We start from the raw sequence: 288,358 nt of genomic DNA, 5'->3' as shown, positions 1-288,358 counted from the left end.
AAAACACGTTTGGAAACAAAAATAATTCCATAAAACCATATTATATATTTTTGGTTTTGGTGGATTTGAATGAGAAGTTATAACCTTAATGAATGTTACTTTCTATCACAAATCTGAATCCTTATGAAACTTGAAATTTCAGAATACTATTTTGTTTACATTCATTCATCCAATTTTATTTGCAAAACACCAGGTTCTTTTCTGTGAAAACACGGCAAAATTTCAATCCAAAGCAAAGAAATTTAAATGATGGAAGCTGTATCAACTGTTTAGGTAAACACTAGATGCAATTGCTACTTTTTGTTTTTCCAGGTGTCTCATTTCCTTTAAATGAAAACTACATCATTTGCATGAATTTGTCTCTGCAGGCTTGCATCTTTATAAACAAATTTTATTCAATAAAATGTACCTCTAAAACATTTTTATACATTTTAAATCTGTGAAAATATAAAGATTTTCAATTCCATGGGATGTCCATTAATTGCCTGAGATTCTGCCCTAGCAGCCAGCCGAAGCACCACTGCTATGAAAATTAAATGGGGCCATTTGCTCTGGTTGTAAGTTACAACCTTATGCCAGATAAACTACAAGTGATTGATTCTTTAGTTATACAAGAAAGATTTTGCAGTTCTTTTGTGGGATTGATTTTTCACAATTGGCTACTGAGAATATTATTACAAAGTGTCATTTACAATCTTTCTCAATATAATATTGTGATAATTTACATTTCTATTCTCAGAGACCTGAGATTTAAAGTTTATCAAGATTGTGTACAATATCAAAGGATTGTATTTTGAGAAGAAAAAAGCCAGTCATGGCTTTCAGATTGCTGTGTAACCTATAAATATTTGGGGAAGTGATAGGATGTATTTATTAAGTAAAGAATGACAGCTTGGAGTTCCCATCATGGCTCAGTGGTTAATGAACACGACTAGTATCCATGAGGATGTGGGTTCGATCCTTGGCATCGCTTAGTGGGTTAGGGATCTGGCATTGACATGGGCTGTGGTGTAGGTCGCAGACAAGGGTGGCTGTCACGTGTGCTGGCAGCTGTAGCTCTGATTCAACCCCTAGCCTGGGAACTTCCACATGCCATGGGTGTGGCCCTAAAAAATGCAAAACGATGAAAAAAAAAAAAAAAGATATACATGAAAAAAACAATGACAGCCTGCTTTTAGATCCACCATTTTACAGAGCATGCTAGTTAAAGCAATGTACGTGCTTCAACCCACTGAATCATTTGTGAAATCAGACAGCTACTGTCAGACACACACAGTATTTGAGCTCCAGGACCCCTTCCTCACCAGCAGACCTGTAACTCCTTAGGCAGTAAGTGTGACGGCAACACCTGCTTCTTTCTTCATAATTGTCCTTTCTTTAATAATGACATTCATTTGCAATATCATACCATATAAAACTTTGCACCTAGTAAAACATAGAGTTGATTAAAAAAAATGGAGATGATGAAGTTTTGTGCTGCTATAAACTGTTTAATAGTGTATGAAACTGAAGTGAATCTCAGTTCTGGTTTTTATTATACAGATTGCATGACTCATGACATGATTACAAAGGTTTAGAGCCAATAAACCTGACCTTGTCTTCAAGGTGTAAAATATAGAAGCAGCACATATTCACACTTACAGCCAAGGGCATAGGAAGCAAAGACTCTACAACTCATTTCCATTTCCTGCTTACATAATTTTCTGTTGACCAATTTAGGTCATAACCCAGTAAAAGTGAACACAAAGACAATCCCTCAGTGAGCCTGGGGTTATTAGAAATGGGAAACTGAAAGATGAAAAGTTAGCACCCTTAGTTCTTTTTGTATTCAGACAGAAACCTAAAGAACACAGGCATCTGAGGACTCCTTTCTATTTCATGAATTCAGCCACAGTTGGGTCCTCACTGTGTGTTAGGCATTGTAACGGTGAGGAGATAGAGTTCAGTCACTGAGCTTTCCAATTATCCATTTTTTAATTAATTAATTCAAACCACATATTGTTTAAGGTTCTTAAAATACCATCCTGAACATACAGAAAAACCCCTGCCCTCGAGCTGCTTATAAGATTAAATAGAGGGTGAATTGAAGAATAAAAAGGAGCTAGATTTTAAAAGGCCTGCCTTGCTGAATTAAAGGGATTAGATTTTATCAAGCAGATGATGAATAGTCATTGCAGGCTTTTAAGCAAGAAGGAACATAATTAGATTTTCCTTAGAGAAAGATAAAATCTTGTACCTATCTTGTAACTGATAAACAGTCCTGTGTATTTAAAACAAGAGAATAAGAGGGGAAAAAAAGGAGTTCCCACTGTGGCATGGTGGGTTAAGGATCAAGCTTTGCTTCAGCTATGGCATAGGTCACAGCTGTGGCTCAGATTAGGTGCCTGGCCCGGGAACTTGCATATGCCATGGGTGCAACCAAAGAATAAAAAAAGATAAAAAATAAATGAAGAACGGCCAATTTTGTATTGCACTAAAATGATTTTCTCAGGAGTGGTTTGGAGATTGAAGAGAAGGAAGATAAAACTGGATGGTGTCCAGAGAGGTAATATTCACTGTGTTAGAGGAATGCAAGGGACACTGTGGACCAAGGGGTTTGAGAGAAATTACTCCCCCCCCCACAATATTCTATTTTTAAAATTTATTTTATTGGTCTAGTTGATTTACAATGTTGTGTTAATTTCGAATGCAATGCAAAGTGATTCAGTTATACATATACACATATCCATTCCCATAAAGGTTATCATGGAACACTGGGTAGGTTCCTCTGTGCTATACAGCTGGTCCCTGTTGACCACCCACTCCGTATACAAAGGTTACCTTATTTGCATTATATTAAGAAGGTAGAAACAACAAGGTTTAATAACTGACAGGGTCTATAAAGTGGTGAGGATAAAATAATGGGGGTGGGAGAAGCTTGGGAATTAACATGACAAATTGTTTTCTGCATGTTATGTCTGTTACAGTGGAAACAAAAAATTCTAAACACCAATTCTTTAAACAGTTACCACTTTTTCGCCTCCTTTATTTCTTTTCTACTTCCTAATGCTACTGTTACTCAAGCCTCTGTTATTTGTTCATTTCTCAATTTATATTCACATTCCTGATGAATCCATCCAGGCTCATGGCTTTAATTCTCACTTATAGGTTGTTTATTATCAAGTAGTATCTCCAATTCAAACTTCTTTTCTGAACTTTAGATACATGTTCAACTCTTCAGTATCTCCACATGGGTTTTTAATACCCATTTTTATTTCAAAATATTCAAAATGTAATTCCTAATCTGTCCACTACCACATAAATATGCTTCATCTCATTTTATGTCAATTTTCCAGTGGTTCAGACTGAAAAAGCTGTAAGTCACTATTAAATCTCCATGGCTCCCAGTACCTCACACTCAAGTCGCTAGGAAATCTTGTTAGTTCTACCTTCAAAATATCTCTATGATCCTGTTGTTTCTTACCTTCTCCACTGCTACATTTGTGGTAGAAAGATCATCTCTCCTCTGCTTTCTTGCGTTGACTGCATCACCAGGATCCTTGCTTGTATCCTGTAAAATCTCTTCTTAAAAAAAAAAAAAAAAAAAAGCCAAAGTGAACCTTTAAAAAAAAGGTAAATCAGTCATGTAACTCTCCTGATTAAAACTCAACCGTTTATTTCACTGAGAACAAATCACTTTACACAGCAAACAAGACTGCAATACGGTGACCCTAGTACCTCTGTGCCATCTTCTTCTATAATCCTTCACCTCCTTGACTCAGCTTCAGCAGCACTTTTGTATTTGCTATTTTTTTTTTTTTTAGGGCCACACCGTGCCACATGGAGGTTCCCAGGCTAGCGGTCGAATTGAAGCTGTAGCCGATGGCCTATCCCACAGCCACAGCAACATAGGATCTGAGCCACCTCTGTGACCTACACCACAGCTCACAGCAACACCAGAACCTTAACCCACTGAACAAGGCCAGGGATCAAACCCACGTCCTCATGGTTGCTAGTTGGGTTGGTTAACCACTGAGCCATGAAAGAAACTCCTATGTTTGCTATTCTTTGAAAATACAGATACACTCCCATCTTTGAGACTTTGCTCTAAATATTTCTAATTCCTGGACTCTTTTTCCTATAGATAACTTGCCTAACTAGCAACCTTACCTTGTTGATAGCTTGGCTCAAATTTTAGCTTTTCAACGAGGCCCATCTTGACAACCATACAGCAATCTGCCTAATAAGAAGCAGTTTGGAGAAAGGAAGAAAACCAAGAGTGTGAGATGCAAGAAAAACTTTACCAAGAAATCATTTTTTTTTTTTAATTGAAGTATAGCTGGGAGTTCCCTTCGTGGCTCAGTGGTTAATAAACCCAAGTAGGATCCATGAGGATGTGGCTTTGATCCTTGGCCTCACTCAATGATTTAAGGATCAGGCGTTGCCGTGAGCTGTTGTGAAGGTCACAGATGTGGCTCAGATCCTGCGTTGCTGGGGCTGTGGTGTAGGCTGGCAGCTGTAGCTCTGATTCTACCCCTAGCCTGGGAACTTCCATATGCCACAGATGCAGCCCTAAAAAGAAAAAAAAAAAAAAAAAAAAGAAAGAAAATTGAGGTATAGTTGATTTATAGTGTGTCAGTTTCAGGTATTCAGCAAAGTGATTCAGTTATATACATATGTATGTGTATATATACACACACAAGAATATATGTATTCTTTTTCAGATTCTTTTCCATAGGTTATTGCAATATATTGAATAGAGTTGCCTGTGCTATACAGTCGGTCCTTGCTGGTTATCTATTTTATATATAGTAATGTGTCTCTCTTTATCCCAAACTCTTAATAGATCTCTAGCCCTCCCTTCCCCTTTAGTAACCATAACTTTGTTTTCTATGTCTGTGAGTCTGCTTCTGTTTTGTAAATAAGTTCATCTGTATCATATTTTAGATTCTACATCGTATGACATTTGTCTTTCTCTGTCTTACTTCACCTTATGTGATAATCTCTAGGTTCATCCATGCTGCTGCAAATGGTGTTACTTCATTCTTTTTAAGGCTGAGTACCATACCATTGTATATATGTACAACATATTCTTCATCCATTCAAAAAAAGACGAATTTATAAACATTGATAAGAAACTGAAAGTGAGAAAACCATCAGACCATGTATGATAAGAATGAAAGGAATCAATCTGGTTTAGCAGTAAGAGCTTGGCAAGAATAGTTGATTTGTTGGTAGGTGAGAAATTTAGTGTATAGGATCCTTTTTTCTATGCCATAGGGTATATATGTCTTATAAATATAACACATCTGAAATCTCCAGAAATTCGAAGGCCGTCTTGTGTCCACCCATCCTATTTTCATTTTTTTTTTTCCCCAGAAAGGACAGAGGAATCCCTTTTCCTCATTCATAAAATGGGAATTATAATACCTGGTTGATGACTGTAAAATCTTGTCTGGAATCTTAACTGCTCTTCCATCATATGTATTATTACTTATTTTTTGTAGGAGAAAACTTGAGACTCTGGACCAAGTAAAATAATTAAAAATAAAATAACCCTGATATTCTTTGGAAAGCCTTTACTTAAATTCCTATTCTTTTTTTTTTTTTTTTTTTTTTTTGTCTTTTCGTCATTTCTAGGGTTGCACTTGTGGTATATGGAGGTTTCCAGGATAGGGGTCTAATTGGAGCTGTAGCTGCCGGCCTACCCCAGGGCCACAGCAATGCCAGATCCAAGCCGCGTCTGTGACCTACACCACAGCTCACGGCAACGTCGGATGCTTAACCCACTGAGTGAGGCCAGGGATCGAACCTGCAACCTCATGGTTCCTAGTCAGATTCGTTAACCACTGTGCCATGATGGGAACTCCTTAAATTCTTATTCTTTTGTGACAATAAAATATTGTCTCTTTGAAGACCAAATTTCTGTAGTACTCCATCTAGATCACTTTATAGATTTGTATACCTGGTATACCAACAGAATGCATTCAAAAGTGTCATTGGGGCATTGCATCACATGTTCAAAATATGGGTGCTCTTACCCTGCATGACTGATAATTATTTTTTAAAAAACTACAAAAAAGTGAGTAGTTGTAGCCAGCAATTCTGTTGTCCCTCTTAGCCTTGGGTTTAGCCTGTTGTTTCTTCAAAATTAAAGACAATCTCTAATTGCTATAATTTTGTGGCCTGTTATTATTTCTTCTCTACTGATAATATTTGTCGAACTAGTGCTTCAGAGTGCTCTAGAAGGATAACTTATGTGTCTTATGGGAAAGGCACGGAGGGAAAGTAAAATACACATTTGGAAAATAACGTTCCAGGATTTATATTGCAGGACCCATTCTTAGTATCAGTGTAACCTCCCTTTTATGTAATAGCCTTGAAATTTTCATTACTAGATATACCTGTCCATTTCACATTTAATTTTTTTTACTTCCTGTGTCAGAGATTGTATCGGAGTTCCCGTCGTGGCGCAGTGGTTAACGAATCCGACTAGGAACCATGAGGTTGCGGGTTCGATCCCTGGCCTGCTCAGTGGATTAAGGATCTGGCGTTGCCTCGAACTGTAGTGTAGGTCACAGATGTGGCTCGGATCCTGCATTGCTGTGGCTCTGGCATAGGCCGGCAGCTACAGCTCCAATTAGACCCCTAGCCTGGGAACCTCCACATGCCACGGGTGCGACCCTAGAAAAGGCAAAAAAAAAAGAGATTGTATCAAATAAAAATGTTTTGCTGAGATACTCAGTAATCAGTATTTACTATTTCTTTATAAATTTGGTTTTTGCAAGGTCAGTGATATGGCTTAAGGCTTGAAGGCTTGGACAAAGATGCTTTAATTATGCCAAAGTATAAGAAATTCAATCATTTAAATCCTTATTTTTAATTAAATTATGCCCTTAATTAAAATAATAGCATAAAATATTTAACTGCCTACCCAGTACTGAATAAAACAAAAAAAGGGACTGAATACAGAACACTTTTAAAGAAATATAACCACCCAAGTACAAGTTAACAACTTCCAAGTTATCAGCCATCTGGCTGCAACATCTGTTGCCCATTGATTGCCAGTGCTCATTTGCATGGTCTGGATTACCAGATAGGGTAAAAAAACTTTCCTCAACTGAAGAGGCTCATTCTTTGGACAAGAGTGTATATATAACAGTGTCTTCATTTGAAGCTCATAATTTATTGCTACGTTTATTTATTTTCTGTTTGGAGTAATAATCTGAGCTGTCCCATTCCTCTTGTCCCATCTTGTTGATGACAGACTGAGATCATTATAGAGTTACCACAGTTCAAGTAGACAAAATGGAGTTGGGTGGCCTTTGAGAATCTGGTCCCAGACATGTTTCTGCACCCACTGAGAACTTGAATTTTCTGGAATGTACCCACCCACAACCTCCCCGGAACACCACCAGCCATTTTTCAGAACAGCATCTGCCAGCAGCAACCCTGTGGCCTCGAGCTTCCCCCTTGCAACTGTGTAACCATTTCAAATCCCAACCAATCCTTGCTTAACAAGCAGCATGCTTACTTCCTGCCAGATCCAGTCATAATTCTTTTTTTTTTTTGTCTTTTTGTTGTTGCTGTTGTTGTTGTTGTTGCTATTTCTTGGGCCGCTCCCGCGGCATATGGAGGTTCCCAGGCTAGGGGTTGAATCGGAGCTGTAGCCACCGGCCTACGCCAGAGCCACAGCAACGGGGGATCCGAGCCGCGTCTGCAACCTACACCATAGCTCACGGCAACGCCGGATCGTTAACCCACTGAGCAAGGGCAGGGACCGAACCTGCAACCTCATGGTTCCTAGTCAGATTCGTTAACCACTGCGCCACGGCAGGAACTCCCCAGTCATAATTCTTGATAAACAACTTAGAGCACAGTTTTTGACTTTAAATGTTTTCTCAATTTTGTAGTCCAAAGGAGCCATTCAAGTGCATCTTGGATCTGTATACAGTCATAACAAAGAAGCATCCCTTTATTTCAATAATGTCTTCATTTCTGAAATTTTTGGTTAACATTGGATTAGAGATCTGCTTAAGCATTTCCCCCAGGTGAATTGATAAGGAATTACTGTATTGCTTATCTATAACCAGCTCTTGAGCACTGCCTCTGCATCCAGGGCCGTGAATGAAGATGCAAATATGTAGAAATGAAGAAAACAGAGTCACTTACTTCTGTTAGGGGTATGGACAACAGCCTATAGTGCAAAGTGGATTCTGGAAGTAGGAAAGTAGAAGTCAGCTGCACCAGAACATTGGATAATATGGAGACTCGTTTTAACTTTAGACAGTAAAGGTTACTGAAAGAATTTCAATAGGAGAGTGATATGAACACAGTCATATCATAACATATCCTAAAACGGTTAAGAGACAGTCAAGACATAAGAAACTAAAACCTACTATAACCGTGCATGATATATCTGTTCCTCTCATTCTGGAATCTGGATGTCGGATTCGTAGTCTCTATCCCTGCCCTTCCTCAGCAGTTTCTTGGTCAAACAATGACGGCTTTATCTCAACATGACATGGTTACCTAATGCTCCAGGTCTGTGCATTTTCCCACTTTATTCTGCTTCAGGCAAGGGGAAACTGATTTCTAGAGCTTTTATTAGGTTTCCTTTTATTTTATTTCTTAAATACTGGTTGTCAATGTTAGCGTCAATTCTTTCACTCTCTCCCCCATCATTTAAATCTTCTTTGTTAAACCACTGATTTTTCCTGCCTCAATAATCAATCCTAAATAAGTTTCCTGCACTTGACCTGGTTTTCTTCAGCGCTGTTTGCAGTGGGTGGTGTCTGTTCCAGAAGAACACCGCATTCTGCTACAGCACATTTGACTTTCAATTAGAACTGTTGCCTAGAATACACAGCTTCTCTTTTCCGTTCACCAGGTGGACCTCTAGTTGCTTACAGATTTTAGAATCGTATCTGACCTGTGGCTTGAGACTGTCTGATCCCCACATCTGAATCCTTCTTTGTATGATGGTGAACTGTCCAAGGTTTTACTCCACACTAAGAAATGCATTACTGCCCATGTCCTTACCATGAAAATGCCTTGTATATGATCCCATAAAAGCCATTTTCATTCATAAAAACTTTAAAACCATAACTTATCCATTGTAGTGAACAGCTTTCCTCAGGAATGCTTCTATTTTCTTCTTACCCCCCAATACTATCTCCCGTATTCCTATTTCATGAAGCTCCATTTAAGTGCCAAACATATTTGAGTGATTGTGCTCTTTCAAGAATAATAAACTCAAATGATGTTGGAAAGGTTGTATACTTATGTGAAGCCCTAACACGTGAGGTGGTGAATAAAGGTGGATCTCTTCTACATACTGAAATACAACAACAAAACATCTTCCAGCCATGGCAGAGTAATTTCTGTCATCCAAATCTTCCACCTAGAACAACCAGAAAAGTTTTCAAAATCCGTTTGAAAGCCTTGTCAAATCACACAGACAGCAAGAACTCGTGGATCCAAAATTCTGAGAGAAGAAAAACACAGGAGCTGAGCTTGGTATTTGACACCATTTTTCCACCTGCGGATTTTGTCATTTGATATTGCAGCTAAAAGGCTGAAAAGTGAAAAAGACTCACAGTGTCACTGAGATGAGCGGACAGAAGTTGAAAATTAGGAACGGAACAGGGGGAGAAGCCCTGATAAAAATTCCAGGCCTTTGGTCAGGACTCTAAAAGCACCATCCTAGGAGTGAAATAGGCAATACTTTGAATCTGTTCAGTCCCTGGTTGAATTAATGTTATCCAATCCAGACTATTTGTCCAATCAGAAGAAAAGATAAACACTTGGAGGAAGTAGCATCATCTAGATAAATAAATTTTCTCCATACTGTTTCAACTATAGTGTTCATTACTGAATAAAAAAAATAATAGTGGGAATTCCCTTCATGGCTCAGTGGTTAATGAACCCAACTAGGATCCATGAGGATATGGGTTCGATCCCTGGCCTTGCTCAGTGGGTTAGGGATCTGGCATTGCTGTGAGCTGTGGTGTAGGTTGCAGACATGGGTCAGATCCCATGTTGCTGTGGCTCTGGCGTAGGCCAGCAGCTGTGGCTCTGATTCAGTTCCTAGCCTGGGAGCTTCCATATTCCACAGGTGTGACCCTAAAAAAAATAATAATAATAACAGTAATAGTAATGAGGCACATGAGAGAGCAAAGAAGACCATGCATTAATAGAAAAAGAAACAATGAAAACAGACCTATAATAGATTTATATATTAATCAGATAATTACCACTAAAATGTGATTAGTGTTAAGAAGAAAAAATTTCAGACAACTAGAGAATACAAAAAGAGAATTATATACCAATAACATCAAAAATTAAGATTTAAAGAAAAAGTTTAACAAAAGATGAGAGATATGTGAAGGAAAAATTGTTCAACTGTAATATACATCAGAAAAAAACTATAATTGAATCAGAGAAATAAAATGATGGAAAATTACAAAAGAGTAAGATATATTAGGGATATGCTGAGAAGAAAAAAAAATTGTAATCAGAATTCAAGAAGAGAAAAGATTAGGTAGGAAAAAACACAAATATTTGAAGTGATAATAACTGAGATATTTTTAAACCAGTAATATCCAGTCACAGATAAAAGAAACTATGAGCCCCAAGTGGAAAAAATACAAATCAAACAAAACCCAAACCAAAAAAAAAAAAAAAAATGTACTCATACAATAGTAGAAGTCTGAAAAAAAAAAAAGAAAAAGAAAATCTTTTTTTAATCATGTATTTATTTTTTTGACAGCGCCTGTGGTATGCAGAAATTCCTGGGCCTAGGATGGAACTCATAGCATAGCAACCCAGGCCACTGCAGCGACAATACTAGATCCTCAACCCATTGCCCCACAAGGGAACTCTGAGAAAATCTTAAAAGCATGTATAAATAAAGGCATACTGGATTCAGAGATGGACAACTAACTTCCTAACACAGCAAATAGAAGATAAGTAGTGATTAGTCATGTGAGTTTATTTTAGAAGAGTATATTAACCCTACATTTGTGAAACTGGAGATAAAATGGCTCTAAAGCATATGTTCTTTCTACCATGACACTGTTATATTGAATTCATTCTTTTACGATCTCTCTCTGATAAAAATTTTCTTTAAACTGGAACTGGAAGTCTCACTTTTTACTCTATAGGCTTAAATAAAAGTTTTAAAGTCCCTCATGTTAGCCTCTTTACTAGACAAAATGAGGGGAAAATCACCTTGGGTGGATGCATTAACTTTTATTGTCTGCCTGTGGTGAAACTTATAACGTATTATGATTTTTTTTACATCAATATGAACAAATAGCACTTACGTTTTGGAAAATTGACACCTTCTAGGTCTTTGTTTAACTGTGTGATGCTAGGTATTCTATTTTTTAATCAGGAGTTTTGGTTTTTCTTATTTGAAAAGGGACATTTCTTAGAAGATAAGTTGTATGTATAACTTTTTTTCTACCTTTTTGTCTATTTAGGGACACACCTGCAGCATTTGGAGGTTCCCAGGCTAGGGGTCTAATCAGAGCTGTTGCTGCCGGCCTATACCAGAGCCACAGCAATGCCAGATCCAAGCCACATCTGTGACCTACACCAAAGCTCACTGCAACACCAGATCCTTAACCCACTGAGCGAGGCCAGGGATCGAACCTGCAATCTCATGGTTCCTAGTCAGATTCGTTTCTGCTCTGCCACGATGGAAACTCCATATATGTATAATGTAAATGTGCTTTGTTTCCTTATGAAATGTTAAGAAATGCTCCATCATATAAATAGTTCTTTGTTTATAAAATTTTATTTCTACCACTAGCCTAAATTTGATAACTGAAATTGTTTTATGTTTATTTTTTTCTTTTATTTATAAAACAATTCATTTTATTGAAAAATGTACACAATATGCAAATAAAGACAATTCATAATTCTACCACACATTTGTACACACATGCACACTGCTCTTTATCCTGGGTATATTTGTCCATATTAATATTCATATGGACATACGTATGCACATATATTTTTGTATGCATTTAACATTGACTGATCCAATGAAATCCATATTTTTTTTAAATTTTCCATCTTGTGATTTCTTTTTTTTTTTTTTGTCTTTTTACCATTTCTTGGGCTGCTCCCGCAGCATTTGGAGGCTCCCGGGCTAGGGGTCTAATTGGAGCTGCAGCCACCGGCCTACACCAGAGCCACAGCAACTCTGGATCCAAGCCGCGTCTGCAACCTACACCACAGCTCATGGCAACGCCAGATCCTTAACCCACTGAGCAAGGCCAGGGATCGAACCTGCAACCTCATGGCTCCTAGTCAGATTCGTTAACCACTGAGCCACGATGGGAACTCCTGATTTCTACAATTATTTTATCTAGGTGAATATTGGGAGGACTGATTTTTCAGTCTGTGTGCACAAGTCTATTCTCAGTGACAGTATTTGTACTCTACCAATTCTAAAATATTCATTATTTTCAGATATTATGTACCCATATAATACTGAATTTTAAGTCTCTGTGCAAAATCAGATTTATAACCCATAAAAAATTCCCTAACCATTCTCAACTTTAATGTCTTCATCTGTGAAATTTGGATTTGTGATTCCTATTTTTCTCTTATTGAGTGGTTCTACGTATGAAAAAAATTGTCAAGAATTGATGCTAATTCATCTTTAAATAGGTGATAGAATGCACAGGTGAATTCCTTTGATCCTGGCTCTGTGTGTGTGTGTGTGTGTGTGTGTGTCTGTGTGTATAATGTTTTGATTACTTAAAATTTTCTTGGTTTAGGTCTACTCATATTTTCTCTTTCTTATTAGGTCAGTTTTAGCCTTAGCTTTCCTAGGAACTTGTCAGGTTCATCCAGGTTACTCAATATGTTGACATATAATTCATCATAGTATTCCATTAATTTAAAACATATTTCCATAAGTTTGCTAATAACTATCTATTTCTATACTTTAACAATTGCATCTTTATTTTTTGCTTGGATATTACTTTCTAAGGCTGAATCCTTGAAATGGCTTCTAGTGTGGCAACTGTGGGCAGAACATTTATTCCAAAGACAGGGGAGGGGATAAGGAGCCTTCTGACTGCCCAGGATTAGCTTGCAGGTCAACTAGAATTCACATCCTCTATTACTTGCACCACCAATACTTTAGTGACTTACATAGGATATTTCCACCAATGAAGACTTTCCCAAAATATATTTCAAGTAAATATATTATTTTCTATATTATAAATATGTTTTTTCTTATAGTAGACTCCTAAAATGCTCAGAATATGGTAGGTAGACTTGACCTCCAGTTTAGCTGGCATGCATCTTTCCTTCTTAGACCATAGGGCAGGTCTGCTCTTTGAATGAGAGAGCTTTTGTTAAATAATAAAGATAAGAGCAGAAAATTTGTGTAAATGTAAGCAAATTTTATTAAAAATGTGTTTGCGGTGACCTAATTACTACTTTGGATGAATGTAGCCATTGATAAATTATTATGACCGCAACTCTCATTTATCTTTAACAAAACAGTAATATTGCCAAGCTCAATTTCTGTTAGTATATTTATTTAATCCATTTTTTTTTACTTCTAGAAAGTAAATCATATGAGAATCAATGCTTAATTTTGATTCTATCCATACAAGTAAATCAGCCTGATAAAATCATTTGAATCTAAGGTTTGAAATAAAGAGGCCAAATACAATTGTGTGTGTGTGTGTGTGTTTGTGTGTGAGAGAAAGAGAGAGAGAGAATGAGAGACAATGAAGTACTCTAACTAAATTTTCATCCCTTTTTTTCCTACTCACACTCAGTGCTGGTGGGGAGGAGCTCTTTCATAATAATAACTTGCTATATTATTCCATCAAAAGTAACTTATAATGAATGTTCTACTCTACATATAAGAATGTACCACAGTCCTTCAAAGACAGTTGTTTCCAAGCTAAGATGTAGAGGATGATGGGTCTTAGAAGACAGGCAGATGCTATGAGAGAGCCATAGGCTTAGGAAAAGAATGAAGGGGGAAACATGCCATCCAATCATAGTGCTCCATTTCCTTTGCCACAGTAATTGTCTCCAGGAGAGGCACACAATTCACATTAGCCCATTATAAGCTTCATGACATATTAGTATGAGGATGGCAGGACAACATTTCTGATCCTTTAGGACAATGGTTTTATATAGGGTATACATATATTCCAGATTTCCAAGAAGTGTCCCACCTAGTTTACACCTCTTTTCTCAGCATAATTAGAATAGCACTCTTTTTCACTCTGAAAGGTGTCTTGGTTCAGATAATAATTAATGTAGTTACCCTGGCACAAAATATCGGGTAATTCTGGAGCTGCTAGTGTCCATCTCTCTTGCTTAAGCACACTCAGTGATGTGCAGAATAAAATCAGTCTCTGAAGGATTACCAGACAGAGTGATATAGAGAGATAGAACTCTGAGACCACCAAAGCTTCTAAATAGATTTATCTTTATGCCATAGTAACTTCTGTTTTGAGTCAATTATTTGAGTGAATAAATTTCCTTTTCTTCTTAAACTTGCCGTCTACAAACAGAAAGCTGATGTACCATTTATCCTCCCATTTTTTCCATGGGTCAAGCTAATTTTATCTGGTCTTCCACACTGTGCAAATCCTGTGTTAATTTAAAATTACTCTTTATTGCCATCATCTCTTTACTTATCTGATTCCCCAACTAGACGGTGAGGTCTTTAAACAGACCGTGTCATATTTGCCTCCTTATTTTCAGCTCCTAAAAAAAGAAAAATTAGTATCAGGTAGGTGCCCAGGAAATATTGTCAAATAAATATAACAATCAATTAATGAGTGAGTGAAAGAATGAATGAATGGTTGGTGTGTTCAAAAGAGGACCAACAAAATACAATATCCAATTGCTTTCCTAGTATATTAGTCCAATGATGAAAGATAAATGCGTGCATAAGATCCTTGTTTGTCTAGGTCCTAAAATCTCTAAGACTGAATTTGAGCAGTCATAATCTCTATTTGTCGTTGAGTCCAAGCTCATACTGCTCATTACAGAACAAGCCAGTAAATCAATAAATGAGATGTTAGAGTAAGGAATGGTGACTTTATTTGGAAAAACAGCAGACATGAGAGATAGCAACTAGTGTTCCAATGCACCATCTTACCTGAGTTAGATTCAGCCTTCTTTTATTTAAAAATTTTTTTTGAAGTATAGTTGATTTACAGTATTAATTTCTACTGTACAGTAAATTGACTTGATATATATAGTATATGTATGTATATATACTCTATATTCTTTTTCATTTTTTTTCCAATGTGGTTTATCATAAGATATTAAATATAGTTCCCTGTGCTATATAAATGGGACACTGTTGTTTATGCATCATATATATAGTAGTTTGTCTCTGCTAATCCCAAACGCCCAATCCTTCCTTGCCCAACTCCCTCTCCTCTTTGGCAACCACAAGTCTGTTCTCTTTTTTTTTTTAATTTTTTTATTACTCAATGAATTTATTACATTTATAGTTGTACAATAATCATCACAATCCAATTTTATAGGATTTCCATCCCACAACCCCAGCACGTCCTCCCACCCCCTAACTTTCTCTTTTGGAAACCATAAGTTTTTCAAAGTCAGTATCTGGTCTGCCAAGAAGTTCATTCTGTCCTTTTTTCAGATTCCACATGTCAATGAAAGCATTTGATGTTGGTCTAATTGTATGACTGACTTCACTTAGCGTGATAATTTCTAGGTCCCATCTATGTTGCTAAAAATGCCGATATTTCAATTCTTTTAATGGCTGAGTAATATGTTCTCTATGTCTATGAGTCTGTTTCTGTTTCATATATATTTTCATATTTTTGTGTCATACTTTAGATTACACAATGTGATATCTTATGTCATTTGTCTTTCTCTTTCTGACTTACTTTTCTTTGTATGATAATCTCTACATCCATCCATGTTGCTGCAAATGTCATTATTTCATTCTTTTTTATGGTTAATAATCCTTCATGTGTATGTGTGTGTATATATATAACCTTTGTATATGTATGTCACATCTTCTTTATCCATTCATCTGTCAGTGTACATTTAGGTTGCTTCCATGTCTTGACTATTTCATATGGAGTTCCTGTCGTGGCACAGTGGTTAACGAATCTGACTAGGAGCCATGAGGTTGCAGGTTCGATCCCTGGCCTTGCTCAGTGGGTTAAAGATCTGGTGTTGCCATGAGCTGTGGTGTAGGTTGTAGACGCAGCTCGGATCCTGCGCTGCTGTGGCTCTGGCATAGGCCGGTGGCTGCAGCTCCAATTAGACCCCTAGCCTGGGAACCTCCATATGCCATGGGAGTGGCCCTAGAAAAGGCAAAAAGACAAAAAAAAATAATAAATAAAAAAATAGAATAAAGTATTTTTAGCCTGCCCTACGATCTTTTTCTCTAAGCACTATCCTCTCTGACTCCCATTCTTCCCTGTATTCATATAATGCTATTATCTACTACATATCCCATACTCTTTTCTGTATATTTTAGTCTGTTTGCTTCTTCTATTTCATATAATTGTGAGCCCAGTGGTATTTACTTCCTAAAACTGCATCTTGTTTTTTCATCTTAAAAAAAATCATTCTTGTACTTGCCTTGCCTTTAATTGCTACAATTTATTATCCATGTTTAATAGTTAGCTATTGTGAAAATAAGTGCTATGTAACCAATTATTCCAAAACTCAGCAGCTTACAACAGCCAGTATTTATTTTTATCACTAATGGTGTGTATATTGTTCGGAGTACCTCCATTTCAGTTTGTAAGCTGAGTTCAGGTCTTTGCAGTTGTTTCCACATTGTTCATGGGCCAGTCAAATAAACAGCTAAATCTTCTCATCTTGATCTAAGGAACAAAAAAAGGACAAGTCAAAACCTGTGGTATCTATTCACATTCCGTTGACCAAAGCAGAAGGCTGGTGATCTGTAGTTTATCGCAAAGGGAGGGGGAATATCACTAGACAGTAATCCAAGCCATCACAGCATCCTTTCTCTTTACCATATTGCTCATTGTACTCCATCTTGTCTAGTTGATTCTCTAGCATTCGTATAAACCCTGTGATAGTTTCTCAGCTCTCAGCCCCATCCACTTTTCCTCCTTTTGCTTTGTGAAAAAAGCTCTTTGTTGTGAGTAATCAGACTCTCTGTAACTAGCTTGAAAAAATGAAATTTATTAGCCCATGTAATCCACAGAATTGGTTTATAACCAAACCATGGGAAGGAAAAGATGCACCTGATCCTTGGAAACAATGGGATTCAGCAACTCAGATGCTGACGGAAATTTAGCTGTTTCTCATCTTTGCTTCTCTTTGTGAGTTTCATTCTCTCTTATAGCTTACTGGCCTAGTTAACATGGAAACACAGGGAACTACCAAATTTCACACCTTGAATTTTTCAACACCCCAAAAGGACATGTATATTTTTTCCTCCAATGAGTTTAAGCAAATCAGAAGGCCTGCTTGGGACAGGTGGCCACCTCTAAGCCTAGCGATCATGTTCAGGGTATAAAGATGAGATAGCATCAGTATGGGTAAATGGAGATATTCAAAGCAGAAAAGGAGGGTGTGTGAGTGACGATCTCTCAATGTCTTTCATATCCCTCACAGTACTTTTTCCCAGTTTCATCTCATTTGTAAGCATAGCACCAGCTCTGATTCTAGCACAGCTGTTCTTGGCTTGGTAATGAATATTGCTTATCCATGGTGGATGCTGCTATAGATAGTATAATTGGGTTAACAGGAATCCATCATCAGTGCATAGTTTCTGTGTACAAATAAGCTTATCTATATGATATAAAACAATCATTACTAATTCACTTTGTTTTAGGATAATAATATGGAATAATACATCAAAATACAATACTGTTTCTTAAGAGAATATAAAATTTTATATGAGGTCTGAGATGTCATCCAAATCTCCTTGACAGGAAGACTGCTCTATTCAATAAAAACTGAATAATGTTCCTTCTGCAAATATAGATATCACACTTTAGGGAGGAGGTATAAATCACACCATCAACTCTAAAACAGCATGACCCTCAAACTGTGAGTCTATCTCATTTGTGGTATTACACACGGGAGAATTATATATTAATCTGACTGCTATTACCAGTGATAACCTCAATAATAGGTGCCTGAAAGGGGGAATGGCAAGTACTTTGAATGAGCTACAGAAAGCCTGTTAAGTGGTGAAGTATGCCTGAAATACACCAAGGGAAAAATATAACCCTCAAAAAAACAGAGGAGTTCCTTACAGGCAGTAAAATAAAATCCTCCATGGCCATTTTTGCTTTATGTTATAACGTGAATGTTATGAATAAAAGTAAGGCTGAGTTGAAATAATTTCCCATCTGGCGGCTGACCGTACTGTCTTTTCCCTTTGTTGTTAGCACAGCTGATGACTATTTTGAACCACGAATGGAGAATTTGTCAAATGGGCTGCAAAGGAGAGTCCTAGTTACCAAACTTGGAAGAGCTATGCTTAATAAGCCCTCAGTTCTACATTGTTCCCCAACAAATCAAAAACCTGAATGCAAATGAATATTAGACATCATTAGAGCTACTATCCTTATGTTTGTCTGTTTCTACTGAGAATTATATTTCCTAACTTACATATTTGAATATACTGGGAAAATGATAATATTCACCTAGCAAAAGGGCCTTAAGGAATCCCCCAAATATAAACACACACACACATACACAAACACACACATAAATTAATTTTCAGGGTTAAATATATCGTTGGTTGATGTCAAGGTGCTGTTATGTTTATTTATTTAACATTGTAACTCAAAACTTATTTAGTAAACACTATTATTTACACAGTGCTGCACAGGAGATGACTCAAAGCAGTTCAAATCCTAGCTCCCAAAAGTCTACATTTTTCATTTGAAGATTAGGGAAGTGTCAGGTATTTGTGATAAAAAGCAGAATATATATGCTATGTTAAAGTTAAACTTTATCCAAAGACCTTAAGGATTATGAACAACTCAAGATCACAACTAATTGGAAACATCAGGGAAGGCTTCTCAAAAGAGGTATCATTTAAAATGAAAAAGTCAGTAATTGCCCATACTTAAGTAATATAAGAACAAAATAATTACTGTGTAAGAAATTTATCTGACATATAATCACTAGTTAATAACTGCTAATTAAGTCTTAGTTGAGGTTTCTAGATAACATAAGTGAAAAAATGGAATTAGCAAGAAAAACTATGTTGAGGGGTGTACTGATTGCTTGCGTCACAGGCTTCATATAAGATAAGTCTTAGGCAATAGATTGGAGATAAATGAGAAGCCGCAGCATGGAAGACCTCCAATATGCTCTGAGAATTTTGGATTTTATTAAAAATACAGGAGGGAATCTTAGAGTTTTCTGGGAAAGAACAAAGTAGTCATAGTCGTACTTGAAGCGGATAATCTGACCATGGGTTAGAATGGGGTTCTGGAGATGAAATCTGCAGTCACAATGATCAGTTAGGAGGTTTATGCAATGGTTGCTTTGACAGACAAGCTGTTCACAAATAATGCTGGCTCTCTTCCCTTTTGAGCAAATGGCTAGATTCCACAGTTGAAGTTAGAACAGCCATGTGACTTGTTCCCCAGCAATTTTAGAATTAGGACATGTTTTGTCACTTTTCATTTTCTCTGTCATTTCACAAGGAGTCTTCCCTATTATATTGATCCCGGTAGTAAAGACGACATTCATGCAAAACAGCACCTTCCTCCAGTTGGCACTTCACGTGTAACATGGGTGAGAAAGAAGTCTTTTAAAAAATGAGCCATCGAGATTTGAGGGTTTTTTTAATTTTTTTTTCTTGATGGAGACCCAGTTACACATACATGTATATATTCTTTTTTCCTCACATTGTCATGCTCCATCATAAGTGACTAGACATAGTTTCTAGTGCTACACAGCAGGATCTCATTGATAATCCATTCCAAAAGCAATAGTTTGCAACTATTAATCTCAAGGTCCCAATCCATCTCACTCCCTCCCGCTTCCCTTTGGCAACCACAAGTCTATTCTCCAAGTCCATGATTTTATTTTCTGTGGAGTGCTTCATTTGTGCCATATCATGGATTCCAGATATAAGTGATGGCATAGGGTATTTATCTTTCGGATTTACTTCACTCAGTATGAGAGTCTCTAGTTCCATCCATGTTGCTGCAGATAGCATTATTTCTTTTTTATGGCTGAGTAGTATTCCATTGTGTATATATACCACATCTTCTTAATCCAATCATCTGTCAATGGACATTTGGTTGTTCCCATGTCTTGCTATTGTGAATAGTGCTGCAATGAACATGTGGCTGCATGTGTCTTTTTTAAGGAAAATTTTGTCTAGATATATGCCCAAGAGTGGGGTTGCTAGGTCATGGTAGTTCTATGTATAGTTTTCTAGGGTACCTCCATACTGTTCTCCATAGTGGTTGTACAAACTTATATTCCCACCAAGGGTTCCCTTTTCTCCACACCCTTCCAGCACTTGTTATTTGTGGACTTAATGATGGCCATTCTGACTGGTGTGAGGTGGTATCTCGTGGTAGTTTTGATTTGCATTTCTCTAATAATCAGGGATGCTGAGCATTGTTTCAAGTGCTTGTTGGCCATCTGTATATCTTCCTTGGAAAATTGTCTATTCAGGTCTTTTGCCCATTTTTCCATTGAATTGTTGGGTTTTTTGCTGTTGAGTTGTATAAGTTGCTTGTATATTCTAGAGATTAAGCCCTTGTCAGTTGCATCGTTTGAAATGATTTTCTCCCATTCTATAAGTTGTCTTTTTGTATTCTTTTTGGTTTCCTCTGCTGTGCAAAAGCTTGTCGGTTTGATGAGGTTCCATTGGTTTATTTTTGCTTTTATTTCTGTTGCTTTGGGAGAAGGACCTGAGAAAACATTGTAAGGTTGATGTCAGAGAATGTTTTGCCTATGTTCTCTTCCAGATGTTTTATGGTGTCTTGTCATATATTTAAGTCTTTAAGTCATTTTGAGTTTATTTTCATGCATGGCATGACTGTGTATTCTCATTTCATTGATTTGCAGGCAGCTGTCCAGGTTTCCCAGCAATACTTGCTGAAAAGATTGTCTTTTTCCCATTTTATGTTCTTGCCTCCTTTGTCAAAGATTAATTGACCATAGGTGTCTAGGTTTATTTCTGGGTTCTCTATTCTTTTCCATTGTCTGTATGTCTGTTTTGGTACTAGTACTACACTGTCTTGATGGCTGTTGCTCTGTAATGTTGCCTGAAGTCTGGGGGAGTGATGCCTCCTGCTTGGTTTTTGGTCCTCAGAATTGCTTTGTTAATTCTGGGTCTTTTGTGGTTCCATATAAATTTTTGTATTATTTGTTCTAGTTCTGTGAAAAATGTCATGGCAATTTGATTGGGATTGCATTGAATCTGTAGATTGCTTTGAGTAGTATGGCCATTTTTACAATATTAATTTTTCCAATCCAGGATCATGGCATATTTTTTCCATTTCTTTACATCGTCTTTAATTTCTTTGATTAATGTTTTATAGTTCTCGGCATATAAGTCTTTTACCTCCCTGGTCAGCTGTATTTGCAAGTATTTGATTTTTTGGGGTGCAATTTTAAAAGGTATTGTATTTTTGAATTCCTTTTCTAATATTTCCTTGTTAGTATACAGAAATGAGACTGATTTCTGAATGTTAATCTTATACCCTGCTACATTGCTGAATTTGCTGATCAGTTCAAGCAGTTTTTGGGTTGAGTCCTTAGGGTTTTCTATATATAGTATCATGTCATCCACATACAGTGACAGTTTTACCTCTTCTCTTCCTATATGGATGCCTTTTATTTCTTGTTTGTCTGATTGCTGTGGCTAGGACTTCCAATACCATGTGGAATAGCAGTAGTAAGAGTGGGCATCCTTCTCTTGTTCCAGATTTGAGTGGGAAGGCTTTCAGTTTTTCTCCATTGAGTATTATATTTGCTGTGGGTTTGTCGTAAATGGCTTTGATTATATCAAGGTATGTTCCCTCTATACCCACTTTGGTAACAGTTTTTATCATGAATGGATGTTGGACTTTGTCAAATGCTTTTTCTGCATCCATGGAGATGATCATATGATTTTTGACTTTTTTTTGTTAATGTGGTGTATGATGTTGATTGATTTGCATATGTTGAGCCATCCTTATGAACCTGGGATGAATCCCACCTGGTCATGGTGTATGATCTTTTTTATACATTGTTGGATTCAGTCGGCTAAAATTTTGCTGAGAATTTTTGTGCCTATATATTCATCAAAGATATTGGCCTATAGTTTTCTTTTAGGGTGGTGTCTTTGTCTGGTTTTGGAATTAGGGTGATGTGGCATCATAGAATGTCTTTGGCAGTGTTCCTTCTCCTTCAACCTTTTGAAAAAGATTATGGAGGATGTGTATAAGTTCCTCTTTTATGTTTGGTAGAATTGACCTGTGAAGCCATCTGGTCCTGGACATTTATTTGTATGAAGTATTTTTATGACATATTCAATTTCATTTCTAGTGATTGGTCTGTTCAGTTTATCTGTTTCTTCTTGATTCAGTTTTGGCAGGCTGTAAGTCTCTAGAAAGTTGTCCATTTCTTCTAGGTTGTCAAATTTGTTAGCATACAATTGTTCATGGTATTCTCTCATAGTTTTTTATATTTCTGTAGTATCCATTGTGACTTCTCCCTTTTCATTTCTTATTTTGTTTGTTTGGGTTTTTTCTCTCCTCTTCTTGGTGAGTCTGGCCAGAGGTTTGTCGATTTTGTTTACTGAACCAGGTCTTGGTTTTTTTAATTTCTTTTTTCTATTGTTTTTTAATCTCTTATTTTATTGATTTCCTCTTTGATCTTTATGATTTCCTTCCTTCTGCTGACTTTAGGTTTTATTTGTTGTTCTTTTCCTAATTCATTTTGGTGGTGGGTTAAGTTTTTGATTTGAGATTTTTCTTCTTTTTTGAGGAAGGCCTGTATTGCTATGAATTTCCCTCTGAACACTGCTTTTGTGGCATCCCAGAGATTCTGATTGGTTGTGTCTTCATTATCATTTGTCTTGAAGTGTTTTTAATTTGCTTCTTGATTTCCTCATTGACCCATTGGTTTTTTAGTAGCATGTTGTTTAGCCTCCATGTAGTAAGTTTTTTCTCATTTCTTTTCCTGTGGTTTGTTTCTAGTTTCATGCTATTGTGGTCAGAGAAGATACTTGAAATAATTTCTACAATTTTAAATTTGTTGAGGTTAGCTTTGTGCCCCTGGATGTGATCAATTCTTAAGAATGTTCTGTATGCACTTGAGAAGAAGGTATATTCTAAATTTTTTGTATGTAATGTCCTGAAAATGTCAATTAAGTCTAACATTTTTATTGTGTACTTTAGGTCTCTGTTGCCTTATTGATTTTATGCCTAGAGGATCTGTCCATTGTTGTGAGTGGGGTGTTAAAATCTCCTACTATGATTGTATTTCCATCAATTTCTCCTTTTATGTCTATTAGTATTTGTTGGAGGTATCTGGGTGCTCCTATATCAGGGGCATATATATTGATGTTTGTAATATTCTCTTCTTGAATGGATTTTTGCCTGATATGAGTACTGCAACATCTGCTTTCCTATCTTGTCCATTGGCATGAATATCTTTTCCTATCCCCTCTCTTTCAAATTGTATGTGTTCTTTGCCCTAAGGTGAGTTTCTTGTAGACAGCAGATTGAAGGTTTTTGCTTTTTTTATCCAATCTGTCACTCTGTGTCTTTTGATTGGAGCATTCAGTCCATTGACATTTAAGGTGATTATTGATAGATACATATTTATTGACATTTTAAACCTTGTTTTCCAGTTGATTCTATGTTTGTCTTTTCTTCTTTTTTTTTTTTTTTGGTTGGACAGTCTCCATTTATTTTATGCCTGAGTACTTTTCAGTTTTTGTTAATGTAATGTTCAGTTTGGATTTGTGGTTTCCCATTCCTATAGCTACTTGCTTTAGCCTGATATAGGTTCAAACACGTCATTAAAATAAAAAAAAATAATCTATATTTTCTTACTTTCCTTCCTCACATTGTATGATTTTGATGTCTTTTTTTTTAGCATCTTCATGTTTAGATCTGTATGCTGGCTTATTTAAGTGACTGCTTTCCAATTGTGGTTTCTTTCATCCTAATTCTTCTTTTTTCTTTTTTTTTAATTTAGAGAATCCCTTTCAGTATATTATCCATAGGTCTCTTATATTGCTTTCATTCTCTCTTTTTTTTTTTTTCATTTGGTTTTCTGTCTGCTGTCCTGATTGGGTGATTTCCCTTATTCTGTCTTCCATGTCACTAATTAGTTCCTTTGCATTATTCATTCTGCTCTTTATTGCCTTTAGCTCAGTTTGTATCTCTGCAAATGAATTTTCTAGTTTATCTTGCTCCCCCTTATATTTTCTAGTTCCTTTCTAAAGGAATCTGCATTACTGTTCATATCCTCTCTTAATTACTTCAGAATTTTCACTCTCTCCCTTTTGAACTCAGTGTCTGTCAGACTGCAGAGGTCTGTTCCATTATTGACTGCTTTAGGTGAATTCTCCTGTTCCTTTAACTGGTTTCTGAGCTTCTTCATCTTGCTTGCGTTTTTCTTTATCTGTGAGTTTGGGGAAGCCAAACTGTAGTCTCATAAGGCTACCTCTATGCTAGAATACCCTTTTGTATTTTTTTGGGGGGATACTATTTATTTTTGGTGTGGGAGTTTGAATATTTGCTGTCTCTTTGGTGTGAGCAGGCTGTTATTCCCAGGATGCTCAGTGTGTTTTCAGAGAGAAGGAGGCAATGAATAGGGCCAGCAGTCAGTGCCTGGTCATTGGGCTCTCAACAGAAGCAAGGACCTGCACGAATGTGGCACAGGCTGCTCCTAGTTGAAGGCAGATCTTCAAGTTGACCAGAGCATTTGGCAGAAGAAGCAGCAGGGTACAGGAATTCCCAGGGAAGTGAGAGCAACAACAGCTTGTGTTCGATTGCAATGCCCTCCTCTGAAGTGATTGGAATCACAAGTGGTGCTTGTTCAGGGACCCCTGGTGGGAACAGGCCATGACTGTCTCTAGAGCCAATGATAACTGTGGTGGTTTGCTCCACCACCTGTAGACCATGCATGAAGCAATTCATCTCACTTAGCCCATATAGGAGGTGCTGTACAGGCTGCTCCCAGTTGCAGGATCCTGGGAAGTGACAGAGATCAGGCATGAGGGTACTGCCCAGAATGTTTGGCAGTGGTAGCAGCAGGCCAGGTGTGTTCCCAGGGGTGTGAGAGCATCAACAGGTGGTGTTCGGTCACAGTGCCCTCCTCTGTGGTGCCCTTAAGGTGAATGGGGCTACAAGTGGTGTCTGTTCACAGACCCCTAGTGGTGGTGAGCCACTCCCACCTCTGGAGCCAGAGATAACTGTGGTGGTTTTCTCCCACCTCCTGTAGACCATGCCAGAAACACCTCACCCTGCTTATCCCCCATAGGAGATGCTGCACAAGCTGCTCCTAATTGTAGGGTCTTGGGAAGGGACAGTGACCAAGTGTCCAGGCACCACCCAGAGCATTTGGCAGTGGCAGTTGCAGGGCAAGTGTGTTCCCAGAGGAGTGAGAGCAACAGTGTTTGGTTGCAATGCCCACTTTTCCCCTTTTTTGCCAATCCCTGAGGTGACTGGGGTTGCTGGTGGAGTCCACTCACAGGCCCCCAGTGGTGACAAGCCATGCCTTCCTCTGGCCTCTGAGACGACTGCCGCAGTCTGTCCCTGCCACCTGTGGATCACGCAAGAGGCACCACATCGCACTTAGCCCCCTTATGCCCTTAGCCCACACAATAGTTGCCTGGCCACTGGCAGCCTGCACAAGGAGTGCCCAATCTCCCCTAAATGAGCAAGAGGATTCTCACTGCCTGTAGGCTATGCCAGAGCCGCCCCACCCTTTGAGAGCCAGGAGGCGGGCGCATGCTCCTGTGCAGGGAGTTTCCTATGGTGGCCCACCCCTCCTCCTCTCACCCTCTCCATCAGTGGCACCTTGCCTCTCCTGCAGGTCCGGACCTTCTCCTGGGTTCCCTCTGCTGTGGCATTCCCCTCTTCAGCCCATGGCATACTCGTTCCCTGCCCATGGTGCACTGCTTCTTAGCCCCTCAGGCTGTCCCCACACAGTCAGCCCCAGTCCTCTCCCCAGGACTGACCTCCAGAGCCTATGTCTCAGCCTCTAGCCCCCACCTGAGCATCTCAGGCTGTGGTGTCCAGGCAGATGGTTCAGATGGTCTGTGTGGCTCTCACTCTGCTTTGCTGTTTTCAGTCCAGCTGCTGCACTTTTCTCAGCGACTTGAGGTCCTGCCAACTCGGCTGATCTTTCCATCTGTTAGGTGGCTTCCCAGGAGGCGGGTTCCTTTTCTCCTTCACAGCCCTCTCTAGGGAATGCCAGTCCCATCCTGATTCCTTTTTTCTCTCTCTCTCTTTGTTTCTTTTGTTCTATCCAGTTATGTCAAGAGTTTCTTGCCCTTTTTGGAGTTTTAAGTTCTTCTGCCAGCGTTCAGTTGATGTTCTGGGCTAGTCGTTTTACATGTAGATGTATTTTTTGATATGTTTGTGGGAGAAGGTGAGTGCGACCTCTTACTCCTCTGCCATCTTGCTATGCCTCTGTTTTTTTTTTTTTTTTTTTTTTTTTAATTTGTCCATAACCAGACCTATATGGACTGAACCTAGTGAAGGGTAACTAGAACTTGGACTAGCATCAAGTTGGGGAAAGAGAAATGTAAAACATAGATATGAAGTTATTTTAAGGATGGGATATAGCTTAGTTTTGATTCCATCCTCTGTGGTTCAGGTTATCCTCTGGTATTACAGCTTATGGTGTAACAGCTTCTTCCATGTTTCCCTGAGATATCCAACATCATTTTGGGTGAAACTACATGACACCGGAAAACTTAAAATCATGCAATATTTAGAAAAGAGGTAAGCAAACAGGAAATTATAGCCCCTAATAATCAAAGAAAACTTGGGAACAATTAAGAAGCATGATTATAAAGGCTTACACTCTTCCTAAAATTTTTCTGATCCTCTGTTATTTTTGGTTTGGTGCAGTTATGGTACTGGCTTCCTAAGAACCATCTGGAGTCTTAGAAATGCAAAGTTATCTGCCCTGATGCAGCTATATGTATTATAACTTCTGGTGGTGGAGCCCAGGAATCTGTATTATACATCAAAATCTCAGGAAACTGCAATACCTCACTAAACTTTAAGAACCACCACTAGTGTTAATATGCCCTCTCTTCTCTCAAAACATTTTTTTCTCTTTCTATAATTATTACAACCCAGTTGAATTAATTGCTAGTAATTTATGTGTCTTATATTTTTAGCAGTGTGTGTGCTCCCAGAAGCCATGAACATGTTTGAAACTTTATTTCCTATAGTGTGTGGCACAATTGTCTCCAAGTAGAAATGAAAAAAACAAAACAAAACAACAGTGCTTCACATCCAGCTCATTGACCCTAGGCACAAAAAAAACAGAAGGGAGAAGAGCTGTTGAATGACATTGGATATCTCATGGAAACTGTATGAGATACCCTTGAAAATCTTAGAGGTAGAAAGCTAACAACAATACCCAATCACGACCTTGAAGTTCCTCTAAGGAAACACTACCATGTTTGCCATGGTGATAGCTCTTGACATTTTATAGCAGAGGTTCTATAACCTCCACCCCTGAAAAACTGGGACTTTGAACAGTGCATTTGACAGGCAGTAAATTCTGGGAAATACGACCAACTCTTTGGTTTGCTCACTTCAACATTAAAGTCTTTCATAAACGTATGGATAGAAGAACCTAAGTCATATGCCTACATCCATGGCAAGGGAGTCTTTGCCATGTAGCACTTATAATGTGGGGGAAATTTCAAAATAAAGAGAAGTTCTAAAATAACTGGAACACAAATGAAAAATGTCCACTCTGTGGTTGTTAACATTCTTTTCTACCAAAGGCAGTAATATTCTAGGTGCTCTATTTTATGAGAACAAATAGTGGCAGCCTTTTCAGCTTGCTACTAGGATGTAACTGTCAGATAATAAATACCACTAAACTGAGATCTAGGTTATGAATGTTCTTTATCCAGTATAAATCTCTTAAATTCTTTTCTGACTCTGGTGTTGTCCTCTGTAAAGTGAAGACCTTAAACTCTACTGTCTGGAAGATCTCTTTTTTGCTCCACAAATCCTGCCATCATTTAATTAGTATTTATACAGTAGAGAAGTTAATGTGGTTTCAAAGAAAAAAAGATTCTTGTACACATACGTGTTTGAGACCACTAGGCATTAATTAATATTCACTCCAGTTTCGCCTATGTAGTCTGTCATAAATGTAATATATACAAATGTGCAGGTCATATGTAAGCAATGAAAATGGGAAAAGAAGCAAGCTGTGGAGGATTTTTCCCTAGGAAATTGAATTTTGGCTATTTAATCTGATCAAGGACTTGCAGAAATATCACAAGCCTGGAGTGTGACTGATATTTCTAAAGCAACATTTCTCATTTACTCCTTGTGATATCCCTTCTATTCAAATTTCTGCTTCCTCCTCTCCCTTTTCTGCAGCAGTTGGAAGCCCTTTGTCTAAGTCATCTATAAATGTGTTATGTAGCACATGATTTGTGACCATAGAGTTCAATAGCGTTTTCCTGTTGCTTATTGGTTGTAGGTTTACCTTTTGACCTTATGTAATGTTTCGTGCGATGCCAAATCGGCCGTTTAGGGAGAGGGTACTGACCTCATCGACAATGTAAAATGGCCAAACATGTTCCCTGCAACCTCCAGTGAGTAAGATAAAAAGGGGGCAAATGCATAAAATGGCAGTATGAGCTTTCTTTTAAAGCAAATGAAAAGCCATAGGCATGAATAAAAATCCCTTTGTAGCATTCTGGTTTATGTACTTCCATTTTAATATATATTTTTGGTACAGTGTTAGTGGCTAGAATAATTGTGTTTATAGTCACTAAAACAGGGGGAGGGTACAGACCCCAGATTAAATTTTCTGTGACAAGATATCTTAAATGGAAATCATTAAATAATTGATAATTCAATATCGGTGGAATGAAATATCAAAGAAGGAAATGACAGTCTGTAATGAAATAATGATACCTAATGAGAATTCTCACTACTCATCTTCACTTTCTAGATGAAATACATTTTTTTTAATAAACCATTACTGCCACAATTTTACAGCTGCTGGTTCTTCATTATGTCTATGGCTACTTTCTCCCACTTAACCTGAGTAAGTGTCTATTAGAGTTCAGATCAATTTCAAGTGAACTTTCATCTGGCACATACATGTGTGAGACACTTCCTTCCCCTCTACATCCTATCATACGTCAACTGACTTAACCTTGCAGAGACACAGCTCCCCTGAACTTAGGACAAACAAGTCTTTTCCTAATTTGTTCTTCGTATAACTATATAATATAAAGATGTTTAGATTTAGTTTATGTCCCCATCTCTTTCTCAAAGTTCACATTCTTAAGAAAAAGCTTTTCAAGCATAATTTTTAGTATTTCTCTTCTTCATCTGTAGGTAGAAGATGGTGTAAATGTGTGACCGATTAGGCAAGTATTCAGCCTTCTTCCATCAGCCTTAACCTCATATCTGAAATTTTATTCTCAACAAAAATTTTCATTATATTTTAAACATTAACTTCTCTGGCTGGACCAGTTCCTGTACTGGAATGGGAAATATATTACCTCAGAAGTACCTTATTAAGGATGAGTATCATCAGCATCTTTCTCTCAATTCGAAAGCCCAAGTGCTGAGCATAGGACACTGCACTGAGGGTGACTGATCCATAATGGGAGGGCTACGACAGCCCTCAGGTGAGACAGGGGACACCTTTCTCTTTAAGAGGTGTTTAGGAATTAGGTTCAAGGGAGGCATATGAGACTTGCCTTGAAGCTGTATGTATGTATGTATGTATTGGCCATGCCCTTGGCATACGGAAGTCCCCAGGCCAGCGACTGAACCCGTGCCACAGCAGCTACCCCAAGCCATGGCAGGGACAGTGCTGGATCCTTAACCCACTGATCCACAAGGGAACTCCAAGAAGCATTTATTTTTAATTGTTTTTTTTTTAATATATATATACATAGGATTTTTTTGAGGAGAGATCAGGTAGAAATTTTAAGGAGCTAAAGGTTCCTTCCAGTCCACACCTTGGTATGGCTGCTATCAGTGCACGTGCTGAGGGCTCAGGGATTAGTTCTTGTACCTCCAGCTTATTCATTTAGTCAATAACTATGTTATTGGGGTCAAATATTGTTTTAGGGGTTAATGATACTGTAGAAAAAAACCCAAAATGTTTTATTTCTAACCAGTCCATGGACTTGAATCCCGCCTCTTGTGTCTTGGTTATCATATCTCCTTCAAAGCCACATGGAGTGTTTCTTTCCTCACAACCTTTCTGGAAATTAAAATAGCCATTCCATCCCCTTTCCATGAGAGGTTTATTAGATAACAGCACAATATTGAAACAATAAATCTTCTCAGTAAAAATCAAACACAGTAGCTACTCCATTATAGTAGGCTGGTCTTCTTCTCATCAGAGGCACTGCCCTGAGGAGAGAGAAGGAAATAAGCCCATATTTCCTGAGATCCTTATTTCCTTTCCTTAGGTCCTGGATGTGTCTTTCTGGGGATGGGTTTCACGGGTAAATGGTGAGGAGTGGACTTAAAGTACAAACAAGATTAGTAAGGAGATATTGTAAGAAGAAGAAAATACCAAAAATACGGGGAAGGCTGATTATGGGTTATCTTCACATAAAGTCTCATGAAATCCTTTTTACACATCTCGGGCTCTCCTCTATCCTGTGGGCAGCCCAGACTTCCATGCCCAAAGGAATACAAAGAGTGAACCACAGCTTTGAAACAAGTGGTCAGAGTTTGGTTAACTTCTTTCTAAGAAGCACATTGATTTTGTTTTGTTTGCTTGTTTTAACAAAGTACTGATTTAAAACAAAACAAAACAAAAAACTTCTCCTCAAAAACAAACTTGTGTCTTTATTAGACCAGATGTTTACCAAGAGGATACACTCTGCATGACCAGTAAAGGGATCCCTTGATTTCACTTCAAACAAAATAAGTCTATTATCTTGCGAACATTTAAGAAAAACAAAAACATTATTAAAATTTCAAAATATAGCATTCATACCAAAGAGTTTATTGTGTAACTTTTACCTAGCAAATAATTATAAAAGAAAAATGGAATGATTATCACCGATTTCATGGCTCACAGCAACGTATATTATCTTATAGTTTCTATGAGTCAGGAGTCTGGGCAAAACTTACCTGAGTCCTCTGCATCAGGACCGTTGCCTCAGGTCTCATAAAACTGCAAACAAAGTGTCATCCAGGGCTGCAGTCTTATCTTAAGGCTCTGCTGAGGAAGTATCTACTTTCAAAGACATGCAGCTGTTGGTAGAATTCAGTTCCAATGCTTAAAGTGACTGGATGTCTTACTTTCCTGCTGAGTGTTAGATTCCTTTATTTCCTTGCCATGCAGCTCTCTCCCTAGGACAGCTTAAAACACAGCAGCTTATTTCATCAAGTCTTGCAAGGGACAAAGAGTCTACTAGCAAGACAGATAATAATTTTAGGCAATGCAATCTCAGAAGTGTTACCCCATTACCTTTGCTGTATTTGATCAATTAGAAGCAAATCATAAGTTCTGCCTACAGGAGAGGGGATTACGCAAAATGTAAATAAAAGGAAGTACAGTTGGGGGTCATTCTAGAGCCTGCCCATCATAGTCCACCCTCTGACTTCTTCCATCTGAACAATGCATTCACCTCCTCTCAAGTTCTCCCAGTGTCTCATCCCATGAGCATCTGCTCTAATGCCATCATCTAAATCAGTTATAAATGTGAATGAGGCTCTTGGGTTAGTTTCTCTTGCTCTATAGAGGGTGTAAGACTAGAGAGACAAGTTATCTTCCTCAACATTCAAAATCCAGTGGTGGGACAGGCATAGGGAAACATGTATACATGTTCCTATTCATGGTCCATCGCTTTTCATAGAAATACAGATGGGCAAAGATAAATATTCCTTGATTAGGTTTTAATGGCCTGGGAGTAGTTCACGTGACTCTTGGTTCCTGGAGTTATCCTCCTATTTTTATGAAAGTTAGCACACATAAGCAGCTGAGTGGTTTTATCAGTCTGCTTCCTCACAGTAGAATTTTTGGGGTCCACCAACCTCTTTTCCTTCGGCATTCCCTCTATTTATTTCAATTCAGGTTTTCAGGGTTGTGTGTGTGGGGTGTGTGTGTGTGTGTGTGTGTGTGTGTGTGTGTGTATGTGTTTTCCTTTTTGGTTAAAACAACTTTCTCAAACTTGAGGAACTTCTGTTGATTCCACTGGGGTTCACGCCATTGGACAAGAGGTGCACCTACTGAGCTCTTTGAGACCAGCCCTTCTCCACCTTGAATCACTGCTGAGAGAGCGGGCACACAGCATGATTTTTCTTCCTAGACGCCCTATTGTTAGAAAGGCTCCATAAGCCACATTTTTATCTCTTTAACAAGTTCTCTGTGTGAATAAATACTCTGACCTTTCAATCTTTCTTGGATTTTCACAAAACAGATAGTCACTTCCTCAGCTTTTTCTCTAGACCATGGCTTATCTTGATTCCACTTTCTCCTAAAACTGCTTGGAAGCTATTTCTTGACATTAGCATCTTTGCCTTGTGGAAAGGCTGAGACTTTTCAAAATGGTCAAGTCCTGGTTCCTTCCCTCAGTTTATGCCTCCCTTCTCATATTTTCCTATAAGAAGAAAGAAACAAAGTAACATTTCCCTTGGAAATCTCCTTAGGTAGATAACCAAGTTTATCACTTACATGTTCTGATTTCCACATAACTTTAGGATAGAATATTTGAGGCTTTATTCTACCATATGACAAGGATCTCACATTCTTCTGAGTTCAGTAACAAGTTCCTCACTTTCTTTTGATCCTTACCCACAAGGTCCTTGAAGTGCAGATCTCTAGTAATAGCTTATTGAAGACATGTTAGTCTTTCTCTATCATCTATGCCATTGTTATGGGAGACATGGAGGCCTGGGATGCTTGCTCATGCAGCGTACATGTGCTCTCTCTTCCTACTCATGCCTTCTCCCTGATGTGCCATTTCCAGCTTTATAATGGATAGTTCTGAACTCATCCTACCCTATGACTTGCTGTGTCCAACAGAGCGAGTTCATAACATGCAGTTCTACACACATTGTCACATGCCACACAGTGGTCAAGCACTCTAGAGCTACAAGGGCCACCTTACATAAAATATATGTTTATCAAAAAGTATATACTTCTTTAACGAGGACACCTAGGAGTCTGTGTTGTGAATCTCCCACTGAAGCATATTTTTTCATTCTTCACCTGCATTTTTTGCTACCACTGACATAACTAATGTCATTGAGTCTAGCTGATTGTCGGGTCCATGTGTTAGGGATACTTGCACTGACACGTGGACCTGCTGCAGAAACCTTTCCTGATCTGGGCGCCATTTAGTCTTGGCAGCCTTCCATAAGCCATCTAGTGTATTGCTTAGATTCATTATTCCTAAACAGAACCTAAAGATGTCTAGCAGGTTCTATGCGTCCTTCTTTGTAGTAGGGAGTGAAAAATGTAGCAATCTGTCTTTGACTGTGCAGAAAATGTGCTGGCAGGCCCTCGACTATCGACTAAAAACTGAAATGAACTCATAGGTCCCTACATTTGCATAGAATTTGCCTCTCACCCTCTGAAGCACATGTGTTCCCAGGCCTTCTGTATTAGCCACCTCTGTTTTGTCCTGTCTAATCTCCATGATGTTGTCCATTGGTAAGTAATGGGTTAGTATTATATTTAGTAAGATGCCCAGGATATTAAGATATTTTCAGATTGCATCATGACAGAGAGTGGTAGATTTAACATGGCCTTGAGGCAAGACTGTAAATGAATGCTGTTGATCCCATGTGGACGAAAACTTTCTGAGTCTCTTTTCTGATTGGAATCTAAAAACAACACGTTTGCCAAATTAAGCATGGTGTGACATCTTTGTAAGATACATTAATTTGTTCTAGCAATGATAACCCATCTGTCAGTCTAGCAGCAACTGAGGGAGGCTGTGATATTCTACAGCCATCCTTCACATCTCTGTATTTTCTGCAGGGACTAAACTGGAGAGGTAAATGATAAGAGATATGAAAGGAACCACCACCCCGTCCTAATCTCCATCATACCTGTGGGGATGCAATATTGTCTTTAAGTTGCTGTTTTATCCATTGGGTGAAGCAGTTTCAGAAGTTTCTACTTGGCCTTCCTCATCTGTGACAGTCATTACCCAATATAATTTGGACCCAGTATGGAGATGTTTCCAACTGCCATGCATATCAAGTCAAATTATACTTTGGGACTGGTGAGATGACCAATGGGTGGGTCTGTGGGCCTAATAAGTCCTCTGTGAGTTAAGTTTTAGTGAAAAGCCCACTTAATACTTTCTCTCCTGAGTCTTAATTGCATTAGCGAGGAGGCGTTGTGAACACATGTTTGGCCTCTGGCTAACCAACTCAGTCTCTTGAAAATTCTGAATGTTCTCCTTTACTCAATGTTCAGTCACTCCAGTAATATCAGTATGTCTTTTGAGAAAGAACTTGGGAATCATTAAAATTTTTATCTGCTGCAGTGTTGTAGGATCCTTCCTCTTAGAAAATTGACCCCTTTTTCGGTCAATGGGTTCAGGACCTAAAATTTGTCTAATATCTTGGAATTGATATGGAAATTATAATTTTGGAGGCATCAATCACGCTTATATCCTGATTCCTCATTCTTTTTTTTTTTTTTTTTTTTTTTATTTGTCTTTTGTCTTTTGTTGTTGTTGTTGTTGTTGTTGTTGCTATTTCTTGGGCCGCTCCCACGGCATATGGAGGTTCCCAGGCTACGGGTCGAATCGGAGCTGTAGCCACCGGCCTACGCCAGAGCCACAGCAACGCGGGATCAGAGCCGCGTCTGCAACCTACACCACAGCTCACGGCAACGCCGGATCGTTAACCCACTGAGCAAGGGCAGGGACCGAACCCGCAACCTCATGGTTCCTAGTCGGATTCATTAACCACTGCGCCACGACGGGAACTCCCTAATTCCTTATTCTTATTCTTATGGTGATCTCTAACACTTTTGTAGGCTGTACCATTTGGCTCCATGATGTACTAAGAGTCTCTCATTTCTTACAGGTCAGAGCCCACTGGCTTCTCCTCCAACCTTGCAGGTTGATTCAGTAATTGAGGCCTCTGACTTCTAGACATTGTGTAGCAGATCTTGGCCTCTACTACTTTGGGGTCCCATACCTCCATTGATGTTAATATAATCAGCACTATCACCATTTCTCCTATCATTACCTCTAGTCTGAAGAAAACCACCACCAAACTCCTCTAGTGATGCTTGTGTTCCTTTCATCAACTCGATTTTGATGGCCTTGTAAGATAGCATATCCTCCGATCCTTCTTTGGAACATAATCTTCTGATAGATCTGCTTACCTAGCATAATAGATGCAGTATATCCATTCCAGATTCTAGGATCCAAATGAGAATACTGGTTTCCCAATACACAATAATAGGTGGCCTTGGTTGGAGTCTTTAGAGATGTAGAACTCAATCAGATTTTGAGTCTGCTGCTAAAGCAGCAACAGCTCTTCCAGTGGGAGACAATTAGCTATTTGTAAGCTGCCCCAAAACTCTCTATCTTCCTACTTTAGTTTCTTATTATCCTTCTGGGAGTCATCTATGCTACTTACTGAGCTGGTCCACTATCACTGTTGGTATCATCTCTTACTGTTTTTTTTTTTTTTTTCCAGTGCCTGAATATTGCAAACTAGCACAGATGTTTATCTCCACTGGGATATTTTCATGGGCCATCATTTCGATTTATAATTGGACCCAACCTTATGTTAGGCACTAGGCTCTAGGACAAGAAAGGGCTTTTGGCCCCAGGACAGCTGCCAGCTTCAAAATTGTGTGGTTACCCCCAAGGAATCTGGCCTTCACAATTTTACTAACATTCCATCCAGCTCAGTCATTCAAAGTTTCTTCAATGAATGAATATCTTTGATCCTTTTGTCCACCATATACCTGGGAATTAATCTCATGGCCGTTGTTACTTTTATGGGAACATGAAGATTTATCTCCCCCTTACTCTTACCATCTCTATTTTTCTCACTGTTGGTGTGAGAAAGAATGACAAGTTGGACGTCCTGTTAGGTTAATAATAAATTGATATTAGGCTAAGAAAGAGGGTCTTTATTGGCAAGAAATGATTTTTCTTGTTTTTTGAATGCTGAAAGAGTTAAGCCTCCTCATATTTGCCCTTCCTGACTTTGTGACTCTTACTGAGAAGATATATATATTTGATAACTCTCTGATATCTGTAGCTATCATAGCAATTTCTCTTTTTAGATCACTTTAAAAATATAAGTAGATATATTCATCAATGATAGTATAGCAGAAATTAATGTATTTTACAACTTACAAGTACTTGTGCATTTAAGAAGTTTATATGGAATCAAATTAACATCCTTTATTGGTTTTCTATTGATGCATAATTCATTATCCCCAAACTGAGTAGCTTAGAACAACAAATATTATCTCCCTATTTCCATAGGTAAGGGATGTTTATATGACTTGGCAGGGTCTCTCATTAGTCTTTAGTCAAGTTGCCTGTCAGTCTATTCTGAAGCTCAACTTGGAGAAGATTTGCTTGCAAGCTTTTTCATGTGGATGTTGTAGAATTCAGTGCCTCAGGAGCACCAAATCCTGTTGTGAGAATCTCAGCCTGTAGAACTGAGAACTTGTTTTTCAAGGTCAGTTGACCAGAGCCTCTCTCAGCAAGTGGCCACATTAGCCTTTATATAGGAGCTCGTAGCACAGCAGCTGGCTTTCCTAAGAGGTAATGAGCCAAAGAGTAAGCAGGGAGCAAGCACCCAAATGGAAGCCTCTGTCTTTATGTGACCTAATCTCTGAGATGCTGTCTTTTTACTTCTGCTGTATTCTAGTCATTGCAAGAAAGTCAATACATCTCTCCCATATTATAATCACTTAAGACATTCTGGGTTTTTCTATTACTTATGTTGCTGGCCAGCAGTGTGATCTTTGGGAAGTTAGTTATTTTTAGGAGGCTTCATTTCCTTCTGGAAAATTTGGAATAATAATATAAGTCCTGGCCATCCTATAAAATCATCGCTATATTTTTTTTTCTCAGGGTGACCCTTAGTATGAATTCAATATACATGTTTTAATATACAAAAGATGGTTATTAGTAGTTACTTCCTTTATATAAAGTGATTAGTTATTCACTAGAATATTTGGCAGTTCTGTGAACTTGTAAATAACAGTTTTCTTTTTTTTTTCAAACTGAAGTGTAACTGAAATTTTATTGGTAAATACACACAATGGATGACACCAAGCATACCTTTTTTCCGTTTTTATGTTTAGTCGTTTCAGTGGGAAGTCACATTAAGTTCAGATGAAGTGAGAAATCAGTTCTGGCTGGTTTCCACTCCCTTGGCCCTACTGAATCATAAAACTACAAAGATGGTAGGTCAGGCCATGCTGGCCTACGTTACTGCTTTTCCACAGCCATCCATCCCCTATGTAGCTGGAGACCACTGATCAGAGGCTATATGACCCCGTAATCTCTCAAGCTCTCTCTCTTTTATTTGCAACATCATGGTGGTAGACTAGGGGATTGGAGAGGTCCCTCTAAGGTTTTTTCAGTTTCCTGGAAAGCTATTACAGGCTACACCTGTTTCCACAAATAACATTTCTTAATGGTACTCCCTAAACAGAAGAATTCTTAAAATTAATTTTCATGATACTAATTGCCCATAAGAGCTCCCCTTCATTTATTTTGGGAATTATATTACCCTGATATGTTGTTAGATATTTTAGCAATGATAAGAAATAAATTTACTTGATTATTCTATGTGTATTATCAAATTTATTTATTTAAGTGTTAATATTTTAAGCCATCTAGATAATACAAAGGAAAAGTGCTAAGATTTATGAACACATTTTTATTAAATTTTAATGTTTTCCTATTGTGGTGTATTTTTTTATGTTACATTTCATTGCTGCCTACATAATGGTACAATAAAACGGTATTATATTAGGTCAAAATACATATCAGTTGTCTCTATTTATTTAAGTTGCTTTATTTTGTTTAAATACAAATATATATTCACTTAGACAGATACCTGATTTTAGAGACCATTTTGTTTTGTAGTAGAAATGGTTTTGTAGTAAAAATAGTACAAATGAGATTTTCATAATGGTGCTTTCCATTTGTGCTTCTTGTGCTTTTGTAAATGCTGCTGCCATTCTTTTAGAAATGTGATCCTGAGGTATCTTTGGCAATGTCCTTTGGGGCAAAAAATCGAGAATAAAATCATCTGACACTTAAACAACCATAAGTGACTAAATAAATGTCCAAGTCACCAGGGGAAAGAGAAGGTCATGGAATCTGTATTTCAGCTGGCAGAGCTGGAATAAATTGTGCCCTAGAGAATTCAGCTATGTTCAGGGAGGCAGAGCATTGCCTATGTTAACATATTGACAGAGGACAAATAAAGGTTTAATTAACTTGATGGTTAACCTTAAAAGTTTAGAAGAATCTACACCTGGAGAAGCAGTATCAAGTTCATTATCTCTTTGCAGTAGGGGTCATTCATTTGTGCAACAAATAGGGAGCACCAACTAGGTGACTCATTTTCATGGGGTTTACCATCTAATTGGAGAAACCGAGATTAACAAAACTATCAAACAGATAACTGCACGGTTATACAGCCATATACATAGAACGTGTCATGAGAGTATTGAAGAGGGAAGTTGATCTTTGGCGGCCAGGAAAAGCTGACTTAAGGAAGTGACTCTAGCAAAGAGCTGTTGATTGAGGTCATTTACTAGCTAATAAACAAAGCAGGGGAGGGGGAAGAAAGAATTTGGGCGGGGAGAAAAATAGGGGCCTATCCCTTATGGCAGATGGAGCATGTGTGGCTATTGAGTAATGAAAGAAAACTGGTGTGGTTTTACAGGGAGAAAGAAGCAAAACAAAAAATGGGGATATAGATTTGAATTAAGATCTTTAGAGCCAATATTTTAATACTTGACGTCAAATATAATGATAAAATAAACCGGTCCATAAATAAAAGAAGATTAACAAAGTTTGAATTCCCTTCAGGATACTAGGTTGATACATTTTTTGAAATATGAGAATATTTAAGGATGATTTTTGGTGTCATTGCTTTATGGCTTCCTGAGAACAAACTGTCTAGTGGGAATGCCAAGACTGTGTGGGGTTCTGATCACACGAGGCCTCATAGGCCATGTTAAATATTTTGGCCTTTATTGTAAGAAAAAAGAAAGGAACTCTGGTAACAAAGGGACAAACAATTTGGAGAGAGGAAGAAGGCGAGTAGCAAGTCCAGACTGGAGGTCATGTAGTAACACAGTCTAAAGATGTTATAGTGAAAAAAAGAGTTCGGGAGAAAAGAAGACAGATTTGACACATCTTTAGAAGGTATAATTAAAATTAGAAGGTTCATATATCTAACTTTCTTGCTTACATTGATTTTATTTATTGAGTTTTGGATACTAAGAACCAGAGGGTGTTTTTTGGGGGGTGGGGTGGGGTGGGGTGGAGGAGGAGGATCTGTGATTATAGGTCTGAGTGTAATTCTGAAGCAGCCTTGAGAGATTCAGGCTGAAATATTGGAGATTTGAATATAGAGGACTAGAGTCAGAGGAGGGACCTGGGCTAGAAACATTGAATAAGGGTCATTGAATTAGAGATAAGACAATCCCTGAGGAATTATCATCATACTCCCTTTTGGAGTAGCTGAAGAGGAATTTGAGAAGGATTAGCCAGAAGGGTATGAGTGCCGTCAGTAGAGGATGATGAAAGAGAAGCCCTGAATTTAAAAAGAATATAAGGAAAGCAAACCCAAAGTGTCAATTCAGTCTTCAAAAAGACAAAAAGATAAACGAGGAGCGTGCCAGGGTAGGAAGGGAGATCGCCGGTCTCTGGACACACAAGTCAATGTGTTTAAGTGTCTATGGGTTGTACATTTAGGTTCATATGATTTGTTCAAAGAGATATGATAGACTCCTTTTATCTAGCCCTTTTAAATTTAACAAGTAAATATTAATTGTCTACTATGAAACAGTGGAGAGTAAGGGGGGTGGGTGGGAGGAGAGTGGCATGGAGTGGATGGTGGACAGAGGAGAGGAGGGCAGAAGGAGAGGAACAGGGAAGGGAGAGAGAGAGGTTTTACTCTTTCCCCAGGAAGGAGTTTGGGGTATATAGTCAGTAAGCAAATCAAGTCTCTGTTAGGGAGGAAAATGTTAGGTTAAGTTGGGTGCTCTGTTCAGGGAAAAACTTTCGCTAGAGTAACATTTGAGCATAGCCCTGAATGAGATGAAGATAGCCTTGGGAGTATGTACTTGGCAGAGGGAAACGTGGATGAGTATATCTCGAGGCTAAGGGGATCCCGCTTGTCTGAAAACTGCAAATGGGCTGATGAGCCCAGAAAGGAGTAGAGACATGGAGGTAATTTGATGGCCAAAATATGGATGATCCTCTAAGTCATGAAAAGGTTGGTGGTTGGATTTTATTTTGAGTGAGATAAAATAACTTCAGAAATTTCCTAGTGGAGATATTACACAGTTTGACTTCTGTTTTTAAGGGAACAGCAGGGTCACTCTGGCTGCTGTGAAGAGAACAGACTGTAGGGAAGTAGAGAAACAGTAAGAAAAGTTGAGAGACTGTTAGAGTAATGGAGAATATCAAAAATTGCCATTACCATGGTATTAGCAGTAAAGCAAAGGAAAGGAATTGTAGATAATAAATGCAGACAAATTAAAAATGTGTTAAACAATTGTATTGAATAGGAGAGTAGAAGTATGGGGAGGTAGTTATAGAAGACTGTAAGGTCAGAAGTGTGTGTGTGTTTTATTTGGGAGTGTCCCAATTTATTGTATGAGTAGCATATGTTTTATTAGAATGAGAGCTGGGATGGAGACAGCCAAAGCAAGGGCACGATATTAAATAGTGGGGTCCTGAGAAAGCGACTGTGACAAAGCCAAGAAGGACAGAGGCAGATCTGTCGTGACATGACAAGCAAGTTCCAAACTTTACCATAGTAATTTCTATCCTCAATAAGGTTAAAGCTGACCTGATCATTTCTTTCGATAATGAGCAAATTTTTGCTTTTCTGCTGAAAGGAAGACTAAAAATAATTGCATCATTTTCAGGGGAAGATTGTTTGGACAAATCGGAAATTAATCTATTATCAAAAGACCTTGGACAATGAAAGCTTGATATTCTCTGTGAATACATAAGCATCAGTATGCACACACATAATTCCCACTTTGCTAAGTCTGAGGGCATAGAATGTCATTATGTATTTGTGCCACCATTAGAAGGGGAGAAATCATGGAAAACTTTGTCCTTTATGATGTTACCGACCTCCCTACTGTCTACATACTTTAAAATATTGTTTCTTTTATAGTTCCTTTAGAAAACTCTAAATTTGAATCTATCTCCATGTCACATGCCTTAAATTACATCCTCTTAGTAGTTATATCCCTGTTACTGAACTTTACCTATGGAGAGGAGTATTGTTGGTATCCATTCTTGCTGAAGTGAGATGGTTGCTGTAAAAAGTACCTATGTAGTAATTTTAGTAACATTCCTCTGGCTCTTGATAACAAGATTTTGCTAACATGCCATCCTTTCAACACTATGTCAGTTCAATTTTATCAATGTGATTAAGCGATGCCATTTTTTTATAATGTAAATCTTTTTTAACTTTCCAAATTAATTTCTTGAGATAAGACGCTAATGTAGTAAAGAGCCTAGCATATTGAGGTGCTTGACAAGTGATAGTTATATTAATAATACTATCTTAGTATGTCATAACAGAGTATTAGTCAAATATAACCATATGAAGAAGACATCAAAATCTCTATGTTTCTACATGAACCATAGTGTGAAGAAAATGGAATAAGTTTGGAACTATAAAATTTACCCTCACTCATGTAAAACTTGATTGTTGTACAGCTAAAGGGAAATTCCAAATATAAAAACACAAAACAGGGGAAACATTAATAGACTATTTGAAGAAAAAGATTCATCCATATTTTATGTATCTTAAAATAAGCTGTCTTCCTTTTATTATATCTAGGGTAGTTATTCTTAATTTTGCACCATATTTGACTGCTAACACATAACTATCACCAAAGTATTCACTTATTTTCATTGGCTTACCACCCAGGATAATCAGATGTTACAGATACCAAAAAAGAGTATCATTATTCAGAGGAGTTCTAAAACTGCTATTAAATACACAGTGTTTTTCAAATTGAAAATTTCACGTTTAATGTTTGCTTAAGATTGATGTAATATCCGTCATTTTTATGTAAGATTGATACAGTACTTAGGTGTATTTAAGCTGTGCAGTGTCTGTTTAATTTTTTGGTCTGTGCAAATATTTGCAGCATCAAAATGAACTTTGCGGTAGAGCAAGGGATGGTGAAGCAAGTCTTGATTTGGTGTGCTTTACCTGCGTAGGACCTATTATAATATGGAATGGAAGGTTCTGCCTCTGGCCAGGGGTAAGGAGTCCACCAAAACATAATTGAGCTCAGTCATTTTGATATTCTCTTATTCATCTTGAATTCGAAAGCCAAAAGGCATTGTAGCTGATGTATTTAAACAGACAACTTGAATGTGTGTGCAGGGAGCTTAAGTTTTACATAAAAATCCAAGGAAACATTTAAAATGAAATTAAAATTTTTTTTGCATCATTATGTATGTCTCATTAACAGCCATACTATTTTTTTCTCTTGTTGAACAATAATAAACTTTCATGGAAGACATATTTTCCTCTATTTGTGCCTGTTTTCCTGATGAATCATAGCATTTAATACATACACTTATCCCATTTCAACTATCACTTGGTAAATGAAAGAGTTGCCTTCTTTGGGAAAACAGCCTTACTATACTTGTGCAATTTAAACAAATCTGTGTGGCACAGGACATAGAACATCAGTGGCCACACTGAAATCAGTTAGATGGTTTCAGGGATCCTAGAGGCATAAAACAAGAAAGGGACAGCCCCTGTCCTATAGGCATAACAATTGTATTATTCATAGAAATAATGTGATTTGAGAATATTAAAATACATTTGAATAAACATCCAGCATAAAGATGGAGTATGTGAAGTGTAATATGAGAAATATGTTCATCGAATGTGAAGAATGTGTAAGACTAGGAGTTTGCTGTTCTTTCCCAAAATCCGAACAGGTTAAAAAGTCGATTCAGATAAAAAATGTGTGGTTAAAAAAAATGAATCCCTACCCCACTTCTAGATTCCCAACAAAATTTACCTTTCAGGGTTTATTGTATTCATTAACTTCTCTAACTCTGCTGTTGCGTCTACCAGCATTACCATGTCAGCCTGCCTAGGGGAGTATAGAAAAAAATCCCCAAACCAAGATTAAAGTCTAAAAATACTGCTCAGCATCTACTTGTACTTACTCTGCCTTCACACAGATTGCTACCTATGGCTGTCATATAAATATGTTTTAGAAAAAATTTAAAATAGTAACCAAGTGTCTCATATGTTAAATTTACTGTATTTCAAAGAATTGTTTTATGTTTTCTTTGATTTTAAGGTCTTGGAATCATTATTAATGATTGCCTTTCTCTGACCTTACATCTGCTCTTACAGGAAATCCTGTTGACTCTACATTGAGAATATAACTGATAATTTCCACTAGTTCTGCTGATTCCGTACTGGTCCAAACTGTTAGCGCCTCTGATGTAGGCAACTGGCAATTGAAATTGCCTCTTGGAGTTCCCGTCATGGCTCAGTGGTTAACGAATCTGACTAGGAACCATGAGGTTGAGGGTCCGATCCCTGGCCTCGCTCGGTGGGTTAAGGATCCAGCGTTGCTGCTAGCTGTGGTATAGGTCGCAGACTACAACTCTGATTAGACGCCTAGTCTGGGAACCTCCATATGCCGAGGGAGCGGCCCTAGAAAAGGCAAAAAGACAAAAAAAAAAAAAAAAAGAAAGAAAGAAAAGAAAAGAAAATGCCTCTCTCTCTCTCTTTTTTTTTTTTTTTTTCTTTTTACTCCTGCACTATATGGAAATTCCCAGGCTAGGGATTGAATCAGAGCTGCAGCTGCTGGCCTACGCCATAGCCACAGCAATGCCAGATCTGAGCTGCACCTGCAACCTACTACTCCGCAGCTCAAGTGGGATCCTTAACCCACTGAGCGGGGCCAGGGACAGAACTCGCTTCCTCATGGACATTATATCGGGTTCTTAACCTGCTGAGCCACAACAGGAATGCCAAGGTCTGTCTTTCTGATTGGCTTTTTTTCAATAAACCTAACAAAATGAGGCTGTTTAGACAGAAATTAAACCATGTCATTCTTTCAATCAGTGCCATCCAAATGTTCTTTTTTACATCAAATTCAATCCAAAGTTCTTATTAGGGTCTTACCCATCAAACCTCACTATCATTCACTGCATCTCCCACTTTATTACCTTCTCATTTCCTACTTGGTTATTTTCTTTTGATCACCTGGTTTACTTACAGTTCTGTTTATCATAAGATATTTAGCTGTATCTCTTACTTTTCTCAACTAGAGGCCCTAGATGAAAAAATTATAAATATCTCCAGAAATTGTCAAATGTCTCTTGGGGGCAAAAACACCACTCCCCCAGTAGAGAACCACTGATTTAGAGGAACTTAGAACTCACTGTAGTGTCTACTTATTATATCCTTGTGTTCATTTTCTTCACTTTTTAAAATTTTATTTTAAGTATTATTTATTTATGATATTGTTAATTCTACTGTAAAGTGATTCAGTTATATGTGTGTGTGTGTGTGTGTGTGTGTAGCATATATATTCTTTTCCATTATGGTTTATCACAGGATATTGGATATAATTCCCTGTGTGCTGTAGTAGGACCTTATTTATCCATCCTATATATAATAGTTTGCATCTGCTAATCCCAAACTCCCAACCCTTCCTTTTCCTGCCCCTCTTCCCATTGGCAATCACAAGTTTGTTCTATATATCTGTGAGTCTGAATTAATTTTCATTTCTAGGTTCTTTCTATAATTCATAACTGACTGGCTGCAAGAAAATCAAGGTCCATTTTCTTTTGAAGGGCAGAACTGAAAGTAAAACTTAGCTACTCTATATAACATGAAATAGACAAATTGCATTGTCATTAAAATACTATAGAATCTAACCATGTATAATCAAAAATTATTACTGAACTGATAAAGATCAACACAATGGAACTATTTTATGAACACTGAAATTGTGCTTCCAAAAAGAAATCACAATTATAAGAGAAATAAAATAAAAAATTAGGTGTTTTAAAGATAAAGCATCTTGGAGTTCCCATTGTGGCTTAGCAGAAACGAATCTGACTAGCATCCTTGAGAATGCAGGTTCGATCCCTGGCCTCGTTCAGTAGGTTAAGGATCCGGCCAGTGGGTTGCTGGGAGCTATGGTGTAGGTCACAGATGCAGCTCAAATCCCACGTTACTGTGGCTGTGGTGCAGGTCAGAGCTACAGCTCCAATTCAGTCCCTCCATATGCCGTGGATGCAGCCCTAAAAAGACCCAAAAATAAATAAATAAATAAAGCATCTTACATATCGTACATAAAATTCTTGTATCAGGGCATTGTTGGGTAATAAATAACTCCAATAAAGTGATAAGCAATTAAATGCCTAAAGCAGTAAACATTTATTTAGCTCACAAGAATACAACTTGGTTGGGCTCTTCTATTGATGAGAGAGAGATGGGCTCAGCTAATATCAGGAGGCAAGCTTTTGCATCTGTGGTCAGCCACAGGTCAGCAAGGCAGCTTTGCTCATCTGTGCTAGACTTTCACACGTGTCCAGAGCAATGGTTGAGAAAAATGAACTAAGCTGCACAGAATTTCTAATTTACCCAAAGTTTAGCTTTGACTCTTTCTCATGGCAGAGGCTGAGTTCCAGGAGAGAGTAAAATCTCACAAAACTTTTTTGGCTCAGGTTCAGAAATCTCACACCATCACTTCTGCTGTGCTTTATTGGACAAGAGAAATCTCTGTTCTATTGGCCAAGGGCAGTCCAGATTCAGGGCTAGATGACGAGAACACCACCTAGTTGTGGGTGGAGTCCAAAGTCCCTTTGCAGAAGAATACAGAGAAACCACTAATGATATCATTTCCACGTACCACATACATATATTTTTTAAATGTTTGAAAATTCCCAGCTATGTTCCCCTTTCTTCTAGTCCTCAGTGTTCTGCATAATATATTTAAGAGTGGTATAAATCCAGTGTTCCTTAAACGGATGGACACTGGACATCCCACTTTAGTGTTTGGTAACAAATGAATCTTGAAAATGACCAGAAAAAATAGAAAGAACTTCAGTTTTGCTTGGAAGTCATCAATAATCTTCTCAAATATTTATACCACTATAAAAGGCATATTGTGCAGAGTAAATTTCAGCATTAATGTCTACTTTGAATAAATGTTTATCAATTATCAATGAAACATTAAAGGAGAAAAATCTAAAATCACTCCCAAGAAATTAGCTTTAATGACTTTTCATAACTTCATGTTTGCATTTTGAGGGATTATCAGCCTTTTCAAACATCTAGCATTTGTGTTTGTGTAAAGAATTCTTACTTGGTTGTTATTTAATTGGAATCAAACAATCCCAGTGTCTTTCACCAGCACTTGGAAAATAGTCTGTGCCAATTGAATATATAGTCAAAATACTTTAAACATTAATTTGTAAATATTTGAAACTTTTGTTCCTTAAAGACACAAGGTTTTCAAAGAGGTCCTTTATATTCATATATTAAATTAATAATTTAATTTTCTCCATTTAAATCTTATGCAAAGTTTGAGAAATAAATACCATGTATTAGGATAATTCATGATCTTGTCCTCAGTTTGTGTTTCATACAATATATACAAGTGGTTCCTCTCTTTACCAGCAATATATTCTAAAGATATGACTAGACTTTTTATAAGATTGACTTTACTACATTATCAATGTATAATATATAACATCTAAATGTAGTAATATAAATAAAATCAGTACAAATGTATTAAAATACATTGACTATTTTACATTTGGAAGAAAATACTGAAACATGTCACTAATTTTCTTTTTTATATTTTTCTCTCCATTTTATTTTTTCCATGATATAGTTGTATGTATTTCATAATCAGAAAGAAATAAATGATCAGTTAGCAAACTAAGCAAAACTGGTAGATGTTCTTTTCAGTTTCCGTACAATTGCCAATATTTGGCACATGAGATCTGTTTGAAATGGTTTGTATATTTATACACATAATCAAATGTTTTCTATTTATTTTCTATAAATAACGATAATTATAATAACAAACAACTATAGCAGCTAACGTGTACTAACTGCATTCTACTTACCCAGTACAGTTCCAAACAGTTTTTGTGTATCTGCTTATTTAATGGTCACAACAATATAAGTTACAATTATTATTCCTATTTTACAGATGAGGAAACTGAAGTAAGAGAGATAATTTAACTTACATAAGGTCATAGCCAGTAGTGCTGGGAAAATAAAAACCCTTTTAATGAATGTTTCTCCTAATGCCTCCTTAATTATGTACATGCTTTTAAAAAATTTCTAAGGAAGATACATTATTACCCACATATAATATATGATTTTCTTGGATTTGTCCATGAAAGTTTCTTTGGTATTATTTTATTTTATTTATATTTTTATTACTCAATGAATTTATTACATTTATAGTTGTACAATGATCATCACAACCCAATTTTATAGCTTTTCCATCCACACACCCAGCACATCCCCCTACCCCACAACCTGTCTCCTTTGGAAACCATAAGTTTTCCAAAGTCTGTGAGTCTGAATCTGTTCTGCAAGGAAGTTCCTTGTGTGCTTTTTTCAGATTCCACATGTCAGCGATAGCTTTTGATGTTGGTGTCTCATTGTTTGACTGACTTCACTTAGCATGATAATTTCTAAGTCCATCCATGTTGCTAAAAATGCTGTTATTTCATTCCTTTTAATGGCTGAGTAATAGTCCATTGTGTATATGTACCACGTGTTCTTGATCCACTCCTCTGTTGATGGACATTTAGGTTGTTTCCATGTCTTGGCTATAGAAAGTAGTACTGCAATGAACATTGGAATACATTTGTCTTTTCGAGTCATGGTTTTCTCTAGATAGATGCCCAGGAGTGGGATTGCTGGATCAAATGGTAATTGTATTTTTAGTTTTCTGAGGACTCTGCATACTGTTTTCCAGAGTGGTTGCACCAATTTACAATCCCACCAACAGTGTACTAGGGTTTCTTTTTCTCCACAACCTCTCCAGCACTTACTGTTTGTAGACTTTTGGATGATGGCCATTCTGGCTGGTGTAAGGTGGTATCTCATTGTGGTTTTGATTTATATTTCTCTAATAATGAGTGATATTGAACATCTTTTCACGTGTTTTTTGGCCATCCGTAGGTCTTCTTTGGAGAATTGTCTCTTTAGATTTTATGCCCATTTTTTGATGGGGTCGTTTGTTTTTTTGGTATGGAGCTGCAGAAGGTGTTTATAAATTTTGGAGATTAATCCCTTGTCAGTTGATTCACTTGCAAAGTGAACCCCATTCTGTGGGTTGTCTTTTCGTTTTGTTTAGAGTTTCCTTTGCTATGCAGAAACTTTTAAGTTTGAATAGGTCCCCTTTTTTTATTTTTGTTTTTATTGTCATTACTCTAAGAGGTGGATCTAAGAAGATGTGCTGTCATTTATGCCAGAGAGTGTTTGGCCTGTTTTCTTCTAAGAGTTTTATAGTGTCTGGTCTTATATCTAGGTCTTTAATCCATTTGTTTATTTTTGTGTATGGTGTTAGGGAGTGTTCTAATTTCATTCTTTTCCATGTGGCTGTCCAGTTTTCCCAGCACCACTTATTGAAGGCGCTGTCTTTTCTCCATTGTATATTCTTATCAGATATTAGTTGGCTGTAGGTGTGTGGGTTTAATTCTGGACTTTCTATTCTGTTCCACTGATCTACATATCTGTCTTTGTACCAGTAGCATATGGTTTTGATGACTGTTGCTTTGTAGTATATTCTGAAGCCCGGGAGCCTGATTCCTCCAGCTCCATTTTTCTTTTTCAGGATATCTTTGGCTATTCTGGGTCTTTTGTGCTTCCAGACAAAGTTTAAAATATTTCGTTTGAGTTCTGTGAAAAATGTCCTTGGTAATTTGATAGGGATTACATTGAATGTAGCTTGCCTTGGGTAGTATAGTCATTTTGATAATATTGACTCTTCCAATCCAAGAGCATGGTATGTCTTTCCATCTATATGTGTCATCTTTGATTTATTTCATCAGTGTCTTATAGTTTTCAGAGTACAGGTCTTTTGTTTCTTCCGGTAGGTTTACTCCTAGGTATTTTATTCTTTTGGATGTGATGGTAAATGGACTTGCTTCCCTAATTTCTCTTTCTGATCTTTCATTGTTAGTATATAGAAATTCAGTCGATTTCTGCGTATTAATTTTCTATCCTGTAACTTTCCCAAATTCATGGATGAGCTCTAACAGTTTTCTGGTAGAGTCTTTAGGATTCTCTAGGTATAATATCATGTCATTTGCAAATAGCGATAGTTTACTTCTTCCTTTCCAATTTGGATTCCTTTTATTTCTTTTACTTCTCTAATTGCTGTGGCTAGGACTTCCAAAACTATGTTGAATAGTAGTGGCGAGAGCAGACATCCTTGTCTTGTTCCTGATCTCAGCAGGAATTCTTTCAGCTTTTCACCATTGAGAATGATGTTAGCTGTGGGTTTGTCATATATGGCCTTTATTATGTTGAGGTAGGTTCCTGCTATGCTCACTTTCTGAAGTATTTTTTTTCAGAAATGGGTGTTGAATCTTGTCAAAGGCTTTTTCTGTGTCTATTGAGAGGATCATATGGTTTTTATTCTTTAGTTTGTTAATGTGGTGTATCACACTGATTGATTTATGGGTGTTGAAGAACCCTTGCATCCCTGGGATAAATCCCACCCGATCATGATGTACAATCCTTTTAATGTATTGTTGGATGTGGTCTGCTAGTATTTTGTTGAGGATTTTTGCATTGATGTTCATCAGTGAAATTGGCCTGTAGTTTTCTTTTCTTGTGGTATCTTTGTCTGGTTTTGGTATCAGGGTGATGGTGGCCTCATAAAATGAGTTTGGGAGAATCCCTTCCTCTGCAATTTTTTGAAATAGTTTCAGAAGGATAGCTGTTAGCTCCAATCTAAATGTTTGATAGAATTCAACAGTGAAACCATCTGGTCCTGGACTTTTGTTTGTTGGAAGTTTTTTAATCACAATTCAATTTCAGTTCTTGTGATTTGTCCATTCATCTTTTCTATTTCATCTTGGTTTAGTCTTGGAAGATTGTACTTTTCTAAGAATTTGTCCATTTCTTCTAGGTTTTCCATTTTATTGGCAGATAGTTGCATATAGTAGTCTCTTATGATCCTTTGTATTTCTGTGATGTCTGTTGTTACTTCTCCTTTTTCATTTCTAATTTTATTGATTTGAGTCCTCTCTTTTTTTCTAGATAAATCCAGCTAAGGGTTTAATCAATTTTGTTTATGTTTGCAAAGAAACAGCTTTTTGTTTCATTGATCTTTTCTATGGTTTTCTTCATTTCTATTTCATTGATTTCTGCTCTGATCTGTATAATTTTTTTCCTTCTACTAACTTTAGATCTTGTCTGTTCTTCTCTCTTGAGCTGCTTTAGATGTAAAGTTAGCTTGTTTATTTGAGCTTTTTCTTGTTTCCTGAGATGGGCTTGTATTGCTATAAACTTTCCTCTTAGAACAGCTTTTGCTGCAACCCATAGGTTTTGGAGTGTCACATTTTTGTTGTCATTTGCTTTTAGGATTTTTTTGATTTCCTCTTTGATTTATTCAGTGATCCATTGGGTGTTTGGTAGCATGTTGTTGAGTCTCCACGTTTTTGTGTTTTTTACAGTTTTTTTTCTTGTTGTTTATTTCCAGTCATATAGCGTTGTGGTTGGGAAAGATCCTTGATATGATTTCAATTTTCTTAAAGTTACTGAGGTTTGATTTGTAGCACAGGATATAGTCAATCTTAGAGAATGTTCCATGTGCACTTGAGAAAAATGTGTATTCTGTTGCTTTTTGATGGAATGTCCTATAAATAGCTATTAAGTCCATCTGGTCTAATGCTGCATTCAGGGCCTATGTTTCCTTATTGATTTTCTATCTGGATGATCTGTCCATTGCTGTAAGTGGGCTGTTAAACTGCCCCACTATTATTGTGTTGTTGTTGATTTGTCCTTTTAAGATTGTTAGCAGTTGTCTTATATATTGTGGTGAACCTAGGTTGGGTATGTAGATATTTAAAATTGTTATATCTTCTTCTTGGATTGATCCTTTGATCATTATGTAGTGACCTTCCTTGTCCATTAAATATTCTTTTTAAAGTCTATTTTGTCTGATATGAGTGTTGCTCCTCCAGCTTTCTTTTGATTCCCATTTGCATGGAATATTTTCTTCCATCCTCCCACTTTCAATTTGTATGTGTCCCTAGACATGAAATGGGTCTCTTGAAGACAGCATATATATGGGTCTCGTTTTTGTATCCATTTAGCCAGTCTATGTCTTTTTGTTGGGGACTTTATTCTACTAACATTTAAGATAGTTATTGATATGTATGTTCTTATTGACATTTTATTAATTGCTTTGGATTTGTTTTTGTTGCTCTTTTTTCTCCCCTTCTTCTCTTGTTCTCTCCTCTTGTGGTTTGATGACTATCTTTAGTGTTGTATTTGAGTTGATTTTTCTTATTTGTGTGTATATCAATTGTAGATTTTTGGTTTGCAGTTATTCTGAAGTTTTGATAAAAGAGTCTATATATATGGGAGATTGTTTTAAGTTGTTGTTCTCTTAGTGTTCTGCATTTGTACCCTCCTCACGATTTCTGATTTTGGTGGCATAATTGTGCATGGATGATTTTGTATCTTTCTTTACTGTGTATATAGCTTTATGGTGAGCCTTGTCATTTGTGGCATTTTTATTTCCTGTTGCTGTCTTTTCTTTTCTGCCTAGAGAAGTTCCTTTAGTATTTGTCGTAAGGCTGGTTTAGTGTTGCTGAATTCTCTCAGCTTTTGTTTATCTGTGAAGCTTTCGATTTCTCCTTCAAATCTGAATGAAAGCCTTGCTGGGTAAAGTAATCTTGGTTGGAGGTTTTTTCTTTCATCATGTTAAGTATATCATGCCACTCCCTTCTGGCCTGCAGAGTTTCTGCTGAAAAATCTGCTGATAACCTTTTTGGGGTTCCCTTGTATGTTACTTGTTTCTTTTCCCTAGCTGCTTTCAAGATTTTCTCTTTGTCTTTAATTTTGGTCAGTTTGATTAATATGTGCCTTGGGGTATTCCTCCTTGGGTTTATTTTATATGGTACTCATTGCGCTTCCTGGATTTGAGTGAGTGGCTCCTTTCCCACTAAGCAAGTTTTTTGGCTATTATCTCTTTGAATATTTTTTCTGTCCCTTTCTCTCTCTCTTCTCCTTCTGGCACCCCTATAATACAGATGTTTGTGCATTTAACATTGTCTCAGAGTTCTCTGAGACTCTCTTCATTTGTTTTCAATCTTTTTTCTCTTTTCTGTTCCACATCTGTGATTTCCACTAATCTGTCCTCCACCTCACTTTTTCGTTCCTCTGCCTCCTGTATTCTGCTGTTGGCTGCTTCTAATGAATTTTTTATTTCACTTATTGTATTTTGTATCTCTTCTTGCTTAAGTTTTATATCTTGTATCTCTTTGTTCATTGCTTCCTGTAAATTGTCCATCTTTGCCTCCAGTTTATTTCAAATGTCTTGCCTCATCTTCAGCGTCAACAGTCTAAAATCTTTTTCCTGGAGGCCGAGAATCTCCTGATCACTTAGCTGTTTTTCTGGGGTTTTTTCTTTCTCCCTTATCTGAGTTACAGTTCTCGGTCTTTTCATTTTTTTTAGGTTTTTTCGGTGTGGTGACCTTTTTACAGATAATAGAGTTGTAGTCTCTCTTAATTCTGGCGTCTGCCCCCCTTATGGCTGAAGTCAGTACAGGGGCTTGCTGTAGACTTCCTGATGGGAGGAACTGATGCTTGCCCACTGGTAGATGGAGTTGATTCCTATCCTCTGGTGGGTGGAGCTTTGTCTCTGAGTGAGATTAGAGGTGGCTGTGTGCCTGGGGGTCTTTATGTAGCCTGTTTACTGATAGGCAGGGCTGTGATCCCACCTGGATTGTTCTTTGGCCTGGGGCTTCTCAGTGCTGATGGGTGGGGCCAGATTTTCCCAAAATGGCTATATATTGTTAAATAATTTACTTCTTTAATCATTTCAAAATGTATTTGATAGACATTGTATTAGTTATCTATTGCTGTTTAACAAATTTCTTGGGCAGTGATCAGTGGCCTGGCTAGCTGATCAGGGATCCCTGGGTCATATCAAAAAACTGTACCATCTATAAGCACTAAGCCTATGAGAATGTTGGATTGCCCTGTCAAAGGCACTGTTGAAGTGCCTGCTCAGGGGCAAAATTCTCCACAACTATATGGGTCATCCTTCAGCACCTGGTACATGCATTAAGCCAGGACCTCTCTATGGCTTTGTGTTCCCCCAAAAAAGATGCATGGCTTGAGGAACAAGAATGAGAAGCAGGAATGGCCCCACTCATCATTGTCCCTGAGGTTTCAGTAGGAGACTGTATTTCCTGCTTCACAATTCTGAACTCTATCAGATTAGGAGTCACCATCACCACAGGGGCACTTTCTTGAGGGGGCTAAGCAGATAGAATCCCATGGAAACACAAGCTCTGGCCGCTGCCAGTGTAATTGGGACTCCTTGTGCCCTGGGATCAGGAGAGGTTTCACTAGGACAGCAAAATAATTGCCCCTGGTGAAGAGGAGGTACTGGATCCCAGCTATTTTTACTTTCACACAGGACTTCTCTCATGGGCTGTCTTTGTTTGGGGGTTGCCATCATCCTGGTCAAGACTTTCTAATAGCCACCCTGCAGTCTGAATCTCTCTATGGCTTCCGGATCTTGATCTCTCTTCAGAGGCATCAGACCTGCATCAGGATCTGGGTGTCCCCTTCCTTACTCCTACTTCCTTTCCCTTTTATCCTTTAGGACAATTTCTTTAATATCCATGCAAGCCTAATTCTGTCTTGCAATCTTCAAGGAAGGCACAGATTGGCATAATATACAAGGTAGATAGGTAATTTGAGGTAGAACTGAAATAAAAACCTCGCTTCAGCTTAGGGAAATCCCATGTTTTCATTATCAAATAATAGTTTTATTGTTAATTTCACTGAAATAATCAGCTGATGATGTTCATTCTCGAAATAAAGCAAGTAGTCAGAATCAGCCGAAGTTATGCAACATACACACATACACACAAAAAACTGAGGGACCATCGTAAATATGACAACTGAATTTTTTAAATTATTTAACCATTTTAGCTTATTTTTTATGGCCATACCCATGGCATATGTAAGTTCCCAGGCCAGGGACTGAATCCAAGCCACAGCTGTGACCTACACTGCAGCTGTGGCAACTCCAGATCCCTTAATGCACAGCGCTGGGCCAGGGGTTGATCCTGTGCCTCTACCTCTGCAGCAACCTGAGACACTGAAGTCAGGTTCTTAACCCACTGTGCCACAGCAGGAATTCCTGTTTAACTGTTTACAATGTCCTAAACAAAAATAATCATTGACCAAAAAAGAACATAGCAATTTATGTGTAGTACAAAGCACCTCTCTAAAGTTTGAAAGAAATAATTCAAATGAGACTTTGCAATAAAAACTACTTAGTGCAAGTATACTCACTGATCCCAAGAATACCTCTAATCTCTTCTTCACACAATTCACAAAAATAAATTACAAGTTGTTTAAATAAAATGTATAAAAACAAAGGTATAAGATATTATGGGGAAATATAAGAAAATTTTTTGTGAGGTAGAAATCTCTGTCCTGCTACCTAACGGCTCATAGAGGATGGGCAAGTTACTTTACCTTTTTGGGCCTCCGCTTCTTTATTTGTAAAATGAGATTATAATTAATCCTTTAATATATGATATATCAAGGAATGTAAAACTCAGTGTGTATTAAGTTACAGAAGAGTCTCAGAAACATAATAAACAATGAATAAATTTTAACTCATTATTTCTTAAACAAGACATAGAAAAATGGTGTTTAATTATATTTCATCCAAGTGAAAGCTCCAGTGCTACAAAAGACATCATTAAAAAATAAATTAAAAGGCAAGTGACAGTGTTTCCAAAAATTTGTAAAAGGCCTGAACAAATAATGCACAAATGATACTAATAGTTGTTTTAGGAAAAGTGAGAAGACGTCTATGGTTAATGGATTTTCCAAGATAGCATCACTTCTATTGCATGTTTTTCTTTCCTTTAAATTTAATTCATTTTTTAAAAGCAATATCTGCACAAGACAATAAATGGAAAATATATGTAATTTTAAAGATTGACAATGCACAAGATATATCCAACATATTCAGTACTGAAAATATCAAAAATATATGTGTATGTGAGTGTATATAAGTATATATCAGTCAGTGCTGATTCCTTTAATCTTTGTAAGAGTAAGATGGAGTGCCTTTTTCACAGGCTTATGACATAGATTCCTGATTCCTGCCTCTAAATGCTGTAGGTAAAATACTGCATTCCATTAAAAGGGTTATACTATTGAACACAATAACATCACAGTTGTTAGACAAATATATCAGACCTCAATGAATGGTTTAGATAATTAAAAAGGATTCCAATATATATCATGAAAATTAACTCCCTATAGGAAGTCATGATATGTATTTTGCCCCCTTAAAGCCCAAGAGAATATCTCTAATGTGTGCACTTGAGGTTTTAACCTTGCTGTCTTATCTCAAGTTCCTAAGTTTTTCTCCAAATGCCTACTTCTTTCATTTTTGCTGTTGCACCCTATTTTGGAAAACCCAATTCAATATTCACAAATTTATTCTAGACACAATTTTAAATTTTCCTCTACTAAGAAGTATATTTTTGAAAGTAAGTATTGGTTCACAAATTGGCCCTGTAGACAGAGGGCAAAGAGAGACCGAAGACAGAGGTCAACCTCTCCGGACTGGTGGGTAGGCAGCCTTACTAAGCAAGGACACTTACATGCAAGGCTTGTCTTGGGCATTCACAAGATGAGTAGGTCTCTGCATCCATGATCCAGAATTTAAAAGTTTATAGAGGGGCCTTAACCAAACCCAGATTCAGTCATGTGTACTGTCCAGATGGTCTCAACAGCACATTTCTCTCTCAACTCTTCAACCTTGAAAATGGTTCCCAGTGTGAGTACAGTAGGCAGAAGGTATGTTCCAAGAACACAGGAAGAGACGAGGAGCTTCCAGTTGCCTGGGTCCAGCTCAAGATTCAGCAGGCAATCACATCCTCTCAGTGACCTGCTGAAATAGTGGGTAACTTCCAGTGTAGAATAATGCTCCAAGTGAAATAGTCCATGACTGTTTGTGGCGCATCAATTTGTACAGAGCAGTCCAAGGCTCCAGGTTTTGCCGCTCACATTCAGACAGTTCAAAGCATCCTGAGTCCATTGTCCTTCTGGACCTCCTTATCTGTGTCAGTTGTAGGAATGCTTTGCTATTTCTCTAGTTTTCCATTACGTAAAAAATTAAATTAATAATATGCTCACATCACATATTTCCCAAGGATATATCTTCGCTCAGAGACAGTATCATTTAAGTTCCTATAGGCATAGGAAATAGCTCTCCAATGTCTTTTAAGCCCACTTTGTCACAGGAGAAGTACCAAACACTTATTTATATAGTTTCTGTAATTTTTAAAATTATCCATCAATTGGAACTTTGTAAATGATAGATACCTAGTGAAAACATGCAGGCTTTATATCTCTGGATCTCTCTATTCATCTGTTATCCACCACCTATCATCTATCCATCACCACCTACTTCTCTATCTAATTTCGTATGTGTATATATAATTGTGAAATTTAAATCATAGATGTGGCTGAAATGGAAGATACAATTGTAGATAAATGCCATTGAGGTTGTTCATCTCTCCATTTTTTTTTCTTTTCTTCCTGTTCAGTTTAATCCTTGGGCTCCTTTCTTTATCATGACTATATGACCACTGGTAATCTTTATCATCTTTAGAGGTCACACTCTTAAACAAAATATAATGAGACAAAGCAAAACAAAACCTCCAAGAATAATGAGGAGAAGGAAGTTAGTATTTGAGCATTCTGGAAAATAGATTCAGATTACACACTTTTTATCAATATTTTCTGTTACTTAAAAACAAGGCCTTTGATTAGTTTAAAATAATGTAGCGACACTTGCAAAAGTATCTGAAGTCTCCAGGTTTATATTTTTATTTCCAAAGGAAAGCTTGTTTTCAAATGTCTAATAAAGCTTTTTAAATGTGTAGTCACAGATGCTATTTCTAAAGCCTGAATTTAATTTCTGCCTGATTTGAAAAATTGTATTTTTTATGCAAAGGCACACCAAGAGAACAAACTGTGCAAATATAAGACAGAGAGGGGCGAGTGATGTCACAGAAAATGTGGTTTTCGGTCATTGTAAAAGCAAAATGACACATGCCAGAAAAAGAAAAGCATCATATAACAATTCATAACAGGTACAGATATAGTGACCTTGATATAATCCTCACCTTGTAACCAGTTTTGACTTCTGGTTTCCTTACACTGAAGGACATGATTAATTTGAATTATGATAAGAATCTACATGAATATGATTGGTGTAAAAACCCAGCTTAACTATTAAAATGAATTTAAATTGTGTTGGATGATGTTCCAAATATACCTAAAATATGTAAAAGTTAAAAAGTTAAAACATATTTGGGAGATATGATGGGACATGCTAGAATCACTTGCTTGTATATCAAAGTGATTTTAAATTGTTAAATGCAAGTAAATCCCACACTAGTAACACATATCAAAAGATTTGTTGGCTGTCATGAATTACAAATAAGACACATCCTTCCTGTGAGTACAACCTAATGTTATTTTATCCAATTGATGAATTCAACAAGCTAGTGCATTTAAAACATCAGTGTGAATAGACATAGTGGGTGTTAAGTAAATATTATCTTCTATTCCATATGGAAAAATAAAATTCCCAGAAAGTTATAGTGTTCTAAAAAATGTTAACTATCTAGAAAACTGGAATTAGTATTGTTGGCTACACTAAAGACAAAGAATTAGAATAATCCAATTGCAAAGTGGGTCCAGGTTTGGTAGAATTTCTTACAATAACAACAGCAAAATGTTTTACAGGCAGGATGATCTCTATGATCTCCCAATTTGGTGACTCTTTGAAGACTTTAGATACATCTGTTAATTTCATTAATTTTTGTTTTGGACTGTATTTCAACTGTGTCATTATAAATAAGAGAGCACATTTAGCCTTTGATAATTTTGGAAAATATATCAATTTTTACATTCATATTTGGTTTCATAAATATTCCTGGAACTCTACATTGCTGGCTTTTTGCTGAATGGACTAGTTCTTGACCATGCTGAAGCAATAAAGCAGAATGACTTAAGAGCACAAAGCTTGAAGTCAGGAAGGTAAATTTTAAACCAGCTTGGTATATTTAAGTGAATTATATAATCTCTCATCAAGGTTTCTTTGGACAAATTTTTAATCTCTTTATTGTTCAGTATCTCTCAGGAAATCAAAATAGTAAGATTACTTACCACATGGGAATATTATCACAGGATTAAAAGAGATAATTCTTAGCACAGTATTTGTTACATAGTAAGTTCCCTAACATTGTTGGCTGAGTAGACTAACAAAAAACGTAGCAAGTATATCAATTGTTAATGATTCAGGGTAGGTAAGATTCACAAATTTCCAAATTCTAATTCCTAGCTGAAATGCCCTTATTTTTATTTATTTTAAAATTAGAATACAATTCGTGATTTTGAGAATATTTGCCATACATGTTGTCTAGAAAAATATGACTTGACCTATGGCAACATGTTACGGTCACATACAGAGGCAGATAGACCCCTTACCCAAAGTTTGGTTCAGATATTGAGGCTGGTGATGCAACACACACACACACCAAGAGTATAAAATTTTATTATTTGTATAATGGACATCTCTGGAGAACAGGGCAGGCCTCTTAAGCAAGGCCTCTTAAGCAAGCAAGAAAGGAAACTGGTTTAGGTGTTTATTGTGGTTAGAGGGTGGATCAGGGAGGGTTTGAGCACAGGGTGGGGCTTGCTTGGTTTAAATACCCACCTGCCTCCACAGCTAAAGAGGAATTAGACTTTCTTATCAGCTTGTCCAATTATATGGGACACAGGGGAATAGAGAGACGTGAGGCTTAAAAGTTGTCAGCAGTCATATATCCAAAAAAAAGGGGGGAGTCAGACTTCTCATTATATTATAAAGAAGGAATACTTCTTGTACCCACCTTAAGAAGTTACTGTCAAAGAGCACTGATGTATGTCGCAGAACGCAAAAATCCATTATCAATTTAAATAATATTCCCAGCAGTCCCAGGGAAATTTTAACTCAGTTCAGCCCTCTGCAATAGTCTCCTTTCTAACTTTCCTTTCCTTCCTTCCTCCCCTGCCTTCCTTCCCTCTTTCTTTCTTTCCTTTGATCATTCTCCTTTTCTTCCCTTTCTTTGCCATTTCTCTTCATTAACACATTTACTCTTTTTTCACAATGACATGGTAGAAATGGAAAGGAAACAATGTTTGTTTCATAATTTAGTGGTTTCATATTAAACAAGCATGATGATTTATGAAGTAAGCACCAGGGAAATTTGTTGCCTTATGTCCTGTCATCTTATTTTCACTATACTCTCTGGTGGGCTTATAGAGCATAGTTTTTCTTTAATAAAAAAATAAGTACAAGATCTGAATGTTTATTGATGACACTCAGATCTTGTACTTATTTTTTTATTAAAGAAAAACTTAAAATGGCATCTAATATTCTAAGAAATTTTATCCAGAGTATAAAAAGTATTCATCTTGGGTGATAGTCATCTTGTTCCATACATGCAAATTTTATCAAAATAGGTTTTGATTGTTCTTATATTGGTCTGGTTCTCATTTCTAGTTCTATATCATAAAAGAGCCTTTAGGCATGTTCTTCCCAGTTATTTTTAATTTTAATTTGTTAATACATGAAAAGTTCTTCAGGGTGATTTTACAGGATTATTTCTCTCTTCCCTAATAAAATATACATATGTTATCCAAACTAATTTATATCTGTCAGTTTGATTCAACAAGCAATTTTTGAATGCATATTCTTGGTGATTTCCTAAGGATGTAGAGAGTAAGGCAAAGAGAGAGCGAGAGAAAAAGAACCATCCCTTACTGTGCCTAATACAGTGGGAAGTTTAAGATTTACACAGATTAAAAAAAAGTAGAAAAAAGTGACACAGTACAAACATAAGCTAATTTAAAATGTTAATGTCAAAATTATGCTATTTTTAAAAGAGTCTTTTTATCCTTGACTGAGTTATTTTTATGTTTTTCACTCCATCTAATAAAACAATTGCTACATATAAGATGTTCACTTCTTATTTCTCATAGTGAATTAATGGATAATTTAGATGATAATCATAGATCATAAGTAAGGTTAAGGAATGACTATTAGCTAATAATAAATGGACAAGGTTAATAAAAAACTTGAGGGTTAAAAAAATGGACAGGATCTGGAGAGGCATAGGTTGGCGTGTATTCCAAATGTTATCATCATAAACAAAGTAATAAGGGCATGGAGGGATGATCTTGATGTAGAAGGATAGTGAAATAAGGTATCATCATAAAATAGTGGATTTTGAAGTTGGGTATCAAAACCAACACCAAACTCTGACTAACACTTTAATTTTTTTTGGTCCTTTTCTTTTAAAGACCCTACCTGCAGCATATGGAAGTTCCTGGGCCAGGGGTTGAATGGGGGCTGCAGATGCTGGCCTATGCCACAGCCACAGCAACACCAGATCCGAGCCGCTTCTGTGACCTACGCTGCAGCCTGCAGCCACACCTGATCCGTAACCTACTGAGTGAGGCCAGGGATCAAACCCACATCCTCACAGAGACAGTGTTGGGTTCCTAACCCGCTGAGTCACAACGGGTACTTCTAAAACTTGAATTTTAACCAAGGAATTTGAAGGCAATCATAAAAACAATAGCAGACCATTAGAAATAAATAAGCAGAAGAAAGCCATAACTAAAGCAGTACTCTGATATGTATTCTGTTATACTATGTGGTAAATACTGGAAGAGTTGAAATTGGGAAAAACCAATGAAAAATCTCACAATGTTGCCAGTTGACTCTCTGCAGTATAGACTGTGAGATGACAATTAGCAGGTGAGAAATTTATTAGGGAGTATTCTCAGGATTGTCATTCATATAGAGAGGGGGTAAAAAGGAGAATAGAGCAGAAAGACAAATTGGACTGTCATGGAGTCACAAGACCTCATCCTATGTGAGTGCTGAGGTTAGGAGAGCTTTTTGGAATTGTACCAAGTTAATGTGTGGAGCTTGGAATGTGTTGCAAGTCGATGTATAAGAGCTGGCACTTTATGCTCCTCTGTAGATTAGTCATTGTAAAAAGACTGGCCTTAGCTAGAGAGCCTGGCCTTGTGCAAAGTGAATCTTGAGCTAAGGACAATTTATAAGACAAGCTGAGAGATGACGGCTATCATTTAGCAGCACTTCCAGCAGCTGATGGAACAGGGCATGCTCTGAAGAGGAGATCAGAGAAGCACAGGAAGGGGTATGGTACTGTTCACCTCTTGAGCTGCTTAGATCCGTTTCTTCTTTAAATTTTTTAGAGCAGCTTCTCAAAAGGCTGTGGTGGCCCCTTTTCTTTAGATCCTATAATATAATGGGAAACAAAATATAGGTCCTGTTTTGTCACTTTTCTCAAAGCTACAACAGAAACAAGTTATTAGCCCTCTTCTTTATCCTCTCTGTATTTCTCTCTTGCTGGTCCCTCTGCTGTTCTGGATAACCTACTTGACATCATAACTCAGAGCTCTATGCCTGAGGGGTCTGAGACCCTTCAGTTGTTTTTTTACTATGGAAATTGGGCAAGGGAGTGTCAAAATATGCTCAGTGTATCATCATGGACAAAATAATGCCTCCTTGTGCCGAAAAGGCCTCAACATTCCCTTCAGCTTGACTAAGCTTTAGGAAGTTTTCTTTCTGACCAAAACCGCTGATCTCCCTTTTCTTAGCATTTTTAATGTTAAAAACTTGCAGTTGTATTTTCTTTACCTACCCCTTTGAGATACACACAAATCTTCTTGAACCCCTTGCCAATATTACAGCCTAGGAATTATCTTTGTCAAGAACCTAGGAAATATCTCTTTGAAATGTCAACATCACAGGATAGAGCATCTTTGTCTTCTGGTGCAGGAACCTAACTTCAGTGGGTGCCAATTAGCAAACACAGATGGCCTAGTCACAGAAAAAATTTTCAGACTGAGAAATGACTCAATTGATCCACCTCACCCCCACAAAGTTCCTCTAGACTTTTCCATTTGCTTAACCTAATGCTTAAAAATCTTTCTGTATTTCTTTTTAGTGAAGCTGAGTTCAGTCCATCCTCTGTTGAGATAGTCTTGAATAAAGTCTTCCTTGCCTCTGTCCTAAGAGCAATGATTACTAACTATTGGATTTAGCAGCAGATATCATTGGGACCTTTACAAATGCAAAATCAATGAAGTGGAATGTGAAAGGCAGACTGGAGTGGTTCAAGAGAGAAGAGAATGAAATAAATTGGAAGTAAATACCAGGCAAAAATTCTTCCTAGATGTGTGTGTGTGGGTGTGTGTGTGTGTGTGAAAAGAAATAAGGCAATGGACAGGTAACTGGAGAGAAGTAAGGTTAGGACAGATTTTTTTTGAAGATCAGATTATAACCATATGGGTAAATGCTGATGATAATATTCAGAGGAAAGGAGTAGAGATAGATTCAGGAGAATTTACAGGAACAAAACCCTTAGGGGCATGATATAGGATCAATCCAGAGCACAAGTGATTATATGATCTTAGGGAAGGTGAAAGATAGCTAATTCATGGTAACAAAGTGGAGATTGCACATGGATACAGATAGGTAGATTGTTAGATTTAGATTTCGTGTGTTTTCTTCTAAATTCCTTTGGGGTCATAGTGAACTAGGAACTGAAAATGAGGATAGTAGGAGGTACAGGATATTTGAAAAGAGAGAATACCTTTGAAGTAATCCTCCAGGAGGGTGAGAGTATGACTAAAATGAGGAAGTATAGGACTGATAGATAGGCTCAAGGAAATATATGAGATTAGAGCACCATGGAATTAAAATAAGAGCTGTCATCTTGGTCGTATTTTTCCCTCTTTAGCACATTTAACTGTTTAAGTATAATTGTGGGGAAGTAGCACTTAATACTGATTTTCTGATCAAGTGAGTACAAAGGTGAGGTGTGGTGGCAGAGAAGTTGGAATAGATCCTTCAGTGTAAGTAGGAAAGAGGATGAAAAACATAAAAATTGGTAGATCAGTAGAAGATAGAGAGACAGACAGACAGACAGATGTAACACTATATATAGGTATATAGATCCTGGTAAGTTTGAAGGATTGTTAGAGTTACTGGAAAGTATAATGAAAAAATAGGAGGTGGTGACTTAACTGCCAGATACTTAAAACCTATATGTTGAATGTAATTATTGGTAATATAAGGTCTAATATATGGCCATAGTAGTGAGTGGTTAAGGAAGGGTGAAAAAGTTTACCGGAAGGGTTTAAGCATCCAAGAAGCCAGTATATATTAAAGGATGACCTAAGCAACTACTGAAATAACTTCTTTACTAAAATTATGACTGATGGAGTAGTGCTGAAGAGAAATTTCAGGTGACTTAAAAAAGAGATGGTTTGAGGTGTTAAAGTCAAATGACAGCAGTAAATAGTTTTGATAGGGATATATTTTTCAAAATGCTTTTATAAATCCTTAAGAAGTAGTTCTATGAAAATTGTTAGAGTCTTTAGGAATCTTATTACCTTATTAAAAGCATTGTAATAATTTATATTAAACTTGTGAAAATATTTCCAAATTTTGAAATTTTGGTGATTTTTTTTACAGGCATGCTACTCTATTTTCCATGTTCTTTTGTAAAAAATAAACCATTATATTTATAATAAAAAGGGAAATTATGAAGTTTTTGAAGTTGTCATTAACGTATTTAACGTAAAAATTAAACTTTTAATATTTGTAACTATATTATTTAATATAGAATTAGGAACTTTTAATTATTAATACATCTCAGGAAAAAGAATCTATGATATACATTTTAGTTCAAATTTATAATTATCTTCTTCATGAATTTCAATAAAAAGCACCCTCAGCAGATTTACTTTAAAACAATTATCACCATTAGCAGGAAGTAAATTATCATTTTATACAACTGTCATTATTTTTATTTTCAGAAATGACATGAGAGTATTCGAAAGCGAAAATATCAGTTTGCAAAATTGGTGCTACCAGTTAAGAATCTAGTGTTATCACTGCCACGGCACAAGTTCAGTCCCTGGCCAGGGAACTTTTGCATACCACAGGGGTATAAAATCCTAGTTAGTATGTGCTTGTTCAGGAACTTGGAATGGATATGGAAGAAGAAGCTTATAATTCTCATCCTAGCTTCAAATAAGCTACAGAAACCTGGACTGTGGCAACCATGCATATTTTATATTATCCGATTCTTTCTTCCTCTCTTTTTCTCAGTAGCGGTGAGTGGTACACCAAGTGTGAGTATGACAGGACTGGCATTACGGTAACCCCTTTATCCGTGGCTTCCCCTTCCATTGTTTCAGCTATCCACCATCAACTAGTGAAATGGTAGAAAGTGAAACCGTGGATAAGGGAGTGCTTCAGGGCTCAGTATTGTCTGTGGTTTCAGGCATCTGCTTGGGCTTTTGGAATGTACCCTTGCAGTAAAGGGGTCTATTGACCCTGGGATGACATAGTGGCTGGAAGATCTTCTTCACATTCAGAAAGATAACCAATTCATATGAAAGGAAAGAAAAAGTGATACCAAGTGGCAAAAATGGTAAAGTGGGCTGGATATTTTATGTTTACCCTCACAATGTGTTCTTCCTCCATCTCTACCCTGTGTCCAGGGAAATGCAACCTGCAGGCTTTATCATTCATGCTCTTTTGCTTACTGCTAACCTTTCAGACATGTTAATCCTGACACTTTCCATGACTCTGCCTATATTTTCCACCTGAGTTTTCCATGTATATTAATGTCCTCACTAAAGAGTTGGAACTGAAGAGACTTCTTTGGCAGTTTGTTAGTTAGGGACCTGGCAGGAAACAGAATACACAATCTTTAGAATTTTGAAACAAGTCCTTCAATATAATATTTATTCCATTTAAATGTATGTTTTTAGAACAGAGTCATAAGGGAGACAGTGAAAACAGACGATTTAAGGAATACCTATTAGATAGGCCTAGAGATACTACATTTTATGGTTAAAACCAGGTTGTATCACCAGATGACTTAAAGAAGCCTTGATAAAAGTGCTATTAACAGAGATGTTGACAGTGTTCAGTAAAAATACATCTTATTGAGGTGAGAGACATGTTTTAATATAGTGATTCTTGATGTCTTGATGATCAGTAGGAGAACAAATGAAAGCATATAATGAGAACCATAAATTTGGGCTAATAAGTTTGAAATTAATGTTGTAAATAATGCATATTTAAGTTCTTGAACAGGCAGTGAAAGAATGTTTTGAGGAGTATCCAACTGATTGCATTTTGTAAGCACCATGAGTAGAAAGAAAAGCTAGGTCAATAAACTAGCAGTCTATTGAGGTTGGCAAGATATGGTAGAGCACATTGGAAAGGACTCTGAATCAGAACTTAGAGGTCCCAGGCTTTTTCTTATCTTCCCAAACCTTCAGTTTTATCTCTATTTAAGTGAAAATAAGGTCTACATGAAGCACTTAATAAGATGCTTCAACCATTAAATAGAATAAGTGAAAGTGTTTTCAAAATTTAAAACATTGTGCAGTATCAGTTATTATTCACCCACTATTAGATTTGATATCTGGTGGTACTGGACTAATGTGGTGGTAATAAAATAGACAAGGAGGTGTGGATTGGAAGGTTTCCAGGAAGGAACAATTAATAAAACACAGTGACAGTGAATAAGGAGATAACAAAGAAGAAATCAATGCAATAACATGTTTAGACCTTCACACCAGAGGCAAATGTGCTGCTACTAAGAGAAATGTAAATGGAGAAAGGAGACAAATTTTATGAAAATAATCCTTTTAGTTGAGAAATGCAGCAGAGAATTGAGGATGCAAAGTGAGTTATCCCTTATCAAAACAATTTTTTTACAAATAATTTTTTAAATTACAATTTTTTTTTCTACCGAAAAAAAAAAAAAAAACCCATCAGTGGTTTAGAACAACAATTATTCATTTAGTTCGTGAATCTGTAAATTGTCTTCATGGTTCTTTTAGTGTTGGTGGGGCTCATTTGTATAACTGTGGTTGGCCAGAGATCAAGCCATGTTGACCTTGTCTGGACTCTTGCATATCTGGCAATCAAATGGCTGTTTCCTGGCCTAGGATGACCTCAGCTGGGACAAAAGAGAAGACATCTCTGTTGCATGTGATTTATACTTCAGCAGTCTAGCCTGAGCATTCCTTAGGGCAAAGATAGATAGACAAAAGCAATCAAGTAAAAATTCACATGGCCTCTCAAGATATAGGCTTAGAACTAGTCACTTATTCTATATTTTATTGGCCAAATCAGGTTAAAGATCATTCAAAAATAAAGGGGAGGGAAATGGATCCTGTCTCATTAATAAAAAGAATTAAAAATTCACATGGAAAGGATGTAGACAGAAGGTTGAAGATTAGACTGTTAATGAAATCAACCTGCCACACTGAGGCTATTAATCCATTAATTAATTAATTTACAGAAGATATTCTTTGATTGTCTATTCTGGGCTCTGAGATAAAGCAATAAACAGAGGAAGAAAGATTTCTACTGTTGCAGTGGCTGTCAGCAGCCCAAGGCGCAACATATCAGCTCTGGCGACAGCCCTGTGGCTGCAGTGTACCAGCTCTAGCAGCTCTTTCACCCAGCGAGAAACCAAGCGAGCACTAGGAGAGTTGGAGAACTCAGGTTTATTACGCCAGCAGGCTCAGAGTAGATCGCTCTCTGGAGTCTGAGCCCTGAAGAGGGGTTTCACAAGTCTTTTATGGGCTAGTTCTTCCAGATCCACGCTTGGTGGACCAGAATGAGAACTGGCAAAGTAATAGATGCAGGAACAAGTTTACAGAGGCAGATGTGTGGGGGAGGGGTAGTTGGGGCAGTTGGCTGGACTTTGCTTAGTCATCATGGCCGGGGTCTCTCCTTTCTAGTTTTTTATCAGGACATTTTCTCCTACACTACTTAATAGCGTTTACATGCCAGTGATTAAGATCAGTGAAGAATAAACAACAAAATATCGATTAGTGATAAGTGATGTAAGAAATACAATGAAGGATAGGAGAGAAATGTCTTAAGAGAGGAATATGTTAGATTGGGTGGTTTTCAGGCAGTTGATATTTGAACTAAAGCAAGAATTAAAAGAAAGAATCCTTTGAAGATAAGGGGAAAGGACATTGAAGATAGCAGGAAGAACTGCTGCAAAGGTCATAAAGTGCAAAAGATGTTGATATATTTGAGATTGGAAAGAGGGCTAGTGTTATGGGAATGTAGAGACCAAAGTGGTGAGTGAGAAGATATGAGATTATAGAATTAAGTGAGAGATGGAATTTAAGCCTCAAGCCTTGAAGCTGATCATAAGGGCCTCAAATTTTATTCTGGTGAGATGAAAAGCTACGAAGAATTTGGCACACAGGAACATCCTCTAATTGTGTATTAAAAATACAATTTTTGAACTTCTAGTTTCCAGTCTGGTAGTAAAGAGATTGGAAGTAAACAGTTCAGCAAATGGGGACAAATAAGCAAGCAAGCAAACAAAAAAAATCTTCTTAGATTTTCCAGTGAACTAAGATCACAGAGAAAACTGCTGCCACCCAAATCAGAGGGATAAGTGGGTATGGAAATTCATAAGTTGTTGAAATGGAGAGCCATAGACAGAAACATCTGTGGAAAGCAAAATTACATCTCAGTCATTCCTGACATACTTCTTTTCACATATCAAATGCTAGTAGTATTTTTAAAAAGGTCTAAAAACAACAATATAAGCTACTACCTTAGAACTCTAGAAAGGGAAGAACATATTAAATCCAAAGAAAGAAGAAGAAAATAAATAATAAAAATTATAGCAGAAATCAATGAAATTAAAAATAGGAAGTCAATATAAAAAAATGGATAAAACTAAAAGCTGGCTTTTTGGAAAAGATCCCTAAAATATATAAGCCTTTAGACAAACTAATCAATATAGAGAACATAATTTGCTAGTATTAGAAATAAAAGAGGGGACATCACTACAGAGCCCATGGATATTAAAAGGATTCTAAAGGGATACTATGAGCAAATCTGTGTCCACAAATTTGGGCACAGAGGAAATGGATCAATTTTTCGAAAGACACCATCTCTCAAAACTCATACAAGAAGAAACAGACAATCTGATTGTCTACTAAAGAAATGGAATTGATTGAAATAATTCTTTCAAAAACAGAAAACATCAGGCCCAAAGGAATTCAGAAATAAATTTTAATGAACACTTAAGGAAGAAACTTTACTAATTATCTACAAAGAAAGAAGAAGAGGGCATACTTCCTAACTCATGCTATGAGGTTAGCATTATCCTAATACCAAAACCATGAAAATGATGTAAGAATAGAAAACTGCAAACTAATATCACTCATAATGCAAAAATCATCAGCAAAATATTAGCAAACTGAATCTAACAATATATAAAAAATTTATGCACCATCATTAAATGGAATTTATTCCAGTTATGTACAAATGGCTCAATGTTTAAAAAATCAATTAATTTAATACACTACATCAGCAGTCTAAAGAAGAAAAAAATCAGTGATCATACTAATAGGTGCAGACAAAGCATTTGACAAAATACATTTATTCATGACAAAGTCTGTCAGAAAACTAGAACTTTCTGAATTTCACAAAGAACATCTACAGAAAACCTACAGCCAACATCATAGTTAATAATGAGAAATGAGAAGTTTCCCACTAAGATCAGAATAAGATAAGGATGTCCCCTCTTACCACTCCTGTTCAAAATGTACTGAAAGTCATAGCTAATTCAATAAGAAAAGAAAATAAAAGCTACACATTTTGGGAAGGGAGACATAAAACTGACTTCAAACATGGCATATTTTGTCTCTAGAAAATCTGCAAGAATCAATGAGAATTAATAAGTGATCACATTATCTTGCAGGATATTACATCAATACACCAAACCCAGTTATTTTCCTGTATACCAGCAATGAACGAGTGAAATCTGAAATTTAAAACACAATACAGTTTACATTAGCACTCCCCAAAATGATTTGCTTAGGTATAAATCTACCAAAACATATATAACATATATAAGAAAACTTAAAAACCTCTGATAAATCAAAGAACTACATAAGTCTTGAAGTTGAACCTCAAGACATATTATAAAGCTCCAGTATCAAGAAAATGTGATATTGGTGAAAGAACAGACAGATAGATCAATGGAATAGAATAGAGAACCCAAACGTAGACCCATACAAATATAGTCTCCTGACATTTGACAAAGTAGCAGACAATAAAATGTAGAAAAAACAGTCTCTTTAATGAAACATGCTGGGTCAAGTAGACATCCATTTGCAGGAAAAAAAAAAAAAAGAAATTTGACACAGAGTTTACACCCTTTGAAAAAATTAACTCTGAATTGATCATAAACCTAAATATAAAATGCAAAATTACACAACTTCTGGAAGATAACATAGGAAAAACATCTTGATAACCTTGATTTTGGTGATAACTTTTTAGATACCACACTAAAGGCAAAATCCATGAAAGAAAATATGAATTAGCAGGACTTTATTAAAAGTAAAAACTTCTGTCCTGGGAAAGGCAAAATTTCAAGAGAATGAGAATACAAGCCATGGATTGGGAAAAAGTATATGCAAAAGAAACCTCTGATAAAAGGTTGTAATCCGGATGATTTAAAGAACCTTAAAACTCAACAATAAGAAAATTAACCATCCAATTAAAAGTAGACAAATGATCTGAATAGACAACTCATCTGGGAAGACATAGAGATGATACATGTAAGCATGTGTAAAGTTGCTCATCATACATCATAAGGGATTTGCAAATTAAACAGTGCAACTTTTACTATGGCTAAAATCCTTAGCACTGACAATCCCAAATATTTGCAAGTATATGGAGGAATGCTCACTCATTGATTGTGTGAATGAAAAGTGATTGTTCTACTTTGGAAAATTCTGGCATTTTCTTACAAAACTAAATTAACAAATGATCATACTCCTTGGTGTTTATCCAAATGGGGTGAAAATTTATGTCCACACGCCTGCACATGGATGTTTGCAGCAATTTTATTCATAGTTGTAAAAACGCAGAAGCAAGGAGTTTATTTCATTCAGTAGAGAAATGGATAAATAAACTTTAGAATGTCAAGACAGTGGACTATTATCCAGCAATGAAATAAATGAGTTATGAAGCCCTAAAAAGACATAGAGGAACCTTAGAGGAATATTACTAAGTGAAATAAACTGTTCTGAAAGGTCAACATACGGTATGATTCCAAATATTTAACATTCTGAAAAGGTCAAAACTATGGAGATAGTAAAAATCAGTGGTGGTCAAGGGTTTAGGGGAAAGGAGAGAGAGATGAGTAAGCTGAGTAGAGGATTTTTAGGGCAGTGAAATGATGTTTATATTGTACTATAATGGTGAATATCTGACATTCCACATTTTTCAAAACCCATGGATTGTACACCACCAAGAGTGAATGCTAGTGTAGACTGTGGCCTTTCGGTGACAATGACGTCAGTGAAATTTCACAGATTGTTAATAACGGACCACTCTGTGTGCTACGTGGATGGAGGGGAAGCTGTGTATGAGGACCCAGGGGATATGTGTAAACTCTCCCTATTTTCTGCTCAATTTTGCTCTGAATCTAAAAGTGTTTTAAAATATTATGTCTATTTGAAAAGCGTATCATTCTGGATGTTGTGTGAGTCATGGATGGAAGGTGGTCATGGATGATTGGTCCTACTGCTTTTGAAAATATTAGCCAAGACAGATATAGATATATAAATAAATGAAATAATTAAAAGTCAAATTAGTATAAACATTGAACCAGGATGTACTCCCAGATACTGAGTGAAGCCAGAGGAAATAGCAATTCATCTGACAGGGGGACTCTATGGAGATTTCTTAGAGATCAGAGCACTTGAATCTAAACCTGCATAATGAATAAAAATTCAATATGATGAAAAGGACATGAAAGATAGTCAAGCCATGAGATAGTAATAGCTAAAGAACCGAAGTTAAATACATTTTGTGCCCAGGTGTTAGTTAGGTAAACTGTAGCCAAATTTTGAATGCATATAAGCATATAGGTAATCTTTTACTTGTGGAAGAAATGGTATATTTTCAAGCACAATTTTAACATTTTGTTTTTAAATTTTTGCTGACCAAACTTGTGACTTATTTAAGAAGTGCTATGATTTTTTTTTTTCATCCTAGCTACAGGGCTAAAATTGTTCATTCATAAAGATTTCAAGGAAACATCCAGTTAGTTACAGTTACCAAAGTATAAGTAACTGTAATATATTCCACAGAATAAATGCTAAAAATGACAAAAATATGTCTGTGCATGAAGATGAAAAGAATCATATTTAAGAATTTTTTTTTGGTCTTTTTAGGACTGCATATGGAGATTCCCAGGCTAGGGGTCAAATCAGAGCTGTAGCTGCTGGCCTAAACCACAGCCACAGGAACGCAGGATCTGAGCCACGTCTGTGACCTATACCACAGCTCACTGCAATGCCAGAGCAAATTTAATACCGAGTTTAAAATTCAAAGAATATACATCTTGGTATTCGTGTGAATGGAATCACAATATATACTCTTTATCTGTTAGAACATTCTATGTCATCGTATGCAGCAGCAGCTCATTTTTTATCTTTGCATATTACTCTATTTCATGAATATACCTGATATTTTTTAGGCATTTCAGAGTTGTTGGAATTTGGATGGTTTGCAAGTTTGTATAATATCTTAAAATCAAAGATATTACACACATTTGTACATGTGTGTTTTGCTGAATTTGAGTAATCAACAATACTGGAAGCCAAACTGCTGGGTTTTAAGGTAGGCACATGTTGAATATTAGTTCATACTGCCCCAGCATCTTAATTTTTTAAAATTTTTAATTAAATTATAGTTGATTTACAATGCTGTGCCAATTTTTGCTCTATAGAAAAGTGACCTGATCATACATATATGTACATTCCCTTTCTTTTTTTATTACTCAATGAATTTATTACATTTATAGTTACATTATCTTCCATCATGATATATCCCAAGACTGGATATAGTTCCTGCATTATGCAGTAGGACCTCACTGCTTATCCATCATAAATGTAATAGTGTGCATCTACTAACCTCAAACTCTCAGTGCATTCCACTCCCTCCCTCCTCCCCTTGGCAACCACAAGTCTATTCTCTGTGTCTGTGAGCCTGTTTCTGTTTTGTAGATAGGTTCATTTGTGCCACCTTTTAGATTCTGCATGTAAGTGCTATCATATGTTATCGATCTTTCTCTTTCTGGCACCACTTAGTTTGAGAATCTCTAGTTGTATCCACATCACTGCCAATGGCATTATTTCATGCTTTTTAATAGCTGAGTAGTATTCCAGTGTATGTATGTAACACATATTCTTAACCCATTCAACTGTCCACGAACATTTAGGTTACTTCCATGTCTTTGCAATTGTGAATAGTGCTGCTATAAACATAAGGGTACATGTATCTTTTTGAATTATTGTTTTATCCAAATATATGCTTAGAAGTGGGATTGCTGGATCATCTCTTAGTTCTATATTTGGTATTCTGAGGAACCTCTATTCTGTTTCCCATAGTGGTTATACCAACCAATTTACATTTCCATGAAGAGTGTAGGAGAGTTCCCTTTTCTCCACATCCTCTCTAACAGTTCTTATTTGTAGACTTATTAATGGTGGCCATTCTGACTAGTGTGAGGTGGTACCTCACTGTAGTTTTGATTTGCACTTCTCTAATAATTAGTGATGTTGAGCATCTTTTCATGTGACTGTTGACCAACCACATATCTTCTTTGGAGAAAAGTCAATTTAGGTCTTCTGGCCATTTTTCAATTGGGTTCTTTGGTTTTTTTGCTGTTGTTAAGTTGTATGAGTTGCTTGTATATTGGAGATTAAGCCCTTTTCGGTTGCATCACTTGCATCTGTTTCCTTCCATTCCATAGGTTGTCTTTTCAGGTTTTTGTTTGTTTGTTTGTTTGTTTTTTATGGTTTCCTAAAGGTAAATATGGAGACGTTGAAGATATATGTTCTTCTACTGGATATGAAAGACAAGAGAAAAACTATCTCAAATTGGTGTCCTTGTATATTTGCTAATTTTAATACATAAGACTCTTTCAGCACTGGTTTTAAGAGTGTTCAGAGGAAATTCATCAAATATGTACAGAAGGATTTCAGTCATCCTTTTTATCCAGGGTCCTTCACCTGTCTTCAGAAGGCCTTCTGAAACACTTCTTATTTAGTATTTTTGCATTTTTCCAATTAATAAATCTTACACATAAATAGCACAAATAATTACTTTTCATAGAGACATATTAACATATTTTCTCCAATTATTATGTTATACATCTTTATAGACTTGCATGTCAAATTTGTCTTCAAATTCTGACATTCTATTCAGTCATATATCCTAGGATTCTTCTACAAAATTCTCTGCCAGTTGGGCTTGAGCCTTTTGACCACTGTTCCTCTAGTTCTTCAAGTCATACTTATTTTTTAATCCTTAATATAAGTGCAGTCTACTCCCATGTAACCTGTTTTGATTACACTTTTATGTGATCCACCATCTTGGATGATGTTTGTTTTGTAAATAATTTGTTTATAATAAATATATACAATTTTAATTGAACTTTAGGCAAAGAAGAAGCATTTCTTATCGGCTCATAGTAGGAAAAGATACGTCTTTTCAAAACTTGTTTTAATAAGCTTATCTTCACATAGAACATGAAACGGGGTGAATAAACTGATTTCTACGCTTTCATGAAAATGCTGAAGTGGTTTTTCCCAGTTAGAAAAAAAATTATTCTAGAAAATGATGATTAAGTTTGCTGACATTTGGTGTTAGATATGTGAGAAGAACAGAGGACACCCAGATGAATAGTGGCATTCTTTCAAATTCTATATTTGAAGGGGAGTCAATATGGCCAGAAAGGGTTTTTTAAAGTTCCATTGGGATGTGCCATGGTAAACTACACTTTGCAAATTCTGATGGCATAACAGGTTCCCTCTTATGCATATTCACAGATATAGGCAATGTGTAAGATGTGTTGAAATTCTCCTGAACACCTACAATTGTTGAGGTAAAGTTATTGAGAGAAAGAAAAAGTCTGATTTCTACTGAGGAAATGTGGGTTCCAGCTTTTGTTTTGGCAATATATATGTCTATACTGTGAAATAAATGCATTGGTTTGTCTATTGGTCACAGAGCCTACATATACATAAGTAAAGGAAAATCCAAATTGAAGGAAATGTTTCTCTTTCAGATTTAATTAATGCTACATTAATTAAGAAGGAAAGTCAAGCTGAAACAAAGGAGAGAGGTTAGGACAGTGCCTCTCCTTGGTTTAGAGAATTACTGGAGGATTTGTGTGTGTGTATGGTGGTAGTGGTGATGTTGCCCAAGTTTTATTAGAAATTACTTTTGTCCCTTTTGAAGTTAATTAGTAGCTACTATTTCTATTACTTTCAAAGCTTTAGAAATTGAGACGTCTTGGGAGTTTCCATCATGGCTCAGTGGAAACGAACCCTACTAGTATCCATAAGGACGTGGGTGTAATCCCTGGCCTAGCTCAGTGGGTTACGGATCCAGTGTTGCTGTGTGCTGTGGCATAGATGGCAGATGTGACTTGGACCTGCCATTGCTGTGGCTGTGGTATAGGTTGGAAGCTATAGCTCCACGTTGACCCCTAGCCTGGAACCTTTCATATGCTGTGGGTGTGGCCCTTAAAAAAAAAAAGAAAGAAATTGAGACATCTAAACTTAAATAGAAGGTAGATAGATAAGCAGACCTATTCTGGAAAAAAAGTAATTTGGCACAAACTACACAAAATCAAATGCTTTTGAGTGGCTCTCCTAGATAAAACAGACAATAATCACATTGTGGATAATTGCAGAAATGGCAGGGACTTGTGTGTTCTTTGAATCCTCAGTCTCACTGAAAAAATAAAATACCTCCTCTTTCACTTCTTTTATCTTGACTAAATTTATGCATTCACAGCTGCTACCCTAAATCTAAACACTAGATATTGCTATGTTTGTTAGTTTAATTTTTCTAACTTTTAACTTTTTTATTATCATATTTTTTCTTCCTGTTTGAACATACTTGCCTTTGAGCAGTGATTTTTTTTTTTTTTAATTCTGAAGCAGCATGTTCTTCTGTGATGCATTCAAGGTCACAGTCTCTCTACCCTTGCCTGCTGTACATAGGCAGAGCAATAAAACAGGTAATACTCTTACTCAATTGAGGTGCAGATCTCATTTCTGCCGAACATCTGTGCAGTATGAATCTCCATATTATACCCTAAACACCAATTTTTTGGTAATATTATCGACTTTGCCTCTTTGCATTTTTATTTACATTGATATGACTCAACTGGGATATGCCATTGTTGAGGCATGCATAATTTTTAATGATATAAAATGTAGGAAAAGCCATACTGCTATTAGGAAAATGTCAGCTTTAAGCCATACAATTTCTAATAAGAAACAACTTAGGCACTAAATATTAGAGAATAAGCTGCCTCACTATTTAGAGAATGACACTTAGGGAAGAAAAAGATTGGATCATCATATCGTAAATGAACATAGATCATTTTCCATGATAATATTAAAACTGGTCCCTTTTCTCAGCTTGTATTCTCTCCTGTGCAAATATTTCATTTTACAGCAATATTGATTTCTAAAATAGACAAATTAGAATTATGTAAATCAAAGTCAATGAACATCAATGCTTACAAAAAGTAGCAAGCTTAGCAATATGCATATTTTTATTTTCAGGCTGATAGATATTTAAATATTTTTTTAATTAGAACTTCTCTACAGTCAAGCACAGAACATGCAGATGAGCAAAAGAATGAAGCACCTCTAATTCGTTTGTTTTCCTTCTTGATAATGGGTATGACTAAATATTTGTTGTAAGTTCCAGGACACATAAATGAAATAGTTAGTTGTGTCACATTTCCTGAACATTTGGTGTGCTAAGTCCCACTGCCCCACTGACTATGGATTGGCAACCCATTCCTTGATTGTTTATCTAGAGGTACAAGTGTGCGCCAAAGGCTCAGTCTAGATTCATTTTTCTTAAAATACTATTTATATAATCTGTAGTTAATGGTGCAAAAAATTTTTTTTCTTCCTTAATCTCCTGTCCAGTGATATTTTCTGTCTACACACACAAACACATGCAAACACACAATCAGAAAAAGAAGAGTTTTATTTTAAAAGAATGTACTCAAGCAGAGATGAAGTGCACCTTCCTTTTTTGGCTACACCACAGCATGTGGAAGCTCCTGGGCCAGGGGATCGAAACTGCATCACAGCAGCAACCCAGGCTGCTGCAGTGGCAAGACCAGATCCTTAACCTGCTTCACAAGAGAACTTCCGAAATAGCTTTTACATTCACTGATTTTTTTTTTCCTTTAAGGTAGCAGTTTGTATAAATCTTTGCAAACCCCTTCAGAATGAATCAGTCTCCCTCTGTGTTCCCATTAATTCCTAAAGGTAGTTTTACGTAAACCTTATTAAAATTAGACGTTTCATAACCTCCTTCATTTACAAACATTCCTTATGGAATGAATGGAATTCTTAACTCCTAGCTGAAACAAAACACTGGATAAATGCTTTCTACATAAAATACCTGAGCCCGTGTTATATACAGAGAGAGATGAAAAGTCCATAGGGGATAATACATTAATGATATTAATGTTTTTCATTTGGATTCTGCCGCTTGCTTGAGATATGAAAGATTTTACCAGAGAAAAGCACTAAAGATAAGTATAAAATTGGAAACAAAATTCCTATGAGAAAAGCCTAATGTAATTAGCAACTGTGTTTTAGTGGGGATAACTACAAATGCGTATGAGGCCAAGGCACTTAATAAGAATCAAATAATAATCAAATCCCTGCGGAGACAGCACCACATGTTGGCATTGTACGTTTTCGTGGGCCCTCATGTGAAGTAAATCAGTATTAAATAACAATTATCCAGCACAGTTATTTCTATTGATCACATTAAGCAGTCGTTTGTTAGGTTTCCACGCACTCTGGGTTACGAAAACGTAGATTATATTACACTCTACGTTAATAAAATTGGGTGTTAATTTTAAAAGATATTTTATTTCTCTTTGAAGCAAAGCATATAGGATGCAAAATAATATTTTTTTTTTTTGTCATGGAGGATTCTGATTATCATTGTTCCATGAACTGCTTTTTATGGTTATGCCTTCAAAGGCTATTTAACATTTATCTAAATAAGAAAAAAGACCCGGAATTGCTTCATGCAAAGACAGTGAGTAAGACAGTGAGATAAATGATTTATTCATCAGTTGGAATTGTTCTGAGTGTGTGGTGGCCAAGAGAAACAAAAAATAATAGCAAAATAATTTTTCAGGAAGATAGACCCTATGATTTACCGACACAGCATGTTAACAATGAAAACTAAAGAAATAATCTCTCTAGAGTTTATTTGTCTCCACCAAAACAAACAGTCGAATCCAGCTGTGGTCGCTGACATTTTTCAGTGTTACAGGTTATTTTCCCATACTAGAGAAAAGGTTGGGATTTTTTGAGTAGAGATGTTTGCAGATTTTATGGAGTAATAAAATATTCAATGGCTAGATTATGAGCCACTTAATAAAATTTTAGAGGCATATAAATACCAGGAGATGCAGTCTGTTGGGAAAAGGAACACACAACACACCCTTGACCTCTAGCAGCTTCATTGGCCTTCTTTGGGGAGAAGGGTGGGAGGAGCTGAGGAAGTAGCAAGGACAAAATGAAAGGGAAAAGGCAGATATGATCCTTGGAAGCGGTTTGTACCCTTTCTGAAGCCCAGAAGTAATTACTGCCTTCTTTTCAAATAACTAAATCACCATGACTTCTTCTGACAACTCCTCTGTGTTGTAAATATTAAATAATAACTGAAATGACTAGTTAACATTTTCCTTAAAGGAGAAAACTCTTTTTAAAGTTACAGGCTAACCGTATAACATTCCATTCATTCTGTTGTTTTGATCTCTCCTACCGACATTTATTTTTATCTAAGACACATTGTCATCTTTCCCCATGGTTTTTATGCAATTTACCCGAAATGACTAACACCAATTGAGTGAAAACGCTATGGCTTGTTCTTCTATTTGTGTAAATAACATTAAAACGTAGAAATCGCTGAATTTATATGTAATGCCAACAATCCATATTTAAGATGCAGAGAAAAACCGCCCAGGGAACAAGAGATTTGAAGGCACTTTGCAGAGCAGACTGTCAGAAGGGTGGCAGACAGGTCCTTTGAAGCTAATGTACTCAAATTTCCTGGGGCTGCTGCCGTTCTTCCACTGGAGCCGCCTCTGAATGAGAAACATTTCTGTCTCATCCTGCAGAAGACAGATAAGTCTGCCAATTGAAACTGTGAAGTCCTGACAGCCGACGGCACTGGTTTTGTAATAGCAAAGGACTGATGCCGAAGTATCAGAAATGGAATAGCATTCTCTGACAGCAAGAAACTAACATGTTTGACAAGAAATTGGAACCATGATTATTTCTAGTCAAACAAGATGTCGGTTCATTCAAAGCATCACATTTACCTTCATGGCCAAAGTTCAAGATTCATTTCATTACTGACATCTTCTTTTTCTTTCCCCTTATCAAAGTCTAAAAATTTACAGAGGCACATGTGTTGGATATATTTTACCAGGTAACAACCTTTGCTATTTTCTTTTTAATCAGGACCACAATAAAAAGAAAAATACAACGTCTCCCCAGTGTGTTCAATCACATCTCCACACTCATTTATAAAATCTGTTCCATTTAACCATCAAGGCTCTGCACATTTCAGATTTTAAAGAAGTTTTTATTCTAACATCCTATCAAATTTGAGTCCCTCTCAGATCCTCTTTTTCCCCATTCTATCTCATATCTTTTCTAGTCATTACCCATTAGCCTTAAACACCTTTGTGATAAATTGGACTATCTGGATTGGCCTGATATAAACCAGAAATGTCACCATTTTAAAATATGGTATCAGAAAATTAATCAGACTATAGTGAATAAAAAATGGGACTTGTCTTCTATTCCCTTAGACATTAAATGTAGGTAATACTTAATTTCTTAACTTTGGGTAATCCCTTTGGATATTTTTCTCCAAGTTTTAGAAGCCTGCATGATAATTTATCGGAAACAAAGTAGCAGTTTTTGGAGCAAAATTTTGTTGCATGGAAAGGTTTAGAGATTTTTCCAATGAATTTTAAGAATAATTATTAAAACAAATGCCAACTGGATAGTAAATTTCACTTTAGAAATTAAAAAAAATATATATGTAAAATAAAATAAATTTGAATATAATTTTCTCTAATAATTATACTTTTGAACTATATAAAAATCAAAGCATTATTATTATGGCTATCATTAAAGGTGAAGATTTTGAGAGGTGTAAGATACTCTTTCATTTTAAAGATAGTTGCCCGAAATGTAAGCATGTTTGATGTAACTGTTATCAAAATATATGAATGGAAAAACAAACAAAAATTTAAAATATAGTACATGGTTATTTAGTGTTATAGTGAATGGCATTTTTCCATTTTTCATTTGTCAAACATCTCTAAGTAAAAACCAATTTAAAACACGTCACAGTTAACTATACTTTTAATAATTTCTTAAAAATGAGTTAAACTCTGATAAATGCTGTATGTTATAAAGAGTAACAAAAGTTGTCACCACACACACACAAAAACACAATGGCAGAGGGCAAATTCATGGTATAATTCAAAAGGGACTTTAACATATTTCACATGTTGTTCTGAACTGTGGCAATGTTATATAAATAACGGAAACATGAACCATTGACTTAAAGTCTATCTTTCCCAAATTATTCATGTCAGCTCCTTAATCCTATTGTGGCCATAAGTCTTAGGACAAATCCCATTGCATAAATGTAGCATTTTGAAAATGATTTTATATCATGGAGGCTGGGTAACTTGTGTTTGGTTTATACCCTTTAAGACTAAATGCTCTTTGGAGTTCCCGTCGTGGCGCAGTGGTTAACGAATCCGACTAGGAACCATGAGGTTGCGGGTTCGGTCCCTGCCCTTGCTCAGTGGGTTAACGATCCGGCATTGCCGTGAGCTGTGGTGTAGGTTGCAGACGCGGCTCGGATCCCCCGTTGCTGTGGCTCTGGCGTAGGCCGGTGGCTACAGCTCCGATTAGACCCCTAGCCTGGGAATCTCCATATGCCGCGGGAGCGGCCCAAGAAATAGCAAATAGACAAAAAAAAAAAAAAAAAAAAAAAAAAAAAAAAAAAAGACTAAATGCTCTTTTTGCCAACAGAGTTGGTAGGTATATATGGTTTGAGGACAAATCAGGAAAATTTTAAATCACTATAAATTGGGTATATTTTGAGAATACCATTTTTTAGTTCTAAATGATGTATATTCTATAGCCAATGCTTGGGCTTTCACTTCAATGGGTATAAAAAAAAAAATATCGAGTCTCTACAATTTATTAGTTTCCTGGCACTTTACAAGTAACAGCTTTTCTAAACTCATTTTCCCCATCTGTAAAGTTTGCGTGTTGAGCGTTTCAGCTTGAGCCTAAGCTATATTCTCCACTGGGGTTTACGTAGGTAAGGAATTATGGCATGAGGAAGACCAGGACAGATCCTAGGAGAACATTAGATACTTAGGATTATTTAGTAATTGTGGTTACAAACAGAAAATAGTGCATTTGGCACCTTTGTTATTTCTATGCTGATCCTCTAGTCCAGCTTCCCTGACATGGTCCTCATTCCCTGGAGACTGGCTTTAAGAAAATAGAGAGGATCTGAGTGGTACACAAACCTCTAAACTACCCTACGCATAAAATGGCAAAACTTGGGGACCAAGGGTGAGAGTAAAGATTCTTGAATTTCACTCAAGATGTTTCAGTTACATATCGCTTTAATCAACTCTTTTAGAGAAAATGCTCAGTTTTTGGTTTTTTTTCATTCAACACCCTTTTTTTGGCCAATTTGAAGTCAAGTAATGTTCTTGACATTAAGACTAATGCAATCAAATACAATTTAGGACATGATTTTTAGTAAACCTGTGGACAATAGCTCTTGATTTAACTCATCCTTATGGTTAGTATTTTATTTTTATCACTACTGCTACCACTAGTTACCTTATAGCCCTACCATCACTGCTGCTACTGATACAATTTTAATAATATGAATGACTTCAAAACATTTTTATTGGGCCACCTTTCTCTTCTAAGGCCTCAAAGTCCATGACTCACTTAAGGATTTTCCATGGGTGTCTGTGCTTCGTTATCACTACTTATTCCCAAGATTGTATCACCTGCTTGAGCTTCAGGTATGTGTCTTATACATGCTCTGCACCAGTTACCATATAGATGTACTACAGGCACCTCCAGCTCAATATGTCCCAAAGTAAACAGCTTATTCATCATCTTCTATTCAACCTTACCCATTCTGTCATTTAATTTTTTTTGAAGTATATTCTTAAATATATGTTTTTATCTTCTTTTCCTCCTCTTTGTTGTGAACCTTTCCCCCAGAGTGGGACGTGAGTTCCCCTCACTTTGAATCTTACATCATCAGACTCTATCACCTGTTAGCTCTCCAATAGCATCATTTATTCATTACCTGCCCAGGCCTCCTCCCATTCCTTGAAGATTTTAATTACTGGCTCTGTGTTGATCTCTAACATCTCTTCTGTGGTATTTCTTGATGCCAGTATCCAGGTACACTGTTTTTCTTAGGCCTTGACCTAGTTCTATTACCTTACAAAGAACTCAGTCTTTCTTATAATGATGTCCTAAATGGGTCATTAATAATAATTACACCCTTCCAAAATCTCAATTTCTGCCACACAGATTCACATAGACTATTTTGCCATGGGACTTCCTCTCACACTCTGACTCCAACAATTGTTTGACCCCACCAGGAGAAGTAATGTATCCTTTTATTATTCTTTATTCCCCCGCCCCATCTTCAATATTGCTCTTTTGCCATCTTAAACTATTACATTCTCAAACTCTTTGGCGTTCTCTCCATTTCCAAAACTTCCCTGGCAAAGCCCCAATTTTAGAAAAATAAATAAATTTTCGTCTACCTTGAGCTAGCATCATCACAGATAAATGTAACTAGAGAAATGCACATACCCCCAGCCACTCCAATTGTTATATCTATCTATTTATTTATTTATTAACGACCATGCCCACGGAATGCAGAATTTCCCAAGCTAGGGATTAAACCCACACCACCTCAGTGACCTGTGCCCCAGCCGTGACAACCCTGGATTCTTAACCCACTGAGCCATCAGGGAACTCCTAACAGTTCTTTCTTCATATCAGGACCACTGACATCAAATGAGTCTTAGTCCATTAACTCATCTATTCTTCTGAATGACTATAGTTTCACATCCAGCTCAATCTTTTAATGCCTTCTCACCCATTGTTATTCTCAACTGATTATGTAGATCCTATTTTAGAAATATAGAGAAGAGCTTTAAAAAGCCGTTTATAAACTCCCACCATCACATCTACTTACCTGTGTCAACATCTATATACCCTCCTTTCGTTCCTGTTACTGACGTCAAATTGGCTGATCTCCTACCGAAGGCCATTTGTGCATTCAGGGATGTCACATCTGCTACCTCACTTTCATCATTATTATTTCTCTATATAGACTGGATACTTTACATCAGCACTCAAAAATGTTTAAATTTCCTCCTTGTAAAGAAAAGCATCTATTTATGCCATGTCTTCTATAGGTAACACCTCAATTAGCTGCTTTATTTCAGAAGAGGAATCTACAGAATTGGTCAGTGTCTAATTTTCCCCCTTCTGAAACCACTTTGAGTTTTTGCTCCCATTGCCACACTTAAACAGTTCTTGACAAGCTCACCCATCTCCATGGTGTCCAATCCTTTGCTCACTTCAAAGTCTTCATCTATTTGACCTCCCAGCAGCATTGATCACACCCCTGTCTTGAAGCAATTCAAACACCCTGTTTTCTAGAATCCACATTCCTTTTTGTGGTTCTGTCCTAGGGTCTCTTTTTAATTTTTTCCCTTTATTTCCTTGCTACAGTTATCAAAGTTTTCCATCTGAAGACTTTAGCAAGGAAATTTTGTTTTGCATCCTTTCCCGAAAACTGAATGAAAATGATTTCTTTCAGTTTCATAGCTATGTGTAAAATCAACATACTATGAACTTCCAGATTATGTATATAGACCAGATCATTCTCCTGAACTCCACATTAGTGATTTTTTGCTGCCTATTTGATATCTCTATTTGCATGTTCAATAGGCATTTCAAGCATAAGGTGCCCCTACCATGTGTTACTGATTTTTCCCTCCCAGTATCACTTGTTCTCCCTGCTACTGTCTTCAACTTTGTTTATGGAACTCCATTTCCCCCAATTTATTTCACCTAACATCCTCAGGTCAGCCAATTTATCTTCTCCTTACCCACTCCATATTCAATTCATCCATAAATCATGTCACTTGGACTATTTTTTACTCTTCCCCTGCTAGCACCTGGCCCAAGGCACAATCATCCCTCTCATTGATTACTGTGAAAGCATCTTATTTGGTCTTTCTATTTCTACATTGTCTCCCACTTTAGGCTGTTTTCAATGCAGCAACCCATATGATTCATTTGAAATACACATAAAGTCAGGCTATAACTGAGCAAGACCCTGTGCGGTGTTCCCAAGACAGACCCTTCTCCCATATCCTTTGCTTTAGCTCCTCTTGAAGTACCTAGATAATAGTACCTGATGCAGATTTCCTGAGTTGTTTAACAGATGCTAAAACCACCACCAAATGGAAGAAATTAACTGCTTGATGACCATGAGCCCACAGGCCCCTGATGACCCGTGCCTGAGAACTGATCTTGTTAACCCTGTGACACCACCCTGTTACCTCACCATCAACCAATCAGAGAATTGTGCGTGGGCTCATCACAAACCCTGCAACGCCCCTCCCTCACCTTGCCTTTAAAAACACCTCCCTGAAACTTCAGGGGAGTTTGGGTGGTCTGAGCCTTAGATATGCCGGACTCTTTACTTGGCACCTTGGAATCAACAGGGCACTTTCCTTGACCACAGCTGGGTGTCAGTAGATTGTCTTTACTGTGTGTGAGCCAGTGGACCCATGTTTGGTTCAGTGACGAAGCCACTCCTTTGCAATGATGTCTTATCCACGTGAGTACCAAAATTTTTACAATGGTCTGTACTATTTGGCTTCTGCCTATATGTGTGATCTTACCTTTCATCTCTGGGCCTCAATCACTGTATTCCTAACCCCTTGATCTTCAATTACTCTTTAAAATGTTACCATCTCAGGAAGGCCTTTCCCGAGCACCGTATTTCAAATTTAAGCCTTACCCACAATAGCACTTTGCATTTCTCTTCCTTGCCATGGTTTTAGCAATGTGTTTACCATCTGATGAACTTGAGTATTTCATCCCCACCTCCACTGACTACCTTAGCTGTTTAGAAAGTAAACTCTATAAGGGCAGGGGTTTTTGTCTAGAGCAGTGCTTATAATCATGTAGTATTTACTGAATAAATAAATTAACAAAAAAAATTAAGAGATAAGCAGAGATGAAGAAAAAAGTGAAGCCTTCTCTTAACTTGTAAAAGATCCCATGTTCATCTAGCATTAACATGACTTTCCTTTCCCCACTTGGGGAATGACGTCGAGGAGCATGGCACATGCAAAGTTTGGAGGTAGGAAGGAAGCATGCAGCAGCATTGCTAACTCGGCTTGAAGAAACTGAAAACTGAGTCTTAAGAAGCCATGAACAGAGCAATTTAACCATTACTACTGTTGCTCTGGAAGTCATCTTAAATATTGGCAATAGGACATCATGAGAAACAGTGGGTTTTCTTACTTTTTGTTGAGTATTAAAAGTCATTGCAGAAACCAGATAGTGGATATTAGGTATTTTTAGGGGACATATTTATCTATTTATCTCACATTCCTCAAAGATAGAACACCTCAGAAACCCATTTTGTGCATATCTAATTCACATAGGATTCATTTAAGAAATAAAATAAGATAGTAATAGTTGTGAAATACATGTCGGCACTTCTTAGACTAAAAAATTTTTGATTATTTAGCAACATTTTGGGGATTTTAGGCAGCGCAGTTCAGCCATCCTCCCTGGTGGTAAGCAAAAGAACTATAAGATGATAACAGAGATTAAATGGGCAGCATTTATTTCCCACTTGTTACGTAGATGCTCCTAGTGTTCAATATAATGAAGAAGGAAATCAGCAACACCAGTAGCCTACAGGGTAACAGCAGGGCTAGATTAAGCTATTGAGAGCTCTGGGGAAATATTATAAGGATTTCTGATTTTGAATATGAGGGTAAGCACATACAGATTACTGAATGTGTTTCTAAATTCCAAAACTTGAGATGCTCAGAAAAGCACCAAAAGTTTGACTCCAAGAGCTATGTTGAGCAATTAACACAAACTCTGAAAAATGGAGACTGGAGATGCTCCACAGTCAAAGGCATAAACCTGGGAGAAACCTGGCCACCTGGTGCCAGAGAGCTCTGGGGCCAACAGATGTGGAAGGGCCAAGGACACAAAATGAACATGGAGCCTCTCAATTTAAATTATATTCAAAAGAACTTGGGTTCCTCATTTCTCTTAAGCCCGATTTTATTAGTTTCGTATTTGCCGAAAGTCAATTGATGAACACATGAATGTAGGGACCACTGGCAGAATCCCAACACTTTTTTTCCAGGCTTATAGCTGAATCTAGTCTATATTTACAAACGTAACCTATGCATTTTAATGATAAACAACTTTTGAATAAACACAATAAAAAACATTTCAAAACCAAATTAGCAAAAAGAATTGCAATCACCTGCAGAAAAGATTGCAGTTCACCATTCTCCTTATTCTTTCTCTCTGCCTCAAATGTCTCCACATGTAGAGTTTTAAAAATATATTTTAGAGTTCCCATCATGGCTCAGCAGTAATGAACCTGACTAGGATCCATGAGAATGGGGATTCAGTCCTTGGCTTTGCTCAATGGGTTGGGGATCTGGAGTTGCTGTGAGCTGTGGTGTAGGTTGCAGACATGGCTCAGATTGCCCTGTAGCACAGGCTGGCAGCTGAAGCTCTGATTCGACCTCTAGCCTGGGAACTTCCATATGCCACAGGTACAGTGAAGGAAGGAAAGAAAGAAAGTTTAATTTGGTAATAGACTGTTAGTAACTTGTAAAAAAAAAAAATCACACATAACATTTAAATGATTAAAATTACAAAATAATTTTAAAGCAGAAGATTTTCTTCAGAATCGGCGAATAGACTATTTGTTATATTCAGTGTAGAATGTTACATTTCAGTTAATATAATACCTGAGATTTTCACTGCTGATGCAAAGACTCCTTTGGATTCTGGACATTAACCTCACTCTATCCCAGTTCTCATTGGTTTCCCAATGAAATGGACATTATCCTCACTTTAGCATTTACAACCTGGACTGTGACCCTACAGTTACAGATGATCAGAATGCAGATCTGTATTTGTAGAACCCAAGGAAAAGTGCCCATAAAGGCTCACATCCTCTGTTTCCAAATACGGAAAAACTCAATTCTTCTGACTTTGGCAAATAGCTCTTCATAACATTTAGAAAAAGGCTAGGTTAAAATACAGAATTTCTGACTCCTGAGGTTTGTTTTTTATTTTGTTTTCACCAGGATGTGATAGCACAAGGGAAGCCAGTTCCCTGGCTCAAATCTGCTGCTCTCATCTTCCAACTCCTTACTCTATCTTGACCACAATGCATATATCCATACTTGTGCGTGGATTTGGCTACCTTGTTTCTGCAGTGCAACTCATGCAAGTACCTACACGTTGTCTGTACTCATGCTCCATGATTTCCACAGTGGAAGTGAGAAGGCTCTGGAAGTAGGTGTAGAGTCATTTGGACAAGGAGTTTTTGGGTCCCAGATACCAAGGACATGGCCTAAAGAGGAAGGCATGGGATCCAGGTGGAAACATACCTTAGCCCTCAAGACTCTTTGGTCCATGTGGAGTCAAAATCCCAGAGGGAGGGACCCAGTTGGTTCATTAGGCCTTTGCCCAGGTGTAAGGATGTTACTGGTTAGGCCTGTAGCTTGGAGGTTCTTCCAAAATCAGAAATGTATTTCTTAATGTTATTGGTAAATTAGCAATGGAATTAAGATTAGATTAATTTATGAACACCAAAATCTAAATTTGTATCAATATGTTACCATAAACTAGTTGTTATTATTACTATATTACTACTCAGTATAGTACTGAAATTTGCATGATATTTTTATTTTTTAAGCAGCTTTATTGGGGTATAATTGACACTATTAAAAATTCTACTGTTTGATGTACATAATTTGTGTTTGGGCTTTTATATATATATATATATATATATATATATATCCATGTTGTGCAAAATATCTTTAAGGAAACATATGTATTATCTATCATAAATGGGTAGATAACATGTAGGATAGATAGCAATTTTGTAGCTCTTGACTATTACTCTTCTATTTTTCCCTTTACCCAAGTTCCTAAAATCCTACTCCTTGTGCAAAGATGCCACCGAGTGAGGGATATTGATAGGACATTCATGAAATGTGACTGGTAGAGTAATTGAATCCATACAATTCATTTAACTGTTAAGAAAACTGTAATAGTTTTTGGAGGGACTTCTATATGTCTTATTTTTTTTTTTTTTGTACAAGTGCTAGATTTGATTATTTTATATAAGAGAATAAGTAGAGATATCATACAATTTAGTATTAAAGAAAAATTCTTGTTAATATCATTGGTTGAGTTCTCTATAATAACAGCTCTGAGATGTTTTTTGATAACCAGGAAACTTTAAAAAATCTCACTAAAATTATGGAATCTAAAAATTCATAGAATCTAAATTTAGTCTTTACGTCATTCAGTTTCACTTGTTAAATTCTTCATGACAGTAGAATATTGGTTTTGATTAAGCAAGATTACAGGAAGTTATCAAAAGGTCCTAAACAACTGACTTCTTCAGAAGCGATTGATGTCTTCTGCTTTGTTCAAAGTGGGATTCGTGTGGTTTTACTCAACATGAATACATTGTACACAAGGTCAGGATTTGTTTATTCTGAGTAAATTCTGTAAATTAAATAATACTTTAAAAACTTTACACATAAGTACACATGTGTATGATTTTTCAGCTTTACTGAGATAATTGACATATAGCGCTATATAAATTTAAAGTGTACAACATGGAATTTCTATTGTGGTGCAGTGGAAATGAATCTGACTAGTATTCATGAGGACGCAGATTTGATCCTTGGCCTCATGTTGCCCATGAGCTGAGGTGTAGGTTGCAGATAGCTTGGATCCCACATGGCTGTGGTGTAGGCCAGCAGCTGTAGCTCTGATTCAACCCCTAGCCTGCAAACTTCCATGTACTGCAGGTGTGGCCCTAAAAAGTGCAAAAAAAAAAAAAAAAAAAAAAAGTTCTCATCATGGCTCAGTGGTTAATGAACCCAACTAGTATTCATGAGGACACGGGTTCGATCCCTGGCCCTACTCATTGGGTTTAGGATCCAGCATTGCCTTGAGCTGTGGTGTAGGGTTGCACACACAGCTTAGATCCATGGGCTGCAGCTCCAATTTGATCCCTAGCCTGGGAAACTTCATATGCTGTGGGTGTGGCTCTAAAAAGACAAATAAATAAAAAATAAAATTGCACAACATAATCACTTGACTTACACATATTGTGATTACCACAATAATCTTAGTTAAGATCCATCATCCTATATAGATGCAAAACAAAGAACAGGTAAGTTATATGCATATAAAAGATGTCCCATTGCATCAACATTAATAGGAAAAAAACTGGGCGGAGTTAAATGTGTGTATGTATATGTCACATAATGGAGGAGGCCTCCAAATGAGATGCAATCATTTGCTTTAAATGATTTAATTAATTTACACTTCTATGGCCATGCAGAAATACTTTGGCTACCTTCGTCATGAGAAATGGTTTACAAAACTCTTCCTGTTTACAAAGCATACCTCGGATATTATCAAGAGAAAATTTTGTATGTTCACTAAACTGTTCTGTTAAGTGACAATGTCACTGTGCATATATTGACCGTGTAGAAATTCCAAGTAGTGAAGGAGGAAAAGATGAAGGTCAATTGCTCTAACACAGAAGAACCGCCTGTCTTCTGGCAGCTCTGTTTAATGGAAACTTCAAAGTAAGGTCTTAAAAAACCATATGCAAAGTGGAAGAGAAGTGCATATTCAGGGAGTCAGATTTGCATCCAGATTTCTCGCCTAATTAGCATGTCCTTTTGAGACCGTCTGAGTAAGCTGTAATAGGAATAAGGAGTTGGGTACTCTGAGGTTATAAAACTATGGCCAGGATTGTGGAGTTGATATAAGAGGTGTTAATAACCAGGTGTGGGTAGAGGAGAGGCAAGGAAGCCTGGGCACCCTAAGGCTAGTATGTTAAATTGGCTATTCACTCGGTAACACAGGGATTTTCATTTCTACCTGTGTATCAGAAGTACTGCAAGAACTAAAAATGTTTCTATCCTACCCAGATCAATTTAATCAGACTCTGGTGGTAGTTTCTGTGTAGTTTTATTTGTTTTAAATCTCCATGTAGCTAGTGTTTGGCATTGTAATTTAGAATCGTGATAGATAAAGGAATAGAATTGTCACTGAGAAGGTAACTAAGTCTTAAGAAAAAGTGTAGCTGTTACTATGATACAATTAGTCAATGGATTATTATATATACCCATTAAAGTGGACCATAAAGTGGAATCATAAAAGCAGTTTGCAAAATGTTTTATACCCTGATTACAACCCTACATACAAATACTATACACTAATTCAATTTCATATATTAAAAATGTAAACATTTATTTAATTAACATGGTAGGATTGTGGGATAAAATATTTTTCCTTAATGTTACCACAATGGTGCTTTAATATATTTTTAAAAATTTTAAGATACTACTTTGAAAAAAAAAAGGTTTACCAACTTAAGACATATCTGCATTTAGTATTTGATCAAGACTCCTTGGTAACCAAATTCATGGAGAGGAGGCAAAAATCATAGCTACTTTTGTAGGGAATAATTTTGTTTTCTCTTGTAAAGAAAGCCTGATCAGTGTTACTGCTATACCTGCTCATCAAGCAAAATTGGCTCTCCCAACTTCCCTCTTCTTCCATTCCAAAGGATTTGTACTTCCTGGCAGAATGCAACTTTATCAGCAAGTTTTAAACTAACCACTGTACTATGTTTTGGACATTTTTGAAAATGTGAAGCATGTCATGATTGAGATCAATATCTCAAGGTTATAAAGAGTATGGAATGTGGGCTCATGTAAGCCTAGTTTCAAATATTAACTCCTGTCTTGAATTGGCCAACATCACAACAAACACCACTCACATTGTTCAGCTCTCCCTAAACTGTTTTACACACTTAGTTTATCTAATGTCTCTCTCCCCATCATTATAACATGTGCTACATGATGACATGAGGTTTTATTCTTGGGTTCACTGCTTTATCCCAAGTGTCTAGAACATTTGGCTTCTGACAGATTCATAGGGAGTATTCGATGATATTTATTAAATAAAGGAATTCAGAAACACCATCCCAGTGGAATTTGACTCCCTATCATTTGCCCCTTCTATAGGTTTACCTAAGGTCACTACCTAAGATCACAGAGTTAGTAAGTTATAAAGACAGATTTTGAACATTGGGTTTATATGAGTCCAAACTCCATGGTCTTGCTGATGGTTGTTTTAAGCAGCAAGGCATGGTTTTATCTCAAGGCCTTTGCATTTGCCATTTCTTCAACTAGAAATACTTTTAGACAGTTAACAGCATGGTTGTCCCCTATTTCTCCCCAGCTCTTTATTCAGATGCCAGAATATCAAGACCAGTATGACTAAGCCAGAGTGACTGGACAGGCCTTTTCTCTAAGTGAGATGAGAAGTCATTGTAACAAAGAATGCATTTACCTGGTTTATGTGTAACAGGATCAGGCTGAATAAACTACTGGGACTAGGCCAGAATAAATGGCAGAGCTATGTCAGAAATTATTGAATTAATCAAGGAGACAGATAATTAAACAAGATTCATTACATAGGTGTGAAGTGATTGGAGTCCAGTTACATGTTGATGATAGAACCGACACGGGTTTTTCTATTGGGAATAGACAGGGTATAAGATTTTTTTAAAAATGAATCATGGTTAATTTTTAGGCTTTTGGTTTGAGCAACTGAAAAAAAGGATTGTAATTTACTTGGATCCAGAGAAGTACAGAGGAACTGATTGGGGGTGGAGGAGAGACCAAGGAGTATAGTTGTAGTCATATTAAGTTTGATATGCTTTTTAATTACCCAAATTGTTGTGAATAAACAACAGGATATACAAGTATAGGGTTCAGATATTTAAATTAGGAAGTCCTCATTGCAGAATATTTAAAGTGATGAAATGAGATGACCAAAGAAGAGAATATAGATTGGGAGGAAAAGACATAATTAGGATTGAACCCTGGGGCATCAATGTTTAAGATGTTGAAGATGTAAGGAGGAACCAGCAGGCAGATTTAGAAAAGAGCAGCTGGAGTTGGAGAAGTAAAACCAGGAATATGTAATGTTTGAGAGCCAAGTTCCCACGAGGAGAGAGGGATGAATTGCATCATAACTGCTTATAAATCAAGAGAAGGATTAAGAACTGAGTATTGGATCACATTCTACTTCTTTCTACATGTTGGCTGAATTTTCTCATACTGACATCTTTCATATGACTAATACTTCATAATTTTTCCACCGTGGAGACGAAAAAGTTCTCATACTACAGTTCAAAGGTTCCAAAGTTCTCATACTACAGTTCAAAGGTTCCTGAGGAAGGTGCCCATTTCCAGGCATGTAAACTTTGTCAGGGGAGAATGGTGTCAGATAGAACGCCAGTGTGGCTCTTTTTTTTTTTTTTTGGGTGGCCTCACCCATGACATGTGGAGGTTCCCAGGCTAGGGGTCAAATCAGAGCTGCAGCTATAGGCTTAAGCTGCAGCCACAGCAACACCAAATCCAAGCTGCATCTTTGATCTGCACCACAGCTCACAGCAACACAGGAGCCTTAACCCACAGAGCAAGGTCAGGGAACGAACCTGAGTCCTCATGGATACTTGTCCAGTTTGTTAACTGCTGAGCCACAACAGGAACTCCCCCAGTGTGGCTTTTTCTTCATGGCCCCATACCATAGGTACAAAGGGTAAAGGAGCATTTTGGGGACAAAATTATAGATTGCTACTATAATCATTAATTATTTAATAAGATTTAGCATTAACATATAAGCTTATATTTATTTTCTTATTTTCTCAGAAGAAATAAGAGTAAATCAGGCAGTTGTATATTAGGGCTTCTGTTAGGCATACACTATTAGGAGCCCTGAGGACATAGGTCACTGGTCAGTACTACACCTTAACTGCATAAGTAATCCTTGGTGTCTCTCCCTAGGACTGCAAACAAATCATTGAGACCTTCTAAATTCTCTACTTGTTCTACCTGACTTAAATTTTTAGTTTACAAAAATTCTGTTAAGGTAGACGTTTTCACTAAATTACAAGCAAATCAACAAACACATACCAAAAAAAGAAAAAAAAAAAAGGAAAACAAACAAATACCTTTTTTTAAACTAAGCAACTTAACCGAAGACACATAGGTAACAAATGTTAGAGTTTTAATGTAAGTCTGATTAAATTAGAAAGTATGCTTTTCTCAACCTTGACACGTTTATTTATTAATTTTTTTTAACTTGACTTACTAAACTCTGTGCTACTCCAGTGTTAACATCGGGTGTGGTCTTTCTTCAGTAAAGCTCACTTCTTTACCTCGTGTTTCTGGCTATGATGAGATTGAGATCTAATATCAGCTGTGAGGTTGTAAGAGTTGTAAGAGCGCTCATGATACAGGAGAAAAACAAGTTTGGGAATGAGACAGACTGGGTTAAAATCTTGACAACTATTTCATAGCCAGATGTAATTAGACATAATTAACCTCTATGACCCCCAAATCCTCATCTGTTAAATAGGTATACTATCATACCAGCCTCATAGAGTTCTTTGGGTATTAACTGTAATAACATAGACAGTATCTAGTGCAGTTTCTAGCAATGTGTGCAAAAAAAACAATAATCCCAAGAGCTACCAAAGGGAAGAGGGAGAGGCTGAAGCCATATACCAGACAAGTGACTGGAGTTGAATGACCTATTAGAAGAGGATCTTTGACTGCAATTTTAATTTATAGAAAACTAGCATTATAATCCAGGTGGTCTAAATAAATGCCAGGGAATGGAAGATGAGTTGTTTTTGTCTTGCCTGTGGCATGTGGAGGTGCTCAGGCTAGGGGCTGAACCAGAGCTGCAGCTGCAGCTGCCAGCCTATGCCACAGCCACAGCAATGCTGGGTCTGAGCCACCTCTGTGACCTACACCATAGCTTATAGCAATACCAAACCCTTAACCGACTGAGCGAGGCAAGGGATCAAACCTGCATCCTCATGGATGCTGGTCAGATTCATTCCCTCTGAGCCACAATGGGAACTCCAAGGATGAGATGTTTTAATTATCGAGATCTTTGATGCTGTAATGGTTCTTGGCAAAGGCAGGTTATATGCTTATAGTTATACTGGAAATAGGAATTAGTGCCTTTGTGCATCGAGAACTAGTAAGAACAAGGCATCGGAATATAGTCACAAGCAAATCTCTCTGGTATATCTTGTAGGACTCCCAGCTTAGTATGTGCTCATGGTGAAAACTGGTGCTTCGTTAGGGGCAGCTAACCAGATTAGCCGTTTACTGTGGAAGGTTTAGAAAACCGGGTTTACCTCAGGATTACGTGAGGTCTATAGGACTATATTCACCCTGGGTCAGATGGTGGGACATTGTTTCTGGCTTTCATTAATCTGTATTCTACTCTGGATTTTCTTGGCTCTGAATGTGCAATAGGGTGAGCCTAAAGTTACCAGATTAATCGTTTTGATAATGGGCATGTTAGAGGAAAGTTAGGAAGGGCTAATAACCTTTCATCTTGGATTCTTTCTTTCACGTGCATAGACACATCGGAATTTTTAGATGTGAAATGGAATAAGCCATATAATAAGGAGGCAGTTAAATTTGAGAATGGAGTGAAATATATTGCTATAAACAAAATTATTTGATATAGATGATTGACTACATAAAAACTGAATGGTTTTTGGATTGTCTGGAAATTACAAGTCTCTAGGGTTTATGTGCACTTTAATAGCAGAGATTAGGAGTATCCTGGTTTTCTGCTGAGCGTGGAAGATTCAAAATAGTGAAAGGCAGTCATTTTACTCATTTAATTTCTGCTTCCATGAACGAGAGTCAAACTCAATGAATTAATTTTCCTTTGCCCGTGATTACTTTGATAGAAAAGAAAGTTAACTATCTTATATAATGAATTAAAAATCATATATTCATCCAAGGACTATTAATATTTTGCTCTGTGAAAAAGTCAACTGTTTATGATTTTGTATATCTTGTTTCCAGAGCATCCAAGGTTTTTATTGTTCACATTACTGAGAATGAATCATACCAGGAGCTTTAATTAAACACAATGAATTATCTGATTTTAAAAATCAGATAAATTATATTTTTAGCTAATAGATATTTTTTGAGTTAGCTAATAGTTTTTTTAGTTCTGTAGAATTATTTTCAGTTAGACATCTATAATATGAAACCAGTATAAGTGCCAATTTATTAAAATTCATCACCCAGCATAAAAGACATTGTGAGATATTTTAATTCTAAATAGATTAATATTAATATATTTGGTTACTAGAAATAATTCAGAAGATCAGTGAAAATGTATTAAAGCAGGATTCAGCAAATTAATTCAGCATATTGTGCCATTTTAAGAAGGATAAGTTTAACTATGCTAAACATCTGAATAATGAAAAATCCCACAAAAAAATAAACGTAATTAAGAACCAAGTTAAGTACAAGTGGAAGAGATACTAAGTTGTTAAAATACACAATAAAAAGGAAATCCTGTGGAGATCCACTTCTGGTAATAAAGTCAGCTCCTATCCTATAGATTTTTCCATGAATAAAAACTGCAAACCCTGGGGAAATTTTTGTTTGAAGGTAGAGAGTAGACAAAAACAGGCAGAAGCTGAAAAGAATACACTCCATAAAAACGGAAACCATATTGTGTGTGTGACCTTCACATTTATGTCACTTTTTCTTCCTGAGAGCAGTCCTGTCTGCAAAAAAAAAAAGAAAAAAAGTGGCTAGAATTTGAATGTTAAATCACAATCTTTTGGGCTTGAAATATGCATCTCAAATAAATGCATCTCAAATCCTTAATTGACCTCTAAACTACATATCTGCACATGAGTGAGAGAACCTCTAAAGAACCTGGTAGAAAGAAACATTGGGGAGGTAAAAAAATAAAATAAAAAATCAGAGATTTCCATTTTTTGCCACCAAAGGAAGCAGAATTTGGAATTTTAAGCTCCTCAGAAGATCATGATAAACATTTTGGTCTTTCTATTAACAGACACAATCAAACATTAAAAGTGAACATTATTAATTTAACTGCCTACTGGAATAGAAATTAGTACTCTTCAGAAGAAGTTACCATAATTGAGAATCTCTTAAACATTTTATTCAGTGTCTGTCACACAAAAATTCTTTGAAATGGAAAGAAATGGGAAATTTTTCTCATATTTCAGAAAAAACAAATTGAAATATACCTATAGATGGTTTGGATATTGGATTAGCAGACAAGAACTTTAAAGAAAGTAAATTATGGGGAAGGCTTAAAGAAAAAGATGAACCAATAAGGACTCTCAGAAGGGAATTGTGGCGCATGGAAAAAAAGATTTGGAAACTGAAAAGTGCGAAGTCTTAAATGAAAATTTCACCTGATGGGTTTTAAAGCAGATTGGAGGTGGCAGAAGGCAAAGGGTGTGATTGAAGAGATCAAATAACATCTGGGGCAGTATCAAGTGGTATAACACCTGTGCAGTTTGAGTCCCAGAAACAGAAGGGAGAGAGGATAAGTGAGAAAATATATGTGGAGGGAAAAAATGATCCCCAATTTGGTGAAAAGTATGGGTTTACAGAGCAAAAAACCTTGGCAAACCTCAAGAAAGACAAATACAAGGAAAACGGCAAACAGGCACATTTAGTCTCGCTGCTTTGAACTAAAGAGAAAGAAGCCAGAGAAAAAGAATGTATTCAAACAAAGGAAAAACAACACTAATGAAATGTGTTGGTAAGTACATATTTTGATTTTCTAATAGGAAAACTAACAGCTTAAAATAAGTTATAACATGGTTTTCTCGAGTTTATAGAATTTGTAAATATGACAACAATGGAATAAAATGGTTGGTTGATAAGTAGAAATATATGATGACAAAGTTCTTAAGTAAATTTAATTGAATAAGGTATTAAGTATAAAAAGACTAGGAACGATAAAAGATGGATGTTTTAATCCTTCGAATAACCAGCAAAATTTAGTAATTTTAATTGAAATTTACTGGATCATTTAAAATAGAATAATTAAAAACATGTAATTAGGAGTTCCTATCATGGTGCAGCAGAAATGAATCCAACTAGGGACCACAAGGTTGCCAGTTCAATCCCTGGCCTCACTCAGTGGGTTAAGGATCCAGTGGAGCTGTGGTGTAGGTTGCCGATGCGGCTTGGATCTGGCATTGCTATGGCTCTGGCACAGGCTGGCATCTGTAGCTCCGATTTGACTCCCCAGCCTGGGAACCTCCATATACCACAGGTGTGACCCTAAAAAGCAAAAAAAAAAAAAAAAAAAAAAGTAATTACCTGGAAAATTCTGCACATGCAAATCACTGTTAATGAAGTGAAAAGACCTAAACTATTTATTGTATATATTGTCAAAAGACTTGTAACTAAAGATATAAAAAGCACTCCTAAGAATCAATAATAAACATATTCTCTGGTACTTTCTTAAAAGCTTGTACATAGCTTATCCCATGTAATAATTCTATTGGTATTAGTAATTCCATTCTTAAATATTTACCCAAGAGAAAGGAGAGCATATTTCCACAATAAGTCTAGCATAAGCATGTTTATAGCTTTATTCATAGTACTTACACATTTCAAAATAACCCAAATTCCATCATAAAGGGATAAACAAATTGTGGTAGATTCACTCAGTAGAATACTATTCAACAATAGTAACGATAATAATAATATGCCACTTCTCCAACATTAATAAATTGAAAAACATGTTTATCAAAATAAGAAAATCACAGATGAGTTCATACTATTTAACTTAATTTTAATGGACATTTAAGAAAAGGCATACTAAATCTTTAGCAATAGAATTTGGAAAGTGGATGACTACTGGATCTGGGGATGGATGGGCTGGACGGGGAAATGTGAGTTTTATGAGATGATGCAAAGATTCTGTTTTGATAACGGTTTCGGTTATATAGGTATTTACATTTAATAAGACTCATTGAATTGTAAAGTTAAGAGTCATCATTTCACCGTATGCAGCTTTTGTCTATATAAAAAAATAAATCTTGCAATATTGTTTGATTCCTTGAAGTTTTATATGAAGATTTTTTCCCGCTAATATTCCTGTTTGGTTAAATAATTTTTGAAGTTTTTATAATCTGCTTAGAAATAGATTGTCTCATACATTTTTATTTCACTATTGCTTTCATTTATTATTTATAAAGCATCAATAATTAATGTGATAGTCTACGAATAAAGTTCACATATCAAAGACATTCCAATTCAAAAATGAGAGATGTATTAAAACCACAAAAAAACCCTACAAAATGCCATGTTGTAAATGTAAGCAAACATAAGACTAGTCTATATATGTTTTTGCTTCTTTATCTTTTTGCTTTTCTCCCTGTATTTTTATTTCCTACTATATTAGGAAAAGAAATTGCAGAAATTCCTATTTAAAGCACTTTAAGAGGAAAGTTCACAGATAACTTAAGAGATGCATATAGGTCTGCAACATCAGTGATTTTAAAGTCAATAGCTATTGAAAGTCTTTTTCAACAGATATACAAAAGAATGGGAAATTTGTTTTAATACTTTGCCTTAAATTTCCTCTGAATACCTCCTTCAGTCTTGGCTCTCCCTCTTCCCATAGAATGTGTGTGTGTGTACATATAGTTATGTATATTATTATATATATGTATCCATACATATAGTATGTGCATGTGTAGAATGTTTATGTATACATATGGATATACTCATGTTTTCATTGTTTCTATTAATATTTTTTCAATTAGTATTTTATTAGGCATGTTCCATCTCCATAATTTTTACTGAGTTAATTTGAATTTGTAAATGTATTTAATATTTGCAAAGCTAAAAAGCTCTTTTCTCAGTTTTTCTGTGTATGTAATAAAGATAATAAAAATATCTTATAATGCTATTTATACATTGCTAAAGAGGGACTAAAATATTACTATGCAAGTTTTCTATTAGTATTCAATTACTAAATTTATTTTAAATTTAAGCTTGTTTATATGAATAGTTTCAATTTTTTCTTGCCGCTTATGGCCTAAAAACTAAAAAAGAAGTCTTTTAAATCCAATTCATGTTTATATCCACAGGAATGATTCAACCTATGTTACAGTAAACTTTAAAAAAAAAAAAAAGGTGTAGAGAAAATTTCTTTGGTATTTTGCTTTCAACCTAAGAAACAATGTTTTCTCATTTGTTAGAAGTTCAGGAGAAAGAATAGGATGCGAAAACATGATAACCTAGAGCTTCAATAATTTATTTTTTGTATAAATCTTTAAAAAAACCCATAACTTAGTCAACATATATTTTCAGTGGATTCAACTAGGTGAGGCTCTGATAGAGAGGACTTAAGCAGAAGAGCTCTATTCTGTTTTGTGCTTATTTCATTGTTTCAATCTGATTTCTACAAAGAGATGGCACAGCCTCTGGAAAACTTGGGCTGAAAGATGTATTCTATAAATCCTGAAGCACCCTCTGCAGGACCAGGTCCTTTAATTACCTACACCTCTAAGCCAGTTCTAGTATCAAAGCAAGTTTACACTTGCACGTTCACCTTGAGGCCACATACTTCTCTTTCTGGTCCACACACTTGTAAGTATGGCCATCACGGCCATCATCCTAGATGGGGAGAAATTTTTTTTTTCTTTTGCCTCCCACTAACAATATCATGTTGTTCAGGTTGCATTTCCTCTATGAGCAAGTATTTTTTGAGCATCTACCATCAGGCAATGAGCTGGACAGAAAGCACACATCAGTGAAAAACAAGGTCTCTTTCTTTAAGAACTAGACATTTTGGGGGTCTTGGAGAGCACAGAGGCAAACAGATATTATTCCAGATAGTACACTGTGTGTTGATACAGACTTATGCATCAAGTGCTATTGATTACATAGCCAGTTCACAAGAAATGGCCTGGGAAATTAAAGTAACATTCAAGAAACGTTTATTGAGGTGTTTTTCCTTCCAAAAGCATGAGTGAGTAAGTGGGCCGATTATTGGAAAACACATATTTTTATCAGGTAAAGAGGCAGGATTGGCACTGGTTACACAGGAGCAGCATGTACTAGAGTCAAGAGTACAATTTATGCTTTTGAAACTGTATGAGAATCATTTAGTGTGTCTGGAACCACATCAGCAGTTGAGACAGAGAGATAGCCAGAGACCATAAAGTAAAATGTCTTGAACATCAGTCTAAGGAATGAAGAGAGACAATTGGGATGCTGATTTTAATCAAAGAGTTACGAGATCAGGAGAAAGACAGCTCTAGCGGATGATTTGTGGATCTGTCTGAGGCAGGGTAGACTGGAAGCAGAAAGATCTCTAATATTATAGATAATTTTTCATTTGAAAGCTAAGATAATATCCATAATCTTAGAAAGAATGAGATATTCAGAAGATAACATGGGAAAATCTTTGTGATCAATTGAATGTGTGAGACCAGGTAGAGGGACCAAGTTTCCGACTTTGATGATTGCCAGGTGACATTTCCATTTGTGAATGTGAGAAATGAAGAAAGTGGAGGTGGATTATATGAGGAATACAATGATGATGAGAGTTAATTCATTTACTCAACAAAAATCTATTGAGCATTTACTCTGACAGAAACCTAAACCTTTAAGAGGATACTTCCTAGTGGAAGAAATAAGCAATATAGAAATTACATATATACATACTTATACAAACTATTTGATGGTGATGAGTATAATGCCTGCAAGTAGACTAGAAAAATGAGGAGTGTAATATAGATTATAGTTTCACGTGACATTGTCAGGAGACCTCACTAAGGGGAAAATATTATAAAAAATCCCAGGGCAGGAAAGGAATAATTTGGAGCCTATCTGATCTGGAAGCGAAAGGAAGTCCCTAGGTTGAAGGGACAGCCATTTAAAGTTCCAGTTGTGAGAATATGCCGAGTAAGTTGATGTATCGTCAAAATGGCCAGTATGGTTGATCCAACAGACCAAGGCAAGAAGTATCAGGGAAAGAAAGTGAGCATGCAGAGCTAAAGTGTTATTTAGAAATTTGTGGACCAACATAGGACTTTAGTTTTTAACTTTTTCCAATATATTTAGTTAATATTGAATTACTTCAAATAATATATAGGAATCTTATAGCTTTCTGTTTCTATTTAGCCCACATCTCCTTACTTAATGCTATTATTTGGCTGTTATTTAAGTTTTTCTGCTTCTTTCTTCTCCTTCTGTAGTTCTTATTATATGCATATTGAACTGCTTCATATTGTTGTATTAGACTATGAGAGTCTGCTAAGTTTTCTTTCATCATTTTCCTCTCTGATCTTTGGATTGAGTAATTTCTACTAATTTTTATAAAATTATATGATTCTCTTTTCTCCCACCTCTCTTGTAAATTTGACCCATACAGTAAATTCCCATTCATTCTTTTATTTTTTAGCTTTAGAATTTCAGTGTTTTTTTTTCTCTTCATTGGTATATTTTATTTCCTTTTGAAATTACTCAATGAATTTTATTACATTTATAGGTGTACAACAATCATCACAACCCAATTTTATAGAATTTCCATTCCAAACCCCCAGCCCATCCCCCAGAATTTCAGTTTTAAGTTTCAATTTCTGTTTGTCAACTTCAGTCATTGAAAATATATTTTCATTTCACTCTTTGAAACATGTATCTACTTAACTCTTTTACGGTAGCTCTTTTGAACTCTTTATCTGCTAAATCGAACATTAAGTCCTCTCTCAAAGTGTTGGTGCTGATTTTCTTTTTTCCTTGAATGTGGTTTACACATTAACAAGTAAACTTAGGTTAAAACTGGACATTGTAGATAATAAACTGCAGCAAATCTGAAGACTGTTGTGGAGTCTGTTACGGTCTTCTGCAGAATTTCTTTCTAGAAGGCAGTTGAATTGCCTAAATACACGCTGAAAATGTTCTCACCTACAATATTAATTTGCTCTATTTTTATAATTTCACACCGTTAGTTTTTTAACCAGACTCCTAGATATTTCTCTTGTACCTTTATAATTTGGTGTGTAGGCAAGACTTTGGGTAAACGTAATGTTTATCTTCTTCGTAGTTTTTACCCCCCAGGATCTCTCTAATTTTCAGATGTTGGGGCAGCTCTGAAATCTGTTTTCTTATGCTTTTGGTCTGTAAGTCTGTAGCTTTTTGCCACCCAAGCTGAACCCACTTGGAAGATGCACTCATTTTAGAAGCAATGGATTTCCATGCACTGTTGTTTATCAAAAGTGGATTTCTCTTTGTTTTCTGCTTATACTCCTAGGCTCTTTTGATCCCACCCAACACTGTCAGTCAGGAATTTGCACAGAGTTAATATTCATCTTTTGGGGACTCATTTCTCCAGTTTCCCCAAAGCCTTGCAAACAAGTTCATGGTCAGGATTTTTAATTTTGAACACTGTAATATATGTATAGTGGCTGCTTATTATAGTTTTGTTTTGCATCTTAAATAGTGATAGATATTGAATAATTATTGATGTGCTTATTAGCCATTTATACACATTACTTTGTTAATATTTATTTGAATACTTTTCCAAATATGTAAATTTAAATGTGCACATTTTTCATTTAATATATTTCATTCAATATGTTCAGTGTATATAATTAATATATCTGGGCATCTTTTCAAAAGTAGCTTTGTCTTTTACCTTAAATTTTTTAATATATTGATTTCTCTAGATCTCTTCTGGTAGAAATCTTATAATAATTATTTTTGATACAGCTAACCAGTCCCCCTTACATCAGTTTAGATTTGCCCATATTTTCCCCATTGACTTGTGATGCCAATATGACATAAATCATTTCTATATGTATACACCTCTTTCTAAGCTTCTACGCTCTTTAGCCTAAAAATAACTTTGTCTCTGCGTTTAGAAAATTATATGCTTCCTTAATATCAATATGAATATACAATGTGTGTATGTGTACCAAGGTTTCATATATATATATATGTATGTATGTATGCATATGTATATATGTATATATTTTTTTAATTTGGAAACCTTGGTATATGATAAAGCAAAACTCCCATGTATACATTTTCAAAATTATCATTCTTGGCTCTTACTATTCTACATAAATTAAAGCATCAGCTTTTTAAGTGCCATGAAAAAGACTTTGATATTTTAATTAGAGTTAACAGAGAATGAATAAATTAAATGAATAACTTGTTTTGGGATAGCATTGTCATCTTTATAATATTTTGATTTCCATGCTTGAATATGACTCTCTTAATGTGTTTGAATAATGTTTTATTATATCCATAATGTTTTTTGCATATTTTATTAAATGTAAACCTAAATCCCTTATCATTTCTGTTGCTATTGTAAAGTGTCCCTTGTTTTCCTTATTTCTATTATTTCAAGCGTTATATGTCAGTATATTAGAAAGTTGTTAGTTTTAATGTATAATATAATGACTTTGCCATTGCTGATGTCACTACTAATTCTTTTAAATTCTCATTAAATTTTATTTTTAGACAAGTGTACCTTAGGAAAAGGATTATTTTTATATTCTAAGACACACATACTATTTTTTCACTTTTTCCTTATCTTAATGCATTTCCTAGAACTTCCAGAGCAGTCAAAAGCAATGCTAGGGTTCTCATTCCTTGTTTCTGACTTATAAGGAATTATATCCTAGCACCTTCACTGGGAAATGGTTCATAGTTGTCATTTCATTTCTTCATCTCTTCACTTCTCTGCCATCCCCTCATCTATTCTCTGCCTGATTCTCCTCATCCTCCTTTTTCTCTTTGTTCTTTCTCCACATTCTCCTTCTTTACTCTTTTGCTCTTCCTTTTCAGAATTTTCAGCTTAATTTAAAATTTTCATTGAAATAAAATATAGAAAAATGTGCATACAGTGCAAAACTTCAGTAAATTCCCATCTCCCTAGGCCATTTGATGGCAGTTTCATTAAGCTTGTCTTTTCAGTGTAACTGTTCTTTTGATTTTGTTTTTAAAGTTTATATCATGAAATTTTACATAGTAATCCTATACAATTAAAAAAATAACTTTTATATCTCTTTTTGTTGTTGCTCCAAATATCTTCTGTCTGATAAATGTTTTCTTTTTTGGTTGTTTTGTTTTGTTTTTTTGATTCATTTGTTTTTGCTGGTTTGGGATTTCTTTCCATTTTTCTCAATTAGATTTGCAATGTTTGGTACTTTTGGTTTTCTTTTCAAAGAACTGGCTTTTAATTTTATAAATCAAGCCCATTTAAACATTTTTCTATCTCATTTACTTCTTAGTCACTGATCTATCCCTTCTATTACTTTAGGCTTATATTTTGTCATACTACTTATGACATCTTCTTATTTGTCTTGGTGATTTCTTATTACGGTACATGGTTATTAGCTAGTACTTCTAGGATCTAGCTCCCTAAGTGTTAAGTGAATGTATAGTCAAGAAGTAAAGGACATTTGTAACTACAACTTGTTAGTCAAGATATATTTATCTGCCTACATTCCACACTTATAACAACTAGATATTTTTCAAAATCCACTCATTAAGTCATGTATTCAAAATATTTCAAGAACCTGTCATAAAAATGGCAGGAAAAGTACAGGCTCTTCACTTTTGAACATCATATAGTTTAATAGAGGAGATTGACTTACAAGGAGATCATAATAGAAGTTAAGCAAGATGTTAGGAAGTTGTGAATGAATGTTATGTATAAAGGGTAACGTTTGTGCTTTAGGCAAGAAACTGGGTATGTTGGTCAGAATATGGGGAAATTTGAGGTAAAAACAGACTCTATAGGGCCAGTGTATGGTAAATGGGAGTAGGAAGAAATGGGTAGTGAAGCCATATCTCAGTTAAAAAGTTACGCTTTTAGTAAACGTGAGGCTTACAGAGAAAATAAAGCCAAGGGAAATGAAAGCACCTGCAGAGACTACTGCTTTCTCAAAACCATCAGTGCAACTCTGAGTATGTTTTCTGAACTGTTCCAGATACTTCAAAGCATAACACAATTATTAGCCAAAATTTTGGAGCTTTTAAAATTCTCACACCCTAGCAACTCATTCTATGTGATAATAAAGCCATTGCAGTCAAGTAGTGCTTTTACAAGTTGAAAAAAAAAATAGCAATATGTACAACTTAACTAGAGAAAATATAACAGGATTTAGATATTAAATCATTTCTTGTTAGGAAAGGCTGGTTCTAAAAGCCATACCTATTGGTAATTACCTGGGATTATCCTCTTCTCTGAAACAACGCTGTGCCTCTGATCAATCTCTCTTTCTCCCTCCTCTCTGATTTTCACCCTGCCTCTCAAACTCCCTCTGTGGATTGAATTCTTTTCAATATATTTATTGTGACACCAAGCCTTTTGGTAATTAAATGATACTTTTTTTTTCCCCTAAAACTTCGATATCTCTGCATTGGATAAATAAATACAGATGCTCTTTTTTCTCTACAATTACTAGCAAAAAGCTAACTGTGATATTCATTATAATCTCAGATAATTGAAAATTAATTTCTGGTATATTAAGAAATTCAGTAGAAGAATCTTAAATTCCATTATTAAACCTGCAGATTGGTCCCTGCTTTTCATTGATTTCTTGTTTCACTAATCACTGTATTTGTGCTCAACCATGTAAGCAAGGGTTTCAATTGTAATATTCTTAAAATACAAAGAAATTTACATCTAATTGAGACAAATGTTTAAAAATAGAATATATGTATTTTCATGAAAATTACCAAAAGCTACATAAAGCCACTTTGTCTCCTAAATTTACAGATAGGTCTTTAACTATTATAATTCATACTCCCATTATCATAGGTCTTTATTGTGAAATGAAAAATCTTGGGGTTGCTTATTTTGAATATATGTGTAATTATTCGGTGCCTACCTTGTGCTGAAAAGTCAGCCCTGACTGTTTTATACAATTACTTGTATTGTTCCTACAGAAGAAATGCCTTGCCCAGAGAAATATGTAGTTCTAAAATTTAAATAGAGTAGAATAAATGAAATCCATCAATAGACATAAGCATGGAAGTGTATAAAATGAGTGGAGGCTCCTTCTGTACTAGGCAGTATGATGGGCCCCCACACCGAATAGATGTAGTTCCTGAAAACATGCTCTGTACGCTCTGTGTACATGAAAATACATCATGGAGGAAGAAGTCACTCAGCCCATGGTGGGTGATGTCAGCAGAGATTCCAGAAAAGAGCTTGATACTTACATTTTGTAAAAGATGAGTGAGGATTTCTTTTTCCTAATAATTTTACTGATACTGAACAGCGCTACTGGTGTTACTTGAGTTTATTTAAAACAGTATGTCTAGAGACTTGGTTTTCAAGAAACATCCAGATCCTTATCTTGGATACACTTAAATGAATCATTTGACCTTGATGAGCTTCATTTTTTGTTTTTGTTTTTGTTTTTTTGTCTTTTTGTCTTTTCTGGGGCCGTTCCCGCAGCATATGGGAGGTTCCCAGGCTAGGGGTCTAATCGGATCTGTAGCCACCTGCCTACACCACAACCACAGCAAGGAGGGATCCAAGCTGTGTCTGTAACCTACACCACAGCTCACCGCAACGCTGGATCTTTAACCTACTGAGCAAGGCCAGGGATCGAACCCGCAACCCCATGGTTCCTAGTCGGATTCCTTAATCATTGAGCCACAACCAGAACTCCCGAGTTTCATGTTTTAATCTGCAAATTAAAGATCTAAACCAGGAAAGAGCTAAATGCCTTTTCATCTTTATGGTTCAAATTAGACCCTTTGAAATATTGTGTATTACCTACCACTATATACCCTAATTCTCTATTTTAAACATTTACTTCCACTAAAGTCTCCTTAATTAGCTTAGCTCAGAATATAAAATGATCATAACCTCAATCTCTCTCTCATCAACCACATTTTAATTTGGTATTGATAATTTGTAATTATCTATCTCCCGATAATGCCATAATATTCATTTGTTTTTTGTTTAGTTGGTTAGGGAATTCTTCTGCAGCCATACCACCCTGCAATGCTGCCAAATGCTTTCAGTAAGTACAATTTTATTTCACACCAAGTTCACCAACTCTCACCAAATATCCCACCATTGGTTACTTTCCTTTCTGTACAATTACTCACCTATTTATTGCTATCTTTACAACCACTGGCTTTCCAGAGGTACCTAGAATCCACTCTAAAAAGCAGAAAAACCTAAAGCCCCACATATAGCAAGAAAACCAGTCTTAGTGGTTATGATATAAATTTCTTGTTACAATCTACAACAGGGTTTCTCAAACTCAGCAATCCTGACACCTTGGGGCTGGACTATTCTTTGTCACGAAAGACTGTTACTGTGTACACTGTAGGGTGTTCAGAAGTATCTCTGGCCTCTACCCACTAGATGGCAGCAGCGCATTCCTCCCTAGTTGTGACAAAAGTATTTCCAGACATAGTCAAATATCCCCTGTGACCAGTAGGGTTGACAGATAAAATGTAGGATACTTGCTTAAATTTGAGTTTAGATAAGCAAAAACAGGTTGTTGTTGTTGTTGTTTTTAATAATTTAAACATATCCTAAATACTGCATGGAATATATGTGTGTGTGTGTGTGTGTGTGTGTATGTTTATATATGAAAGTTTATCTAAAATTCAAATATAACCGGGCACCCTAAATTTTTTTTTTAAACTGGCAGTTCTACTTGAGTTGTGGGGAGGTGTGGATGAGTTATACCTCCAATTGAGAACCACTAATCCAGAATTTTATTAAAAAGTAAAGGAGAAATGAAGTGGTTCAGGTATAATTTTGACATTGCCATGTGTTAGAGCGTTTTTAGCTAAATGGGTAATATTATTATTAATATAATTACCTTGGTATGCTGAAACATGCACAGTAGTGGAAAATAGAGCAAAATGTACCACTTAGCTTCATTACAGGGTCTCAATTCTTGAGGGATTGAGTATTTGACTGACAGCTGTAAAGACAAGTGACTCCACTGACTTGAGTTTCTGCAGCATTCATTAGGTTGGAGGCAGGCTTTCTTCCGATATAAAAATGATAGATGGAAATCAGAACCTGATAGTTATTCTCATGGTAGCATAGACATCAGGAATATGTGTTTGCCCTCTGAGTGAAGCCCACACACTCTGCCACGTAAACCCCCAAGTGTATAGCCGTTGAACCCTTTAATCTGTTTGGGCCTATGTCACCTAATCCTGCAGTTGATATAATCATCTTCAGACACTTTACGGGTCTCTCGACGACGTCGCTAAGGAAGATAAAACGACAAGGTGAACTTGTGTTTGCCCCTCATTAAATTTTGCAAGCTGCTATGTTTAAGTTTCTATTTTATGGACCACTTAAGCAACTATTAACCTTTAAAAATACATTAGCATTTTTATTTCAGACGTTCACGAAGACACAGAGGAAAATAGATGTAAAGGATGATGGGGAGTTCTGACTTACAGAGTGATATTCGAATGCTCAAAACATGTTTTTCTTCCTACCATATTAAGGCAATATTCCAAATAATCCACCTATTGGTGTTCTCTTTTAAAACTGGCTCTACCTTTATTGGTATAAATTAGAGTCTGATGGTAGTAAGCTCCCAAGGTTTACTGAAATACAACGTTGGGGAAGAATTACTAATGTTCTATTACTTCTAAATTGAAAGATGATGAAGACTTAAGTGAGCAGAGAGAGACTCATTTACGCACAATAAAATTGAATACAATTTGCTTTATAAGATGATAATTAAATAACATTTTATTAGACCTTTTAAAATTTCATTTTAAAATTTGCATTGACTAGAAACTGTATTCCATAACATGGGTGCTTCAGGCAGATAATGATTGAAAAATAAAAAAAATACTATGATTTGATTGTAACATCCTTAAACTAGTGATCAAATTGATCTTGCTTTTTTGCTGGCAAAATTGAGAAAATATGGTATTTTTAATATTAGTCTTAGAACATTTAAAAATGTTTTTAAAAATACATGAACATTGGTTGTGAGGACATGTTTCTGGCCTCATTATTCTTTTTCACTTTACTCTTGCAAATTTGGTGCCAATATATTAGACTTTTGACACTAAAACTGCAACTGATGGGTTTGAAAAATCCCTTACAGACTGTAGGATTAAGACTCTCTAATGTACCAGGCTAACTGCACATGGGGCAGGAGTGAAATCTGTTGTGCTGTGCACCCTTCTTATCCAGCAGTCTCATGCAGATTATAATGAACACCAAATTCAGCTTCAAATTTAAATATAAAATTTCTAACCACGTCTGTAGGCAATGAGCATGATTTGTTCCATGCACTTGTGATACAAAAATGACTAAAACAAGAGTCCTATCGGCTGAAAGTCTTAGCAAAGCGAAGGAATTTGAAAGTCTTCTTTTCTTTCTATTAATGAGTGCTTGGAACTGGGAACTGAAGAACTGAACAGGTGCCAGAGAGAGAAAAAAAGACAAAAAAAAAAGCACAGGGTGATTTGCTGTCTGCTTATAGTTGTACATGCCATTTCTTAAAGCAAGATGTAAGGGAGCCAGAGCCTTTTACTCTGCAGGCTATTTCTCTGTTAGGAAATTTGATGGCAAAATATGAGACACTGCCCCAACTCATGGTTGAAGCAAGAGGAGATAAAATAGAAGTAACTGCCGAGTAGTAGACAGGGTGAGAAAGCACTAATACTGAAATAAGAAACTTCCAAGGTATTTAAACTAGTTGTAGAGGTAATGGTTTGGGGTGGAAAGAGTCCCCAGCACTGTTCTATAGCTTCACTGCAGAAAGAGTCTATATTGAGGAAATGACAACTGAAAGAAACTTATCCCTCAGTGCACTGTCAGGAAACTAAGAGCACAAGAGAGCTTCTGATTATGACCAGACACTAGCTCAGGTGAGGGTGTACCTCGTCTCCCCACCCTCGTCTGGTCTCAACTCCAGCTAAATGGGTGCAGAAGAGGAAGTGTAACATGGCTTCAGCCATTCCAGGGTTAAGTGGCAAATGACTAATGGGTAATAATAAAGTTTGGAGATCCATAGAAGAAATGGCTGAATAAATATCCTAGAATAGAAAAATGTGATCATGATAACATGTGAGATGGTGTATTTATTTCCTGGAATCAGAAGACTGAGTAAGTATGTTTTAATTTAGGGGACCAGTAACAATTTCTGGCTGTGACATTCTTATTTTTACTATATTATACCCCTAGACACTAACAATTTGATCACTTGGCTTAATTGAGGGGAAATTTAGAGAACTACTGCAGTACAATTGAGATGTATAAAATTTAACCCGATACAGCATCAGCAACTTAAATGTATTTAAAAGGGAGATAAAATCGCCATTTTAACTTTACCAAAAGTCCGAGTTTATTTTGATGTAGAAAATACTTCAGAAAGATGGTAAATTCTCTGTCCTTATGTTTAAATTTCTGATTCTGAATCCTCAGACTTTTCATTAGTGTGCTCATTTCATTAGATGCTGCCAGATTAGAAATGAAGGCCAGATAGGCCTTCATTTATGAAGTGATGCTTTTTTCCCCTTGGAAATGTTTAAACCTTGAACAAAAACACATTCTGAAAATTTATCATTGTTTAGTTTTGGTCCCAAACATTCAATATGGCTTTAATTAGCTTTCAAAGTCTCCAGCACAAAATAGAGTGGTGGCAGAAATAAATTGTTTAAAGGAAAAATACAGACTGTGCTGAAATGCACAGCCTAATCTTCAAGAAATACTGTATTCCAAGCACAACAGAGTGTTGTCTTCATACTGCCTTTGCCTCATTTTGATTTAAAAATGTGTGTCTTCCATTTTCCATAGAATATAAATAGCTTCCAAAATTTAAAGTTAACTTTGAAAATTGTAGCCAGCAGTGCTTTGTCTGCAAGAGTTCAAAATTGTTATTTAAAGGAACAGTAACTCTTAAAAGCTTATCAGTCATCAAGTTCTTTAAGATAGTGTTTGTTCACACATTATTGAACATGGTACAAGCCTGTGAATCTTGAACGGGAAAACAGTGCTCTTGAGAGACTGCTGGTCCCTCCACATGGGCTCTAAGTTCATGTCCAACCCTAAATTCCTGGAAAGGACAAATGACATCTGGATAGGAGGAAGTTTAAAGAAATTTAAAATGAAGCAGTTGCTTAGAGGCTAGACTTGAAATATTCTTTGGAACATAACAGGTTTTAAATGCATTCTCCCTGGAAATCAATCTTACAGTAATTATCCCACGTTAAGTTTGGAATTATAAACCTATACAAAGCATTTCCCATCTGATTAATAATAACGGTATCTTACATTTTATCAATGGGTTAATTTTTCTTCTCACAACATTTTTATAACTATTTCCTCATTTTAATCTAATGAAAATTTTCCCAAGTGCTGAGCAATTTTTTTACCACTTGAAATGTAAGAAAGTTATTAAAATTTATTGACTGACAAGTCTTTATTGATAGAAACAGAAATACTTTTCTATATATATATACATTTTTTTCTGTATATTTTGTCCTATGCCTGCAAAAACTTAGTTGTTTTGTTTTTGACATCTTATAAAACTTTCTAGATTTGGTAATAGAGTAGGGCTGATTCTCCTTTAGGTATGAAAGATGCTATTTCACAAAACTGCATCATTTTCATTACTCAGGCAGTAGCTGCTCCCTCCAGCCCCCACAAGCTTAAAGATTTCAGCTTCTAAGAACAGGACACTACAACCATTTTGGTTTCCTATGTTGCGACATTGCATTGCTCAGTCATATGATATTCTAGCCTTGACCCCTCAACCCAGAAATGCTATTGACCTTGGGCAAACGACTTTATTTCTCTGTGCCTCTCTTTCCTTATCTGTAAAATAGTGCTTCTCCCCATGGAGAGTTGTGAGAATTAAATAACTTAGTCTATGCAAGGCTTTTAAAACCTAGTAAGTGCTTAACAAATACGAGTTATTATTATTAATTATGATTACTATGGCCATTCAATTTGTAAACGTTATGATCATCTTTAAGAACAATCGGAAATCCGTCTTTTTTCTCTCATACATTTACATGGATTTTCTTATGGAAGCCTCATAATAATCATATTTGTATTTACAAATCCTAATTCTCTTTTACAATTGGGAAAACTGAGAATATAAAGAGGTTTATTAAAATTGTTCACGGAGTCATACAACTAGTAAAAGGTGAAGTCTTTCTTATAAACTTATGAAGTCTGGCTCCAGAGCCACAATCCTTAAAATGACTCCTTGTATGTTTGATATCAGGTTTCTTTTCTCTTGTTTTCAGACATAACTGAAATTATTTTCTCATGTAAATTGTTAAAGGTGGGTTTTTTTCTGCATTCATTGATGGAGAGAAAATTCTAGCTTGTAGTTTTTATGTCACATTGTTTCCAAGGTTTCTGAAGAGACAAGCATGCCCACAAACCCAAGTTAGACTGGATGATTTTGTGGCCATATAAATACTTGGCACCAGGAAAATGTCGGATTAAGGCAAGAAAATGCCAAGTAGGGAAACTATTGGGAAACAATTATTTTTAAAAATTTTCTTGGAGTATAGTTGACTTACAATATTGTATTAGTTTCAAGTATACAGCAAAATAAATCAATTGGGTAACTCAATTTTTTTTTCTTTTGGTTGCACCGTATGTCATGTGGAAGTTCCCAGACCAGGGATCAAACGTGCACCATAGCAGTGACCTGAGCTGCTGCAGTGACAACACTGGATCCTTAAACCTTTGTGCCACAACAGAATGCTTGGGAAACTCAATTCTTTAAGTCACTCAGGAGAAAAGTTCTCTGACTGTCACAACACAGTTTTGTCTTCAAGCTATACATTTTTCTACTTAGACATAGAAATGTATATGCAACTTTCTCCCATACTCCCTATTTCCTTAAACATCCTGTTTGGTTGTCATACTATAGTGTTATAAATTATATATGTTCATAAAGCAATATAAAATTAACATGCTGCATAATTTGAAATCTATTTCACAAATGTTGGTCCTGATTTTTTTAGGTCCAACTGGTATTAGCATATACTAGTGAAATTATAATGTGATGTGCTTACTTTTTTTTTAAGTTAAAATATTGTTGATGTACAGTATTTTGTTTCAGGTGTACAGCATAAGGATTTCACATTGGCACACATTATGAAATGATCATCATGATAAGTCCAGTAATCCTCTTTCCCCTTACAAAATTATCATGTATTATTAACCATATTCTCTATGTTGTATATTACATCATATTACATCCTCTGACATATATCGGAGGTTTGTATCTCAATCGTTTTCACATATTTCCTTACTGCACCATTCCTTTCCCTTCTGAAAATCACTGGTTTGTGCTTTATAACTATGAGTCTGTTTTCATTTTGTTTTGTTTTTGTTTTTCAGAGTCCACATTTAAATGATATCATGTAGCATTTATCTTTCTCTGAGTTACTTCACTTAGCATCTTTCCCTCTAAAGCCATACATTGTGGCAAGAGGCAAGATTTCTTTTTTTTTATGCTAATATTTTATGGTATGTCTGTATACCATATCTTTTCTATCCATTCATCTGCTATTGGACACTTATGTTGCTTCCATATCTTGGCTACTGTAAACAGTACTGCAATGAAAATGGAGTGCATATATATTTTTGATTTAGTGTTTTTCTTTTTTTTTTGTCTTTGTTGTTGTTGTTGTTGTTGCTATTTCTTGGGACGCTCCTGCAGCATATGGAGGTTCCCAGGCTAGGGGTCGAATTGGAGCTGTAGCCACCGGCCTACGCCAGAGCCACAGCAACGCGGGATCTGAGCCGCGTCTGCAACCTACACCACAGCTCACGGCAACGCCGGATCGTTAACCCACTGAGCAAGGGCAGGGACCGAACCCGCAACCTGATGGTTCCTAGTCGGATTCGTTAACCACTGCGCCACGATGGGAACTCCGTGTTTTTCTTTTCTTTAAGTGAATAACCAGAAGTAGAGTTGCTGGAGCATACAGCAATTCTGGTTTTTTTTTTGTTTTTTGAGGAACCCCACTCTGTTTTTCATAGTGGCTACACCAATTTACAATTCCACCAACAATGCATGAGGGTTACTTTTTCTTCACATCCTCACCAAACTTACTGTTTGTAGTCTTTTCGCTTATAGCCATTCTTACAGTTGTGAGGTATAATCTCATTGCTGTTGTAATTTGCATTTCCCAGATAATTATGATGTTAGCATCTTTTCATGTGCCCGTTGGCCGTCTGTATGTCTTCTCTGGAAACATGGCTATTCAAGTCCACCACCCATTTATTAATCAGCTTTTTTGATGTTAATTTCTATGAATTCTTTGTATATTTTAAATATTAGCTCCTTGTCATATATATTATCTGAAAATGTCTTCTCTTGTTCAGTAGACTGCCTTTTTGTTTTGTTAGTGGTTTCTTTCATTGTGCAAGATTTTAGTTTGATGTAATTCCATTAGTTAATTTTTTTCCCTTGCCTAAAGAGCCAAATCCAAAATAATATTTCTAAGATTGATGTCAAAGAGCATATGGCCTATGTTTTCTTCTAGGAGTTTTAGGTCTTTAGTCTTTAACCAATGTCGTATTTTTTGAGTGTAGGTCTCTTACCTCATGGTTAGATTTATTCCTAGGTATTTTGTTCTTTATTATGAAATTGTAAATGGCATTGTTTCTTAAATTTTCTTTCTGATAATTCATTATTAGTTTATAGAAGCATAGCACAATAATTTCATATTGACATTTTACTGAATTCATTGATGAGTTCTAATAGTTCTTTTTGGTGATATCTTTAGGATTTTTTCTATCTATATTATCCTGTCATTTTCCGTGAGTTTTACTCTTTGCTACCCAATTCAGATTCTTTTTATTTCTTTTTATTGTCTGATTGTTACAGCTAGAATTCCCAGTACTATGTTGAGTGAAAAGGATAGTGGTGAACATCTTGTCTTTTTCGTGATTTTACAGGGAATGCTTTCAGCTTTTCATTGTTGAGTATGGTATCTGCTGTGGGTTTGATAGAGATGGCCTTTATGGTGTTGAGATATATTTCCTCTGTACCCACTTTGTTGAGCATGCTCCTAATAAATGAATGTTGAATTTCGACAAAAGCTTTTTCTGCATCTATGGAGATGATCACATAATTTTAATTTGTTAACATGGTATATCACATTGGTTTGTGGATATTGGACCATCCTGTGTCCCTGGGATAAATCCCACTTGATCATAGGGTATGACCCTTTAAACGTGCTGTAGAATTTGCTTTGCTAATATTTTGTTGAGAATTTTTGCATCTGTGTTCACTGGTGATACTGCCATGTAATTTCTTTCCTTCTTTCTTTTTTTTCTTTTTTTTGTAATTTCTTTTGTGTGTGTATGGGTGATATATGTTGGATTTTGGTCTCAGGGTGATGTTGGCCTCATAGACTATGTTCAGAAGCATTTCTTTCTGTTCAATATTTTTGGAATAGTTGGAGAAGAATGGGACTTAATTCTTCTTTACATGTTTGGTAGAACTGCAACAGTGAATTACATGGTCCTGGACCTTTTTTGTTGTTGGAAATTTTTTGATTAGTAATTCAATATCAACTTTGGTATTTGACCTGATCACAGTTTCTATATTTTCCTGATTCATCTTGTGAGGTTTTATGTGTATAGTAACATATCCATTTCTTTTAGGTTATCCATTTCATGGCTGTATAATTGTTCATTGTAATCTGTTAAAATCCTTTGTATTTCTGTGGTGTCAATTGTAATCTATTTTATTTTTGATATTATTGATTTGGGAGTTCTCTCTATTTTCATTGATGAATCTTGCTAAAGTTTTTATCAATATAGTTTATTTTTTTCCAAAGAATTAGCTCTTAGATTTATGCATCTTTTCTAGGTTTTTTTGGTCTCTTTTTCATTTATTTCTGCTCTGATCTTTATTAGTTCTTTCCTTCTACTAACTTGGATTTTGTTTCATCTTTTTATAGTTCCTTTAAGTGTATAAACTACACTCTTAGAACTGCTATTGCTGTATTCCATAGATTTTGGGTCATTGTGTTTCCATTTTCTCTTATCTCCAGGTATTTTTAATTTTCTCTTTCTTCAGTGACCCATTGGTTGTCAGTAGCATATTGTTTAGCCTTCATGAGTCTGTGTTTTTCCAGATTTTTTTCCTTTTAATTATTTATAGTCTTATACTTTTGCAGTCAAAAAAGATGCTTGTTGTGATTTCAGTCATCTTAAATATATTGAGACTTGTTTTGTTGCCTTCCATGTGTTCTATCTTGGAGAATGTTCCATGTGCACATGGAAAGAATGTGTATTCAGTTGCTTTTGGATGAAATATTCTAATAATCTATTAAGTCTATCTGGTCTAATGTGCCATTCGAGGCCAGGGTTTCCTTATTGATAATTCTGTCTGGATGATCTGTCCACTGATGAAATTAGGGCTTTAAAGTCCCCTACTAGGAGTTCCCGGTTGACGAATCTGACTAGGAACTATGAGGTTGCGGGTTCAGTCCCTGGCCTTGCTCAGTGGGTTAAGGATCCGGTGTTGCTGTGAGCTGTGGTGTAGGTCACAGACGCAGCTCAGATCCCACGTTGCTGTGGCTCTGGCATAGTCTGGCAGCTGTAGCTCAGATTTGACCCCTAGCCTGGGAACCTCTGTGGGAGAGGCCCTAGAAAAGGCAAAAAGACTAAATAAATAAATAAATAAAGTCCCCTACTATTCTTATGTCACTGTCAATTTCTCCCTTTTTGTTTGTTAATATGTGATTTATATATTTAGGTGCTTCTATGCTGGGTTCATGTGTATTTACAATGGTTACATCTTCTTAATGTTCTAGTCTGTCTCTTGTTTAAAGTCTATTTTGGCTGACATAAGTATTGCTATCAGAACTTTGTTTTTGGTTCCATTTGCATGAAATAACTTCTTTCATCCACTCACTTTCACTCTGTGTGACTTTAGATCTGCAATGAGTCTCTTTTAGGCAATGTATATATAGGTGTCGATTTTTTTTCATTCAACCACCCCATTTTTTGACTGGAGCATTTCATCCATTTACATTTAAAATGATTATTAATAGGTGTGTACTTATTGCCATTTTGTTGATTTTTCTTCTTGTTTTGGGTTCTTTGTTCTTTTATTCTTTGTTCACTTTTCTTGTGATTTTATGAGTATCTTCAGTGTTATGTTTGGATCCCTTTCTTTTTGTGTAATGTATGTTATTATTTAAGTTGATAAGTTTGAACACATTCTAAAAAACCTGCATTTTTACTGCCTTGCATACTTGTTTAATATTTTTGACATTATATTTTACATCCTTTTGTTTTGTGGATATAGACGATTTTGTTACTTTCATCTCTCAATCATCCCACTAGCTTTATTACTGTTGATCTTAATCTACCTTTACTGTGTGCTTGCCTTTACCAAAGAGATTTTTTTTCCCTTTCATAATTTTTTTAAAAATTTCTAATTGTGGTCTTCTCCACTTGGAGAAATCCTTTAACGTTTTCTATTAAGCCCGTTTAGTGGTGCTGAACTCCTTTAGCTTTTGATTTTCTATAAAAATCTTTATCTGACCTTTAAATCTTAGTAATAGCCTAGCCAGGTAAACTCTTCTTGGTTGTAGGTTTTTACCTCTTATCATTTTTAATCTATTGTGCCACTCTCTTCTGGTTTGCAAAGTTTCCTCAGGAAAATAAGCTTATAGGCTTATGGGAGTACTGTTGTACATAACTAGTTGGTTTTCTCTTGCTTTTAGATTTTCTCTTTAATTTTTACCATTTTAATATTATATGTCTTGGTGTGAGCCTCTTTGGATTCATTCGTTTGGGACTTTCTGTGCTGCCTGGACCTGAATATCTGTTTCCTTTCTTAGATTAGGGAAGTTTCCTACATTAGGGACTATTACTTATTCAAATAAGTCCTTTTCCCTTGTCTCTCTCTTTTCTCCTCTGAGATTCCTATAATGTGAATATTAATACACTTCATGTTGTCAAAGAGGTCTCATAAACTATTATCAGATTTTTTTAAATTCTTTTTTTCTTTTTCATGTTCATTTTGGGTGATTTTCTCTACTATCTTACAGTTTGTTCATTTGTTTCTCTGTATCATTAATCTACTGTTGATTTTCTCTACTGTATTTTTAATTTCAGTCATAGTATTCATCTCTGGTTCTTCTTTATATTTTCTAACTCTGTTAAAATTTTCAGTGTTCATTCATTCTTTTGACTTCAAAGGGCATCTTTACGATCATTACCTTGAACTTTTTATTGGGTTGATTGTTATCTCTGCTTCATTTAATTCTTTTTTTTCTTAATGATTTTTATTTTTTCCATTATAGTTGGTTTACAGTGTTCTGTCAATTTTCTACTGTACAGCAAAGTGACACAGTCACACATACAGGTACACATTCTTTTTATTTTTCTGAGTTTTTATCTTCTTCCTTCATTTGGAACATATTCCTCTATCCCATCATTTTGCCTAAATGTTTGTGTTTATTTCTATATATTCAGTAGGTAGGTTACATTTCCTGATCTTAGAGAAACAGCCTTATGTAGGAGACATGAAATGGGGCACAGAACTACATTCTCCTCTGGGCACCAGACCTATATTGTCATGGTGCCCCTGTGTGGTCTGTGTAGGCCCTTTTCTTGTGGCAGGAACAAAAACTGTAGGCACACTAATGGGTGGGGCTGGTCCCCAGCCCAGTTGGCTGGCAGGCCCTGCCTTGTGTGGTGGTTGCTGGCCCACTGGTGAGCAGGGCAGTGTCCCAGTGTGACTGGTTTTAGGACCTGGGAGTGGTGGTTGGGGCTGGTGCTGGCCCACTCATGGGTGGATAAACCCCCACTGTTAATAAGCTAGATGAGGTTTCCCAAATGGCACTTGATAGTACCATAATTATGATATAATGAACTCCCAGAAATGACTGTCATCTTGTCTATGTACCCAGGGCGAGTTGTAGTTGCTTTCTGCCTCTCTAGAAGGTTCTTCAAGTTGCCCAACTGGTCCTAACCCAGTGTCTTTTCAAATTACTGCCCCTGCACTAATACTTGGAGTGTGTGAGATTTGGCATACACACTTTAAGGGTAGACTCTCTGTTTCCTACAATCCTCCAGCTCTCCTTTATCTTAACCCTACTGGTCTTCAAAGTTCTATGGGCTTTTGTTCCTGCTGTGGTACCCCCCAGGCTGAGAAGCCCCAAGTGGGGCTTAGACAACCTCTCTTCTTGAGAAAAACCTCTATAATTAATATCATCCCATTTTTAGGTCACATCCCCAGGCGTATAAGACTTAACTGTTCTGTAACTCTGCCTTCCCTACTCATACGCATCTTGTTTTGGTTCCTTTTTTGTATCTTTAGTTATGGAAGTTTTTTCTTTTTCTTTTGCTATTCTTCAGGATGATATCACTGATAGTTGCTCAGTAAATAGCTGTGATTTGGGTATGCCCATGAAAGGAGGTGGGCTCAGGGTCTTCCTACTCCACCATCTTGGCCAAAACCTCTATGCTTACCCTTTTTAATAACGGGTTGTGATCATGACTAAAGAAAATGATTATGCCTTCTTAGGAACTCATTAGTGTGCATTTCCTTTATTATTACTTCTACTTAAATCCAGTATAAATTCTTAATATGTCCCTGGAATACTATGTGATATGTCCTAATGCACAAATTCCCCTTATAACTGGGAGGCAGAAAAATAAATCTGCTTCAGTATCATCTCTTGAATTAGAACAGAGAGGTTGCTTCAATTATTTAACATTTTTTAAACTTTAAAGCAAAAATGGTTTCATGATGCCAGAAAATTGTATTTAAAAACCTATTTACATAGAATGTGTTAAGCATATATTTTGAGTTTTATAAATTTACTTCATTGATAATTTCTGTTTTTCGAATTTGTATTAGACTATCAGAGTGTTAATTCCTTTTGCCCTTTTTGCCAACTGATGGGTCCCATAAATACTGAACCTCATGAATTGCAATAATTATAGTCTCTGTGCTCAGAATTCTTACTCTTAATTAAGTGGCGATGCTCATAAATTTTAGGCCATGGATTTTCCAGGAAGCCACAGTTAGAATATTTATCAGCCAATCAGATCTCTCAATTTTTTTCTCTCGTTTTATAAAATGATACGTTGCTGCTGTATAAATTTGAATGTGATAGATACAGGGAGTTTGTTAGTTTGGCCTCCTTTGTTCTGTAAGCACTAATATTTTGGAAGATAAATAGTACTTGATGCTTCATTTACTTTGATTGTTTTTAATTTCAAGGTACTTTGGAAAGTTTATTATGCTATAAAGCTTGAGTTAGCTACAGCTTTTCTGTTCTGATCCAAATAAGCAACAATTACCAGAACTTCAGGAATTCAGAAACATCATGTAATGGATACAGCAACAAAACCATTTCAGAATGAAACTAATTATTGATTATCCCCAGGGCTTCTGAGATCAAGTATGCTGCAGTATAGTTAATTATGCCTTCAGTTCTGCAGAGTTTTTGCAATGGAGGGTTCAATTTACTCAGCATAAGTATTGCTTTGTAAGATTTGCAGATGAGTCAATTAGACAGTCATTAATTGGGTGGCCATTGGAAATGTGGTGGGGCCCAGTTGGGAAAAGGTATACTCCAATGACTAATGTACATTAATGCAAGCATTAATGGCCTTTGAGCATTTCCCCATGTATCTATGGGAAAACAAATCAAAGAACCATTCAAGGAAAAATAGATTTTGCTGAACTGGTATGTTTTTCAGCTCAGAGATTAAGATTGCTTATTGAATGTTCCAAAACCACAAAATTTCAGAGTAACATTAACGGTTGTCATTACTGAGTAAAACTAAGTGCTGGAAAGGTCATAATTAATCTTCGGTGTTGTCTTTTCAATATTTTTTATGAGGAAGGTGGTTTTAGTCTCTTTAGGGAAGTGTATATTTTATTACCAATATATAAGAACTTTCAAAATATAATAAGACATAACATTGTCCATTTTAATTAACTTAGATTTGAGTCCTTTATTATCTTTATACCTGGTAGTTTATCACCAAATATTTTTTATTTTCCAAGGTTAAATTTGAAACATAAAGAAAAACAAATTAAGGCTTTGTAATGGGTTCTCAGTTTGGTCTTTGGTAGTTGAATCTGAATGCCTGAGAGTTTCACAGTATAGGACTAAGGCAGAGCAGTGCAAAGTAACTTTTCACCTACTCATATCTTTGGCCTCATTCTATTGGTACGAGATGGTTTTCTGTGTATTATTCCTATCTTGACAATTTTGTGAACCTTATGAATTTGCTTTGCAAATATTTTCCTGAGTTGACTACAAAGATGATATATGTTTTTAGATAACTTTGGTCTTCTTTCCAGCCTCAGAATTTTGAAGTGATCCTTATTTTCCCCACTCTGTCAAAACAATCATTGAAAAAAATAGATCGCTTATTACATCGTCACTTTAAACTAGATTAGCTCTTGTACACCTGGCAGTGAAGACCACGTCATTGTTTATGTTTAATTATAACCTTTTGACTCCTTTCACCCATTTCTTTCACCACCCCCACCATCCTTGTGGTCACCACCAATCTCTTCATAGTATTTACGAGCTTGCTTTTTTTTTTCAGATTCCACATATAAATGAGATCATATGGTATTTTTCATTTATCTTTCTCTGACTTATTTTACGTAGCATACTGCATTTGAGGTCCATCCATGTTGTCTCAAGATCTTACTATGTTTTATGACTGAATAATATTCTAATTGAATGTATATACCACATATTCTTTATCCACCCATCTATCCATCCATCAGTGGACACTTAGGATGGTTCCATATCTTGGCTATTATAAATAATGCTGCAACTGGAATTCCTGTCATGGCTCAGCAGAAACAAATCTGACTGGCATCCATGAGGAAGCAGTTTCAATCCCTGGTCTTGTCGGTGGTTAAGGATCTGGCATTGCCGTGATCTGCGGTGTAGGCCGCAGACGTGGCTCAGATCCTGTGTTGCTACGGCTGTGGCATAAGCTGGCAGCTACAGCTCTGATTTTACCCCTAGCCTGGCAACTTCCATATGTTGTGGGTGTGGCCTTAAAAAGACCAAAGACAAAAAAAAAAATAATGCTTCAGTGGACATGGGGGTGCATATATCTTTTTGAGTTCAGGGTTTTCATTTTCTTTGAATATACCCAGAAAGAGAATTGTTGGATCATATGGTAATTCTAATTTTAATTTTTTTGAGGACTCCCCATACTGTTCTTCCTTTTATATTTTTTAATTACTTAATAAATTTTATTACATTTATAGGTGTACAACAATCTTCACAACAGAATTTGACAGCATGTCCATCCCAAACCCTCAGTACATCCCCCCACCCCCCCAACCTGTCTCATTTAGAAACCGTAAGTTTTTCAAAGTTTGTGAGTCAGTATCTGTTCTGCAAAGAAGTTCATTGTGTCCTTTTTTTAGATTCCACATGTAAGTGATAGCATTTGAGGTTGGTGTCTCATTGACTGACTTCACTAAGCATGATAATTTCTAGGTCCGTCCATGTTGCTAAAAATGCCATTATTTCGTTCCTTTTAATGGCCCCATACTGTTTTTCATAGTGGCTGCACCAAATTAGATATCTACCAACAGTGCACAAAGGTTTCCCTTTTCTCCACATCCTTACGAACACTTGCTATATCTTTTTAATAATAGCCATTCTAACAGGTGTACATCATGGGTTCTAGTCAGGTTTGTAAACTGCTGAGGCACAATGGGAACTGCCCTCTGCTAATTGTTAATCGGACTGCTTTTTTTTTTATTGACTTGTACAAGGTCTTTATATATTTTGGATATTAACCCTTTATCAGATACATAATTTGCAAAATTTTCTCACATCTGCCAGGTTGCCTTTTTATTTTGTTGCTGGTTTCCTTTGCTGTGCATAAGCTTTTCGGTTTGCTGTAGTCCCATTTGTTTAGTTTTGCTTTTATATAAATAATATTAAGGAGTTTATTGAATTAAATTGTCTAATTTCTCAAGGGTTAACTAAAAAAGAATTGTCTCTTTTCTTGAAGCACATGGTAATTAAAATAATAGAATTATGCTATGTCCTCATTTATGAAACATTCTGAATTGCTAATATACTTTGCTGAGTAAATCGTTATCTCTACATTATTGCTATTAATTTCAGGCAGTGTGGAAGTAGCATAATCTAATTTTCAAGAAGAATCTCTGTAATTAATATAGTCATACTCTAAAGGACCATATAATCAAAAAATGAATTAGATGAAGAGGATAATATATCTAGATAGAAATTTGGCCTGTAATGTAAGAATGGACCAAAAAAAATTTCAAAATACATTGTGTTTTGAAAGTTTTATTAGACTCTTCTGTGGCTGCTTTTCAAATTTTTTTTTTTGCTAGTTTTCAAGTTTTATTATAATTTAAGTAAGTGTGGAGGTCTTTTTTCATATCTCCTTCTTGCTTTTATAGAGCTTCCTTAATTTGTAGTTTATAATTTTTTTCTGCCAGTTGTGAAAATTCCTGGTTACTTTTCTCAGAGTTTCTCCCCTTTCTCTCACTCATCCCATTCAAAGATTGCCTTACGTATATGTTACAACTTTTACACATGTCTCTACAATAGGTGTTTCTCATGATTTATTTATTTTTTCTGCCTGTGACTTATACACTGGACATTTTTGCTCACCTTGCTTACAAATTTTACTTGTCAAAGGAGTGGTTAAATCTTTCTGTGAAGTTATTTACTGTAAATATTGCAATTTTTGATTCCAAACTGCATTTTATATTTTGGTACAGTTTCTATTCTCTGCTGATATTCTCCATCTTATTTACTTTGTCCAACATATTAATCACCATAATTTTAAAGTATATGTATGATAATTTTAACAGTTCCTCTTGAATTTGGCCATTCCTGCCTGTTTTCTAGTTTGCTTTTTTTGCATGTGGATTTATTTTTTATTTTTTTCCATATCTGTTAAATTCTGACTAAATTCTGGAGACTGCATTTGGAATTGCATCAGAATGTGATACTATCTTCTCAAAACAAAGGTTAGGCAGTTACAGAAGAGTGGATAACCTTGATCCAACAAGATTTGACATGATTAAGACCGAATTTCAGTCATCCTGAGGCACTTGTCTGTTTCTATTTACCGTTACTCCTAGATTTCCTTCAGAACTTTCAAGTAACAACCTGTTATTGCCAAAATATGCCTAACTGATGAATCGTAAACAAGTTTTTCTTCTTCTCCCTAGACCCATGCAATTGCCAGCAACTCTGAACTGCTATTTCCTGTTCGATCACTTAGGCTCTTCTATAAAATTGGCAAATTCCTTATAGGAGAAAATGCAATGTAATATTTCCTCTTTCTTTGGGATCTTTATTACTTTTCAGATTCTAGCTGGATTGGTTATTCTCTAAAGCTTATGAAAGCAGTGTGTGTGAGTGTGCATGTGTGTTGTATTTTGTATATAGTTTTCGTTGTTTTATAGCAAGAGTTGTTTTCTGATACAGGAGCTACTTCTTTGTAGATGAGAAGAATTAGTTTGGGCCATATTTATAAGGTGAGTCCAAGGACTCATATTGGTTTGAATGCAAAGTGTGAGAAAAAAATGAAATTAAAGATGATCTCAAGATTTGGGGCTTGAGCCACTTGAAGAATGGACTTCTCATTAAATGAGATATGTGAAACTACAAGTGCTGCAAGTTTTGAAAAGGGCATTAGTTATAATAACTGACGCTCAAGAATAGGAATTGGACAAGAGATATGAATATAAGAGTCATTAGTTTACAGAGAAAATTTAAAACATGTGGCTAGAAGAGATTACCAAGGATGTGAGTATAAATAGAGAAGGGAAGAGAAACATGGACTGAACCCTAGAGCATTTCAATATGCAAAAGTTAGAGAGAAATTGAGGACTCAGCAACTAGCCTGAGGATGTGCAATCAGAATGACAGTCTAAATCACAGCTCACTCCACAATCTTATTCTCAGTTTCCTAGTCTCTGAAAACAGACTAATTTTCCAGCTCACAGTTCTCTCACAGTGACCCCACTAGGACCTCTTGGTTCCTATTCTTGACATTTTTCACCCTCTCTCAAGGCTTTGTGCTCTTCTTTCCCTCCTTACCCAACCTATCATGGTTCTGTTGATGCCACAATCATTGCCTCACAAACAATCTCTATTTCCTGAAACTATCGCTCTGTCATACTCATCAGGAAAAATCTTATCCCCAATCGTGTCCAGCGCTACTGCTTTTCACCCACACCTTAGAAGTTAGGTCTGGCCACAGAAACACGCAACTGTAGTGCTTGATCACATTTCAAATGATTGACAATTAAACACATGTGTAACCTTAAACTCGTCCAGCCATGCTCTTATTTTTTCGTGCCATTTCACTCTCTCACTCGCTGAGATGACCATTTCTTACTTTGTGTTCCTCCTCAAACATCCACTCTGCCTTCCTTCCTCCTCACATTTAGTTTATCATCTTGCATTCTATTCTACTGGGGAAAGTAGTAAAAATCGGAGCACTTCCACCCTCTCCTACAAGCAATCTCATTACGCATCTGGCCCCATGCTACCCTCCTGTCCTCATTTTCAAATGATGAATTTCCCTTGTGGCAAAATATGGAGAACCTATTTGTGTGTTGGATTCCTGTACTTCTTGTCTGTTCAGGCATATTCCTGGAATTTGCCCTCTTAATATCTCTCCATAATCACTGTTTTTCCTCACAATTTATTTTCACCATTACTCACATATTTATCTTTAAGTTATCCTTTGACCCAGACCCTCCTACAAATACTATTCAAAGTATCTGCTTTTTACATAAAAATCTCTTGAAGGAGTTCTCTATACTCATTGTCTACGTTCCTTTTCTTACTCTCTCCTAAATGTCTGCTTTCCTCCAGCACCCCATCAAAAAGGTTTTAAGTTAGATATGCCAACATACAATGCTTAAATTCTCAGTCTCTGTGTTATTTGAATTATCTGCAGGGTAGGTCCTAACCTGAAGACTCTTTATTTGGTCTCCAGAATCTCACTCTCTTCATTAGCCTCCCACTTCACTAGCTGATGTTTGTAGTTCTGTTTGATGATTTTGTCTTCATTTCCAACAAAAGCCATAGGTTTACTACTTTCTCTTTATATCCACACGCCCTCCTAATCATCAAGATTTAAAAAGCAGGGAGGCTGCACTTAAATTTCACGTAATGCCAGTGACCACATTGCACCTGCTCTCCATGAGGGCCAGCTCCTCAAGGAACCACTGTCTTTCTGCTAGCCCCATTGCGTGAGGCCTTGGACTGACTGGATATTCTGCTTTTCTCATTTTAGAAGCATTTACATTTCCCACTATTCCCAACACCTTTTTCTGAAAATGAGTTTAAATGGGATAAAAAGCTGACTCAAGAATTGAAAGGGAAAAATGAGTTAATTTCTTATCTGTCCGTATTTTTATTTTATTTTACGGAACTATAAAAGTGGATATAGGGAAGCAATGTAAAGTGGTAAGGTGAATTGAAAGCTCTGCTTAAGGTTCTGAATGATGGCATTTTTCTTTGGTGGTTTAAGAACATGCACTTGCTGGTTGCACTTTTTTGATGGTAGGATTAAATATGTTCATTCTGGAAGTGATTGTGAAAAAGCTTTTAGTAAGTCTTCCAGGGGAATGATAATTTATATACCTCTGTGCTCACAGTCATAGTTAATGTTTTTGTGGCATTGTGCTTACTCTGGCCTAGCCTGAAATAGTGAAACACCCATTTTCTCATAGTGGAATTTGCCTACATAACTTAAAATTTTAAACAAAATGCTTAATTGCACAGCAACTTTCCATGCTTTTTCTGACATATGGAACATGACATTACAAATAATTTCATTCAATGGAAATTTTCATTTTTTAAAATGGTCCTTATTTAAACATGTATAGCATGGCAAATGTTTGGATGAAATTTTTCTGTTTTTGCTATTTAGCTGTTTTCTAGCCATCTATTTGCCTTTTCCTTTTACTGTGTCTACCTGGTTTTATAATAACAGCTGCAGCTGCATAAGCACGCCCAAGCAGACAAATACACACACATACAGGCCAGTGAAGGAAAAAGCTTTTCACAGCACATATGCCCAAATTGTGCTAGTTTCAGTTAAATAGATTTGGCTACTGATGTGACAGGTCACAATGCAATTTAGAAGCAATTAAAAGGTAATGAATGTGCTGAACTGAAACCTGTGCCTAGAAGGTTTTTTCTGCGTACACAGAGATACTAGATAGATTTGTGTGTGTGTCTATTGTCCCCTGCAGAAATATCTTTAGGCAAAATGGCATTGCTAAGGGCTGCTGGTACCTGCCTAAAATGGGTAAAGGATAATCTTGATCTTTTTTTCCCCTGTAATGTATACATAAGGCTTTATGAATACTTCATTGATGCCACAGCATGAATTATCCTGTAGATCATTATTAAGCAGGGGCTAATTTAAAAATCAAATTGGCATTGTGAATATCTATTTTTAAAGGCACTCTCAAGGCAATATGTTTTGTAGTGTCGAATAATGACAGTCTTTGATGGCTTGGGGGGAAGTGCCTAGGAGTTGGGGATTGGACACTCAGGTATTTTCTACAGGCTCCTGCATGGACACCTGTGGGATGGATACCCCTAAAAAATGACGCAAAATAGCCTGTGTGCATAGTTAATGGCAATATGCTCCAAACTCTGACAAAATAAAAAATTATGGGTGTGATATTAGGTATGAAACCACTGGATAATTTTCTTCATAATGCAAAGATACAGCTTAAAGTAGTAGGTTGCCATTATCTTTTTTTATACAATGAATAGATTTCTATTCTAAGAATAACTGTCTGATTAATCCTATCAGTAACTGCATATGCAGTCTCTATTCAGGATGTAGTTTGTTGTTATCTGTTCTATGAACAAATGGAGATTTTGAATATGACTACAATAATGTAGTAACTATGTCACAAAATTCAGAACTCTCAACCTAACGTCTAACCCATGTTTGCCATATTTATATTTTAAGTATCTTACTTTCCTTGTCGCCTTAAGATTAGATATCCTGAATAATGTTCTGGTCCAGAAAAGATAGATTCTTCTTGGAAAAAAAAAAAAAAACCTGCAATTTTAGGTGAATTGCTTAAAAAGGCAAACAAGAAAACAGCATTAAAAAAAAAACATTTTAAAGGCCTCTTTCCTGACAAATTGCCTATTTAAAATGGAGAGTTTCCTACACTGTGTCATGGTTCTCCAAGTCCCACTCAAAATTCTACTTATGACTTTGCACCACATTATAACTGCCACCACAGAAATCAATAAATATCGATAAAGAATATCAAATTATTGGTGGCTGTCAACGCCCCTTAAAATGATCCCCAAAACCCATGGTAGTAACTATTGTAGTCTCTCTCACTTCAGGTTATGAAGGCTACACATCCTGAAATGAGAAAGATACAATAGCTAACACCATGGGTTATGGGGATCATTTCAAGGGGCATCAACAGATACCAATTATAAATATATACCATTTCTTTATGTACACCTCACCAATGTTCACAATAACCTCATAATACTTATTTCAGGAAGCAGTCATTTCTAGAGAATCTACTATATGCTGGAGATACAAACAGGAATTGTAGAAATCCATGTCTTTAGGAACAGGAAGTGTAGCAAGATATATGTAATATTTTAACACATTGTGTGCTTTTAGATAGTGCATAAAAATCTAGGTAAAAAAGAATCATTTAAGTCTAAAAATTCATGGTTCTTTTTTAGCAAATTAATACATTTTGCTTGAATCTATTAAACCCATGAAAGCTTAGTGTCAAGCAAATACATTCAGGATTTCATAGCAGGATTTGCTTTTAGTTATCTGGGTAGTAGGAGTGGAGACCTGAATTTATATATGTTAAAATATGTACACTTTGCTGCTTTCTAGACCAGGCAAATGATTCCTCAAATTTGAGTTGGATTTGAAGCCTTATTACTAGGTGGATGATCTTTCTATATTTAATTTTTGAACTATCAGTGAACACTAACAGTCAAAAACAATCTTATAATGCCATTCATGATTAATATAGCTAGGAGATAATTGTCTTTTTTTCAACATTGCTAACTGGTTCTTCTGGAATAGGTTTCTGGTTTCATAGAATTTTGAAAAATGAAAAGAAAAAACAAAAAAACAACAAATAAATACCACCTTTAACAGTCGCAAAGAGTAGGTTAAATAAGGACCAAGATGAGAAAAATAAGCAACAGGAAAGTCATAATAGAGAACAAAAAAGAAGTAATGATCAAAGCAGGATATCTATCTGTCTATCTGTCTCTCTAACAGAATTCACAGCATGGTTGAAGTAGAAAGAAATGTGTCAAAAAGACTGGGACTGGATAGACAAAAAGAAATAGCTTGGGCTGAGAAACACCATAATTCTCATTCATTCATTAAGGAATTTCAGCAACTTTCCCCATTGGGAATGTGTACCCTTGGTTGAACACATGGGTCTCTGTATGGAGAAAAATGCAAAACAGTATCTTTCTTTTGATAAGAATATGAGTAGAATGCAGTGACTAAGAGCATTGACATTTATGATCCTGACAGAAATTAATTCATATACCAAGTATTTAAATTCCCCAAGTTCAATTTCTTTACGTGAAAAATAGGGGCAACAGTATTTACAACCCATAAGAGTTGTAAAACTAGAGGAGAACAATGTTAATATATCACTTCACAGAGTTCCTATTGTGGCTCAGTGGTAACTAACCCGGCTGGTATCTATGAGGATGTTGGTTCCATCCCTGGCCTCGCTCAGTGGGTTGAGGATCTGGCATTGCCATGAGCTGTGGTGCAGGTCACAGATGAGGCTCAGATCTCACATTTCTGTGGTCGTAGCTACAGTTGCAGTTGGACCCCTAGTCCAGGAACTTTGATATGCTGTAGGTGCAGCCCTTTAAAAAAAAAAAAAAAAAAGAAGTAAGATACTTCATTTTGAAGTTAATAATACAAGGAATGCTGATTCAGTCAATAGAAAAGACAGCTTATATCAATTAATTTTGACCCATAACACTGGCCCTTCAAAATACCCAATATAGAATCTTTTTCTAATTAATTTGAAAAAATACTGTATAATCCATCCCTGCTTTAGTTTCACAAAGTAAATTAGCATATCAAATCTTTGAGAGCTGAATAAAGAAAGCTTTTAACCTTTGCTAATATCCTTAATAACTAGAGGTGGCTGGTTTGGGGTATTACTGATCTGGGTTGAATCATGGAAGTCTGTCTAAATTCTTTTATCCTTAACACTAAACCTGTCTCAACTGATGTTGTGACTTTGTTAAATTAACATTTATTTTGTTAAATAGAGCCCAAGGGTGACAGGGTGTTAAAGGGTGAGCCATAGTTCAGCAAAAGGCAGCAAAGGGAAAGTGAAATAGAGACGTTTATTATTCACAAGTCCTGGAGAAAGGACACTGCCCACTTGCAGGGACCAATGAAGGAGGGAGCAGAAAGAGGGGGCTGTACTCGGGGCGCTTGCCCATGTTAAGATCCTGTGTAAAGTTCCTGGGCGTTGCTGGACTAAGGATAGAGTTGTCAATTCGAATCAAACAGTCTGGGTTTTTGGTGAGCTTCCTAAGAAGTCTTATCTAAGGAGAAATCTGAGGAGAACACAGGGGGATAGCCCTGTAAGGTGGGGAAGAGCCCTCATTACAAGGCACAGTTGCAGGAGTATTAGAAACTTAGATTTACTTGTGACTCAGGCTCTTATCTACTTAAGGGAGGGGCTGGTGTCAATTTAAGGCCCCTCCAGCCTGTTGGTCCACACAAAATGGATATTGAGGCAGCAACATCATGGAGAAATTCAGCTAAACTCTCAATTAGACAAGCTTTACTGAAATTCCTCACATTAATACTTACATACCTCTAAGTGAAGACACTATGTTTCCTGAGGATGTTGGCTTAAATGCAAATATTTACTTGAAAGCTTTCTTTTCTTTCTTTTTTTTTTTTGTCTTTTGAGGGCTGCACTGTGGCATATGGAGGTTGCCAGGCTAGGGGTCAAATCAGAGCTGTAGCCTCTGGCCTATGCTAGAGCAATACCAGATCTGAGCCCGGTCTGAGACCTACACCGCAGCTCATGGCAACACCAGATCCTTAACTCACTGAGCGAGGCCAGGGATCGAACCTGCAACCTCATGGTTCCTAGTCGGATTCGTTTCTGCTGTGCCGGGATGGGAACTCCCAAAAGTTTTCTTTCAGCCAGTATTATTCATACTATTATTATTTTAAGAAGAGAGCAAAGCCATCTGAGAATACAATATAAGCCATAAAATATTGATACATTTACTTTCCCAAGCTGGAAATTTGGAAATTATGTACAAGTGTTTTTCCATCATCTCCTGCATTCCATTCACATCCACCTTTTATTGATTATACCTCAGAAATCTCTAGTGTTGTGCTAAAGGCGGCTGCTGTCAGCTCAGGAGAGCTGACTGTGTGCACCTCTTCCCAATTCTGCAGTCAGTCATGATGCAGCTTGAAACTGATAAGATAGTTTGTAATTGGCCATGGTGGGGGCATTTTTATACCACAGATGTAAGCAAATGCTACAAAGCAAGTATAGGTTTGAGCTAATTACACACTGGCCAGCACACCTTTACACACCACTCTTGCTCTTCATTCTTAGGCTCGTTGGTTGGTCAAGCCTCCTCATTTCTTACATGGAATATTGCAAACTGGCCCTCTTCGTCGAAGTACATTTTCTACATGATTGTCATCTGCTCCTTCGGAAAAAAAATAGAAAGAATGAGTAAGTAAAAGATTTCACTTTTTTTCTTGCTTGATTCCTCAGTCTTCCTGTTGTGTACAGACATTACGTAAATTCCTTAGGAGATCTTAAAAGGCCCTTTATAATCTGATAACACCTCCATTTTCAATTTTGTGATTTTTTTTTTTTTTTTTTTTTTAGTGACTTTGAACTTTTCAAAATTTAAGTAGCCCTGCTTGGCCTGTCAAAATACTCTCACACCCATTTCTCTAACAGATAGGATCCTTATCTTTCAAAACATTTGAAATATCATTTCTTCTCTGTCAAGTATTTCCTAAATGGCCTGATTTAGTTAAATTGTTCTTTCTTTCCTCCTCCACAATTTCATATAGAATTTTAATTTCTCATGTACCATTGATCTGATCACACTTAATTGCCTTTTTTTTTTTTTTTTTTTTTTTTTTTGGGCCACATTCACAGCATATGGAATTTCCTAAGCTAGGGTCTAATCGGAGCTGTAGCCACTGGCCTAGGCCACAGCAGTGCTGGATCCAAGCCCACATATGTGACCTACACCACAGCTCACGGCAACACCACATCTAACCTACTGAGCAAGCCAAAGGATCAAACCTGCATCCTCATGGATGCTAGTTGGGTTTGTTAACCGCTGAGCCACAACGGGAACTTCTGAATTGTAATTATCTATTAATATGTCTGCTTTCTCACTGGATTGAGTTTACCGGCACTTGGTAGATGTTTCATTGCTGAATTGATGCTTCTAAAACCAAATATTCTTACTACTTGGTAGTAAGCTGGAGGAACAGATAGGGAATGGTGGGGGAAAACATGACAGACCTTCTCTCCAATTTTGTCCGTACCAGCTCTTTATACCATATGGTGAAGCACAAAGAATCTGGAAAAACATTCCTTCATAAAATAAGCAATATCTTTTAAGACACAGACATTTAAACTGAGTTTACAAGAGATTGGGAATGGAGAGTTATTAATGCAGAACCGAATACTTTAGAGAAGGCAAAACAGTGGATACTTATGGATTCTTCTAACCATGTGTCATTTGAAAAGCTTATATTTTCAAGAAGAGAAGGGAAAGTGGGTTGGAGGGAAGATCAGAAAAGGATTTCTTTTTAATCCAAGATTAATTCTATTATAGGGTGAGAGTATACATTACAGCACAAGGTGGATATTGATTCATAACCCCATTTAATGTGATATGACACACATGTTTAAAAGCAATTTATTTTAGCTGCTTCCAAAGCTGCCTGAAATCCTATTAAGAAAAGGATCTCTGAAGAAATACATCTTACTTGCTGTAAAGAGTTTACAAATACAGGTATCTCAGAGTAATCCTACCTCTACAACTAATGTTATCTCTAATGCAATGTTATGCTGAACAGTCATAAGCTGCTTTACCTCCAAATCTATAGAAAATGCCTTTGGAAGAACACAGTGTATCTGTGCCTGTGATAGTTTTGACTAAATAGAAACTTGTGTATGGAAGAGAAGAAAGATCATTATCTAAAGTTATGCTCATTCATCTAAAAAAGATTTACTTGACATCCCTGTTAGACCAGATACTATTTCAGGCCCTTAGGATAAAACAGGGACTACAAAGAGGCAGAATTCTTACTGTCTCTGGGGAACAGACATTAAATGACAATAAAGATGTACTATGAAGGAAAATAATAATTCTTGGAAACAAAGAATAGACGGAGTATTGTGAGAACCGAAACTATTAAAATTTGGGGGCTTTTCAGGAAAAAAATATGCAATATACCAATAAAGTCTCAGGTGGAGGAAACTAGAGTGCCAGGAAGTAAGAAATTCTGATTAAGTTTCACTGACATCACTCTCCACTTCTTTTTAAATGTAGATAAAACAACCTGATTTAGAATCTATCACTCTGGAAGACCAGGGAGAGGATCAGAAAGCACCTCTGATACCATAGGTGACTCCTGCTGAAATGAAAGGCTGAAGAATGTGTGGCAGTTAACTGATAAGGTAGTAGGTGACTGATGGGATAAGCACAGAGCAGGGAGAGAAAGGATAAACATTCCGGAAGGCATCAGCTCAATGGATGGCAGTATGATGTCTGGGAACATACTCCTTTCTTGGAACTGAATGTTGGGCAATTTGACCAGAACATAGAGCATATAGGCATTATGGTGCCGAAGAAGCTAGAACATGGGTAGTGGCTAAAAGATAGTTATGTTACGGTATAGCATCATTTCCATCTTCCATCCAACCCTCAATATATTCACTTAAAATATAAGTGGATTAGGAGTTCCTGTCATGGCTCAGGGGAAACAAATCTGACTAGGATCCATGAGGACCCAAGTCTGATCCCTGGCCTCACTCAGTAAGTTAAGGATCTGGCATTGTTGTGAGCTGTGGGGTCAGTCACAGACACAGCTTGGATCTGACATTGCTGTGGCTGTGGTGTAGGCTGGTGGCTACAGCTCTGATTCACTCCCTAGCCACGGGGTGGCTCTTAAAAGACAAAAAAATAAAAAATAAAATAAATGGATTATGTGTAGACTAAATAGGATATCTCCCATGGTGAGAGAAGGTCTTGACTATTACTAGGATTTAAAGTCTCATGTATGTCTACTTTTCTCTTTTTTCAATCCACAAGCATGTGGACTTGTTTGAATTGCATTATTCTGTGCTATTTCTCCTTTTTATTTAAAGGAGTGTGTGTGCGTGTGTTCTATTTTAATTTGACTTGTATTGTTTGGAGAACTCTCTAGATCACTGATTCTGATGCTCCTGGTTTCTTACTTTTATCTAAGTTAGTGAAGTATCATTAATTTTCATCATACAAATTTCAGGAGAGTGGAGTGTCATCTTCATTGACAAAACACCAAGAATTGTGTTGTATCCATTTAAATCCTTAAGCACTACTATTTGAATAGAAATAGGCACCGTTTCAGCTTCTTCCTTTAGTACTGAATTTAAAGTCAGATAACTTAGTTTTCATATCTCCAGAGATACCCTCTATCTGTGATACTTATCAGGATTACTTAAACTATATACATTCTGTTTGCTCGGCTCACGAATATGGGAACTTACAGCTACCAAGCCTTAAACAAATCTTTATGATGTTCGGTGCAACTAAACTATTTATTCATTTATTTGTTCATTCATTCAATATTTATTATCAACTGAAAATTTTCTTCCTGCTCTCTTGAAATCAACCTAGTACAAAACACATTATTTTATATACCAACAAAATAAAAAATAAATGCTTACACATATTTTATGATTTCATCAAGTATAAGAAATTTTGGATATATTAAAATATGAAAAAGTAGAATATAAATAAAACATTATAATATTGATTTCTAGGATATAAAGAGGAATTCTCCCATTTCTGGTAAGTGCATAGCAATATCCTAATTCCAAATTTAATCACTTTTTTCCCCTCAAAGTCAGATAGCATAATGAAGAGATTTAAAACTACTGAACAAAAAATATGCAAAGCTGTTTTTAAAAACTTCAGTTTTCCACCTTCAGTGTATCTCCTTTACTACTCACACAAAACATTCATTTCTAGTCCCACACATTTGGTAAGGTCTTCCCAACACCAAGCAAATCTGACACCCTGTGTGTCCCAGAATTGAACTCCATTCTGAAGCCATCTACCTGGAGATAGCATCATCTCCCACAGGGCTCAGTCTCAGGAGGCTGCCCATTTCAAATCCCAATAGTGAGTCAGGGTTGTCACTCTGAATAATTGACTGTAGACCAGAAGTTTCTAAGACCACCTCTTTGGGCTTCATTAATTGTCTAGAGCAGTTTGCAACATTCAGGGAAATGCTAAACATTTACTAGTTTATTAAAGAATATGAAAAATGATACAGATGAATACACAAATAGAGAGATACATGGGGTGAAGTCTAGAGGGCTGTGAGCTCAAGACATTCTGTCACTGTGATGTGGGGGTGCATCACCCTCCCAATTGGCAGATATGATCACTGACCTGGAAGCTTTTGAACCCCATACTTTTTAGGTTTTTATGGAGACCTCCTCAGGTAGGCATGACCAGTCATTAATGTCATTTTCTGTCCCTCTCCCCTCTCTAAAGGATAAGGGTAGGATGACAGTTCCAAGCTTCTAATCATGGTTTGATCTTTCGAGTGACCAGTTCATCCAGGAACCAATTCATATTCACCTCCTTGGAACAAAAGACATCCTATTATCCAGGAAATTCCAAGAGCCAGGGCCGAATGTTAGAACAAAATACGCTCCTAGTGCACATATTACTTGGGAAGTTATAAGGTTTAGGAGTTCTGTGCTGGGAAGCAGAGAATATGTTTTCCTATTATCTCACAAACCCAGTTTTAGAAACAAGAAGACTATTTTAAGCTAACAAGTATATGTACATTACTTGTTTATGGACAAGAATACCTAAATACATCAGCATTGCCAGAGACAACTGAAGAGGTCAATTAGATTTGGTGATACCAGATAGGACAAACATAGAACAGATCTTAGAAATTATATCAGGAGTTCCCATAGTGGCGCAGTGGTTAACGAATCTGACTAGGAACCATGAGGTTGCGGGTTCGGTCCCTGCCCTTGCTCAGTGGGTTAACGATCCGGCGTTGCTGTGAGCTGTGGTGTAGGTTGCAGACGCGGCTCGGATCCCATGTTGCTGTGGCTCTGGCGTAGGCTGGTGGCTACAGCTCTGATTCGACCCCTAGCCTGGGAACCTCCATATGCCGTGGGAGTGGCCCAAGAAATAGCAAAAAGACAAAAAAACAAAACAAAACAAAAAAAAAGAAATTATATCAAATATTCACACCTGGACAGAGACATCCCGACCCTGAATGAAAGCTGCTATGGACAGGATTGACAACAAACAGGCAGGGGTACAGGTATTGGAGTAAGAGAATAAGTCTGTAACAAGCCTAGGAAGCAGAGAGGTGCATATTTAAGAAACTAGCACTATAAAGAGAGAATTCCTCCTTTGAAAGCAGGGGTAGTAGCTCTGGATGTCCATTGGTCAATGGTAAAGTACCTATGAAAAGTCAAGGTAGGAGCATCCTGAGTTAGGTTCGGACCTGAGAATCACGGAGGCACCATTAGTTAAAGAAACTGTCTCATTTTAGTTAGGCAGGAGGGAGCCCATTAAAGCATAAGGAACTGAAAACCTACACTGATCCCTCGCATGTTTCTTAGAATTCTTTATTACTACCGACATAAGAAGATTCATCTTAGAAGTAAATGACTGAAAAAAGGTGAAGACTACATACCTAATCAAAGATAATATTAACAATAAAAAATGCAGAGGAAAAGGAAGAAGGCAAATAAAAGTAGAAAAATATCTCTGAAGATGAGAGGAATTCTCCCACCCCCCCACCAAAAAAAAACTGTGACAAGAAATTTGTGACCCCAGCTATATGCTTTATTTTAATGAGGCAATTACAACTACTAAGACTGACCAATTATACAATTAAAAAGTATAACTACAAAGAAAGCAGAAAAAGTTTCTATAACCAGGCAGAGTTAACAAGATTGTAGCCAAATAACAGATAAGATGGACCAGGAGGAATAAATTTAGAGGCAAAAAAAATGAATGGTGGAACACATGAAGGCTTAAATGGAAACCATGCCCCAAATAAATGACAAATAATATCAAAAGACTACAGAAAGAAAACTAAAACCCTCTCTACAGTACATCATGAAATGTTTCCATAATTATGTAATGATATATTTTAGAGCAAAAAAGTGTTTTGTAAAGAATGCTTATTGATGTTCCTATTGAAAATTTCTTTTCGTCAGTGCTGTCAGAGTAGAACAGATATTTAATTGAAGAAAATTGAAGTTGCTTTAAAATGTATTTCTCATGTACAAAGGCAGTTCTGTGAGTTTAGAAGGCATCCCTTTTTTATTTTTATTTTCTAATTTAAAAAATTATTTTTATCTTGTTTTAATTGAAATATAGTCAGTTTATAATGTTGTGTTTCTGGTGCACAGCAAAATGATTACATTTTACACCCACACACACACATATCTCACAAAATATTGAATATAGTTTTCTGAGCTATATGGTAGCACCTTGTTGTTTATCCATTATACATAGCACTGTTAACCCACAAAATTCACTTCATTCCACCTCCTGTTCCTTCTCTTTTGGCATCCACATGTATGTAATCTATGTCTATGAATCTGTTTCTTTTTCATAGATAAATTTGTCATATTTTAGATTCCATATATGTGATATTATATGGTATTTGTCTTTCTTAATCTCACTTAATATGATAATCTCTAAGTACATCCATGTTAACTGTGAATGGCATTATTTCACTTTTATGGCTGAGTAGTATTCCATTTTGTGTGTGTGTGTGTGTGTGTGTGTGTGTGTGCGCGCATGCGTATGTGTGCGCATATATATATATATATATATATATATAGATAAAGAAGATATGGTATACACAGTATATGGTGTGTGTGTGTATATATATATATGTACCATACCTTCTTTATCCATATAAATCTGTGGATATCATATCTTCTTATCTATTCATATGACAATAAACAGGTTTTTTCCATGTCTTAACTATTGCAAACAGTGCTGTTATAAATATAGAGGTGCATGTATCTTTTTGAATTACAGTTTTATCCTGATATATGCCCAGGAACAGGATTGCTGGATCATATGATGACTTTATTTTTAGTTTTTAGAAAAATCTCCATACTGTTCTCCAAAGTGGCTGCACCAATTTACATTCTCACCAACACTTTAGAAGGGTTCCCTCTTCTCCACAACCTCTCCAGCATTTGTTATTTATAAACTTTTAATGATGGTCATTCCTACTGGTGGAGGTGGTATCTCATTGCAAGTTTTTAATTTGCATTTCTCTAATAATTAGCAGTTTTTAGCATCTTTGCATTATATTCTTGGCCATCTGCATGGCTTCTGTGGAGAAATGTGTATTTAGACCTTCTGACCATTTTTCAAAATGGACGTCTTTTTAGTTTTGTTGAGTTGTATGAACTCTTTGCATATTTTGGAAATTAAGTCCTTGTTTGTTGCATCATTTGCAAATATTTTCTCCCATTTTACAGATTGTTGTTTTGTTTATTGTTTCCTTGGCTCTGAATAAGTTTGTAAATTTGGTTAGGTCTCCATTTTTTATTTTTGCTTTTATTTCTATTGCTTTAGGAGACTGACCTAAGAAAACATTGGTTTGGTTTATGTCAGAGGAAGTTTGATGTTCTCTTCTAGGAATTTTATTGTGTCATTTCTTATGTTTAAGCCATTTTGAGTTTGTTTTTGTGTATAGTATGAGTGTGTATTCTAACTTCATTGATCTGCATTCAGTTGTCCAACATTCTCCACACCACTTGCTGAAGAGACCCTCTTTTCATTGCATGTTTTTACATCCTTTTTCAAAGATTAATAGATCATAGGTGCATGGATTATTTCTGGGCTCTCTTTTGTTCCATTGATCCATATGTCTGCTTTTGTGCCAATACCATACTCTTTTGATTACTGTATCTGTATCATATTGTTGAAATCTGGAAGGGTTATATAAATTTTTATTTTATTATTTAAAAAAAATTTTTTTTGTCTTTTTGCCATTTCTTGGGCCACTCCCGCGGCATATGGAGGTTCCCAGGTTAGGGGTCTAATTGGAGCTGTAGCTGCCAGCCTACCCAGAGCCACAGCAATGCAGGATCCGAGCTGCGTCTGTGACCTACACCACAGCTCACAGCAACGCCAGATCGTCAACCCACTGAGCAAGGGCAGGGATCGAACCCGCGACCTCATGGTTCCTATTCGGATTTGTTAACCACTGTGCCACGACGGGAACTCCAAATTTTTAGATTATTCTAGTTCTGTGAAAAATTTCATGGGTAATTTGATAGGAATCACCTAAAATCTGTAGATTGCTTTGGGTAGTATGGTCATTTTAACAATAGTAATTCTTCCAATCAAAGAACAGGGGACATCTTTCCATTTCTTTGAATTATCTTTAATTTTCTTCATCATTATTTTATAGTTCTTCATGTATAAGTCACCTCTTTGGTCACGTTTATTCATAAGTATTTTATTTTATTTTATTTTTTTATTTTATTTTTTTCATCTTTTTTTGCCATTTCTTGGGCCGCTCCCGCGGCATATGGAGGTTCCCAGTCTAGGGGTCGAATCGGAGCTGTAGCCTCCCACCTACGCCACAGCCACAGCACCGCAAGATCCAAGATGTGTCTGCAATGTACACCACAGCTCACAGCAACGCCAGATCCTTAACCCCCTGAGAAAGACCAGGGATTGAACCTGCAACCTCATTGTTTCTAGTCGGATTCGTTAACCACTGAGCCACAGTGGGAACTCCTATTCAGAAGTATTTTATATTTTTGATGCAATTTTAAGAGGAATGTCTTTTTTTACTTTCTATTTCTGGTATTTCATTATTAGTGTAAAGAAATACAACTGAAGTCTGTTAATCTTGTATCCTGCTTCCATTTGTCAGTTCTAATAGTTTTTGTGTGGAATCCTTAGGGTTTTCTATATAGAGTATCATGTCATCTGCATATAATGACAAATTACCTCTTCCTTTCCAATTTGGATGTTTTATACTTATTTTTTCTTGTCTAATTTTTGTGGCTGTGATTTCCAATACTATGTTTAATTGAAGTGGTGAGAAAGGGCCTTCTTGTCTTAATTCAAGATGTTAGCTAGAAAGATTTCATCTTTTCATTATAATACTGGCTATGGGTTTGTCATAAAAAGCTTTTATTATGTTGATATATATTGCCTCTATACCCACTTTGGTAAGGGTTTTTATCATGAATGGAAGGAAGTTGAATTTTATCAAATATTTTTCCTATTTTTTTGAGATGATCATGTGGTTTTTGTTTATTTTTTATTGATGTTGTGTATTTCGATGATGGATTTACATATGTTGAACCATCCTTGTGAACTTGGGATGATCCCATTTGGTCATCGTGTATGACCCCTTTTATTTGTTGTTAAATTTGATTTGCCAATACTTTCTTGAGATTTTTTTTTTACTTACATTCATCCAAGATATTGGCATATAATTTTCTTTTTTGGTGGTATCTTTGTCTGATTTTGGTATCAGGATGGTGGCAATAGAATGTCTTTGGGAGTGTTCCCTCCTCTTCCTTCTTTTGCAAGAGTTTAAGAAGGATTGGTATAAGTTCTTTGTATGTTTGGTGAAATTTTTATGTGAAGCCATCTGTCCTGGATTTTTGTTCCAGGACAAACAACTTTTTTTTAAAATTACAGATTCTATTTCACTTCTAAGGATTCATCTGTTTAAATCTTTCTTTTCTTCTAGATTGTTTTCTTGAGCTGTATATTTCTGGAAATTTCTCCATTTCTTCTTGGTTGTTAAATTTATTGGCATATAATTTTATATAGTGCTGTCCTATGGTTTTCCATATTTCTGTGTTATCAGTTGTTATTTCTTCTATTTTATTTTTTATTTTGTTTATTTAGGTCCCTCACTTTTCTTCTGGTTGAATCCAGCCACAGGTTTGTCATTTTTTCTTATCCTTTTAAAGAATCAACTCTAGATTTCATTGGTTTTTGTAAATGTTTTTTGATCTCTATTTCTTTCCTCTCTAATATTTATTATTTCCATCATTCTGCTGATGTTAGGTTTATTTGATACAAAAAAAATCAAATTTGATATTTTTCTTATTTGTTGAGGAAGGCCTATATTGCTATGAACTTACTGCTTAAAAATGCTTTTGCTGCATCCTATAGATTTTTGTATGATTTTGTTTTCATTGTCATTTGTTTCACAGTATTTTTAAATTTCCTCTTTGATTTTATCATTGACCTCTGGTTTTTTAGTAGCATATTTTTTAGCCTCCATGTATCATTATTTTTTTGTTATTTCTTTTTCTGTGGTTGATTTCTAGATTCATGCCCTTTTCTAATTTCTGTACTCTTAAATTTGTTGAAGCTTTTTCTGCACCCCAGAATGTGGTCGAGCCTAGAGAATGTTCCATATGAACTTGAAGAGAATGTGTCTTAAGTTTTTTTAAGTGTAATATCATGAAAATATCATTAAGTCTAACTGTTCTATTGTGTATTTCAGAATCTCTGGTGCCTTACTGATTTTATTTCTGGAAGATCTGTCCATCGATGTGAATCAAATTTTAAAGTCTTATTGTTCTTATATTCCTATGAATTCATCCCTCTATGTCTGTTAATATTTGTTTTATGTATTTGGGTGCTCCTATACTGGGTGCATATATGTTGATAAGGGTGATATCCTCTTGTTGTATTGATCCTTTTACCATTATATAATATCCTTTATCTTTCTTTATGGCCTTTGTTTTATTTTTATTTATTTATTTTTTGTCTTTTCCAGGGCCGTTCCCACAGCATATGGAGGTTCCCAGGTTAGGGGTCTAACCTGGTGTAGCTGTCAGCCTACACCAGAGCCACAGTAACACAGGATCTGAGCCGCATCTGCGACCTACACCACAGCTAGTGGCAACACAGGATCCTTAACCCACTGAGCAAGGCCGGGGATAGAACCCGCAACCTCATGGTTCCTAGTCAGATTCGTTAACCACTGCGCCATGACGGGAACTCTATGGCCTTTGTTTTAAAGTCTGTTTTATCTGATATGAGTATTGTGACTCTACTTTCTTGTCATTTCCATTTTCATGAATTATCTTTTTCCATCCCCACACTTTCAATCTATGAGTGTCCTTTCCCCCAAAGTAGGTCTCTTGCAGACACCATATTGTAGGCTCTTATTTTTTCCATACAATCTGCCATTCTATGTCTTTTGCTTGAAGCATTTTGTCCATTGGCTTTTTAAAATTTAATTTTATTGGAGTATATTTGACTTACAGTGTTTCACGTGTACAGCAAAGTGAATGAGTCATAATATAAATATATCCAGTTTTTCTCCTATATTGGTTATTACAAATTATTGCATAGATTTTCCTGTGCTATACAGTAGGTTCTAGTTAATTATTTATTTTATACAGTAGTTTGTGTATTTATTCTACCCTCTCAATTCTTCCCTCTTCTCAATGATTTCATCAGTGATAACTGTAAGATTGATTTTGAAGTCTGTGTTTGTTTCTATTTTATAAATGAGTCCTTTTGTGTCATTTTTTATTATATTCCACATGAGTGATATCATATGATGTTTATCTTTCACCACATGACTCACTTCACTCGGTATGATAATCTCTAGGTCCGTCCATGTTGCTGCAAATGGCATTATTTCATTCTTTTTATGGCTAAGATGTCATTGTATATATACACCACATTTCCCTTATCCATTCCTCTGTAAGTGGACATTAAGGTTGCTTCCATGTCTTAGCTATTGTAAATAGTACTGCAATGAATATTGGGGTGCATGTAATTGTTCAAATTATGGTTTTCTCTGGATATATGCCTAGGAGTAAGTTTGCTAGATCACATGGTAGTTCTATATTTAGCTTTTTAAGGAACATCCATACTATCCTCCATAGTGGTTGCACCAATTTACATTCCCACCAACAGTGTAGGAGGGTTCTCTTTCACCATACCCTTGCCAGCCTTTATTGTTTACTTGCCAGCCTTTATTGTTTACAGGCTTTTTGATAATTGTCATTCTGACCTGTTTGAGGTGATATCTCATTATAGTTTTAACTTGCATTTTTATAATAATTAGTGATGTTGAGCATTTTTTATGTATTTTTTGACCATCTGTCTATCTTCTTTGAAGAAATGTCTATTTAGATCTACTGCCAATTTTTGATTTTTTTTTTTTTTAGATATAAATCCCCTTGAGATGTTGCTGTTTATTTTGGAGATTAATCCCCTGTCAGTACTTAATTTGCAAATATTTTCTCCCATTCTGTAGGTTGTCTTTTTGTTTTGTTGATGGTTTTCCTTGCAGTGCAAAACTTCTAAGTTTGGTCAGGTCCCATTTGTTTATTTTGTGTTTATTTTCATTATTTTAGGAGGTGTATCAAAAAAAGATACTTCTTTGACTTACGTCATAGTGTTCTCCCTACATTTTCCTCTAGGAGATTCATCGTATCTGGCCTTACATTTAGGTCCACTATCCATTTTGAAATTATTTTTAGTGTATGATATTAGAGAATGTTCTAATTTCATTCTTTTATATGTGGTTGTTCAGTTTTCCCAGCACAACTTATTGAAGAGACTCTTTCCTCCACTGGATGTTCTTATCTCCCTTGTCATAGATTACTTTGTTGACCATCAGTGCTTGGGTTTATCTCTGGGATTTCTATCCTGTTCCACTGATCTACATTTCTGTTTTTGTGCCAGTACCATACTGTTTTGATTACTGTAGCTTTGTAGTATAAACTAAAGTTAGGGAGCTTGATTTGTCTCATTCTATTTTTCTTTTTCAATATTGCTTTGACTATTCATGGTCTTTTGTGTCCATACAAATTTTAAAACATTTTTTTCCAGTTCTGTGAAGAATGTCATTGGTAGCTTGATAGGGATTGCAGTGAATCTATAGATTGCCTTGGGTAGTATTATCATTTTGACTATATTGATTCTTCCAATCCAGGAGCATGGTATACTTTTCCATCTATTTGTGTCAACTTTGATTTATATCTTTACATTTTTTTCCCTTTTACTGTTTATTGTGGTTAGCATTGTTTTTACCTCAAAAATGCTTATTTTTTTTAAAAAAATCTGTATACTGGCTTAAGTGATTTAGTTTCCAATTTTGATTTTTCTCTTTCGTATAGCCTCTTATTTTTTATTGGTTGGTTGATTGATTGATTGTCTTTTGGGTGCTGCACTTGAGTCATATGGAGTTTCCCAGGCTAGGTGTTGAAACTGAGCTGCAGCTGACTACATCATAGCCAGACCAACATGGGATCCAAGCTGTGTCTGTGACCTACACCACAACTTATGGCAATGCTGGATCCTTAGCTCACTGAGACAATGAATCAAACCTGAATCCTCATAGATGTTAGTTTCATTACCACTGAACCAAACAAGAACACTCCTCTTTTCTATTTAGAGAAGACCTTTCAATATTTCTTGAGAAAAGTTTACATATTGCTATATTCTTTTAGTTTTTGATTGTCTGAGAAATTATTTATCTCTTTCTATTTTAAATGATAATATTCCTGGATAGTGTATTCTAGGTTACAGATAATTTTTTCCCTTTCAAGACTTTGAATATATTTTGCCACTCACTTCTAGCCTGTAAGTTTTCTGTAGAGAAATGAGCAGATAGCCTCATGGGGAGGGAGTCCTTTTTATTAAGTCTTTGTTTTTCTCTTACTGATTTTAAAATCCTCTTTTAATCTATTTTTTTCCTGTTTAAATATGATATTCTTGGTGTAGGTCTGTTTGGGTTCATCTTGCTTGGAGCCCTCTTTGATTCCTGTACTTGGATATCTATTTCCTTATTTGGGGCATAATCTCTTCAAATATGTTTTTGATCTCCTTTTCTCCTTCTAGGATTCATACTATGTGGAGATTGGCATGCTTTATATTATCCCATTGGTCTCTTATATTGATTTCTTCCTTTTTTATCTGTCTTTTTGTCTGCTATTATGACTGGGTGATTTCCATTATTCTATCTTCCAGATTACTTATTCAGTTTTCTGCATTATTCATTCTGTGCTACTAACAACATTTCACTCAGGTTTTATCTCAGCAAATGAGCTTTGGAATTTTCTTGGTTCCTCTTTATAGTTTCTGCTTCCTTCTTACAGTAACCTGCATTTTTGTCCCTAACCTTTCTTAATTCTTTCAGTATTTTCCTTATATTTTTGGAACTTGGTGTCTATTAGACATAGAGTTATGTTTCATTATTCTTTTTATTTTATTAAAGTCTAGTTGATTTACAGTGTTGTGCCAATTTCTGCTGTACAGAAAAGTGACCCAGTCATGTGTGTGTGTATACATATATGTGAGTGTGTGTGTGTCCCTACAGTCCTTTTCTTACATTATCTTCCATCATGTTCTCTCACAAGAGACTGTATACAGTTCACTGTGCTATATAGTAGAAACTCATTGCTTATCCATTCTAAATATAATGGAGTTTGCCTTTACTAACCCTAAACTCCACGTCTATCGACTTGCTCCCCTATCCCCTTTGGCAACCACAGTCTGTTCTCTATGTCTGTGATTCTGTTTCTGTTTTGTAGATAGATTCATTTGTGCCATATTTTAGATTCACATATAAATGATACCATCATTTGTCTCTCTCTTTCTGACTTCACTTAATACGAGAATCTCTAGTTGCATCCATGTGGCTTCAAATGGCATTATTTAATTCTTTTTCATGGCCAAATAGTATTCCATTGTGTATATGTACCACATTTAATTCATTCATCTGTCAATGGACACTTAGGTTGTTTCCATCTCTTTGCTATTGTAAATAGTGTGCTATAAAAATATGGGTACATGTATCTTTTTGAATGGTAGTTTGGCCTAGATAGATGCTCAAGTGTGGAATTGGTTGGTTATATGGTATTTCTTTATTTACTTATCTGAGGAATCTCCATAATGTTTTTCACAGTGATTGTACCAATTTACATTCTCATAAACCGTATAGAAGCATTCCCTTTCTCCACATCATCTTCAGCATTTGTTATTTGTGAACTTATTAATAATGGTCATTCTGACTTGTGTGATGTGTTACCTCATTATAGCTTTGATTTGCACTTATCTAATAATTAGTGAGTGTTTTTTTTCATGGGCCTACTGCCCATCCATATATTTTCCTTGGAGAACTCTCTCTTTTGGTCTCCTGACCATTTTTCAATTGGGTAACACATTTACTCTTTTCTCCCATTCTATAGGTTTTCTTTTCACTTTTAATGGTTCCATTGCTGTGCAAAAGCTTGTGCGTTTGATTTGGTCTCATTTGTTTAATTTTGTTTTTGTTTCTATTGCCTCGTGAGCCTGATTCAAGAATACATTTGTATGGTTGATGTCAGAGAATGCTTTTTCTATGTTCTCTTCTAGGAGTTGTGTGGTGTCATGTCTTATGTTTAAGTCTTGAAGCCATTTTGACTTTATTTTTGTGCATGACATGAGTGTGCGTTATACTTTCATTGATTTACTAGCAGTAGTCCAGTTTAGCCAGTACCACATGCCAAAGAGATTTATTTTCCTCATTTTTTATTCTTGCCTCCTTTGTCAAAGATTAATCCATAGGTGTCTGGGTTTATTTCTGGTTCTCTATTCTGTTCCATTGAGCTGCATATCTGTTTTTAACCAGTACCACGTTGTTTTGATTACTGTAGCCAGGTAATATTGTCTGAAGTATGGGAGAGTTATGCTGTCTGCTTTGTTCGTTTGCTTGTTTTTCTCAGAATTGCTTTGGCAATTCTGGGTCTTTTATGGTTCCATATAAATTTTGGGATTTTTTTTTGTTCTAGTTCAATGAAAAATGTCTTGGGTTATTTGATAGGGATTGCATTAAATCTGTAGATTGCTTTTTGTAGTATAGCTATTTTAACAATATTTTTCCAATTGAGGAACATAGGATATCTTTACATTTCTTTGAATTCTCTTTAACTTTCTTGATTAATGTTTTATAGTTCTCCATATATAAGTCTTTCACTTTCTTGGTTCTTGGTCAGGTTTATTCCTAGGTGTTTTTGTTTTTTTGTTTTTTTTTTTTCTGTGATTTTTCAAAAGGTATTGTATTTGTATTTTTCTTTTCTAATATTTTATTGTTAATATACAGAAGTGCAACCAATTTCTGAATGTTAATCTTGTATTCTGCTGCATTGTGGAATTTATTCATCAGTTCAAGTAGTTTTTGTGTAGAGTCTTTAAGATTTTTTTATATATTGTATCAGGTCTTAGGATTTTTCATATATTGTATTTTATATATTGTATATTGTATAATACATAAAATAGTGAATATTTTAACCCTTTCTCTTCCAATTTAGATGTCATTATTTATTTATTTTGTTTGATTGCTGTGGCTGCTACTTTCGACACTGTTTTGAATAAAAGTGTTGAGCCTTTTCCTTTCTTTTTAAGGCTGCACTTGTGGCATATGGAAGTTTCTGGGCTGGGGGTCAAATTGGAGTTACAGCTGCAGGCATATACCACAGCCACAGCAATGCTAGATCGGAGCTGCATCTTTGAACTACACAGCAGGTTGCAGCAATGCCAGGTCTTTAACCCACTGAGCAAGGCCAGGGATTGAACCCACATCCTCATGAAGAGTGTCAGGCTCTTTACCCTCTGAGCCACAATGGGAAGTCCTCAATATTTCTTTTATAATTTGTTTATTATTGCTGTATTCTTTTTAGTTTTTGTTTGAGAAGTTCTTTATTTCTCCATTTTAAATGATAATCTTGCTGGGTAGAGTTTTCTAGGCTGCATATTTTTCCCTTTTAGAACTTTGAATATATCTTGCCATTCTCTTCTGGCATGTAGTGTTTCTGTAGAGAAAACAACTGATAGCCTTATTGGGGTTCCCTTATAATTAATTCTTTGTTTTTCTCTTGCTGCCTTTAGAATCATCTTACTTTAAATTTTGCCATTTTTATTATAATATGTCTTGCTGTAGGTCTGTTTGGGTTCAATTTGTTTGGGGCCCTCTGAACCTCCTGTGTCTGAGTATCTGTTTCCTTCTTTACATTTGAAACATTTCCACCCATAATTTCTTCAAATATATTTTCAATCTCCTTTTCTTTTTCTTCTCCTTCTAGAATCTCTATTAAGCATAGATTGGCCCACATTGTATTATTCTATAGATCTCTTATTTGCTTTCTTTTTTTTTTTTTTCATTTGGTTTTCTGTCTGCTGTCCTGATTGGGTTATTTCTATTATTCTGTCTTCCAAGTCACTTATTCATTCCTTTCCATTATTTATTCAGCTGCTCAGTGCCTTTCACTCAGCTTTCATCTGAGCAAATGAATTTCCTAATTTTTCTTGGCTCCTCCATATAGTTTCTAGTTCCTTTTAAAGGTAGTCTGTGTTACTGTTGATATCCATTCTTAATTCCTTCAGTTTTTTTCATCATTTCGTTTTTGAACTTGGTGTCTATTAGATTGAAGAGGTCTGGTTCAATTTTTGCTCCTATAGGAAAATTCTCCTGTTTATCTAATTGCAATGGTTCCTGTGTTTATTTTGCTTATATTTTTCTTATTCTGTGTGTTTAAGGAAAACAATTATCTACTCTAGTTCTTGAGAGCTATTTATATGCAGGAGTGCCCCTGGGTAGCTTGTGAGGGTTTACTTTTTTGGGGGGGAGCTTAAGGGAAGTTTTCAGTTTGGATGCTTGCTCTCTCTTTTTTCAGTGGGTGCAGGCCATTATCCCCTTCGTGGGGGGGGGGTGCAGGTGTTTGCCCTGTACATGCTTCCAGGGAGGTGGGCAAATTGGCAGTGGTCCTGGGTGATGGCAATGACCTTCAGGGAGGTGGAGTTGGCACCCATAGCCCTTGGGAGTGACAATAGCAGTGCATGTGCCTTCCCATTGGGGTGAGGGCAATGTCTGGTGCTCAATTGCAGGGCCCTCCTCAGCAGCAATGACCCATGCAGTGACTGGGGCCTCAGGTGGTGCCTATTCACAGCACCCTTAGTGTTGGAGGCTAAGCCCACCTCAGGAATCCAAAAGGGCTGTAGCAGTTTTCATCCAACCCTGGTAGGGATACCCAGCCACCATGAGAACCCATATGTGTGCAGAGAAAGATGTTCATATGGAGGTCCTGACCCTCTGAAACTGAAAGCACTTATGACTTGAACCTAGCCAGAACCCAGATTGGGACTTGAACCTGCAGTATTTTAATTAGAAGTGCATGTTCTTTGTGTCTCAGTGCAGAAGGAATTCAGCAAGAGAAAAAGTGATAGGAAAGAAATAGATTTATTAAAATTGGACACTTGTAAGAAATAGAAGCAGGCAGGCAAAGAAGAAGTGCCCTGAGGATCAGGTGGGCTACATTTTTATAATCCAGGGAAAGTGGAGAGGGGGAAAGACGGCCTCTTCCTCTTTCTTCTAGTAGGATGTCAGACATGTCAGGCTTACATCATTAGCTCCTCCTTCAAATCCAGTAAGAGAGTACTTGACCATATGAGGTCAAACTAGGACTGTCATTGCACTTATTCAGATCAGCAGAATGGTGGTAATATATGTTTAAATACATTGAATCATCTCAGGTTTCCGTATAATGAGGGTCTCCTAATTTGGAATGTCGTCTCTTCCTTAAATTCCAGTCTTTGGTCTTAAGGATCATTATCTTGCTGAACTTGAAAGCAGGTTTCATTTTATCTTTTGCCTGAGGTATATCTCATGCTTTTATTTATGGTGTTATAGTTAAGCAAGCCTGTTTCATTCTGATAGCTTTGAATTAAAGTATAATTGATTTACAGTGTTGGACCAATTTCAGCTGTACAGCAAAGTGACTCAGTCATATATATACATATATTATACACACACACACATATATATATATATTTCTTTTCAAAAATATTTTCCCATCATGGTCTATTCAAGGAGATTGGATATGGTTCATTGTGCTATACAGTAGGATCTTATTGTTTACCTATTCTAAATATAATTGTCTGCATCTACTAATCCCAAATCCCAGTCTATCCTGCTACCTCCCCCCTCCCCCTTGGCAACCACAAGTCTGTTCTCTATGTCTGTGAATCTGTTTCTTTTTAGTGGACAGGTTCATTTGTACAATATTTCAGTTCATCATATAAGGGATATCGTATGGTATTTGTCTTTCCCTTTCTTATTTAATTCACTTAGTATGATATCTTCTAGTTGCATACATGTTGCTGAAAATGGCATTATTTCCTTCTTTTTTATGGCTGATTAGTATTCCATTAAATATATGCACCACATCTTCTTAATCCATTTATCTGTTGATCAACATTTTGGTACTGCAGGAGCTTTTTAGAAGTCTGAGGTATGGAAAATTTATAATATGGAAATCTAAGTGGCATATATATAGGTAGAGGCAGAGGGGTAAATTGGAGAGTAAAACTTATCTGTGTAATCATTTTCTGTAATCATGTCAATGGTTAACTTCATAAGGTTTAAGAAAGTAAGCATTTGCACAATAGATCTACATTTAAACCACAAGTATATGACTTTTTATCCATGTAGTTTTCTGAATGTTATCACCTTAAGATTTAAAGTTCACATTCGTGAAGCTAATTTTCTATAGTTTCTTATTTTTTACTCATAATTTTTATAAATGGCTACCAAGTAATTCCATGATTCTATATTAAGAGTTCAATCGTATTTATTATTGAGAGATTGCTAATTATATAAGAAATATTTATAGAGGCACACCATAATTAATTTCAAATAGTTAATCTGAAATTCAAACATAAAAAAGAATATAGACAGATATAAAAAGAAAGAAGTTGATAGAGAAGATAAGCAAAGAAGATACAATATACTCATTTGAAATCCCTAAAAAAATAACCAAAACACTGAAACAAATGAATATTCAAAAATATAAATAAAAAAATTTCCTAAAATAATAAAGACTATCCATGTACATATTAAACACACACATACACACACTGTATTCCTGTAAAACTTGACCTAGAAGAGCAACATATCTTAGTAAACCAATTGGATTTTTAATAACAAGAAAAAGTTTTGTCTCAGTAGAAGATCAAGTTACTTCAAATTACTTTAAAGAGAATAAACATACATTCTGGTTATTCTGGCACAGTTTCTGGCTTATACCTTATGTATTGTCCAAATTTTAGTGCACTTTTAAAAGTATTCCACTTTAGAAATAAACTGTAGTATCAATTTAGTATTATAGTTCTCATAACTTTTAATATTTCTAGACAATAGACACCTATTTCTAAGAAGTTTATTAAAGGAATGGATTAAGTCTTTTACATTCCATTCAGTTCTATTTCCTTTTTTTTATGCATGAGAAACCTTTATAATTTTTTAAGTTTTTATTAATGTATAGTTGATTTACAATGCTGTGCCAATTTCTGCTCTATAGCAAAGTGACTCAGTCATACATATATGCATATTCTTTTCTATACTATTTTCCATCATGGTCTATCCTAGTAGACTAGATATGGTTCTTGTGCTTTACAGCAGGACCTCATTGTTTATCCATTCTAAATGTAATAATTTGCATCTACTAACCCCAAACTCCCAGTCCATCCTACTCCCTCCTCCCTTCCCCCTGGCAACTACAAGTCTGTTCTCTATGTCTGTGAGTCTGTCTGTTTAGTAGAAAGGTTCATTTGTGCCATATTTTAGATTCCACATAAAAGTGATATCACATGGCATTTATCCTTCTCTTTCTGACTTACTTCACTTAGTATGATAACCTCTAGTTCCTAAGTTCTATTTCTAATATAAAGAGTATACACATTTTTAAGTTACACAAATTTATGGAATGTATTTCCTTTGCCAACTTTCCTGATCAGTTTTCTAGATCAAAATCTATATCCCAGTTTATGCCTTTACCTATTTTTCTAAATACTTTATAGGAACATCAGTTTACATATTGTCCATGCTTTCTTTTGCACTACAACAGCAGAATTGAATACTTGTGACAGACATTGTGTGGCACACAAAACATAAATTATTTACCCTCTAATCTTAACAGAAAAACATTTGCTGACTCCTAATCTATACAATAGTTCCACGCTAGAATCTAGGAATCCCTTGAAGTAAGCCGAAAGCAATTCTTGGTAATATTGTTTATCAAATAATTTAATTGTTGATACTTTTGAATAACCAGAATGTTAATTACTAAATCAGAATTTCTACTTTATTATTTTACATGGATGAGCAGAATAGATTATTTTCTTTAATTTAGTGTACTTAAGCTCATTTAATTTTATTAAAATATGCATTTTTTCCCAAATAAAATGGAATTGATTTCTTAAAATGTAAACTTGTTAAGCCCCTTTCCTAAGTCTCTAAACTGGCCCCTATAGCTGCTGCCAAATAACAAAAAGCAATTCTTTTTTGCACTCCCATCAATAGCAGGACAAAGAACAAAGCTTCTGCAGGCTACTCCTCACCTGCTGGCTCAGGAGTAGAGAATAGGTTTTTAATAAATATCTCCTACCTAAGCTACTTTATCCTAGTATCAGCCTGCTGGATCAGCTGCAAGAATACATGTTTTATCTAGTCACTGAATTATATATAGCAGCAGCAGTGTATGAGTAATAATTTAACTTTCCAAAATAAATATCTTGAGCATATCTCAATGTCATGTTTTCCTGTTATTTTCTTTCACGTTTATGATATAGCTACAGAAAACTAAACTAGAATCTCCTATTCAAAATTTAGTGTTTTTCTATATCTGATTGTAATACCTAAAACACATAAGGTATCAGTATCACACACTGGAATAACAAGTTTTAAGAACTTAAGCAAAAAATTTAAGTGGACTGAAAAGGTTTTTAATCTAATAAGATACATTTGGAACTTCCACAGAAAAAGGAAATATCTGGATAAAACTAGAGAAGTTTATTTTCCCAAATTTATGTTAATACAAGCTTTGGTTGTCCTTTATTTGGCCTCTGTTTGTTAAAAAAAAAAAAAAAAGCATAAATTGACTACTTGTGCGATGGAATTGTTGTTTAACTTACTAAGGTTACATGAAAAAGTAATTTAAAAGAGCTTTCCATAAATTTTCAAGTCTGGGAGTTCCCGTGGTGACACAGCAGAATCAAATCCAACTAGGAACCATGATGTTGCAGGTTTAATCCCTGGCCTCACTCAGTGGGTTAAGGATCTGTTGTTGCTGTGAGCTGTGGTGTAGGCTGGCAGCTGCAGCTCCGATTGGACCCCTAGCCTGAGAGCTACAGAGTATATTATTCTAAGTAGAAATTTTGTTCAATTAACTAATGCTTTTGGTTATTTTTAAGTCAATCATTTAAATATTCTTACATATTTTAAATTATATGAAATGCTTAAGTACTGATAACACTTGGTCATTTTTAAAGTCGTTATAGACTTTGCTATCAGCCTTATTTATGTTTCTTGAGTTCAAGTTTAGTGTTACATAATTACTGGGTAACTTCTTTCAATTTCATGTTCTGTGTGAACCTGTAAATATTGCTTTTGTTAATTAACATAAAAGACATAGGGCTGAAAAACCATGTTTTTAAGAATTAGAGATGGTTAGAAACTTGATTGTTTAAAACCCTATGTATTAAGGGAATATCTACCTTTCATGAAAGGATCTGAGGACACTTTGACAAAGAGACGCTCAATTTCTAAACCATGTTTAGAGCTTTGGAAAGGGATTTCAGGACACAATATCTCACAACTTTTGTAATTTTGTACCGAGTCTTTTTCTCAGTTGTGGTCTGATGGTAATCTCTTTCATACAGCCCACTCTTGCTTTGAAACTATCAAACGCAGTTTTGTATAAATCTTACCTGAACACAATCTTTCCAAAATCCTATTAGATGATATCTTCATTTGTCAGGAGGAAGATGAAAGGCATTCCGTGATTGCCCACAAAGGGATTTTTAGATGAATTTCTGTGATATTTTAATTTATTCATTCACCACTTGATCAAGCTCAACTATATTTAAATTGGTCATTTTCTGAACTGTTAAAATATTTTTATGGAAATATCGTAATGGTTGTTAATATTTAGATTAAATCCAGTTAGATTATGGTCATTCTAAGGTGAGTTTTATATAATGAATTTAACAAATTAATTTAGCAAATGCTATTTAACATATATTTGAACATATATAAGGTACAATTTTATATACTTCAGATACATTTAAAATAGTAATCATGGTCATAACATTTTGCTGGAACAAAGAGATACACTATAATTTGTGAATACAGATGTGATATAATAAAATTATTAATATAAATTTCTATGGAAGAAATTAATTCTGTCCGTTAAAATAACAACATAATAGCAGCTTAAGAATTAAAAGGAGATATTTAAATGCACAATACTACTAAATATGGAACTTACTCATGGGAGAAAAACTGGCACACAGAGAACATTCTCAATAATTTATTTATCCTTAATAAGGCAAAACCAGTCTAAACTTTTAAAGTAATATTTTCAGAAAGCTACATTTTTTAGTCATTACACACTGTAAATAAATGAATTACTGATAATAAATCCAAATCTATGTTCATTTTACTTTAGTACTCGCATCAGTTATTTAGAGCTTAAAATGATTTTTTGTTGAAAAAAATGTAACTGCCCCAAGTGACCAGAATACTATAAACAAGAAAAAAAATCCAATATATCAATAAATAAATCCATGAAAATTACTAAAACATAATAATGAGATAAAATAATTTTATTTATTTATTTATTATTATTTCTTTTTACTGAATCCATGGCATATGGAAGTTCCAGGGCCAGGGATCGAACCTGAGCCACAGTAGTAACCCAAGCCACAGCAGTGACCATGCTGATTCCTGTTACTCCTAGGCCACCAGGGAACTCCTAAAATAATATACATTCTATGCAACTTTGCCAGGTACTTGAGAGGCTGTCATTTTATGCTGTTCTAGAAAATGCAGTGCTCCAAATCATATCTCCTTTGTTATAGCCCTGAGAATTACCCTGTTAACTGGAATTCTCGTAAATTAACTGACGTTGAAGCTTCCAGGCTGCCAACCTCTTTTCTTGTTGGAATGTATTGTGGCTCTCTGCTCATCAAATGTTCCCCATTCCTTTGTATAAAGCTGTAGGCATGCATTTTTCTGTGCTCACTACAAGTGCCCTATAAACTGCAGACATCTTTCATGACATTCCAGGAGCCTGCCAAGGCACTGCTCTATCTACTGCAGTGAGAATTTGGATAAAGAATTACACCTGGTTCTGTGTGTTACAGTTCCCACTAACTTGAGGGAAAGAAGTTAACTGTACTGAGGCCTCCTGAGCGATTCAGAATTAGTATTACAACAAGATGATCCTCTTCAGAGAGGAAGGAACACAAAGAGGATTAAATAGAAGAATCTGCCTTTGCCTCTCTTGGCTTTAAATTTATGCTTAAAGCATTTTCATTAAAGCTAGGAAAATACTAGTAGGCATTATTTTTCTAGGGGTCTTAACAAAAATTTTAAATGTTTCATGCTGTAACAAATGCCTGAAAAAAGTTTTTAGATTATTTTATGGCATCCAACATGATTTTTTCCTTTAATTTCAACTTGATTTTTGCTTAAAATATCTGTGCATAATAATATAGTTCTCGTTCAAACACTTAGCTTAATAGGGGTCACTATTTCCTGCTTCAGCTGAATCTCAATACCATGCAACTCTCCAGAGAGGATTGTGTCTCACACATTACTTTCCCTGGAGCAAGACAACCCAGTTATATCCCTTAACTATCAATTAGATCTGAAACAAAGTCTGATGCAGCGCTAATGCCTTCAGACTCTAGACGCTGAGTGAACAAGAACCTAAAATGTTTTTCTAGTAGAGTTAAATGTGAAACGCATGATTCTTATATTTAAATACATTTGCAAAGGATAGACTTAGGCTAAGAATGAGACCAGTATTTATATTTTAGATGTTTTATATATGACAATTTACATAGTTCAAAATTATAAAAATAATTACAAAAATGATGTCCTCATGCAGTGTGCTTCAAACAATGCCTTTGATAGATTTAGTCAGAAGAGTTGAGGTTGACAAAAAATTTTTAAAGGAATGATGGATAAAAAAGAAAATAGAACATAGGTCCAACCAAATCACCTTAAATTTCCCAAAGCGAGAACTGTGCTTAGATACCTTATCCTTGTTCATCATTGTCTGCCGTTGTCTTCTAGCAATATTTCCTGCCTCAGTGCAGATTATTGATTAAGTTTCCAAATTACTACCCAGGAGAACCTGACTGTACCATACAGATATTATAGAAAGGAAAAATAATAATACTTAATATTTTCTTATGGCATTTACTGTGTTGGGTGCCTTATATCCTTTATAGAAATCTCAATACTTCACAACCATTCCATGAGGCAGAGAAATAGCATGTGCCAAAGTTGTGAGGAGGAAGAAATTTTGTATCAGCTTGGTACATAGAAAATGCAGAAGTGGCTTGGGCACATGTACAAAAAAACAAATGCATGTATATCAGAGGATGAAGTTAAGGACATAGGATCAATAATATAGAACTCTACAAAAATGTAAATGATTTTGAACTTTATGTAAAATCAATGAGGAACCGTTTGTGGAGTTTCATAGTTTCATGAAATTTTCAGATTTGCCTATTTAAAATCAGAAATGTGCAGGAAAAAATTGTGTGGACAAAAGAAACGGCTAAAATCCAATTTAGTATTTCAGGTTAGCCATAGTTGGTAATGGAGAAGTAATGACATTAGTGTTACTGGGCACTTTCCATATTCTTGGACAGTAACACCATAGAAATGGGTATCACTTCACAAGACTCTTAGGCAAACAAAGCTTTTTATTAGATAGGACAGATTGTGCCCAAAGGAGAAGGCAGGAAAAAAAAAGTGCCAGCTCCCTGACTAGAAACGAATTGCTTTCATAACAAAAGGGAGGGTTTGTCTCGATCATTTCCAGATATCATCAAACTTCTTCGGTCAGCAGCAGGCGACTCTGTGGTGGCTATCAGGAATGGGGAATGCTTCTGTGAGAGGAAAGAAATGCATGAGAATTTTCTGTAAGAAAGCACAGGAAGAGATAAGGTTAAAATTTATAGTTGAGCTTCTTGTCTTGTGGCAACTAGGTGTGCTCGTTATTATAAGAGAGATATTGTTAATTTTTCATTCCTGCGAGTCTGGTTTCTGTCTCTAGGACTGAGATTACCTGGGCCTTCGTTCCTTAGCTAGCAAGGCTTATTTGCCCAAGGCCATTCCCTGGTCCTTTTCTGGAATGGCTGTGTTCTTGTCTTCCAGTCTCAGTAAACAGAGAAAAGAGAAAAGAGTTGACATGTCTAAAATATACTTGGGCTGGAGTTCCCATTGTAGCTCAGCAGTAGCCAACCCAACTAGTATCCATGAGGATGTGGGTTCCATCTCTGGCCCTGCTCAGTGGGTTAAAGATCCGGTGTTACTGTGGCTGTGGTGTAGGACAGCAGCTACAGCTCTGATTTGACTCCTAGCCTGGGAACTTCTATATGCTGCATATGCAGCCCTAAAAAGCAAAAATAAATAAATAAATAAATAAAAAATAAAATAAAATATTTCTGAGGAATGTATAAATTCTTCAGGATATTCTATATCAGCGTGCTTCCTGGCATGTTGTGCCTTCTCATGAATAATTTAAGTCATGGAGTAATAGAGAGCCGCAGTAGGGCCAATATAAAGCCATGACAAAACCAAATGGATCATGTAGGCCTTTGGTAATGTCTGCAACGGAACCTGGTCATGGATATAATTGCTCAAGGTTATAGGTTATTAGTATTTTCACTAAATGTGTTTTTTTCTGACTTAAACTTTGAATTTTAGGAAGTGAAAAAAAAAAATCTATCTCCAAATCCATCAAGGTTGAGTTTGGACAAGAATAAAAAGAGCGGTGAACCTAAAATGTAACTTAGGTGGCACAGAATTTAGAATACATCTATATATGAACAATTCAATAGAAAATCCAATTATTTTAACATAAAACCTGAATATTAAAAAATGACCTAGGGAGTTCCCATTGTGGAGCGGTGGAAACGAATCTGACGAGCATCCATGGGATGTGGTTTGGATCCCTGGCCTCTTTCAGTGTGTGGGGGAATCCGGCATCTGCGACCTACATCATTGCTATTGCTGTGATGTAGGTCGCAGATGTGGCTTGGATCCCAAGTTGCTGTGGCAGTGGTGTAGGCTGGCAGTTGTAGCTCTGATTCTACCCCTAGCCTGGGAACTTCCATATGCTGTGGGTACAGCCCTAAAAAGCTAGAAAAAAAAAAAAAAAAAAAAAAAAAAGAAAGACTTAGCATGGTAAATAGTTGTAAAATAATTCCACTTATTCTTCAGGTATATTTCAGCTACTTTAGCCCATTACAAGTTATTCTAATCATTTTTCATATCACCATTAGGAAGTTTCATTAGAAATGGCATTACTGAAAAAAGATTGTTAGTAAAAACAAACACAAATTTCAACAACCAAAAATCCCATAATTATTTTTTTCAAATTTTTCTTCTATTCTATAACATTGGTTAAGGATATAACTAAGAGGCTCTTGAACAGCTACACAGAAATAGACTTTCCAATTTGTTCTACCAGGATGTGAATTCTACCTCTGCAATTGAAAAATGCAATAAGAGTCTATTCTAAAAGCTGAAATTTATTAACTTTTCAGATTCATGCCTGGATAATTGTGAAAAACAATTTTAATAAGAGAAAAGCAGTTCATTTTGTTGAATTTTTATGTGCTTAATATATCAGTAAGAATCACTGCTGATCTTCCTTTTTGAAAAAAATTTTGAGCTAACTCTGAAAATCACTTCAATATTCTCATTCTTTTGAAGGTCTTATTTTCACTAGTAAGTGATTTAATCTAATTAAACATCCACTGTTTTTGAGTGTTTGTCAGACAGTGACTATGTTCATGGTAGCTAATAGATGATTCCTGTCCTTTTGGAGTTCACGGTTCAGTGGTAGGCATCATGTAAACTAATAATTACAAGGAGATATATAAAAGCAATAATAGAAATCCCTATATTCTGGACTGCCTCCACCCTCACTGGCCCCAGTAATCATGTAAAATCTGTTACAGAAAGCTAGCTATTTGATTATCACTTTTAAAAAAGAATCCATCCCCAGTAGAAACCACATTCTATAAAAATCAGTCTTTTCAATTCTATCACATAGTAACAAAAACCCTCAAAATGTATCCTGATCAAGTCACACTTTTTCTATCCCTCATCAGCCTCTTTGTTCTGTGCTTAGGAAACAGCAGTGGCACAATTTCAGTCTGCCACTGGTGCAGCAGAATGTAGTGAATGTAGCAAATTTAGCAAATAGAGAAAACAAACGTATCGTGTTGCTAATGGATCTGGCAATACTGGCATGTCCAACTGGTATCAGATCTCTCAAAGCATCAATATATGCTATTGTATTAACAAGTTGAGATGGATGTGTATTGTGTGGGACATGATAAATTCACCAAAAGTACTTTATGGTTACCTAACAATGCTAGGGACTTAATGGATACTAACTACATTCTCTTACATGTAAGTATCTTTTCTTGCTTTGAAATAACTGGATCATGTCTTAATATCATACTTCCTAAAATGGTTAATTTGCTATTTAATAAATTGTTTAAAGGCTCAAAACTGTGCAAATGTGCACATGGACATTAAGTATCATTTGTGTGTGTGTGTGTATGGAATCTATGAACAGTAAAATACTCTATATTATTGAAGAAAATAAAGACACCTCTTAATTTGCTTTCTGATTTTTTAGTTCATATTTTTTGTCTATGGCAAAATAATATCTCTAGAGGAAATTTACATATAATGGAGTATGACTGTTTTAGTCAAAAAGTTATGAGTCTACTAATAACTGTTATTTTTTTGTTTTGTGCCCTGAATTTAAATACACTTTAAAAATATTCAAGTTATGTTTGTCCAGTAGCTCTTCCTTTGATTCTTTCATAAATTTAAGGTGGTTTCTTATGGGACTATACAGTGAGCAGACAACTCAAAAAATAATAATAGATGAGCCTATGGAATTAAGTGAAGTACCAGTTATTGTGTTATGGGATAAAACTGCATAATAAAAATAAAATGCCAGAGAGGCTTTGGAGAAAAATTTTATTATTGAATGTGGAAGAGAAAATCAAGCTTAGTAGTTGAGAATTATTTTTAGATCTGTGGATGGCCATAACGCAGCAAATGTCAGTCATTTTTATTGTTTATACAAGTCTTCAGAAATTTCTTTTAAACTCCCTTAATTTTCATTATGCCCATTATTTGATACATTTTTTAAATTTAAGAATATTTTGTATCTATTGATTTGACTTTGGCCTGACAAAACATGTGTATATTATACTTACATATATTTATGTGGCAAATAATAAGATATAAAACATGTATATAAAAAATATTTACATGCATATATATTTATATAATTTACATATGTGTGTATTTCAGGTTTTTAGCTTTTATTGTATTTTTTTGGTCTTATTTTCCACCTTGGAAGGAAGGAAACTTGATCAAGTTTAGTAGCATTGTTGATGTTTCATCAAAGAATGTCGATGTGTATTTTTCTATTTGACAGAGATTGCAACTCTTATCTCCCTCAGCCAGAATTCCACAAACACTGCACAAAAGCAATGAAAGGCTGAAAGTTGTCATTGCCATTGTATCTCTGCCTTTGTGCTTTGGCACTTTTGCTCTCAAATGTTATCAAATCAATACAATCTAATCAGAATACATTGCTAGTATGATCACGGTTATAGATAACTTGGCACTCTGCGCTACCAGATAAACAAGTGTTATTTATTTTGGAATACTGAAGGGTATGGTATGTATCTGTACAGTGTTCTTTACATACCTGTAGAGTCGATTTATATCCAATTAAAAGAATTTGCCAAGAAGGCTGCATCCTCCCTGCACCCCCCAAAATTATACTTTCAATGATTGAAGTCTTATTTCTTGGCTTCTTGTGGTTCGGACTATAACCTCATTACAGTTACTAGCATGAATAAAAAGTAATTTATTTTCTTAAAGTAACTAATTATGTTAACACTAAGACTAGTCCAAAATACATTATAATTCACTGTCATTCATTTTTTGAAGCCAAATATGTTATTGTTTAAACATTTATTATTGTAATATTTTATGTTTTTGATTTTAGGTATATAGTTTAAAAAACTACAATAACATATAATTACAGCTGTCTCATTTATTTTTTTATTTTTTGGTCTTTTTGCCATTTTCTTGGGCCAATTCTGTGGCATATAGAGGTTCCCAGGCTAGGGGTCTAATTGGAGCTGTAGCCACCAGCCTACGCCAGAGCCACAGCAATGCGGGAACCGAGCTGCGTCTGCAACCTACACCACAGCTCATGGCAACGCAGGATCCTTAACCCACTGAGCCAAGGATCGAACCTGCAACCTCATGGTTCCTAGTCAGATTCGTTAACCACTGAGCCACCACGGGAACTCCTGTCTCTTATTTTAAAATGTTGATTTTTTTATTATATAAATACATATATAATGTATGTACACATCTTTAAATAGTATTGAGCTATACAAATTTTTGTAAATTTTTTTTGATACAGCAATAGGATGTGTATATTTTTCTATGTCCATAAATATGCTTTTAAACTATGTCAAAGTTCATAAAATATTCTCCATGGAGAAGTAATAATAACCATGTTTGGAAAAAAAAATTATCTAATACAGACATTGACTCTACTAATTTTTTTTTCCTTGTAGTTTCGTCCTTTCTTCCATACAGCCTTCCTTTTTTTTTCTATCTTACTGATTTATAAAATCCTAAGCATGGCATACAATTCTAAAGGAAATAAAGGATAAACAATGAAAATTCTACCTCATGTCCCTATCCTTAAGCCCTTCAGTTCTCCACCCCAGTGGTTACCCTGTTTCTAAGTTTTTGTCTTTTCAGAAGTAATATAGTCATCCACAAGCATCTATGTATAAGAGAATTGGGTAGAATTGCTTTAAAAATAAGAGCATGAATACGATTGAGAATTGGGTAGAATTGCTTTAAAAATAAGAGCATGAATACGATTGTCTGGATTTAAAACCAAGACCTGTCGCTTTTCAGCTCTTTAAATTTTGGATCATTTACATGATATTCTGGGCAATGATTTTTTAATCTATAATTGGATAGTATGGATGTAAATACGTAGGAGAAAAAATATAGAAACTGGTCAAACATACAACATATAAATATATTAATATTCTAAATCTTTTCATCCCTTAGTATTTACCAGTATTTTAAAAGCTGTAAATTTTAGGGGTTTTCTTATCCTAATAATGTTGACTGTATTTCTATTTTTTATCCATAATTTTATATTACTTTTTAAAGGTCCCTCAACTTGCATGAATTTCTGATCCCACAGTTCCTGATTTGTCCCTGCTTATAAGGTGTTCAAATTCTTAACTGTATTTATGAGCACTTAATCAACAGATGTACACTTTTAACTTCTCCAGATGATCCACGTTGGTATTTAAGGAGTTGCAGTAATGGGTCAGCGGGTTACAAACCAGACTAGTATCCACGAGGATGCTGGTTCAATGCCTGGCTTCACTCAGTGGGTTCAGGATCCAGCATTGCTGTGAGCTGTCATGTAGGCCACAGACAGTGGGGATCTGGTGTTGCTGTGGCTGTAGCTGAGGCCGGTGGCTACAGTTCTAATTCGACCCTGGAAACTTCCATATGCTTCAGGTGTGGCCCTAAAAAAAGTTAAAATGAATAAGAAAGGAGAAAAAAATGTTAAAAAAAAAAACCCCAAAAAAGATATCTGTAGGGAAATTTCAGTGTCCCAGTGGCACAGAAAAAGAAAACAATCTGGAAATCTATATGCTTCTCAGTTTTGCCCCACATTTTTCTTTTATCCAGATTCTTGAAATTTGTTTTTTCCTGTTTAAAGTCTGGTTATCTGTCACTACTTGTCCCTGATTTTAGCTACAAACTAATTACCTTTCTTGCTTTAACTTGATACCATATCCCTCCAAAGAAACAAGGCATAAAAAATCTGAGGAGCTGAACAATATGCAAATCTTGACAGAAAAACTAGGAAGAACTCTAAAGGATAATTAATCTGTTAAAGTGACAAATTATCTTTAACACAGAAAATGCTTCATCCAAAATACCTGAGAGTCATTACCATGTGGTTGTTTGGAGAACCAGTTACAAGTAGTGGTTCTCAAACCTAGATGGATATCAGAAAAAAATGGAACTTTATGAAAATACTAACTTTGTAACATATTTTATTTTACCTAAGTCTATTGGACCAGAGTGGTTGGGAGTTTAAGATCTCATTTTTTAAAAAGTTTCAAACATCATATAATATCAGTTATATGTAGACTCTAAAAAAGGATACAAATGTACTTATTTCCAGAACAGAAACAGACCCACAGATTTGAAAAATTTATGGTTACCATAGGGGTCAGGTTGCGGGGAGAGATACACTGGAGGTTTGGGATTGGCACGTGCACACTGTATATGGAATGACTGGCCATCGGGGACTTGCTGTATAGCACAGGGACTCTACCCAGTAATGTGCAATAATCTTTGAGGGAAAATCATCTGAAAGAGAATGGATGTGTGTACATGCATAACTGAATCACTTTGTTGTACAGCAGAAATTATCACATCCTCGTAAATCAACTATACCTCAATAAAACTTTTAAAAGTGGAAAAAAAAAGTTTCCCAAAATGAAACAGATGCAAATGACTCCAATGTGGTTGTGTAAATGCCCACCTAGGAGTTCCCGATCTATACCACAGGGCACTGAATCTCTAGGATTAACCCCTCAGTTGGCCAACTATTTTCTTTTTTTTTTTTTTTTTTTTTTTTGGTCTTTTTGTCTTTGTTGTTGTTGTTGCTATTTCTTGGGCCTCTCCAGCGGCATATGGAGGTTCCCAGGCTAGGGGTCGAATCGGAGCTGTAGCCACCGGCCTACGCCAGAGCCACAGCAACGCGGGATCCGAGCCGCGTCTGCAACCTACACCACAGCTCACGGCAACGCCGGATCGTTAACCCACTGAGCAAGGGCAGGGATCGAACCTGCAACCTCATGGTTCCTAGTCGGATTCGTTAACCACTGCGCCACAGCAGGAACTCCTGGCCAACTATTTTCTATTATCTGACTTTGTCATTATTAGGATTGTGAGGCTCTTGCTTGATCCAAGGATTAGATACTTTTTTTCCCCTCACGTTATTGTATTTTTATTGAAGTAGAGTTGATTGATTTATATTAGTTTCACGTGAACAACAGAGTGACTTTTTTATAGATTGTAATCAATTTAAAGTTATTATAAAACAATGGCTATATTTTCCTTGCTATATGATATATTCTTGTTGCTTATTTATTTCGTACAGAGTAGTTTGTGTCTCCTAAGCCCTTAACCTCTAGGGTTCCCCTCCCCACTTTCCTCTCTCCACTGGTACCCAGTAGTTTGTTCTCTGCATCTGTGAGTCTGTTTCTGTTCTGGTATATATATTTGTTTGTTTTATTTTTTAGATTCCACATATAAGTGATAACATAGAGTACTCGTCTTTGTCTGACTTATTTCACTAAGCAAATACCCTGCAGGTCAATCCACGTAGTAGTAAATGGCAAAACTCATTCTTTCCTATGGCTGAGTAATTTTCACCACATCTTCTTTATCCATTCATCAGTTAATAGGAACTTAGGTTGCTTCCATATCTTGGCTATTATAAACAGTGCTGCTATGAATACTGGGGTGCAGGTATCTTTTCAAATTAACATTTTCATTTCCTTCTGATATTTACCCAACAGTAGAATTGCTAGATCATATATATCATAGTTCTACTTATAGATTTTGGTTTGTTTTTTTTTTTACTTTTTTATTATAGTTGATTTACAATGGTTTGCCAATTTCTGCTGTATGGCAAAGTGATACACAAAACATACATACATACATTCTTTTTCTCACCTTATCCTTATCCTCCATCATATTCCATCACAAGTGATTATACTTTCATTTATTTTAAATTTTGCCTTCCCAGCTGTCTTTTTTTTCTAATATTTATTGAGCTACTACTACTGGATACTATGCAAGGAAATTTTAATCATATTTTCCTTAAATCTTTACTCCAACTCTGTTTTGGCTTGAATTGTGCCCTCATAAGACATGTTGATATTCTGAGCTATGGTATCTTACAATGGGACCTTTTTGGAGACAGAATTATTGCCAAAGTAACTAGTTAAGCTGAGGAGTGGGGTGAGCTCTTAATTCAATATGCTTGGTGTCCTTATTGGAAGAGGAGACGAGATGCAGACAAGGAGACACACAGGAAGAATTGCATGTGACAAGAAAGCCAGGGATTGGAGTGATGCAGTCACAAACCAAGGAAGAGCTGCAGACCACCAGAAGCCAGGAGAGAGGCAAGGAAGACATCTCCCTAACTTGTTTCAAAGGAGACATGACCTTCAGATGCTTTGACTTCATACATCTAGACTGTGGAGCTCTGAGACAATAAATGTCTGTTGTTTCAAGCCATCCAGTTTGTGGTACTTTATTATGGCAGCCCTGAAAAGTAATACAAATGGGATGAGCTAGATCGCCATTGTAATTTTGCCAGTAATGAACTGAGGCTCAGAAAGTTTAATTACCCAAGTTTACCATATTGATGGTAAATAGTATTGTCTGGTGCTAAATCCAGTGTTCTTGTCACTATAAGTATTTATTATTTAAAAAAATTTTTAGGGAGTTCCCATCATGGTTCAATGGAAACAAATCTGACTAGTATGCATGAGGATGCAGGTTTGATCCCTGGCCTTGTTCAGTGGGTTAAGGATCTGACATTGCTGTGAGCAGTGGTGTAGGTCACAGGTGCAGCTCAGATCTGGCGTTACTGTGCCTGTGATTAGGGCGGTAGCTGCAGCTCCAATTTGACCCTTAGCCTGAGAACCTCCATGTGTCATTGCTGCGGCCCTAAAAAGACAAAACATACATATATATACATATACATATATATATATTTTAAAGTTTATGTAACTCATGTAGTCTACTGATAAAATATGCTAAAAGAGGTATTCCAATAGTCTGAGTGGAATCTTAGTCTTCTTTCAAGAATAAATAGCATTATAGTTCTTTTTTTTTTTTTTAAAGAGTAAAAATAAAGGTGAAAGTACTGACATTCTTTGCTGTCTCTAATTGGATGCCATCTGTTGAACTCTGTCAACCCAGTTCATCCCTCTGCCCTCTCCGACACCCCTGAAATCAATGAGAAAGCTAAAATTAAATCAGACTATATATGCTGGAAGAATCATAAAAGCAGTATAATCCAAATACTCTGGTTAATGACTGAACACATGAAAAGCACAGAGAACTCTATTTATAAAAATCAATACCAACCCTCATTTGTAGAGGGAACATTTAATGTCTTTTCTGTTAACATCAGGGTTGAGGAAATGTTTTATATGCATCATTTTTAGAAATGCTCTTTAGCTGCAGGTTTGGAATAGCAATCAAAATGTTCATGGGATTGTTTTGCTTTGTATGAATGCAGATATAAAATGATACTTAGAAAAAATGAAAGTACATAGTTTAACCAAATGAATTTCAGAGAACATTCTTTCTCTAGCTTCATGAAACTCATAAGATAGACCTGCTTAAAATGAGACTATTTTGAGGTTTCAGTGTTATGTGATAATGTCAATAATGTTTTAATAAAATGACCACATGTGTAAAAATGCTTAATATAATTAACAATGGTAATATTAGAATATTCCTGCTTTTATTTACTTAATCTTCAATATATTTGACAGAATAAATGGAACACATAACTTAGTAGTGTTAGTAATCTATATTCTGGACAGTCCATTGAGTATTGAAAGTTTCCTAAAATAACTTGAATATATTTAGTGTTTGGATCACATATCATGTCCTGAAAGAAAATGAACTCCTATGGATAATATAATCACCAAAGAAAATACGTAATACAATTGTACATTTTAATTATGTTTTCTGCTATATCTCTAAGACTTTTTAGTAAAAACTTTGCATCTCCTAAAAATGAATCATATCGATTTTCATTTAACAGATTCTAAAATGAAAAATGTCAAGTGATTAGAAACAACACAAACTAAGTATGCGAGTTCACATAGAAAGGCCAGTTAAGTTGAGGGAGCTTTTTAGAGGCTAGTTGGTGTTTCCATATAAAAGATGCTCAAGTTAAATTTTTTACTTATTTTCCTACCTTATTGCTCATTAACAGAATTATATTTAAACTAAATCTAACCCATTTAAGGTTAAAATAAATGTAATGAATTGTATCCTTTTAACTGAAGAGAAAAATAATGTAACATGATTATTAAATGTTCTAACCTCATGGAATATGCATAGCTGTAGACTTGGCTTCACTGTATTTGCCTAATGAAACAGAGGTATTTTCCCCTTGTGAGTTTTGAACGCATATATACTGACATATATCCTTGCCAGGTGTCTATCTTTTGCATTGTTTGTTTTCTGTTTGGTTCTTGAGCTGGAGTCAAATATTCCAGTAACTTTTAATTATGTGTGTTTATTTTCAAATGTAGTCTGAACCAGCCCTTCAAGGTCTTCTAACCTAGCTTATATAACCTCTTTTTTTTTTTTTTTTTTTTTTTTTTTTTTATGGCTATACCTACAGCATATGGAAATTCCCAGGCTAGGGGTTGAATTGGAACTGCAGCTGAGGCAGAGACAACATCATGTCCTTAAACTGATGAGCCACAACAGGAACTCCTAAGTAACATACTCCTAATTCGACATGTATTAAGTGACTTCAAACCCAGCTGAGAGTCATGCTGATGTCAGGAGCATGGGTGAAACGCTTGGCTCCCTGATTGAGATTAATTCTAAATATAAAGGGTGATTTTGCATTCATAAATTACTTAACATCTCTTTATGTAAAGCTATGGTATGTTAAAACTAGTGTCTACCTTATAAGGTATTTTAATCTTATAAATTATTTTAATCTTGCATGTTCGGGATTTATTTTGGTAAATGTCTAGCGGTCTTATGGAGGTGCATGGTTATTAAACCAGTAGGTTTCCTTAAAAGGATCCACATATTTGGGACATTAGGGTATAAATGGTTTGGCTTAAGCTCTAGGTATCACTAGAAATTGGATTTAACTAAAATGAACAAAGGGCCAGATTTTGCTTAGTGATTTTGCTTAGTGAGGTACCTGCAGCAGAAAACTACACAAGGGCAACATTAGTATAAGGAAGGGAGAGTTTACACTACAAAATCAGTTTTCACAACTTCTGTGGGCACTTGATCCATTTCCCAATACTAAATTGGAAATATGAAAAGAATGTTTTAGAGTTGAGACAAGGTCTTTTTTAAAAAAAAAAAAAAATTATTTTACTTTTCATTTTAAGGATTTTTGTTGTGTTTTAATTTCTCTTCAGATTCTTTGTGCATTCTCATTTATGATTTCTGTACATGTTTCTTACAGCTTTCTCACATAAATCAAAATAAGTAGGCTAATTAAGCTTTATTACCATATTGACAATGAACTAAGGGGATTTCTTTCTAAGAATCACATATCAAAATCAAACTTTCTTAATAAATGTTGAAAAATAGTACAGGGAGTTCCCATATTCCCTAACCCCAGTTTACCGCATTTTTAGCATCTTAAATTTGTAGGGTACATTTGTTACAATTAATGAACCAAAGTTGAAACATTGTTACTAACTAAAGACCACACTATATTCACATTTCCTATTTTTTTCACTAAATGCCTTTTTTTTTTTTTTTTCTGTTCCAGGATCGCATCCTAGATACCACATAACGTCACTATTCCTTTCTTTTCTTTTCTTTTGATGATCTTGACAATTTTGAGAAGTACTTGTCCAATATTTTATAAAAAAAAAATCCATCATTTGACATGTGTATGATGTTTTACTCATTATTATAATGGGATTTCTATAGTTTGTGGTGTAAGACCAAAGAGGTAAGAAGCTCTTCTCATCATATTATATCAAGTGTACATGTTAACAGCACGGCTTATCATTGGGTAAGGTAGTGTTTGTCAGATTTCCCTATCCTACAATTTTTCATTTCTCCCCTTTATATATTGTACTCTTTGGAAGGAAGTCAGTATGTACAACCCATGCCTAAACAGTGGGGAATTATGTTCTACCTCCTTGAAGGCAAACTATTCATATAAATCATTTGGAATTTCTCTGCATAGGTGATTTGTCTCTTCTCCCTATTCATTTATTTATTCACATATTTATATCAGTGTGGACTCATGAGTATTGTTTCAGTTGTCGCTACTGAGATTTCTTACAGTGGCTGCTGTATCCCTTTCACCATCCTCTCATCATTGTTTTTTTTCTTGTTGTTTGCTTGCTTTTCATATGGTTTTTAGCATATCCTTAGTTTCTGGCACTAAAAAATGTTCCATGCTCATATTGTGTAATTCCTGCCTCTACTCCTGAATCAAGCATTTCTCCAATGAACTCAAATTCCTTTTATTGGAGAACAGCATTGGAAACTAAGTTTTAGGTAGTCGTATGGTACTAAGGTGTCATTTCTTTTAGGTCCTCTCAGCTGACAAATTAAGGCATACCAGATATACAAAAATATGTGAGAGAGAGAGAAGAGAAGGGAAGAGGAGGAGAGAGAAGGTGTCTGTATGGAGTACTAACCTATATACACATTTTGGTAAATATTTCTGTGTGTTATCAATTTATTTGTATTAACCTGTAAGTGAATTCATATTGATATCTCTGACTCTACTCAGTAAGTACAGATTGTTATACCTTCGTTTTTTTTCCACTGCTGTGGCATATGGAATGTCCGGGGCCAGGGATTGAATCTGAGCTGCAGCTGTGACCAATGCCATAGTTGCAGCAATGCTGAATCCTTAACCCACTGCACCAGGCTGGGGATTGAACCTGTGCCACAGCAGAGACAATGCCAGATTGCCTCTCTGACTTATTTCATTTAGGATGATAATCTCTAGGTTCATCCATTTTGCTACAAAGAGCGTATTTCATTTTTTTACAGGTAAGCAAATTTGTCTTGTATGTCTTGATGTCCCACATAATCTTTATCCATTCCTCTGGCAGTGATCATTTGACTGCTTCCATGTCTTAACTTTTTAATTTCTTTAATTTTTATATTACATAGGAGTATAGTTGATTTATAATGTTGTGTTTCAGGTATATAGGGAAATGATTCAGTTTTATAAACCTATACATATATCCATCCTTTCTCAGATTCTTTTCACATATAGGTTATTACAAAATATTGAGTAGAGTTCCCTGTGCTATAGGGTTGGTTTAAGTTGATGATCTATTTTATATATACCAGTGTGTATGTTAATCCTGAACTGCTAATTGATCCTTCTCCCCTGTTTTCCCTTCCAGTAACCATAAGTTTGTTTCCTAGGTCTGTGAGCCTATTTTTATTTGTAAATAAATTCATTTGTATCTTTTTTGGATTCAACATATGATATGTCTTTTTCTGTCTGACTTACTTCACTTAGTATGCTAATCTCTAGGTCCATCCATGTTGCTGCAAGTGGCATTCATTCTTTTTTATGGCTTAGCAATATCCTGTTTTTTTGTGTGTGTATACATATATATGTGTGGTGTGTGTGTGTGTGTGTGTGTATAAATATATAAAACCATCTTCTTTATTTATTCTTCTGTTAATGGACATTTGGGTTGCTTCTATGTCTTGGCTATTGTAAATAGTGCTGCAATGAACATTGGGCTGCATGTATCTTTTCAAATTATTATTATTTTTTTTCCTTCTGAATAGATACCCAGGAATGAGATTGCTGGGTCATATGGTATCTCTATTTTTAGTTTTTTTAAGGAAATTCCATACAGTTCTCCATAGTGATTGTACCAATTTATATTCCCACCAACAGTGTAGGAAGTTTCCTTTTCTCCACACCCTTGCCAGCATTGTTTGCAGTCATTTTGATGATGGCCATTCTGAGCAGTGTGAGATGGTACCTTATGTAGTTTTGGTTTGCATTTTTCTAATAATTATAAATGTTGAGCCAATTTTCATGTGCTTCTTTGCTACCTGGTTGTCTTTGGAGAAATTTTTATTTAGATCTTCTGCAAATTTTTTGATTGGGTTGTTTGTTTTTGACATTGCACTGCATGAGCTGATAGTATATTTTTGAGATTAATTTCTCGTCTATCACTTCGTTTGAAAATATTTTATCATATTCAGTGAGGTTTGACTCTTTGTCTTGTTGATGGATTCCTTTGCTGTGCAAAAGTTTTTAGTTTAATTATGTTCCATTTATTTATTTTCATTTTTTTTTCATTTCTCTATGAGGTAGATCAAAAAAGATATTGCTGCAATTTATGTTAAAGAGTGTTCTGCCCATATTTTACTCTAAAAGTCTTATAGTATGCAGTCTTACAGTTAGGTCTTTAATCCATTTTGAGTTTGTATATGGTGTAAGAGAATGTTCTAATTTCACTCTTTTACATGTAGCTCTCCAGTTTCCCCATCACCACTATTGAAGAAACTGTCCTTTATCCATTACATATTCTTGCCTTTGTTATATATATATAATTGACCATAACTGCGTAGATTTATTTCTGGGCTCTCTATCCTATTCCATTGATCTGTGTGTCTGTTTTTGTGACAGTACCATACTGTTTTGATTACTGTAGCTTTACACTATAGTCTGAAACAAGGGAGCCTGACTCCTCCAATTCCATTATTCTTGCTCAAGACTATTTTGTCTAAATGGGCTCTTTGTGTTTCCATACATATTTCAAAATTTTATTCCAGTTCTGAGAAAAATGTCATTGGTAATTTTATAGGGATTGCATTGAATCTATAGTTTGCCCTGGGTAGTATGATCATTTTAACAATGTTGATAGTTCAAGTCCAAGAACAGAGTATATCTTTTCATTTATTTGAGTTGTCTTCAGTTTCTGTTATCAACATCTTAGTTTTTGAAATACAGGATTTAGGTTGATTTCTAGGTATTTTATACTTTGTGTGGTGATAGTAAATGGGATTGTTTCCTTAACTTCTCTTTTTGATCAATTACTACAACAGATTTTTCTGGTGGCAACTTCAGAAATTTTTATGTATAATGTCAGTAGTTATCAGTGACAATTTTAATTCTTCATTTCCAATTTGGATTCCATTATTTGTTTTTCTAATTTGATGGCTGTGACTAGGTTTTCCAACTATGTTAGCTATGGGTTTTTCATAATGGCCTTTGTTATGTTGTACCTACCTATGAATGTACCTACATTCCTTTATGTATATTGAGGTATGTTCTTTTATGCCCATTTTCTGGAAAGTTTTTATCATAAATGTGTGTCAAATTTTGTCAAAAATTCTTTCTGTATTTATTGAGATAATCATATGGTTTTATTCTTCAGTTGGTTATTGAGATATTTTATATTCATAGATTTGCAGATACTGAATAAACCTTGCATTCCTGGGATAAATCCAACTTGCGCATTATGTGTGACCTTTTTAATGTATTGTTGAAGTTGGTTTGCTAGTATTTTGTGGAGGATATTTTGACTCTATTTTTTGATTCTATTCTATCATGGATATTGACTTATAATTTTAATTTTTTATATTATCTTCAGTTTTGGTATTAGGGTGATAGCGGCTTCATAGATGGAATTTGGAAGTGTTCTTTCCTCTGCATTTTTTGGAAGAGTTTTAGAAGAATAGATGTTAACTCTTCTCTAAATGGTTGATAGCATTTGCCTGTGAAGCCATCTGGTCCTGGACTTTTGGTTGTTGGTGGTTTTTAAATTACTGATTCAATTTAATTACTGGTAATTGCTTTGTTCTATTTTCTGTTTCTTCCATGTTTTTTTATTTTATTTTATTTTTTTCTTGAAAAATTGTACCTTTCTAAGAAGTTATCCCTTTCTTTTAGGTTATCCATTTTATTGACATAGAGTTGCTTGTAGTAATCGCTTATGATCATTTGTATTTCTATGGTGTCAGTTGTAATTTCTCTTTCATTACTAATTTTATCAATTTGAGCCCACTCCCTTTTTTTCCTGATGAGTCTGGCTAAAGTTTTATCAATTTTGTTTATCTTTTCACAGATCCAACTTTTAATTTCATTGATCTTTTGTTCATTGGTCAATTGATCTTTTGTTTTAGTGATCAATTTAATTGATCTTTTGTTTTCTTCATCTCTATTTCATTTTTTTCTGCTAAGAATTTTATGATTTCTCCTACTAACTTTGGGTTTTATTTTTTATTTTTTCTCTGTAGTTGTAGGTGTAATGTTAGCTTGTTTATTTGAGATTTTTCTTATTTCTTTAAGGTTGTATTGCTATTAACCTCTCTCTTAGAACTGATCTTGTTGCATCCCATAGGTTTTGGATTATTGTGTTTTGTTGTAACTTGTTTCAAGGTATTGTTTTTATTTCCCCTTTGATTTCTACAGCGATCCATTGTTGTTTAGCAGCAAATTTTTTAGCCTCTGTGAGGTTTTTTTTTTTTCTTATAATTTATTTCTACTCTTACAGCATTATGGTCAGAAAATATGCTTGATATTGCCTTGGAAAACTGACCTAAGAACACTACAATTCTTTATACCAACAATGTAAGATGAGAAAAGAGAAATTAAGAAAAAATAAATTGGGAGTCCTTGTTGTGGCTCAGTAGTAACAAACACAACTAGTATCCATTAGGATGCAGGATTGATCCCTGGCCTTGCTCATTGGGTTGGCAATCTAGCATTACATGAGCTGTGGTGTAGCTTGCAGATGCAGCTCAGATTTGTCATTGTTGTTGTGGTATAGGCCAACAGCCAAAGCTCTGTTTCGACCCCTGGCCTGGGAACTTCCATATGCTGCAGATGTAGCCCTAAAAAGACAAAAAAAAGTTTTAAAAGTTACATAAGAACCATAAAATATTTAGGAATAAACATGACCAAAGTGCTGAAAGACTTTAAGCCATTTTGAATTTATTTTTGTGTATGCTGTGAGGGAGTGTTCTAACTTCATTATAAGTATATGCAGCTAACCAGTTTTCCTAATACCACTTGCTGAAGAGATTCTGTTTTATATTTATGCTTCCTTTGTTGAATATTAATTGACTATATGTGTGTGGGGTTATTTCTAGTCTCTCTAGTTTGTTCCTTTGATCCATAGGTCAGTTTTTGTGCCAATACCATGCTGTTTTGATTACTGTAGCTTTGTAGTATTGTCTAATGTCTGAGAGGGTTAGGCCTCGAACTTTGTCTTTGTCCTCAAGATTGCTGTGGCAATTCTGGGCATTTTGTGGTTCCTAAAAAATTTCAGGATTATTTGTTCTAGTTATGTGAAAAATGCCATAGGTAATTTGACTAAGATTGCAGTATATCTGTAGATTGCTTTGAGCAGTATGGTAATTTCAACAATATTAATACTTCTAATCTAAGTGTATAAAATATATTCCTAGTCCTTCAAATCATCTTTAATTTCCTTTATCATTGTTTCACAGTTCTTCATGTATAGATGTTTCACCCTATTGGTCAGGTTTATTCCTAAGTATTTTATATTTTGACGTAATTTTTTAAAATATTTTTTAATTTCTCCTTTCTGATATTTAATAATATAAAGAAATGCAACCTTTTTTTTTTTTTGTCAATCTTGTATCCTGCTACCTTGCTGAATTTATCTGTTCTAGTAGTTTTTGTGTGGGTTATTAGGGTTTGCTATATAGGGCATCATGTCATCCGCATATAATGAAATTGTACCTCTTCTTTTCAAATTTGAATATGTATATATATATTTCTCTGATTCCTGTGACTAGGGCTTTCAAAACTTTGTTGAATAAAAGTGTTCAGAGTGGACCTCCTTGTTTTGTTCCAGATTTTACCAGGAAAGCTTTCAGCTTTTCATACTGAGTATTATATTTGCTGTGGGTTTGTCATTAATGCCTTTTTGTTGTTGTCATTGAGATATATTCCCTCTATTCCCATTTTGGTAAGAGTTTTTGTCATGAATGAGTATCCAATTTTCTCAAATGTTTATTCTGCATCATTTGAGATGATCATGTGATTTTTGTCTTTCATTGATGTGGTACATCACTTTGATTGATTTGTATATATTGAACCATCATTGTGACCCTGGGATGAATCCAACTGTATTGTGGTGCATGATTGTTTTTATATGTTGCTGGATTTCATTTGCTAATATATTTTTGAGAATTTTTTCAGCTATATCTATCAAAGATATTGACCAGAAATATTATTTTTGGTAGTGTCTGTCTTTGGTTGTGGTATCAGGGTGAAAGTAGCTTCATAGAATAACTTTTGGAGTGTTCAATCCTCTTCAATTTTTTGGACAAGTTTAAGAATGATTGGTATAATTTCCTCTTTGTCTGGTAGAATCCTCCAGTTAATCCATCTAATTCTGGACTTTTGTTGGCAGGAAATTTTTATATTACAAATTATTTTTCACTTCTAGAAATCTATCAATTCAAATTATCTTGTCTTCTAGATTCAGTTTTGGTGGGCTATATGTTTCTGAAAACTTGTCCATTTCTTATAGGCTGTCAAATACGTTGATATATAGTTGTTCTCTTGTGTTTTTTTTTAATATTTCTGTGGTATCACTTATTATTTCTCCTCTTTTATTTCTTATTTTGTTAATTTGGGTCCTCCCTCTTTTCTTGTTGAGCCTGGCCAGAGATTTGTCAATTTTGTTTATCCTTTCAAAATAAACCAATCTTGATTTTACTGATTTTCTTTTTCTGTTGTTTTATTAATCTCTATCTTATGCATTTCCTCTCTGATGTGTATTAAATTTCCTCCCTTCTGCTGTTTTTAGGTTTTATATGTTCTTCTTTGTCAAATTCTTTTATGTGATATGTTAGGTTGCTTATTTGAGATTTTTCCTGTTTTTTGAGGAAGGCCTGTATGGCCTATGATCTTCCTTTTTTGGAGTGTTTTGTTGAATCCCATAGATTTTGTATTGTGTTTTCATTGTCATTTGCCTCAAGGTATTTTTCCTTTTTTCTTTTTTTGGCCACACTCACAGCATATGGAAGTTTATGTGCCAGGGATCAAATCTGAGCTGCAGCTAAGACCTATGCCACAGCTGTGGAAATGTTGGATTCTTAATCCACAGTGCCATGCTGGGAATTGAAACTATGCCACCTCGGAGACATGCTGGAATCTTAACCTGCTGTGGCATGGCAGCAACTCCTCAAGGCATCTTAAAATTTCCTCTTTGATTTCATTGTTGAGCCACTGGATTTTTAGCAGCATATTGTTTAGTCTCAATGTAATACTTTTTTTTCTTTATGTGGTTGATTTTTAATTTCATGTTGTTATGTTGAAAAAAGATGCTTGAGTTAATTTCTACAATCTTAAGTATGTTGAGGTTGAGGTTTGTTTTGTGCCCTAAACTATGGTCTATCCAAGAGGATGTTCTTTGTGCACTTGAGAAGCATGTGTGTTCTGTGGTTTTAGGGATGTAATGTTCTGAAAATGTCAGTTAAGTCTAATTTTTTTTATTGTATCATTTAGGACTTAGCTTGCCTTACTGGTTTTCTTTCTGGAATTCCTGTCCATTGATGTTAGCGAGGTTTTAAAATCTCCCACAATTATTGTATTCCCATCAGTTTCTCCCTTTGTCTTAGTTTTTGTTTTTTGTATTTACATGATCCTATATTTGGTGCATATTTTAATGAGTGTGCTATATTTTCTTGTATTTATCATTCTTTAGAGTCTTTGATGTAAAGTCTATATTATTTGATATGAGTATTGCTACTCCTGCTTTTTTGTCATTTTTGTTTGCATGAAATATATTATTCCATTCCCTTACTTTTAATTTATATTTTTCTTCACTGCAAAGTAGGTCTCTTGTAGGCAACATATTTTAGGATCTTGTCTTATTATTCAATATTCCATACTATTTCTTTTGATTGGAGCATTTTGTCCATTGACTTTTAAGGTAATTACTGATAGATATGTATTTATTGACATTTTAAACCTTGTTTTCCAGATGATCTTGTATTTATTTTTTGTTTCTTTTCCTTATTTTGTTTTTGTTTTGTTGTTTTTCTTTTGTATTATGCTTGAATTCTCTTCTCTTTTTTTTTCTGAATCTATTGTATGCCTTTGATTTGTAGTCACCATGGTTTTCAAGTATGTTAACTCATTACTATATATACTTGCCTTAGACTGGTAGCCACATAGGCTCAAACACCTTCTAAAATTTTTCTACATTTTCTTATTCCTCTCCCTCATTTTATGATTTCGACATCCTTTTTTACATCTCCTTGTTTACTTCTTACTGTTCAGTGTAGTTATCATTGCTTTTAAATAATTTTCTGAAATTTTCAAGCATACTCTTCTGTGTCTGGTCCCACTTAGAGAGTATTTCACATTTTACTTTGTTCTACAGTTATTATGCATTCAGTTCTGTACCTTTATTATTTTTATGTTATTATCTTTTTTTTTTTATGTGAGTTATCTATAAGCTTATTAGTTCTGTTTCTATCCTTAAATACATCTAGTCTGCTGATAGGCCAATCTAAAGAATCCTACATTTGTCACATTTTTTTTATGTCTTAATTTCCTTTAGATGTTCCTTTAGTTTCTATCTCTTCTGTTTACCTTGCTCATTTATTTTTACATGTTGTCTACTTTTTCTTTTGAATGCTTAACATATTAATCCTAGATACTTTAAATTCTTTGTCTGATAATTGACCTTACTATCCCAGATAGTCCAATGTGACCTCAAAGTCTCTTTTTGATGCTGTGTTTTCTCTTCAGACCATGTGTTTCCTTGTTTTTCAGCATGGTTTGTATTTTTTTTTTTTTTAGAGCAGGAGATGGCATATATGGTAATAAGAACTGAGGAAAATAGTCCATGGTAATAGGAACTGAGGAAAACAGTCCTTTAGTGTCTACTGTAGTGGTGATCAGATAGGACTTGGGCTCTGTTTAATGTTTGCTGTAGTTATAAGTGGCATAGCCCTCTTTCTTCTAGTGTCCTGGCTTATGAATCCCCTATTAATTTTAGCTATCTCTAAGAACTCCTTCAATAGAGTATATATCTTACCACTCTTGCAGGTGAAATCTACAATTACTATATTGGAGACCACTTGGTGTGGTGGTAAAGTGTTAGAAAAGGAAAGAATTATATAATTTTATAATAAATCTTAGTGTTTTTGTGGGTCTCTGTGATCTTCACACGTCTTTCTCAATTTCTTCCTCTCCTTAGGTGAGAAAGAAAGGCTAGGGTATTTGAAATTGGAAAACAGTCCTTACTCTAGGTCTGATATTTCTACAGTAAAGTCTTTTCCTTTGGAATGTAACCTTTTGTTACAGTGATCATTCAGGGCATATATCAAAATGGTTATATTTCCCTCCCTTGCCTGAAACATGAGTTGTTGTTGTTGTTGTTGTTGTTGTTTCTTTTTTTATTATCTGTTCACCATGAGGACCTGATAGGGCTTGTGAAGGTAAAACTAACAAAAATGTTGTGGCCACTCTCAGACTGGGCACAGATTACGTTACATCTGAATCTGGTTCTGATGATTGCTTTGTTCCTTCAGTTTGAATTTTTTCTTGCCTCTTAGTACACTTTGTACCTTTTATTTTCTTTATGCCAAAAATGTTATATTGAGTAACAGAAACTGATTAAAACCACTCTTAGTGTGAGGATAAATGTTATGCTTAAGTAGGAGTTGAGCTGTTTGCTGGAGCTGAAGCTGCTGGTGGCTTCAGTTTCCTCTGTTGTCCTAGGTTTATCTCCTCTTTTGTCCTAGGTTTATCTCCTCTTTTGACTTTTTCCTCAAGTATTCCCCCTCAGAGAAAGTCTGTTCTTGCATCTCTTTCAGGTGTAGTCTACCCCTATTACACTGTGTTTGTTAAGGAGCTGGGTTTGGGAAGCAGTCTATAATCTTGTGATTAAATCTGTCTTTCAGTTGTTCTGCATCTCTGGGTTGTAAGGTTAACATATGTCTCTCCAGTACTATGGCTTCCCACCCCTCTGTTGTCCCTAGAGAAAGGAAGGCTGGAAAAGGGCAAAGAGTAAGGAAATTCCTTCCCACAACTGAAGTAAAGCTATGATAGTCTTTTCCTCTAGAGAGAGGACTTTTTAAAGAGACAATATTCTGCAGTTTTTATTTTTATGATGACCCTGCCAGAATCACAAGAGGATCACTCTGGATATTCACTGGGAGAACATGATAGGGTTCCTGCATCCAGCAATATATCAAAATGATCATGTTAGTGTTTCTACCAGTTTGTAGTTCTAGTGGCTTCTGTTCTCTGTAATCAAACCTTGGCGGTGACTCTCTGAATTTGCCTGTTTCTGCCAGATTTGGGGATGGTGATTTACCTTTTCAGCCTTAGTTTTTGGATGGTTTAAAATAAGTCACTGACTTTTGGTTTGTTCAAAGCTTTGTTTTTTGTAAGGGCAGGAATGAAGATTTCCAAGGTCTTATCATGTCAGAGCTGAAAAAAGAAGTCTTTTTGGAATATTGTCTCATTCCTTTTTTGTGTGTTTTTCATTCTGGAATTTTCTTTGAAATATAATACTATTCAACCATTCTTTGCTGTAATTGGTCCAATCTGTCATTCAAATTCATCTTGTCTCTTTAATGTTAGATTTTCTTTTTCGGTTATAATATTTACATTGATCCCTTTTTTTTTTTCTTTATCTGAAATCCTTCATCTTGTCACTTAAAAATCTTAACCGTATCAATCACATTTATTTGAAAGTTCATGTATGACAGCTCCCATATCTGGATAATCTTTGTTCCTATCACAATCATTTTTTTTTCTATTTTTTTCTTCTCATTTCTTTGTATTTTTACATGTCTTTGTTAACTGATAGACATTGAGTTTTTTAAAACATCATGGTGATTTTAGTCTCTTACTTTCAGAAAGAATTTGCTCTTCTTGGTTCTGGGAGGTAAATTAGACACAGGAAAATAACCAACTAGGGAATGGATGATTGGAGGGTGTGCTGATCACTACATTATTGCTGGTATTTCTTTACCACTAAGACCTATTTCTTCCAATGCCTTAAAAGTCCTCTTTGCCCTCTACATTATATACAGAATTCCAGTTCTTTGACCCCCAGCCCATCCGCCTGTAAAAAGTTAAAAGTTCTGACATGGTTTTTGCCTTTCAGCATCTATTTTAAAATTCCCAAGTACCTCAGGGAAAATTGTAGAAATTGTCTTGGCTTCTGTTCTTTCTTCAATCTTGATACCTCATTTTTTGCTGTCTTCTGAGCTTCAATCACAGGATTTTGATATTTTGCTCAAGTATAGATTTTCCAGTTATCCTCTCTTGGTTGTTCTCAGATAAGATACTCTTCCATTTTTAAGAACAGAAATTCTGTAGCATTTGTACAAATGTGCTTCTAACAGTTTTATTCAGTAAAAATATAGATAAATAATATGGAAAGGGTAATGTGTGAAATAAAATGTAGTCAAAAATTTCGAAAACATAAATATATACAATATAAGTATCAGTAGAGAAAAAAATGTTTAAAATGGCATCAGGTTTTGAGGTCTACAAATACTTAAAGTGTCAAAGTGTCTGTAACTTTCATGAACAGAAGCTGTCTTGATAATGTGCAAGTTATATAAAAATTGGGACATCACTACTGTTGCAGAAGCACAAAAATATTTTTAGAGGCATTAGATTTGACCTTTAAAATTCATCTCACTTTTTAAAAAACTTGTACATTCCCATTTTTCTAGGACATCATCATTTGATGATTTTCAAAGCATTTATAATCTTTTTTCTTATAAATTTCTCTTAGAAATAATAGCTCCTAACCAGCATATTTAAAAAGTGAGGGAAAAATTGGACTTCATCAATGTAAATGTTTGCATGTGACACACTTTATATTATTTGAAAAATATATAATTTAAGTCATTAGGCATGTGACAACATATCCTGAAGAATATAATTGAATCTCCAATTTTCAGCCAGTGTAAATGATGATAAAATAATGTGAATGATGGTACAGTAACCATCATAAAAATCAGAGTGACTTTTCCACATCTTTTTTTCCCCACTATTCTAATGTTGATGTGCATCTCTTTTTGATAACAAAGTAGGTGTTTTTCTTGGTTAATGCTCTAAATATTAAACCACAAAATGAAGTAGATGCCTTGTTAGCACTGGGATATGCAATTATGTAAATGATTTTTGTTATATATAAAAAAGGTTGTCCCTGGCACTAATTTTGTCATTTCCTCTACTTCTTTCCCTCACTTAAAAAAAAAGGCCCTATATCTACCATTCTCAATTATACCAACTTATTTTTGAATTCTTTAAGCAAAGATAGTATTGGTTAAAGTTCATATTCTTTCTCTTTGAATATCCACTGGTCATGTCTTTATATCAGAGGCCTGCTATTGCAATAATATCCCACATTACTTTTATGATGCAGAAACTTAATTGTTCTAATTTTCAACAATTTCCACTTGCTATTACAAATTAGCAATTTTCCATTCATATTTATGCAATAACTAATATCCTTTCCTACTTATTTTAATAGATTAAACAAAAAGATATACTTTGTGTGAAATTCAAGAAGCATTTTCTACTCTAGTGGTCATCTATCTTCCTACCCTGTTGAGCACAGTTCATTATGAAAATAGAAATGAGTCACTGTGTTACTTCAAAAAGTGTAGCCAACATAATTCTATAAAAAATTATATAATTTTTAAGTTATGGATTTTACAAACAAAAAAGCCATAGTGAAAATTAAAATCCATGAAGTAAATATCAGAATGGATGTAGAGGAGGGGAATAAAAAGACTTAATGTGCAAAGATCAAGATGACAGAATAGGAGGACACAGAGCTCTCCTCCTACCGCAAATACATCAAAAATACATCTACATGTGGTATATTTATTGTAGAATACATAGTGAATGCTGGCAAAAATTTCATACACCAAAGCTATAAGAAAGATCACCACATAACTGAACAGGATGAAAGGAAAACATATCTGGGTGGGACCCACAACCCCGGGAGGAAGCTGTGACAGAAGAAAGATTCTTTCACCTCAGGGACCCCTTTCACTGGCTGGGAGACCAGTCACTAGAGAACAGGAACTTTAGAGCTTCAGAGTTCAGCAACCAGCTTGCAGCAGGTGTAATAGACTAGCAAGGATCAGCATGGACACCTCACATACTCCCCAGCCTGAAATGCACATCTGCTGGTGCATATGGGGGCTGAAACTTGGGTTTCAGCAGACAAACCCAGGGAAAGGATGAGTTGGCTGTGTAGAGACAGTCTTTAGGGCATAGAGTGTGGTCTGGGCCACAAATGGAGGGGCACACAAGTTTGAGCCCAGGTCTGCCATAGAAGACCCATTGTGAAATTTGTAACAAAGCAGCATCATTCTAAATATGCCTACCCCTACAAGCTCTGTGAGTCCACAAGTACCAGTAGGTTGGCCATACATAGAGGTGTGGTTGAAATCTGAGCAGGTTCCCTGGCTGTGCAACTTCATATTTATACCACAGGAAGTTTTGTGAGCACAGTGCCTGCAGGATACCCAAGGTGCTGGGACAGGTACAACATTAGCAGGATCAGGCTTTCTTGGCATGCTCATATGAAGGCAGGGATGGGGTCTGGGTTGATTTCCATAGCTCCCATAGTGGGTCCGGGTACCAGACTAGACTAAGGTGGGTCTGCTATGGTGGTTTTATAAGAACAGTACCTGAGAAGGATATCTGGGCCTATGGCAAGTGTTCCCATAGCAGAGGCAGTTCCAGCAAAAGTGTACTTTGTGATCAAGAACAACAGATTACAGGCAATGCCAGAGTGCATGACCTGATGGACATTTCTGGAAGGGGAATATTCAGTAGCTAGTTTCCCAGCAGGAGCATGCCAGTCCTGCCAACCTCACACCACAGCTTAGAACAATACCTGAGGCTTCTACTCCAACAACTGGGGAGTGGACACTGCTCTGAGAGACATTACCCTGTGACAACTACAGAACAAAGAGAAAGACCTGAAATTATCACACCATTGTAAATCAACTACACTTCAATAAAACTTTAAAATGAAAGAAAAAAAAGCAAATAATAAAAAAAGAGGAGGCTCTAACTGACATACAGTGCAGGCTTTGGTCACAAAAACACCAGTTCAATCACAAACCCTATCAAGGAAGTAACAGCATACACAAGAAAGATATGGCAAGCATCCATACATAAAACAGCCCTCACATCAAAAATGTTAAGACTTACACTGGCTACACAGGACACTACTACATAAAAATAGCCCTTAAGACTACAGCAGATAATGATTTCTCCTAAATTCATAGAGTCAGAGAAATATAAAATGAAGAAGCACTTCCAGTTAAAAGGACAAGTGAATTCCCCTGAAAACACAAATAATGAAATAAACCTCTCTAAAATATTTCTAATCTAATCCATTATATTTCATTTATCATATAAATGAAAGCAATATATGAGCCTTATGCAATAATATGAAGTGTGCCATTCTACTCATAATTGGGACACAGAAGGAGAAGAAAGAAAAAAGGGGTCAGAAATAATGTAACCGGAAATTATGGCTGAAAACTTCACAAACCTAAGGAAGGAAACATATATCCAGATACAGGAAGTACAGAGGGTCCCAAAGAAAATGAAACCAAATAGAACTACCCTAAGACATATAATTGCGATGGCAAAATGAAAGAAAAATTTCTGAATGCAGCAACAGTTAGTTACAAAGGACCCCCCCCCCCATAAAGCTATCAGCTGATTTATCTACAGAAATGTTGCAGGCCAGAAAGGAGTGGTAAGATATATTCAAATTCCTGAAAGGGAAAAAATCTTCAACATTGGATACTCTTACCTAGCAAGATTATCATTTAGTATAGGAGAAATAATTTCTCAGATAAGCAAAAACTAAAATAAAAAAGGACTACTAAACCTATCCTAAAGGAAATAATGAAAGGTCTTCTCTAAATAGAAGAATTATAGGAAAAAGAATAGAAAAGACAAATATATTAAAGATTTGCAGATCACTTAGATTAAAAAAAATCAAAAATTTTTGTGAAAGCAATTAAAACTACAATGCACAGCAAAAGGACAAATATGCAGATGTAAAATAGGACATTAAAATCATAAAATGTGGGGAGGAGGAGTAAGAATAAGTAGATTTTTGTTGTCCACTCCCACAACATGTGAAAGTTCCTGGGCCAGGGATTGAACTCACACCACAGCAGTGACAATGCCAGATCCTTAACCCAAAGAGCCACCAGGGAACTCCCCAAAAGTAGATTTTTTTTTTAGTGTGTGTTTGACCTTATATGACTGCCAGTAGTCATAGTATAAATATCTACTTGTTAGATATAGTATTACTATATATAATAAACAAGTAGATAGAGTCATAGGTTAACATACTTGGAAAACCAGGGTAACCATGAATCAAAAACATACAATAGATTCCTAAAATCAAAGAAGAATACTCAAGCATGACACAAAAGAAAACTATCAAAACACAAAAAGAAAGGGATAAAGAAGAAATACAGAATCAACTGGAAAACAGGGCCAACATGGCAATCAATACATATATCTATCAATAAACATCATTTGGATCAAAAGACAGAGTGGAAGGAGCAGCCAAGATGGAAAAGATGAACTTGCCTCCTCTGAGGAGCACATCAAAATCACAACTATCTGCAGAACAACCATCGATGAAAAAAATTTGAACCTTCCAGAAAAGCTCTTTTACTATTAATGTCATAAAGAAGGCACCACAATGAGACAGGTAGGAGGTGTAGACACAGATCACACTCAAATCCCATACTCAAGTGGACCACCCAGACACTGGAGAATAATTATATTGCAGAAGTTCTCCCACAAAAGTGAGAGTTCTGAGCCCCACATCAGGCTCACCATCCTGGGGTCTGTCAATGGGAAATAAGCCCCCAGAGCACTTGCCTTTGAAAGCAGCAGGGTTAATTATAGGAGCCCAAGAAGACTTGGGGAAATTGAGACTTCAATCTTAAAGAGGGCATATAACATATCAAGGACAATGGGACCCAGGATAAAAGCAGTAATTTGATAGAAGCCTGAGACAGCCCTACCTGCTTGGTCTTGAAGGGTCTCTGGAAGATGTGGGGGACTGGCTGTGGTTCACCATTGGAACATTGCTGGAAGAGCATTGGGGAACATTCTGCTGTGTGAACAATCCTGACAGCATCTTGGATCACTAGTGCCAAGACTTAGTCCCACCTGATAGCCTATACACTCCAGTGCTGGATGCATCAAGCCAAACAACTAACTGGCTTGAGACACTGCACCACCCATAAGCAGACAAGCTGCCTGAAGACTAAATAGCCCATAGCCACCTCTAGACAAGACCCTAGACATGACCTGGGTCACCAGACAGTTAAGACCCAGCTCTGCCTGTCAGTGGACTGGTACTGGGAAGCCTGCACAAGCTTCTAAACTAGCATCATCCACTAGTGGGCAGAAACCAGAAATCTAGGATCCTACAACACAGGTCAGATCCTACCCTGGGAGCAGCTAGCTGGGCCCTGGCTCTACCAACTAGCAAGCCAATGTAACCTTCCAAACATCCCAGACAGCATACCCAACTATACCAGGAACTACCCACCCCCCTCAAGAAAAAAACCCAACAATCTATAATAAGCTCTAGGATCCCTGGACCCTGCAGTCAGACTCTAGGAACCAGTTCTGCTTATCAGCAGTATAGCACTAACCCCTGGATCTGGCTTCAACTGCTGCTGGGTGTGCAATAGTTCCAGAGTCTTCAGGATCTTGATTCCATCCTGCCTCCAGTGAGGCAGCACCAGCCCCAGAGTTACCTAGGATTCTGCACCCAGCCACTTTGTGACCCGACTCCACTAAATGGCAATCAGGAACGGTTACACAAGGAAGGGCATTGCAACCAACCAGACTAGGGGCCAACTTGGCCTACTGGATCACCCACATATTCAGCCCGCCATAACAGAAGGACTCACACGGCCCCCTTAGGAGGAACCATAGAGAATGTAGCTTAGCTGGTAAGAAGGGATTGCACTGCTAGGACAGGATGCATGGGCTATCTCCTCGAGAGGTCCACTTCTCCAAGTTCAAGAAATGTAACTAAGCTACCACATATGTAAAAATACAAAAAGCAATTTAGACAAAATGAAGCTATAGAGGAATATATTTCAGATGAAGAGAAAAGGTAAAAAAATAAGAATTTAGTGGATATAGGTAATCTACTTGAGAAATAGTTTAATGATTATAAAGTTGCTCAAAGAACTTGGGAGAAGAATGGATGCACAGAGTGAGACATTTTAAGTTTTTTTTAAGTGTTTTGAAATATAAAGAATAACCAGAGGTGATAAATACAATATCTAAAATGAAAAATACACTATAAACAATCAGTAGTAGACAAAATGATTCATAACTATGAATCAGTGAGCTGGATGACGAAAGAGTGGAAATTACTGCCAATGAATAACAACAATAATAAAAGAAAAGAATAACAGTTTAAAAAATTTCTGAGATAATATCAAGCACAATAATATTTGCATTCTAGGAGTCCCAGAAGTAGAAGAGACAGAGAAAGGGCCTGGTAAAGGCAAACATATCATCTAGACAGAAAGCTAGGAGAGACATTAAAAGAGAAAAGTACTAAAATCATCTCTACCCACAATAACCAGTTAAGTGATACACAAAATAAGCACAAGTATACTATATCAAAAACAGTAATTGTGAGGGGAGGAGAGCACAAATGCAGAATATTTAAAATGTATTTGAAATGAAGAGATCAGAAATTTAAAACAATTTTATATAGATATAAACATATAAAAAATTCACGGTATCTATAAACAAAAAATATATTATGTGTGTGAGTGTGTATATATATGAAAAAGGCATCCAAATATAAAAATATAGTCATTAAATCACAAGAGAACAAAAGAAAAAAGGGAGGAAAAGACTGACAAAAATAAATCCAAAAAATGTTTTTAAATGACAATAGAAAGACATATATTTATAATTACCTTAAATATAAATGGATTAATTACTGAACTAAAAGAAACAGACTCTCTTTATGGACAGTCTGAATGAATTTAGAAAACTACAAAAAACAACAACAAAAACAAAACTCCAAGACTCATATATATGCTGCCTGTAAGAGACTCACTTTAGAGCTAGAGAAAAATACAATGCAAAAGTGAGTGGGTTAAAAAGGTATTCCTCAGAAATGCAAATCCAAAGAAAGCTGGAATAGCAGTATTTATATCAGGTAAAATAAATGTTAAAGACTTTACAAGAGACAAACTAGGACATTACATAATGATTAAGGGATCAATCTGAGAAGATGATATAGCAATTACATATACCTCAAACACAGTATCAACTCAATATATAAGACAAATATCAATCAATATACAGAAGAAGAAATTAACTGAAACACAGTAATAGTAGGGGACTTTAACACCCTACTTACATCAATGAATAGATCATCCACCAGAAAATCAATAGGGAAATAAAGGCCTTAAATAGCACATTGGGCCAAATGCACATGATTAACAGTTATAGAGCATTCCATTCCAAAAAAAAACCCCAGAAGATACATTCTTTCCAAGTGCACATCAAACATTCTCCACAATAGGTCACATGCTACATTACAAAACAAAAAACTGGTAAATTTAATACAAACAAAGCAACCAACAAGGGGTTAATCTCCAAAACATGCAAAAAGCTCCTGAATATCAAAAACAAACAACACAGTCAAAAAATGGGCCAGAAGACCTAATAAAAATTTCTCCAAAGAAATACAAATCACCAACAGGAACATGAAAAGATGCTTAACATTGCTAATTATTATAAAAATTCAGCTCAAAAGTACAATGAAGTATCACCTTATACTGGTCAGAATAGCCTTCATAAAAACATCTACAAACAATACATTCTAGAGAGACTGGATTAAAAGGAACTCTCCCATTCTCTTGTTGAAAATGTAAATTGGTGTAGTCCCTATGGAAAATAGTATGGAGGTTCCTTAAAAAGTTAAAAATGGAATTACCATATCTTACTGCAATCCTACCCCTGGCTACATATCCAAAGAAAACTATCATTTGAAAAGGTACATGCACCCCAGTGTTCACCACAGCACTATTTACAGTAGACAAGAAATGGAAGTGTCCACTCACATATGAATGGATGGATAAAGAAATGGAATATATATATATGGAATATTACTCAGCCATAAAAAAGAGTAGTTTATTGCCATCTGCAGTAATATAAATGGACCTAATGATAAGTGAAATTGTCAGAGAAAGACAAACATTCTATGATATTACTTACATGTGGAACCTAAAAAAAATGATTTAAATCACCTTATTTATAAAGCAGGAGCAGACTCCCAGACTTAGAAAATAAATCTATGATTACCAAATAGGAAAGGGGGTAAGTTTGGGATTAACAGATACACACTACTGTTTATAAAAATAGGTAACCAACAAGGACTTATTGTTCAGCACAGGGAACTGTATTCAGTATCTCATAATAAAGTATAATGGATTAAAATATGAAAATATTACATTTTAAATCTCTATATGTCAATTAAAAAAGATTTACTTGAACATTCATGTTAAACAAAAAATGAGAATTTCTGAATTTCTTTGAAGCCAATCCAGAAAAAAGTACACTACAGCTTTAATTAACAAAAAAGCATACCTCTCTGATGGTTGGCTTGCATTTCTTCCCAATTCTGTATTCTGAGAGGAATGTGATGATATCTCTGTATTCTGGAAATAAAACCATACATAAAAATGAATAAAATCAGTTATTTTCTTTACAAAAAACACACAAGTTGTATGTATATCACACACTTTAACTCTTTAATAAATGTTGAAAATGCAATGTTATAATCTTGTATGGGTAATAATCTAAGTTAGAAGTTGATGTATTCACAGGTATGGTTTTGTAATGATTTAATACTGAACTATGATAAGACACATCTAAACACTGCTTATACTATTTCTGCTGAGTTTGATAGTAGAGATGATGACAGAGGAGGTACCAGAGGAGGCTCGACAGACATGTATGTTTATCCAAAGGCAGAAAGATGTATAATAGATACAGTGGAAAAACAATTTTTAAATGTATCAGTCGATGCATTTTGAAACAGCTATCATTTCATAAACAGAAGATAGTACTCCTACATAGAAATGAGTGTCAGTGATACATGTGGAAATGAACAATATTTTTCTAAAAAAAAACCCCTACTCTGGGAGGGGTATGATATATTTTCTTAGTCATGATGTTCCAAGCCTTATATTTATTTTAGTTTGTCACACTGTGGGTTCTGTTAGACTTTTGACATACGGAACAACACTAATTTCTACGGCATTTTTTCCCTCAGTTCCTGGCCCTGAAGTACAACTGGCAGAAAGCAAAGAATCATGAACTAATTTGAAAAGAAATTGAAACTTCTGAATTTCTTCCAATAATAGTTCTGTAAATTCTGAATGAAAGACTGGAATGTTCTAATCTTTTAGCAAGTTCTCTACTGCTTCCTTTGATAGAGGGATTTTAGATTTGGGAGGGCAGGTCAGGGCAAATTCCTTTAGAAGCCACAAAAAGAGAAGCAGGAAAGCTGTGGAAAGTGAGAAGATGAATGTCTTAAGATTCAGGAGTTCCTTAAACACTGGTAGGGAGTTCAGCCCTGTTTATGCTTGAAGACTGTGAGTATGACTTAGAAGACCGAAATCTAAGAGCAGAATTGGGGAGCTATGTAGACAAGTGATGCTCAAGACAGACAAATTCACTTAGAAGTGCAGAGCTGAGGTTAATTTTAAGAGGAGAGGCAGCTGAATGCAGTAACCATGGAGGGTTAAATTTTACCATTGGGCGTGAGTAGAGGCTTCTTATTAAAACCAAACAACAAACAAGCAAAAAGGCCAAGAGAAGAAAATTAAATTGGACAGGCTCTAGGGGCATTTTTCAAATTGAAGTCAGAAACTAAGATGAGGGAGACAACATTATGGTGATGCTACTGTATTTGCAGTCCACCCCTCAAATATCTGCAGCCATTTATTTGGTATGGATCAGGGAGAGAACACGTGTCCTCATGGATCTTTGTCGGGTCATGAAGGGAACTCCAAATCTCTTTCTTTTTTAAGGTAATTTTAGTTATATTATAATTAAATACAATCACAATTATGCTATTTATATTAATACTGAAGCTCCATAGGAAAGACAACTTTGGGTGCATATTTCTCTCAACATCTGCTCTGATCTGAAAAAAATTTTATGTCAGATAGTAAAGCATCTGGACTGAGTATATCCTTTATGTTCCCTCCTATGGCTTAGTAAAACCATGGAAATCTTTACCTGGAATTCAATGCAAGTTGACACAATCAAACCAATAACTGATGATTCTTAAGTGAGAGGACTGCTTTAAAATAAACAATTTGGCTCATTATCATGGAAGACTTCTTCAAGGAAGAATGCAACAATTGCTATGGTTCTAAATATATTTATCTTTGTTATAGTCATCTTGAGTTTTTAAAATACTAATTGAATAATTCAGGAGATAAAAATTATTTTAAGAGTCATATTTTTAAAATAAGCTGGAATGACAAAGCTTGCCTTCATTTAATTACTTAGGACTTTAAGTTAGGATTTGAAATCTTTTGTATCATGTGTTTAACACAAAGGACTGAAGCTTGTGGAATTACATGTTGAATTCATAAATGATGGATTTTTAAATCTTTAATCTCATACATATATGATACTAAGTATTTCACTCTGCATTATTTGTGGGTGTCATTAAATCAAATGGGTGTTATTTGAACTTTCTGCTCTTCCTTCTTGTGCTTTTCAGCACCTTTTCTGTATGTCACCTATGCCTACAGGACTAAGAGATGTCACAATCCCAAGCAAAAGCAAGAAACTTCTCTTTAAACTCTAATACTTTTCAAAATAAAAGACTGATATCATCCTAGTACCTAAAACACTCTGGACAGTCATCATTGTACATTTCAACATTCCTTGCCATTCACATCAATGATAATGCTTATTCTTGTTCATCAGTACTGAAAAGGATGTTGACAATAGGGGCACAAATATTGCCATGGCAATGTTTTTACATTTGTAAATATACAAACAAGATCTGCTAACACTCATTCATTCTGTTGTATTGATAATTTACAAGACATTGGTGCCATTCTAGCATACTGTCAATTGAGGCCTATAGCAATTTTCTAGTAGATATTTACACGAGCACTACCTATTCTGTTTTACCAACAAGAATTGCATAATTGACAAGTCCCTGCATTTTTAACTCACTGGAATACTTTTAACGTGAAGTGCCTTTTGGCACAGAATTCCTCTGAAACTTACTTTAAAAATAACCTTAAAGGATTCATGATTTCTTATAGATTTACTAACCAGGGTGTTTCTAGTTGTAGAGAGAGAGACTTTTGAGATGAATAAAACAAATTATGGTCCTACAGAGAGATAATGAAGCAAACGCAATTGAAATAAAAGATTGCCTAAAGAAACAATAATTTCTCATTTTGTTGAGCATACGGTAAGCACTCTATCTGTGGAACCTGCAGATACAGAGGGCCCACTGTGCTAGACGTTTTAAAATAGGGATTGGAGCATCCATAGATTTTGGTATCTACTGGGGTCTTTGGAATCAATCCTTTGTGGATACCAAAAGGTGACTGTATTAGTTCATAGGAACAGATAGAAACAAGTATCTGTTCTAATTGTTTTCTAGATATTTATTTTTATTTCACTGATTTTCACAGAAAGAGCATTTTATCTGACAAATTTTGTGTCATGTTGCTTATAACCTGCAATTATACTACTTTCTAATTTAAAACACTTTCATAGGAGTTACCTTGTAGAGCAGCAGGTTAAGGATCTGGCGTTGTCACTGCAGCAGTTTGGGTCACTGAAGTGGCCCAGGTCACTGCTGTGGTAGATTCAATTCCTGACCTAGGAACTTCTACATACCACAGGCGTAGCCAAATAAATAAATAAAACACTCTCACAAATACCTTCTCATTACATCCTCTATTCTGCACTAACATCCTAACATAATAAGACTGTAGTATGAATCACATTATTTTATTTATCGAACTACTAAAAAAAAGACATTTTAAAAACTCAAAATTAGGCGTTCCCCTTGTGGCTCAACAGTAACAAACCCAGCTAGTATCCATGAGGATGCAGTTTCAATCCTTGGGCTCATTCAGTAGGTTAAGGATCCAGTGTTGCCCTGAGCTGTTGCAGCTCAGGTCTGTGTTGCTGTGGATGTGGCATAGGCTGGAGTCTGCAGCTTTGATTCAACCCCTAGCATGGGAAATTACCTATGCTGCAGGTTCAGCCCTACAAAGCAAACAAAAAAACAAAAAAGCAAAAAAAAAAAACACAAAAACAACACAACAATAAAATACCAAAACCTCAAAAATAGTAGTGTCATGTGGGTCTAAAGTTATATTTATTACATGTACAATATTTTGAAATTATCCTTTTACTTATTTACTATATTTTATATTAGCCAAATAAGTAATTCTATTATTCTTTATTCTAATGTTTTGTTGCCTTTTTTTCAATACCATACAAACTTTAGCAGCACTTTTCCAGTTTATGCTGTCTTTCTTCCTCCCTAAATTTTCAATTATTTTGTTCAACAACTAAAAGCCTTTCTTTTCTTTGTTTCCCACAGATGTCTCATTCTTGCTGTATTTTCTACTTTCTTTTTCTAGTTTACTTTTCCTTGAAAAAAAGGATGGGGATCTAAACATGGATTCGCTCTTAAATTACTTGCTTCCAATTTATAAATATTCTCATGCTCCTTTTTAATTAAACTTATGCAATAGCAGATAATTATTTTTAACGATTATATTCCTTTTTTAAAATAGAAGATTATGTGTTACCAAATGTAGAATGCAGCAAATGTGGTATGTGTGCTATTATAGGCAAAAACCAAGGCATTCTACCATCTAATTTCTAAAAGTTTCATTTCACATTACATAACTTCCTAAGATCACTTGAGAATATCTTTGTGCTTTTATCTGGAGATTGATCCCCAATCAAGTACATATAAAAGAACATGAAATCAGAAATTCCCAGAAATTTAATTAATTAAATGTAGTTATTGTGTAGTAATAATACAAAATTTACTTTTGAGTTAATTACTTAAAGGAATATTAGAAAACGTGGGGCTTATTGACATTACTAAATTTGTTAAATTAATTTACAATGTTAGAAAGTTAGAATATTTACTTATTAATGATAAATATATTAAGATATTATAACTGACTTGAAAGATCAGTAGAAGTTGTAAATTATCACTTCTATTGTAATCAATTTCAATAGAGGACATATTACAGTGTATTAAAAAAACATTCTTCAAGTTGAAGTATTTATGACCACAAATAAGGAAAGCTTTATTCATGCTCTGAGCAAATGGAACAGGTAGAAGTTATTATTGACTCTGCTAGAATGATTGTTGTACCTAGATATTAATGCATGTTATGCATGTTGTACATACGATATATACTGCCTATAAAATGAATAGTTTCTGTAAAACCAAATGAAGTCAATTTGTGATAAACTTATTTTCCTCTATGAGCTTAAACTGTTCACAAACAAAAAATAATAGATTGTTTAATAGTCACTTTCAGTTTGGTCTCGTTCAATATATGACAGTTGGCTGTGATGTGCCAGTAAAGTGGATGTCAGAGTTCACTTCACATCCTGTTGACATATTAACAGAGAGATTTACAAGGATAAATTGAGTTGATATAACCAAGATGTCTCTCTTTAGTAAAAATGAGTCTGTGTGTTTCATACAAGTTTTCTTAAATAACTTCTGATAACTGCCTTTCCTGATCGTATTTGTTTTGTAAAGCACATTAAAAAATACAACACTGATTGAAAGAAAAACGCTTGAATATTTGATTATTCATTATCCTATGAAACTCATATATTTGATTTCAACCATTTTAGTTTTATTTACACAGTTATGTTTGTTTTTAAAATGTTTACACTGGGCGCAGTGGTTAACAAATCCAACTAGGAACCATGAGGTTGCGGGTTCAATCCCTGGCCTCACTCAGTGGGTTAGGTAACCGGCATTGCCCTGAGCTGTGGTGTAGGTCACAGAAGCGGCTCAAATCCTGCGTTGCTGTGACTCTGGCATAGGCCAGCAGCAACAGCTCTGATTAGACCCCTAGCCTGGAACCTCCATCTGCCGTGGATGCGGCCCTAAAAGGGCAAAAGACAAAAAAAATGTTTACATTGGTTATTCTTTTTATACAATAGAATGTATAATGTAATAGATGATATGTATATTATATGGTTATATATTATATACCAATGTATATATTATGGTATATATATTTAGTATAACATGTATCAATATATAAAGTTAATATATATTAAAATTTTAAAATAAAGCACATAAGTAGAAAAACAAATGCGAACATTATTGTAGTGATACTAGGCTGGATCATTTCTAAAAATGCAAACTAAGGTTACGCTCATACCAAGCAAGCTGAGACAATATCCCAGATCTTTTTATTTCTAGTCCAAATTTTGTCCCATTAAATTATACTGTTGCTCCCACTCTAATTGAGAATGGAGATGGCTGATGTACTTGTTTCTCATGAAACTGCATATTAGAATAAAATTTCAAAACTTTTAATGTTTTGGCTATTTTCGCAGATTTTCTCATCTTAGTTTTTTCCATATTTTTTAAAAAGACATCTTGCATTTTCAGTCAGTAATTTTTGTGGTTTTTGTCTACTGGGAAGTAAATTGGACTCTTTCCTATAAAACAGAGACATATATTTATGTGTATATATATATATATATATATTTATGTTCATATGTGTATAGATATTTTCCACCTATATCCTCTTATGTATGTTTTATATAAGATGGTTTGCCAATACATGTTATAAATAGGAATGGGTACAATGAAGGTTGAGAAGAATAGCTGTGATTTGCTAAAGTTTCAAAAAAAGTTGCCTCATATTTAGGGTGAAGATATATTTTACTTTTGGTTTCCAAACTTTAAACTTCACATATTTATTATAAATCACTATGTTAATTTAGATGAAACTTTAAAATTTAAATTTAATACATCTTATGTACCACCTATGAACCAGCATTTTGCTGGGTGTTTTGTCTTACAGGCAAATAGTACATGGACCCTACACTTGAGGTCCTGATTTTGTGCTGAAGAAGATAAATATATGTAGTTATAATAATTCAGACAAAGTATTAGAATAAAAGTTTGCACCATGTGCTTATGTAAGCACTTTAAAAAAAATTATCTCAGTGAGCATTTGATATGGGAAATTCTAAGGGAAATTCTTAAGTTTGAAGAAACAGCCCAGAAAAATCCAGAAAGCTCAACTATCCAGAAGGTGATGTGTAATATAGAAAGTGGAAATGTACTGAAATATGATACATCTTTAATTGTTATGTTTTGAAATAGTTAAAGCTTCTTGACTAGTTAAGGAAAACTCACTATATCATGAGGTTTATAAATTATGGAGTGGTAAAATATATGAAGACAGGAGCACAAAATGGAAGGATAGGATAAATGGAATTAGACTATGATAAAGGCATTAGAATTTTTATAAAGTAATGTAGTATCATTTAAGGTATACTGTTAAAACTTAATAATGCATATTTAAAGAGTTCCCACTTTGGCTCAGGCGGGGTATGAAACCAACTAATATCCAAGAGGATGAGGGTTCAATTCCTGGCCTCTCTCAGTGGGTTAAGGATCTGGCATTGCCATGAGCTGTGGTGTAGATTACAAACATGGCTCAGATCCCATGTTGCTGTGGCTGTTGTGTAGGCCAGCAGCTGCAGCTCTGAATTGACCCCTAGCCTGGGAACTTCCATTGGCCCTGGTGTAGCCCTAAAAAGTAAATAAATGAATAAATAAATAAATAAATACACAGTGAAATCTCTAGTGTAACTACTAGAAATAAACATAACGAGATATAGCTAAAAAGATTAATCATATGATTAAATGAAATACTAATAAATATGCTTGATTAACCCAATTTAAGACAGGAAAACAGAAAAAAAAGAAACAGATAAACAGAAAACAGGGTAAAATAATCTAAAATGAGTCATTTTACTTCAGTACTCATGCTAAGTATAATGACATTAAGTCCCTCATTAAAAAAAAACATGGTCAGGCACCATAATAAAGTATAACCTGGTAAAATTCTGACTAAAGAAATTTCTTTAAATGTTATAACACTGACAGGTTGAAAGTTAAGTGGTGAAAATAAGATTAACATGCAGATACTATGCATGAAAAAACTAATAAAAGGAAATTTCAAGAGAAATAATATCTCCAAAGATAATGATAATTAATGTTAACTATGGCCATTCATAAGAAAACAAAAGTATTCTAACTGCATACAGATAAAATTTAAAAACTTCAGCATTCAGGAAGTAAAAATTGATAGAACTAAAGAGAAAAATAGATAAATGCACAAAACCTATAAGGCTTAGTCTTACTAGTGAAGATAAGCACAATAAACTTAGTGACACATTTTCTTACAGTCTTTAGTGAAAATCAGTTTTATTCATGTTATCTTATTTTTTTTCTCTTTTGTCTTTTTTAGGGCTGCACCCACAGTATATGGAAGTTCCCAGGCTAGGGGTCTAATCAGAGCTGTTGCTGCTGGCCTGCGTACACCAGAGCCACAGCAATGCCAGATTCTAGCCCCGTCTGCGACCTCCACAACAGCTCATGGCCACGCTGGATCCTTACCCACTGAGCAAGGCCAGGGATCTAACCCGCAACGTCATGGTTCCTAGTTGGATTCATTTCCACTGCACCATGATGGAAACTCCTCATGTTGTAATTTATAATAGTTATGATGAATATATGCATCTAAATTTTTGCTTCCTCTTTATCATTTGAGTTTACAATAATTTTAAAGAGTTGATAATCTTGTATTTTATGAACACATTATCATTTCCTATCTGGGGTGGCATAGTTTTGATATTTGTTAAACTAGCACACAGGCAGACTTCTTTTTTATTTTTAGCATTTTGTGGTTCCATTTAAATATCATTAAAAATTGCTAGAAGTAGAATTACTGTTTATAAGTGTACTAACCTGAAGTATTTTTTATTAAATTGAAAATGACTTGTTTAGTCCCTCCTGAAAAAATAAAATTTATAAACCTTTAGCCTAGATTTAGATGATATTGCTATAATCTCTTTTAATCTGTATTAAATCTATTTAATCTGTATTATAATCTATATTATTAATATGTATTTAATCTGTATTATAATTTATTTTAATGCTCTTTTTATTACACAACCACCTCCTCCCATAGTCTGCTATTTCTATTTATTACTATTTATACAGGCAGTATTTCTTTGGATTAACTTTAATCATTATTATTCATTCTATTTGTTTATCATGCTCTCAAATTATAGACAGACTTTCTAGAATTTTTTTTTAATTTTCTTAAATTTTCTACTAATGTTCTTCCTCAGTTTTAATTTTACTATTGTTGTTCTTATTGTTTTAATTTGTGAGTTTTTAAATTTTTGTTTCTTAATTTAGGTATCAATTCTATTTTTTCTTTTTCTTTTCTTTTTTTTTTTTTTTTTTGTCTTTCTAGGCCCTCACCCATGGCATATGGAGGTTCCCAGGCTAGGGGTCTAATCAGAGCTGTAGCCGCTGGCCTACACCACAGCCACAGCAATGCCAGATCTGAGCCTCGTCTGTGACCTTCACCACTGCTCACAACAACGCCGGATCCTTAACCCACTGAGTGAGGCCAGGGATCAAACCTGCAATCTCATGGTTCCTAGTTGGATTCGTTTCTGCTGCACCACGATGGGAACTCCTACAATTCTAACTGAATGTTTTTGTTTTCATTTTTCCCCAGATTATGTCTCCTGACCTGTGATTCTTTTCTCTCTGCCTTTGAGGTCCATGCAGCTTTAGTTATTTATTTATTTCTTCTACTTGAGATATTTTTTTTTAGACTATGGCTCTACACTGTTTACGAGTTTTAAATAATTATTAAATATTGTACGTTTTATTTTTTGAGGAAAAAAAACAAGAGCCATGTTTTTAAATGCTACTCTTTTTATCTGTTCTCTTGGTTGAATTCCTTCTTCCTTTTTCTCTTCCAGAATTTGCCTCTCAATTTTGACTGGAATCTTCTCTCTTCTATGTATTAGTTTCTCTGCCCTAATATATTTTTTATCTCCTCCCACTCACCGATTTTTCTTGATAACTATATTTTTTTTGAGGGGGGGTCTTTTACAATCACCGTACATATATATAGTTACTTTTTAAAAGTATTCATTCATTCCATTCTAAAACTCCCCCCCCCCACACACACACACACACTCACTAACAAAATAATCTTTCAAAAAGTTCACTAATAAACAAATCTAGTGGACTTTGTTTAGTCATTAAGTACGGAAAGTGCTCTTGAGGTAGTATTTGGCCACTCTTCATTATTGTGCTTTCCAGAAACTCACTTCATCTTTAACCTTTATTGACAGTACATGCTCTTGAAACTCTTTAACCACTTGTGTTTTTCTTTACTCATCTTCATTATGCTATATGTTCTCCTATCTTCCGCCTGTGTCTCTGTGTTACCAGAAACAATTCTTATGCTGATGACTGCAATCCAGTTTCCAGATCTAACTTGCCAACTGTCTGTAGATTATCTATATCTGTGTGTTTCACCATCATCTTATTCTTTCTTTCAGATTGATTGAACCTCACTAACCTTAGCAATTTGAAATCTTTCAGGCAGCAAATTCCTTCTCTTACATTCACCATTTCAGATAGTCAGTTAATTTTTATTGAACTGTATATAGAACAGTTATATGATTTTGCTTGACCTGAGCAGCACCTTTCTCTATGTATCAGCTACCTAGACATTCTTGCAAAAGGGGTGAATAAATGATTTAGACTGGGCTAATAGAAATCCTCTCTCGGAATTAAAAAAAAAATGGATATAGGAGAGAAAAGTTTTTTTTTTTTTTTTTTATTGGGCGAAAGGCTGTAAAAAAAATTAAGCTCAGAGCTTTCGGTACAAGCTAACTCACAGAGTGAAAGGTTAGGGTGATATGACAGAGAAAGAATAAGATTTAAGTTTCTGATCCCAGAGCTCCCTTAGACCACTAACTGGCTTCTTCCATTTTTTGATTTGGTAAATAAAATATGCCTTATCTCTCTTCAAGTAAACAATTGTGAAGAGAGTTTTTTAATGCAAAGAAATAATTCTCTAGAACAACAAAAAGTTTTAAATAATAAAGCTTTTATTGTGAATCTAGAGAAGATTGCCTCTCTTCCTAGAAATTGATGCATATGCATATAAATATTATTATATCATCTATAACTACTGACTCCCAAATTTAGCCCTTTTAAATTAGAAGCCTATCTTATCCTTCATACCAATTCTAAAATGAAATATGATATATTCATTTGGCAAGGCCATAGAGGCTAAGCCACCTTATTAACCAGTGTTTATAATGGTGCTACTTGGTACTTGCTACTGTTCTAGGAATAAAGCATTGATTTACATGGAGTTATAAACAAGTAAAAATTTTGGCCAGCATTCCCAGGGACAGTTTGATTGCCTTTTCCAGAAATTATATTGGCATTTCTATTGCTAAAACATTAAGCACTGGTTTCCAGGTGTCACTCTAAATAGAAATGTATTCCTCCTGCCAGAAAGGGTTTTATAGCCTCCTTCTTCAGTGTGTTAGTTTATGAATTTGGAACCGACTTGCTTTCCAGAGACAATGCAGCCCATGTGGTAAGTTTAGAGAGAAAGAGAGCTGCAATATCTCAAAGTCATAGCTATCATCCTGCAGAGAATACTGAAGAAAGGAAAGCTTCTCATAGAAATCAATTTATAGCTTTGGTGCATTGAATTTTAATCATGTGCATGTACAAAGACAAAGACCCATAATCAATGTCCTTAGGTAGCAAGCAGAGACCACAACATAGAGTAGAACGGGTAGAAGAGGGGAAAAAAAATGTGTGTGTGTGTGTGAATTTGCCAAGAGTACTGTTTTTATTTTTACTATGGAGATTGTAACATTATTTCTCATGGTGGAAAACACAGACTTCTCTAAAAGGACAAACTCCATACTCTAAAATGTGCCGAAGTAGATTGAGTATGCCTTATTTTTATTAGATTTTATTACTAAATAAAGTGTAGGTTTCATCATGGACAGCAAATAACTTTTTATTTCCTTAACAAGATCAGGCTCAAAAACCCTATACTAGATATTGCCATTTGGAGCCCTGCAGTTCCAAATTATTAAACTGATAGTGCCTTGAAAAAGAAAAAAAATCAGGTAAATAATTTCCATTTTCTATTTTAACAGGATTTTTTTTTTTTATAGGTGTAATAACTAGTGCACTGAAAGCACACACATACAAAAATGGAATCTTGGAAACTGTCCCAGAGGAAAGGACTTCAAATTGTTCTTATATTTGTTTTATCAAGCTATAGATCAGCCTAATAAAATGTATGTCAAATGTTGATGCATTTCAAAGCATTTCACACACACAAAAAAAAAATTAAAAAGGGCAGAACTAAATATATGGCATATCCTGGCTCGTTTTTAACACAAATGTAATAAACAAGATATATGAGCAATGATATCACCATCACTCCTTGTATAGAAAAGTTGGAGTTTTTTTAAAGGGGGTTTGACTTTTGAATAATTTTAATAGGCTTCCTCAGAGCTTTAATTAGCTGGAGTTCTAAGTAGTAGCTGACAGCTAGCAGAATCTCTTTTCTTGAGTTAAAGTCAAACTAATTAAATTCCAGAAGGAAAACATTTTCTTTCTAGCACCCTTAATCAGTCATCCTTGCTTAACAATAAAGGAAAAAAATATATAGTCTCTTGACCTGACAATAGTATAAACAGGAAAATCTGTAGTTGTGAAACAATGATGAAAAAATTTTCAACAAAGAAATTTTGAATTTTTCAGCCAACTACCATAAGGCATATATAATTTTGTTTGAAAAGAATACATTTCAGATCAAGAATAGCTCAAAGGGGAGTTCCTGATGTGGCTCAGTGGAAACAAACCCAACTAGTATCCATGAGGATGCAGATTTGGTCCCTGGCCTTGCTCAGTGAGTTAAGGATCTGGGGTTGCCACAGGCTGTGGTGTAGGTTGCAGACATTGCTTGGATCCAGCATTGCTGTGACTGTGGTGTAGGCCAGCAGCTGCAGCTCTGGTTTGACCCCTAGCCTGGGAACTTCCATATGCCATGGGTACAGCCCTAAAAAAGCCAAAAAAAAAAAAAAAAAGGAGAGAGAGAGAAAAGAATAGCTCAAGCAATTCAGCAGATTTTGTTGTTGTTAAAATTCTGGTATAATGTTGTTGTTGCTGGATATTTTCTGCACATATAAATTTAAACATGTAGAGCCTATGGTGTAATTATCAATACACTCTAAAGAATTAAACTTAAATGAATATACACATGAACTTCAAATTTTCTGGATTTCTTTTAAAATACCATATCAAAAATGATGGCACGTTTATATTAGTTTTAATATACACAGGAAATATAACAAAGACTCAATAACATTATAAATAGCTCTCCCATAAGATTCCAAGTAAAATTTTCTTAATGAAATTCAATTTTTTTCAGTTGCTATAAAGAATCAATTGCTCATAAAAAAGGAAATTCCATATTATTTAACACTTATAAGATCCACTATGAAAACTGAAAAATATTATTTTGCTGTGAGGTGTCTTTAGCAATCATTTTCTTCCTAGTCATACACACACACACACACACACACAATTTTTTTTAGAGAAACACCAGTTTCTTGTAGGATTCTTCCTCTGAGTACTACTGAGTGAAAAGCAGAATATGGGCCTGCACTGCTGTAGCCACAATTGGCCAAGAACCTGCTTTTTTGTAAATTAGGATTTGCAGCTCAGACAGCTTGGTTGAGCTTAAACTAGAAATTGATATAAAACTTGAGCTATAAAAGTCACATTGGGTTACTGCAGGGAAAAACAAAATAACAACAAAGTGATCTGCATAAGGATAGAAGAGTTATACAAGCATGTGAATCAAATAGAAATTAGAGAGGGGTGTTGAGGGAAGATATAAAGACAAAGAAAGAATGACATTTTAATCATTATATTTTGCAATCCTTTAAGGCTATTACTGATTTCTCTTTCCTCTTCTTTATTAGGCTTCTGTTCAGTACACTTTCTATCTATCCATCATCTATCTATCTGTCTATCATCTATCTATCCATCATCTAATTATATATTTCTTGGTTTTTATATCCTTCTAATTTATGTTCTGTTCATAAAAACTTTAAGAACACATAGACAATATTTTCGTTGTTTTCACTCTAGTCAGACTAATGGTCTCTTAAACATTGTTTCTCTTATGGTCAATAATCCTGAGTATTAGAGAAATGCAAGTTGAACTGCAGTGAGGTATCACCACATACCAATCAGAATGGCCAATGTCAAAAATTCTACAATGAATGCTGGAGAGTGTGTGGAGAAAAGGGAACCCTTCTACACTGTTGGTGGGAAAGTAAATTGGTATACCCACTATGGAGGACAGTGTGGAGGTTCCTTAAAAGACTAAATATAGAACTACCATATGATCCAGCAATCCCACTCCTGGTCATATGTCTGGAGAAATCCGTAATTCCAAAAGATATATGCACCCTAATGTTGATAGCAGCACTATTTGCAATAGCCAAGACATGAAAGCAACCTAAATGTTCATCAATGAAGAATGGATAAAGGAGATGTGGTACATATATAAGATGGAATATCATTTGGCCATAAAAAGGATGAAATAATGCCATTTGCAGTAACATGGATGGTCCTAGAGATTATCATACTGAGTGAGGTAAGTCATATAGAGAAAGCCAAATACCCGATGATATTACTTACATGTGGAATCCAATAAAAATGATACAAAAGAACTTATTTAAAAAACAGAAACAACTTCGCAGATTTAAAAACTAATCTTACGGTTACCATAGGTGAAACCATTGGGGGTAGGGAAGAATTGGAAGGGTGGGGACAACATATCTGTCATGAGATATGTTTCTACAGTATTTTCTTAGCCTCTTTGCTGAAAATTCCATCTTGTCCTTCCTTACTCTGTCCCGTCTTCCTGCTTGAGAAACAGTCACGGTGGTGGTAAATGACTTAGGCTTAAGAACAAAGACCTAAAGGCATAAGTTATTCATGTGGTCAGCTGAATGAGGACATAATGCATTGGTCTAGGCACACCAGACCTGTGCAGATTGGCAGGCCGCGCTTGCACAAACATGATATGTCCTCTAAAGAATAAGAGAAAGAGGAATCTCATGGTCCCAAGTGGTTTATGAGTGATGTTAGCAGAATATGCATTAGCAAAGAGAACAAAGGTGCAAACCTAGGCAGGCTGGGTTGCCATAAATAGGCATGTCCTTTGTGGAAACACAGGGAGGATTCTCTGAAATGCTATGCATAGATAGCTAACTCAAATGCTAGTGATTGTTAAATGCCTAAAGCTCAGAGTAGAAGCTTAGCTGTCTACCTGCTTTGTGACTTTTAAAATAATAAAAGAACTTATAAAATAATAATAATAAAAAAAAAAAACCCTACATCCTCCACCTATAGCCCCCTCCTCACTTGACATAATCCTAAAGAGCACAATAAAAGCCTTGTGGTTTCTTGAGGCAATGCTCTTGGTCCCTGAGACCTTGAGTCCCCCAGTTCCCACCTTTACTTAAGATAAATGTCTCTGTGTCTTGTTTTATGTTAACTTTTTTCCTTAAGTTTCACAGCACCCGTTCTTCAGACCCATTCTGCTGAGCTGGTCTCAGAGCACATATCCACACTACTGTATAAAATAGATGATTAATGAGAACCTACTGCACAGCACATGAAAATCTACTCAATAGTTTGTAATAACATATATGGGAAAAAGAATGGATATATTTATATCATGACTGATTCACTTTGCTGTACACGTGAAACTAATACAACATTGTCAATCAACTATACTCCAATAAATTTTCAAACAAAAAGAAAAGAAACAACCGTATGGATACTACCATACACCAGGAATTGATATAAAAACTGGAAATACAATGGCAAATAAGACATTCTCTGCCTTTCTTAGTTTGGATTCCCCCCAAAGTACAGCTGAACACAATGTCTAAGATATGGTTTATTTGCAAGCTGATCCCAAAGATAGAGTAGGAAGTGTGCAGACTAATACAGCTAATAAAGAAAAGCAAAAGGAATAGTTCTCTGTTGAAATACTGAAACATTTATGCTAAGCAGTTGGGGCTAAAGATTTTGCGGATCTTAAAGATGCATACAGAAACACTTCCAACATTGTCTTTCTAAAATACAAGAGGCTGGAACATTCATCTGCCAGCTACTTTTGTCCATTGATTGAAGGTTTATCCCAGTAATGTCATTTTCCCCCACAGATTCTAGGTTTCTCTTGGATACTAAATGAATTGGTATCCTGTGATTTTTGGAAGAGGTGCTGAGGGAAAAATTGGAAAAGTCTACATCATTTTATTTTGGAAGAAAATGACATTATAAAACTAACTGCAGTTGCCATGATTTTAGAATCATGGTTAAGCTGAAAGGATAGGGCAAAAGTGTGTGCCACAGTCCATACTTTTATCAGTAAATCTCAGTCATATGGCCTTTAAGATACAAGAATTTTTCAAAGACAAACTTAAATATTGTGGTTATTGGCATAAATTACAAACCCTGTTATTGCAATATGTCTCAAAGCCCTAATTGATGCTTATCATCCCTTTCTTGGATTTTGATTAATTTTTTCAGTACCTCAGCTACACTAAGGTGTACTGTCAAAGCTCTTAGACACTTTGTCCATGCCAGATCATTATTATCACCAGGCAAAGAAGAGCAAATAAATCTTGATGAATTCACTGAATTTTTAACTACTTATCCTAGTCCTTTTTATGTCTATGAAATGCTTGCTTCACACATTCAATTAACACTTTCAGCAGAGTAATTCCATTCTTGGTCTGCTAGTCCATAGTGCCAGGTAGTTGTTAAGTTAATAGCTTCGAGTTCCTGAAACTTACTGTGTCCTTACAGATGACCCTAAAAAATGCAGTCTCTCTCAGGAGCTTTAATCCAATAAGACCGATGATTCGGCCAGTGAGAGGCATAAATAATAACTATGTCACTGAGAGAGAGTGATGAGGATAATCCTATTTCATCACATTTTCCCCAAAATCTGTGTATTCCAGCATTAGAAACACATCATGTATTTGTTGTTTGTTCCATGTATAACCTGCATTCTGAGGACTGCACTCTAATCTCACAGAGTGTGTCATCCCTAAACTGAAACTTTGAATCTTTACTAGACTCTTTCAAAATGTTATTAGAATGGCTGCTTCAGAATGAGGATGTACAGAATCATTGGATCCTGTGGTCTTGTAGTTTTGCAGCTCCATCATGAGATGTCTCTCTTGGTTGGTGATTTTACTATATAGTATTCCATAAATGTAAGTCAGGAGTTCTATAAGCCAGGGATTTTGGCAGAGAAATTGTAGGCAGAGAACTGTATCTCGAACAAGTGTCAATTCCAATAAAGATGAATCACTGAATCCTCCACGATTGAAGGAGAGAAATGTAATTAACTTTCCACTAAATCACAGGCTGGTCTTTTCACAAGATGTTATCAAATGAGGGAATTGGCATCATTCATTGCTATTGACACCATGAGCATTCAACAGCAACGGTGGTTTAATCAGAGCAGCCATTCTGTTGAACACGTGTATGGCCTCTATCCTAGCTACAGTGTTACCCCATTTGCAGATCCTTGCAAAAATCAGCATATGTAAGAATCGAGGTTAACTTTAGGCTGCTGAGAAATAAATCTCATCTTCCTGGTTGTTGAGTGCTTCTTCTGCAGTGGATGTGCTCTGGTGGAATTTAATAGTGAGAAAAATGTTTTACAGATACTTTATTCAACTGTATAAGTCAATACACTTATTTTTCACCCAGAACCCTCTGGGTGCGATCTTATAGTTATGTGCTGTTTAGATGCCTGATCATCAGCCAAGCTGTTTCTTATTCCCTTGAATGTATGTATTTTCTTATCTCAGGCTAGTTGCTCCTCCATACAAAGTGGAAGTACCTCATGCACTGCTTGTATGTGTCTCTGTCCATTTGAATGATTTCTTCTCATTTCTGTCCATTAGGAATACCACTGAGTGAGGCCCTAATCTGATAATATTTCATTTTTAGCAAACACCTACATTTTGAGCAAATATACATCTCTAAACCAAGACTGTGTTTTTCCCCTTCTTGCTAAATGGTCACATGAAAACTTCCACTGAGCAGAACGTGTTGAGTTGAAGGAAAGGCACTGGCACAACCAAGGCAAGTAAAACAGCCGTTTGGGTCCACCTCTTCATGTAATTTACTTGTGCCATCTGGATTTGGTTGGGACCAATGCCAAATATGTGCTTCCCATTGCACAGCGGTATTTGTTTTGTATCCATTAAACCTTAGGATATATTGATTCATCTTAAGAAAGCCACTTAATTCATCTTAAGAAAGCCACTTAATTTCATAGGCAGCCAGTGTCCTCTAGTTGGATGCTTCATTTCTAATGGGTCCAAGAAGCAAACCAGGAATTGCTATTTAAATAGCAAATGTTAACAGAAGATGTATTCTGTTTCCAAAACCCTCAGAGACAGATTTGTGACTTCTCTCAAGGCTTGCTGGGTACTTCACAATGAATTAGCTGTTATGGATTCCTCCAGTACACTAAATCTTCTAGGTCATACACCTGAGCAGGAGCAGGAGCAAATCTTATATCCCAAACTAGAACAGTTGTAAAGCTATTTTCTTCTGGGGCTTCCTCAATCCTGAAGCCTTCTAAATTACCCAGTAAAGGAGGTGGGGGAGAATTCTCTATGCTTAATTATAGACATTTTAATCTGACCCCAAAACTAGTGTATTGATTTTTTCTTCTACTGAGCCATATTTTTATTTAATTAATTTTTCCCTTTTAGATTATGTTTGGTGATCCTAGTAAATGGAGGAATTCCAATATTCAGCTGGTGAGAAATGAGAAAGCATTTATTCCTCTACTTTATCTGAATGTCTAACTTTTCTGGCAGCCTCAAGGGAATCTTTCCTCTTTAACAATTTGGCTTAAAGTGTATGTTGGGATTCTGGAGGCAAGATGGCGGAAGAGTAGGGGGACACGCTCGCCCTCTCCCACAAACACAACAACAAAAAACCCCCACATCTACAGGTTAAACAACTCGCACAGAACAGCAATCAATCACTGGCAGAAGAACCTAAACTCCAATAACGGCAAGAATCTCGTGACATTACTAGGCAAAACAAGAGAAAAGAGGAGAGTGAGAGAAGGTGAATCTGAGCTGGACAGGCACTCCCTAAAGGGAACTGTGGAGGAGAAAGGGATCCCGCACCCTGGAAAGTCACCTACTCAATGGAAAGATCAACCAAACTGGAGGAATCTCCAGATGCAGAGAAGAGTGTAGCAGTAAGCTGGAGTTCTGAAAAGCAGAGCGAGAACCAAACAGATCATCTGAACTACTGGCACAGTCACTAAAAATTGAGACGCTTGGGTGGGGGCTGGGCACTGAGACCTCAGCTCTGGAGGTTAGTCCTCGGGAAAGGGCTGGGGAGGCGGGTGGAGCAGAGATTGCTTGGGAGGTCTAGAAACTGGTCTGTCAAGTTTGATGGGGCAGAGACTGCCAGGGAGACTAGAAAACAGAGCATTGAGGGGGGAGGGAGCAATACGCTAAGGGTGGGGAAGTGGAAAGCCACATCAGAGGGAACCTGGGAGAAGAGCTGGGTCTGCACCAGTGTTGGGGAGTGGAGAGAAGAAGGGGTGAGCCCCCATAGAATACTCCCCATGCCACAGCAAGCTTACTGGCCCACCAGCTATCAGAAAGCTGTGCATCCCAGTGCATCCCCCCGCCACCCCTTACGCACATGCCAGACCTGGGGATGCCTGCCCTCCTAGAGGACTGCCCTCAACAATTGCTGGAAGCCTACCACTGCAGGGGCTGTCCCTACCCTGGCCTGCTTGCCCTCTGGAGGGGCTACACCCCCACGGAGCAGCACCAAACACCGCCAGCCCCTGGGAAAAGGTCTGAAGCCCAGAAAAGCTAGAACAAGCTTGGCCAAGCTGTGAAAAGATCTACCTATATTCTTGGACAATCCTTCTGAGCCAGGCTGCCCTGGGGAAGAGCCTCTTGGGTTCACTGAAGCCCAGCTAGCCACGCCATCCCTCGGGGGTTGCCTCACTCCTTTGGAACAGCTGCTCAGTACCGCCAGCCCCCTGCAGGATCCCCTGCAGCCCAGAAAAGCTACAACAAGCTTGGCTGGGCTGTTAAAAGTTCTGCCTATATTCTCGGACAGTCCTTCCGAGTGGGGCTGCCCTGGGGAAGAGCCTCTTGGGTTCAAAGTGGCCCAGCCAGCCGCTCCAGCCCTCAAGGGGTGCTGCACTCCTGGAGAACAGATGCCCAGCACCGCCAGCCCCCTGAAGAGCCCCACAGCCCAAAAACACCAGAGCAAGTTCTGCCCAGCCAAGTGAAATATGCTCCCATTGTGGTGTAGACCTCCCAGTCCTGTCTGCCCTCAGGAAGTCCTCCTTTGCTTCAGAGAGACCTTGTCAGCCCCAGAAAAGCCACACTGCCTCAAAGAAGACTGACCAACAACGCCAGGCCTCAGGAAACATTCCACGGCAGTGACAAGGCAAACACTGCCTGGCCACGGAGGGTACAACTCCCCCAGGAAAAAGAAAACAACAAGCAAAATGAAGAAGCTGAGAAACCACCCCCAGTTAAACCAACAGGAGACTTCACCTAAAGCAGTCAACAATGAAACAGATCTCTGGAGTCTGACACACCTGGAGTTCAAAAGAGAAATAGTGAAAATACTGAAGGAATTAAGAGAAGATATGAACAGTAATGCAGACACCTTCAGAAAGGAACTAGAAAATATAAGGAGGAGCCAAGAAAAACTAGAAAATTCATTTGCAGAGGTACAAATTGAACTAAGGGCAGTAAAAACCAGAATAAATAATGCAGAGGAAAAAAATAGTGATGTGGAAGATAGAATAATGGAAATCACCCAATCAGGTCAGCAGACAGAAAACCAAATCAAAAAACATGAAAGCAATATAAGAGACCTATGGGATAATATAAAGCAGGCCAATCTATGCATAATAGGAATTCCAGAAGGAGTAGAAAAAGATAAGGGAATGGAAAATATATTTGAAGAAATTATCACTGGAAACTTCCTAAATCTAAAGGACACTGAGTTCAAGGTACAGGAAGCACAGAGGGCCCCAAACAAGCTGAACCCAAATAGACCCACACCAAGACACATTATAATAAAAATGGCAAAAGTTAGTGATAAAGAGAGGATCCTAAAGGCAGCAAGAGAAAAGCAGAATATTACCTACAAGGGAACCCCCATAAGGTTATCAGCTGATTTCTCTGCAGAAACACTACAGGCCAGGAGGGTATGGCAAGAGATATTTAAAGTGCTAAAAGGAAAAAATATGCAACCTAGAATACGCTATCCAGCAAGAATATCATTTAAAATAGGAGGAGAAATAAAAATTTTTTCCAACAAACAAAAGCTAAAAGAATACAGCAATACAAAACCCAGGCTAAAAGAAAATACTGAAAGGGCTTCGCTAAACCAAAAAGAAAGGAAGGAAAGAAAGGGAGGAAAAAGGAAAAAAAAAAAAAAGAAGAGGAAGAACTAGGATTGAGGAAACCACAATCAGAGAGCAGTCACTCAAATAAGCCAGCATACAGATTTAATCACGAACATGTTTCAAACAAAATAAAATTAAAAAGAAAAAAAAAAGAGTCATCAAAATCATTAAAAAATATGTGCAGGAGACATTAGGAAATAAATAGACCCTCTTTTTGTATGATTGTTTGTTTCTCTTTTAATTTTAATATAGTAATGAAGTGTTTGAACCTACAGGACCATCAGGCTAAAACATACAATTATAGGAAAGGGTTAGCACACTTAAAAAACAGGGCAACCACAAGCCAAAACCAAACATTGCATTCACAAAAAATGAAAAAAAAAAAAAAAAACACTCAAGCAGATAATAACTGGAGACCATCCAACCAAAAAAAAAAAAAAGAAAGAAAGGAAGAATGAAGAACCATAGAATCAACTGGAACACGAGGTTCAAAATGGCAATAAATAATCATCTATCAATTATCACCTTAAATGTCAATGGACTGAATGCCCCATTCAAAAGACACAGAGTGGTTGAGTGGATAAAAAGGCAAAAACCTTCAATCTTCTGCCTACAAGAAACTCACCTTAGGACAAAGGATACATATAGATTGAAACGGAAGGGGTGGGAAAAAATATTTCATGCCAATAGACATGACGAGAAAGCAGGAGTTGCAATAGTCATATCAGACAAAATAGACTTGAAAACAAAAGACATAAAGAAAGACAATGAAGGACACTATTTAATGATTAAGGGATCCATCCAAGGAGAGGATGTTACTATCATCAACATATATGCCCCAAATACAGGAGCACCCAGATATATACAACAAATATTAACAGACATAAAGGGAGATATTGATGAGAATACAATCATAGTAGGAGACCTTAATACCCCCCTCACATCAATGGACAGATCCTCTAGTCAGAAAACCAATAAAGCAACAGAGATCCTAAAGGAAACAATAGAAAAGTTAGACTTAATTCACATCTTCAGGACACTACATCCAAAAAAATCAGAACGCACATTCTTCTCAAATGAACATGGAACATTCTCAAGAATTGACCCCATATTGGGACACAAAGCTAACCTCAACAAATTTAGGAGCATAGAAATTATCTCAAGTATCTTCTCTGACCACAATGGCATAAAACTAGAAATCAACCATGGGAAAAGAAATGAGAAAAAACCTACTACATGGAGACTAAACAACATGCTACTAAAAAAACCAATGGGTCAATGAGGAAATCAAGAAGGAAATTAAAAACTACCTTGAAACAAATGATAATGAAGACACGACCTCTCAAAATCTATGGGATGCTGCAAAAGCAGTGCTCAGAGAGAAATTTATAATGATACAGGCCTTTCTCAAAAAAGAAGAAAGATCCCAAATTGACAACTTAACCCTCCACCTAAACGAATTAGAAAAATAAGAACAAAAAAGACCTAAAGTCAGCAGAAGGAAGGAAATTATAAAGATCAAAGAAGAAATCAATAAAATAGAGATTCAAAAAACAATAAAGAAAATAAATAAAACTAAGAGCTGATTCTGTGAAAAGGTAAACAAAATTGACAAACCCCTGGCCAGACTCACTAAAAAGAGGAGAGAAAGAACTCAAATAAACAAAATTAGAAATGAAAAAGGAAAAATCACAACAGATACTGCAGAAATACAAAAAAACATAAGAGAATACTATGAACAACTATGTGCCAACAAAGTTGACAATCTGGAAGAAATGGACAATTTTCTAGAATCTTACAGCCTGCCAAAACTGAATCAAGAAGAAACAGACCAACTGAACAGACCGATCACTAGAAATGAAATTGAAGAGGTCATAAAAACACTCCCTACAAATAAAAGTCCAGGACCAGATGGCTTCACAGGCAAGTTCTATCAAACATATAAAGAGGAATTGGTGCCCATCTTCCTTAAACTCTTTCAAAAGGTTGAAGAAGAAGGAATACTCCCAAAGACATTCTATGATGTCACCACCACCCTAATTCCAAAACCAGACAAAGATACCACCAAAAAAGAAAACTACAGGCCAATATCTTTGATGAATATAGATGCAAAAATTCTCAACAAAATCTTAGCCAACCGAATCCAACAACATATCAAAAAAATTATACACCATGACCAGGTATGGTTCATTTCAGGTTCACAAAGATGGTTCAACATATGCCAATCAATCAATGTCATATACCACATTAACAAAAGAAAAGTAAAAAATCATATGATCATCTGAATAGACGCAACAAAGTCCAACATCCATTCATGATCAAGACCCTCGCCAAAGTGGGTATAGAGGGAACATTCCTGAATATAATCAAAGCCATTTATGATAAACCCACAACAAATATAACACTCAATGGGGAAAAATTGAAAGCCTTCTCACTCAAATCTGGAACAAGACAGGGATGCCCACTCTCACCACTGCTCTTCAACATAGTTTAGGAAGTCCTAGCCATAGCAATTAGGCAAACAAAAGAAATAAAAGGCATCCATATAGGAAGAGAAGAGATAAAATTATCACTGTATGCAAATGACATGATACTATATATAGAAAACCCTAAGGACTCAACTCGAAAACTACTTGAACTGATTAATAAATTCAGCAAAGTAGCAGGATATAAGATTAACATTCAGAAGTCAGTTGCATTTCTGTATACCAGCAATGAAACATTAGAAAAGGAATACAAAAATACGATACCTTTTAAAATTGCACCTCACAAAATCAAATACCTTGGAATACACCTGACCAAGGAGGTAAAGGACTTATATGCTGAGAACTATAAAACTTTAATCAAAGAAATCAAAGAAGATATAAAAAATGGAAAGATATTCCATGTTCATGGATTGGAAAAAAATCAATATTGTAAAAATGGCCATACTACCCAAAGCAATCTACAGATTCAATGGAATCCCTGTCAAATTACGCATGACATTTTTTACAGAACTAGAACAAACAATCCAAAAATTTATATGCAACAACAAAAGACCCAGAATTGCCAAAGCAATCCTGAGAAACAAAAACCAAGCAGGAGGCATAACTTTCCCAGACTTCAAGAAATATTACAAAGCCACAGTCATCAAAACAGTGTGATACTAGTATCAAAAAAGACAGACAGATCAATGGAGCAGAATAGAGAACCCAGAAATAAAGCCTGACACCTATGGTCAATTAATCTTTGACAAGGGAGGCAAGAACATAAAATGGGAAAAAGAAAGTCTATTCAGCAAGCATTGCTGGGAAACCTGGACAGCTGCATGCAAAGCAATGAAATTAGAACACACCCTCACACCATGCACAAAAATAAACTCCAAATGGCTGAAAGACTTAAATATACGACAGGACACCATCAAACTCCTAGAAGAGAACATAGGCAAAACACTCTCTGACATCAACATCATGAATATTTTCTCAGGTCAGTCTCCCAAAGCAATAGAAATTAGAGCAAAAATAAACCCATGGGGCCTAATCAAACTGAAAAGCTCTTGTACAGCAAAGGAAATCCAAAAGAAAACAAAAAGACAACTTACAGAATGGGAGAAAATATTTTCAAATGATGCAACTGACAAGGGCTTAGTCTCTAGAATATATAAGCAACTTATACAACTCAACGGCAAAAGAGCCAATCAACAAATGGAAAAATGGGCAGAAGACCTGAATAGACTGTTCTCCAAGGAAGATATACAGATGGCCAGCAAACACATGAAAAAATGCTCAACATCGCTGATTATAAGAGAAATGCAAATCAAAACTACCATGAGATACCACCTCACACCAGTCAGAATGGCCATCATTCATAAGTCCACAAATAACAAGTGCTAGAGGGGTTGTGGAGAAAAGGGAACCCTCCTTCACTGTTGGTCGGAATGTAAACTGGTACAGCCACTATGGAGAACAGTTTGGAGATACCTTAGAAATCTATACATAGAACTTCCATATGACCCCACAATCCCACTCTTGGGCATATATCCAGACAAAACTCTACTTAAAAGAGACACATGCACCTGCATGTTCACTACAGCCCTATTCACAATAGCCAGGACATGGAAACAACCCTAATGTCCATCAACAGTTGATTGGATTCGGAAGAAGTGGTATATATACACAATGGAATACTACTCAGCCCTAAAAAAAGAATGACATAATGCCATTTGCAGCAACATGGATGGAACTAGAGACTCTCATACTGAGTGAAATGAGCCAGAAAGACAAAGACAAATACCATATGATATCACTTATAACTGGAATCTAATATCCAGCACAAACGAACATCTCCACAGAAAAGAAAATCATGGACTTGGAGAAGAGACTTGTGGCTGCCTGATGGGAGGGGGAGGGAGTGGGAGGGATCGGGAGCTTGGGCTTATCAGACACAACTTAGAATAGATTTACAAGGAGATCCTGCTGAGTAGCATTGAGAACTATGTCTAGATACTCATTTTGCAACAGAACAAAGGGTCGGGGGAAAAAATGTATATATGCAAGGATAACTTTATCCCCATGCTGTACAATAGGAAAAAATAAAAAATAAAAAAATAAAAAAAGGAAAAAAAAAGTATATGTTGGACAAAGGAATGTGTTAATGATGAATTGTCTTTTCTATTCAACTGACTGTTTTATAATAATGTTTATATATGCTGCTGTAATTTCTGGCCCCTCCTCTCAGCTAACACTATCCTAGAATACCCTCACTCTAAAGAATTTTCTTCTCACAAATTCCCTCCCAAATCAATATTCTTAGTATTTAACATTATTCCCAACAACTTCTAATTATTTTGCATTCTAATTATGCATGTGAATATTTATTTATTATTTCTTTATGGTCTCATTTTCTCAAATGAAAAAGTAACAAGGGCCAAAATAACACACCTTGTATCTTTTAGCTCTCTGAAGTATTTAATGTAGTTCTCTGCCCAAATCAATAAATGGTGGGTCAAATAGCAAATAGCCACAATTAAAGATTAGAATACTATACCAATATTTTTTCTAAAGGTATTATTTCATATTTATTCTAAATGATATGCATATAAGTTATTTTCCCTTTTTTGACAGGTATCTTTTACTTTATATTTTCTCTCTTTTTTTTAATTTTTTTTCCCTTGGGTACTTTTTTAGCTTAGCTTACTTTTTATCCACTGCCCCCATTGCCTTTAATTTATTTTGCTTTTCTGTGTTCAATGACATCTTAATTAATGGGCCTTACATGTTTAAAGAAATTCACCCATAATGAATGATGAGATTCATTTAAGTTACCTAGCATTACTAGTACCAGTTTTTCCAAGCAATTACAGTTCCCCACCTTCTTTCTTTAGGTCAGGTTATTGCACAAGTTTCTAATCTAGATTTTAAAATTATGGATGTCTTTCCCCTGTGTTCTCTACTCTGTGGAATCTAATACAAAGATGTATTTTTACTTTATATGAAACATTCTTCACATCATTATGCTTTCCCTCATGCAGTGAGGAAAAATGATTTGCTAGTATGTTTTCAAAGCTAACTGCTAATTTTTACTAATTTCCAGTTACTATTTTTCTCAGCTGTTCTGCCTTCATCAAAAACATTGTTTTCATCTTTGCATTTATAAATGTTGAGTGGCAGCCTAGCACAGTGCAGTGGTTTCTAGAGTATAATGAATACAATAAAAAGTATTAGGGAATCTCATGATTATTTTATATGAAACTATATAAGTGAATATTTGCTATCAGTGATGAATCATATTATGTGTCAGTTTGACAGGGCCACATGGTGCCCAGACATTTGGCCAAACATTATTTTGGGGTACATCTGTGAGGGTGTTTCTGGATGAAAATATCTGAATCAGAAGATTGAATAAAGCAGATTACCTTCCCTAATGTGTGTGGACCTCATCTTATCAATAGAAGACCTAAATAAAACAAAACAAAATGCTAAGTAAGAAGGAAACTCCTCCTGCTTGGACTTGGGCTTTTATGGACCTCAGACTTAAACTGAAACATCTCTCTTCATGGGCCATAGGAACACAGATACATACACCCTATCAGTACTATTTCCTAGGAAAGCTATGACTAACACAGATTTTAGTACCTAAAACGTCTGGAAGAACATAATTTCAAAGATGAGTTTTCTGAATTGGCTCTAGGGTTTTTGGAATTAGTTTTCTAATCTGATTAGATTTAAAGATGCTAATGATTCTGTTTCCAGCAGTAAGATGAAAGCTGACAATTTATGGCATGATCTGGAGAGAGAAATACATCGTGTTACAAAAAAACTGGGTTTGCCTCTTGGTGGGTATCAAGCCAAAAGATACAACTAAGCTAAAGGTCTGGAAATGGAAAGATTTATTATTCAAAGGAAGTAAGGAGAACACTGAAATGAATCAGAACCCTGTGGGGATCCTGAGCATGCAAGACTTTCTATGTGCCCAGTTTCCTACTTGCAGGAATACTTTTCAGCCTCCATGACTTTGCCAAGTTCCAAAGGGCAAGTTCAAAGAGTTGCTCATCAGCGAAGTCAGGGAATATAGAGACAAGGGAGAAACAGTCAAACAATAGTGCAGCCTTGGGGTGGGATCCTGGTTGCACCTCAAGGGATGCACATAACAATATCTCTGAGCTCTTCTGCAGAATGAAAACCCCCAGAAAATGGAAGAGGCTAGCTATTTGATGAAGCATTCTTCATTCCAAAGAGATCACATTTTGATAACCCTGAGAACCAAAGAAGTTCATCAGGAGATCCCTTGAAGCCAGATTAAAGGAACCACAGAAGTTCAATTACATGACCACCTGAGACAAGATAAAAGAATACAGCCCTTGCACATACCCTGATCCTTACCAGCTATCTAGCCCTTGAACCATGCTATAAAACTCCTCACCAAATCTGTGGGACCTACAGTTTTCAGAGGCATTAGTTCACAGTGTTCCCCTTTGCCTGGAACACAATAAAGCTATGCTTTTTTCACTTACCCAAAACTCTGTCTCCAAGATTCAATTAGGCATCTGTGCACAGAGGCTGAGTTTTGGCAACAACACTGGGGATCTTTCCCAAAGCAGTGTCTCTCAGAACAGAAAAATTGGGTTTTAAGATAAGGGTACATGCATACTCATGATGAGGCTTAAGAGGTATTTGCATATTCATGATGGGGTTTGAGCAGAAGAGAAGTCAGCATAGAACTGGGGCAAAGGTTGAGAATAGAGCTTTTTGTTGATTGAAGTCACAAATGTAGAAAAGGTCAGTTTCATCCTCCCTTAGGTTCTGTTGATCTATTGGTTGAGTGCTTCAGGCTAATCTTTACCACTGAAATAGGAAATTACAACTGAGATATTATCTTTGCTATTGTTACTTCTCTTGCCTGAAAACAGTCCTTAGTTCCTGCATTTTATTGTTCCCTTAAGATCATTAATTACTAAGACCTGTTCAAGGGCAAGCATTGCAGCCAGGCTTGGATCTCAAAATAGCTTAGGCCAAAAATGGTTTCTCTTATGTCAGAAAGCCATGTCTGGTTCTCTTACTCTAGAGATCCCTGACCTTTTCTGCTTATAATCAGATATTCCTAATCAACTTTATATAAGAAAAGATCTGAGTGACTGTATATGTAACACTTTGTACATTTTGGCAAGCTAACAATTTGGCTGGTCGTTCCTATTGTCACTGGTGAAGCTGAAAATGAAAAAGATGAGCTCAGGGGTACAAACTTCCAGCTTATACCCTGCATATGACTCGAAAGCTTCTATGTGTAACCTCGAGGAGAGTCTTACTTCTTGCAACCATGGGGCTGAAACTTCTGAAAATCCAGCTCAGAATCTCATTCTGAGACTGACTGAATTCCAATGCAAGTTGAACTCCCAGCCTCACAACCCTGAGAACCAAAGAAGTTCATCAGGAGATCCCTTGAAGCCAGATTAAAGGAACCACAGAAGCTCAATTACATGACCATGTGAGACTATATCAAAAGAATACAGCCCTTGCACATACCCTGATCCTTACCAGCTATCTAGCCCTTGAACCATGCTATAAAATTCCTCACCAAATCTGTGGGACCCACAGTTTTTGGAGGCATTAGTTGTTAAATGCATCTATTGTTAAAATGAGGGCCTTGATTAGGGAGGAATGTGGTCCTGAAAGATGGAATAAGAACATGTGGGAAGACTGATGAAGCTGGAGACATTGAGTCCCTAAGTTCTGATGAGTTTTCTTTGCCAATGGAAGAGGCCTTCCTATCAAAACCGCCTGTACCCCCCAACCCCCACGGGAGTGCAGGAGTTCCTCTCTCTCCCCTCCTCTGTGGGGATTAACTCTGTGTTGCCTGAGGAAGCAATGATGACATTCCCTCTGGTAGATACTGGGCAAGACAATGCTGATTCTCCTTGGCAGCCACACCCATCACCTCACTTTGCTTTTAGCTTTATAATCAGACTCACATCCTAGAAGCCCTCTAAAGGTGAGTTTACAAAGTGCATGAGCATGTGCCCTATACTGCAAAAGAACTACTTGAGTTTTGTAATTTATATGGACAGAACTACAGAGAACATGTATGGGAATGCATACATAAGGGTGTGGGATAATGTTGCAAAGAACACAAAGTTGGATCAGGTAGAATTTATTGACATGGGCTCACTAAGCAGAGATCCTGCATTTAATGTTGTTGTAGTTCAGAGATTTAGAAAGGGATCTAGCAGGTTTTGTTTTGTTTTTGCTTTGTTTTTTTGGTTGTTTGGTTGAAATTGGGACCAAAAGCTGAACAAGTTAAAACCTGTGTTGGTTTGGTGCAGAGGAAGGAATTTGGAGGTTTAGGGAGATTAGAATGTTATAGTGGATTTTTCATTTAAGTATTAATTCATCCACTCTGGGAATGTCCAGAGGATCTACCTTTCATCACAATTACCAGAAATAAATTTGTAAGAGGAGCACCATACCCTTAAAGAGCTTTGTGATTTTTTTCAGATTTCACAGCTAGAATTGCAGTCACTGAATTGAGAAACTGAAATGCCATGAAGAGCAACTGGTCTTAGGGTGGCAGGGGCCAAGTGCTGGCATTTAGCCACCAAAGGGAGATGTGAATATACTGCAACAACAGCACAGTCAAAGCAGCAATCATAATAATCTGACTAGTGCACACCTATGGTGTTAATTGATCATGGTATTTCTACAAGTGAGGTAGGTAGGAAGCCTATTCCACTGTCATTTGATCTGCAGAACCAGAAAAATTCTAAGCCAAGTGAACAAAAGTCTAACCCGGATCCAAGAGAGACATAGCTCCTCATTTAATCTCCAAATTTCAGCCAGTTTATAAACCCATGACCCCTTGACTGAAGGGAAGTCTGGGTTTTCTTTGAGGGAAGAACACAGTATGCTGCCAAACAGGTTTACTTCCCTCCAGCCTCTCCAAAGGGAGTTATGGCCTTTAACAGTGTAACTATGTACTGGGAAAAGGAAATAATCAGTTCTATTAGGGACTATAAGACACTGGCTCTGAACTGACCTTGATTCCAAGAGACCCAAAATGTCACTGTAGCTCTAAAATCAAAATAGATCATGTGATCGATGGAGTTTTAGCTCAAGTCTGTGTCACAGTGAGTCCCAGGTTATTTTCCAGGTTCCAGAATGAAAAATCAATTTTTATTTTTTTTTTCTTTTTTTAAGGCTGTACCTATGGCATATGGAAGCTCCAGGCTAGGGATTGAATTGGAGTTGCGGCTGCCAGCCACAGCCACAGCCACAGCCACAGCCAGGCAGTATCCAAGTCATGTCTGAGAACTACACCACAGCTCACAGCAAGGCCAGATCCTCAACCCGCTGAGAAAGGCCAGGGATCGAAGCCACATTCTCATGGATACTAGTTGGATTTGTTACTGCTGAGCCACAGAAGGAACTCCCAAGAATGAAAAATAGACATTCTTAGTCACTGGTAGAAGCTCACATTGGTTCTTTGACATGTGGATGAGGGCTGTGTGTTGGGAAAGGCCCAGTGGAAACCACTAGAACTGACTCTACCTAGAAAACAGCAAACCAATAAAAACATCACTTTTCTGGAAGGATTTAAAAGAGATTAGTGCCATGTTCAACGACATGAAATATGCACACTTGTGATTACTACTACATCTCATTTAAAATTGCCTTTTGGCCTGCGCAGAAGACTTATGGATCTTGGAGAAAGATAGTAGATTATCATAAGCTTAACCAGGTGGTGACTCCAATTGCAGCTACCACACTAGATATGATTTCATCGCTCGAGTAAATTATTACATCCCCTAGTGCCTGGCATGCAACTATTATCTGGAAAATGCCTTGTTAGCCTTGTCAGTAAAGTTTTTCAGAAGCTGTTTGCTTTCAGCTAGCAAAGCCAGTAATACATGCCCAATGTCCTATCTCTGGGATATATCAGCTCTCCAGTCCTATGTCAAATTTCAGGTGGGCACACACAGCAGCATTCCATTGTCAAATGAAGCAGTGCATATGAGACCAGGGCTAAGCAGGCCCTAAAGGCACAAGGAAATTACATGAGGAATTGGCCCAAATGCTCTTGGTCTGCTCTTGTTACACTTCTTTTTCTCTTTAAGTCTACGCCCATGGTCTTAAGAAGAGTTTACTGTCCTCAGTTGACAGAGAGAAGCCTCAGGCCTGGTTTACTATAGTTTTGTACAATATGCAGGTACCACCTCAAAGGAACACCTATAGCATTATAGCCCTTTTCTGGGATATCACTAAAGGACAGTAATGAAGTGAAATCTTCCTAGTAGGCAGAACTTTGAGCAATATATCTTGTTCATTTTGCTTGGAACAAGAAATGACTAGACACACAATTATATACTAATGCAGAGCCTGTGGCCCATAGTTTGGCTGGGTGATCAGGGACTTGTAAGAAACATGACTGGAAAATTAGTTACAAGGATACCTGGGGAAGAGATATGTGGATAGACTTCTCTGAATGGGCAAACAAATATGAAAATATTTGCATCTTATGTGAATGTTCACAAGAGGGTAACTTAGAGAAGAAGTAGGATGATCTTTTGTGTGGATACCAAGCAACCTCTTTCCCAGTCACCCCATTGTAGCTCAATGATCTCATGAATAAAGTAGTCATGGTTGCAAGGATAGAGGTTGTGCATTGGTCTGCCAACTTGAACTTTCTCACACCAAGGTCAACCAAACTAAAGCCATTGCTGAGTACTGAATCTGCCAGCAATAATATTCACATATGACACCATTCCCCAGGGTGACCAGCCAGCTACCAAGTGGCAAGATGGCTGCATTGGACTATGTCTATCATGGAAGAGGCAAAGTTTTGTTCTTACTGTAATAGACACTCTTCATATGGATTTGCTTTCTTTGCATGCAATGCTTCTGCCAAAACTACCTTATAGAATTCCTTATTCACCATCATGGTAGTTATAGAATTCCTTATCCACCATCATGGTACTCTGTAGTGTTGCTTTTAAGAAGCAGTGGGTCCATGCTCATAGAATTCACTTGTCTTATTACATTCCCCACCACTCTGGAACAGCTGCTTTGATAAAAGAGTGGACAGGCTTTGATGATTCAGTTACAGTACCAGCTAGGTGACAACACCTTGCAGGGCCTGGGCAAAGTTCATCAGAAGAATATATTTGCTCTAAATCAGCTTCCAATATATGGTGCTATTTCTCCAATAGCTAGGATTCACCAGTTAAAGAATCAGAGGTGGAAAAGGGAAAGGCACCACTCATTATTACCATTACTGACCCACCAGCAAGATTTTTGCTTTCTGTTCAAGGTCTGCTAGACTAGAGGTCTAGTGCCAACAGTCTAGCTTGTCTACCAAGAGACACAGCAATGATTCCACTGAACTTGAACTTTAGTCCTGCCACTTTGGAGTCCTCATGCATTTGAATCCATAGATAAAGAAAGTAGTTACTGTGCTGGCTGGGTCATTGATCCTATGAATGGGAATTTGGATTACTGCTCCACAATGGCAGTAAAAATGAGTATATCTAGAATACAGGAACTCCCTTAGGGCTTCTCTTAGGGCATCTTTTAGTTTTACCATGCCCTATGATTAAAGTAAGTGGAAAAGTACAACAATCCAATCCAGAAGGACAACTGATTCCTCAGACCCTTCAGGATGAACTTTTTAATCTCACTGCCAGATTAAAAAGCCGTGGCAAGATGACGTACTTGCTAAAGACAAAAAGAATACAGAATGGGTAATGGGAGAAAGTACAGTTTTAAATACCAGCTATAACTATGTAACGAGTTACAGAAATAAGGACAATAACTATTATGAGTATTTCCCACATATTATTTTATTTTATTATGATTTTTGTGTGTGAGTGTGTGTATATATATACAGAAAATATGGAAAATATTTTCTTCCTTTTCTACATTTTATCATGTAACAAAAGGCATGTCAACTTTATATCATAGCATTTAAGTTATGTGATATTAAAGAATAATATCATTCAGGGACTTTTTTCTCCTCTTGCTGGGAAGGGCTAGTAAGTTTTCGCCTGTGTGCAGGATAGTTATATCATGTTAGGCAGAATTATAATGCTATTATCTTTTCTTGGTCATAAAGCATAGTTTAATGGGTGCAAGTGGAAACCAAGTTGACATGGCTTACATCTATGATAGTTAATGTCATGTGTAAAATTAACCAGGCCAACAGATTTTTTTTTAATTGCTTTTTTTGTTTGTTTGTTTTCTGCAATTTTGTTAGTTATATTTTTTTGCATAGGAAAAAAAATCATAATGACTAGTAAGATTAAAATGGGCTCTGTGAATCATCACCTCTTGCTAGTGGTTATTCAGATTCAGAAGTGGAGTAAGGGGTACTCTCTCCTTAATAACTTGCCTAAAACAATAGTTCTCGACCAGGAACAATTTTGACACTGAGGTGACATTTCGTCAATAATTATTCTAGGTGTGTCTGTGAGGGTGTTTCTGGATGAGATTAACGCTTTAATCAGTAGACTGGGTAAAGCAGATTGCCCGCCCTTATGTGGGTCTGTTCATCCTTTAGGAGAAAGTCTGGTAAGAAGGAACTCCTTCTATCTGGTTAAATGAGTTGAATTTCTTTCTTTTTTTTTGACTTTCAGGCTCAGGCTGAAATATCAGCTATGCTTCAGTCTCAAGCCTACTAGCTCCCAGACTAAAACTTATACTATCAGATTTCTTGTTCTCAGGTCTTTGGACTTGTACTGCAACTAAATGTAGACTTTCCTGGGTCTCCAGGAAAAGACTGAAGTTCTCAGTCTCCATAATCACATATATATCACACACACATGCGCACACGTGCACACACTCACACCCACCCACACAGATACCATCTGTTTACTCTGGACAACCTTGACTAAGACACTATGTTAAAAATGGTGTTTGATGTAAACAACTACATGTAATGAATGGTTAAATATTGCCAGTATGCATCCTCAAATTAATTTAATTTACGATATACATATTTTAAACTCTATTGGTATATTGTTTAATTTTGTAGGCTTTGGAGATAAATTACCTGAGTTTGAATTTTGCTCCGCTGCTTATTGGCCTCACAGACTTGAGTGTGTTTCTTGACTACTCTGTGCTTTCCTTATATCTTTTGTAAATGGAGATAGATTATGATCTGTCTCAGGTTATTGTGATGATTATGAGAATTAAGGGCAAAGTTCATAAGAAATTTCTCAGCACATAATAAACATTCAACTGGTATTATTAATTAGAATTTCCTCTAACTATAAACAATATTTAACCATTTTTTTCATTAGCTGTTTCTTAGCATTCTTTAGTTAAAATTGGTAAATTTCATCCACTATTACTTCAGACAACTAGGTTTATTTTTCATGGATTTTTATTTTTTCACCTTTTAAAATTTTATTGGAGTATTGTTGACTTACAATGTTGTATTAGTTTCAGATGTACAACAAAAGGAATCAGTTACACATATACATACATTTAGTGTTTTTCAGCTTCTTTTCCCATATAGGCTATTAGAGAGGGTATTAAGTAGATTTTCCTGTGCTATACAGTAGGTCCTTATTACTTACCTATTTTCTATACAGTAGTCTGTATATGTTAATCCCAACCTCCTAATTTATCCCCCACTCAATATTTCCCCTTTGGTAACCATAAGTTTGGTTTTGAAATTCTTTGATTATATTTCTGTTTTATGAATAAATTCTTTATATAATTTTTATTAAATTATGCTTATTAGTGATCATTTGATATTTGTCTTTCTTTGATTTACTTCAATTAGTATGATAATTTCTATAAGAAATGATGAAGAAAATTAAATATTATATAAACAGATATAAAGATATACCATGCTCTTGAATTGGAAGAACCAATATTGTCAGAACACTGAACTAACCAAAGCAAACTTCAGATTCAATGCAGTCGCTATTAAGTTGCCAATGGCATCTTTCACAGAACTAGAAAAAAAAACTTCAAAATTCGTTTGGAAACATGAAGACAGCAAATAGTCAAAGGAATCTTAAGAAAGAAGTATGAAGCTAGAGGAATCATGTCCCCTGGCTCCAGACTATATTACAAAGCTACAATAGTCAAGACAGTATGGTATTTGCACAAAAACAGAAATACAGATCAGCAGAACAACATATAAAGCTCAGAAATAATCTGCACACATATGGTCAGTTAGTATACAACAATAAGGCAAGAAAATACAGTGGAGAAAAGATAGTCTCTCCAAAAAGTGGTGCTAGGAAAACTAGATAGCTACATATAAGAGAATAAAATTAGAACATTCTTTTTTTTTTTTTTGTCTTTTTGTCTTTTATACGGCTGCACTCACAGCATATGGAGGTTCCCAGGCTAAGGGTCTAATCGGAGCTGTAGCCACCAGCCTACACCACAGCCACAGCAACATGAGATCCAAGCCACATCTGCAACCTACATCACAGTTCACAACAACGCCAGATCCTTAACCCACTGAGCGAGCCAGGGATTGAACCTGCAACCTCATGGTTCCTAGTCAGATTAGTTAACCACTGTGCCACGATAGGAACTCCAATAATTCAACATTTTTATGGTAATGATAAAGACATTAAAGAGAAGTATAATGTAAATCTAAAGTATTTTTCTTCCCCATGTCACCATTGTCAACAATCAAGACGAAGCAAACAGTTTTGTTAGTTATTTGTCTTTAAGTCTTCTTCTATAAAGAGTTTTTTCTGAATTAGGTGTGCTTTCCTGATGTCCCAAGCTCTCATGTGTGTCACCTTCCTTTCTCTGTCTGGAATTTGGATGCTGGTTAATAGATAGAGGGATCCAGTGTGAGGCAGCAAAGATCTAACATACGTCAGAACTCTCTTCTTTCTCCTTATCCCCTTGTTCTTTTCCCAAGACTATCAGAACAATCTATGTATGTACATAAATATTTGTATTGAAGCTTGGAGCTCATTTCATGGGGGAACTACGATGTAATATCTCCTGAAGCATTGATAGACTGGATTCTGAGTCTCAGACTTAAGACAGAGAATATCAAACATGGGTTTCTATTTCTTTTATTGCCCCCTCCTGTCTCAGTTTTATGAGAGATTAGTCAACATCTATGATTCCAGACTTTACCTCTGCTGTCTTATTTTTCCCCTGATTTGGAGCAATACAACGGTCTCCACCCTTTGGAAGAATATAACTTGCATTCATTTTGCCACAATCTATGAACCTATAAAGCCCTGTCTTGCAGAAATTCTCTATGACATTTGACACTGTTGAGCTATGCCCCTTTTGTTAAAACTCTTTTCTCATTTACTCCTATGGCATATGTCTCCTCTTATCTCATCCTTTCTCCATGATTATTTATTCTATAACTGTAAGCTCTTTGCTTTCTTCTTGCCCATAAAACTATGGGCATTTAGGAATCTACATTTAGCTAGTTATTCTCTTTAGTTCATCATTCGTGTTTCTTGTTCTCTGCCTCTAAGTTATATGAGCGTATATCTTTCTTTACACTATATTGAACTGAATATGTTTAATGCTTATATTTCTCGATAAAAGGTAAGTTTCTTTTGGACAAGGACTACATTATATTCATCGTTGTATACTAATTATTTAGTTTTGTCATTAGGTACACATAAAAAGACAATAAACTTTTGTTAAAGTGAATCATACTGAATTATTAGTAGGGATAGTCCAGAGAGGAAAAAGTCAACATTTTAAGCTTACTATAGAAAAGAAATGAATTATTTCTAAAAAAAAATTTTAAAAGCTAAAAATATTTTAGAATACAAAAGAGTAACAAAATGATAATAATCTAATTTTACATATACATGGGATAGAAATAGATTCACCTTAATGGGAAGAATTATTTCAGTTCAAGGTAGTGAAATTTATTAAAATGCTTTTTATCTTTGTTACATTTCTTCCTATCTAATTTTGCATTACTCTCTTTCAAATACTCTAGTGAAAGAGAAATATTAAAAAAAAAGAGTTGGGTGAAGCCATGTGTATATGGAAATTTAACATGGTACAATTGCAAGAGTCTATGCATGAATTACAGGGAAAATAAAATATTGGCTTTCAGCCAAAGAATAATAGATCTGGTTGGCAATGGAAAACTATTTACTGAATTTACATAAGTGAATTTGCCCAAGTGAGATTTTGGGGGTAAAAATATAGGAAAATCAAGCCAAGTTCTCATTATATGTCTCCAGATATTTAACACTAATTGAACTTTAGATAAATAAGAATATTAAGATTACTCCTTTAGGCTAAGTAGGAGTAAATGAATGAACAAGCAAGTTTTCCGTATGTTTTTAAGTACCTTTCTGAAATTATAGGATTTACAGATAGAAATAAATTTGATAGACAGGGCCTCCTGGCCTTCGTTATAAAAGCACCAAGTAAATTAACTGGGAGCACAGCAAGGTCTTATTATCAAGGAAGAAATTAGTTCTATGTCTTTTTAAACACAATTTTGGAAACTGTTACTTCACTGGAAGGCAAAGTAAGGAATATATTTGACTGTCAAAGAGAAGCAATCATTGGTTCACCAATATGTTCTTTCATTTCTTTCTCTCTTCCCTTCTTTTTAATGCTGACTCCTACTATTTTCTGTGTAGTACAAAGGGCTAGAAAGGTATAAACCTTGAAAAATCATATTCAAACTGAAATTAACTATTTTGTATTCAAGGGACAATTAACCAGTGTGTCAACTGCTTTACTGATAGTCCTTCACTACATATTTTATTTATCAACTTTTTCCTTTTTTTCACAGTTTTACTATTTTTACCTACTCTAAAAGACGAATACAGAAAAATATCTTTTGTCAAGGGGCTCCAACTATAAGGCTGTCTTTAAGAGTCACTTGTGAAGTTTTAAAACATAGAAATTCCATCCCACCGACATATTGAATTAAAATCCCTAGGGGTATGGGTGATTGGTCTTATTTTCTGGAAAAGTACACATCAAGTGAACCATTAACCAAGGGATGAGAATGGTTGGGAACTGAAATTAACAAATACTCAATGGATTGTAAATGGTATAATAATGGTATGAAAAGTATTTCTGATGGCAAGTTTTGGGTGAAAAATTTGGGACTTGAACTGACTACCTGTTTAGGTGCTTCAGCACTAACAAAACTAAGTACATATATTATCAGTAGATATCCTTACAGCCTCCTTTCATTGGAAATGAAATGAATGAATTCCATTTTAGTAAGACTACTTTATCAAATCTGTCATATCATCACTTGCAAAGCACTTCACACTAAAGAATACATGGAATTCTAGAAAATTCCATGAATTAGTCTATGTACTTTTCTATTTTATTATTTTACTTGGGTGCCTAATTTTATTTTAGGTACAGGCGAAATTTAACTGTAAATAAAGGAGACCAACTCTCTGACTTCTAGGAACTGACATTTTAGTGGAAGCAGAGAGAAAATCATTTTATGATCAACTGAATAAGTTAATTTCACATCCCATAAACACTAACATGAAGAAAGAACAAACTCACGACTGAGGGAAGGAAGATACTTTAGTGAAGATTGTTAGAGATTATATTTAAATTGTTTCTTAATGGTGAAAATAAGGCATAGGTAAAGATAAGTGGAAGACGGTTTCTGGTAGAAGAAAAGCAAGTCTATAGGCCTAAAGACAGAGAGACTTTGGTGTGTGTGGTCCACTGAAGGTAGCAAAAGCCCTCAACCTTTAATACTTATAATCTAATTCACGTCAAATGCATGCCTAGACAGGAATGGTATTTCAGCATATAATGCTAACTAATCTAACTTTCTTTTGAAATGGATGACTACTTTTTAATATAAAAATTGCATGCCCTCTTTTATTTATCACTTTAAACATGAGATGATTATTTTTACATTGCTTTTAATCAAAGAAGACCAGTTATTAAATGCATGTTCAAATGCAGTATTTCCCCTTGTCATAGGTTTTCTGGTAGAAATATCTCGCCAAGTATATATTTTGGACTAATTTAAATTATATAACTGAATATGGAATATTTGTACTAATATCTATACAATATTGATAAAGATGTGGTTATATAAAACAAAATTCCTCAAACAGGGCTACAGTGACAGCTTGCCATTTTTAGGAAACCATTATATTGTTTTAGCCTCTTATGAGGTGTTTAAGTTTCAAATGTAATATGTTGTTTGTTTGTAGTAATGCCATCCTTAACATTTTAAAAATTTTATAGGGAATACTGAGCATACAAAAAATCATATTTTCTAGTCAGATTCCTTCAAACCAGAAAACTTACCTTCTCTCAAAGTTTACTAATGATTTAAAGAATTTAAGCAATCAAGGGGCTAAAAGCAATGAAAGATGTAGAGAACAATGAAAGCACTTTCTTGTATTTACTCAAATATTCTTTGTTCCAGAATAGATGAATCCTCTAAATGAAGTATGTGAGTTATTGTACCAAAAGCTGGCAAATATTTATGCTATAAAAAATAGGGAAGAACAAATATGACTCCATATTAGATCTGCTTCTTTAACCTTTTTGTTCTGCTGCTTTTTGCTACAAGTTAATCACAAAACAGATGTTGCCCACACCTTAAAGTTTACATAATAACTCATCTTTAGAGACCCTGACTCCCATGCATGAATATTAAGCTAAAATCCCTTTGTTCAGCTCACAGGAAACATCCTGACCCAGCCCACCTGTGAATGGCTTTAGGAAGGAAGAAATTAACACGTTCTGTCCAGAGTCTTGCCAAAAGCAGGAAATACTTGCAATAATTCATGGCCTTTTTACTTTATTTCCTCCAATCTTCCTTATTTGTTCTAATAAAAGAAATTAGTATCCAGGCCCAGAAAGATGGTTCTTTGTAACACTAGTCCACCATCTCAGTCTGCTGACTTTATGAAAAGGTCACTATTCCTTGTCCAAACAACTTGTCTCTCAATTTATTAGCCTATCATGCACATGCAGTATGAACTTGGACTTGAGAACACAACTTCTGTGACTATGTAGTCATGCATTGTAAATACATAGATTCAGGGTTTACTTATAATAAAAAATCTTTAACTCAGACTGCTGGCAAATTTCATTGGTCTGTGTATACAAGGTTACTTTTTATGTCAAGAGGAGATTAGACCTTAAAGACATAAATATAAGACATGAGGAGTTCCTGTCGTGGCGCAGTGGTTAACGAATCCGACTAGGAACCATGAGGTTGTGGGTTCAGTCCCTGCCCTTGCTCAGTGGGTTAACGATCCGGCGTTGCTGTGAGCTGTGGTGTAGGTTGCAGACGCGGGCTCGGATCCCGCGTTGGTGTGGCTCTGGTGTAGGCCAGTGGCTACAGCTCCGATTCAACCCCTAGCCTGGGAACCTCCATATGCCGCGGGAGCGGCCCAAGAAATAGCAAAAAGACAAAAAAAAAAAAAAAAAAGACATGACACCATAAAACTCTTAGAAGAGAACACAGGAAAAAATTCTCTGACATAAACCATAGCAAAGTTTTCTTAGGTCAGTCTCCCAAGGCAAAAGAAATAAAAGCAAGAATAAACAAATGGGACCTATTCAAACTTATCAGCTTTTGCACAGCAAAGGAAACCATAAACAAACAAAAAGACAGTCTATGGACTGAGAGAAAATATTTGCAAATTATGCAACTAACAAGTGCTTAATTTCCAAAATATACAAATTACTCATAAAGTTCAATAACAAAAAAACACAACCTACTCAATCAAAAAAAAAAAAAAAAAAAAAAAAGGCAGAAGACCTAAATAGACATTTCTCCAAAGATGACATACAGATGACCAACAGGTGCATGAAAAGATGCTCAAAATCACTAATAATTAGATAAATCAAAACTCCATTGAAGTATCACTCTACACCGGTCAAAATAGCCATCATCAAAAAGTCTACAAATAATAAATACTAGAGGGAGTTCCTGTTGTGGCTTGGCGGGTTAAGAACCCAACAAGTATCCATGAGGATGCAGGTTTGATCTCTGGCCTTGCTGAGTGGGTTAAGGATCTGGTGTTGCCATGAGCTGTGGTGTAGGTTCCGATGCAGCTCAGATCCTACATTGCTGTGTCTATGGTATACAGGCCAGCAGCTGCAACTCCAATTTGACACCTCGCCTGGGAACCTCCATATGCCACAGGCACAGCCCTAAAAAGCAAAAATCCAACCCCACTCCCAGGCATGTATCTGGAGAAGATGAAAGCTCTAATTAGAAAAGATACATGTTTCCCAATGTTCATAGCAGCACGGCTTACAATAGGCAGTCATGGAAGAAACCTAAATGTCTATTGACAGGAATGAATAAAGAAGATGTGGTACATATATATAATTGAATATAACTCATCCATTAAAGAGAACAAAATAATGCCATCTGTGGCAACATGGATGGACCTGTCATACTAAGTGAAGTCAAAGACAAAGACAAAGACAAATATTATAGATCACTTATATGCAGAATCTAAAATATAGTAAAATAAATTAGTTTACACAACAGAAACATAGTTACAGACATAGAGAACAAACTTGTGGCTACAAAAGGTGAAGTTAGGGAGGATCGAATGGGAGAATGGGATTCACAGATGAACATTACCATATATAATATAGATAAACAACATGGGTTTACTGTAGCACAAGGAACTATATTCAATATCTTATAACAAACTCTAATGGAAAGAATAAAAGAGAATATAGATATACACATATTTATATATATAACTTAACCACTCTGCTGTATACCTTAAACTAACATAATACTGTCAATCACATACACTTCAATTAAAAAAATTAAAAAAAGAGTAGACCAGTGAGTATCCCACTGCCCCTCACAAAAGGAGTCTATGAATTTCTGGCCAACTGCTCTATTTTCTTTGCATACACCAAAAGAGCTTAAAACAAAAGTCATCAAAAAGAAAATGACAAGAGAGAATACAGTAATTTCACCTGCCATAGCAAGGGTTCAAATTCTAGGAAGCTTGGCAATGATGTTAACAAAGTCTTGAAAGGCACAATGTTGCCAACATATAGAACTGAAGGCAGAGTAAATTGCTACACTTTTGTTGAGGAAAATGCCTATCATCCAAAAATTAACCATTTTAATGTTTCAAGGAGTGTTTAATCACCAATCCTCAAATGAGGTTTATCTTACACATTTTCAATTATTAAACTGAATTTGTTGTAGGAAAAAACACTGACATAAATTACGACTGAGAAAACAACCACCACTGCCTAGAAATCTGTTTTCACACACAGCACACAAGAAGTGTGCTCACTGGTTTGTTTTGGCGAGGCACCTATACACATGCAGGAGCATGGTGTTAATTATAATTTTTTTAAATCACAGTCAGCTTTAACTTACACATTTAAGTCTGAATGTTGTATTAGTCTGAGCTTCCTGGGTAATTGTATTTTGGGGCCATAAGACATATACCTCCTTCTTTCCTTATATGCTTGGCTTTGTCTTTCTATTCCCTCTTTCTCTCCCACTTTCCAGTCCTGTTTTTAATCTTCTCTCATTTCTTCCTTTCTTACTACCTATTTGAATAAGAGTTTGTTTCTAAAAACGTCCATCTCTATCTGTAGCACTGATTTCAGTGAACTAAAATGAGCCCATGAATAACTTTGGATGTGTTGAGCCAACATGGGGGCAAAAAATACAACTAGACAGTTTACCAGTGTATTAATGTCCAATTAACTGGATACTTTTATTCTAGCTTTCAAACTCATCTAGAATTAATGAAAGATTTTTATAAAAATATACTTTTGGTTGTTCAAGAAAAGGGACTATTGTATCAATATTATTTCACTAAACTATTTTTATTGAAATTCCTAATATATTGATTACCACATATGTCCCAGGGTTGTCTTAATTGCTTCATAGACATTTTATCACTTAGTTCTTATTGTGGTTCCGGGAGGTAACAGGGAATATTTCACACACAGAAGTTTTAGGTCCATCCTAAAGTTTATCTTCATTTGGCATCTCTAAAAAGAGGGACACCTTGGTCACTCAGGTGTGTGAATGTTGCAGTGAAAATTCATCTTACTCTCATGAAAACAACTAAAGTGTAGGCAGCCCAAATGATGAAAATGAACAGCTTCTGTAGTTAAAGAGCATAGAAAGATATATCCCAACATAATTAGAAACAGAATAATTGCAAAGTTAAAGAATAGCCAATACCAGAACATATACACTGACTAAAAAAAAATTGTAACTATTTTAATTTATAAACAGGCACTAAGCATTTGATCCAATGAAGAAATAGTCCAACTTATTTTTGTACACAGGTAAAAACAGAAGTTCAAAATATGGAAATTAAAAACTCCGGTTTTCTCTGGAGTAAATTATTCCTTTAGGTAGTACTGCATTTCATGATTGTTTTCTCTTTGTAATGCTGGCATCAATTCATATTCCTGTTGGGTGTATGTATAATGTAATGTTCTTTAAAAAAAAAATTAGTGCCAGAGTGTTTGCTTTTGTGCCCAGGGCAATATGACAATCACATAGCTAAATAAGCTGAACAAATGAAAAATTAAAATCATGAATCTGAGAATAAGTGATTTTAGAAGAAATTTTAATATAATCACTAGTTATACATGATTATAAATATAATAAGTTTCCTAACACATAAAGAATAATTATAATAAAATAAAACCCTTCTTATGCATTCTATACAATATATGCCACTGCAAGGAAAAAAAAAAGTCTCTTCAAGGTCACAACTAGCCTGTAATAAATGAATGTTAAGTTTGTTTAAGTATTTACCATTATTCTGATTTCCAAGCAAGCAAAAACTTCATTAAACTATAGACAATTAATTTTAAAATGCTTCAAATTGCAACTAATGAGCCTACAGGATTCATTACCAGTGAAGGTCACAGAACTAACTACAGTCCTGAATTTATCTTAATATCCAGTTGTATGACTGACTGTCCAAGTTGAGTAGTGGGGATTCTATCACACAGCAATCAATCACACTACCACCCAGCAAGGGGGCCACACAAAGCATTCTAATCAGAAGAGCATCAGAGTGGATTCTGTAGAACAGGTGCATCATATTAATCTTCAATTTCTTTTTCAAATGATTTAATTCTAATTTTGTAAAGATGCTTACTTAGAAGGGTCCCATACTTCTTAACATAAGAAAAGAAATAAACATCTTTTATTTTAGTTAGCACTTTTGTGCTCTTTTAAAAATCCACTGGGCCGGGAGTTCCCACTGTGGCTCAGGGGTAACAAACACAATACTACTAACCATGGGGATGTGGGTTCGATCCCTGGTTTTGCTCAGTGCATTAAGGATCCAGCATTGCTGTGAGTTAGGGTATAGATCACAGATGTGGCTCAGATCCAGTGTTGCTGTGGCTATGGTGTAGGCTGCAGCTCTGATCGGACAATGTAGCCTGGGAACCTCCATATGACACAGCTGTGGCCCTAAAAAGCAAAAATAAATAAATAAATAATAAAATAAAAATCCACTGGGCATAAAATATTTTATTTAATGAGTCAAGAATGTACCAAAACCAACTTATGACTGTAGTATTGACAGAATATTCCATATTGAAATCAGTGAAAAGCACCATGTAAACCATCTTTGGGTAGTTGAGATGGCACTGAAAAAGTATTTCTTAGTCATATTTTGATAGTCATTTGTTTGTTGCTTTGTCCATATTTATATTTATTTATTTGTTCCTCCCATTTATTGCTGAACAGTTAAATAACCATAGAACAGTTATATTCTATAAATATTATATAAAGTGGTAGAAATAAGAAAAAAATATAAAATTGGCTCACCCCTAAAGAAATTTAAACTGTAATGAATAAATACTCATTCCAAGTAAAACAAAGTGTCATTAGATCTACTATCAAAGAAGACTTCCAGAGAACAGTGAAATCACTAATAAACACTTGATCAATGTAACTCAACCTTATAAAATGTGATTTTTAAAAATCTACCATTCTTGCACAGTAGTTTTCTGCTGAAGCATTGGTCTTCTCTGACCTACGAGGATATACCTGAACTTGAAAACCTATAAATTTTGTGTGTGTGTGTGTGTATGTGTGTGTGTGTATTTGCATTCAATATTGTTCTGTCCACATGGTTTACTAGGTATTAGTATTGAAGGAAAAAAAGGTATCCAGCTTGGATAATTCGATTTTCTCTCTTGAAATAAGAAATAAGAAACATAGACTTGGAGAGAACTGGTTTGAAGAAGAAACCAATAAGTAAGATTTGGGCATGCTGATTTTTATATGCCTGGATGACTTCTAACTGAAAATTCCAAGTAGTCCAATGGGTACATGGGAATAGAGCTCATGTAAAGATATTTAGTCAGCATTTCCATCTTTAATCACAGGGAGTGAAACCTAATTAGTTTTGTGAATTTCAAATAATGAACTTGTAATTATATATATATTTTTTCCAATGAATAAACTACCTTTTCATTGAAAGTAATTAAAAAAACTAAAATTTTATTACTTAAAAATTGATAAAATTCAGCTGAAGCTAACAACTGGAATAAGATTTATGAATACACTGTTATGGCTGAAAAAGAAAATATTTAATGTACAGCAATCGGAAAGGACAACAATGATTAAGGAAGAATATCAGTCAGAGAGGAGTAAAAGAGAAAATGATTTCAAGAAAGAGTCAATGGGATCAAGTATTTTATACTGGTTAAACTAGTATAGGACTGAAAAAAATTCAATGCCTATTTTATATCAAGGAGGAGACTATATTTTTCTTGAATGTTGCAAGTGAAAGCCAAATTTTCAAATGTTTAGGGTATATTGAAAGTGAGAAAGTGCATACAGAGACGTAATTTATACTTTGGAGAAAACTGGCTGAAAAGGGAAGGATATTGGGGAATAGCTAGAGGAGTTCATGGTCAAGTAATCTGTTATAATTTCTGTATTTAGTTTTGGTTTTAAATGTGTTTCAAACATCAACAAGATTTTCAGCTGCTAACGCAGAATCCAGTGAAGAAGAGGAATTGCAAATATAGGAGAGAAGTGAAAGAAATGATTGAATAAAATTCTAGAACAGAAGACATCAGATCAGAATCTGAAGTGAAAAACAGAGTCTTGATGGTAGAATACAGGGAGAAAGATATATTTATAGGTACGGGGGAAAAATTTTAAATATTGTCTACTTAGGGAATTCCCTTTTAAAGCCTTTTTTTTTTTTTTTGCATTTTCCACTTTCCCATTGGACACGGCTTAGAATTAAGAATTATTTCATATTCTAGCTTCTTCTAGCTTAGTGACCTACAGTAAACAATATTTATGAAAATTTGTTCTGTCACTCGAAAGATTGAGACAACAACTACTTCTGTCTTAAGTAGTTTCTGTGATAATTAAATGAGACAACAACTGCAAACATAATTTAGAAGAATGTGTGGCAAAATGAAATGTGATTAGCAAATGTTTGTTCTCCTTCTAATAGGAAAAATGACTAACTTTTTTTTTATGTTTCCCTTTAGCTGCACCTGTGGCATGCAGAAGATCTTGGACCAGCTATAAAACCCATCCCACAGAAGCAGCCTAAGCCACTTCAATGACAATGTGGGATCCTGAACCCACTGAGCCACATGGGAACTCTAAATAATGTGTTTTAATTTTTCAATGAACCGGCCTTAGATTTTAAAGGATATACTTGTAAGGATTTTCATTATAATGTGTTTTTTTTTTTTTTTTTGCCAACATAAAACATGTTTGAATTTGAAAAATAAATCCATTCCCCTTTTTGTAACTCTCCTAGATGAGCATAATGGAGCAAGAAGTTACATAAAATAATAAACGTGTTTTTAATTACTTATTTATTTTTCTATATTCAGTGCCGATGATGGATGATGTAATGCAAGAATGCTCTCTAAATTATACCTAAATTCATATTAGGAAAACTTTTTGCTGCATTAATCATTTTCAAAGATAGCTGGTTATAGTTATCTAGTCCTCACCCTTCCCCTTATATTTTAATCTTATTTAAAATAAGACTGATTTGAAGGATAAAAACCACTTTGCTCTACTGGGAGGACAGTCAAATGATAGCAGCAAAGAATAAACTTAAGTTTTCTGAATATTCTTTGTTTAAGCCATATATATACTGTCCATGGGGGCTGGTTCTCCTTAGCAACCTCTGGAAATAAATTCTTCATGAGATATGAAGTCTTTGCCCTTTTACCTTGCAGACACTTCATAAAACAAGAATAGAGAAAAAGATTCAATTATGAAAATAAATAAATAAAGGCTAAATGTTTTAACAAATTACCATATATTTGGCATATATATATTTTTATAAAATTCACGTAAATAGATATCCATCTCTAAATATATCATCTATACTTTCCCATCACCCTACTCCTCTAGCTCCCAAATAAACAAAACAACCAATCAAACAATTCAAAATATTCACTTGTTTTCTTTTTTTCTACATCTTGATCAAAACTTCTCTCTTTACCTAGAGAAAGATCTTGGCTTTATACAAAATTACTTCTGTTCATCCCCCCATGCCAATAGCAGCGTCCTCCAACAGATACTAAGCTCCACTCAGTCCCTCCTTATGAATAAATTTAGAATCTTTTTATATTTTCTCCCATAACCCAGTATTAGAATTCTCAGAATATTTTTTCAACTGAACTACCTCACCAGTTTTCTAACTAGACTCACTTCTTACCATCCTGTCTTTTACTCAATCAGTGTTCTACATCACCAGTAATATCTCCTTTCTAAAATCCTCCAATCTCTTCTCATTGATTATTAAATAAAATATATGTTTCTCAGCATTATGTTAGGACATTCATGATCAATCTCTCGGAACCATTTTTTTGTACCTCAATTATTGCCATTCCTCACCTATGTACAGTATACTTCAACAACATAGAACTATTTGCTATTCTCCAGATTTCTCCTGCCGTCTCCCCTAACCGTTCCCTTGACATCGAATTCAATCTCATTTGAAATGTCCTCCACTATATAAATGTTGGCTCTCCGAACTCCCCGCAACAAATTGAAATTTTCCTGAGGACAAGAATTTTCTCTCATTAGTCTTTTGTTTCATTCTTTCTTTGACACAGAGTTAACAAAAAAAATTATTGAACTTCTGCTGAGTGCATGAAATAATGGAGGTATGGATAAATAGGTTTATGAACGGATAAAAGAAAGCTAACACTCAAGGTTGGAATAAGGTTATACTACACTATGTCGTATTAGAAGATTACTTTCACGTTCTATTTTTGCTGAACTTAAAAATCAGCACATGCCCTTTTGAATAACATCTCTGAAGCCGTTAACTAATTTAACAAATAATTTGAATTTCAATCAGAAATACCTATTTATTTTTATCACCAACATTTTCTACAGCTCTATAGACAATAGCCTATTCCCTGTCCTTTCTTGGTGGAATAAGTTTAAAAATTCCTAGAAATCTTGTCAAAACAGTATCAAATTCTACTTGGCATGTCTCCTGAAGTACAGTCTGCTCTCAGTCCCCAAATATTTACTCTGTTTCTTTAACCTTGGACTGTGCCACATGATAATGATTATTTTCCCTCTTCCTTTCCATCACTCCCGTATTTCCCCTGTATAGATTCTAAATGCAGTGGTATCTGAATGCTCAGGGGACATGGTGTTAGTGGGGAGGCTAGGCAGGCAAATGTGTTTTAGTTTAACCTTTTTATACCTTCTTTAATGTGTTCGAAATATCCCACATAATCTGAAACTACACGAACATCAAATGATAAGTGATTTTATATTACAGAAAAAAGGCAACATTTAGCCACAACTTTCCTATTCTAAAAGTACAAAACACTAAAGTGTTTATTATATTTTAAAATTGTGTTTAAAATTGTGTTTCCTATATTTTAATGTCTTATGATTTGTTTTACATACCAAAATACCTAGAGGTTAGAAAGTCATCTCTTTCAGAAAATGAAAGTCTAGACTCAAAATATATAGCAGATAAGATCATTGTGTTACTTGGCTTATTAGTGTCCTTCAGTTGTTTTACTCTTTCCAAAAGTTATTAGCATTTCATTACTTTGTAACTCAATCAACACCTCCAAATCATATAATAAGATTCCATAAATATAAACTATGAAGTTTACTTGTGATTAATTTTAGAAGCATAGAATATTCATGAGTTGTTCCATTACTATTCTTATGTATTTAAAACTCTCTTAATAAGTACTTTTGGAGAAATAATTGACTCGGTCATTCAATCTAAACATGCATTTGATGGTTATTAAACTCAGACACATGTCTGCAGAATTCAAATATCCAATCCCCATTAAAATTAAAATATGAAATCAACCTCCTATTCATAGCATAATTGTACTGTGTTTTGACAAGTGTATCATCATAATCTGAGCATCAGGTTTGGATGTGCAACTATTTTTTTCAAAGCCAGGGACATATTTGTCCCTTTATCAGATAATTTCTTCATTATAAATGTTCTATGTGTCTGTAATAAAAAATGCTCTCATAATTTGATGATGTAGACTCAAAACTGAAGGTGTAACATTTTTGAAATGCTTTGGGTACTCTCCACAGCATGACTTACTGTAAGTGTATTAATTAGTGTTTTATATACACATATATATATATATATAAAAACAATGCCAGATAATATGAATTCAGAAATGGATAAGTAAAAAATGATATATGCTTTACAGGTTGAATTCCAAAGGGAAATAAATAAGAAATAGTTACTATACAACCAGTTATATTTTAATAAGGAAGATGAAAAAGTACAGAAATAAAAAAAGAGTCCTGATATAGTCTATAAACTGAGGGGAGGGTTTTTTTTGTGGTAAAATCATTTCATCTAAAATCTAAATAATGACTAAATTTGAGCTAAGAAATGGAAGAGAGGTAGAGAGAATTATAGGCTCAGGAACATATCATACAAAGGGTTTGAGGTTGGATAAGGTATTGAGAAAAGTGCAAAAACAGTCTGTGGTTGGAGATTACTTTCTGAGAAAGGTAGAAACCAAATAATGTAAGTTTATATAGGCCCCATTAAGTATTCTGAATTTTATCCTAAGAAAAAATCAGTAAGTGTAATAAATTCTATCCATATCATGGATATGAAACATATCCATGAGTCATGAAACATATAAGACCATTTATTTGTCTTTTTTTTTTTTCTTTCATTGTAGTAAATTTCAGTTCTTGCCCAGAAGCAGTGTTGGTGGACTGCCAGAGCAGTGTGTACGACATTCCCCAAATGTAAGGATGGAACTCTTCCAGGGGCAGGGAAGGCAGGAAAATCCAGAACATCTGTCTGCTTTGGTGCAAATAAGCCTCTGCCCTCTTCATAGTGGAAAGTTCCTACAAGATCACCTTCACCGGATGTACCTCCACTTTACGGTATTAGACAGTAATGGGGACAACAACCAGGTCAGTCAAAGTAAGAGGAGGGCCATACTGTTGAGACTCTGCAGCCTCCAACCTTATAACTAGGGTCTCTTTCCTTTGTTACTTAGTTAGCAAAGCAGACTCACATCACAAATTAGTCTTGCCCCATCCTGTCTTATGTCTTCTCCACTTTGAGAGCTTTTGCTGACCATCCACAAGAGACATGAATATTTATATTTTCTGCTCATAAGTTAGAAGGTCATTAACATATGTCCTCCCAAACTTCTTTTTAAGCCATCCATTTTATTTATTTCTTCTAAATGTCTGATTATTCTATCAAAGTGTTATTCGTAGAGAACTCATCTCAGGCTTTTTTTCTCTCCTTGAGGTAAAATTGAAAATGTGATTGAGCCAATTGAGGTTCTGATTACTAAGAGATTTTACTTTCTTCACCATAATTTAGAGTTATAGAAAGGTGAGATTTTTAATGTCATGGTACACTTTCTGCCGGTTTAAGTCAAGAGCATAGTGTTATCTGTAAACCAGGCTTGGGTATTTTGTTCATCAAACCAGTGATCATAACGATTACTGATACTGTCAGATATGTATTTTGAGATGATACACAGAGGGGCTGACAGGCAAGCGGTGAGTGTGAATCAACTACTAATGCAAATTGCTTGTAGTGATACCGACATGCTTGTAAGAGTCTCCTATGTACTACTTTTATCCATAGATAAAGTGCTGCTGGGAATGTCTAAATTTATTGGTAATAAAATGCATTAACTTCTAAGTCACCTTGTGCAATTCATGTTGGACAATCATCTCATATCCCATGGTTAGGCATTTTAATTTATGTCATTGTTCAGGCACAAGAAAAGAACAATATTTCAAAAAGAAAATAATTGTTAATATAATATAGCTTCCCCCCCCCCCAATTCTTAGGGTATTTTATTCTAAGGGTAATTTACTTGTGTCTTCTTAGGGTAATTTATTTGTGAATTTTATTCTAAGAAATATTATCTTCTTCTAATGGGCTTTGCCGTAAATTAATCCAAACCTACCTTGCAATAGATACTTAAGCAACACTAGACCAATGAGGTTATACTGGATAGACAGTACAGTTGTTTATGTGACAATGGATTATCATAGTATCTAAAATAACTACTGTCCTCTCCTTTTCAATTATTGCTATGATAAGAATGTCAGTTTCATGAGAGGTATGACTTTTGAGAATGTGAAATGGTCAAAGTCCTTCCTTGATAATAAGACGGTCAAGCTCCATCAAGACTAAATGGTTGTTCATAATTCCAAAAGATAATTTAATACTATGGTAAGACACTGTATGTAGAAAACTGCTATTCTTGCCAGAGGGAGTGGGTAACTGATTCCAGTTTTTATGATTTCTGGGATAGATAGAACATTTTTTTAAATAAGAAAAATCAGAAACAGTATATCAGGTACCAAGGCTTTTACTTATTTATTCATTTGAAGGAACATATCTAAAATAGCAGTGATAAGTGAAGGCACTATTTGATTAAAACTGTAATAATGAACTCATTTTCTAAGACCTATCTGTTTCGTCTTCCAGAAATAATTTATAACTATATGGGAATGTGAAATAAATAATTAGTTAAGCTGTAAGAATCAATACTGTATGACACTGGCACAAAAACGGACACATGGCTCAATGGAAAAGAATAGAAAGCCCAGAAATAAACCTATAAACCTATGGTCCATTAATCTATGACAATAGAGGTGAGAATATGCAGTGGAGAAAAGAATCTCTTCAATAAGTGGTTCTGGGAAAACTGGAGAGCTACATATAAAATAATGAAATTAGAACATTCTCTAACATCATAAACAAAAATAAACTCAAGATGGATTAAAGACCTAAGTATAATACTGGGTACTATAAAACTCCTAGAGATAAACATAGATGGAATGCTCATTGACATAAATCACAGCAATATTTTTTGGGGGGGGAATAAAATTAAACTTAAAAGCTTTTACACAGTAACATAAACCATAAACAAAAAGATAATCTACAGAATGGGAGAAAATATTTGCAAATGATGTGACTGTCAAGGGATTAATCTCCAAAATATACAAGCAGCTCATACAGCTCAATATCAAAAAAAGAACCCCCAAAATTGGCAGATCTCCAAAGAAGAAATACAGAGGGACAAAAGGCATATGAAATGATGCTCAACATCTGTAATTATTATAGAAATGCAAATCAAAGTTACAATAAGGTATTACCTCACACCTGTCAGAATAGCCATCACCAAAAATGTCTATAAATAAGAAATGCTGGAGGGGGTATGGAGAAAAGAAAATCCTCTTACACTCTTGTTGGGAATGTAAATTGATACAACAACTATGGAGAAAAGTATGGAGGTGCCTTACAAAACTAAAAATCATATGATCCAGCAATCCCACTCCTGAACATATATCTGGGGAAAACCATCATTCAAGAAGATACATGCACTCTAACGTTTGTAGCAGCACTATTTACAATAACCAAGACATGGAAGCAACCTAAATATCCATCTACAGAGGAATGGACAAAGAAGATGTGGTACATATATACAATGGACTATTATTCAACCATGAAATAATGCCATTTGGGCCACTATTGATGGAGCTAGAGATTATCACACTAAGTGAAGTATGTCAGACAAAGAAATATATAATATCACTTATATGTGGAATCTAAAAAAAGAGATACTAATGAACTTATTTAAAAAACAGAAAAATACTCAGATTTGAAAACAAATTTATGGTTACCAAAGGAATGAATTAGGCACTTGGGATTAATGCATACATGCTAATATATATATATATATAGATGGCAAAAAGGACCTACTGTATAGCACAGAGAACTCTACTTAATGTTTGGTAATAACCTATACGGAAAAAGAATCTGAAAAAGAATGAATATATGCATATGCATAACTGAACTGCTTTGCTGTACACCTGAAAGTAAAACAACATTGTAAATCAACCATACTTCAGCATAAAATAAAAAAAAATTTAAAAATAAATATTTTTAACAATTTATTACAGGAAAGGATGCTCAATATTACTAATTATTAGAGAAATACAAATCAAAACTACAATGAAGTTATCACCTCACACTAGTCAGAATGGCCATCATGTGAAAGTCTAAAAAGAATAAATGGAGAGGGTGTGGAGAAAAAGAAACCTTCCCACACTGTAGGTGGGAATATAAATTGATGCAGCCACAATGGAGAATGGTATGGAGTTTGCTTACAAAGCTAAAAATAAAGTTACCATATGATTCTACAATCCCATTCCTGGGCCTATTGGATAGCACAGGGAACTATACTCAATATCTTATAATAATCTACAGTGGAAGATAATGTAAAAAGAGGAATATGTAACTAAATCACTTTGCTGTACACCTAAAACTAACACAATGCTAAAAGTCAACTATATTCCAATAAAAATTTAAAAAATATTAGATGGTTGAATAAACTCTCCCAAACTTTCCAAAGGTGCAATACTGGTTTTGATCGATTGATCAAATGCTAATATATACCAAATACTATTTTATATGTGCTCTGTAAAATATATTAGTAATTCTATAAAATATGTAATATTCAAGTATATGCATATAATTTAAAGGCCAATGTTATCAAGATATTTGTGTAAGGTCACAAAGCATTTAAGTGTTAGAACTGTGATTTTTTTTAACCTATGTAGTCTGATTACCTATGTAGAGGCTATGGTCTTAACTACTATCTTGGGAAATAGAGACATATTTGTTGGAGTTTCCATTTGAATTTTCTCATAATAAATTTTATTTCCTTGGTCAAATGATAATATTGGAATTTTTAAATTATAGAGCATATTAATACCTTAACTACAGATCCAGTAAATGGTGAAAGAATAATGGATTATTTTTAGAGTCAAAGTACGCTTACCATGAGATGAATTCTTTCCAAGACTTCATTTATTGCTTTGTGCTTTAGCCTCCACTGTAATTAAGAAAAGAAGAGCATGTTTTAGTTGCCAGAGTAATGAAAAATTAGAACTACTGTTTACAAACACTCAAAACATCTAAGTGCTTCATTTTCTGGTTATGTCGTTATTCTTTCTCTTTGGAGAAGCCCAGAAAGAAGATTCTGAGGATGTATTTTTCTTATTATTTTAGGTCTTTCTGAGTCTATGAACTCAATTGCCTTAGGAAATAATTCAGTAACCATATTCTAGTATTTCAAGTCCAGGCTCCATTCTTCTAAGCTAATTTTATTTTATTTTTAAAATTATTCATATGTGGAATATTAGCAGGTTGCTAATCATGTGGTCCTAGCTACTACTCAAGACTCTTGCATGTGAGATATTTCTGATTAGCACCCTGGGCCTGCTGTTTACCATGCTCAGTTTGCTCTGGTCACTTTGCCCCTCATGGGGTCCTGCTATGCCTACTAAAATCAATGAGCCATTTTCAACTGAAGTAAATTTCAAGAGTATCATTATATTGAAGGGTTTATTAGTCACTATTGAGATTCAGTCCCAGACAATCAACCAAGCAAACAATTAATACCTTATTCTGATGACTGACAAGAAACCACTAGGGACAAAAATAATCTCCAACTAGAAATGTATGGGTGGAAATAAAGAAGTTAGAGTGGGTTTATAATTTGTAAATCAATATATCTTGCATCTAAATCCCCTTATAGGACCCTTCATGTGTCCACCAAATCCTTGAGGAATTCAATAGTGAGTAATGTGTCAGCATCTTTGAAAAGTATTTTAATAGCTTTGGAAAACAATTTACTTTTATATGGGGAAGAAGGCAGTGCAGTGTAGTGATTAAGAGGAAAACTGTGAACCCTGTTTCACACACACTGCTTATTAGTTTGGCAAAAGTATAAAAATGCTATGCCTCTTTATCATCACTTATAAAATAAGAACGTCAGTAATAAAGACATAACAGAATTGCTATTCATGTTTCCTAACAGAGAGTCCTCTACCTTCATTAATCTGAAAGCCTTACATGTTTTCCTAAAACCTGGCCATCAGTGAATGCCACTCTCTGCTAATCATACAAAGTGCTCAAATTCGTTGTTCCTATTTGGGGATTTCACTACTAATGCCAGATTAAAACATCTGAGTTTGTTTTGTTTTCATACTTTATTTTTTTATTTTTATTTTTTGTATTTGATTAGGTATACCTTGGTTCCATGGCTCTACTCGAAATGCCAGCATAGCCAATTGAGAAAATATCTAGACTTTTCATCTTTTTTTTTTTTTTTTTTTTTTTTTTTTGTCTTTTTGCCATTTCTAGGGCTGCTCCCGCGGCATATGGAGGTTCCCAGGCTAGGGGTCGAATCGGAGCTGTAGCCTCCGGCCTACACCACAGCCACAGCAACGCGGGATCCGAGCCGCGTCTGCAACCTACACCACAGCTCACGGCAATGACGGATCGTTAACCCACTGAGCAAGGGCTGGGACCGAACCTGCAACCTCATGGTTCCTAGTCGGATTCGTTAACCACTACGCCACGACGGGAACTCCTAGACGTTTCATCTTTTATACTAAAAAGTGAGCACTATATACTATGAAATCTTAAGACTGTACGTTCTTTATAAGGTTCAGATGATTGGAAGATAAGAAAATGATATATATCTTCTTTAAAGGAAGATCATACAACTATCTGTATTTTAGAGTAAATTTCTGATTATATTTATCTCTGGTTTAACAAAAGAATTTAGTCAATTGAAAATAAGTGTTCCAATCCACAAGGCAATTAAAGATGACTGTGACATTTGCTAATGTGACTCCATCCAAAATTGGAAAGATTAGGCATTGTAGTGAAATATCATTGGAAATATCTTTATAACAAGATACCTTTCATTAGAACATGATGGAAGATAATGTGAGAAAAGAAATGTGCATACGTGTATGACTGGGTCACTTTGCTGTATAGCAGAAATTGACAGAACATTGTAAATCAACTATAACAAAAATATAGCCTTCAATTTTTTTGTTTGGTGTCCATACTCAAAAGAAACTGCCCCTTCAATGTACCCAGGGCACCAACAGTTATCTGTAATTCTGATAGAGCAGATATAAGAAAAATGCAGAGCAGTGCATGTCAATAAGCCAGAAAATTCATACTAATAAAACGTGAATTATTTATATTTCATTTGCCTTATAACCAAAGGTTTTACTCTTTTCTAGATTATGATGATTAACTTTTAGTTTTAATAATTTAGATATTTATTTTGAAGTCAAATTTCAACATTTAAATTAACTGTGCAGATGTGTTTTCCAATGTGCATTGTCATGCAACAGATGTATTCTTTGCAAGGTATTATATTCAAATTTGAGGCTATTTAGTCACAAAGTAAGTTACTCATAGAGAACTGTATATTTTAATTAAGGAATAGCTTTGTGCTGAAAATAAGTATTTCCCAATTCTTTTGATCTGTAATTTCTGAAAAAGAATCACATCTGCTCTTTCTTTGGTATTTTGTCACATTGCATCATACAGCAATTGCAAAAAGCATCTGTGATGCATAAATAAATCTGTCTTGAACACAGCACAATTACCTAACTGGTATCTCCATTTCAACTCTTGACTCAATTCAATCTAACCACCATAAGCAACAAAATTAAGCTTTCAAAGTGTAAATGAGATCACATTATTTCCATTCGATGATTTTTTTCCATTGACGTTAGAATTGAATCCCAGTTTTGCTATGATCTACAAGACTTTCATAATTTGCCCCCTTTCAGCTCCCATACCTGTGTCAGTCTCCTCATTGTTTTCTAAATACTTTTCAAATTTATTTATCTTTTAGTTTTTATATTCGTTAAGCATTATTTAGGCTAAAAGATGTGCATCAATCCCTTTACTCAGAAAAAAACACATTGAACACTAATTTTTTTTCCTATTTTTGTACATGTAGCTCCTTTTCAAGGAAGAGATATAAATTATCTCTTCATAGATATTTTCTTTCATACTCTTATCTTTATTCTTGATACCAGATTCTTTAAAACATTAATTTGATTCAATTGTTTACTTTCTTTGGGTGTCTTTTTCAAGATTTTAAGTACCTGTTAGAGCAGGTACTTCACCTTCTGTACTTATAATTTCATGATGAGTATGAATTAAAATACTTGGTGTATACAGATACATCCCTTATTGAATGACTAGAATAATTGAATAAAGCTTCATGATAAAACCCTCTTATTTGTATATATGCATACATGCATTAATATTACTTTTAAAAATTTTCAATTGTAAATAACTATATCTGAAAAGTTCACCAATGTGTTGAATAAAAGACTGAATTAGCATTTTCAAAGACTTTACAAATCTCCAAAAAGGGAATTATTCTCGAGAATTAATGCTATTAATTATGCTATTTACACTTTGCCATTTTCTCAATAACAGCACATTTACACACTTAAAATGTATATTAATGTGTATATATATGAGTACATAATGAGTATATATGAGTTTATATGTGTGATTTTACCATATAAACTCATAACCATTACTTTAATAGTATAAAATTTGTCACAGAAACAAAACATACAGTAATATATGTGTAGAGAATACGTAAAATATCTACACATATGTAAATGTACACATAAACATCAATTACATATATGTATGTGCATGTGCATATATATGTGTGTGTATGTGAGAATCTTGTTTCCATTTGGAAACATGTTTTCTGTTGTTCTTCTCTTTGTGGAAGAAATACACAAGCAAATCAAATTTTATAATTTAATGTTACAAATATTAGAGCAATTTAGAGAGAAAAATATCAGGAAAAAACTTCTTATCAGGAAAGAAAAATTGTAGCTGAAGCTTGAAGGGTAAATACAATTTGGAAATACAGATTGGAAGCATAATACTGTTAAATGGTATTAAAATGCCCATGCATGCTACCTACAGCAACCCACAGATCTTTATCAGAATTCCAATGCATTTTTTATAGTAAAAGAAAGGCAATTCTAATTTTCAAGTGGAATTATAAAAGACCCTTAACAGCTAAAGCACTCCTGATAAAGGAAAACAACGGTGGACAGATCTCACTTCCTGATTTCAAAGTATACTACAGAGCCACAGTAATTAAAATTGGCATAATGACATAGATCAAGGGTGCAGAATGGACAGTCCAGAAGTAAACCTACACATAAATGGCAAATTGATTTTAGACAAGATTGCCAAGAATAAACAACAGGGGAAAGACTGTGTTTTCAACAAATAGTGCTGGAAAACTATTTCCACAAGCAAAAGAATGAATTAGAAACTTACTTTACCCCATACCAAAAAATCAGCCCAAAATGAACTAAAGATTTAAATAGAAGTCTTGAAACTATAAAACTCCTAGAAGAAAACATACAGAAAAAATCTTTATTACATTGGTCTAGTCAATGATTTCTTGGATATGACACTGAAAGCAAAAGCAACAAAAGTAAAAATATAGAAGTGAGGCAACATCAAGCTAAAAAAACTTCAGCACAAAGCATAGAATAATTAACAGAATAAAAGGGAAACCTAAAAATTGAAAGAAAATTCTTTAAAACTATATATATGACAAGGAGTTAATATTCAAACTATATAAGGAACTCCTACAAGTCAGTGGGAAATAACAATAACAATAAATAACCTGATTAAACATGGGCAGAGGACTTGAATAGACATTTCTTCAAAGAAGAAATACAAAGGGACAACAGGCGTATGTAAAGTTGCTCGACATTACTAATCATCAGGGAAATGCAAATCAAAACTACGAGTTGCCACAAACAGAAAAAAGACAAGATGTAGAGAAATTGGAACCCTTATACATAGCTGATTGGAATATGAATTGGAGCAGCTTTTATGGAAAATAATATAGAGCTTTCTGAAAAAAAATATAAATAGGACTACTATATAATCTAGCAATCTCACTTATGAATATATAGATAAAATAATTGAAACCAAGATCCTGAAAGGATATCTTCACTTCCATTTTTACATAATAACAAAGTAGTCAAGATATGGTATCAGCATAAAATGGAGTGTTCAATCTTAAGAAAGAAATCCTGCCATAAGTGAAAACATGGATGAATCTGTCATATATTACATGAAGTAAAATAAACTATTCACAAAAGGACAAATACCGAATGATTTCACTTGTAGGAAGAAACAAAATTAGACTCATAGAAGCAAATGGTAAAACAGTGGTTGCTTGGGATGGGGGGAGAAGGAAAAGAGGAGCTGCTATTCAATGGGTGTAAAGTTTCAATTATATAAATTCCAAAGGTCTTCTATAAAACATCATGCCTCTAATTAATAATACTGTATTTCACACTTAAAAATTAGTTAAGAAGGTATATCTCATATTAAACATACTTACCACAACCACCTGAATAAATATGTTCATAAATTCATAAATAAATGTTGATCGTATTAAAAAATGCAGAAGGAATTATTCTAAATACAAAGTATATAGAACAAAGGCAAGGAAAAGCAAATATATTTGGAATAAACCAGATTGCTTGGCAGGGTCCTAGTTGTATGTAATTCTTTACATATAATAGAGTGGACACAGATACAACTTTTTAAAATTGTATTTATATTTTAATTATTTGCCACAACCAAGGCATCTGACAGTTCCTAGACCAAGGATCAAACTCATTCCACAGCTGTGATTTGAGCCACAGAAGTGACAACACTGGATACTCAACCCACTAGGCCACAAAGGAACTTCTTGATTGTACTTTAAAAGTACTTTATTTTAAATTAAATATTTTATATCATAATCATTACATGATTTTTTTTAACTTTCAATAATTCTCCAATTCTATTAAATTAAAATGTTTAAAAACAATAAATTCAGAATGGACAGACTATTATTCCCAGTTTACATGTAACGAAGATAAAAGTAAATATAAAATTCTTAATACAATTTGACAGTTTGACTAAGAGCTCAAATAGCATCCTTTATTACTATTTTTAAAAAGTCATTCAAAAACAAAATTTCTTTTAAAAACCCAGTAAAATGTTGTTCTAAAGTGATTTTACATTTTAAAAAGGACAAATGTGTAAGAATTCTGTTCAATTTGTTTCAATACAAAACCCTGAAACAGATGAAGAAACATAATTTACCTTGACACAACATCATTATTTGTTAAGATAAATTAATAAACAACACCTTTGGGTGCAACCAATCTATTCAATTGCTGTCAGTGTTGATTAGAATATCTGTCTAAATTGTAATAAACTGTGAATGTATTAATATATGATAGTCTTTTGTTTATTTAATATGAAGCAATTACCACTTATTCATTCCACCAATCACAATTTTCCGTGAGTGATTCTGCCTCTTGCTTACAGTGTTCAAATGAACAGGGCCATTACTCACATTTTATTGTTGCCCAAAGCTATTATTTACTTTGAATTATGGATACTGTGGTGATTTAAATAGGTAACATGCAACCTCACTAATCAGGTTTATTCAGGGGATATGTGATTAGCAATATCAGAAAGAGAAAGATATCACAAATGAAGACAACATAAATTGAATCTTAGTGTATTATAACAACATTTGATTCAAATCCTCCATGAAATTTTTTTTTCTAATAAATAGTACAATGTTTCTCTCTCTCTTTTTTCTTTTTTGTCTTTTCTAGGGCCGCACCTGCGGCGAATGGAGGTTCCCAGGCTACAGGTCTAATCGGAGCTGTAGCTGCCATCCTATGTCAGAGCCACAGCAACGCAGGATCAAGCTGCATCTGTGACCTACACCACAGCTCAGGGCAACGCCGGATCCTTAACCCACTGAGCAAGGCCAGGGATCAAACCTGCAACCTCATGGTTCCTAGTCAGATTTGTTAACCACTGAGCCACGAGGGGAACCCCAGTGTTTCTTTTTATGAATATTTGATTTTATAAGAATTTCACCATTACAAAACAGTTATGGTTGAACTAATTGGATGTTATATCAAGAGCATGTGACATTAATTATAAAAATATTTTTATTTTCCAACCAATGATGCCTTTAATAATTCGTTTTCTCTCATTTCTTGTTTCGCTACTATTTTTTTTTATTTTTAGAAGACTAGGTGTTCCCATATTTATCAAATAATTATATCCACTATGACTAAATTAATCTTATGTCCATTTTTTCATGAATTGTTTTGAATGTCAAAATTGTCTAGTTTGGTTTTTTTCAGATTTTGAATTGATGTATATTATTTTCTGCATATATTCTATGCTATAGAAATGCATTTCTCTCATTCCACAACTATAAAGGATTTGAATTATTTCTCTAATATATGTGGACCAGTTATTAACATAGAAGGACATGCTACAGAAGAGTTAAAAGATATTGCTTGCTTATAGTACTAGTCATAGTTTATAGTACTAGTACTAGTTTCCAGCTGTTTTTTCTCCCATGTGATCAGAAAATATAGTTTGTCATTAAAATACTTTTTAATTTTGAGCAAAGGAATCAAGCCAAATAAAGATATTTTTTAAACATTGATATGTAAAATCTTAAATATTTAGGTATGTAGGTATATGAATACAGTCATATAACGTGGCTAATACTATAGCAAAGTGGTTCTGTTGAGAAATACACTGCATGGTGTACAAATGTATTTATTGAAAGTATTTGCTTTTTGCCCAGTATTATTAAAAGCAAATATGAGTACAATACCTTTGCTATCAAAGTAGATCTAGATTTATTCAAAAAGCACAAATTAGTGATGAATGTGACAGGATATTAATTGAAACTACCCTATTTTGGATGCATTTTCCTCTAAATTAGTTACATTGTCCCAAAACTCAGGATTTGAACATCCTGTTCATTGGAATGAAAATTCAGTATGATGTTTTGAATGCTTTCAAGATCCCTACCATGTGTTATTACTCACAGAGGAAATTTAGTGTTTGTTTGTAGATAGTATTCTGTATCAAAAAGGGCTTTGAATATACAAGTCTGTGGTCTTATAATGGAACAAAAGATGAAGACCATAATGAATTATAAGAAGTGTATTTCTGAAGTGGGATTTGTAAAAAAACACTTACAGTGAAATTTTTGTCATGTAAGATAAATACGAATTGTCAGTAATTATTATTTTAATATGCTGGATTTTAAGTACAGATACAGTACAATGGCAATGTTAGCATTTAAAATTATTATTAGTTACATGTTTGTACCTGTTACTAATAATAATCCCATCCATGAAACACCACTGAATGTAATATCAAAAATGTATGATTTCACTTGCCTAGTTATGTTATGCTGTCCTGCAGTAGTTTATGAGTGTTTGAAAGATGGATAGATCAACTAATGGTACATTACTAATACATAAATATTAGATTTAAACCATAACCTGAGTTTAAAAGCTTAGATTACACTTAATTGTAATAGTAACCATTGATAATATTGATTTCTACATATTTCACTCAATTCATCTTTGTTTTGATTGCATCATTACCGCTCTCTGAGCTTCACATTCCTTTTTTAAAATTTGGCTTCCTAAAACAGAAAGTAAATTGAATATAAGTCCACCTACATAAAGATTTTATATAGATTTATTCTTGCTTTTGAGAATAATCTGAGCATGAATTATCCTACAGACAGGCTTATGACCATTCCAGCCCCAGAATCAATCATACAGCCTGATATGCCTACATTTTATTTTCCTACAAATTTTGATTTTTTAATACCACCTAAGGATATGCTAACAAATATTATTTTAAAATAAGTATTACATGTGGGTAGAGTTATGCTTTAATTTCATACCCTATTTAAAACATCAAATAAAGTAAAAAAGAAAAGAAAAATACTAGATAGTTGTTCCATGATTCAATATATATAGAGAGCTTCAAGAAAAAACAATGAAGTGTCCTATAGAAGGCTCAAAATAGCAAGAGCTTGACTCTGTCATTGATTTACTCTGTGCTCTTCAGGCAACCCGTTCACTGAAATTTAACATATTAAATTTTAAAATTTTCTATAAAACAGAGCTCTACTAAGGAAATTATATAAAGTGTTGAGCAAATTTTAAAAATAATTATGACCCTATGATAGCCTGATTTAATCTGGAACTTTCAGAGATCAATCTTTTGGTATGAATACATGGCTAAAAACCATGGCTGAATCACCGAAAGTTGACAGAAGGCAATACAGAGATTCCCATGACCCTGGTTCTATCACCCCATCATCTGCCTACACCCCATTGTCAGTGGAGAAAATATAGTTTGCCTCCAAAGTTTTTCATAGTCCTATGTCGCTGCCATTGCTGTCATTGAAAAAGAAACCCAATATTCCCAAGTGACAAAGCCTCTTCCTTCCTTCCTCACCACTATACAGAAAGGTCAGAATCTTGCCATACAGAGATCACCATTCCTATTCCCAGTACACCTGCTTACATCTTAGTCATAATAAGAGCACAAGACTCAACTCTTACGCTTTATTGCCCGGTTTCTCATCCCCTAATTCTACTGTGATCACGGACCCCACCTTAACGTAGAAACTCTTCCACTGTGCTATCTTGAATGTGCAGTAAGTTATCAACAAAACTGACATGTAATTTTTCTGCTTTTTTTTCTTTTTCTTTTTCCTGTTTGCCCTGATTAAAACTTACCAGTGCCCTGAGGACATTCTTGACATGGTTTATTCTCATGAACCTTACATACCAGATGGAGATTCCTACCTTCTAATTTCTTCTTTGTTTACATGCATTGCCTGAGTAATTTCATCTAGTACACTACTTTTAAAATGAGAGCTGATGACTCCTAATTTTTATTGCCAACCCTAATGTCTTTTGAACTGCAGTCCCTTAAATTCAACTGTCTCCTTAACAATGCCCTTCACATAGCTATCCAATTAATTTTTCCAAAAATGTTGATTTATCAGCTTCCAAAATTAGTTGTTCTTCATTATTTCCCCTTTCCACTTGGTCTGAATTTTTTTCCTCTCACACTCCACATCCAATCAACCAGCAAATTATTTCAGTGCTAAGATTTAAACACATTCATAGCTTGTCATTTTGTGTGCTTAAGATGAAAAATCATTTTGTCTTCTTCTTTAGCATTACAGCTTTGAAAAAATAATCTATAATGTATAAGCCTTGTAATTGGGATTCCCTAGTATACATCGTTGGTAGTAATAATACAATAATTTTATTTAGAGTGGTATTAATTACACAGAATATACTGAAGTTAAAGTAGCAGTAAATTAAAACAGAAGTAAATTAAAGATATACCCACTCATAGAAATAATAGGTTGCTTTTAAAATCTAGTTTAATAATTCTATAATTTTATACATTAATATTTTACTTTCTTTAGTGGCATTAAACTAGTTTATTAAAGACAGAATCCAATTTGCATAGACAGCTTGATAATGAAAACCTTTTTCTTAATTTACAGAGCCTCATAAAAAGAATGTATAATAAGTGAAATTCTCTCTCTCTTTCTCTCTCAAGGCTTCTCAAATGGAACTTTATTAGTATTTAAGGCAGGAATCATCTTTGCTGTCAAATTCACTGATGGGCCACTTAGCATCCATGACCCTCAAGGAAATGTCAGTGACATTTATCATTATTTTGACACCCCAAAATGCACTTAAAGAGTTCTGGAAGCCTCCAAATAAGAGCAGTGCTGTCTGGATTACTCATAAACTAGACAATTTCTGTTTATCAATATAATAGTGACTAGTACCTACCAAAGCTTCATGCTATGTAAAACACATTAAAGAAGTTAATGTACAATGAAACAATGGATTCATCAGCAAGTGCTATATAGAACATTATTCTTCACTTGAGCACCTAAGGACTCAACTCTCCTTGAGTTTGACTAGTCTGCTCGATGTTACAGCTTTTATCTACATAGGAAATACAATTGGAAACATCCCTAAGTGTACTAGAATTGGAAGGTTTACTGCCATTGCAGCTTTCTAATTCGACAATCAAAAGCAATACTCTTGCATTGAAAGTTGGTGAAAGATAAGAGAAATTCCTGATTCAACCTATTTAATTCAAAAAGTGAACATTCTATATATATATATATATATATATATATATATTTCCTACTTTATTGAGTTCTATGGACAAAAATTAAAAATTAAAAGAGCACTTATTTGTCTCATTGAGATTTCTGTATAAAAAGGAATAGAAATAATTACATAGAAATTATAGTATTAAAATGTTATTATATGGGGAAAGTGTATACACACACACACATGCACACATAGATAAATATATATCTATCTATGCATGTGTGTGTATGGGGAAACTGTACTATGATTCAGAGGTTAGAGAGAGTACTTCCAACTTATCAAGTAGTGACAACCAAATTTGTATATATGGATAAAGAAAAATCCAATGACTTTAAAAGAGTTGTCCTTTTTTTTTTAACCACTTAACTCTTCTCTTTTTCCCCTTTTTGGGAGCCAGACACTAATGATTAAGACACTCAAAATAAACTGGATATATGATGGAAATTAGAAAGTCACCATACATGTCCAGGGGAAGATCTAGGTTCAGAAAAAAAACTTGAAGAGAACTTAAGTTCACACAAAAGTCTAACCCTTATAAAAGTGCCAACCTAAAGCAAATTAAAAAAAAAAAGAATTAATAAACAAACTGAAAATACTAAGAAAGGGGGAGAATATGATTGCCAAAATTGCCACAACATTGGATTCAAATGTCCAGTTTTCAACAAAAAAATTGCAAGGCATACAAATAAACAGGGAAATGTGATCTAGTCAGAAGAAAAATAGTAACAATGAAAACATTGATAAAAATAGCCTATATGATGGATATATTAGACAAATACTTTTAAAAAACTATGTAAATATACTCAAAAAAAAAAAGATATGTAGTGAGTCAAGAAAGTGTTAGGTAAACAAATACAAATATCAAGTAAAAGATAGAAAGCCTAAAAAGATACCAAAAATAGATTCTGGAGCTGTAAAGTACAATAATTAAAATGAAAATTTCATGTGAGAAACTAATGTAAGTTTGCAGAGGCAGAAGAAGTCTGAAAACATGAAAATGGGCCCATAGAAACCACTGATTCTGAGGAACCAAAAGAACACTTATTGAAGAAAGTGAACAGATTGTAAGAGACCTGTGGGACACCATCAAATAGACCAACATATACATTGTTGGCATCTCAGAGGAAGAAGAGAGACAACAATGGGCAGAGAGAATATTTGAATATAAAATAGAAGAAAACTTCCAGAATTTCATGAGAACCATAAATATAAACTCATAGATATTCAACTGAGCCAAATTAAATTCAAACAATGAAAGGCCAAAAATCAGTTTTGAAAGCAGCAAGAGAAAAGGAACTCTGCATATACAATTACAAACACATTATAAAAAACTTTGAAAGCAAGAAAGCAGTGGCTGATATTCAGAGTGCTAAAAGAAAAAAAAAAAGTCACCCAAAATTCTATATCCAACTAAACTATCCTCCAAAAGTGAGACACAAATTAAGACATTCCCAAATAAACTCAAATGATTTTGTTAGACTTGACCTGCCTGGCAAGAAATTCCAAAGGGAGATCTTCAGGGTGAAATAAAAGTAAACTAGACAATGACTTGAAGACACAGAAGATATAATGTTCTCAGTAAAAGTAAATATATAGGGTGAAATAAAAGTAAACTAGACAATGACTTGAAGACATAGAAGATATGATGTTCTCAGTAAAAGTAAATATATGGTATTATTATAACAATGCTATATAATTCTAATTTTCATTATCTATGTCTTTTGAGAAATCTGTTTTTTAAAAATTATTAGTCTAAAAACTATTATTATAACTTCAGCTTTTAACTACACATTTTGCTTTCTACATAATATACTAATGCAAGAAAAACTTTGTTTTTTTGGACAGATTGTAAATACATATGAAATTTTATGACATCAACAACTGAAAGTATTGAGGATAGAGCTGTTAAATGAGCAGTTTTGTATGTTAATCAAGTTAAGCTTATATAAATCAGAACAGAAGTATCATAATTTCAGGATGTCAAATATAATCATCATGGTAACCACAAAGAAAATTGCTAAAAAATATGTATAAGGAAATGAGAAGGTAATTTAAATATTTCACTACAGGAAAATAACTAAATTCAAAAAGAAACAGCAATACAGGAATTGTAGTACAAAAATTAAAATATAAGCGTATAGAGGATAAATAGAAAAATAGCAGAAGTAGGTCCCTTTTATCAGTAATTACGTTAAATGTAAATAGACTATAATTTCCAACCAAAAGACAAATATTGAAAGAATGAATTTTTTTTTAAATATGATCCAATTATATGACACCTACAAGAGACTCAGATGGTGTCCAAATACAAAATAGGTTGAAAGTGAGAAAAGATATCCCATGTAAATTGTACCCCAAAGAGGGCAGGATTAAACAACATTAAACAAAATACAATTTTCATCAAAGAAGTTCTCAAGAGTCAAAAATTTTCAATAATGCAAAAGATGTAAAATTACAGACATTTACACACAAAGAGACTAATAAAATATATGAAGCAAAAATTGACAGAATTTAAAGGAATAATAGACAACTCAAAAAAAGAGAGAGACATTAATAACCCCTTCTCAATAATGGATAGAATGAGAAAGAAGTAAAGAAGTAGAGGACTTGAACAACACAATAAATAAACTAGATCTAACAGACATGTATAGAACACTCATTCCATAAACAACAGAATATGCATTCTTCTCAAGTACATTTGGGACATTTTTTATGATAGATCATAGAAGCCACAAATTAAGTCTCAATAGATTAAAAATAATAGATACCATACAAATAATACTCTATAACAACAATAGATGAAATTATAAGTTGATAACAGAAGGAAAAATGCAAAATTCATATAATGGAATTAACGTAGTTGTAAACAACTGATTGATTAAATAAGAAGTAAAATTGGAAAAACCTTTAGCTAGCTGGACTATGAAAAAAGGTGAGAAGGCTCAAATTACTAAAGTCTGCAAATAAAATGGAGACATTAATATATATTCCATAGAAACATATAGGATTATAAGTATTACAAAGAGATGAATGCCAAAAATTATATAACCAAGATAAAATGAACACATTTCTAGATATAAAAATTCTAGCAAGATAAAATTTTGAAGAAATAGAAACTATGAGTAGATATCTAATGAGGAAATTCAATCAGTAATCCAAAATCTCCCAACAAAGAAAACTTCTGAACCAGACAGGTTAATTGACGAATTCTACCAAACATTTCAAGAACTAACACCAGTATCAAATTTAACAAAAATGTGGAGAAGGAAGATGCCCAGACTTATTCCATGAGTCGAGCATTAATTAACCAAATCCTGAAGTCAGAAAAAGACACTAAAAGAAAACTAAAGACAATATCCCTTGTAAATAGTGCTATAAAAATCCTAAACAAAACACTAGCAAACTGAATTCAGAAGCACATTAAAAGGATTGTACCACATATGAAAATTAATCAATATAATACATGATTAACAAAATAAAGGAATAAAGACACAAAATCATTTGAACTGGTTCAGAAAAAATATGCAACAAAATTCAACATCTTTCGTAACAGAAAAACTCAAAAAATTAGGAGTAGAAAATATGAAAGCATATATAAAAACACACAGTGAACATCATGTAGTGAAAGAATGAAAGTTTTTCCTCTAAGATCGGGATCAAAGTAAGGAAGTCCACTTTCACCACTTCCATCCAACATAGTAGTAGTGGTCCTAGTTAGAGCAATTACGGAAGAGAGAAAAAAACATATCCAAATCAAAAGGTAAAATCTAAAATTATTTCTGTTTGCAATTGAGATGGTCTTATATGCAGAAACCTCTAAAGAACCTCCCCACACAAAAAAACTGTTAGAACTAATAAATAAATTTGGCAAAGAAGAACACACAAAAAGTCAACACAAAAATAAGTTGCATTTCTTTACACTAAAATAATCTGAAAAAGAATTTTTTAAAATTCTGTTTATAATATTTTCAAAAAGAATAAAATACTTAGGCATTGATTTAACTGACATGAAATACTTTAACAAAAAAGATTACAAGATATCTGAAAGGAATTTTATTATTTATTTATGTTCTCTCATAATAGAAAAAATGTAACACTCTGAAATCCCTCTTTTTTCTCATGGACAAGTAATTTAATTTGAAAGGAGGGCTATAAAGCACTAAATGTCAGTAGTTTCACCTAATAGTCTCATTTAGTGAGATAATTTAATAAATGCCATGATACGGCAAGCTTTTTAAAATTGCTGGAATTATTAACACATGATGAGAAACAAGAAAACTTCTGGTTGAAAAATCTGGGTGCACCTAATAAAATTTTTAGAGGTGAAAGAGGGGAAAAAAGTATATGTGTAACTGTGTATATGTGTATGCATACATGTGTATACATGTACTTACACATACATATACACGTGTAAATGTGTGTATTTATATATATATATATATGTTTGGAGTAGTTAAAATATTAAAGGAATGTTCTTGTTTTTGAAGGTTTGGAAGACAAAGTCATAAACTCCCATGTACACAATGCCCCATTGAGAATTTTAAAGTTATATTTTAATTTTAATTTCTCCTAGCTTATTAGTTTTATCCAGGTTTTCTAATTATCTATTAGACATTATTGGTTATATTTTCTAAGAACCTGAGTTTCCAACCTTTATCACTTCCTTCTCAATAAACTGCTTTTTTATTTTTTCTTTAAAGGGCATTTCTGTTGGTTTTAAGTTTCTTGAGGTTTTGTTTATCTGATGAGGTCTTTATATTCCCTTCACTTTTATTTTATTTTTTTCCCTTCACTTTAAAGGATAAAGTTTTTGGATATTGAATTCTAGGAGCTTTTATCCCCTGATTTTTTAACATTTTTTAAACATCTTGTGCAACTTCCTTCTTGCTTGCTTTCTAATACATTCACTGCAATTCCTATCCATGTCCTTCTATATTTAAATTTTTTTTTTTTTATCTTGCTTCTTTCAAGACATTCTCTTTGTCTCTGGTTGTCTATTTGAATAAGATCTACTCGGAGACTTTTTGACGCTTTGGTATTTATTCTGCATTGTGTTCCCTGTAACTGCAACTCCCTCTCCCCTTCCCCCGTCTTTCCTCCTCTTCTTCTCTCTCCCTCTGTGTGTGCTGTAGGGATATGCTCTTCCCATATCACTGACTCTTTCCTGAATCTGTCATTATATGGTCACTACTAAAAAATGGAATTCAAGTCATTTTTTTATTGTCATAGATTCATCTAATATTTCCAAGCAAACATGCTTGTTTCTATCTATGATCAATGTCCCAGTAATTGTATATACCTTTTAAGTAATAGTAAAACTAATGGTACATTTCTATTCACTTTACTTGACAGTTTGACAAAGTATAACAGTTGCCACACGTGACTCAAAATGAGCTAAGCCGTACCTTGACCCACCTACACCCTGTTGTAGAGACACTTCAACTGATTGCATTCTCAGATGTCATGACAATGGTAAATACCTATATAAGGTTTTAAATACTTATTTCCAATCGCTGTGCTTATCTTGTAACTACATTATCAGTAACAGCATTTTGCTGCCTGGATCCAGTGCTTTGTTTACACTTGGCAAAGCACTGCTCTAGAGGAATGAAAATTTAACACATCAAAATGTGTGTAACTTCTTTTCAGGGAACAGATTATTCACTGCCTCATTGAGCATCAACAACATTTCAGGTATGTAATAAATCAAACATTGACAGGGTTCCTGCTCAGTAGTTCTATAATAAAACAGAGAGATATGCAGAGGAAAGGATATACTATATATGTTCCACAGTGAAGCAAGTCAACAAAAGAGAAAGATTTTCAAGTAAGGAGGCGACCTTCATCATTCATTTTTATACCTGTCATATTAATGACTTTCAGCTAAAATCTCTTCACAAAGGAAATGTAAACAAAGAAACTACTAGGCATTTTACATGCAAATAATAATATGGCTCTGAATAGTTTTCTGTTATTCTCAATGTTAGAAAACCTATCCTGCTAACATCCAAATGGATGTACGGGCATTTGAATATTTTATAAACCTTTTCTAAATTGAAGCCCCTATTATGTAAAAAAAATATTTTTTTTGCTGTACCTGAGGCATGTGCAAGTTCCCAGGCCAGGGATCGAACACACACCACAGATGTAACTAGAGTCACAGCAGGCAGTGACAGTGCTGGAGCCACCAAGGAACTCCAGACGGCCATATTATTAACACAATAAGTAAGTAGAAATACTTAGAACATTAGCATCGTGCTGTACTGATAGAATTTTGTTGTACATTATAATGATTAGGAAAAGCCCTTTTATTTTTATGATCCTATTCTTATGGTACTATAATTTGTCAGATTTGGTAGAATTAAAATATTTTATATTCTATCAAAATATGTATCTTTAAGGTTAATGCAATGTATTGATTGAATTTATTTTTTAATTTAAAAAATTTGTTTCTTTTTATAGCCTCATATGTGGCACTATGAAAATTCCATGGCAAGGGGTCAAATCGGAGCTGCAGCTGCAGGCCTATGCCACAGCCACAGCAACACTGGATCTGAGCCACATCTGTGATGGATGCCAGAGCTTGCCACACTGCCAGATCCTTAAGTATAGAGTGAGGCCAGGGATCAAACCTGCATCCTCACAGAGAAATATCAGGTCCTTAACTCACAGAGCCACAGTGGGAACTTTTGATCATTTAATTATTAAAAATGTTATGTTCAACTGAATTATTTTTATATGCTGTACAATGTTATCCAATAACTCTAAGTTGCGAATTTGGGATTTTATTTTTGTTTTAATGACATAAGTTATTTCCATTCATTAATGAATTTTTCATTATGGATCAACTGTGTCCTTTGATTATCAATTGTTTTATTCAATAAATATAATTCATAAATTATTTACAGATATTTATTTATTATTGGTCCACTTCCTTCACTTCACACTGTGGTATGTTTCTATGAAAAAAAAAATCAATTGATATGTAATATCAGTGACAACAAGGACTCAGAATGATTGATTCAGTGAAAGAATGCTTTGAATACTGTCTGTATTGCTAAGGATAATTGGATCCCTCTTGTCAGAATGCTTTAGAAGGTCTTGATTATGTAACCCAATATATCATTCTCCCTTGAGTCTTTTTGACAACATTGCACTTTTTTGCCAATGATTCTCTATTCTGCCATTGTCCATTTTATATACATCATTGTCTGCATCTACAGACAACATCTCTCTAGACTGATACAGCAAGTCCCTTCAAAGGGTCTCTTTGTGTTTGATGTTTAGTTAATATAAGGTAGGCTCCATACATCTTAGGATCCCATACTTCACTCTCATGTATATGACAACTTTACTGATTGAAGAAAAGTGAAGATTAAAGAAGACAACAAAGTATAGAATTAAACCATACCCTAATCACTAATTTTGCTACAATTAAAAGCTCCCAAGTAGTTGTACATCTCATGATTATCCGTGAGTCAAGAAAGACTCCAAAGATTTTTGCCCTGAGCAATAGGAAAATGAAATTGCAATTTTTAGCTATCAGGAAGACTATAGGTTTGGAAGAGAATGACACAGGTTTAGTTTCATATTTGTTAGTTTTAAGGCACTCTCTAGCTATTCAGACTGAGAAATCCAGTAGGCAAGTGCATATATTAACTGGATTTACAAAGTGCTGTGCTGTAACTATAAATTCTGGAAATATCAAGTTATACATGATATTTAAACTTATAGGACTGAATGAAATCACAGAGAAGCTGTGTGTAGAAGGAATAAAGGATTAATGAAGAGAATTAACAAAGTACTTGAGGTAGTAGAAGGTCGACCAAAAGAAATGACATCTGAGACCATGTGAGGAGTTTTCCAAAGAAAGGAGTGGTTTTCTATCCCCTCATTTAAGAGAGGGGGGAAAAAAATCCTAACTCAGACTAAAGAAACTAAGTTTCTAGTAGATTTGAAATTTGACCTCAATATTGCTAATAGTACTGAACCCAATATTGCTGAAATATGAGAATATTGCTGATAAGTACAGAAAAGTACTGAAAATTTATAATTAGATTTATCAACCTGGAGATTATTGGTGACCTTGACAAGTGCAGTTTTGATTAAACGGTAGGGATGATTAAAAGGAGCTTGAGAAATAAAGAAAATAGAGACACTGAAATGAGAGAATATGCATCTCCTTGAAGACCTTTTGTTTTATAGAGAAGCAAAGCACTGGGAAAGAAGTTGGAGGGAAGTATGGTCACCACATGAAAACTACTGTGAAATAGTCCCATACTGATGACAAAGATTCATTTGAGATGGAAAAGATGTTTATACAGAAGATAACAGTATATAACTGAAGAGTGATATTTTTGATAGGACATTTTATTAATGGAAATTATTTTAAAATCCTGTTTAAAACATGATCAATACTTAAAAATCAAACATGGTAGTCTCTGTTTATCTTATTTTGAATAAAAATAAAAAGGTAGGAGAAATAACTGAGGAATAAAGTGTTGTTCCTAAAACATACATGCACAGCTGTGGTCAATGATTAACAATAAGTCTGCTCTGCTACTAGAGAGAACGTGTGGAGCATAAAAAAAAATGTTACCCTAAGTGTCTCTTTATAGAAATCATATGATGTTACTATGTCTTAAGGTCATTTGATCACTGCAGTCTCATATTCTAAATATTCACAAATAATAATAGTTTAAATGCATTTCATACTGAAATTTTTGAAGAAATAAACCCAATATGTAGAATAAATAGTAAAGATTTATGTTATCCAATGTCATTACATGAATATAAATGTCTTTTTGTCAATTAAAGGTTTTATAACCATGCTGTTTTTAGATTTTAATGTACTTTGTGTCTGAGACACATATAATTCACACTTACTAGAAGTACCAGTTGGAGGGGAAAAGATGACATGAGGTCCATCACAATTTCATATTGTAAAGTTCATTTTAATTTCACAAATTTTATCTTGATGGGTAGAAACTAATATTGAGCCCTTGTTATATGCCCAGGCTCTCTGTTCAGGGCTTTGAATTGATCCCTTCACTCAAGAAAAGGAAAAAAAAATGAAAGTAAGTTTATTTAAAGAAACAGTCTAAGCATATATTTCTAGTTTACAGAAGATTTGAAATTTGAACCCAAGAGACTCTCTCTCCCTAGAATCTGAATATCACATTTGTTTCTCATAAAGTAAATGATAGAAAGAAAGAACTCAGGCACTTTAAAATTATGGTTAAGAGAGAAAATAAAACATTGTCCCTTCAAGGATAATTCCAATTATGTACTACAAAGAAACACATAGGATTATTTAATCACCCTAGACAACATTTTCCTGCTCAGAATAGAAGCCATTTCTTGCATAAGAGGGAGCAGGAATACACAATAGGAGATGATGGGAGCAAACAAGTTTGGGTTCTTTGTTAAATGCATTATGTGATACTACATAATATATTCTAGTGCCTCAAAAATGTAAAATTATATATTAATAAGTCATCAAAGAGATAGAATATCTAGTCAGTTTGCAGGGTCACACACAATTACAAGGAGAATCAAATAGCTTTGGAACATAGTCATCCCTAGACCCTTAAACATTATGCAACATCTGCCACAATAATCTCAAATGCCCACAATTACTGATTTCCTTATTGTGATCTATTTTTTTCTAAATCTCATTTTCCTGGATTTTTTAATATATGAAAAGTGTGGGCAGCCATGCACTCTTTCTTAGAATACATGTCAGTATTCAAAGGGACAAAATACAGCACCAAAATTTGAGATAGAGCCAGCCCCAAAGAATGGAAATTAATTCAAGATTTCTGCTTCACAGAGGACTGCCTGTTGAATTGAAATAGGTTAATCATTTTATGAAAACTACTTTCAAATAGTAAAAATTATACATTCTCCCATGAATCAAAGCCCATTGTGGCTGAATTGTAAGGTCATGGGTGACCGTGACATGAGATCTCCAGGCAGACCAAGTGCACATTAATTCAATGTTTTCTAATATTATAGTTATAGCAGAAATGAAAGCACATAGCTAGAATACTCCCAAGGCTTATATATTATGCAGGCAGCACAGAACAATGATTATAAATCTCTTTCCAGACATAGCAAAAACCAACCTTACAAATCTGCCTTTACTTTAGGTAACACAGGGGTTAAGAATATCATAAGAAATTTTCCTAAATAACTTCACAATGTCTTGATAAATGATGTCATCCATCACCAATAATGTGAACTAACTGAATCAAATTAATTATTTTGCAATCATGATCTAGTACAGAGATCAAGGTCATGTTATTACATCAGCAGAACATTGACTAGTTGTGAATTATTCTTGATGAGACATCCAATTCTTAAATCTTGAGCTGGTAGTCACTGGAGGCCTATTAACAATTATAGATTATAAGCATTTTACACAATACCATTATTCACAGCTCCTACATACTCCTCTGTGAAATACTGTAAGGCATATGGCTTATAAAAGTAACTTCTAAAGAATATTAAGCATATAGGTGGAATATTTAAGAAATTTCCTGTGTGATTATTTAGATATACCTGAGTATTTAGCATTTACATTCTTTATAATGATGCTTCCTTATATCTTGAAATACCACAGCATAGTCAGTTTATTCTCACTACATTGTTTTTTAAGTACAAATAAATGTCAAATGATAGAAGATAAAATATTTAACATTTTATCAAATATTGATAAAATTAAGTTTCTTAATTTCCAGTTTTTAAATGCAGTCACCTAGAGATGTCATCTTCTTTCTTATGATCCAGTTATAAGACTTTGAAGAACTTACTATTAAAAAAACATGCAAAACATTAGAATAAATGATCTCTAAGGTGAATCATGATTTCACAAATTCAACTTATACCACCTGTAAATTCCAAAAGTTATGATTTTTTCTGACTCAAAAAAAGATACTCAATCTAATTATATTAATAAACTAGGAAAACATAAGTTCTGAAAATTTAGTACATAAACTGAATGTTTCTTAAAGACAAGGTTTATGTTTCTTTTCTTCAACAAGGAATCACTAGAACATCTAATTGTGTTTCATCTACAGTAGCTCTTCAATACTTACTTAGCAAATACTGCTTTTCAAGATCTCGTATTTTAAGCTGAGTATGGGAACTTCCCAATTTTTTAAATTAAAGTACAGTGGATTAACAATATGCCAGGAGTTCCTGTAGTGGCTCAGTGGTTAATGAATCCGACTAGGAACCATGAGGTTGAGGGTTCGATCCCTGGCCTTGCTCAGTGGGTTAAGGATCTGGCATTGCCCTGTGCTGTGGTGTAGGTTGCAGACGCGGCTCGGATCCCGTGTTGCTGTGGCTCTGGTATAGGCCAGCAGCTACAGCACTGATTAACCCATAGCCTGGAAACCTCCATATGCTGCAGATGTAGCTCTAGAAAAGACAAAAAACAAAAAAACAATGTGCCAATTTCTGCTGGAAATCAAAGTGACTCAGTCATATACATACAACTACATATATATACATACACGTTTTTTTTTTTTTTTTTTTTTTTTTTTTTTGTCTTTTTTGCTATTTCTTTGGGCCGCTCCTGCGGCACATGGAGGTTCCCAGGCTAGGGGTCCAATCGGAGCAGCAGCCACCGGCCTACGCCAGAGCCACAGCAACGCGGGATCCGAGCCGCGTCTGCAACCCACACCACAGCCCACGGCAACACCGGATCATCAACCCACTGAGCAAGGGCAGGGATCGAACCCGCAGCCCCATGGTTCCCAGTCGGACTCGCCAACCACTGCGCCACGACGGGAACTCCCTACACGTTATTTTTAAAATATTATTTTCCATCATGTTCTATCCCAGAAAATTGTATGTACTTCCTTGTGCTACATAGTAGGGCCTTATTGTCTATTAATTCTAAATTTAATAGTTTGCATCTATTAACTCCAAACTCAACAGGTCATCCCATCTTCCCAAGTTTTAATAGAGTAATATTTTTCTTTACTATTTCAAATATATTATACCATAGAATTCAGGTTTATTATTCGATAAATTATAAAATTCTTTGGAAAAGAACTATCATTAACATAAGTTGAAAATTACAAATTTTAAATGTGTGCCATATAAAAATTTTAAATAAATTGAGCAATCCTCCATCTATGAATTATATGTTCATAAGTATTCATGCCTATGTTGCTGTAACACTATAAATGTCTATTTAAAGGGTCAGTATAAAGTTGAGAACACCATAGTATATTATGTATGTATATATATGCAGTAATATGTATATATTAGAGACAGGGACACAGAGAGAGAAGGATAGAAAATGTAGTTGAGTAATGCATATTCTGAGGAGACAGCTGGAATTTTTAGGAACTACATTATCAGTGTAATGAAATTAAAAAGTAAAACAAAATATTCTTTAAAAGTATTAAATAAAAAAGCTAAAAAATATTGATGAATTAGTAGACTAAAGTTTAAACAATAGCAACAACAAAAAAATCCCAGTATGAAATAATACAGTAAAATTTGTCATTTGGTTTTGAGGGACTAACAGAGAAAAATGAAGACAATTCAAAGATTTACATGCAATACAATACAACACACTGATTTATCTAAATTCCTGATTGGATCCAGGTGGCCTCATATTCTCCTGACAGTTGGAAAATTAAATCATTTATCTAGGTTGTTAATATTGTACAGAATCGTTATAGTCACTCATGATGTCTGGCATGCCAGGAAAAACAAGCCAAAAAAAAAAAAAAAAGCCAGAAAAACAAGGGACAATACAGAAAATAGAAACAGAGCCATGGGTTATCAGACTTTGAAATTACAGTTGTAAAAAACGATTTTAAGGAGTTCCTGTCATGGCTCAGTGGTTAACAAATCTGACTAGGAACCATGTGGTTGAGGGTTCGATCCCTGGCCTTGCTAGTGGGTTAAGGATCCGGCATTGCCAGGTCTCAGATGTGACTCAGATCCTGTGCTGCTGTGGCTCTGGCATAGGCCGGTGGCTACAGCTCTGATTAGACCCCTAGCCTGGGAACCTCCATATGCCATGGAAGTGGCCCTAGAAAAGGCAAAAAGCCAAAAAAAAAAAAAAGATGTTAATAAAGTCCTCCAAAACAGACAAGATGTAAATTTTCACAAAAGAAGTAGCTATAAAGGAGTATAAATAATAATTTTAGATTTGAAAAATGAAACGTCAACATATACATGTAATAACAGCTTAGATACACCCAAAAAGAGGAATGTTACAATAGATGATAGCTAAAGAGCAAATATACAAGTTGAAGCTTGGAAAAGTCAACAAAACAAATGGAAAAGTTATTTATATCTATATATTCATAGATATATAGTAATTGAATGACTCTTAAGATTTGACTTATGTGTGATTATGTTCCCTCAAGAAGAGGGTAAAAAAAAGTATGTCAGATGTGATATTTGAAAACATATACTAGCTATAAAGTTTTTGCTGAAAAATATCAACATGAAGCCACAAATTCAAGAACTCTGATACTCAAGAATGTAAATGAAAATAAAACTTCAAACAGGTAAAGGATACACAAGCACTTGAAAATTAAAAATAACAGAAATCTTCAAATCGGATAGCATGAACAAAATTATCTGTTATTCTTTGTACATAAAAGTCTTGTCAATGTAATGACATAGATATAATTTTACTTCTGACTAAATATCTCAGCACAACTCATAAATATATGTACTATGATATATGTTTTAAAATGGTCATAGAGGATTGTTATCCTCAAATGGGAATTAATTTTATTGTCCTTTGACAGTTGAGTTGATAAATTATCCAATTATATTAAACTGGAATACAAAATACAATAAAAATGCAAAGAGTGAAAAAAAATATGTTGTAAAGCTATTTTGAGTGAAAGGAGTCAAGCCAGACAGAGAAAAAAAGTTACAAAGTGAGTAATACTATTTATAAAAAATTTCAAATCAAGTAAACATCTAACAGAAGTCTAGCAATGATTATCATATTCTACAAGGAAGAAGAGAAATGTAACCATAAAGGAACAAAAGATGGTTGTTTTTTTAATGGGTGTGTTGTCCTAGCAATCTTAGATTTCTTGACCTGAGTACTAGTAACTGTATCCTTATAATTATTAAATTTTACATTTATGTTTTATGCATATGTGTTTGCATACATTGCATTTAAAAAGTTTCAAAATATATCAACTCCAGTTTTATATTACCGACACAACAAATAATCAAAAATTTACTGACTTTAGAACAACATAAAAATATAATCTTACAGTTTTGTGGTTTAAAAATTTGACATGGGTCTTGCCAAGCTCAATCCTGGTGTTAGCAGAGTTGTTTCTTTCTGGAGGTTCTCAGATAAAGCTCATTTTCTTGCCTTTTCTGGCTTTTGGGGGCTCCCACATTCGTTGGTTCATGGCTCCCTTTCCTCCATCTTCAAAAGTCTTCAATGTTGCTTCCCTCTGACCATTCCCCTTTAATCACATTTCCCTCTGATTGCCCTCTTCTGCCTCCCTCTTCCACCTTTAAAGATTCTTGTAGTTACATTGGTTTCACCTGGATAATGCGGATTAACCTCCTTATGTAAAGATGCACTGATTAGCAAATAATTCCATCTGCAACCTTACCTCTTTCTTGCCACAAAAACTTACATATTCAGAGGTTCTGGGGATGAGACTGTGAATATCCTTGGGGAGATATTATTCTATAGATAACAACTTTAAACAATTTTCCATAATATTTAAAGAGACAATGTTATTTCTGGTACATAATGATGTTATCCGGGGCCATGGCTTCAATAAAGAAGATTTTTGAATTTTTTTTCAAATCCGACAAAGTATTTGTCACTAATTTAATGATGTGTTATAGCAGAATGAGTTTGATGTCCTTCATTTCTTTCTCCAAAACTAACAAAACTAACAAAAATTTTATAAATTTTAGTTTTTTTGAAAAATAAATTTTAAAACATTATTTCTCACAAGATGATAGTGTTTAGCTCACATATCTTCACAACTCTTTCCAAGATATGATACCTTATTTGTTTGTTTTTTTGTGCATTAAAATAAAAGATTCATGCAACATATTTTTGTAAATGTTTTCAAAATGTACAATATTCTTCTTTTGACATCTAATAAGTTGAGATTTTTAGTAAAGTGATCCTAACTTGAGGTTCATTGAGAATAAATTTAATATATTTGGAAGAAAAATACTTTTTATTTTTAAAAATTAAAATATTTCCCTGGCTGTATCAGTGGCATATGGAAGTTCCAGGGCCAGGGATTGAATCCTAGCAACATCTGTGACCTACCCACAGCTGCATCAATGCTGGATCCTGGAATAACACTTTTTAAATTTTGTGTTATAGTAATTGTTTATACTTCAATTATCTTTCCAAATAGAAGTATCAGACAATTATCAAAACAGTTTTGAGAATTCTACCTAGAAATTCATACTGCCTATCACATTTCACGTATTTGAAATTTATAAAATATTTACAAATTCTATAGTTCATAGTCATTACTAATTCATACAGAATCATTCCTGAATTAATATAAATTTGATATATACACTTTGTTTTCCTGCTGTCAGATATATTTGTTTCTCAGATATACTTCTCCATAATTATTCCCTTTTCTCCTGTGTCTTTTAATTGCATTTCCATCTCCCATCCTATGTGGCATAATCTTTATATTTTTCTTTAATTGTTTTATGTATGTTGCTTTCACTGCTTTTGGCCAACTCTTATTCTTCTATAATCAATAAAATACTACAGTTCATGGTTAGAGCCCCTTGATGCTCATCACAGTAAAATTGTACCAGCGACCTCAAACAGCTCATTTCAGATGTGCATCCCAAATTTCTGATGTTTATGCAAATTTTAGTCTAATTATCTGAAAGTTTTTAGAACAATGACCCCAGGAGTATGACCCTTCTCCATAAACATCTTCCTGCACTAATAGGCTTTGGAAGCTCTCTTTCTTCTTTCCTCCCATGTAAATGGAAATCGCTGAACTTATGTGCACTTGACTGTTATTAAAAACCAGAACCAGTGGGGTGTCTTAGCAGAGGCAGATGAAAAATTTCCAAACTCTTAAATAAGGGAGAATGTCTAGGACATCATCACCTCCATGTCACCTTTAATAGAGGATTTACCTTGGGAGGTGAAATCACCCTTTGTCTTTAAGAGGCATTATGTGTCCTTTATCTGACCTTTAAGAGATAAATAGAATAAGTCAATTCTTGGCATCATTTCAGAGAAGTTAGTTATCTGGAATTGCCTCTGTATTTCAAGAGAGCAATATGAATAGAATATTTTTTTAAATATGAACATAATTAGAATATATATGTGCCTTTGGTTTCAAAAATCAAATTTCACTTTAGAGGTTTTGTGCCTCTCAATTTTTAAAAAATTAAATACGTACTATTTCTATATTATTGAATATTCCATAATTATTTATGCTAAAGTATACTTGTGACATATGCATCCTTTTGTGAAGCTGAATGTTTCAAAGAGAAATATTACTAAAACATCACAGGTACAAATTAAAATGTATTTTCCCTAAAGGATTCTAAATTTTATTATTAATATTGGTACTACATATCTTTTATAATGTTGCAAAAAAGATTTTATATATTTATTAATTTTTTTCTCAACACCAGGCAAATTCAGTTAGAAATACAGACATGAGTTTTAAAATTTACTTAGGATTTTATTAAAGAAAGAATAAAGCCTGAAATTATTGGCTATATTGTATATGCTTTACTGTTTACTGCTTCATTGGAACAAAAATAGAAAATGAAACAAAACAAATGAAATTTGAATACCAATTATTAAAATTAGTCAAGTTTATCAAAACTTTGAGTTGGATGACACAACAATAACATACTAAATGATCACTACCAAAACCAATTCTCCTGTTCACTGAATTTGAGATGCAAAAGGGGTTCACTTTTATTGTTAGTAAAATTATTCTTTTCAATGTCAAAATATAACGACCAATCATTTTGATTCAATCTTCACTGAATCCAAACTTTATAAATTAGCATAGAACTTTGCAGTTTTCATAAAGTTGTTTCTCTAACAGTAGAGATTTAAAAACCCTCTGTGGAAGTATAAGTTGGAAATTGCCTGTTCAAAGAAATTTATGATTTTATTACAGCTGCATATTGACTATTCCTCTAGTAACCTGCAGGCAGAAAGTAACAGTTTATTTATTCAAACTGCAAATGAAATTGGGCAAGAAAAGTAATTAGCAAGCAACAAAAAAATAATGGAAAAGCACCATAAAAGCAGTTCAGAATTTATGTGGGTTGTCAGATGGTTAGAAAAATAACACTTTAATTTTAAAAAGGTAGAAAACTATATATGTATTTTTTTCCTCAACAAACTGACTAAACATAGGTATAGATTTTTCAAAGGCAATACTAAGAAACACCAGTATCATTTCCTAAATTTTCAAATAATTTAAAATTTTTGTAAATATAATTTTAAGTATTTTGTTTTAAATAGAAACTTTATAGTGAATGATATGTTTATTTAATTAGAGACTGGGAATGTTTGACTATTCTGTTTTTTGAAATGTCAGTGATTGATATTTTACAACTGACAGATCTCACTAACATTGCACAAACCCCCAAGATAATACATACATTTAGACAAAAAATGAACAATAATTATATCTAATAGTGGCCAATTACAAGATAATAGTGGTGCTGTTTTCTGGGTTGTACTTATTTGTGACATGAAAACATTTCTGAATCTGCCAAAAAAGTCAGATGTTACTTCTTAAAGTCATACATATATTAGTCACTGAACTATCAACATAAAAACAGTTGAAAGAATACAATAGTTTGCTTAAAGCTTAATGCTTAGTGTTTCAGTTCCTGGGGGCACCACATTTACAACTAAGCAAATGAAAAAGATTCTCTGAAAGACTTCCCACGTTATAGGCAAGACCAATTTACAGCACATCTAGATTAGTTTATTAAAAGCTACTTAATCCCATTTCTGTTTTCCTGGAAAAATTTCAATGACATTAGACATTCCTAAGAAAGTCTTCAGGAAAACATCAAAGTTTCTTAGCTTGATCCTCAGGGTAACTTGACAATCTCCTAGCTTCTTTTTTTTCCAAAACATCCTCTGTGTTACAGCTCTACCAGAAACCGAAACTTTGCTCAGATCTGCGTGAATTCTCGTGAAGAATTACCATAGGCCTCACATTTAGGCATTTTTTTACCCTGGACATTTTCTTTTCTTGGAAGTTCCCCTATATTTTGATTATCTTCTACCTGAACATCATATGAGAATTGGCCTAGATTCCTTACTTCTGTGAACTCTTTCAGCTACTCCTCACAAGCAGCTTCTCCATTTATTCAATGAGCAAATTGGTTACATCTGTTGTCCTGCATCATTTAAAGAAATAAAATGAGATCTCTGTAGATGAGCAAAGGCTGGTAGAAAGTGGTGAGGGAGGAGAGTCAGATGTGTAAAACATAATTAAATGTATTGATACAGGAGATGTAATAGAAGTGTGAGCAAAATACTTTGGGATCACTTAAGTGAGAATATCTAATTGCATATGGGTGAATATGGAGACATTTGAAACTAGTTAAATACGTGCTCATTGGCCAGTAACCCTTCAAATTATCTACACCTCAACAGACTCCCAGCTGATATCACTTCTTTGTCCATTCATAGTGTTTAAAATATATTTGTTGAATGAATCACAACTCATATAACAGCTTCTGAATTGTAACATAATTCTCATATCTCTATAACCAGCAATGCAAAACTGTCCAAACATTTCTGCATTTCCAAGGTATTTTGTACCCATTATTTGCCTTCTGTCCCGTGCTCTTTAGAAATCAGAGCAGATTTTAAAGATAATAATAGCAGACTGTGGTACTCAGTTCATTGTCTATTCCTTTTCACAGCAACTCTAGCTTAAATATGTTGTATGAATGCTTGCTCTGGGAATTGGATCTGAATATGGCCTGAACAAAAAAGTAACTGCAGAATTTTCGTTCGTTTTCTGGAGGGCTTTCTCAACACCTTTTTCAAGACTTTATCCCCTCAAGTCCTACATTTCTCATCAGTTTTCCAGTGTGTTGTCATGTGTTTTTTTTTTTTTTTCTTTCTTCTCCTCTTCATTTCTTTTTCTTAATTTCTTAATGTTTTTCAACTGAAGCATAATTGACTTAAAACATTATATTAATTACAAGTGTATAAAGTAGTGATTCCATACTTTTATAGCTTATACTGCATTTGAAGTTATTATAAATACTGGCTACATTTCTAGTGTTGTCTGTTACATCCTTTAAAACATGTGTTTTGTACCTAGATGTTGTACCTCTTATCCCCTTCAACTATCTTGTCCCTTCCCCATACCTCTCTCCTTAGGTAATCACTACTTTGTTCTCTGTACCTGTGAGTCTGTTCCTGTCTTGTTACACTCATTTGTCTTATTTTTTAGATTCCATGTATAAGTGAAAGCATATAGTATTTGTTTTTCTCTTACTCTTTTTCACTAAATGTAATACCTTCTAGTTCCATCATGTTAAAAAATGGCAAAAATATATATCATCATCTTCTTTATCCATTCATCTATTGATGATACTTATGTTGCTTCCATATTTTGGTTATTATAAAAAAGCACTGCAATGAATATTAGGGTGCATGCATCTTTTCAAATTAGTGTCTTCATTTTCTTCAGCTATATATGCCCAGAAGTGGAATTGTTGGATCATATGGTATATGTTTTTTTTAATTTTGAGGTAACTCCATACATTTTCTTATTTTAAAATTTTATTATTTTTATTTCTTTGTAAGAGTGTATTTGTATGATTTTAACTTCTCTACCAGAAATGAAATAAGAAGTCCAAAAGAACTTTGACTTTGGAATAAAACCCATAGTTACTGGGAAAGTAACTTACTCTTTTTACAGATTAATATCCTTTATCTGTAATGAGCCAAATGAAATTCAAAAATTAAACATGTGGCTGAGAAAAAAAAAAAAAAAAACATGTGTTTTTCTTTAACAGTAAAATACTGAATAAAATGCATAAATTTACCATTAGAGGAGTTTCCATCATGGCTTAGTGGAAATTAATATGACTAGTATCCATGAGGACACAGGGTAGATCCCTGGCCTTGCTCAGTGGGATAAGGATCCAGCACTGTCAAGAGCAGTGGTATAGGCTGCAGATGTGGCTCAGACCCCATATTGTGGTTGTGGTGTAGGCCAGCAGCTACAGCTCTGATTCTACCTCTAGCCTGAGAACCTCCATACACCCAGAGTGTGGCCCTAAAAAAGACAAGCTAAACAAACAAATGCTATCTGATAATAGTTTTAAATATTGTATTCAAAAAGAAAACAATTTACAGGTAAGCAGATTGAGTAAAACAATTCATTTTATGCACAATTCAACAAAATGGACAAGAAATTTCTTTAAAAGGTATAACTCATAAATACAAGTAGATCCAAGTATCAAATGTTTTGACTGAAGGAGTGATGTAAAAATATTTTTACAATGGCAGATGAAATAATAATAGCAATTTAGGGAAAAGGCATGAATTAAATATACCAGCCAAACTCCATTACTCTTCATCTTCTCTGAAAATGATTGAAACAGTACTCACTTTTCACTGAAAATACAACCATGCATGGAGTTCCCTCTGTGGCACAGTGGATTAAGGATTTGGTGTTATCTCTGTAGTGGTGCATGTTCAATCCCCAGCCCACAACAGTGGGTTAAGGATCTGGTGTTGCCACAGCTGCAGGATAGGTTGCAAGTGAGGCTTTCATTTGATCCCTGGCCTTGGAACTTCCATGGGTTGTGGGTGCAGCTATAAGAAAAATATGTATATAAACCATGCTTGACTTTCATATTACTTTGGTGAGAAACGAATATTAACAATATTGTAATATGCCATGAAAAATTTCTTAACACATACATGTTCATGGACCTGCTTTCTACTTTAGCTAAAAACGTTGTTGGATAAGACATGGTTTGATCTATTTCTGTTTATATGATCATGTCACTATTCACATGACATATATGAACATTGATAGATAGCTATGAAAAGACTAATAAAAGAGACATTTGTTTTCTTTAAATTTGGGATAGAAATATAGCTCATTCTAAATCATTTCTAGTTTGCATAAATCTTGTATAAGTTTAGCTCTTCTTCAGAGTGCTGCCAAAGTAAATGTAATAGCTTAAATAATCACACAATAAATAAGCAAATTAGGGAAATATTCAATTCATTGAAAGCTCTTGATTTTACTGAATGCCTATGAGTACTAAGTCTAAAATTTAACATTCTTCTTCACAGTAAACTTATAACAGATTTCATACCATTGACAAAAAGAAAATTTATTAAATGGAAATAAAATATTTTACACTATAGTATTAATGAGGTAACTCTAATTTTTAAAAAAATTTTCCTTATGTGTAAAAGAACATTAGAGCATGGGATTTATGATTTAGTGCACTTTATAATTTAATCCATTTGAATAGTCCATGATAATTTTTTAATCTAAATTTGTATCTATGTACCACTGCATCCTCATATAAATATTGTAAATTGCATCTTTTTTAACATGATTGCGCTTCATACAGTTCATAAATTCATGTATAATTGCCACATTGGAAAGTGAAGTGAGGCTCTTCTATGCCATCTTGTTTTCTCTAACCTCAGATTTGAACCTTTTCCGTCTTGGTGCGTGATTTCCCACACTTAGCATCAATTACCATTAGTAAGCTAATAAAGTTGATTTTCTTGTTTGCTTGCTTGCTTGTTTTCTTATTTATAAATAAAAGAGTTACATCTCAAATTGATACAATTTTGTAAACCAGAACTTGAACTCAATAGCACCAACTCAGCACAGATCACCTGACTTGTGTTGATTAGCATATTTTGGGTTTTTTTGTTCCTTTTTTCTTATGGTGATTAGCATTTCCTGCATTTTTCTTTACTTTCGTGGGAATTTTCTGTCTTTATCATGACATAAATTATGATATAATTAGCTCTTTTTATGAGATTGTGTGGTCCTTTCTAACTAGTGAGGAAAAACTAAAAAAATGGATATGACATAATCTTTTCTGAAATGTTCTCATTTTTATTCCTCAACTTCTAAATATTCTTTAAGTCCAGACCAATCTATAGCATAGGCATTTCTCCTGTTTGAGGAAACCTACTATTCCTTTTTTTTTTTTTTTTTTTTGGTCTTTTTGCCATTTCTTGAGCCGCTCCCGTGGCATAGGCATATGGAGGTTCCCAGGCTAGGGGTCTAAACGGAGCTGCAGCCACCGGCCTACGCCAGAGCCACATCAACGCGGGATCCGAGCCGCGTCTGCAACCTACACCACAGCTCACGGCAACGCCGGATCGTTAACCCACTGAGCAAGGGCAGGGATGGAACCCATAACCTCATGGTTCCTAGTTGGATTCGTTAACCACTGCGCCACGACAGGAACTCCTACTATTCTTATATTATAGAATTTCTAGTGTCTGAAATTCTTCCAAATTTACATTTTAATTTTAATTGCAAATGTAATAGTCATTCTATAGTTCTAGCTATTCATGATCCTAAATATAATAAACATTGCCCAGTGCAGTAATCCTTTCTGCAAGAGATTCTTGTCAATACAGTTAATATTATTCCTACCCTACCAAACTTTGGTGGGGGTTCATTAGATTTACCATGTTTTAAAGAGGAAATAAAACCATTCAAAGTATGCAGTAGCCAAAAAGGTTTTCATGCTGCTCCTTCTGCCATTTCCTTCCCTGAACTCATGTTGTTTTGTTTAAATAAATTTACACATGTGACTAAAAGCTCTACACTAGCAGGACATTTATACTTCTGAGTCGCATCTTTAGGACCTAGAAGAGTGCCTAATTCTAGTAGAAATGGGAAAAATAGATACTGATGAATAATTGTAGCACTTGTGAATTGAGAATTAATCCTTTATGACAAAACTTCTACTGATATTTTACGAGAAGATATTTTGTCTAACACTTCAAATAACATGAAATGATTAACTTATTCGCTCTCCACAGCTGGGATATCAAGTAACAAGGAAAGAATTAGTCACCAAAGTCAACTTTAGTGCTTACAATGCTTGGTTTATGTGTGTTTAGTTTTAGAGAATCAGCAGAGTACATTTGGGAATTTCCAGTACCAAACTATACTCATTCCAAACATTATAATGGACCATTTTGTTTATTTCATTACACAAAAATTTGAGCCTGTGGCATTTTCAATTAGCTCAAGTCTCTGTCTGCAACATGTTGGTTTGAAAACATATCAAGTGACATCAGCTGAAAAGTTTTCTCCAAAGCATTTTAAACATTTTTAGAATTCCAAGGTCACTTTTTTGAACAGTGCTAAGAAAGCAAGTTGGATAACATAAAGGACAGAGATTTCAGTGTTTCCTTTAATTTTTGTGGTTTTGAGAAAGAAAAAAGAAATGGGTCAAAGGAAGGAAGAAATGTCATCTTGAGGTGATTCTGGTTTTTAAAATGAGATAAAACCAGCCATCTCCCAAATGACATGGTATCTTTACACTAAAATATGATCCAAGCAGCTGAGGTCAGAGCAGAGCTTAAAAAGACAACAGGCATAAGCTTTTTCTGCTGTTGCAGGAGAAACTAGCAGGTGCTACTAGATTAGGTGAGGTGACAGCAGCTGAGCTTTCAATAATAATTTAAACTAAAATTAAAAAGAAAATTAAAAGATTGTATTTAGTATCTCTTGCACAATATTCCTATCTTAATGCCACAGTTTCTATGAGAATTAACCAGACTATTCATACTGATACATTTTAACCACATAAAAATGACAATTGCTCCTTTAAGAGAAAAAAAAATAAAAGCCCATTTAACTAAATCTGTCACCATACTTTAACAATAACAGTCTTCCTTGTTTTTTTAGTATTTATCTGGCCTAGGTTTTCTTTGATTCTTCTTCTTAAGTTTTACAAATTTCCCTACTCCTTTCCATGCCTTCATCATATTATTTTCTTTTCCCTTTATTTTTCCTGTCAATTTCCTTTTCCCTTCTTTTTAACTTTTTTCAATTTTCACAGAGTTTATTCATATTCATATTTATATATGACAAATATATCATATTAATTTCATTATAATTTTTCCAAAAAATTCCATTTTGTTATTTTTTATCTCTTGTACTTCTAAAATGCTCAGAGGTACCAGTTAAACAGGTGCAGAACATACTGAGTGCATTCTTTAGAGAAGGTAACCGTTGAGTACGGAAGTGGTTGAATTCAGCAATGAACCTATGAAAGATACAAAACTACATGTAAACAAACTGCATCCTTTTCTTTCCAGAGCATCTTTGTGCCCCTACCTTTCAAGCCCAACATAATCTTGCATCTTTTTAACTTGCCAAACTGTCATTAGGCAATTGATCACCAATCTGACCAATCTTTCATCCTAATAATCTGGTAATCTCTATATTAATGAAGGAGTGTTTATTACTTTTGTTTTCTGTATAGACAAGTTTTATTGTTCAAATTACCACAATAGTACTTGAACTGGATGGAAACTTACTTCTTTAGACTATAATTTCACTTATTCAAATGCTCTTTGCAAAACAACTCTTGAGGAAAACTTCAAGAAAACCGATTATCCTTTGATGGTCATCCTTCTTTGTAATCACTAACTCTTTCATGCATAAATTATAATTATTCCTTTGTAAACACTTCCTTCTGAATACCTTTTTTTTCTCCCAGGTTTATTAAGATATAATTTACATATAGCATTTCATAAGTTTAAGATTCTAAGATGCACAGCATAATGCTTCTTGAATTTCTTTCTCTTTTACGTTTACCTAAGAGAAAACAACAACAGCAAATGTGGTTAGAGCCACTTATCCACATGCTCTACACTCCTGCATCTACAGAATTTATCTGGAAAAAACATATATCTTTGAGGACTGGATATACTTTAATTTTATGAGCCCAACTTCTAAAACATAAAATTGACTAGAAACCCTATCATACTTTCTGAGTTTGTTGGCTCTTCCACTCACCAAAAACATGTTCCTCTCTCTTCAAATATCTATTAACTCTACATATTCTCCTATTCCTCAACAAAGATGTCATCTCTATTTAAAGCCTTTCGTCTTCCATCAAAGCAGGTTCTTCACCACCACTTAATTTACATTTTAGAATAGAAATGTAGAGTCTGATAATATTTCAGTTATTTGCTTAATTATAACTGCCTATCTCCTTTTCAGGTCTCTGACAAGCTTTGTGTGTGTGTGTGTGTGCACACACGCACACATGTGTGTACACACCTATGCAGGCACATAGTCTCTTTTAAGCCTCAGAATAACCATATGATCTGGAATTTACTATCCCTATTTTCCAGGTGAAGAAAAGGAGCTATAAGATCAGAGATAGAATTTAAACCTAGTACTATGTTTATGACATTTTATTTGTCTGTCAGACAACCTACTAATGAATTACAATGTCCTAAAGTTCCCACATCCAGTAATAATAAAATATACAATTTATACTATTAGATAATTTTACCATCCAATAAAATTATTAAACAGAGACGTTATTATTACAGAGAAATTATTTTGTCTTTAAGGTATGGAAGATAAGCTACCCACAAAATGTCCTTGAAAAGTTCTCACAGTCTCACAAAGCTACTTCAAAATATAATAGGCCCTTTGAAGAAAAATTTTAAAAAATCAGAAAAAAAAATTATATGTGAATACCTACGGAGAGAGAACAGACTGAAAAGAAAGGGCTTAAATCTTCATTTTGAGCAGCTCCGACACTTAGGAAGACAATAAACAAATTAATTATGAAATAATCATCAGTACATGATAGTTATTCTTTTTTATTTTCTATAGAGAATTCAAGTACAAAGATCAGTAATATCTTTAAAATGTAGCTACGTATCTGATCAATTTTAGTAATTTTTCCCCAATTTTTTTTTCTTTTATCAAATTCACTAAAATCAAAAAGTCACTCCACAAGCATTGTCTAAATATATGCTATCAAAATATAGTTACAGGGCTGAGTCAAGTGTTTCAGTGTTTATTCAAGAATTGTTCAAAATCCAGGTTAATAAAGCCTTTATCCCAATACTTTAAAATAGAAAAATATCTTTCATAAAATGTATGTACAACTAAGAAATTCACTAATCTCCCCATTCATTAGAGTTCCTTTTGAGGAAAGTAATCTTTTAAATATATAATATCCTGAAAGTTAATAATCTCTCATGAACCCAATAGCTGTGGGTTCATTGAAATTAAAAGTTACCAACAAAAACACTTGGTTTAATTTCTGATGACAAGATTTTTGGTCTGGACACAATGATTAAATATATAAATATAAATAAGTTACTTAGTCTTTCTGGGCTTCAGTTTTTTCATTGGTGAAATCAGGCTAATAATACCTATTTACAAAGCTGGGAAAATTGGATAAGATAGTACTTGTGAGAACAACCAGCATAGAGTCAGACTCATATATTAAGATTAATACCTAATATTCAGCTTGAAAATTCTCTGTGATTAACTTTTGTCAGCTCTATAGATTGCTGAAACATATCAACATTTTTGAAACAGTTTTGTGTGTTGCTCCTGGGAAGATATGAAACATATTACTGATTATTTTACAGAATTTGCAGAGCCTATTACATTTGCAATTATCTTAATAAAGCTTTGTACCTCATGAACAAATACTGCAGTGGTTGGCTTCTATCCAGGAACAAATGTTGTAGCTAAACAAACTAAAAACAGCAAGTTCAATATTGAAGGAAGTAAAATCAAGCCCATAGGTAGGGCACTGTGTAAATACTAAACTTAAAGTATACAAGACAGCTGGATTTAATTAAATTTGAGAGTCCTACTTTGATTTAAAGTGCCCCATACAGACTGAGGAGGCTGATTGGATCAATCACGGCTTTTACTTTTGATTAAATTTAACTTCTCTACATAGATGCAATTGAAAACAATCAATACAGGTAAAATACAGGACAATTAACACAGAGGTGACCAAAGGTTCATGCTTATACATACAGATATACAATATTATTCACCCTGACAATAAGATTAAGCCTACAGCTTGAATTTATAGCTTGTATATCTTATACAGCAATAAAAGGAACATTCACACAGACATAAATTTTTGTAGCAGCAAATCATCTTAGAAAGAAACTTGAAATCCCAAACTCCACCATGATGGACAAAAATAGGATTAGCTGTCCAGCACCCATTTTTTAAGGCTTTCTTTTATTCTTATTTATACATTTCCTATGGATCCTCCTTGTTATTAAAAGTTGATCTTAACCTCTCTTCCAGGGAGTAGGAAGTTGGGGTGGGAGGGTGTTCTCTGACTCAAACGAAGCCACTCAGTGTATCTTTCCTTGAATTTTTCACTAACAAGCAAAGAGAGTTTGTTCGTTTTCTCTACATCCACTAAGCATGTGTTTGAAGGATTAGTTGGGTTAGACTATATTATGCTTGGTAACAAAAATATCTCCAAATCTTATTTAACAAAATAAAGATAGATGTTTCACTCACATCGAAGTCAAGGCTATTAAGTGGTTGTGGCTCAGGGAACAGACAACTTTCCTACTGCCACATGTAGCATACATTCCTGGCCCTCCTAGAATCTTTCTTCCTTCCTAGGGTCTTTCATGTGTATTTTTAAGACTGCCTTGGTGGAATATAGCTGATAGCTGGATGTAAAGTCAGAAAGACTTTCAGTACATACTCCAAGAATTAAGTGTCTAAGTCTTGATGTTATGTCTGACTTGTGTTCATAGCCAAGTAGTGAGAATTTAGACACATGATCTTATCAATATACAGGGAAGATTGAAAAAAAGTTTAACAGAGAGGCAGGAGAAGAAAATCTTTTGCTGAATATCTAATCCATATCTACCACAGAACATCACACTTGAATATTCTTGGTGGACATATTTTCTACAAGGTGCTAAAAAAAATTGACATACTGAAAACTTAAGGAAGAGTCCAAAAAGACTCCTCTTGCTTCTGACATCAGTTGCAAGTTCAGGGGTACCCCAAATTATTCTTGCACTTAACAATTTTCTTGAAAGACTTGCAGTATATTTATTAATTTTCTAGAAGGACTTGTGGTACTCACCAAAAGCTGTTTTAATCATAGGTAAGGTTTATGATAGTTAAAGGATAAATGTTAGAGTCAGCCAAAGGAAGAGAGATATAGGGCAGAGTCCGAGAAAGTTCCAAACATCGATCTTCTATTTGTTTTTGTAGTCGGGAACATTAGGTCTTTGGTATTAATGTTTGATAATATGCACAGAATATTGCCAACCACGGAAGCTTGCTTGAATTTTGAGTCCAGAGTCTTTATTGGGACACAGACATCACAAAGATACGGTAGACTCCTCAATTAACTAAGGCAGTATCATCCCAAACTCCTTGTTAAAATAACCAGGTGACCGAAGGCTACAGGCAAATAAAAATTATTCTAACAAGCACTTGCCAAAGGTTTAGAGATTATCTCCCGGAACCCAAGGGCAAAGGCCAGACCACTCTTTGGGCAAGATTAAATTCTTTTCTATACACATATAGACACAGCCATGATATCAGAAAGACAACCATTAGTGACAGCATGTGAGCTCTGTTTCCAAATATTTCTAAAATCTAAATTTCTTTTTGCAGTTTATGTCAACCATTCTTTTAAATCATTATGCCATAAAGTCCTTCATTTAGTCCTAAATGCACATTTCAAGCTGGATATTGCATGTGTCTTATCTAAACAACAATGTTCATCCATACATTTTTCATTAATTGCGGTCTTAAAAATAAGTGGTTTCTGTAAGACCAATTGGCCTTCTACCCAAAATAACTGGCATGCTACCCAAAATAGTAAGAGGAAAAAGGGAATTCTAAAGCCATGTAATGTACTGAAAAACCTGATTATGAGAACGCCTTAATACTTCAGATAAGTAGAGAGAGAGAGATAAGTCACCTTTTAAAAAATATCTTCTCAGGAGTTCCCGTCGTGGCGCAGTGGTTAACGAATCCGACTAGGAACCATGAGGTTGCGGGTTCGATCCCTGCCCTAGCTCAGTGGGTTAAGGATCTGGCGTTGCTATGAGCTGTGGTGTTGGTTGCAGACGTGGCTCGGATCCTGCGTTGCTGTGGCTCTGATGTAGGCCGGTGGCTACAGCTCCGATTCAACCCCTAGCCTGGGAACCTCCATATGCCGCGGGAGAGGCCCAAAGAAATAGCAAAAAGACAAAAAAAAAACAAAAAAACAAAAAAACTGCACATAAATCTTCATTTAAGTAGGTTTGTTTAGTACAGTGGTGTGAGTGCAGCAATTCTGAAACTATGTGTGTTGGAGAAAATGAGTTAAAATTGTTGGAAATCAGATTTCTTGCTGGAAGAAGGGAAATAAAAAATATATATATCTTCTCTATGGTAGTGTTTTTTTTTTTTTTTTTTTGTCTTTTTGTCTTTTTGCCATTTCTTGGGCCACTCCCGTGGCATATGGAGGTTCCCAGGCTAGGGGTCCAATCGGAGCTGCAGCTGCCAGCCTACGCCAGAGCCACAGCAACGCGGGATCCGAACCGCGTCTGCAACCTACACCACAGCTCACAGCAACGCCGGATCGTTAACCCACTGAGGAAAGGCAGGGATAGAACCCGCAACGTCATAGTTCCTAGTCGGATTCATTAACCACTACACCACGACGGGAATTCCCAGTGATTTTATATAAAACAATTTTATTTAAAATTCACAACAACCACAGACTTTTAATACGTTTACTTAATAGTAAAAAGCATTGATATTGTGTAAGACCTTGGAAACTTCCATAAGCCATTGCATTAATTTGTAAACAGTAGATACATATTTCAAAGTGTTCTTGGTTTACAAAACTTGTCTTGCTATGTCATGTTGCTTTTAAAAAAACATTTACTATCCAGCCCCTAACTATGTTTGGGATTATTTTTTTCAAAGTCATGAAAATGGAAAAAGTAGAAAAATCATTTTTTAAAGTACAAGTACAATTAATAGAGACCTGAAACTTGACAAAATCAACTAAATATATTGAAAATTTGATAGTTTTTTTTTTTCTTTTTTTAACAGGGTAGAATTTATCTTTTAGGGTCACCACCAATTTTTTATAATACATTTGTTTCTCTCTCTCTCTTTTTTTTTTTCTGCCATGCCCACAGCATATGGAAGTTCCCAGGCCAGGGATCAAACCCATGCCATGGCAACAATTGCAGTGATAATTCAAGTCCTTAACAAGCTGCATCACAAGGGAAATCCTATTTCTCTTTTTAATACAGTATAAATATGAAATTAATGTTCACTTCCTCAGTTTTTGTATACATGTATATTTTTAATGGTCCCGCCTGCAACATATGGAAGTTCCCCAGGCTAGGGGTCCAATTGAAGCTACAGCTGCTGGCCTATGCCACAGCCACAGCCACAGTAACAGCAACATCGGATCCCAGCTGCATCTGTGACCTACATGACAGCTCACAGCAATGCCGGATCCCTATACCGCTGAACAAAGCCAGGGATCGAACCCCATCCTTGTGGGTACTAGTCAGTTTCATTACCACTGAGCCGCAGCAGGAACTCCAGTTTTTATATTTGTATAATGGGAAGCGTTATGGTGTTATTTGGAAGATTAAATGATTTAAAATATGCAAAACATATAAAATGATTTCTCAGCATAGTGAGCCTTATATAGTGCCTAATAATTATTATTATAATGATTCTAATTATGGTACTACATTTTCCTATTTTGTATAAACATCTCAATATAATTTCCAGTGTCTCTAAATTTTCCCTAACTTTTTTATTGAAGTCTTAGCATATACATTTTAAATTTGCAAGTTAAGTGTATTTTCTGACAGCAATTGCTCACAAAGTATGCATATTCACAAATAATGTTTTGACAAAGAGGTGGTGTCATATCAAAAAAATCAACAATAATGTTTTAAATAATGATTTATTTAATTCTCTATGATCAGTTTGACTTCATAGGAAGGGATAAACATAAAATTTAGGGGAAATTTTTAAAAATATAATAAAAGATAAAATTAATGATAATGAAAGAAGGGCTGAAATAGAACAATTAAACTGTGTAGAAAGGTCAATGTTTATCTATGTTAAGCTAAGTTTTTTTTAATAGTATATAATGGAACTTTTACAAATAAGACAAAGTTAGTCTAATAAACTTGCAAAAATAAAAATGAAAGTCATTAAGATAAATTTCAAAATGTATTAAAAGAACTAAACAGAATAGACTTAATCAAGGGCTTAAATGAGATATCAGTGGAAGTTGATAATATGGGGCAATATAATTTAAATGTACATTGGTTATAATAGGAAATATTAATTTTTCATGGGCTGATCTCTGAGAGAACCAAAAATTATGCTAGATTTAGGGAGTTCTTATTTATGTTTTTCCTCATGATTGGAAGGTATGGTTCTGATATTTAAAATTTTTATCATATAATATATATTTTCAATCTAAAGAACTCAGAATACTTTAGCACATTTACATTAATGACACATCAGTTCTAAAGGGAAGGAAACAACTGTCTATCATAATTATTTAGAATATATTAATGCAAATTAGTTTTACTTGCATACTTAGTTTTCAAAGAATCACATATACTTCATAGAAATTTTATATACCAAGCTTATCACTGCATTTTAACTAAGCTAACAAATAATATTTGAGCTCAACTCAACAGGCTATCCTGGGGTAGGCCCACTACCCACCAAAATCACAGTTTGAGTCTTAGTACAGCTAATCAGGTTGAAAATGAAACTTGAGGGAGTACTGATCTCCTAGGTAGTACAGGGAGTACTGATCTCCTGTTCTTAAGAAAACATTCACTTCATGGACACAATGAAAAATATAGAATATGAGAGTTTAAAGAAATGGATTAGTAAAAGAAAGCTATGAACAAAATATTGGAAAGAACAGTCTGCTTCAAAATAATCCAAAGAAAGGGCAATCAGGCACAGTAAAGCTATTTTGAATGTAGAATTAATAAGGAGTAATTTTTACAAAAATCACTTAGCATAGTATTGAAGAGTAGAAAATAAAAATATCTATATACATAGTATGACTTTGAGAAATTATTCAATATTACTGTTCTGTTACCTTAGAACAGAATGTTTACTGAGAAAAGCCTTTGCCAGATGTGCTAAACTTGAAATATCAAAAGACAAATTCCAAAGGTCAACCTCTGATTTCCAGCAGAATTGTTTGGCATAACTGAGCCAATCATCTGTTCAGTCAGCTAGTGACTTTTAAAAGACATATATACCAAATTTAAATGTAAGAGAAAAGAGGCAGGACCTAGAGGAGGAAGGAGGACATAAAATAAGTCCCTCATGTATTTTATTTTAATTTTTTGTCTTTTTTGGCCACACCCATGGCACATGGAGGGTCCCAGGCTAGGGTTTGAGTCAGAGCTGTAGCTGCTGGCCTACACCACAGCCACAGCGATGCGGGATCCAAGCAGCATCTGCAACCTACACCGCAGCTCACGGCAACCACCAGATCCTTAACCCACCAAGCAAGGCCAGGGATTGGACCTGTGTCCTCATGGATGCTAGTCACATTCGTTTCTGCTGAGCCACAACAGGAACACTTGTATTTTATTTTAAAAATTCAGAGTCTATAATTTATAGTACTGGTAAGATTTGTGAAAGAAAATTTGCAGCAGATAATGAAAACAGTCAAGGAAGAACTTGTTCAAGATTACGGCAGTAGGGTCAAGACTACTGCAAGAAGGGCGAGAGACTGAACTCAACCACATTAAAACAAATGTTGGAAGAGATTTTAAGCACTATAGGGTAAACTAATGGAAAGTACTGCAGGACAGTAGGGGAGAGAATGGCCAATGTGATTAGGTCATCTGTCTTTGCTAATTGGCACTTACCAAAGGTTCCCACCCTCCTACAGAGATGGGGAGGGGGAGATAGAGGCACTACCTTTCTTGATTACATTACAAAGACATGGTTTCCAGATCCTTGAGAAAGACAAATTCTAAAGTGGAACTGGCAAGAAGCTGCAAGAAGATTTACATATCAAAGGAAAAGGAGAAATAATTTATAATTGCAAAGTTTAAATGCTCTAAGAAGGAGGTCTGTAGTCTGGAAACAAATCTGCCTAAAGCTTAGTCAAGCTTAGAAGAATGCCAAGACTATCTTAGCCACATGTATAGGTTCTTACCTCTGTCAATGTATCTCATTAAATGATTGTGCTCCCTTTGTGCTACTTTT

The sequence above is a fragment of the Sus scrofa genome, chromosome 4 (assembly GCF_054392235.1).
Source record: "Sus scrofa isolate SSC_HxYL_T2T_F1_AM1 chromosome 4, Sscrofa_HxYL_maternal_Yorkshire_Landrace_v2.0, whole genome shotgun sequence".
Taxonomy (NCBI): Eukaryota; Metazoa; Chordata; class Mammalia; order Artiodactyla; family Suidae; genus Sus; species Sus scrofa.
Note: the sequence above shows the minus strand (reverse complement) of the source record.